The 288,358-nt window shown below is 36.1% G+C and overlaps 8 protein-coding genes and 1 long non-coding RNA gene across 16 annotated transcripts; 5 read left to right on the forward strand and 4 right to left on the reverse strand.

Annotated features, from left to right (window-relative positions):
• Positions 1-235: 235 nt before the first annotated feature.
• Positions 236-12,712, reverse strand: LOC106067914 (uncharacterized). Of its 4 annotated transcripts, XR_008780347.1 has the most exons (8): positions 12,578-12,695; positions 10,208-10,279; positions 9,000-9,161; positions 8,521-8,686; positions 7,468-7,505; positions 7,286-7,349; positions 3,055-4,107; positions 236-2,860 (listed from the first exon to the last, which is right to left on the reverse strand). XR_008780347.1 is itself a non-coding variant. In XM_056045154.1 (7 exons), exons 3-7 carry the CDS (start codon positions 9,069-9,071, stop codon positions 3,137-3,139), a joined length of 1,290 nt encoding a protein of 429 aa, XP_055901129.1. In that variant the 5' UTR covers positions 9,072-9,161; positions 10,208-10,279; positions 12,578-12,696; the 3' UTR covers positions 236-3,136. The 4 variants fall into 4 exon arrangements, 3 of the variants coding, with proteins under 3 accessions (XP_055901129.1, XP_055901128.1, XP_013082637.2); XM_056045154.1 differs by having other exon boundaries at positions 236-4,086; positions 12,578-12,696; XM_056045153.1 differs by having other exon boundaries at positions 236-4,107.
• A 1,860-nt stretch (positions 12,713-14,572) lies between these two features.
• On the reverse strand, positions 14,573-31,647 carry LOC106067915 (uncharacterized). 2 transcript variants are annotated; one of them, XM_056045156.1, is made up of 6 exons: positions 31,530-31,647; positions 26,514-26,657; positions 24,717-24,888; positions 22,753-22,790; positions 21,092-21,146; positions 14,573-18,028 (listed from the first exon to the last, which is right to left on the reverse strand). In XM_056045156.1, exons 2-6 carry the CDS (start codon positions 26,655-26,657, stop codon positions 17,328-17,330), a joined length of 1,110 nt encoding a protein of 369 aa, XP_055901131.1. In that variant the 5' UTR covers positions 31,530-31,647; the 3' UTR covers positions 14,573-17,327. The 2 variants fall into 2 exon arrangements, with proteins under 2 accessions (XP_055901131.1, XP_055901130.1); XM_056045155.1 differs by having other exon boundaries at positions 31,437-31,594.
• Positions 31,648-44,143: 12,496 nt separating this feature from the next.
• Positions 44,144-134,020, forward strand: LOC106071245 (uncharacterized). 2 transcript variants are annotated; one of them, XM_056045149.1, is made up of 10 exons: positions 44,144-44,923; positions 64,036-64,212; positions 68,607-68,748; positions 87,364-88,907; positions 93,932-94,105; positions 115,937-116,033; positions 117,376-117,464; positions 122,348-122,555; positions 124,881-125,084; positions 126,008-134,020. In XM_056045149.1, exons 2-10 carry the CDS (start codon positions 64,111-64,113, stop codon positions 126,079-126,081), a joined length of 2,634 nt encoding a protein of 877 aa, XP_055901124.1. In that variant the 5' UTR covers positions 44,144-44,923; positions 64,036-64,110; the 3' UTR covers positions 126,082-134,020. The 2 variants fall into 2 exon arrangements, with proteins under 2 accessions (XP_055901124.1, XP_055901125.1); XM_056045150.1 differs by lacking the exon at positions 44,144-44,923 and adding an exon at positions 45,181-45,412.
• On the forward strand, positions 108,392-110,685 carry LOC129928833 (uncharacterized). The gene is made up of 2 exons (XM_056045151.1): positions 108,392-109,987; positions 110,039-110,685. Exons 1-2 carry the CDS (start codon positions 108,479-108,481, stop codon positions 110,594-110,596), a joined length of 2,067 nt encoding a protein of 688 aa, XP_055901126.1. The 5' UTR covers positions 108,392-108,478; the 3' UTR covers positions 110,597-110,685.
• LOC129928834 (uncharacterized) lies at positions 112,232-114,466 on the forward strand. Its single transcript, XM_056045152.1, has 2 exons — positions 112,232-113,778; positions 113,830-114,466. Exons 1-2 carry the CDS (start codon positions 112,270-112,272, stop codon positions 114,385-114,387), a joined length of 2,067 nt encoding a protein of 688 aa, XP_055901127.1. The 5' UTR covers positions 112,232-112,269; the 3' UTR covers positions 114,388-114,466.
• Positions 134,021-137,010: 2,990 nt separating the features above from the next.
• On the forward strand, positions 137,011-148,487 carry LOC129928731 (uncharacterized). The gene is made up of 2 exons (XR_008780220.1): positions 137,011-137,212; positions 146,569-148,487. It is a non-coding gene; the product is annotated as an uncharacterized LOC129928731 (long non-coding RNA).
• A 4,226-nt stretch (positions 148,488-152,713) lies between these two features.
• On the reverse strand, positions 152,714-194,759 carry LOC106050327 (sorting nexin lst-4-like). 2 transcript variants are annotated; one of them, XM_056043683.1, is made up of 16 exons: positions 194,608-194,759; positions 191,099-191,185; positions 170,089-170,163; positions 167,259-167,474; positions 166,517-166,629; positions 164,810-164,900; positions 163,705-163,830; positions 163,192-163,306; positions 161,531-161,661; positions 161,323-161,426; positions 160,889-160,992; positions 160,396-160,473; positions 159,748-159,824; positions 158,849-158,938; positions 158,219-158,425; positions 152,714-157,135 (listed from the first exon to the last, which is right to left on the reverse strand). In XM_056043683.1, exons 1-16 carry the CDS (start codon positions 194,620-194,622, stop codon positions 157,082-157,084), a joined length of 1,683 nt encoding a protein of 560 aa, XP_055899658.1. In that variant the 5' UTR covers positions 194,623-194,759; the 3' UTR covers positions 152,714-157,081. The 2 variants fall into 2 exon arrangements, with proteins under 2 accessions (XP_055899658.1, XP_055899659.1); XM_056043684.1 differs by having other exon boundaries at positions 194,713-194,732.
• Positions 194,760-204,406: 9,647 nt separating this feature from the next.
• LOC106058410 (NSFL1 cofactor p47-like) lies at positions 204,407-226,800 on the forward strand. Of its 2 annotated transcripts, none has more exons than XM_056043542.1 (10): positions 204,407-204,539; positions 210,366-210,490; positions 212,000-212,086; positions 212,234-212,311; positions 214,153-214,297; positions 221,304-221,413; positions 222,282-222,419; positions 223,193-223,333; positions 223,912-223,971; positions 225,117-226,800. In XM_056043542.1, exons 1-10 carry the CDS (start codon positions 204,432-204,434, stop codon positions 225,247-225,249), a joined length of 1,125 nt encoding a protein of 374 aa, XP_055899517.1. In that variant the 5' UTR covers positions 204,407-204,431; the 3' UTR covers positions 225,250-226,800. The 2 variants fall into 2 exon arrangements, with proteins under 2 accessions (XP_055899517.1, XP_055899518.1); XM_056043543.1 differs by having other exon boundaries at positions 223,214-223,333.
• A 1,153-nt stretch (positions 226,801-227,953) lies between these two features.
• LOC106078112 (dnaJ homolog subfamily C member 25 homolog) lies at positions 227,954-246,930 on the reverse strand. Its single transcript, XM_056043545.1, has 11 exons — positions 246,732-246,930; positions 244,557-244,585; positions 244,243-244,308; positions 241,655-241,708; positions 240,699-240,753; positions 240,242-240,348; positions 239,898-240,035; positions 238,162-238,226; positions 235,991-236,186; positions 234,744-234,809; positions 227,954-231,119 (listed from the first exon to the last, which is right to left on the reverse strand). Exons 1-11 carry the CDS (start codon positions 246,844-246,846, stop codon positions 230,997-230,999), a joined length of 1,014 nt encoding a protein of 337 aa, XP_055899520.1. The 5' UTR covers positions 246,847-246,930; the 3' UTR covers positions 227,954-230,996.
• Between the last annotated feature and the right edge of the window lie 41,428 nt (positions 246,931-288,358).

The raw sequence follows: 288,358 nt of genomic DNA on the forward strand, positions 1-288,358 counted from the left end.
AACCCCCAACTCTGTGAATTGCTGTTTACATCCACTATAGCTTGAAATTCTTCATTAATGATAATTTGTATTTGATGAAGGTCAAGTTCTTTGTCCAGTGGGCAGTAGCAGTTCAAGATATTTAGATTTCCTTTCGGTAGAATGAGCTTTTGTGCCCATTATTTCTGATTCTACTGAGCTGGGCAACAAGTTACATCTTCAAGGGTTGGAATGTCATTCTTATTAAAAGTGAGGATTCCTCCTTTGGGTCTGGTTTTTTTTTTTCATAGGCTCAACAAGATTTGTAGTAACTCTATGTACTTATAAAGATCTAAATCAATAGAATGTCATAGTATTCTATTCACAAATTGAATTGCATCTATTATTTTCAATAGTCTAGTCATTAAGAACATGATATATATATATATTGCTCCTCCTTTGTGATAGAAGATGAGCACATTTCTCATTACTTGAAGATGGCTATTAAGTCCAATCCTTGCTTTAAAAAGCTGGCCACATAGATGGCATGGGTAAGTTGGATCTACTGCAGGTAAGCCTGCTTCTTCTCTCAGCCTTTTGTTAGCTCTGCAGTCTTTCATCCTGACCATTCTCCTCATATCTTGAGACTCTGAAATAGCTACACAGCTTAAGGATTGATCAAGAGCTAGTGTTTCTCAGCTGTGAATGTTAATATTACACTCCTTGAGGGAGCTCTTAAGGGTGTCTTTGTAACGCTTGTGTTAAATGCCATGAGAGTGCTTTCCTACACATGTCTTTGGCACCTGAATCTTTCCATTTGGATAAACTTCAACAATGTAAAAGCTTAATCTATAAGATTCCTTTATTGCATTTTCATTTTTAGTCAATATTATCAATAAAAGTCTGGGTTTCTTTTTTTTTTTTAATAAGTAATAAGTCATGCTGAACTTTCAAACAATTTTTTTTTTTTTTTTGCTTTTACCTAAGAATTAAACCTCATGCACTAAGTTACTTGAAATGTTTGTGAAACACAGATTAAAGCCTCACTGAACATTTGTGTTCCACAGAAGTTTAGAAAAACTGGGAGTAAGTTAACAGTAATCAAGATAGAAATAGGCTACAAGTAACATATTTTTGTTTACACATCAGTGATGTAAAACTTTTATTGAGCACTGTTTTACATTTCAGTTTACATCTTTCAATTTGAACTTTATTTTCAATCAGCGATGACATTTAATTTCAGACAGCAATTAGACGTGAATATAAAATGGTTTGAACAAACTAGCTTAAAGCAAACTCAAATGAGAATTTAGTTAATAACAAAATGAACATTTCATCAGCTTCTATTACAATTATGTTTTCCATATTGGACTAAAAGATTAAACAGAGTTTTTAAAAAAATTAATTGACCAACAAATTTTGCTATTACAGAAATATATCGGTGTTGATGTTTTGTTAAAATTCTACATCAAATTCAAATTATTTTCAGTTTAATAAACACAAAGTCCTGTAGAAAATCAATTGTATACAAATGTAAAGAAAACTTTTTTTTTTCTTGTAATATTACATTTAAATATTGTTTACTCTAAAGAAGCATGTTGGGCAACATTAGTTTCAGGGATATTCAATAACAACTATTTCAACATGTTTTTATTTTGCATAAGATTCAATGAATACTTTAGATCAGTATGCTTGGATACTTGGATCAATCATCAACAGCTTATAGGCATCTTGAAATAGAAAAGATCACTTAATGGTTACATTAGAAATTATATCAACTAATCAAAGACCACTAAAATCAAATATGATGGAAACAAAATAATGTCTAAACAACACATTTTAGATTTAAGCATTCATGTGATCAAAAAGAGGCTAAAAAAAGAAATAAGATTTTAAATGTAGATACAAGTCAATACAGTAAGATTGTTTTTTTTTGGATTTCAAATGTAAGTAGGCCTACAGGTCAATACAGAAAGATTTTTTTGGATTTCCAATGTAAGTAGGCCTACAGGTCAATACAGAAAGATTTTTTTGGATTTCAAATGTAAGTAGGCCTACAGGTCAATACAGAAAGATTTTTTTGGATTTCCAATGTAAGTAGGCCTACAGGTCAATACAGAAAGATTTTTTTGAATTTCCAATGTAAATAAAGATCAATACAGAAAAATGTGTTAAAATCATGTTGATTTTCTACAGCTCTACATGCCTGAGATGTGTAGCTGCACCTTTTAAAACCTTTAGTTCCCCAGAACATCTATTGTGTATAAGGGAGAGATGATGACAATGCTAGTCACAAAACACTCTTCAGCGTTGGAGATAAAAAATTGACCAGTTTCATTGAAATCAACCTTTACATACTGAGACCCCACTTTTGAAAGACATTTTAGCAGAAGAGAAGAAAGACTTGTAGATTTAAGAAACACAAAATTCAATTCAAATAAATTGAACACAATTTTAAAGTCACAATAAAAATAAATTAGGTTTCATGGTGTACACAGTGACATGTTTGTTGCTACAGAAACATTTAGAAGTATAAATTTTTCTACATTCCGGCAAAAATGTATAAAAAGCTCAATTCTAAAATGCTGTATCAAAAGTTTTTAAGACAAATGTCATTAAAAATTTGACACTGAACTCAAGCCAAAACATTTTTTATAAATGCTTTTACTCAACACCGAGACATGTTATTATTTAGTCGATATTTTAAGGTTCTATGAAACTTAAGTATAAATTTTTCTACATTCCGGCAAAAATGTATAAAAAGCTCAATTCTAAAATGCTGTATCAAAAGTTTTTAAGACAAATGTCATTAAAAATTTGACACTGAACTCAAGCCAAAACATTTTTTATAAATGCTTTTACTCAACACCGAGACATGTTATTATTTAGTCGATATTTTAAGGTTCTATGAAACTTAAGTATAAATTTTTCTACATTCCGGCAAAAATGTATAAAAAGCTCAATTCTAAAATGCTGTATCAAAAGTTTTTAAGACAAATGTCATTAAAAATTTGACACTGAACTCAAGCCAAAACATTTTTTATAAATGCTTTTACTCAACACAGAGACATGTTATTATTTAGTTGATATTTTAAGGTTCTATGAAACTTAAACATAAACATATTCTCTCTGTACAAAAGTTTTTCATAAATTTATAAAAAACATTTAAGGAGAGAAATCAATTGTTAATTTTAGATGCTGATAATGTTGCCAACTTTTTTTTGTGATTAAATCCATCTAAATGTTCCTTGGCTAGTTGCTTTGAGGTGAAAGAAACATTACAAATTTTACATTGACCTCTGCCTGAAGTATCTAAACTATAAATATCATTGCCAACTGCTTCCGTCAAGGCAGAATCGTTTAATTCTACATTTGGCAAATCTATATTTAAAGTAAGAAATTTCTTCTTATGACTTTTTCCCTCATAGTGTTGTTTAGCAGTTTCAGGGGAGGTATGTGTTACCATACAGATATTGCAATGATTGGGATCTCTTTGGTCAACAGAGTTGATTGGATCTGAAGAATATTTGGGCACTGCTGCAGTAGACATTGGCTTGTTGGCTTCAACTTTCTTTTTGTGATTTCGGCCATCATAATGTTGCCTGGCATTTTCAGGGGAGGTAAGTGAAAGACCACAAACATAACAATACTTGACATCTTCTCCCTCAGTGGGTGAAATCTTAATGTGAGGACTTTCATCCAGAGATGACCTTTGTAATTTTTTACTATGGTTTCTGCCTGTTACGTGCTGATGCATGTGCTGCTCGGATGTCAAATCAATGTTGCAGAGCAGACATTTTCCTTTGCCTTCTGTTGCTGACCATTCCACTTTGTTCTCAATAATACTCAGCTTTGATAACAAGTTCTCAGTCTCTATGTCAGCGCTATCATTTACAATAAAATTCACTCCAAGACTTGTGTTTTCAATAGAATCTGTGACAAGACTGTCATTTATACCAGAATCTAACAGGCTATGACTTACACTGGACACATGACTATCATCTGCACATGCCTCTGAATTTAGTAGGCTATCATTCACATCAGAATCTGAGCTATCATTTAAAGCAGGACCCAATGTGAGACTGTCATCAATGGTTGAAGTGTCCAAAGTGTCTTTAGTCTCAGCAACTGTCAAAACATTTGGTGATGCTGATTAAAAAAAAAAGATTGATATGTTACTGGCAAAGTGCAAAATCCAGCATTCTATAGAAAACCTAGGCTGAAACATCCAGGCAAAGTAAGAAATGATTTCTCCATTTCCTACTTTGCTTAGATATTGTATAGATTGTCTAGGCATTGTGTAGAAATAACTACAACTGCTTTAGGCATAGTGTTAAATGATGGTTTAAAGTATTTTATTAATAATATAAATTTCTCACAATGTCTATTCGCCAGTAATCTAAATATTTTAGTATTGTTCCTAAAGTGTGGAGTATGTTAAATTACAACTGTCTAAGTGTGCATGCTTTGTACAACTGAATTGTACCAAGTAAAAGCTGATCCAAAAGATGTTTCCTATTGTGTTGTGTGAAAGGTGAAAGAAAATAGGTCTATTATTTAATCAAGACAAATACGACTACTAAGAAGAAACCACTTGACTAGATAGTGATAAAGCTGATAACACATTTTGCAGTGGTGATCGTGGAAAACACAAGAGGTTAATTCATCATGTTAAACAAGGTTCAGTGCAATTCATTTTTTGTCTGAAATATTGACACATATTTTGCCATTGAAAAAAGAAAGTGCTTATAAACATAATATATAATTTTACAGCCTAGGACTGACTAATATTTTTCATTTAATACTTTGATAGCCTAGTTTTTAACATTCACATTTTCTGTCTGCCTTGATGAGGTTTTATCTCTTTTATTGACCTCCTATGGGTTTGAACGAGAGATGGGAAACCAACCAAACCTGAACCTCACTTACGACCAAACCAAACCAAACCTGATCTTTAAAACTGATCAGTAAGAACCGAACAAACTGTCCTTACCTTGACCGAACTGAATCAAAGAAAAAAAAAACTTAGTTTCAGTGAGATGATTCGACAGTTATTTTTAATTTTAGGAAAACTGGATCATTTTGGTCATCTTCTTTTGATTCACAGTGAATGTTACCCTAACATTTAATATTTGTGCGTTAATGAAATGGGGGAGTTGAAGAAACGAAAAGTAGACTTTGAATGTAGAAACTACCGGGAAAAGTTGGACAGATCTTTGCCTTTTTATGGAGCACAAAAATAAGCCAATATTATTCTTTGGTATAGAGCTGTTTGAGCCACCAAGAAAAAATTGCTAAGAAACGCCTGGAGATAAAAAGATTGATGAGAATATTGACCAATTAAGGGACATTTTAAGTAGTGAAATGAAGCCTTTTTTTGGAACATGTGGTGAATGCTTTGAAGGGGGTTACTATCAGTGAGAGAAGAAATTGGCCATGAAAATAAGAATGCAGTTGAAGCCGCTACTCTTTTTCGCGTGACAATTAGAAATCTCAAAAACTAAGAGAGCTGAAGAACTGGAAATGTTTACCATTAGCACCGACATATCTGATAGCATTCAACTCTTGCTAGTTGTTAGCAGTATAAAAAGCAATTTTTAAATCACAGAAAAGAAATCTGCTATGAGGAGCATGCATTGGGACCACCACTGGCAGAGAACTGTTCAAAGACGTTTCAGCCATCATGGAGGAGGTGGTTTCTTTCCTTAGGAGAAATTAGTCGGAGTGACTACAGATACCGCCAGAAGTATGGCTGGATGACATAGCAAACTGGCAGCAAAAGTTATCCGAAAATTTCTCAAGTCAAACGAAGCCTCTGTGGCAAAAGGTTGAATCAGGCTGACATTCATGGAACTCTTCATTTAGCAGGTGGAAAGGGATGAAACCATTATAGCGTAATCGCCTTAAAGACGAGCATCTAGTGCTTCAACTTGGTGTCTCATCAATGTAGTGGGATCTTCAGAAGTTGGTTTTTGATAAACTTCCAGAGGTCCCAGGTTTGAATCCTGGTGAAAAATGAGATTTTTAATTTCGGGATCTTAAGGTCACCTCTAAGTCCATATAGCTCTAATAGATACCTGACGTTAGTTGGGGAAAAGTAAAGTTGGTTGACCACAGAAATAGGTGTAATTTTTTTTTTCTGTTATGTGGCCAGTGACACGAGTGTTGGAAATTAAAATGACCCACCCAGCAAATAAGGTTTCACATTGCTGTTTTCTCTAATTAATAATTGTATTCAACATTATTACATGTACCTAATTATGCTATTACTAATTTCATAACATCGAACCGAACCCGAACTTTAGACCTGACTGAACCGAACCTGAACTATACTTGTCATCGAACTGAACTGAAACTGAACTTAAATCTGAACAAACTGAACAGAACCCCAACTTTAAAAATTGGGTTTGATTCCCATCTTTAGTTTGAACGTGTCTGTGGCTCTCACAGCAATTTTTTCTCAACATAATTTATAAGAACAAAGGAAAAGTAGGAACTGCAATAAAAATGTGTGCAAATAGAATGTCAACTTTTCTTTGCTTTATCAGCAAATTTTTAAAAATTATCCTTTCATTTTAAGTTAAGATAACTGATTAGAACATTATTATATTTATTTTGTATTTAAAAAGAAATAAACAAAAATATTTCAAAATAAGAGCAGCATTTAAAAGTTAAAGAATTACTTTTCCTGTTGTGTGTAGACAGTTTTACCTGCTCAATATTTTAGCATCTTTAATTTATCATTTTAGTCTACTTAGAAGAAACTAAAGAATCTTATATTTACTAATGTATATTACTATTTTAAAATAGATTGTAGATTTAAAAAATTATTTGATTTTTTAAACATTGAAATAGCTATTTGCGTAGGGTATAAAAACATGGGTCTACAAAGGTATTTTTAGTCTTAAGAAATCCTGTTGTTTATTTATGTGTTTTTTTCAATCATTTATATTTAATGTATAAATAGCTTTCTAAATAAGACATTTTTTACTTTTTTATAATTTGTATATTATAAGGAACTAAGTAAATATCATCAATAACTCAATAGTACTAATTAAGGTAATCAAAGAGAAATTTTTCAATGGCTACTTTCTGAATAAAAAAACAAAACTTTTACAGATAAACTTATATGAGAAGTCAAAACTTTAATTATGAAGTAATGATTAAAAATGTTCTCATTTATAATCTTTAAAAAATGATTAATAATACTTTCACATAAAAATATTCTTTGATAATTAAGTTTATTATCAGATAATATAATTAATTTATTTCAGCTACAGCTACAATAGATTATCTATATAGTATTATAAAATAATGAGCATCCTACCATCTCCATCAGCAAGCTTCTGTGGTATAACTTCGGTCACAGCTCTCACATTCTGTTCACAGTCCTAAACAGGTAAATATAAGTTTGAGTGACAAAAATTAATGCAACAATTATTTTATATTTAATCATGATAGTCTACAACAAAATCAAACTCTAGCTTATAAAACACAACATTTCAATACCTGTAGGTGCTCAGCTTTCCATTTTTCATCATGCTTACCTGTCAAAAAATAAAAGATAGACAAGGAATCAATAATACTTAGAGGGAACTGTTTTTTTGCTTTTTTTGTTGAATAGATTTTTTAGTTTTCTTTAATATTATTTTTTACAAATTTCTAATTTTGCAATTAATGAACTATTAAAGTACTAGTATTCCAAAGGCAGAGCCAAGTGGTTAAGCATTTGTTTCCAAACTGATAGGTCACAAGTTCAAATCTCTGTGAAGACTCAGGTTTTGATCTTCAGGATTTTCAGAATGTGTCCACCCAACTCTAATAGGTACCGGACAAGCATGTTTTGGAAAGTACAGTACACTTGGTCATTGTGCTAGCCCCATTACACCCTGGTTAACTGACAGCCATAGGAAACAGATGAGCTGTGTGTCATGCGCATATGAAGTTGGTTCTTTGTTAGGTGTGTTTCTTTTGTTCACCATAATAGTTTGTGCGCTGTTTCTAAGGATGCGCTATTTTGGCGTCATTGCTTCTTTTTGTTTTGCTTGGGTAGCAGATTCTCGGCTGGAGTTTTGTGTTTGTTGTTTTTCCCCAGTATTGGCGGCTTGGGACTCTGCTGAAGTCAAGCCTGATTTTAGTTGCATGGACCCTTCTTGGCCATTCTCCATGGCATTGGGATGTGGGCATGGAGAGCCCGGATCAAACGGTTTGCACTGTGACTAAGGTGTGCTTGCCTGTTAACTAGATCTATGGTGTATAATTTCACATAACTTAGGCTCGCTGAGCTAGTATTTATTGTTATGTATAACCATCATTTATGTCATATTCTATCATTAAACTTTTGTTATATAAACTCTCGTTGTTAACTAGTACACATTAACATATTGCCATTACTTGTTCTCTTATAATTACTTAATATATTAACTGATAAGACTGTCAGGAGTGCCCAGGCAGATGAGCCATGGCCAAATTTACAACCCCGACACTCTGCATCAATAGATCCCAATGTCTTTTTTTCTTTTCTGTTCAAAGACAAGTCTGTGTGACTATTATAAAACTTACTTCGTAGGTCTTGAAAATGTTGAGCAATATGCGGCTGTTTGACCTCTGGATCAGATAAAACATTTATTACACATTCAAACCATCCTTCGTATTTTGGTAATAAGTCTAGCAAGTGCATATTAACATCCTCTGGAATCTCCTGTGTTAGACGCTGACGAACTCGTTTCTTTAAAAAGACAGAGAGATAAGCTACACCAAGAAATCACAACTAAACTTTAATATTAAAATCAATGCATCTGAATAAGATAAGAGCTTAAATAATTCAAAACTCATTATAGCTTACTTCATGATATCTTTTTTGTTAACTTTCTTTAACTATAACATTCATCCTTTTTATGAATCTAAAATTTGATTGTCTCAAAAAATTTGCTGAATGTAATTCTTCAAGGTATGATATAAGCATTTTTGAAACTATATTTCCATAAATATACGACTGTAAAATGTTATTTTAAAAAAATAATTAAAAAAACAAACCCTACCATGTCTAGATCTGTGAGCACATTAGCGTTGTATTTATGAATACAAAGTAAGAAATTTTGTGGAACAATCATCTTAGTAAAAGAATCCTAGATATATTTAGCTAAACTCAGTTGATAGTCCACAGGATTCGATTGCCTTGCCATGGCAGTCAATCAGAATATCTAATAAAATGAAAAGTAAACAAATATGCAAAGTCAGTTCAGTAAACATTTTTTTATAATAGAAAAAAAATCTTTTTTTGAATCAGCCAACAGAAATCTCATCTCATCATCCAACTCAGTCCCTATCTAAGACCAATACATTTTAAGAAAGAGAAACTTCAAAATGTTTCCAGGATGACTTTTCTGTTATGATGTCCTCTTTAATCTCATCAAAAAAGAATGCCTTTGGTATAGAGTCATCCACATGTGCTGTAGGCAGTACACTGTCCACAACAGCATTCACCAGAATATTGCTATTTATAGCATGGACTTGTCATCATTGTATGCTCATGATATATAGAGAGATCTTGAGGGTAAAAGAAAGATTTATATCACCAGGGACAATCATAAAACAATTAGCATGTCAATGTTAAAAGTGTTTAGAATATTTTCATTTTTTGGATGAACAATTACCAAAATATTTGTAACTAAAATAAAAAAATTAAAGGTTGAAAAAAATTGCAGATAATTTTGCTTCCATTTTTTTCTTTTTGTCTTTAAAGGATAAGAACAATCCTTTCTATAAAGAGAAATAAACCATTTGATTAAACTTTTTAAATAAACCACTTTATTCAACTTTTTAAACTTTTTAAATACACCACTTTCTTCAACTTTTTAAACTTTTTAAATAAACCACTTTCTTCAACTTTTTAAACTTTTTAAATAAACCACTTTATTCAACTTTTTAAACTTTTTAAATACACCACTTTCTTCAACTTTTTAAACTTTTTAAATAAACCACTTTCTTCAACTTTTTAAACTTTTTAAATAAACCACTTTATTCAACTTTTTTTTTTCTTCTACTTGCATATGTGTATTTTTTTAAAAACAGTACAACACACCATACACGAACGAAAGTAGTTTGGGAAATAAAAGACTACTTGATGAATGAATAACAAAGTGTTTGTTGTCACAAAGAGACTATAAGAAAACAATGGTATAATTATGTTTCACAATTACTGCTACAAATTATAAAAGGCATTAAAACTATATAAATTTTAGGTTACTCTGTAAAATGTATGGTATCTGGAAATTTATTTAGCAGATGATGTGGCACTCCTAGATTTGCTTACTAAAATCTGTAAAAAAAAAAGAGAAAGAAATGCAAAGATAATATTCTAGATCTATGGTAAATGTTTTAAAAAACAACAAAGAAATATTTAATTATTATATTATTATATATTAGGCTATATTATAGGAGAAAGAAAATGTTAAAGTCTCTTTGAGGCACATATATATGAGACTTTAAAGAATAGTGTGTGTATATATATATATATATATATATATATATATATATATATATATATATATATATATAAATAGAGAGAGAAAGATCTACAGTGCTTTTTTTTTTGTAAATTAATAGGTACTCAGCAATTTTTTCCCCACATTGAAAAAGGTGCAGGTACGCCATACCGGTGTGTACCATCAGAAAATAGGCACTGTATATATATATATAGTCTCTCTCTATATATAAATATATCATGGGCGTAGCCAGAATTTTTCCCCCCCCTCGCGAAAAAAAAATTATTTGTATATATATATATGTGTGTGTGTGTGTGTTCATAATCTTTATTACATTCTGACCCTTCATTCTTTCAGAACACGTTTATTGTGCCCTAGAATAGGTTCTTCCTGTAGTTAGTGGAAAAATTGTTGACTCCCCGCCATTGCCAGCAAAGGGGTCTGGGGGAGCGCTAGGAGCTCACCCTAGCGCGGGGCGGAGCCCCGCCACCAAGCACTATTTCTGGCATTGAATGCCAGTGCCTTTTCCTGCTATTAAAAAGTCTTATTTCAAAAATTAATGTGCTATATTTTTACTGACTTAGACCCTGCCGCGCCTTCGGCGCATTTACCGTCAAGCTATTTCCACAAAATCTGTCACTGGTAATGTCTGAAGCCTCTTCCCACTTGCTCTTAGGACCTCCATGAATGTGTGGCGCCAAGTTGTACTAGAATGTCATCGCAACTCTTATTATGCGTAATTCATTTTGTCGGAGAACATGTCCCGCAAACCTCATGCGACGCTCTGTCACAATCTTACTAAGGATTCGACTCCCAGTTCAGCATAGGATTTCCTTGATTTAGATCCTATCTCAATAACTGACTCCTAAAATCTGTCTTAGCCATCTTTGTTGAGCCACATTTAGTGTTTTTCAATTTTAAACTAAAAAATCTCAGGACTTTGTTGTTTACTTTTAAATTCTAAACCCTATTTAGCTACGATCATAGAATTTGGTAACTGTAGTTTGCTTTAGAGTAGTATTGAAGATAGAGGTTTTCCACCTCAAAATGCTCTGTAGGGGGATTTTAAACTCAAAACCATCTGGAGGAAAGGAATTTAAATTCAAAACCCCCAATTGGCTTGGCTACGCTCAAATAATTTTAGTGTGTAATTTGATTTTTTTTTACATTGAAGAGGTATTTTTTTAGCATCAAACCCTTCTGAAGGGGGATATAAACTCAAAACCCCTTTTGGCAACGCTCATAGCATTTTGAGTGCGTAATTTGCTTTTTCTTTTACATTGAAGATGTATTTGTTAGCTTCAGACCCCGCTGGCGGGGGTTTAAACTCAAAACCCATTTGGCTACGCTCATAGATTTTAGAGTGTATGTAATTTGTTTTTTTTTTATTGAAGATGTATTTTTTAGCTTCAAACTCCACTGGACGGGAGTTTAAATTTAAAACTGAGTCAAAACCCATTTAGCTACGCTGATAACATTTTGAGTGCATAATTTGCTTTTTTTTCATATTGAAGAGGGGGTCTATCGTAAATTTTGGAGGGGGTTTTAAAATCAAAATCTTCCTTAACTGTGCTCTTGGAATTTGGGGATTGTCGTTTGCATTTTTTGTGTGTTTTGTTTTATAGAAGAGAGGGATTTAACTGCAAAAACCCCTGGTAGGGGGTTTTAAACTCAAAACCCCCTGTTAGGGGTTTGAAAATCAAAACCCCATGGTAGGGGTTTTAAACTCAAAACCCCCTTGGCTGCGCTGTGGCAAGTGATGGTTTAGTATTAAAATCTCACCTAAAATAAACAAAGTCAAAGCAAAAAATCAGTCACTAAAGTTAAAGAGATAAAGTATTCTGTTACTTTAAATTTACTCCCTAAAAAATCGAATCTAGATTTAGATCTATATTTTATAGTGACATAAACAATAGGTCTAAATTTAATCAACTTCATATAGATCTAGATCTATAACATGTAGGGTAGGCTAGATATGGTATAATATATTTATAATATTCTACTATAGAAGGCCTATATAATCTATAGATAAATAGATATAGGTTATTCTATCTGGGTTGAAGATCTAATCTAGAATATTATGAATTACATCTTGGTAATCTAAAACAAGTGTTCAAGTGTATCAATATTACCGGTATTGGCTGGTAGATATTTAGATCTAGTATAAGAAACTTTGTCGGCACACATGCCAGAGGGAAGGGTCCAGAGAGAGGCGTACGATAGGTCTATCTAAGTTAGACAACTGATATTCAAAAAGTTGGTTTCGTTTTCCTATTTTTCTAGGAAAGTCAGGAAAGCAGAGCGATCACTCTTGTTTCTCTGTGATTTCTTTTAAATGTAGGACATTTTTTTCTTTTCTTTTAAGGCGGGCGGGTTAGATCATTTAACACTAACCCTAACCCCCTTCACCACTTGCAACTTCCCCCCCCCCCAAAAAAAAATAATTAAATTTATCATTTGTTTGTTGAACTTTTAATACAAGGTCCATATATATATGTGCTTAAACCGGCCACTTTCATTCATCGTTAGTTGTAAAATTTGCGTCGCTTCTATTACAGTATCGATAAATAATACAGGAATCTAATTGACATAGCCTACAAAACCAAAAACTCGAAGGCAGTGATGCTGAAATCTGTGTGTAACTACGCCACCCTAACCAAACCAAAAAATACCTTCACGTTTTCCTGCATTCTTAACTCTATGCATTCCATGTCTATACACATTATTTCTCCTAATAATATAAGAGCAGTCCAAACAAAAAATTAAATTAAATTAAAAAGGGCTGCTTAAAATTGTACTTAAGTGTGAGAGAGATTCGAGGTAGCAGAGATGAGAATGTGGAGATGAGAATGTGACTTGCGCAATGAAAATGTATTAAAGTGATGGAGATCGAGCTGCATCAGCCTCACTCTCTCTCTCTCCAGCTAAGTCCAGTGGCAGAACAGAGTCCAGACAACTAGGCCTATAGCAGATTTGGGGTGCAGTGGATGACCAGTGTGTTCTACATGTCCCACAGTGCCCCAAAACGTTCCACGGCGACTCCTGGTAGTCCATTCAGCCGCGACTAGTTTTCACATGCTGGTGGTGGACATAGACCAGTTTCACCCCAGGGCAGATAGGCTACATTTGAAATGGAATAGATCCTCCCTCAATCCATCCTCGTATTATCATATTTTAATTCTAGGTAATTAAGCTATCTCTCTATTTGAAAATAAGAACTTCAGAGAAATCGATTTAGTGAGTTGGATCTTTGTAGGCCTTGTCTCTGTCACCAGTAGATGTTGGTTGAACATTGTAGACTCAGAAAGACACAAAGATAGAGGCACATTTCTTATTCCATACGCTAGGACAAATACGTACAAGTGTTCCTTCCCGAGTGCCATTAGAGAATGGGATGGGTTGCATGAATCAGCCAGGAAAACCAACGACTCAATTTAACAGAGTTTAAGTCAATGATTAACATGCATGACTATTTATAGATTTGACACATGAATTGCGTAGGAAGTAATTATCTTATTTTTTTAAAGTAATGTACGTCTGTAATATAAGATTTTAGACCTATATATATATATATATTAGCCTATTGTCTAATCTCGAATTCCCTTAACTATGTTCTTAAGAACATGTTCCGGAAACATATCGTGTAAATGACTAGTTCTTAAGTAAAAGATGAGACATTTACTGAGACATGCTCTAAATCACACTAGAAAAAAAAAAAAAAAACTATACTTGCAGGGCTATAACTGAAAAGGAAACAGGTATATAGAGTCATTGTTATTGGCGATTCTCGTACAAATTGAAGAGACACTCAAAATCATGCCATTTTGCATCAGTAACCATCAGCCTATAGAAAAATAGATGCAAATTCACTAACTAATTTTAGGCCCTACTGTTTCACTGCGTATTGATTAATAGATTTGTGTACTTGCCAAAAAGAAAAATTATTTCATCATCTTGGACTTAGTAGTAAATATACCTTGCAACTTTTGTCACTATAATATGTTATGCCTAGTTCAAATCCTACACCCATCTATAGGCTGATTTGAATTGATCTGGTCTCTATCCAAAACCGTATGCAGTACTTTGCAGACGTTCTATTCTGCTAAGGAAACAAGAAAGGCAGAAAGGTTTATCATTTTGTTTTATTAACAGCAAGTTAATGACACACTTTCCTAATCACACAAACTATTTGTAAGGAAATAAATGAAGTTGTTAGGAATGCCATGAGATTGATGAGAACCTCAGAATGGTGGCCAATCCTTGATTGTTTTACATGAATATATAGAAACTACTTTGGTGAGATGTGTAACAGTCACCAACTGTGTAAAATAAAAAAAATGTATAAAAGTAAAAGTATTTGGAATGTTGAAAGTAAAAGTATTTGGAATGTTGAATAGTCAAACATTTGTTATATTTTACATAACTTCAAACAATAATCACAATGACAAAATGTAAAAAAAATATAAATAGGAACAGCACTAAACACTTTTGAATTCACAGCTTGATATTTCTTGAAAAGATGTAACTCTACTAGTTCTTACCCTAAAAGTCATTGCATATGTAATACTACCTTGTATCTCATCTATCATTCGGGAACTGGATAAGCCAGACAAGCTGTTTTTATGTAGAATAAAAGTGTAATCCTTTTGGGACAGTTTTATAAAATGTTTTTTTTATCAGCTGCACACAGCTTATGTATAATGATAAAAAATGTGTCTAATGATGTTGTGCTTGAAGTATAAAATGTGTCCATTGATGCATGTTACTTTTGATGACTATGTAACCCTAGCCCTAAAGCCAGAAAATAAACCTCACACACATTTCAAACAAAAACACAAGGAGCAAAATTCAACTTTTCAGTTCTAGAGGTCAATTAGCCTTTAGTGATAGCCTATATGTGATCTAAGTTTGTTGGTCTAGTGATCTAAGTTTGTTGGTCTAGTAATACATGGGATCTAAATTTTTAATGTTTTTCATGTTTCGTATGCTCCTTCAGAGTTGAAGATAATCTACATCTCAATTCATGACGGGAAATGGCAGAATATGAGCCCAGGATCATCGAGATGACTGAACGACAGTTCAGCACACATACTGCACAACCAAACAGCCATTGTTAAGTAAAGTTCCCTTTCAAACCTTGCGATCTATAGAGCAGATTAAGGTCATTGGTTTCTGTGACCAATGATAACAAGCAGGGTGTCATGTAACCAGCACAACCACCAACCACATTTATTTTCCACAACTAAAGTCAGGTACCCATTAGAGTTGTGTGGCCTCAAGGGAGCCCTAAAAATACTGAAATTTCAAATCCCAGTCTTCACTGAGATTCAAACCCAGGACTCCAGGTTCAGAAGCTGAGCGCACCCCCATGGCTGTCAGTTCACTAGGGTGTTATGTGACCAGCACATAACCACCCTAACTTTCTCCCAACATGTCAGGTACGCCTTAAAGTTGGGTGAAACATTCTGTAAATCCTGAAGTTCAAATCCTAGTTTTCACAAAGATGGAACTTTAGAAATCAAGCAGCTAATTTTGGTCTAGTGATAAATGTGATCTAAGTTTGTTGGTCGTCTAGTGATAAATGTGATCTTGTTGGTCTAGTGATAAATGTGACCTAAGTTTGTTGGTCTAGTGATAAATGTGACCTAAGTTTGTTGGTCTAGTGATAAATGTGATCTAAGTTTGTTGGTCTAGTGATATGTATGTGATCAAAGTTTATTGTAAGGTAAAGAGCTATCGATATCAAATTAAAAAAAAAATTAAATGAAGCTAATCATATTTCAAATGCTAAAGCAATTTTTTAAAAATCTGATTTAACAAAAGGTCTGGAATACTTTTGAGGTGTCTTACAATTGAATGACATATAATTGTAATGACATGAATATCTACAAAAGTCATATACCAAAGTGACCAAACAACAGGATAGAAATAGATTATAATGAAAAAAAGATGTTAAATAAAACAGTTTTTAGACCATTTGCAGACCTTGTTTTACATGTTTCAGATGTTCCTTCAGAGTTGAAGATAATTACTTCCTAGTTCAAACCTCCCGCAGGACGACAGGGGATGGGAGCGGGCAGGGTTTGAACCCGGGACCATCGATAAATCTGAATGACAGTCCAGCGTGCAAACCGCACGACCAGGCAGCCATCCTTGTAATGTTCTACTGAGCCTGCTACATCAAATAATCTTTTCCTTCAATATATGCTTTTGTATCAAGGAAGTCAAGGATTAAGTTATAAAACTGTACTACATCAATTAAATCAAAGTAGTTACAATAAGTTGAATTTAGAATTTTTTCTACTTTTTTTCATAGGCATAATACATTTCCATTAAATATTTTGATCTGTAAAATCTCAACAAAACTATTGAATTATATAAAATGATTTAAAAGTATCAATAACTTTACATACATTTCTATAAATATATTAAGTAACTCGTGTTGTACTATATATATATTCACAATACATAGAACATTCAATCTTGATACAAATGATACAAAACAGGTGTATGTATAAAATGTATTTTAAAAAAAAGGAAATGGGAACTAAAAACTTTGGAAACTAATAAAAGTTTAAATGTAGGCCTAAAAAAAATGTAAATTACTCAACTCATTTAATTTTAATTATGTAGGCCTACTATAATTTAAAAAAAAAAAAAATTGTGACATGCATAGGCCTATGCATATACTTTTATTTGCAATAAGCTTATGTTTATAAAAAAGTTTGTAAAAGTTTTCACCTATTTAATAACAATAATGATTTAAATAAAAAGGGTTGCTCTCATAAAAACAAGGCTGATGCAATTAATAAAGAATCAGCAGCTAGACTCCACTGGCTACATCTGTAGCTTTACAGGCAACATGCACCATTGAGTCATAGCCTATTTCTTGGCATTTAAAGTAGCAATGCTGGCTTTGTGTTTACTTCCCTTTAAATGGTCTTCAGCAATATTTAGAGATGCGAATTTGACCTGACATAAATTACAATACCCTTGACCATTTTCATTTAGAAAGTAAATGCTTGGTTTGGACTCAGGAGCTGGAATGGCACTGGGTGGTGGATTAGCGCTTTGCTGAATAGTGGGTTCCTTATTCTTTTCCAGAGATTCCAAATTTCTCTTATGCTTTTGTCCAGAATAGTGTTCTTCTGCATTTATAGCAGACGTGAACTTGGCTTTGCAGATGTCACAGTAGGACATGTCATGACCAGAAGCACTAAGCTGAGACTGTAACACAGGAGCTGGCTTTTGTTGTTCATTAGGAATAGCTTGTTGACTGGCTGCTTGTACCTGACCCACGTCACTTTTCTTCTTCGGGCCACCCTTTACCTTTTGAGGACCATTAGCTGGTGACTCTGCAGCTAGATTTGTTGCTGGATTGACTGGTTTATCTTTGGTAGCAACATCTGGCCTTAGTTTCCCTTGTTTCCTTTTGGGATTGTTGTCTGATGTTGGCTGCATGTCTCCATTAGCTTGCAATGAATTTTTGGCTGTGCTCTGCTGAGGTCCTCTACAAGGAGATGCTCCATCCACAGACTGGCTGGGTTTTAACTGAGGTTTCTTTTTATTAGGAGTATGGTTCACTGATAACATAAAAAATAACAGAATCAAATTATTTCTAGATGAAAACAAAATATAATGACATCAACAAACAAAATTAATATAGACATTTATAATCAAATTATTCTTTAAATTGTATTTTAGTAAATACAGAATCAAAACAAAAAGTCTTGTTGTATGCCTATTTTTCTAATAAAACTAAAAATGAATTGTTTAAACATAGCTAACAAAAATATAAGAAAATTGGAATAGTTACAAGAAATATTGAAATTATATAATTAAAAAAGTCTTTTTCTATATTAAAAATGGACTTTAACCCACGAAGGGTCTTAAGAAACTTTCTGTGGCGTTCGGGGAGTTTTAGCATTTTTAATGCATGTTAGAAAATGGTCTTAAAATGCCATAAAGTGAAGGTTGATATCCATGTTTTATATATATTCTGAAAGGTAATTGGACAGCGAACACTATAGATCATATATTGAACACCTGAATTTGATCAGTTGACCTTGACCCTGACCTAATTAGTATGATTGATTTTTTTTATCAACAAAAAAGCTTGTTTGCTGACCTCTGTGAGAAACATTTTTAGAGCTATAACAAAAGTTTTGATGTAATTGGATAGCCCATTCATTTTCCTTTATAAATAGATATAATTTTGTTAAAAATGGACCATTAGATTTGAAAAAAAAAATTTTTTTAGTGACTTGGTTACCCTTTTAATACAAGTAACAGTGAAGGAAAAAAAAATAGATAAAAATCGTTTTTTTTTGTTCAGTTAAGTTAAAAGCATTTAAAGATTGAAATAATAGAATACTTAATGCATAAAGAAGTCAATATTATCATTAATATGCTTCAATCTATCTTAAAATGTCTTAAATTTCACTAAATTTTGACTAGGTCTAGGTGCAGATCCAGTCCGGTCTCTAGTCTAGATCTAGAGTCTAGATATAAACTCTAGACTTTAGATGACTACGGACAGTATGGACATAATAAATCATCGGCCACTTCATGAATAGATCTAGATCTAATATATAAAATATTCTCATTATTCCTAGATCTAAATCTAATTGTAATATTAAAAAAGAACAACTAAAAGTATTTGAAACTTTATGTTTTGTAACATCTCATGGACCCGGGCTAGCATCGGACATTGCAAGAAAAATTCGCCGGTGAATAATCAGCATGTAAACACAAAAACAGATGGGGAAATGGGCTATTTTTGGATCTGACAGGAAGAAGAATGTCTAATAGATCTGAAGTTTAAAAATGGTCACTTTAAAACGTGGATTGAAATAGAAAATCAGCAGTCTAAAGTCGGCCGATTATATCGGCCGGGACGCCACAGAAACGAAATGTCGGCCGATATAATCGGCCGACGACGCTTCGTGGGTTAAGTATTATTTCATGTCTAAAAAAATGTTGGCTGATATAAAAGATCTTTTTAAAAAATTGATTGTTTGTCTGCTGCAAGCAAATAAAGTGAGTGCATTAAAAAATATACACTTCAAGATGCTAATATAAAATCCTGTGGGATAATTAGTTTCAGCTATTACAAGTCCAGTTCGCTGGTGAAAAAAAAAAAGTATCATAAAATATACCCAGACATTAATATATTCTATATATTGCTATCTACGACTATTGGGCTAAAAAAAGGAAGGTGAGGGGTTTTAAGAATTAGGATACATAGTTGCTTCCCATGCATGATTATAAAATTATGGTTAGTATTAACAAGATAGACAAGAGGGTTTATGTTACACCTGATGGAGCCTTTGGTGTCAGTTGCACTTACACAATACCTTGCACACAAACCTAAAATTTTGTATTGATGGCTGTGGATAAAAAAAAACCAAACTACTGCTGAATCACATAAACTGCCTTTTAAATCTTAGTTTGATATATGTGTATTTGATTTCTGAAACAAAAGACTACACGTTTTTGAGGACATTATAGACCTAAGAGGAAGATTGAAATTTAATTTTCAGTTCAAGATTTTCATACCGGTACGTAGCAGAAAAAATAAAATTATTGATAGTAAAAAAATAAATTGTGATATGAAATCAACTGCTACTAATGAGATTTTGTTAAATTATAGTTCAATTTTTTAAACGATGAGAGTCAATTTAACGTCTTGACATTATTTGGTTTATCACAGAAATCAATAAATTTATTAAAAACATTTGTCAAAAAATCATGCGAAGCTATTTATATTCTTATAAAAATACCTTCATATTTGATTAAAAAAAAAAAAAAAAAAAAACACTGAAAGACATTGTTTTTTGGTCATGATGAAGGAGATGGTGAAATCAGATTATGAATAGTTTATTATGTTTCTGATATGTAATTGTTACAGAAGGCCAATAAAGATAAAAAGACTATTAAGTTGATATTTTGGACACAATGGTTAATATTTTCCAAACTAATTTAGTAAAGCAACAAAGTGATTTTTTAAAAATTCTACTGCATACAATCTGTAGACATTTTAAGTTTTAAACCAGATCAAAACATCTTGTTAGAAATTGTTATAAAAAACATATTCTTTTTAACTTAAATTAATTTAATCTTTAAATTAAATACATCTACATTCTAAACTGTTTTAAAATTTATTTTTTTTTAAATCCCAAATTGTTAAAAAAGAAAATAAGTTCAATCAATAACAGACAAAAATTAAAAAAAAAAAAAGAATATCGTGACATACCAGTTGTTACACATTCAAGTCCAATTTAATTCTTTTGATAGAAACAGTTTCATCAAGTGGTAAACAAAAAAATTCATTCAGAAAGTGACACATAAAGTTTAGCATGTAAACATAATAGATAGTGTCTTTTATCTTAGATTGAAAGCATGTTTTATGATCACTGATTTTACTTGAGGGCATTTTTGAACATTTTTTTTAGATGTATTGCAAATGAGAAGCTGACTTGAACTAAAACAAAAACTATTACTGAAACTCAAAATAAAGAGCAGGGGTACAAATACTGGACAAAAAAAACAGAAATTAAAGTTTCAGTTTAAGCCAACATGTCTTTCTATTATAACTATGTATACAATGTAATAAATAGGAATCAGTTAAATTATTTATAACCTACCACTGTCTGTTGATAATTTTTGAGGGACCTCTGCGAAGTGGCTTTCAACTACAGGCTAATGAAAAAAAAAAAAATTCATACATTTAATTCTTCTAAATTCAATGCATACATATTTTTTTTTTAAATAAACAATCCATGTTATTGAAATACATATTTTGATTAAGTAGAAAGAAACCCATTTCAAAGTACGGTAAGAATTAACACACCACTTTCCTCACACATGTAGATTTTTTTATATGTGCTTAACATATATATATATATATATATTTACTCTTAAGCAAGAAAATTCTTGTATGTATGTATATATATTTATATAATGTATATATATATTTATATATATATATATAAATTTTATTTCGAAATTAATTTTGGCTAGTATGTTTTATGAATGGGAAAACTTGACACAGCTTAGTCACTAGGCTCACAGCAGTACACTAAGACATTGCTTTGCAAACAAGAACAAGTTTTAATGAATCAATTGGCCTAATTTAACATTTGCGCACCATCTTATTGTAGATTCATTATGAAACTATGAAAGAAAAATATTGAAATTAAATTTGTCCATGTATGATTAGTTATTGTGTTTTAAAGGCTTTATAATTTGTTTACACTTTAATTGGGTAGACCTGTTGGTAGTTTTTATTTTGTTGTTATTTTGCTGGTGAATTATTGCAATGTGTTCAAGCTTCAAAGTCTACTGTCCCATACCAAAACATAGGAAATGGTCATAACACAGCTTCTCTACGCCTTACTTGCACACACTGAACATGTTACCCAGGGCCAGCCCTAACATTTGCTGGGCCTTTTGTGAAATGGATTGCACGCGGCCCAGTCAGGGTAGGGATACGGATAATAAGTGAAAATGAAGAGTTTGTATTAGAAAATAAATTCATCTTTGCATTACATTTTTATGAAATGAAAGCTGACAATGCCGTTTTTTTATCGCACATAGGATTGGCGTTTACTATATTGATTGACACCAAAAAATGACAATTGTGTCTATTTTAAGGACATTTTTATGAGTTTTCAGGAGATTTTAATAATTTAAAGAGATTGCCAGGACTTGTTAGTAAGTATATTTTGCAATTTCAGGAGATTTCCAGGAGCTCATTGAAAATAAGGAGACCACGGGAACCCTATTATAAGTTATAATGGTTTAACTTAATAATTTACACCTAGAATTAGCGTGGGGCTTATGAAAGTTCGGGGCCCACTGCGACTGCATAGTCACCTGATACTATATATATATATATATATATATATATATATATATATATATATATATATATATATATGTATGTATGTATTCCTAATAACTTAAATCTATGTATTTAACAAATGTTTACATAGTAAGAGCTAGTATTAAGTGTGTTAATGTTCTATGTATTTATAATTCAATATTCATAAACAATATAGTTTTATTATCAGTTACAAAACATTTACTTGTTTAATAAATATATATCAGCTATATGTTTCTACTTTTAAACAATTATTTTTTTTTAAATCCATTTTTGATACTTAACTTAGACTATTCAAATAAAATCCACTAAATATAAAAAATGTTATTTTTAAAAGGCAAACTACCATACCTATCAATTAGTAGCAGTTAATAGAATTGCTTAACCTTATTCTCACAACAAAGCCCATATACAGAAACTTACTACAAAATTTTCTCTGTCAAATTTCTCATCATGCTCCTCTAGATGTGAAAAGAAAAACAAAGATAAATATATATATATATATATATATATTTTATATCAAATTTTGTACTGCTGGTTCATTAATTATATTTTTATATGAACTTCTGAACTTTAAGTGTCTTGCTCTTAATAAATGTCTTTACTTTCCTTTTGTTAAATTTTGTTATCCTTTACAAGTGTCCTCAAAATAATTTGAGCACTGGCGTTAGGTCTAGATGAATCTTGGTAGCCAATGAGTGTTCACAAAGTGGACGAAGGCAGTTTCAGCTTTGTTAATTTTGGCTTCTCTCACATCCTCTTCATCTATGATTCTATAATAAGGCATTCTTTGCAGATCTATGGGGACATCTCTGTTTTCATGGCCCATTTTTAACTAGGGTGTCATATGTGACCAGCACAATGACTAACCACCTTTACTTGCCCAACATATGCCAGGTACCCATTAGAGTTGGGTGGACTCAGCTGCATCAGTCTCCACCGGGAATGGGCGTGTGGAAACCAAGTGCATTAATACTATAATAGTAAAAAGAAATTTCACTTCCTATAATAGTAAAAAACAATTTCACTTTCCAAAAAAAACTTCTACACCAGAAGTTCTCAACCTGTGGATCGCGACTCCCTTAAGGGTCAAATGACAATTTGCCAGGGGTTACTTAAGATCATAAAAGATCTGCATTTTTTTCCTGTTTTTTTTTCATTGTAAGTGACTATTTTTCTAATTAGTTATTTGAGGATAGACAATTAAATCAGAATAGTTTCAAGTATTTTAATAGTCCCAGTATAATTTAACAATTTCATTAATGTAAATTAATGCATAACACAACGGAATTATAGATATTATTTCTATGATAACATTGGGTAGTAATTATTAATAATTAATATTAACAACACATCGTTTTACAGTCTGTGTTTTTATTTAAGGTAATATTTGGATTATGGAACAATCCATGAAAATGTATCTTGAAATATAATGATTCAACCTTTTTCTATCATATGGTTTTACTTCAATAGTTAAAGCAGGAACTGAAAAATCCCAGTGCATCATTTTAAAGAAAGTTCTATAAGCCAAATCTATGAAGCCGAAATAACCACAACGTCATTTTGATAACAACCATCAGACCTTTGCCAACAAGGATACCAAGCATTTCAGAGCTAAGGTCAGGTAAATAAATGATGGTGATTTTATTGCTTATTGAACTCATTAATAGCCATGAAGTGATAAATGATTACTTTTCAAAGGCAGTTACACAAATTTGAATTAAGTGCTTACAGTCATATCCCACGTGTTGATGTAGTTTAGCCTACTATCCGTGCTCCACCGTTATTTTCAAATTGAGACACAAGTGGAAACAGGAAAGTAAATAAATGCCAGTCATAAAGATAGAATTTTGGTTAGTTGTAATTTCATTACAAAGTGAAATGTATAGGATAAAAAATTGTTTTGTGATTAAACATAAAGCTTTGGCAAAGCATATCAGATATTTACATTATAATTATGACTTTATAATATTAGCAAAATATATTTATGCTTATGAAAAAAATAATTTTAATGTTGGGGACCCAGCATAGTGGGAAATTGCAAAAAGAGTTTCCCTAGCTAAAAAGGTTGAAAACCACTGTTCTATACAGTGTCATTGTTCTGTAATTTACTCTTCCTCTACAAGTTGCTGAGAATAATATAAAATCAATCATTTGAGCCAGTAGTTCTTAAACCTTGTGCTACACAGTGACATGAGGAAAATGGCTTTATAAATTAATGGTGCTGTGAAATAGTTTGTTAGACACTGTTTTTTGTGGAATCTTAATTATCCAGGACATCATGAATTCAATAATTTTGAAAAACACTACCTTAAGAAATGTATCTAGGTAGATAGAAAACACAACCTTAAAAAACAATTTTAAAAAATTAAGCACCAAAACCTTACTTTTAACTTTATTGAAGTAGCTAATCAAATCTTTTTGTCTCATGGAATCATCTCCAAGAATCCTTATAATGGCTGGATACCAGTCTTTATAGCGAACCATCAAGTCAAGTATTTCCTGGCTGATTTCTTTATCAATCATTCCTGAATTATGCACTTTTTTTCTGAGGCGAGCCTGAAATAAAAATATATGACCAGCTTTGAAAAATATTAGATAAGTACAAGTGTCACACGTCAAAATACATGCATGAATAAAATAAATTATGTTGTTACGCCTCAGAGCTGAGAATTTTTTATTTTTTTTTAATTATTTCTAAATCCATTTAAAAAATCCATAAATTAACAAATCAATTCTCTGATTTAGTATAAAATAGATACCAAAATAATCAGAATCTGCAGACAAATTTTCCTTTCAATAATGAGGTTAGCAGTGAGTCAAAAATATCTTAAGTAAATGGTAAACAATTATCATTAATTCATATACGGGTAATGATTATTTCAGTCACTATGAAACTTTATTTGTATATCAAGTGTACAAAAGTGATGTTTTTTTTTAAACTGTGGTGCAACTTACCAATGATTTTACTTTCCAAAAACCAGGAAAATGAGACTATTTCAATAGAAGTCTTTTTAAATAGCAATTCAGGCAGGAGAGACAATTTCTGTAGGAATATGTAGGCTACCTGTTCATGTTATTACCCAAGAAGGTAAGACAATCTCAAAAGGAATGTCTTTTTTGTTTAACCACCATTTCAGGTAAATTATTAGTTAATAAATAAATAAAAATATATTTAAAAAAAAAAGCTGTTATAAGCTTAAGTTGACTAGGCAGAAGGACATCAGGTGTCATACCATGTACAAAAAGGTATAGTCCAGACAAGTATAAAAGATTTGGCTACCTAGTAAGAAAGCCTACAAACTACCAGCAATCATCTAATGGATACCTAACAAAAGTTTGGGAAAGTAAAAGCAGTTGGTTGAACTGTGGGGTCATATATATTAGACCACTGATGCCCAACCTAATTCGACCAGTGGGCCGTTTTAATTTCCGACACTTGTCTCGCGGGCCACATGAACGAAAAGTTTCAAAAACGAAACGAAATAAAATTGTTCTGAAACTATTTTGGTAGAAATTGTCAATTTAATACTTAATTAATAGGTTATTTGACATATTTTTTTACGCGTCAGAAAACAGCTTCATTTCTCTACTTAAAATGTGATAGTGTAGATAGCTTTACAACCGACTCATTTTTTTGGTCTCGCTTTGGTAAATATTCACATGGATCCTCCAATCTCTAGGCATAGTTAACAATCTTTTATTCGCGACTCAAACCAAGAATGCTGCGATATTTATTTTAAAGTGCCGTTTCTATGTTGTCGTTTTATTAAACAGCCCACACTTTCTTTATTCAATAAATATGCTGTCTTATTAACATATTCAACAAAAAAAGTAAAGATAGGCTCACTTTTCGTGGTAGATTCTACATTCAGAGTTCCAATTCACACACAAATGTTAAAGGTCATGGTACCAATCTATCAGAGAAAAAGTGAGGACCCAAACGTAGGTAAAGATACTTTTTTTTCAACTTTTTTTTTTTTGTTTGGAAGCGAGATTTCTACACTTTGTGCCGACTTTACGGCGGGCCTGATGGAACCACGTTGCGGGTCAGATCTGGCCCGCGGGCTGTATTTTGGGCATCACTGTATTAGACCATGGTTTTCCTTTGGTGACATACAAACTATACGTAGTCCATCCCATAATTTTCAACACTCAAATAATCAGCAATAAAGAAAACTTACAACATCATCAGGTGTTAGCACATGAGGAGCATGCTTATGAATGATGGACAAAAAGTTAGCTGGAACAATGTAAGCACAAAAAAGTTCTTGTACGGCACATGCCAAACTTTGATTATATTTTATCTTACGAGCAGTCTGGTCCATCTAGAAGGAAAACAAAAAATCTTAAGAAAATTTTTTTATTTTGAAGAAATAAAGTAATACTATTTAATACAATACATTTTTTAAAAGTTATTTATCTAATCAATTGAATTTTTCTACCTTTCTATTTATTGTGTTAATAAAATAAAACGGGCAATAATCAAAAAGAAAAGAGCATTTATGAAAGGCGATGGACAGACAAGGAAAATTGCTCAACGAAATCTCAACGTCGTTCTTGAGGAAGGGAGGAGAAACTACCGCACCAAGCTGGAAGACTCAATTAATACAAGTGACATGAGACAGGCGTGGGGCATCATGAACAAAATGGCAGGAGCACAAGTCAAATTTAAAAATAATCTTGCTACAAGAGACGAAAAAACATTGGCCAACGAGTTAAATGATTTCTATTGTCGCTTCGACACGAAAGATTTTAATTATCTAAGACTCAAAGCCCTTGAGGATGTCAATGTTAACAACTGCTTAGAATTAGCGATTACTAAAGAGCAAGTTTGTAACATTTTCAAAAACGTCAACCCAATGAAAGCTGGTGGGCCTGATGGAATAAAAGGGCGAATCTTAAAAGAATGTGCTGAACAACTAGCTGAACCTTTCCAAGATATTTTTTCTACTTCATTACTAAACCATGAGATACCACCTGTGTGGAAGTCATCTATAATTGTACCTGTGCCAAAGGTTTCCAAACCGAAGGAAATGAATGACTATAGACCTGTTTCACTTACTTCCATTGTGTCTAAATGTTTAGAAAAATTGGTTAAAATGTTTCTTCTGAATGATCTTTGTAATAAGTTAGACCCTTTACAATTTGCTTACCAAAAGGGTAAAGGTGTAGACGATGCCATCCTAAATATTTTAAACTGTGTCTACAAACATCTGGACTTACCGAACACTTATGTAAGATTGCTCTTTATGGATTTCTCATCAGCTTTTAACACTATACAACTTCATTTACTCATTGAAAAGATGAAAGCGTTGCAGATTAGTCCATACATAATACTATGGGCTAATGAATTTTTGACCCAGAGAGCTCAGAGGGTTAGGGTAAACAATGTTATATCTAATGAACGCATAGTTAACACAGGGGCGCCCCAGGGGGCTGTAACATCGCCATTGTGGTTCATTTTGTACACCAATGATTTTCAATCCGATAGTTATTGTTGCTCCTTCACAAAATTCGCTGATGATGCGGCTCCTCTTGCCCTGCTCTCAGAGAGCTCAGACGTAAATGAGTATTTCAAAGAACTAGAACACATTGAGGAATACTGTAAAGATAATTTTTTATTATTAAATGTAAAAAAAACCAAAGAAATGATAATCGATTTTCGTAGGGACAAGAAGGGAAATGATATTGTTTCTGTAGCTGGAGAGACTATTGAAATTGTGCAAACCTTTAAATACCTTGGTACTATCCTAGACAATAAACTAAATTTTACTGCAAATACTGATTATATCAGCAAAAAAGGGCAGCAAAGATTACGACTACTAAGAAAACTGTCCTCGTTTAATGTTAGCGAAAAGGCCTTGGCTATGTTTTATCACGCTCACATCTGCAATATTTTAAGTTTCAATATCACTGCCTGGTATGGCAATCTGAGCATTAAAAATAAAAATAAACTTAATAGAATCCTAAATGCTGCTGGCAAAATCATTGGCAAAAAACAAACCCCATTCGGGCAGTTGTTTGAGACAAACATCTATAAAAAAGCTAACAAGATCCTCGAAATAAAGAATCACCCTTTGTGTCAGGATTTTGTGATTTTACCATCACAAAAGAGATACAAGACACCGATAGCAAAGACAAACAGACACAAACACTCTTTTGTTCCCCTGGCAATCAAATCATTAAATAAGAACAATCTGGTATAAACTTTGTCACATGTAAATTATGAGTGCGTCTGGTGTGAATGTACACTTTGGTTTCTTATAGTTATAATGTTTTTTGTTTGGTGTAATGCACAAATTGTAAGACAAATTTCCTTACGGATAATAAAGATTATTATTATTATTATTATTATAATTAATTTTAAAGAATTTACAAAATTGATGGATTTAGTGAATTTGGACAGCAATCATTGCAATATAGATTTAAAATAGTTTCTGAGTGAAGACTTAAATATGTGCATCTATCCACTGAGTTAACATTTCAGGCTTTTCTCTTCCTTTTTATGAAGCCTGGAAACAGCAATAAAGTTATACAAATAAACTTTGACTGCGTAGTTTTTGAATATGTGGGAGTACATCATGTATTAGGATCAGTGGCGTCACTAGGGTGAATGTCACCCAGTGCGGTCAGCTCAGGGTGTCACCCCTCCCTCAATCCCCCCTCCTCTTTTAATTTTTTTTTTCCGTTTGTATGTTGCGCTGTAATACATAAAGTTTATAATTACATACGTTTTTTGATTGTTCAACTATAAAATAAGTGCCTATTAAATTTTAAAATTCAGTTGATTATTACAATTGATCTATAGTTCACTGGGTTTGTGTAATCACATGAAACTCTGCACTCATCCTTAAGCTTTGGAATTGAAGACATTGCCATTAATCTATAGTTCAATTTTGCAACAACGCAATCATAAATAAATTACACTGTTTTTTTTTTCTGGATTTCAAACTTGAAAACGTATCATTAACTTGAAGTTAACGATTTCATTTTTTTAATAAAATTCCCCTTAATGAAAGTGTCATTTATTCCTTTGTCTAAAAAAGTTCTTAATTTTTATTTCTAAAATCCTTTTTGACATGAGACGCCATAGATAAGCAGATGGTAAGAAAGGGTTAAAAGCTTTGTTAAATGATTTAGAGATCATTTTGAAAGTCTTAGTGGTATATGAATCATGCAATGTCAACTTTTATTTTCTTCAAGAATCACTTTTGTTGCCTTTAGATCTCTTCTCAGTCAGGGTATTTCTGTTTGAATGTAGCTTTTTGAAAAATCATCATATACGCCAATATTTTGAAACTGACATCTAAAATAATCGTCGGTTGTTGAACTAAAGAATTTTTGGTTGGATTGCTCCAAATTTATCTGCTACATCAATGATTGTTTCCAGTAGGAGTTGAAGCTCAGAGTTAAAAAATGATAAATGCACATAAGAACGAACTTCATTTTCTCTTCTTAAATAGTGAATCCGGCATCTAATGATTGCTCGCCTGACATTTTCTTCATGTTTTTAATATTAGTTTTCTTCTGAATCACAGTGCTTTTTGTTTTGGAAGAGAATATTTTTTCATAACACTTTGATCTAAAATGTTATGCTTTTGTTAAAGAAAAGGTTTAATTAGTCACCACATTGTTAATGGTTTAAAGATAGGCCTCAACTTGTGTATATTTGAACTACTTGTACATCCCCCCCCCACCAAAAAAAAAAGTAAAGATAGGTAAAATAAAGCCTCTTGTGGCAATAATTTAAGAACAAAAAAAATATTTTAAACGTATCAAAAAATACAAGTCAAAAAGCTAATTTCTGAAAAAGAATGTTGACCACATTATCCATATAGATTGAGTGAATGTTATACACATCTATTAAATAGCTATTCTGATGGTCCTTAATAAATTTCCTGAACTCCTCCATGGTTCCAGACATTAACTCCTCCATGGTTCCAGACATTGAAGCTGCATTTTCATATCTTGAGCTCCACATAGAAATTCAAGCTGAAGTTTTTCTAGACATTTTAAGATACTAAATTGATCTCATCAGCTTTTTTGATCTCCCTTAAAATTGTATAACTTCAACTTCTGAACCTGATAAATGTGTGTGCTATGTCAGGTTTTTTGTCAAACAAAATACAAAGGACGAAAGGTGCTTACAGTCATTGTGACTCTAGATCTAATATCTTTTACGTAGTTTGCTAAAACATTTATAAACTTTTTAACATTACAGATGTATTTTCAGCTATGGCTACCTATGCCGGCTATGCCTATGACTGTCACTATGGGCTTTGATCTAGATTCTACATTGACTACATGTAATATAACATAAAGTTACATTTCCATCATTCATTGCTCTAAAATTTTATACACTGTCACAGTCTTAGTTGACATTGCATGATCTAAAGTTCACGTCATGTTAATAGTTTAAAAGACACGTGGAATTCCTGATGTAGAAAACAGGAAGTAGAATGAAAGTTGACTTTGAGTTCAGTCAAATCAAGTAAGTAAGGTCTTGCTCCCGGTACAGGAAGGTTGGATGTTCCCTCCTGGACTGGTGGATATGTATGCATATAGCATGAGAGTCGAAGGACTAGTCATTGTTGATTAATAATATTTGAGAGTCGATTTCATAATGTGCTTATTGGATATTAAGGTATTATTGGTATTTCAATGGATATCTATAGTTGAAGCTCCAGTGTCACTAGTAGTAATTGTTCTTATTGTTACCCGCTGAGATGCGAACGTGATTTGTTGTTAACATATTGGATACTTTTGATACCGCTGTTATGCGGATAGGATTATTATTTCTTGACTTGTAACACTAACAAGGAGTGCAGTATATTATTATTATTATGTTGTAAATAAACTTAATGTTGTCTGCTGAACGGACTTGAGTCAGTCGTATAGTCGTATAGTGTTTGTCTCGCCACGTGTCTAGAGCACTTCAGGAAGTAAGAACCCAGTATTACACCATTCAATCAGTCTCTGGTATTCGTCTTGTCATCCATTGACATACACAAATGACAAATGATCATTGATAATATACTAGACTATAACTAGATCTATAAGCATTTGTAGATCTAGATCTAGATCTATATTAAAATAAGTTATACCTCTGTTTGAATCTAGATTATTCTAGATTTATGCCTAATGTAGATCTATAGGCCTATAGATCTAGATCTAGATGTACAAAAAAATGTACGTACGAGGTCATAGAGTCTAGATCTATAAAATTGAAACTGAAAGCAATAAAATTACTTGGAATGGTTTTTCAAAAAGTTATACTTTTTGTTCGCAGATTAATAAATTTTCGATCTATAAATCCATCATATCACAGACCTATATATGATATAATATATATAGGTCTGTGTACGGTACGGTCGTCATGTTACCGAAGTCCGGCATTAAAAAAAATATTATTGCATCTACTTAAGTCAATCGGGTTATGCATGTTAATCAATGACTTAAATTCTGCCAAGTCGTTGGTTTTCCTGGCTGATTCATGCAACTAAGGTGCTGTCGGTGAAATCGCAATCTTATTGATAGTCTATTACATTATTTTGAAATAACAACCAAAACTGTAAAACAAAACAAACCAGTTAAATGTATCCACATTCAAGGGATAAGAAAGGTCTTTTATCAACAAACTACTCGCTTAGGCCTACAGATCGAGTAAATTGAATAATAAATGTTCCTTCGTGAAAGTTATAATGAGATTCAGCAACGTTCCTAGATTATTTGTGACAAGCTGGCGAAGAAATCCGTCATTTTACTGCCTCGATAGGCATAGGATTCATTTGAGTGTGTTCACACTTCTATAGGACTATAAAAAAATATAGGTCTTATGCAGTTTGTTAATCTCTTATTGTCTAAAGAGAATCGCAATTCATAGTCACGGTTTACGGGTAAAAGAGAATCCTTATTTCTGAATATGTGGCTAGTATCATGGGCGCCCGCAGGCGGGGGGGGGGGTGCATGGTGGTGCATGTGCACATGCTGTGTTAATATTAGAAGATATTACGTCATTGTTTGTTGTTTATGTTTTATGCGAAAGCAAAGAATCGGACGGAAATAAAAGTGTTAGATTAGGTGTCAAATCTAGTGTCACATTGCTTTAAAGTGCTGGTAGCAGGTACATCTCTAGATCTAGTGGTTTCTAAATTGCTTAAAGTACATTTTATTTGTGGTGTCGTTAGATCTAGATTTAGACATAGAATCTAGAATCTGTACGAATAATGGAATTATTCGATCCTCCTAAACCGTTGTCTATCTATCTGAAAGATGGAAAAAATGGAGACAAAGTTTTGAACTGTTTATGGTCGCCACTGAAAAAAAATACGAAGCCCGAGCCAGTGAAGAAAGCTTTATTGTTACACCTGATCGGTGAACCCGCTCGCGACATTTACAATACTTTTCAAGTATGTGAAGATGAGACTGTAGACAAAGTAATTGAAAGGTTTCAGAATCATTTTTTGCCTAAGTCCAACACTGTGTATGACAGATTTAAATTCTTTTCAAGAAAGCAGAAAGACGGAGAAACGTTTGAACAGTATTATACCGAGTTAAAGAATTTGGCAAAAGAATGCAAGTTTGACAACCTTCGAGATGAACTCATCATAGATCGATTGGTATGTGGCATACAGTCGGATCGAGTAAGAGAGAGACTTCTGAGAGATGTAGACTTAACTTTAGAGAAAGCAGCAAGCATAATTCGTGCTGACGAGCATACCCAGAACCAAATGATAGATATGATAGGACTACATGTGGATGCTGCTAATAAATTAAAGAAGACAGAAGATAGAAAGCCAGTCAAAACCTCACAGGAAAATATGGCAAAGAATCATGTCACAAGTTTCATTAGAGATTGCAGATCTTGTGGTGGATTTCATGGAAAATACAATTGCCCAGCATTCGGACAGACATACCGAAAATGTAAAAAGAGAAATCATTTCGCTGTAAATTGTCGTTTGAAACACTTCAAAGCTGTTGATTTACTGGAAGATGAAAGTAAGTCAAGCCAAGTAAATGAGTTGTGGTTTGAGGCAATTGGTACTGACAACAATGTCAAAGTTTGGATGGTTGATGTCAATATTATGGGAAAAATAGTCAAAATGAAGATTGACACAGGAGCACAAGCTAATGTGATATCAGAGTCAACGTGGAACAATTTAGAAACTGATAGTCAGTTAAAGAATTCAAATACTACCCTACGAGCATTGGGGGATGAAGCATTAGAAATGAAGGGAGTTGCATCGGTCACATTTAAAGTCGGCGATGTAGAAGTTAAAGATGATCTGTACGTGATCAAGAAAAGTATAAATCCTATACTAGGTCTGAAGACATCTATTGCTTTAAAACTAATTGAGGCACGAGAAATGTCGAAGTACACGATGTCAAGCAACAAAATGAAGTTCCACGAGTGTTGATGAAAAAATATAATCAAGTATTCGAAGGACTCGGTACATACAAAATGAAGTATCACATTAAACTGACGTCAGATGCAAAACCAGTTATTCAATGTGCGCGCAGAGTTGCACCATCACTCTATGAAGAATTAAAAAGAAAACTCACACAAATGCAACAAGATGGAGTGATCACAGAAGTTGATGAACCAACAGAATGGGTTCATAGCTTGGTTATAGCAAAGAAGAAAGATAATTCTTTGAGGTTGTGTTTAGGTCCCCGAGAACTGAACAAATATATAATGAGAGAACATTTCACTATACCAACATTTGATCAAATCAATAGTTCACTGGGAGCAGCAAAAGTGTTTAATATACTTGATCAAAAGGATGCATATTGGCAAGTTGAGTTGGATGAACCAAGCTCTTATTTATGTACATTCAATACTCCGTTTGGAAGATAAAGATTCTTGAGAATGCCTTTTGGTATATCCTCAGCTAGTGAAGTATTACAGAAACGTGCTTATCAAGTATTCGGAGACATACCAGGTGTACATATCATGTCAGATGACATGCTGATTGCAGCAAAAGATGAAAAAGAACATGATCAAATTTTTGAAAAGGTTCTGGAGAGAGCTAGAAAGAACAATGTAAAGTTCAACAAGAACAAGATACAATATAAACTTTCTGGTGTTAATTATCTCGGAAGACAAATTGGAGCAGATGGTATTCGTCCAGATCCAGATAAAATCAAAGCAATAATGGAGATGCCAGCACCAACAGATCGAACAGGAATTCAAAGACTGCTAGGGATGTTGAACTTTCTGTCAAGTTTCATTCCAAACATGTCAACAATTACCAGTCCATTGCGTGAATTGCGTGAATTGCTAAAGAAAGATGTATTGTGGCTAATAAAGAAAACACTTAGTGAAGCTCCAGTTCTGCAATTGTTTAACCCTGAAAAGCCAGTTACTATTCAGTGTGACGCTTCTTCTAAAGGGTTGGGAGCATGTTTAATGCAAGAAGATAAACCAGTTGCGTATACGCCAAGATCATTGACAGAAACAGAGTGCAGATATGCACAAATAGAAAAGGAAATGTTAGCTATAGTGTTTGCAGCTGAACATTTTCACCATTATATTTTTGGAAGAACTGTGACTGTACAATCAGATCACAAACCTTTGCAAACTATTGTGACTAAGCCTTTACATAAGATTTCACCAAGACTTCAGTTGATGATGTTAAGACTGTTGAGATATCAATTAACAGTAACTTACACTCCAGGTTCAAAAATGCAAATAGCTGATACGTTATCGCGTGCGTACATCAATGGTCAAGAACAATCAAATTCAAATGATGACATGGTTATGAGAATTCATAGCGCAACAGCACAGTTTCCGGGAAGTGATCAGAAGGTTATTGAAATTAGAAGGAAAACTGAATCTGATGCTAAATTAAAACTTGTAATGAATTATGTCAGAGAAGGTTGGCCAAAGATAAAAACTCAAGTTCATGAAACAGTGAAAGTGTATTGGGCATTTAAAGACAGTATTCATGAAGAGAATGGCATATTGTTTTATGAGAACAGAATTATAATTCCTTTAAGTATGAGAAATGAAATTCTCGACAAGTTGCACATAGGTCATTTTGGTCTTGAGAAAACCAGATCGAAGGCAAAACAGAGTGTGTTTTGGCCAGGATTGTCTAAAGATATTTTTTCGACAATAATGAAATGCGCAACATGTGCAACGTTCAAAAGAAATAATGTGAAGGAAAAATTGCTACCTCATGCTGTACCAGAAAGACCATGGAAAAAGGTTGCGACAGATTTGTTTGAATGGCGAAACAATGACTATTTGCTAGTTGTGGACTATTTCTCCAAATATCCTGAAATAAAACGACTAGAGAACAAAACAGCAGAATGTGTTATCAGGGCAATGAAAGGTATTTTTGCTAGACATGGCATACCAGAAGAAATAGTGAGCGACAATATGCCATTCAATAGCTATCAATATAGAGAGTTTGCTTCTGAATGGGGTTTCAAGATAACAACATCAAGTCCCAGATACCCTCAATCAAATGGACAAAGTGAGGTGTATGTTGGTATCGTAAAGCAGATATTCAACAAAGCATACAAAAGTGGGAAAGATCCATATCTCGCTATGCTCGAGTATAGAAATACTCCGATAAGCGGACTGCTTTATTCGCCATCACAACTGCTGATGAGTAGAAGACTCAGGTACATCATTTCAACTGATCCCAAACTATTGAAACCATCGGTAGCTGAAAATGCAGAGACATTACTCAACGAACGACAGAGGAAAAGCAAAGTGAGGTACGATGCAAAAGCAAGGTTACCTAAAGACTACTCTGTCGGGGAGAAGGTGAGAGTTCGTCTAGGACTAACATGGCAGAAAGCAGTCGTCATTAAGAAACATCCATCACCCAGATCTTACATCATAAAGACAAATGATGGGAAAACATACAGACGAAATCAACGGTTTTTAAACAAGAGCTACGAAGAAGACATCTCTGGGTACTATAACACCGACGAAGACAATGATCAGCAAACTGTTAGAACAAAAGAAACAGACAATTATAAACCAACATCTAGAGAACTTGCTGTGCCGGTCAAGACAACCAGAAGTGGTCGAGTTGTCAAAATTCCTTGTAAATATAAGTATTAAGAACTTTAAAAGGAAGGATGTGATGATAGCTTCAAAAGGAAGGATGTGTTAATATTAGAAGATATTACGTCATTGTTTGTTGTTTATGTTTTATGCGAAAGCAAAGAATCGGACGGAAATAAAAAGTGAGTTATATATGTCTACCTTGATCAAGACAGTCTCGTTATTATCATTATTAAATAGTAACGTCTACAGTAATTTATTATTAATCTGTGACTACAGAACACATGCACCCCCTGGATTCTGAGTACCATAATTCTAGCCATTTTTTTGCACCACCAAATCAATTAACTTCAACGTAGCAATTGATAAAATAGTAAGCCTACAGTTGTAGGGTTTGTAGTAGCCTTCATGCAGTTACTAATGTCCCGCTTCTCTAAGGCCTGTAAGGAGTATGGCTAAACTATTAGCACAGAGAAAAGAAATATGGGACCAACTGCTACAGCACCACCCTCGATCCTCATAGACGATAACAAGATGGATGCCGTAAATGAATTCTGCTATCTGGGATCCACAATTCAAGATGACCTGTCTCTAGAAGTGGAGATAAAAAAAAAACACATAGGGAAGGCTGCCTCGACCTGAGTTTGGGAAAATCAGAAGCTCACTACAGTGACAAAATGGAAGTCTACAAGGAATGCGTTATGAGTACACTACTGTATGGTGGTGAATCATGGACCACCTACGCAAAGCAAGAGAGAAAACTTAACTCATTCCATTTGCGATGTCTCCGTAGGATCTTGAAAATCACATGGTAAGAAAAAGTGTGCAATACTGAGATCCTTGCACGAACAGGTATTCCTAGCATCTTTACAGCCCTCAGACAACGCCGCTTGCGCTGGCTTGGACATGTTCACCGGATGGAGGACAAACGCATCCCGAAAGTCATCCTCTATGGACAACTCGCTCAAGAAAAACTGGTCGCCCCCACCTCCGTTACATAGATGTAATAAAACGGGACCTCAAATCAGTGAACATCAATACTGACCATTGGCAAGACATAGCTCTAGACCGCACCAGATGGAGAGAGACAGTGACCAAGAAAGCTATGGATAGCGAAAGAACATGGGCCTCAGCCCTGGAAGAAAAACGGACAATGCGAGAAATGGCCAGCTTCTCTACCACCGAAGCAAAAGCCACCTTAACCTGCGATATTTGTGGACGGGAGTGTCTCTCCAAAATAGGGCTCCACAACCACAAGAGGAAGTGTGCGAGATGAACCATAGTCGTTCTACGACTGAAGGAGGCCAATGAGTAGAATAGCTTTTGCTTATCAGGAATTGATGGCCTGACATCATATGACATGTACGTGCACCCCTCTAGATTCTGAGTAGCCTAGTTCTAATCAATTATTTTGCACCATCAAATCATTTAACTTCAATAAGCCAATGAAAAAAAAAAGTATTTCCACTGTAGTACAGTTGTAAGGTTTGAAGTAGACTAGCCGTGGCTTATCCTTCTAGATTCTGAGTAGCCAAATTTTAGCCAATTTTTTTTTATAGATCAATTGACTTTTTCTAAGTAGTAACTTAACAAGTAGTGCTTCCATTGAAGTACAGTTGTAAGGATAAACCATTATTGTATTAAACTAGAATTGGCTTATCAGGGGTTGATAACCGACCATGTACGATTTATTTTAGGCTTGCAATTTTTTTTTGTACTATAAAAAAGTGCGAACTATTCTATGGCACTTAGTCGTGACGATTTGTTTTCATGAGCACATTTGTCTTTCGAGATTGTTTTGCGAGTGCTGCTGTGGACTGCTATTCGGACCAGTAGTTCAGGTTTGGTTCCCTCCTCTGAGACGATAACTCCGAGGTATTTGAAACTACTGACACTGTCAGCTTTTCATTTCCAGTACTGATGTCCCTTATATAGCCCTTTTGGATATTGGTCATAATTTGTGTTTTTTTCGGCATTTGTTTGCAAACCATATGCTGCGGAAGTCTTGTCTATGCGCATCACCAAGTCATCTAGTTCTTCTTCAGTCCCTGCTATGCCATCTATGTCCTCAGCGAAGATCCAGTTAGTAATTCTTCTTTCTCCAATGTTTATAATAGCTTCTACAACCATAGCATCATAATCCTTTCAAGGAAGATAATGAAAATAATTGGTGAGAGTAGGCAGCCTTGTCTCACTCCAACTGTGGTTTTAAACCAGTCTCCAATGTTGTTGTTGAAGTACGCCGCACTGGAGGCCTGCTTGTAGAGGTTCTGGATTACTTATATTAAGTTTTTATTTATGTTGTACTTTTCCATTCTCACCCAGGGTGCCCCATGCCATACTCAATCGAAAGCTTTCTTGAAATCAATAAAAGACATGAAAAGATTCTCTTGGTGTTGGAGGTATTTCTCTGTGAGAAAAGTACCTACTCTGTAGGCCTACAAAGTTTTTTTTTTCTTTTTAATGTGAATGGCATAATAATAATAGTATTAATTTAATTCAATTGATTAATTGAGTAAAGTATTATATTAATGTGATATGTTAATGTGATAAATTAATGTGATATATTAATGTGATGTTTTGTCTTCAAAGCAGAAACATTCTTTTTTTTTTTTTCAAACACGATGGCAACAAAATGGACTTCAAAGAAGACATTGAAGAAGACATTTCAAAATCCTACATTCTATTTACCTTTTTAGGTCAAAATGAACAAAGTTCTCCCGATAAAAGGATAAAGTTCAAGATCATTACAAAAGTACACTCTCTATTGCATCGAATGTCTCTCACACTTCAATATCGACATGTATCGCTCCTTTTTAGTTTAATTCTATTTTAGCTGCAATCTTCTTACTAGGAGAAATGTTCAGAAATTGTTCAGAAGTTCCGAAATGCATGAAAAGTTTGGCGCCCGGAACTCAGTTCTGAACCCCGCTGCTGGAATTTCGGCACTTCCCCTTATCTGAAACCCTTTTCTTGACGAGCGACCAGAGTGTTTTGAAGTCTATCTGTCCCCATACAAAAAGTGACCTGAATTTTAACATGTACCAGCCCTCTGTCTATTATATCTCTATCGTGCAAGACATTATATTCCGTACAATCTATAGTGGCGACCTCTCAAATCATGATTCTCTCTGAATCGCCCAAAAAAGTACGCGCCTATTTTTACGGACTCTAAACTTGGATAGGGCGGTCTGTTCTTTTCCCTTAAGCTGCTACCACGCATCTGGTTCCTTCGTCTGTCTCCATCCCTCTCCCGGCCTTTTCTGACTTGTCCCAGCAAGCGCACCACTAGCGGCTCCAGAACTTGAGTTAAGGGTAGCGATTTTTTCCCTAACGCCCTGTAAGCGTTAGCCCTAAGCCTACGTAAAAGCGCTCGCGTATGTACGCGCGCGCACACACACACATATATATATATATATATATATATTATATATAACTAGTCAACCGCGGTGTACGCCGTTATTTAGGTGGGTCGGCCTTAGGCCACTGCAACCTATGCGACTGAAGTGGGCCCCGCACTAATTCTAGATGTAAATTATTAAATTAAACCATTTTATGACTTATAACAGATTTTCTGCGGCCTCCTGATTTACCAGGAGCTCCTGGAAAACTCGTGAAATTGCAAAATATACGAAAAGTCCTGGAAATCTCCGGAAATCATTAAATCTTTTGAAAACTCATAAAAATCTCCTGAAATATATAGACAAAAATTGTTTTCGGGGGTGTCATTCAATATGGAAAATGCCAATCCTACGCGCGATTTAAAAAAAAAGGCATTATACAATGCCCGTAATTGTGGAATCTGGTGGAAGACGCTTCTCGCGTCTAAAACTAATGAAGAATTACTTTGAGGTCAACAATTCTCGAAGATAGATTGAAACATTTGGTAATACTTGTTATTGAGCGTGATCTAAATCTATGTAGGAAACAGAAGTTTTATGATATACTGTATGACTTTGCTACACGCAAGGCTCGTAAAATAATTCTGTACGTGGTAAAGAATGAATAAAATGCAAAGACGAATTTATTTTCTAATACAAACTCTTAATTTTCACTTATTATCCGTATCCCTGCCCAAACTGGGCCCCGCGCAATCCGTTTCGCATAGGGCTCCGCAATGGTTAAGTCCGGCCCTGCTATTTAGTGACGGGTGAATACATAGATTACTTGTTCCCCACCCCTCTCTTTTTGTTTGCCGCATAAGTTACTTAGGGTAACTATAGTCCAACTTGCAGAAATAAAAAAAAGTTATCTTTTCACGATGCATGTCCCGCATGGTCGGGCGACGAAGAAATTATATGGAAAAAAAACCCAATAGACGACGCTCATGAAATTGACTGTCGTTTTTTTTTTTTTTGAAAGGGAGTGTTAACTTCAAAACCCCCCAGGATGGTATTTAAACTCAAAAGCCTCCTTGTCTGCGCTAGGGCAAGTGGTGGTTTAACATTAAAATCTCAAAACTCCACACACACCCCTGCGACTACGCCCATGGTGTGTGCATGCTACAAAATACGGTGTGCCCCCACATTCAGATTGCGTGTGTGTGTGTGTGTGGGGAGGGGTTTCCCTTTTATGTAAATATAACTAGCAATGGATTGTACAAGATTACTACTTCAATAATCTCTGGTCTGGTGTAATCACTCCATGACAAGCTTGATTTCACAAGCCCCGAGTTTCTTAGGAATTAAGATCAGACAGAAAGATTACTTTCGTCCAGACCAGTGGTGGGGAACCATTGCGTTGGCAAAGTGTCGTTTAAATAGGTAGACTAATGACGATATAATGTATTCATTTTTAGAGCAAATGGTTTGATTCATGTAAATATGTGTGTGCAGTATGTGGTGGGAGGTCTTTGTAAGTTGTGTCCCCTACTTTCCCATTTTCAACGAAGGCAATGAATACACAGCAGCTAGCCTACGTCTAGCACAGCGTGAGAATAGTAGGAGAAATGAGTGGGAGAAATTTGTAACGATTATTTTTCTTTACTTTCAGTAACAAAAGTCAACGAATATTCTCATTTAAAACCATTTTCCCATTTCTCTTCTCACTAGACCCGCTATTCTGTCCATGTGGACTCATGGGGTCACGTGAGGTCATTCTACTTTACCTCTACTTTAGTGATACAAGTACCTTGAACTTTTGGCCTTGAGTTAAACATTTCGAATTTAATTAACTGTCAAAATAATTGTTGATAACCCTCGTTAGAAAGTACCTTTATCGATACTAGATCTATCAAGCTATAACTGTATACAATGAGGATGAAAAAATAAAACAAGACAGAGAGAGAGAGAGAGATCATGTTTGGTTCTTTACGCTCGCGAAGAGTCAGCTGGTTCGCAAGAGCTACTGTGTGGCTGTATTTAGATCTGTCTGCTGTGTCTGGTTCATGACAAGGGCGTTTATATAATGGGTTTTCTCAATATCCCCAAAAAGCGTCTTAAGAAATACCCAGTTGAAAAAAAAAATCAAGATTGATACAATAAGTTCTAATATATGACAATAATGGAGTTTCAAGCAATGAAACAAATGATGAATAATAATGAATTAGAGCAGCACTAGGTACAATATTTATTAAAAGAAGAAGGTAAAGCATGTCTCTTAATAAATATTGTAACCTAGTATTGCTCTCGGAGGTCAGAGTTCGAATCCTCGTCAGAACTTATTTCTGTTTAACCACATTTTCTTTACTTTCTTCTCCAAATAACTGTTGCAATATGCTTTCAATAGACAAACTCTAACTATCTAAAACTTATTTTACCAAGCGATTTTTTTGTTAATTATATTGGCAATAAGTTTAAATTTAAAGTAATGTTCTTTTTTTTCTCAATTAAAAATCGTGCATCTTATCTATAAGTAATATATTATAATAATAGGCCAGTGACATTATTGACAAAACCACCAGTTCATGTTTCAATCATTCTAATTCCTTTAGGCGCACATAGAGAATAGATTCGATCTAGACCAGCTAAAGAAACTTGAATGTAATATTGAATAGATGTGCTCTGATCCGTGTATTTGAATGATGTCTGGATGCCCGAGAATGGAACCAACTCAAACACTTCGATGCTCACCTGCTCTTTTTTTTTCTTTTGCTACTTTGTTTTCGTGGAAAGGTGCAGCCAATGTCAAACTGTACAGCAGCGTTTCTCAAATGGATGGCTGCCTGGTCGTGCGGTTTGCGCGCTGGACTGTCGTTCAGATTTATCGATGGTCCCGTGTTCAAACCCTGCCCGCTCCCATCCCCCGTCGTCCTGCGGAAGGTTTGGACTAGGAAGTAATTATCTTCAACTCTGAAGGAACATCCGAAACATGTAAAACATTTTACAATGTGGGGTGTCTTCTAAATTGCGTGATGTGCTAAGACAAGGAAGGAATGGCAGAAGTCTTTAAATACCAGTAGGTTGCATTTGCATAGTAATTATAAATCCATATATTTGTCTATTGATCCAGACATTATTGTTAATGTTTGAAAAATATAATTATCAAATCGACAATGTCGTTTCATCCTCTATTATAAAATAATGGATTGTTTGAGTGATAGGCGTAAGAAGATCAATACAGAACGTTCTTTAGAAGTAAAAGTTTCAATAGGTCCAACTTCTTTGCCAGTGTGACTTTTTAGTGTACATGGCATCTGTCTTTCTGGCGTCTTTCTCACGCATCATTCGTTCACTTGACATCTTTTGCGTGAAACAAAAACAGGCCTGCTACAAGACATTTTGCTGTGTGTGTGTGTGTTTCTATGGTGACGGTGAGAAGAAGTTAGCGATTGGTTGGTTGCATTGCAGTGTGAGTGATGCAAGACAAATGGCACTGTCGTCAGCTGTCTTGGGTACACCAGACCAGACCAGGATACCTGAGAGTAAAGACACGTTTTTGTAGTGAGTTGGATAGTGTTCTAAGTACTATTTTATATTATCACTAAAGTCTACTACATTCATTCATTTGAGATTAGCTGGTTTAGCATTAGGCAGGTTAGAATATTAAGTAGAGTGATCCATTTTAGTAGAATTTCAACCAAAGTTTATACCTAGCATTTTTTAAAATTAAATGTACAGAAGAAAGTTAGTTTTATACCATCTACCTACCGCCAGTTCTTTAAGAAAAAAATTGTCTTCCTTTGAACAAGTAAAAAAATACACTTTTTTTTTTCATGTTGGTGTCACCAACCAATGAGTGTCGCACCCTTCACGTACACTTCATATTGACGCCACTGCTTATGTAGGCCCTAGATATATCTTTTAATGATTTTTGTGAATTCTCTTGTTTAATTAACTGGCATTACTGATATTGACATTTTAATACCATTTTTTTGTTTAAAAATAGAACACTTAATTTACTTTTCATTTCTATTATGTTTTGTTTTGTTAATATTCAAATAAGAAAAACTATTCTTTTCATCTAAACTGACTACGTACGAAGTCAAGTAAAGTCAAAGAACACACAGGTTACATCATGGTTAAATTAATGACGAAAAGTAGGCCTAATCAGCTCAAAATGGAAAAATTGTGTTTCTTGAAATTCAAGCAGGTCTGAAACAAATCAAGACGAAAGAAAAGACAAGAATAGACAGTATTGTTATAGTGTTGTTATAGAATTAACAATACGAAAATAATAGCCTAGTGAAAGGGACTCAAGAGAAGCTTGATCCTGTTGTTTTTTTTAAAGTAAAATCCCAAGGTCTGGGTGGAGTCCCCAGGCTTTGGTAGCACTGCGCATAAGTAGAACAGTATTCCCACACATACCGTCGTCTAACTACTGTCACACACGCTGCCTGTGTATGTGTTTGTGTGTGAAAAGAAATGTAGGTTGCCAAATAGAACAAAAAAAAAGTAGGCGAATTTTTATATGTAACAAATAGAAACATGGCTGCAGGAATATGACCGACATTTGTGTGTCTTAAACTATTCCAGGCATTTAGACTAACCAATCGAACATTGCCATTCCATTGTGTAACTCTGACGTCTAAAACTAGACTATGGATCTATGTTTATGCATCTATGTGTAGATTTTATCATTGGATCCATGTCATTCGATTTCTGTGTTGTTTTCTATGGATACATTTTTTAAAACCCATACCAACTACACGTGACCTGTGTTTTGTGTGTAACACAGGTCAATGACTGAATGGAAAGACACATTTCTTGGATTTAACCGCTTATATCACATTATCAGTGAATAATCAGTGTCATGCCTTTATTTAGGATAAAAATTATATGAAATATATAGATCTAGAATCTAACCTAGTCTAGATTATTAAGGCTTAAGGACTTGAGATTAGCGGCTTTACGATTCTAGAATTAAGTTTACTGATTACATTTATAATTTAGATGAGATCTGATAGTAGTGATAGCTAGATCTAGAGACTTCACACAGTCACGGTATAATTCATAATCGTTGGTGAACTAGCAAGCAGAATCAGACACTTCAGTCTTCAGACAGACTGGATATAGACTCTATAGATCTAGATCTTTATCTACGACTTGATCTACCTCAAGTGTGTGAATGAATGTGATGTGTCAGGAATAACACAAGACACAAGTGTAATAACTGAGTTAAACTCTGCAGGTAGGAGCGATACCCATTCTCATGTCATTATTTATAATTTGAAATTTAGACTTTGTAAATATTATTATTAAATAATTAATCATGGATCTAGGCTAGGGTTAGGGTTTAGGGTTCATAATCTACATGACTTTTGATATTAGATTTAAATCTTTTAATAATAAGTCCTACGCCTAGATAGATCTAATCTAGATTAGAAAAATCAACTCTATCCTATCCTAGCGGGCTATAGATCTAGTATCATCCTGTCCAATTCTTTTCTTATCTTAACTTATGTCATGTAGTCTTTTAACTACTTATTCCAGTCTAGTTTTAAATCTAATTATGTAAAGCCAGTATGAAAGCCAAAGTTGGATTTGAACTGTTTCTATCTCATATCTAGATCTATATATATGATTTAACGTACAAGGCTAAGGCTAAAGACGTTTTGTAAACAAATCCAAATATCCAGAGAAAGCGCGCAGGCTTCGGCAACACGTTGGATCTAAGTAGGTCAGTATTTCTAGACACTACACATCGAACTACACAGCACAGTAACACACGCCTTGCGTGTAGATCTATATATGAACGCTTGAAAAGAATTGTGGGTTGTAAGGCTTTGCACAATTAACATCAAAGTCTAGAACAATTATATAATATTGATGTAGTCAATATCGAATTTATACTGTCTTTTGTTGTATCTTTATAAAGATTGATTAAAGCAGGACTACACATGTTTTACGTAAGGCTGACCTCATGATATACCGATATTGTCTAGTCTAGTCATTCTAGATTGTATGTCTAGGTATAGATCTCTAATAATATATGTTTGCAACATCTTTCTACATGTACATTTTTTGTTTTGTTTTACATCGAACAGGCGATAAAATGAATCTACATTTTTAAGTATATCTTAGAATTATTACGGGCTGTAGTATATATATATATATATGCCTTGGCCAGCGTGACTACAAGAAGTCCCTCTATACTGTCCATACCGGCCTTCGCAAGTACATACTATAGTAGTTTGTAGTGCGGTCCTGCCACCGTACGTCCAATACGGCCATGAAGGATCGAGAGAACCACTGCCTGGAAGACAATGAGTTTTGTAGGCAGGCATAGTGATTTGTTCCGTCGCACTCGCTTGGAGGCGTTCAAAAGCAGTTAATAATTTATTATCCCACAGATAAGCATAAAATGTCCAATTTCTAGGAAAATCGTTAGAGCCGTTTTCGAGAACCATGTTCAACACCCAGGTTTTTATTCTTTGTTTTTACCGATGAAGAATTTGAAGGCTGAACAGAGGATTTTAATTTTTTTTTTAATTTTTATCACCCCCCCCAACCCCCCCCCCTCCCCCCACACACACACCGAAAAAAAACCTGGTTACATGCATGTATAAACTAATCAGAGAATATAGAATTTTAGTCTGGTGATACAGATCCAGACAGAGCCAAATTAAAAGACCGTGATCTAAGCTAGAAATCTGGATCTAGATATATTGTATAGAAGATTCTAGTTTGGTGAATGGCCAATAGATCCAGACTTAGAAGACGTTTCTAAACATCTATTTAGTTAGTGCACTCCGATAATGAATACAAGCGGAAATACCCGCTGGCGTATGTGTGTTCAAGATATACAGTGTCTAGATTCTCAGACCAAATTTAATTTTCAGTGAATTCTATTTTCAATACTGGTCAATCAGATAGTAATATTCCCCCCCCCCAAATATATATATATATATTAGGAAAATCGTTATAGTTATAGCCGTTTTTGAGATTCGTGTGCACCCAGGTTTTTATTTTTTGAACCGATGGAGAATTTGCAAGCTTACAAGAGGAATTTAAAAAATGGATATAGATACTTAGTAAGCTACTGGAATTATTATTGGATAGATCTAGAGCTAACACTGTTAGAGTTAATAACTTTGTGTCTGAACACATCTTGCCCTGTGTGGGCACGATATGGCCTAAATTGTGCCGATGTACCAAAAACCCAAACTATCAAACTGCATGTCCTGTGAACAGTGCCAATGGTTGACTGGCCGTGTGGTATGCGCTCTGGACTGTCGCCTCGACAGTCCCCACTACAAAGCCAACCCGCCGGGAGGTGCAGTCATGCAGCATTAAAAACTAACGCTTACTTATACTCTCTCCCTGGAAATATTTCTGAAAAGAGTGGAGGGTTGAAAAGGAGAGAGAAAGAAAGGAAGCTGAAATGACATCCATATATATAGGCCTATATCAAATAAAAAGCCATTATCTTGAAGTTCAATCAAAATTTGTTGTTTCGATGCCACCTCGATCTAAATGATAAATGTATCTGCATTAAATACATTCATTGTAGCGCTACAAGCTCTATAGCCTATTGAGTACTACCTCCATTATATCCATTTCCAATAGCTTTACTGCCTATTGAGTAGGCCTACTAGACATCTAGTTCTAACTGAATAATCGACTTCTGTTGTGTCACTTATTGATATTTTTAGCTATTCTGACACTGTCGTCTTTCAAAGTCTCAGCTAGCGGCTCTGGTCTACAGCAGCTCAAGAAAAGTAAGAATTGTAAGCTTGTAAATATATCATGGCGACATCGGTTTTACTGTCACCCCTCCCCCCCCCCTTTTTTTTTTAGTTAATTCTTTTCCCAGTGAACCAAACAAAAAGAGCATGGTGATAGTTGATGTGCCACACAGAGGGGCTTAGGACCCCCCGCCCCAATATTTTCCCGGTTTTAACATCTATTATATATATATATATATATATATAATTCTCTTCATGGCTCAAGAGTTTGGACACCACGTAATGGAAAGATATCTCTTTTATTTTTGCAAGTCGGACGGAGTAGAGTTATCCTACGTAATTAACCATTTAACCATTGTATAGCCCTATGCGAAATCGCGAGGCCAAGTTTGGGTAGGGATACGGATAATAAGTGAAAATTAAGAGTTTGTATTAGAAAATAAATTCGTCTTTGCATTTAATTCATTCTTTACTACGTACAGAATTATTTTACGAGCCCTGCGTTTTTTTGGAGCACTAGATGTTGTGACAAGAGGTTTGAACTCGAGACGCTGACCAACGTTTAAAAGAAAAATTAGAAGCTGTTTGTCGTCAGGTTAAATTATATTTTATAGTTCAACAGTTGACTTGACGCCACTTGATACATAGATTGAAAGAGCATTGCTGATTGAAAGAGGATTGCTGATTGAAAGAAGATTGATGATTGAAAGATGGTTGGTGATTGAAAGATGATTAAAAGATGGTTGCTGATTGAAAGATGATTGATGATTGAAAGATGATTGATGATTGAAAGATGGTTGCTGATTGAAAGATGATTGATGATTGAAAGATGGTTTCTGATTGAAATATTTCTTATTCCCATGAACCTGGAATGTTTGTAGTTCACATAAGTAAGACGTAATTTGGTCCTGAAATCTTCACTATGAACGTTGCTTCAGTTGTTAGTCGGATAGGTTTCTTGCCCTTGGCTGGTCAAGCGAGACTTAGGAGTTGCCATGTTCTCGTGTGTGTGTTTGTGCTACACATTTATTCTTTAAGTTTCAACCTTCACTAGGCTCAACACAACAGTTTTAACTTATTGGCTCTTCCCTAGGCTCAACGCAACAGTTTTAAACTTATTGGCTCTTTACTAGGCTCAACGCAACAGTTTTAAACTTATTGGCTCTTTACTAGGCTCAATGCAACAGTTTTAAACGTATTGGCTCTTTACTAGGCTCAACGCAACAGTTTTAAACGTATTGGCTCTTTACTAGGCTCAACGCAACAGTTTTAAACGTATTGGCTCTTTACTAGGCTCAACTCAACATTTTTAAACTTATTGGCTCTTCACTAGACTCAATGCAACAGTTTTAAACGTATTGGCTCTTTACTAGACTCAACGCAACAGTTTTAAATGTATTGGCTCTTCACTAGACTCAACGCAACAGTTTTAAACTTATTGGCTCTTTACTAAGCTCAACGCAACAGTTTTAAACTTATTGGCTCTTCACTAGACTCAATGCAACAGTTTTAAACGTATTGGCTCTTTACTAGACTCAACGCAACAGTTTTAAATGTATTGGCTCTTTACTAGGCTCAACGCAACAGTTTTAAACATATTGGCTCTTTACTAGGCTCAACGCAACAGTTTTAAACTTATTGGCTCTTCACTAGACTCAATGCAACAGTTTTAAACGTATTGGCTCTTTACTAGGCTCAACGCAACAGTTTTAAACTTATTGGCTCTTCACTAGACTCAATGCAACAGTTTTAAATGTATTGGCTCTTCACTAGACTCAACGCAACAGTTTTAAACGTATTGGCTCTTTACTAGGCTCAACGCAACAGGTTTAAACGTATTGGCTCTTCACTAGACACAGCTCAACATTTTGGAGAAGAGTTTAAAATGTTTTTCTTTAAAGTTTAATTGAATTAAGGTGAAACAAGAAAAAACATAGAAAAATATTTAAAAAAAACAACAAAGCTTTTACGAAAGGTAATTGTATCAATTAGTTTGGATCAGTCATGTAATTAAGTTTGTAATAGATTTAGACCAAAAATAATAAATCTGTGCGATTAGAAATATTTTGACCAATTGTTTTTGTTAAGCGCTATTTCAGCTTTCTCACTACGCTACGATCCTATCACTTGTCTCACTACGCTACGATCCTATCACTTGTCTCACTACGCTACGATCCTATCACTTGTCTCACTACGCTACGATCCTATCACTTGTCTCACTACGCTATGATCCTATCACTTGTCTCACTACGCTACGATCCTATCACTTGTCTCACTACGCTACGATCCTATCACTTGTCTCACTACGCTACGATCCTATCACTTGTCTCACTACGCTACGATCCTATCATTAATCTGGACCAGTTGGGGGGGGGGGAGGGATATCTGGCTGACTACTGCAATAATCGCTTTTTAAAAGCATTTATAAAATAAAAAAGGGGGAACGACCAACGACCTGAATTAGAACTCATGGCTAAAGTCGACATACTAACCACTCTGCTAGTGAGGTGCTTATGAACATAGAAGATTGTATGGTTATCTGATCTATTGTTCAAACCTATTTTAAGCGGCAACCTATAAAGGGAACTAATTCGGCTTAAAAAAACCCTTTCAGTCAAGTACAATTTCTTTCCCTTGTTCGAGATACCTAACAAAATAATTAATTATCAATAGTTAATAAACAAATTGGTTAATTTTTAAAAATATTGATTCTTGTGTTGTCAGGTAAAAGAAATAATTGTGCAAAATTTCAGCCTGATCTGAGATTGGGTACAAACTTTTTACCAGACAGACATTGTGAGTAAGAATTTAGTTGTCGCGCTTGTTAAATAAAAGTATAAATAGCTATGCCTCTGTATTATCAGATTGACATTTTAGAGTAACCACTTTATACCAAGTTTTCTCTGATGAACAAACCCCACCAAACAAATGGGTTCGTCCCACCTTTTGACTATATGATATGCTTAATATACAATGCTGTTGTTTCCAACTCAAAGAGTCATTACAGCACAAAGAACTATTGACCTGTCTTGATGATTGAACGAGTTTATGAGTAGTACTGTAACTATCAACGTTTTGCATTAATAGCCTTTTCGTGTACAGGATCGTTTCTAGTTTAGCGTATTTGTTAGCCTATATCATGTAAATACCATTGAGATCTATTGATTGGGCACGGCAAGTTGAGGATAGGTGGAGAACGTCTTCTAGTCGTTAAGAGTGCACACTGTGACTTGTGGATTAAAGTTAGTCAGTCGTTGAATGACAGCTTGTTGGGTTGAAGGTTAATACGCATTCCAATCCTGACTGGATTGTCCTAAGCTATGACCCTAACTGACTTAACGTCAGCTGTCAGACATTTTAATGTTACGTTCAAAAGTATGTAGAAAATTAACCCTAACCCTACTTAGTACTAGAACGACTTTAAAACTAGGGTTTGTGTGTATTTTAGTTTTGGGGTCTCGTTTGTATGTTTTTCATGGTCGTGGCTGTTTTATTCTTTGACTAGTCAAGTCTGTGTTTCATTAGGTCTCTAGGAACATTTGTTGTGTTTCATTAGGTCTCTAGGAACATTTGTTGTGTTTCATTAGGTCTCTAGGAACATTTGTTGTGTTTCATTAGGTCTCTAGGAACATTTGATGTGTTTCATTAGGTCTCTAGGAACATTTGATGTGTTTCATTAGGTCTCTAGGAACATATGATGGGTTTCATTAGGTCTCTAGGAACATTTGAAGTGTTTCGTTAGGTCTCTAGAAACATCTGACGTGTTTCATTAGGTCTCTAGGAACATTTGTTGTGTTTCATTAGGTCTCTAGGAACATTTGATGGGTTTCATTAGGTCTCTAGGAACATATGATGGGTTTCATTATGTCTCTAGGAACATTTTAAGTGTTTCATTAGGTCTCTAGGAACATATGATGGTTTTCATTAGGTCTCTAGGAACATTTGAAGTGTTTCGTTAGGACTCTAGAAACATCTGACGTGTTTCATTAGGTCTCTAGGAACATTTGACGTGTTTCATTAGGTCTCTAGAAACATTTGACGTGTTTCATTAGGTCTCTAGAAACATTTGACGTGTTTCATTAGGTCTCTAGAAACATTTGACGTGTTTCATTAGGTCTCTAGAAACATTTGAAAAATACTAAATGTCAAATGGCAGGACAAAATACCAGATACTGAAGTCCTTCGAAGAGCGTGTCTGCAAAGCATCCACACAATCCTGATGCAGTCCCAGCTGCGATAGGCAGGTCACGTCTACAGAATGGAAGACCACCGCATCCCTAAACGACTCTTGTATGGCCAACTAAGCGAAGGAAAGCGCTCGCAAGGTGGTCAAAGAAAGCGCTTCAGGGACACCCTCAAAGCTTCTCTGAAGGCGTTCAGCATAAACCCAAGCACCTGGGAGACAGAGGCACATGACAGAGCATCATGGCGTCGCGCTGTGAAAACTGGCGCACAGGTTGCTGAGGAAAAAAGAACAACGCTGGCAGAAGAAAAACGCCAGAGAAGAAAAGCAAGGCAAACGACACTAGCTCCAGCTGGAATAACCTTCCCAGTGTGCGGCCGAACATTCCGGGCTCACATAGGTCTCACCAGCCACATGAGGAGGCATAAAATCCCAGTGCAAAGCCCTCAGCCCCCTGGATGACAAAGTGGTCATCATCGAACCACGATGGACGAACATTTGATGTGTTTCATTAGGTCTCTAGAAACATTTGACGTGTTTCATTAGGTCTCTAGAAACATTTTAAGTGTTTCATTAGGTCTCTAGAAACATTTGACGTGTTTCATTAGGTCTCTAGAAACATTTGACGTGTTTCATTATGTCTCTAGAAATATTTGACGTGTTTCATTAGGTCTCTAGAAATATTTGACGTGTTTCATTAGGTCTCTAGAAACATTTTAAGTGTTTCATTAGGTCTCTAGAAACATTTGACGTGTTTCATTAGGTCTCTAGAAACATTTGATTTGTTGTTATCTTCTTTCTCCGTGTTTTCTTTTTTTTTTTTTTGTGTTCTTCTTTTTCTTCATTCATTTACTCGAAGCTCTCGATCGATTTTTAAAATCATCTCCCCGTTGAATCATTTTCTTTGTTGTATATTTTGTGTGTGTGTGTGTGTGTGTGTTTGTGTAACGATCTAAAAATACATTGTAAAAAAATAGGTCGCGTCGATCAATACACATCTACTTCATGGTGTAAGGTACAAACTCGTGTGGTTCAGTCATCTGTTATTATGTTTGTTGATACATTGTGGAGCAACACACACACAACACACACACACAATCTTAAGAACGATCATCTGTAAACGAAATATATTTTTTCTTTTAGGACAGCCGTAATAATTGTATGATCCAGTATCCACCAAGATCAACTGAAACCGGGTATTGGTGTATGCTTAGACCTACAAGGTTTTATTTCTTCAATCAAACGAACTCGTACACTGCCTCCATTAGCCCCTAGAAGTCATCACTTAGTACATCTCATCACTATCACTTGCCTAGATCGCCATACTTTTTTGTTTAAAGAATGTAAGTCGGGACTCAACACTTTGCGTTACGACCTTGGGTATCCAGAACTGAGTCAAGGCATTTGAACTTTTGACATTCTATGCAGTCCTTTTTTTTTTTTCCTCAGTGGTTCTCAATTGGGAATTTTCTAAGTAACAGTTTCTACTAGCAAGCTGTTTGATTTAGAGTTGTTACTTAATCAAACAGATCAGTTGGTCTATGCAGTTGCAGTCTGACGATTACTGGACCGAGAGAGGGGGGGATGTCGGAAAACCGAAAACGTCGGACTATCAACTGTTGGTTGTACTTGAAAGAATTTAACTGCTACAACAATCTATTTAAGAAGTACTAAGGTATAATAATAATAATAATAATAATAATCTTTATTATCCGTAAGGAAATTTGTCTTACAATTTGTGCATTACACCAAACAAAAAACATTAGCACTACAGAAAGTAGAAGTATGGCGCTTAGTAAAAAAACATAAAGGAATATCAAGTTTCAAGATGTAGATATTGTAATGATATGTGGTGAGATGAAAATAATGTAGGTTTTAAAAGCTTGTGTATGTATATAAGGCCTAGAGTTCGAAGATTAATGTAGGATGCAGTATTTCTCGTGGATACGCAGCCCTAGCAGTGACCTACATATTTTGCCACATCCTAGTCCAAACCTCCCACAGGACGACGGGCGATGTTTCGAACCTTACCAGCTGCCATTGCCCGTCGTACTCCGGGAGGTTTGAGCTAGGATGTAATAATAAAGAAACCACAAACGTCCGTAACGTGTCAAACAAAACAGAAAATTATTTCCTAAAATGGATATCTTGGAAACCTATGTTCTTCCACGACACCAGAATGTAGTGTTTGTTTCTTGTGGAGATTTCAATGCACTATGAAACAAATCTCATACGTGCGAAGGTCCGCTGCGCTCAAATGTAATGCACAAATAGATGTTTTATCTCGGTGACAGACGTAGAGGACGTAAGGAAAACTGGACACTTACTCCGTGCGGACAACGGCTTTGTCTGCTTCAGATGTAGAATAATATGCAGCGTCTCTGAAAGCCTTCCTGAGAGACAAAAGCGCAGGATAGAGCAGCATGGCGCCGCGCTCAGAAAACTGTGGCAGAAATTGGAGAGGTCAAGAACACAGCGCTGGCTGAAGAAAAGAGCCAGAGAAAAAAACTCAAGGAAACGGATTCAAGCTCCAGGCGAACATTCTGGGCTGGGCACGACATGGCCTAAAGTGTGCCGATGTGCCAAAAAAAACTCAAACTCATTCTGGGCTAACATAGGTCACGTCGGCCACACAAGGATGAACTAAACTGCAGTGCCAAGCCCTCAGCCCCAAGGACAACGAAAGTGGTCATCATCGAACCTCGATGGACGAACTGAACTTTATATATCTATAATTGTTTTCCTAACAGTGGAATCGCATTGAACATTAAAAATAATTATTGTCATTAACAGACTTTAGGAAACACAAATAAAAAAAGGGGTAGAGAATCTTTGTCGATTTGTTTTGCAATCTTTTTTGGACATGGTTTACCCCCTCAACATAAGGGGATCCCCTCAACATAACGGGATCCCCTCAACATAACGAACAGCCTGTGTAGTGTAATAGCATGTAAGTGTACATCTCACGCGTACGAAATAATGAATGGTTGGGGAAAAGTGGATAAAATAAAGGAGTAATTGTACCAGCTGAGACGTGTATGGCTGTGATTTGCATCTAATAAACCCGCTAATGAAGACCCCCCCCCCCCTTGGTTAGGTAGGAGTGTTCATGTCTGCACATAATTCTGCAGGCTAAATGAATAGAAGTACAAACTATATAAGTACCGAGAACAATGTCGCGTATCTAGCCAGATAAAGAATCGAACCAATTGTCATCTCTCCGTTGAAGTGTAAGTTGAATTAAAGACATTTTAAATGCCTTCCCCTCCACCTATTTTATTTGTAGTAACATAACACTATTGGCCGTATGATATTATCCATTCAACTAATTAACACCGGGAAAAGTGGAGGAATTAGGTTACGCGAACTGCCACAACACCCCTACGGGAGAGCCAAGGGACAGATGAGAGAGATGTGAGAATTAACATACATTTGCCTGTGATGTGATATCACTTTTGTTTTTAATTTGGAAGTAACTTTTGAAAGCAAGACGTCATATTTTTGCGCAACACTTTTAGAAGTATATATACTAGACGTAACTAGATTATGACCATGCTACATGTAGATTGCTATACCGTAATGATACCCGTAGATAACCACACCGAGAGTGATCCATGTGGATTACAATATCAGGAATGATACATGTATCAATACTTGGCCTAGCTTGTGTATCAAAGTTAGAGATTGTATTCACCTATTTTATTTTATGAATTTGTTTCTTAAGATGATTGTTTTACGTATGTTTACTATGTGTTTCACCGAAATAAAGCAACTTCTCAAAGAACAGGCGCGTAGCTAGGAATTTTTCATTAATTGGGGGTCGGGAGCCTTAACCTCTTTGGGGGCCCCTGCATCTTGCATAATATTTGATGTTAAAAACACTCATTTGTGTGGGGGCCCGGGGGGTTTTCAAATGTTCCCCTCTCCTCCCTCCACCCTAGCTACGCCACTGACAAAGAAGGATTATAAAATTTGTAATTTATAAGAATGTGTGTGTGCGTGTGTTAATTCCTGTTCTGCACAGGAGTTTGGCTATTCCACAATTCAGAACCAGATTTTGAACAAAACGTAATCCAGTTGCCGTGTCGCCCGTAGATCCAGCCTTTCAAATATTATGTTGAAACCCCAAGCAAAATTCATTCTTATTTTCTCGGCTTCTTAGTTGTTTTTTTTAACTCGGATTATTTACAATTCGAGTCGAGACAAAAGAATGAATCGGAGAGTATTGATTCCTAAAAACTTGCGCTCTGCTCTAGAATCTCCTCTCACAAGGCAAATCTATTTTAAGTTACCTTTATCTTATTACGACATCCTGATTGATGGAATTTTGTGAACGTTTGACTGATTTCTAAATTATAAGTCTTTGAGCTGGAAAACGAGGCAAAGCTAAATTTTCAATGTCGTAAACATTACCATGGCAACGCACCAGAATGAAACTAAAAATATTGTAATTTAGAATCAATGGAAACTAATACTATGTTTGTAGAACGAATAAAAACATCAGTTATATAATATTAAAAAGTGCATTGACTTAGACATAGATATAGACTGGACAATGAGACCATTTTTATTCGCTCGATTTATTATGCAATCCAAAATTTCTAGAATAAAACGAATTGATCACTAAATTGATTCAATGACTTTGCTCTACATTCAACACCCCTTATCTTGAGTTCAAATCTAAAAAAAAAAAATAAATATATTTTTTCCCATATTTCCGAGAGTTCGCTTAAAATCAGCAACATTTTTTTGTTTGCAAGCAATCTACTTTTTTCACATTTCTTTTCCCCTGGAAATCGTGACATAACATGGCTCGTGCCTTATCGCGTTCAGTTTTTAGCTCTAGATCTTGGCCAAATCTTAGTGGAAGATAGATATGTTATCACGTTCCTTGTCGCATAACTTGAGTTAAAGAGTACTAAGTAAGATAATGAGATGTATATTCCAACCAGGTAATTAGTGGTATCAGCCCCCGAAAAGGGAAAGACCGCTGTGTGGTCTGTCTGTCCGTCCACATTTCTGTTTGTGACGATTACATCTCAAAAACGCTTTTGAAAATCAAATCGGATTTCATGAACATGTTTAGCGTGCTAACAATCGATGCAACGGCTTCATGAGGGTTTTGGAAGCGAACTCTTTGGTTTTTTCCCTTATATATATATACCAATGTTAAAATGAGGCAAAACGTGAAATAAGTAAATATTGCGGTTGATATACTCATATCCAATAGATACACGAAAAGGCCGATTTACAAAACACACAGACTTTATTCAACCATCTATCTATTTATATAATTCTCTTCATGGCTCAACATTCTGGACACCAAGCAGTCATGGAAAGATCACTCTTTTATTTTTGCAAGTCGGACTAGAGTTCTATTTCCTAAATAGATCACTCTCAATAGCAAGAATTACAAATGTTTCAATCTTTCTACGAGAATTATTGACCTTTAGTTAATTCTTCATTAGTTTGAGGCGCGAGAAGCTTCTTTCATCAGATTCCACAATTACGAGTATTGCATAATGCCTATTTTTTAAATCGCGCGTAGGATTGGCGTTTTCCATATCGAATGCCACCTCAAAATGACAAGTTTTGTCTATATTTTTCAGGAGATTTGTATGTTTTGAAAAGATTTAATAATAATAATAATAATCTTTATTGTCCGTAATGTCAATTCAGGACTTTTTCGTATATTTTGCAATTTCATGAGATTTCCAGGAGCTCCTGGTAAATCAGGAGCCGCGGGAAATCTGTTATAAGTTATAAAATGATTTAATTTAAAAATTTACACCTAGAATTAGCGCGGGTCCTATGAAAGAGCAGGGCCCACTGCGGTCGCATAGGTTGCAGTGGCCTACGACCGGCCCTGCAAAATAGCGGCGTGTAGCATACCGTGGGTCAACTAGTATTAGATAACAAACAGCAACACAGACTTCCTAATCCGCTAAGGGAATATACTCTCACACAACATTACATCACATAACAACAACTTTGACTAAAAAAAAATGTCTTTTATGTAAAGGAACACATACAGATATAATTAACATATTCTATACAGTTTTCTTTGTCTTTACGGGACATGTATTTGAGACCTAAAGAAAAGCCCTTACCATAGACATTCGCAGACGACGAAAAAAGTGTTTCAATAGACCCCTGGCGGACGAGTTTGCTTACATTGAATGTTGCAAAATATGCAGGTCGTAACTGTATTTCTCTTTACAGTGTGTGTGTGTTTGTGTTTTTTATAAAAATGGTAAGACTGCAATAACATGCCATCTCATGTTACATGCTTACATGCTGTTTTTTTTTTCTTTCGTTCTTTCAAACTAGATCTGGGTTTAGGAATGCAGTTACTTATTAGACCTAGCGGTTTACACAGCTGCTGCTGCATTTTTTTTGGTGTTTTTTTTAAATTCATTTTCCAGTTCAACGGTTAACTAGAGTGTTTTATTGGCCTTGCAACTTTCTTAGCTTTACCATGCCGACATCAGAAACCTATTGGATAGGCCACCCCAGAAAGTGTCCTATTGCATATTTATACATTATTTATTTTAATATATAAAGAACCCCCACGTATAAGGGATTAGGTGTAAGGTTTGTTTACTTAAACTTTTATAATCTTGACCGTGACCGACAAAGTACAATCCTTATATTAATTGAACTGGACTTAGTTTCACTCAAAACACGTAGAAGAACGACCTAAGGTGCGGTCAAGCACAGATAGGGATGTTCACAGTTGTCCCTAGTTGTTGAGTCAGAGCTCATCAATCTCAAACGAGTCTGGTACTACAATCCAGCAAACTTTGTTTTCTTGAGACCAGCTTCTGGAATTTAAAACTTGACACGGATGACGTCATACTTCTTGCTCCTGGTCTCTTGTCATGCTTCTCTTGGGAGTTATACAACTCATGACACAGCTTTATTATATATGCTACCGCCATCGTTAACCGTGGGCCACAGAAACAGATGACCATTACATCATCTGCCCTATAGATCACAAGGAATCCCCATATTGATCAAACTGTCAAAAAATCAAACAAAGCATTAGGGTTTATTAAAAGAAATTTCTATAAATCAAATAAGAACATAAAACTAAAATGTTATTTAACCTTGGTTAGGCCAATAATAGAATATGCATCCTCTGTTTGGGACCCTTCAACTCAAAAAAACATTAAGAAACTGGAGCAGACACAAAATAGAGCAGTGAGATTAATAACAAACGAATATTCATATTTGACTAGAGTAACACCTTTAGTAAAATCACTAAATTTAGAAAGCCTTCAGGATAGAAGATTTAAAAGTAAAGTAGCAATTATACATAAAACACTGAACCATAATCTTCAAATACAAAAACAAAATTTAATTAAATACTCTGAAAGACACAGATAAAGGCACATTCCTCGTCCCATATGCGAGGACAAATTTGTACAAATACTCCTTCTTCCCTAGTGCTATTAAAGCATGGAATGGGTTGCCTGAGCTAGCCAGGAAAACCAGTGACTTGGCAGAATTCAAGTCATTGGTTTAAAAAAACAACAACCGAAATAGTGACCGGCCAAAGAGCGACATCGCTGAGAATGACGTACATCTATTGACAAGATCCGATCTTTTGATTTTTGGAATGGGCCGAGACCATCGTTATGCAATGTATACGTCGTACACACCTGTGACATGGCAACGTGCTATTGGTTTAAACTGCCCACAGGTTGTGACGTTGCAGGCCTGTGTTCAGGTCTTCTATAACGACTGGTCTCAATTGGGCCCGCCTGTTCGCTTACTTGTCCTGAAATATCTTAATGACAGCATTCTAGTTAATTTTTGTCCAGCAAGAACTTTTTGAGGTGAACTTTTGTTGCTTTTCTAGCTACAATGTTTCTGCTCGCTTACTTCGTGGGATGAATACAAACAATGAGGCTTCTGACTCCTCAATCAATTCAATTAGTCTCTTCTCAAATCACAAAATATCTCTTAACTTAAAACTTATATGCTTCATCAGCTTTGAGCATGATAGCCAATCACCGAGTTGTCACGTGGGCGGCAATGGACGGGAGATTGACGTCTGTAACAAAATAGTAATCGATACTAGTTTTGGCAGTTAATCCCACCACCTGGTCCTCATTGTCGAAATGCCCAACCAACCCGTGCTAAAAGTACTAAATGCTAGACATGTCACGTGTCCTGAAGTTGTAAGAAGATAATACTAATCTCGTTATCTCGTTGATGGGTGAACGCGTGCTATCAAGTTATGGTAATTGTCTTGAAGAGATTCTCTCTTCTAGTGACCTGACATTTGGTAGATAATGCCTTCTAATTCCACGCAAAGTGTGTTTCTCTGTGGTCGAGTCTGCTGTTCATAACCACATTTCTGTTCACTGTGTGTTCGATGTCCATAACCACATTTCTATTTGTGTGTTTCTCTGTGGTTGGTTAGATTCGTTGTCCATAACCACATTTCTATTTGTGTGTTTCTCTGTGGTTGGTTAGATTCGTTGTCCATAACCACATTTCTATTTGTGTGTTTCTCTGTGATTGGTTGGATTCGATGTCCATAACCACATTTCTATTTGTGTGTTTCTCTGTGGTTGGTTAGATTCGATGTCCATAACCACATTTCTATTTGTGTGTTTCTCTGTGGTTGGTTAGATTCGATGTCCATAACCACATTTCTGTTTGTGTGTTTCTCTGTGGTTGGTTAGATTCGTTGTCCATAACCACATTTCTATTTGTGTGTTTCTCTGTGGTTGGTTGGATTCGATGTCCATAACGACATTTCTATTTGTGTGTTTCTCTGTGGTTGGTTAGATTCGTTGTCCATAACCACATTTCTATTTGTGTGTTTCTCTGTGGTTGGTTAGATTCGATGTCCATAACGACATTTCTATTTGTGTGTTTCTCTGTGGTTGGTTAGATTCGTTGTCCATAACCACATTTCTATTTGTGTGTTTCTCTGTGGTTGGTTGGATTCGATGTCCATAACGACATTTCTATTTGTGTGTTTCTCTGTGGTTGGTTAGATTCGATGTCCATAACGACATTTCTATTTGTGTGTTTCTCTGTAGTTGGTTAGATTCGATGTCCATAACAACATTTCTATTTGTGAGTGAGGATGGGTGTTGTGTTCATAACCTTATTTTGATTGTATGAGTGGTTGGAAATTCTCCACCTACTCACCAGCAGTTCACAATCAGGTTAAAAAGTGTATGGACTTTAAGAGAGCTTCAATGGTCAGAAGTGGAATGAGCGTTTAGTCTGCAAGTCTAGAGGATGGATGAAGTGGATTTCAAATCTGAGTGAATTCTGAGATTTTTACATCGCTTTTTAGTGGTGGGGGGAATTTACTATTTCTTTTTGGAAAGTCACCATTTCTGTGTTACTGTGAACAATTGACAAAATAGATGAAGATCAAGTTTAATAGGACCGTTTATTAAAGTGCGTGTTTATCCTCTACATGCCATGTAGGGACGGGTATTGGTTGACTGGCTGGACTATTATCGTAGACATTGTATGTCTGGTTGTAGATATTTGAATGAGTAATGTGGTTATGTAATTTTGATTCATGTCCTGTCAACTACGCCAAAGAAATAATTGTATGCCAAGTTCCAACTTGATCCGAGAATGGGTGTGGGAGAAATAACCTGTGTCAACGTTTCACCAGACAGAGTGATTTAATATGAGCTTTGTAAAAATAGTTACTTAGCTCGTATGTATTAGAGGGTGTTTGGTACAGGCCTACTTTGGGTGGAGGCAGTCCAAGGTAGTATCTAAAAGGATATGTGGCAAGATTCATAATGAGTCCACGACATTGTTCATGTATTTCACTGTCATGACAGTGTTTGCTTTAAACTAAATATGTAACCTTTTTGTGTTGAAACCATTTTGTCACATAATATATGGATCTACTGACTCGAACATACATGATATTCATTATCTTTTTATCACATAATATATGGATCTACTGACTCGAACATACATGATATTCATTATCTTTTTTTTTTTTTTTTACATGACACATTCCTTAGAGTCTAATTGAACATGTCATGATTCTCATCAGTGTTCGTTTTAAAAGTTGCACTTTTCTTGTCTCTATACTTTCTTTGTTACCCGTCCTTCATTGAGATCGTCTGCCGAATCTTCCCTTCCGCTGATCTGAAGGTTGAGCGATGAATCTGAAACATGGCCGACTGTTCATCTTTTTATATAACGCCTTCCCCTGGGCATGGACTAGCAGCCTTCTTGGTTTATTGAACAAAAATAGTTTTCATGGACGCTATTCTTAGGGTATTAATTTGGTCATTTACCATTAATGTCACTTCTTGGTTAAGTAGGTCATCGACAACATATCACTTATTTACTAAGGTCATCTACTATGTAGGCCACCTGCTATTGTTTAAGCAGGTCATATTTAATGTAGGTCTACTGCTATTGTTTAAGCAGGTCATATTTAATGTAGGTCATCTGCTATTGTTTAAGCAGGTCATATTTTATGTAGGTCATCTGCTATTGTTTAAGCAGGTCATATTTAATTTAGGTCATCTGCTATTGTTTAAGGAGGTCATATTTAATGTAGGTCACTTTCACCTGTTATTGAAGCATGGTCACCGGAAATGTAGGTCTCGGTTGTTATCGGTTAAGTAGGTCATCGACAATGTAGGTCACTTGTTATTGTTGACACTTTGTATATGTGTTTGATTGGCTGTTGCCTGATCACTAGAAATGCACTGGTCTGTAATGTATACAAAGCAAGCATATCGTGATCTCAGTAATTCTGGAAACGTGATGTGTATTAACAAGAATCACTTTACCGGTTCCCTCAAGTCGATCATAATTATCTGTCTCCAGGAGAGCTCTGGGATCAATGTCTCTTTGTTTTCCTAATTTTATTTTAAGGGTTTCTTTTTTGGCGTCTGTATTTTATGTAAGCTTTCTCTGAACTCTGTCTCTCTTTCTCTCTCTCTGTGCGTGTGTGTGTGTGCGCGCGCGCATACTGAGTGGTAATTATCAATAGATGTGGGGCGATTAACTTTGTATAGACTTAAAATTAAAAGCTTAATTGACTCTCATTGGATCTTATTGAGTTTCAAAATCTTGTCATTTTGTTGACTATCTGGTAGAGGTGTGTGGTTTTGTATGTGTATGTTTGTAGTGTATGTTGGTTTTAAAAAGAGCAGCAATACTTCTTTCATTCTTGGCTGTTGTAGTTCGCAGCAGGCAGGATTTCAGACATTTTTTTGGACGGAAACATTTATTTCCTTTTTCTCATTTCGCGATGGCTAAGCGGTAAATCGCTTGGCTTCTGAACCGAGGTCCCGGGTTCGAATCCTGGTGTAGAATGGGATTTTTAACTTCAGGATATTTGGGCGCCTCTGAGTCCACCCAGCTCTAATGGTTACCTGACATTAGCTGGGGAAAAGTAAAGGCGGTTGGTCCTTATGCTGACCACATGACACCCTCGTTAACCGTGGGTCACAGAAACAGATGACCTTTATATCATCTGCTCCCATAGATCACAAAGTCTGAAAGGGGAACTTTCCTTTTTTGTTTCTTTCTCATTTCGTTATTTGCTGTAAGCAAAAACATTTTCTTGTGAGTCACAGCTAGGGCTTCATAGTCACGTGACATGGCATCCCTCTTTATTCTCGGCCTCGAAGACTTTTCGTCTTATTACACACGCTATTTTTTATTTATTTATTGAATCATCATGCGTTGTTGTTTTTTGTTTGTTCTACGTTCTAAAAGTTTCCAGAGCCCCTAAAAATGTGAATGTGAGATCGTCATCAATGGTTTCATAATTATTTCGGAAATAGATTTTCGCTCTAATGTACCAGTTGTTTTTAACGCACTTCCCTTGGAAAAAGTCACCTTTAGATTGCAAAGACTAAAAGTGCTATGGAAAAGATTCCTCGTGAAACTTACACCAAAGGGTCACAATTTCTTTTTTTTTTTCATCTCAAAGTCTCAAAGCTAATATCATTATAATTTATTTTTCTCAAAATTAAAATACTAATTTGTTTTTGTTTTTTTTCATATTTATCAAATTTAGAACCAAATTAAAATTGTTAATATACTTTCCAACTGTAAACTGATTTTCACAAATTCCTAATGGAAAGAGATATTATCCTTTTGCTTACACACTGTGTATTAGAAAGAAAAGAGCTTTTAGCATTGATCAAATGAACGCATTCAATATATGCAATCAGTGTATACAAAAGGGAAATATGTTTTCTTAGGTGCAGCTTCTTTTGATCTTCCAATTACATGCACGTTTGCTTATAAAACTATCTTTTGGTGCGGCTGACCCACGGGGGCCACACATGAGTTTACGAATAACACAAGCTTACACGCTAACTGCCTTGAATATCCATTTTTCTTTTGTTGTTATTTAGCTGCTAAAAATTGATGCTTTCGTTGTATTATTGTTTTTACATTCTCCAGGTAATGAATGCTGCATCAGGCAAAATGTCTTTGGGACAGGTGCTTTAGGGCCATTCAAGTAAAGCGTTCCAAACCATGCCCCACGGAGCGATCCCGTTTCCATTCGGTGACTGCCGGATCTGCAACGACAAGGCCACAGGCTTTCACTATGGAGTAGCCACCTGCGAAGGGTGTAAGGTAATAGCCATTGCAGTTAAATTATTCTAATAATTCTGTCAAATTGTTTTTTTCCTTAATTGAGTGTTTATATATATATATATCTATATATCTATCTATATCTATATCTATATCTATATATATCTATATCTATCTATCTATCTATCTATCTATCTATCTATCTATCTATATATATATATATATATATATATATATATATATATATATATATTTATTTATTTATATATATATATATATATAATTCTCTTCTTCCCTCAAGAGTTTGTACGAGAAAAAGAAGTAAAGGGAAGATCACTCTTTTATTTCTGCAGATAGAGTTATCACACAAACTTTGCGAGACTTGCGTGTAGCGAAGTCATACAGTGTATCATGAAAATTTTATTTCCTACATAGATCACGCTCAATAGCAACACACCGTATGTATTTGAATCTATCTACGAGAATTGTTGAACTAAAGAAATTCTTCGTTAGTTTGAGGCGCGAGAAGCTTCTTTCACCAGATTACGCAATTACGGCTAATGCATAATGCCGTTTTTATTTATCGCCCTTAGGATTGACAAGTAATCTACTCTGTATGTACCCGTCACTAAATAGCAGGGCAGGACTTAAACATAGTGGGGCCCTATGCGATACGGATTTCGCGGGGCCAAGTTTGGGTAGGGAAGCGGATAATAAGTGAAATTTAAGAGTTTCTATTAGAAAATAAATTCGTCTATGCATTTTATTCATTCTTTACTATGTACAGAATTACTTTACGAGCCTTGCGTGTAGCAAAGTCATATAGTATATCATAAGAATTATGTTTCCTACATAGATCACGCTCAATAGCAATGTTTCAATCTATCTTTGAGAATTGTTGACCTCTAGTACATTTATATATGGATACATGAATTAATGATGTGTCAAAGTGGTGTACTTTTGTTTGAACGCTTTTGCTTTCTCTGCTTTGGTTTGACTTTCAAGAAGAGCGGAAAGGTCAAGGTCATGTTTTCAAACAATTATTTGAAGCTTTTATTTAAAACTGCCTTCTCGTGAACTGTTTTGAAATTCTTCTGAGATCTTGACCTACAAATGGCATCTAGTGAGTCGTGTTTTCAAAATCACTTCGTGCTGACAGCCGCGACAACAGAAGCTCTTAAAAAAGTTCTAGTAGCTTACACTCCATTGAATATAGGAGACAGGAGAACACCCATCTGATAATAAAGAAATCAAAAAAAAAAATGCTCATTATCTGTCTCTCTCTCTTTCTCACCCCCACCCTTCCTCTCCTCCCCTGTCCTGATAAATCAAACCTTGTCATCTCGAGCTGATTTCTTCGAGATTCTCATCCACTAGAAACCAACGATTGCAGTACGTGTTTCGTGCAAGTCAAGTCTGTCAGCGTATCGTCTGGAAGTAAACTATTGATTGAAAACAAAAACTAGAACATTTTACCTCACGCCTACACACTTTGTTCCCGACATTTGTTGGATCAGCTGTCTTGTGATTTAAACATCATCAGTTGAACGCAGCCCTTAATAGAGTTCCAAGTTTTACATAGCGCTCATTAGAGTTGCATGTGTTACACAACTCGAAATATGTTTTTAAAAATTCATTTTGAGTTCTTGAAAGACTGTAAACCTTCTTTCTGCCCCCACATTGCCGTGTTCCAGTAGTTCACGTAGCGATCCAAGTTTTGGTTTTGTTGAATGTGTATTTCTGTTATTTTGTGTTTTTTTAAGTTGTTCCCGCTGTTGTGACGCAATTGTTAAGGGGAACTGAAACTATAATCTCATCTTTGTATTACCATTGACTTTGTTCATGTGTTCATTAAATGATTAGCTAAACTGCATTAAGATTAAAATGATGTTTGACAAAGGCGTATATGGTTTGAGAACTGCTGGGTGAGAAAATTAGAACCGTTGGGACTTTAACAGAGAGAGCACTGCTGGGTCTTAATATTAGAACCGCTGGGACTTTAACAGAGTGAGAATTGCTGGGTCTTAAAATTAGAACCGTTGGGACTAACAGAAATAAAACTTGATAATACTTTAAAAAAAAAGAATGAGAAACGGTAGGTCTTAAAATGAGAACTTTGTAAGATTTGACAAAAAAGGACGGCTAGGTGTTAAAATGAGAACTCCTTGAGCTTTGGAAGATGTCAAAACTTAATACCCCTACTAACACATTTGTGTGTGTGTGTGTGTGTCTTCCACCAGAATGTCGTCCTCAATTTGCATGTACTGTAAGAACACACCACCACCAAAAGTAACACCAAAACCTCGCCCATGTTTGAATTGGAAACATTCAGATGCAATTAATGGGGACAAGTGATATTTTAAAAATGAATAAAGCATTTGAACAATATTTATACATCAACACTCGCCTCGAAAGAATAAGGCATTTGAACAATATTTATACATCGAATAAAAAAGTGAACTTGATTACTTTCTTAGTTTCTTCGTCTGTATTTGAGGTTCAATAGCCAATTTTTGGTTCAAAGTTAACAAAATAAATTCAGAGAATAAGATAATATTGCTTAAAAATCTCTAACTTAATAATACTAAAAATATTGTAAACAACAACAAACAAACATAAAGATAAAAACAATTTTCCTCTTCTCTATACAAGGACAAAGACATACAAGAGCAAGTCCGGTTTTACATTTGTACCTTCCTCTATTCTCGAACAGACTTAGTCTGACACTGTTGTTGCCTGTGCAAGTTGGCTTGGTACAGTTGTTTTGTTGGAAATAACAAGATTCTAGGTATTTACAGTAAGAAATATATATGATCTACTGTGAAGACTACCATGTTGAAGTTGATCGATTTGTTCGCTTCATTTATTTGCCTCTGCATGATTAAACAAAGAAAACAATTAATATTTTCCGCTCGTCGAGTCTAGTCATGGCAATCAATAGAACTAACGTTTTAGTTTGTTACAGACGGGGGAGATATACAATGTTTCCTCCACTGGATACTTTGCACTAGATCTGGGTTTTTTATTTTGATTATTTGATCATGTCTGATGAAAAGTAAAGACTTGTATTGTCCCTGGCAACCATTTTTTGTTGTTGTTAGCAATGAGTTCATCTTGATGAAGAGCTGGCGCTGTTAGATAAATGATTCACTTCTTGAAACATTCGGACAGAAGTGAGATTGCAGTCATAGTTCAATCACACACACACACACACACACACACACAACTCGACAAAATATAAAAAAAAAGTTAATAAGGTTATAAAAAGCAATATAATTAGCCAACCAGTGGTGAGCTTATGATAAGCATTATAATTAGCCAACCAGTGGTGAGCTTATAATAAGCAATATAATTAGCCAACCAGTGGTGAGTTTATAATAAACAAGCTAATTAGCCAACCAGTGGTGAGGTTATAATAAACAAGCTAATTAGCCAACCAGTGGTGAGGTTATAATAAGCAAGCTAATTAGCCAACCAGTGGTGAGGTTATAATAAGCAAGCTAATTAGCCAACCAGTGGTGAGGTTATAATAAGCAAGCTAATTAGCCAACCAGTGGTGAGGTTATAATAAACAAGCTAATTAGCCAACCAGTGGTGAGGTTATAATAAGCAAGCTAATTAGCCAACCAGTGGTGAGGTTATAATAAGCAAGCTAATTAGCCAACCAGAGGTGAGGTTATAATAAACAAGCTAATTAGCCAACCAGTGGAGAGTGTGAGTAGCTAATGAACCTAATAATGATGATTATGATCCTACTAACGTAACTAACCTATATAACACACTCCGTTCGTCTGTTATTTTTGTTCGCTGTCGTCGACACGTCTCTTGAAGTAAGAAGACACTGAAACTAATACCCCCTCCCAACCCCCATGCGATGCAGTCTCAATTGTGACCAAACTGGTCAGTTAGTGGTCACGTCGTCAATCAAGTTTCAATTAAAGTACTATGTGTGAGCATTCCTAACTTGGCTGGTCAGCAATGTAGTGTAATGGGGTGGGTAGGGGTATCATATGGGAACAACTGGTTCAACTTGGCTGGGTAAACAAAAATGTTTTTCTGTTCTAATTCTGTTTCTTTGTTCTCTACTTCTACTGTGCTAGGACATATTGTGTGCAGTTCATTAGGGTAGTTGTGAAACATACAGACATGTTTATTGTTTCTCTGAATAATAGATCTACGTTTATAATGTTAAAACGTATTGACCATTGTAGCATTGACAAAGTTTTCCCATTTCCTATGTGTTCAAAGGTAATTATGCCTAGACTTTGGCTACTTAACAAAGGAAATCTTGTGAACCAATGTGTATTGTATTCATAAACAACATTAAGCGCCCATTGTATGAAATCTCTCCCCCCCCCTCCTCACCAATTGATATGCCCGTATATATTGCAAAGCATTCATATTCATTCATGTGTTTCCAATTGATTCTCTCTCAGGGCTTCTTTAAACGGAGCATCCCCAAGGGAGACAAGTACACATGCTTCTTCGGCGGTCACTGCACCATCACCCCTTTCAATAGGAACCGCTGTAAGGCTTGTCGGTTCAAACGTTGCCTGGACAATGGGATGGCCATTGACGGTGAGTGCAAGCAGTTACGTTGTTATTACAAAGTTTATATCAACTGACTCTGTCTGGTCAGAAGTTTGTACACGTTATTTCCCCTACACCCCATCTCGAATTAAAGTGAAACTTGGCACACTTATGTATTTACTTGCTATTATTTGTCTAGGTCAAATGACTTTGTTCTAATATAAATGCACTTTCTAGAAACTAACTTGAATACCATCTGCTATCGAAATTAACAGCTTACTCAATCTTGAAAAAAAAACTTCTTCAGTTGGTCTTTAAGAAAAACAGCTTTGACCCAATTCAAAATGCCTTCCTCACTTTGTAGGCTGTACACTGGCGCAGCATTCTTCGTGTCTTAAGGTTCTGAATCTTCCAAACTTCAGCAATGTTTAAACATCAGTTCAATGAAGAAACCAAAAGCTTTGAAAGTTGAATGACGATTGAGCTGGCCGGGGGTTTACGGACACAATTTTTTCAAAAGTTTACCTTGGAAAAGAAACGGTTTTAAATGGCTTTTCTGAGGCATTGCTGAATGATTCTCAGTGGTCAAAAGATAGCCTCACAAGTCCAAGCGTGGGTTGATACGGACATCTTATTCATCAAGAACACAAATGACAAAAAAAAAAATAAAAAAAAATCAATTCAGCTTTTTAGGTTTATAAAGAAATGGCACAAAACTAACTGTTAACTGTGTGGATTGTGTCGGTTCCTTGCCAGCCTTGAGCGAAACGATGTTTTGGTCAATCGTCTTTACCGTAAACATTCTAATCAGACAAAAGAATCATCTGACAATGAAAATGCCAAATCGGATTATTAATTGATTCAATGACATTTTAGGGTGTCCCTGAGTTACACCCATTTTATGTAGTCCTTTGTACTGGTCACATGACACCCTTATCAATCGTTGGTGTAACATAATAGTAATATATGTACATTTGCACACTAGCGCGTCAGTGCAACACCGCTTGTGTTTACGTAATAAATGGAGCTCCTAATATGTCTTCCCTCTTAAACACTAGTTTGTTATTTGTGTAATACAAATATTCTACATGGTGTCAGAATAAAACTTAAAAAGCTGTCCAGACAAAGGTTTTTATTAATCTAATAATGGCTTCTTTTTATTTTAAGCAACCAATCTTGAATTGGAATGCTAAAGATCTGTATCAAGAGTTTTTAAGGTTTCAACAGCAGGTGAGCTTTTGTTTCAAAGGACCGTTAGCTGGTGCCGATAGTAAACAAAAATCCGGATGGCTGGGAATGTGGATAGGTCAACAAGGCCGTGAAGTTTACAAAACTCTAAATATTACTGATAGTGAAGAGGGAGATCCGCAATTTCTATTAAAGAAAATAGAAGACTACATAAGGCTAAGACAAAATAAAAGAGTGTCTAGATTTAGAGCACATCAGAGAAAGCAGGTAGAAGGAGAAAGTTTTGATAACTTTGTTAAAGACCTAAAGCTTCTCATTATGGACTGTGAGTATGACAACCCAGACGATATGCTTATTGATTTGATTATTAGTGGAGTCATACACGAAAAGGTACAATTAAGACTACTTGATCAGGGACAGAAGTTGACCCTTAGCAAGGCTATTGAAATTGGACAACAATATGAATTGTCACAAAGCCAAGTGAAAATGTTTAGGGGCCAAGAAGTTCTAGCAATCAAGAGACAGTCACACAATGTACTAAAGCAGAAGTCTAAAGACAACTCAGATAAATTATGTAGTAAATGCGGCAAGAACCACGAAAAGGGAAAATGTCCAACAATAGGAACCACATGCAATTTCTGCAAGAAGAAAAACCACTGGTTTCAAATGTGCAGAAAAAGACGCAACGTTAATCTGGTAGAAGATGACAGCCTCAGTGATGAAAATGTTGTACCTGTTAGTACTGCAAGTAGCCAGTATAAAAAGGGTAATATTGAGAACATCAAAGTCGTTGAAGACAAGTGGACTGTAAAACTAGTCGTACATGGCAAGACATTAAATTTTCGTATCGACACTGGTGCAAGATGTAACATTCTTGTCAAGTCAGAGTTTGAAAAGCTCAAAGACAAAGTAAAACTTGCTTATTCAGCAAAGTCGCTCAAGTCTTACTCTAATCATGTTATTAAGACTGTAGGAGCAGTAGTGCTACCTTTGAAAAATAATATCCAAGAGGTGAAAGCAAGATTTGAGGTAGTAGACATTAGCCAAGAGAACATTTTGAGTGGTGACACAGCAGAATGTTTAGGACTACTACAACGGATAGACAGCATAGAATCCAAGGCAGAAGACGAGTTACAAAGAGAATTTCCTGAAATGCTGAAAACAACTGGAACACTGCCAGACAAGATTCAGTTACAGGAAAATGCTAAAGGAGTTATCCATCCACCACGTCGCTTAGCAGCATCGCTACGCAATAAAGTTGAAGAAAAACTTAAAGAAATGCAAGCTGATAGATTTATTACTCCAGTACATGAACCTACTGAATGGGTTAGCTCCATGGTTGTTTCGTTCAGGAATGACAAAGTGAGAATATGTATTGATCCAAAAGATCTCAATAAAGCAATCAGACGGGAACATCACCCGATGAAAACTATTGAAGATGTGATCACTAATATTCCAGATTCGAAGATATTCTCAGTTCTCGATGCCAAGTCAGGGTTTATGCAAATAAAGCTTGAAAGAAAATCTTCATTTCTCACAACTTTCAACACACCTCTGGGAAGATATAGATGGTTACGATTACCTTTTGGAATCAAATCAGCGCCAGAAATTTACCAAAGAATTATGGATGAAATGCTTCAAGGTATTGAAGGAGCATATGTCATCATAGACGACATTCTAGTAGCTGGTAGAGATGTTGAACATCATGATCACATTTTGAAACAAGTCACGCAAAGAGCAACGGAGTACAATCTAAAGCTGAACTATGACAAGTGCAAGATAAGGCAAAACAGAGTACCTTATATGGGTCATATCTTGTCAGAGAAAGGTTTAGAACCAGATCCAGCAAAGATAAAGGCAATTATTGACATGATAGCTCCTCAAGACAAAGATGGAATCAGAAGATTTCTAGGTTTAATTCAGTACCTAGCAAAATTTATTCCTTATCTAAGTCAAGCAGATGCTCCAATACGAAAGCTTCTAAAAGATGATATAGAATTTCAATGGAATCATGAACAAAACAAGAGTTTCAAAGAATTGAAACATCTTTGTACAAACCCTCCAGTTTTAGCATATTATGATGTCAACAAGAACGTAGAGATAGAATGTGATGCAAGTAAAGATGGACTGGGAGAAGTATTACTCCAGGAAGGTCGTATAATTGCATACGCATCAAGAGCTCTCACAGATACAGAAACAAGATATGCTCAAATTGAGAAGGAAATGCTCTCAATTGTGTATAGTACAAGCAAATTTCACTGCTACATATTTGGTAAAGAAGTAACAGTTTATAATGATCACAAACCTCTGGAGCAAATCTTCAAGAAACCTCTATTGTCAGCACCAATGAGAATACAGAAGATGCTAATAAGACTGCAGTGGTATGATCTGAAAGTCTGTTACAGAAAAGGCAAGGAAATGTTTATCTCCGATACACTTTCTCGTGCACATCTACCAAATACTGATACACAGACATGTGAATTTACAGATAATTCAGTGCATATGATCTCTGTAAGTGATTCGAAATACAGTGAAATTAAAGACTGTACAAGCAAGGGACTTTCAATGCTTCTGGAAGTAATTATGACTGGTTGGCCAGACACAAGAAGCGAGACTCCAATTGAAGTCAGGCCGTATTGGGATTCAAGAGACCAGTTATCAACTTCGGATGGTATTATATACAAAGGTCTGAGAATAGTCATGCCACCAAGCTTACGTAAATACATGCTAAATCTGATTCACAAGTCTCACTTAGGAATAGTCAAGTGTAAGCAGCGAGCCAGAGAAGTCATGTATTGGCCAGGCATGAATGCAGACATTGAAGTGACAGTTAGGGATTGTAGCAGGTGTGCTGAACATCAGAATCAAAATGTGTCAGAACCGCTAATACCTACCAAGACACCAGATCTCAAGGTGGTGAAGAAACACTTTGACTCCGAGAAACAGTCTGAGAAACATTATTATAAGAGGAAAGGAGTTAAGAGTCATAATCCACTACAAAACGGAACGGCAGTCAGAATGCAACTTAATTCTGAGTGGAAACCAGGAACAGTAGTTTCGAAGCATTCTAAGCCTAGATCGTATAATGTCAAAAGTGGAAATAAGGTCTACAGAAGAAACAGAATACACACCAGAAAGTCTTCTGAGAAAGCAAACAGATTTGACAACAATTATGACTTTCCAGATGACATCTCAGAACAACCAGAACCACTAGATCTAGAGAGTCCAAGATTACAAACTACACTAGATTTTGAGCCGCCACTACACACTGCTTCTTATAACACCTCTAGACCAAATGAACCTTATGTAACACGCTCAGGCAGAATAGTTAACAAACCCAAGAGACTTGATTTGTGATGAACTGATTAGACTTTTTAGTTGACTAGTTTGTTAGTTATTCTGATAAATAGATTTTCTAAATTAAAGAAGAGAGATGTAACATAATAGTAATATATGTACATTTGCACACTAGCGCGTCAGTGCAACACCGCTTGTGTTTACGTAATAAATGGAGCTCCTAATATGTCTTCCCTCTTAAACACTAGTTTGTTATTTGTGTAATACAAATATTCTACAGTTGGCCTCTCAATACATGAGTCTTGCATCATTAGCCCCAATAACAGTCTCAAAGGGAAACTACTCTTGCTTGCGTACGGATACTTAGCAGAAATTTGTTTTGCTGGCTCTTCCATCTTCATTCCTCATGGGGGAGGGAGGACTTTGGTGTAGCTACACTAATGGAATAGAAGAATGAAATCAATGCAACGTGGGTTGAGAGTTGAGATGTCCGACTTGATTTCACTCATTTTAAACTAGACTTTGATCAAATAATTTCAAGTCTGTTGTTATATTAGACCTACAACATTCGCATCGTTTGACATTTTAGTTTCTGGTTAGGGATATTAGTAACAAGTGTCCAGTTCCGCCTCCTGTGTCTCTTGGATAGTGAACTAGATGTACGTGTCAATTGACTTGTTACTACTGACCATACTAGGAAGGGTCACTGTCCAGGTCAGAGTGTGCTTTTGTAATCTAATTATCGTACAAAGTAGATCTAGATCTCTGGTAGACACACCATCGCTTTCTTCTTGCTGCTGTTTTGTATCGACCTCAGTGTACTGTACTTTCTTTAACTCTTTGCTGCTGTTTTGTATCGACCTCAGTGTACTGTACTTTCTTTAACTCTTTGCTGCTGTTTTGTATCGACCTCAGTGTACTGTACTTTCTTTAACTCTTTGCTGCTGTTTTGTATCGACCTCAGTGTACTGTACTTTCTTTAACTCTTTGCTGCTGTTTTGTATCGACCTCAGTGTACTGTACTTTCTTTAACTCTTTGCTGCTGTTTTGTATCGACCTCAGTGTACTGTACTTTCTTTAACTCTTTACAGTTCAATTTTTTTTTAAAACTGTGGTTTGGAGATGAATGAAGTGTCTAAGGTTTCCGTTCTGGCACAGTTTGTTACACAGACAAAGCGAATGATTATATTTTGTCAGGTTTAGTTGTGTTTCTGCTAAATCCATGGTTGAGAAAAGAAAAACATAGTGTTAAACAAAACATCTCCCTTTCTCTCTCTCTCTCTCACTCTCTCTCTCTTCTCTCTCTCTCTTCTCTCTCTCTCTCTCTCTCTCTCTTTTTCTTTCACTCTCTCTCTGTCTTCCTCTCATTTTCCTTCTGTCTGTCTCTCTTTTTACAAAGCTTATATCAACTCAATCTGTCTGTCTGGTAAAAGGTTTTCATACGTAATTTCTCCCACACCCATTCTCGGATCAAGCTGAAATTTCGCAAAATTATTTCTTTTACATGACAACAAAAGAATCAATTTTAACAACAGATCAAAAGATAGGTGAAAGTGAATGTGAAATTAAATGTGAACCTGGCCTAACTAATGTCTTATAATGAGTATCTAATTGATCTAATTGTTTTGTAAAGGGTCAAACTCTTATTCAAATCCTCAAGAAAAAACATTTCCGTAAAAAATAAATATATATAAAAATCCTTAAGTTTGATGTTTCATAGTTCCATTGCACGACTCCAGTTCACGTGATAATATGAAAAACTACTTACTAATTGTTGTTTTTAATTATGTCCAACTTATATGCATTCTAAATAGATTTTTTTCTCTTAAAAAAAACAAAACATTTTTTTGTGTGTGTAAAGGCAATACATTTGTAAAAATTTTTTTTTTACAATAAAATAGTAAACCATTTGCATAAATGTGTTCAAAATTTGGTAGATAGATATCTCCCCTAGTAAAGAGCCTCCAATGTTTGTTACTATTAATAGTAAATAGTTGTAAAAGTGGTGTATTTTTATGAAAAAAAAAACTGCTTGCATAAGTGATTTAAAAAATTAAGATTTTTCGCTTTCAGAAAAGAAAAAAGTTACCGTTGCATTAGAACTTTGAATGGTCTAAAATATTATGATGTCGGTTTTTCACTACCTTTTCTAGTTTACGAGATCTAAACGGGACGGACGGACGGACATTCCACACAAAACTAATAGCGTCTTTTCCCCTTTCGTGGGCCGCTAAAAATTAACCTAATAACTTTTCTGGTAATTAATTCATTTGTTTGGTATCTCGAACAAGGGAGATAAATTGTAATTGACTGAAATGGTGATATAAGCTGAATTAGTCCACTTCATAGGTCATCGTCTGAGGCTTAGTGAACACAAACATGACTTAGAAACAATAGATAACTATATATTCTTCCATGTTCATATGTTCTTCGCTTAAAGAGTGGTTACCGTGTTGGTTTAAGAAGCCTGAGAAGGCTTAAGCCCACTAGTTCAAATTCAGGTCGTCCACTTTTTTTTCCCCAACTACATTTAAAAAGCGATCACCCAAATACCACATTTTTTCTCCCCCACCCCTTTCCAACTGGTCCAGACAAGTAGTATCATAGTGTTACGCTTTAATATGTGTTGAGACTATTTAGCGATACACCAACACCAAAACGACAAAATCATGGTTTATAACTAATTTAATCTTACTTAATACTGTGAACACTACTTTCTACAATGTATCTATTCCTCCATTTTGGTTTCACCCTCCTTTCAACACGCATCCGCACCATTCCACATTGACACTACGATGCGCACGTAACACAGAGCGTAGTGAGAAAGCTAAAAGCATGAAATTGCACTAAACAAAAACAATTGGCAAAAATGTTTCTTATCGTGCAGAGCTATTATTGTTTGTCTAGATCTATTACAAATTTAATAGGGTTTGTTGCTGAACATAAAAATTTTATATGTGTCAGACGCGAATAGCCCAATTTTCAGTAAAAGAAATTACAAAAGTCATTTCTCTATAGAAGAAGTTACGAAGGCTATATAAAATACAACCACAGACCTATATATACTACAATAAATATAGGTTTTTGATTGCTAGTTACGATTTATTTAGGTAGGTGCTGTTTTACTATTACATACCAAGTATTAGAGTTTAGAAAAACCCAGGTTTGTTTCTTGTGCAACGCTATTAGCTAACCCCTCATATCATCTCTCCATTAGTAGGCCTATATTTAGATCTACAATCTACAATCTAATTCTAGTCTAGATCTATATATAAAAATCGAATAGATCTAGTAATAGTATAGAGTCTATCTTGAGACTAGATTGCCGAGTCTAGCCTATGCTATGCCTATAGTCAGTTTTTATTTGACAAAAGTCTAGATATTAATAAAGACTAAAGTTTTTTAATTATTAGATTATTTGATATAGACATAAGACATAGATCTAATAATACTGTAATCCGTTTACTTTACTCTATACTTAATCTACTAAACTAGATATCTATCTATAATCTAGTCAATCTAGATCTATACAATATTCATTATAATACTTCTACCTATAATGACTTATTTAATAAGTTAGTACTTAGACTTAGATCTATTATAGTCTATTAATAGATTTACTTTTCAATGCCTAGACCTAATGATGTCTATAATGACTGATTATTTTTTTTTTATAATAATAGGCCTACTAAATCTAGGTCTAGACTCTACTTAAATCTAGTCTAAAATAATGACTGTCTAAGACTCTAGACGATTGAGAAGTTCACATAGAGCTGTTTTTAATAATACGGCATGTCGGTTGAAAGTATATAAAGTACTCAGTGATAGATTGCCTAACTTTCAACTAATAATAAATTAACAATTAACGTTGAATTACAAGAAAAGTAATCATTTTTCCCGACATTGAAAAAAGGTGCCGGTACCCCGTACCGGTGCGTACCGTCACATAAATATATGTATATCTCAATCTTCTTTCATTTAATTTTTTTTGCGGGGTTATTGCTACTTAATACATTGATACCGGATCGATTTAAATAGGGCCTAAGTATACAAGCAGGATTTCGAGCATTGGATAAATTTATTTTTTAAGTACAAAGTTTTATGGAAGAGGCAATATATTAGTTGTTTGAAGTTTGTAACTTCTTAAATTCAGGCTAAAAATATCGAAGCCTACATTTTTACACTCATTTCTAAACAATTAGAAGAGATGGACTGACTCATAGTGTAGCTTGTGTACATCTGCAAAAACACAAACTCTCTTTGTAATCTTATCAGTTAGACTTTCAAAACTATTAAAAGAAAAACTTAGAGATTATTTTTACTGTATAATTCTATTATTATTCCTTTTTAGAATTAGGATATAAACGAAAATTTGCCATATGACTTTATCTAACTAAAAAAAAATTAAACTTAAGTCTATTTATGCGGTTATTTATAGTTACCTAGTAATATAAAATATATTGAACTAACACGTACATTCATCATAATGCAGCCATGCGATTTTTCGTTTATAAACATAGCATTATTTAGGACCAATATTTTACAAAGGCTGCTTGGAGAAATCAGGTATACCCAATAGGAGAAAAACGACCCCTTTACACAAGAAAAATTTAAGAAACTAGAACAGACACAAAATAGACAGTGACATTCATAACAAAATAATATTCAAAATGGATTAGAGTAACACCTTTTTAAGTAATCATTTAAAGTTTAACAACAACAACAATTTTTTTCAACAATTATTTTGTGTATGAAATTGTGTATCGGAAAAAGCCGGGTACTTGAAATAAGCTAGTCCTAAAAAAAAAACACAGATCTTGGATAAAATACTCATCAAATAAAGTACTGTAAATGTGTATTTTTACGCGCTAGTTTCAGGTCTTTTCTTTTTATAGCCTCTATCGGGTTTGATCACAACTACCCGTATTTTTGTGCAGAATTTTTTTCTCTATCAGGCACACTTAAAATTATAGCATAATAATGTCAGTTTAATTTAAAAAGAGAACTGAAAAATACAAAGATATAGAAGGAAAAAAGCCACTTCCGGCCCAATACTTTTTAATCAAAGAAACGAAACGGACTAGTCCAACAAACCCTATTACATGACTGATCCAAACTAATTGATACACTTACTAAGAAATGTCAATGCCAAGAAGAACAACATATATCTAATCTATACACGTTTAATAGTATGTGGAGTAGTCTTCAAAATTGATCCATTTATTTACTTTTGATATATATTTTTTAGATGTCCCCGTATGGACAAAACGCTATTTCGATGTGCTGTTTGTTCGTACGTCTGTCACTCTATCGCGTTTAGTTTTCAAAAATTGAAAGGGCAATTAAACATTCGATTTCACCCTCTTCTTTTGTGTGCTCCATGTAGGCGCAACCTGTCACCTGATGCACATACCTTGCCGTGGTGTGACAGCTTGAGTGCCTCAATGACCCTCAGAGCTATACCGGCGGGAGCTCATCACTCCTGGCAGGTACTACCAAGCCGGACAGGTCTGTTAGGAAAGAGGCCAGACAAAAGGTGCATCCCCCTCCCCGGGACACAGGGGTTGTGCGATAGGCTAACAACCTGTCCATGGAAAAAAAAAAGTGTTATAGAAACCAGAACAAAAGCACAAACACTAAACATTGTCAGAGGCGAAAGTAGAGCTCCACAAAGGAGACTTATGAAGCTATGCAGGGAAAGTCGAACGAATCCTGTGAGGCCGACCACTCTACTTAAACCAATGAAAAAGAAACACTTCCTTATTCAGAAGGCAGCATTTAACTTGGGAACATGGAATGTCCGCACTTTACTAGAACCAGGTAGATGTGCACAAACTGCCAAGGAAATGGCCAACTACAAACTACAGATCCTGGGAATGAGTGAAGTTCGATGGAACACATTCGGTGAAACAAGACTGCAATCAGGAGAAACCCTTCTCTTCTCTGGAAAGGAAAAAGAAGATGACTTACATGAAAATGGTGTAGCACTACTACTAAACAAGGAAGCTTTCAAAAGTCTTTAGAATGGGAACCAGTTTCAGAACGAATAATTAGAGCCAAATTTTTGTCTAAGTTCAAAAATGTTCACATCATTATGTGCTATGCTCCCACCAACCTTGCAAGTGATACTGACAAAAATACATTCTATGACCAACTGCAAAGTATAGTTGACAAAATACCTACAAGAGATGTTTTGATCGTCATGGGAGACTTGAATGCCAAAGTGGGAAGTGACAACAGAGAGAGAGAGAAAAGTATGGGCACCCATGGACTTGGCACCATAAACGAAAATGGAGAAATGTTTGCAGACTTCTGCACATTTAATGAATTAGTGATAGGAGGCAGCATTTTCCCCCACAAAAAATGCCACAAAGTGACATGGGTTTCACCAGACAATAAAACAGAGAATCAAATCGACCACATTACCATACGGCGGAACTGGAGAAGCACATTACTAGATGTACGAAACAGAAGAGGAGCAGATATTGGCTCAGACCACCACCTAGTTGTTGCCAAACTAAAAATGAAGCTGGCCAGCAATAAAACAGAAAGAAACAAAAGGAAAAGATTTGACCTAGACAAGCTCAACAACACACAGATTAAAAAGGAATTCCAACTATCCCTTCAAAATAGATTTGCTGTGCTACAACTAGATGAGGCCAAACAAAGCGTCGATAAATCTTGGCAAAATTTCAAAGAAATTATTACTGAAACAAGCAATGAAGTACTAAGCCTTAACCCTAAGAACAAAAAACAGTGGATTAGTGACGAGACATGGAAATTAATCGAAGAAAGGAAATGCGCTAAACAGGCAGTTAACCTAGCAAAAACAAGAAACCACAAGCAACAATCAAAACAAGACTACCAAGCAGTTTCACAGAAAGTCACCAAAATGCTTAGACAAGACAAACGATCATTTTACAATAATCTGGCAGAACAGGCAGAAGAAGCAGCAGGTAAAGGAGATATAAAACAACTATACAAAATCACCAAACTTCTCAGTACCAAAAAGGCTAATTGCAATGTTCCAGTCCGAAACAAATACGGAAAACTACTTTCTTCAATAAATGAACAACTTGAAAGATGGAAAGAATATTTTCAAGAAGTGCTCAATAGACCTAAATCACGAAATCCACCAGATCTAAATGCAGGACCAACACTAGACATAAACATGGAAGAAATAACAAAAGAAGAAATAAGGAATGCACTCAAACAAATGAAGACAGGTAAAGCAGCTGGAATTGACAACATACCACCCGAAGTCCTAAAAGAAGGAGGAAGTGAAATAGTTGACCAAATGCACAAACTATTCAACAAAATTTGGTTAACAGAAACACCTCCGGGTGAGTGGAAAAAGGGCTTGCTAATTAAAATACCAAAGAGTGGAGATCTATCACAATGTGAGAAATGGCGAGGCATCACTTTGCTGTCAGTACCAAGCAAGATTTTTAGCAGAATCCTACTAAACAGAATAAAGGGAGCATGTGATGAACACCTAAGGGAAGAACAGGCCGGATTCAGAAAAGGGAGATCTTGTGCTGACCAAATAGCTACACTCAGGATAATTGTAGAACAATGTGTCGAATGGCAATCTCCTCTCTATGCAACTTTTGTTGACTTTGAAAAAGCTTTTGATAGTGTCGACAGAGAATCTATCTGGACAGTAATGAGACATTATGGGATCCCCAATAAAATAATAACCATAATCAAGAACCTTTATGATGGTTTCACCTGCCAAGTAACCCACTGTGGCAAGCTGTCAGAGGAATTTCCAGTCACAACAGGAGTCAAACAGGGATGTCTTCTTTCACCACTCCTGTTCCTTCTAGTACTGGATTGGGTCACAAAAGAAGCCTACTCTAACGCAGGGAAAGGAATCCAATGGACTCTCACACAAAAGCTGGAAGATCTGGAATTCGCTGATGACATAGCCCTATTATCACACAGACTACAGGATATGCAAGAAAAGGTCACAGCTTTAAGCGAAGTAGGAAAAAGAGTAGGCCTCAAAATAAACCACCAAAAAACTAAAGTACTTAAAGTAAACAATAAACAAAGTGGAGACATAGTATTGGATTCTCAGACAATAGACCAAGTAGAAAATTTTATATACCTTGGGAGTGTAGTCAATATATCAGGTGGAACAGATGAAGACATTAAACGCCATATAAATCTAGCACGTCAGACATTTACACAGCTAAAACCAACCTGGAAATCTCCTTACATCTCAAACAAGACTAAACTAAGAATCTTTAATTCTAATGTCAAGGCTGTCCTACTGTATGGTTCTGAAACATGGAGAACAACTGAAGCCACAACAAAAAAAATACAGACCTTCATCAACAGATGCCTGAGAAATATCCTAAAAATACACTGGTATGACAAAGTAGAAAACACCAAACTGTGGGAGATGAGTGGACAGAAAAATATAGAAGTGCAGATCCTAGAGAGGAAGTGGAGATGGATTGGTCACACCCTTAGAAAAGATACCAGCAACAGAGCTAGGCAGGCCATAGAGTGGAACCCCCAGGGAACAAGACGCAGAGGAAGACCAAAAAGAACATGGCGACGCAGTGTACTTGAAGAAGCAGAGAAGACCGGGAAGAGCTGGGACACCATCAAAAAGCTAGCAAGAGACCGTGGAGAGTGGCGTGTTTATGTCGAGGCCCTATGTTCCATGAGGAACTCAAAGGAATGATGATGATGATGATGATGTAGGCGCAACGGCTTCTTTTATTCTTATCTTATCTTATCTTATATAATACAGACGTTACTTCAAAAAGGAGATTACGTCCTACGCGTCATGCATATTAACCAATGACTTAAATTCTGCCAAGTCACTGGTTTTCCTGGCTAGCTCAGGCAACCCAGTTTTGTTTTTAAATTGCATTTGCATATGTTACAAGCCTGTGTAAGAGCATATGTTACAAGCCTGTGTAAGAGCATATGTTACAAACCTGTGTAAGAGCATATGTTACAAACCTGTTGAAGAGCATATGTTACAAACCTGTTGAAGAGCATATGTTACAAACCTGTTGAAGAGCATATGTTACAAACCTGTGTAAGAGCATATGTTACAAACCCATGCAAGAGCATATATTACAAACCTGTGTAAGAGCATATGTTACAAACCCATGCAAGAGCATATATTACAAACCTGTGTAAGAGCATATGTTACAAACCTGTGTAAGAGCATATGTTACAAACCTGTGTAAGAGCATATGTTACAAACCCATGCAAGAGCATATATTACAAACCTGTGTAAGAGCATATGTTACAAACCCATGCAAGAGCATATGTTACAAACCTGTGTAAGAGCATATGTTACAAACCTGTTGAAGAGCATATGTTACAAACCTGTGCAAGAGCATATGTTACAAGCCTGTGTAAGAGCATATGTTACAAACCCGTGTAAGAGCATTAGTTACAAACCTGTGCAAGAGCATATGTTACAAACCAGGTTAAAAAGTCAGTTTTTTGTTCCCCGGGGTCTTATTTCTAAAATCAGCGTCTGTGTATAAGCTCACCATTGTCTTGACAGTCCTCAGTCTTGGTACAACGGCGACAGCCTTCAGATAACGTCTTCGTTTGAAACATTAAATATTTTTATTGCACTTCCGTTAATGTAGACCCTTTTTAAAACAAGATCATTAAAAAAAATAGTTCATGTAACTCACAGCTAGATCTGCATCCAGATATCATAATTTTGTATCAGCAATCATATTGCGCCATCTTTATGGAGCTCAAAATAGGCGCAACACCTAGTTGCTTGCACTTTTGTTCTGGACATTAAATTGTCGAACATCCATGAGTTTTTCATTTACCGTCTCTTAATGACACGGCCTCTTATTGGTCAATACCTAATTACTTTTCTGAACGCGATCTAGGAGCGAGTTTCTGTGTCACGCAAAAGTTAACAACACAAAACTTTGGATTGCTACTTGCAAGAGGTTGAAAGTTAATTAAATAAATATGAATTACTGAATCAGAGATACAAAAGTCTTTCGTTGGTCTACAATGGTTTAATTGTGGCTTTGAATAAGAAATTGAGCCTAAACTGTACAGATCAGTTCGATCAATTAGATAATCCTTATAGGACATTAGTTAGGCCAGATACACCAAAACGCTAGCTATTTATAGTTGTCCGCCATAAATGCAAATGTACAATAAACAATCGTCTTTAGATTCCTAGATCCCAGATTAAGCTAATTTCTGATCTAGATTCGGCTAATTTTCTTAGCTTCAACTCAAAAGCGTAGTTCCTTTCATATTCCTCCCCCCCTCCCCAGGTTGCACAGGCCAGAGTTTTGCAAAAGCCCGGCCTTGAAGAATGATGTCAACAATATCTTGGATAAACAAAGCTATGTCCAGCGCTGACATTAAAAGGTTAATGGCCGCATTGACATAGTTCACATTATTTTTGCTACGCTTGTGAGCTGATCAACTGTTCTCAAACTCTGGGAATGCGCGGTAAAATAGTATTACAGACGTTACTTCCTGCGCGTTTCAGGTGTCGCTTTGCTAAGTAGTTGGTTTTCCTGGCTGATTCAGGCAACCCATTCCTTGCTCTAATGGCACTAGGGAAGAAGGAGAAGTTGTTCCTCTTTGTCTAGGGAAAGAAAACGAAATGTTTATAATGGCACAAGACTCTTAAACAAGAAAACGTAACTTAGTGTCTGTTGAGTGAAGGCAGGAAGGGAGGAGACTCCGCAAGAGATACTTAAAGGAAAGCGCACAAAAGGGAGAGTCCTATCTCCTGTCCCAACGCATGCGAGTAGTGAATGGCAGGCGTGGCTACTGCCCAGGTGATTCCAGAAGGGAGGGGCCTCCCACAAAAGAGTTATACAAAAAATATCCGAATTAGGACGGGTCAGAAACTTGTACGTTATTTATTTAGTTAATTTTATCTTCTTTTTAAACTCTTTTCGCATTTTTGCCAACACTACTTTTAATCTTACAGTTGGCACCACTGTCGTAATGTGTAAATACAGACCTGGAGTTATGGTAGTGCGTCAACCCAGAGCCTTAGCCTTACTCTCCAAATACTTTTAAAAATGTACTTTTAAAAAAAAAAAAATATTCATATTAAATATTTTTTTAAAAGAAGGGAAATTAGATTAAATTTAAAAGTACTCTCTTGTGCAATATGGCATGTTTTTAAATACTAGTAACCTATTATTAATAAGTTAATTTTTATAAAAGCTTTCTACAAAGTGTAAGGGTCTCTACAAATTGTTTCCCGGGGCCTCCACTTACTTAAACCCGGCCCTGCATGCGAAACATGGAAGTCATCTGTCAAATTGAGAAAAACTTAATGTGGCTTAACCAAAAAAAAAAAAATGGCTAAGACGGATTTTATAGAAGTCGGTTAAAGAGATCCGGACTTGAACAAGGAAATCCTGTGCCGAACTGGGATTCGACCATTAAATGAGGTTTTGGCCGAGCGTCAAATGATGTCTGCGGGACATGTTCTCCGATAGAATGAACTACGCATACCAAGAGTTGCAGTGGCATGGAGGCCAATACGAGGAAAGCGCAAACATGGACGTCCTCGTATAACGTTGCGCCACACTTTTATAGAGGACCTCAGAGCAGTGGACACCAGGTGGGAAAAGGCTTCGATATTGCCAGTGACAGATATTTATGGAGACCGCTTGCCACCCATTGCGCAGAACGGCGGGGGAGGGTCTGAGTAAGTAAAACCTGAGCTAGTGGAAAATTGTAGACTCCCCGCCCTTTCCAAAAAGGGGTCTGGGGGAGCGCTGCGAGCATTCTCAGCGGGGTTCGGGGCGGAGCCCCGCCGCCAAACACTATTTCCAGTATTGAAAGCCAACAAAATGCATATACTGAGGTATCTACATCCTGCTATTAAAATTTTTTATTTCCAAAACCTAATCTGCTATTCTTACTTACTAAGATCCTCAGGCGCCGTTCGGCGCATTGTCGGCAAGCTGCTTCCACAAAAATCTGTCACTGGCAATGTCTGAAGCCTCTTCCCACCTGCTCTGAATGTCCTCCATGAAAGTGTGGCGCCAAGTTATACTAGGATTTCCCTGTTTGCGCTTTCTTCGTAATGGCCTCCATGTCACCGCAACTCTTATTATGTGTGATTCATTTGGTCGAAGAACATGTCACGCAAACCTTATGCGACGCTCTGTCACGACCTTACTAAGGGGTCGACTCCCAGTTCGGCATAAGATTTTCATGATTTAGACCCGATCTCTATAACTGGCTTCTAAAATCCGTCTTAGCCATCTTAGTTGAGTCACATTTAGTCTTTTTCAATTTCGGCAGATGACTATTAACTGCACTTTATTAATGGAGCCCATCTACTTGTAGAAATGTGTAACCTCTCTTGGCTACGCTCTTGGAATTAGATGACTGTAGTTTGCTTTACATTTTATATCGAAAAGGGAAGTTTTATCATCAAAATGATCTGTTGGGGGTTTTAAAATATAAAATCTCTGGAGTTTTTCTTAACGAATTCAAAACCCCTTTAGCTACTCTCATAGAATATGGTGAATTTAGTTTGCTTTAGAATGATATTGAAGAGAGAGGTTTTCTAACTCAAAACTCTCTTTAGGGGGATTTGAAACTCAAAACCATGTGGAGGGGTTTAAAACTTAAAAAAAAACAAACTCTGGAGAATGGGGGTTTAAACTCAACCCCCCCCCCCCCTTGGCTTGGCTACGCTCATACAATTTTAGTGTGTAATTTGCTTTTTTTTAATATTGAAGAGGTATTTTTTAGCTTCAAACCCCACTGAAGGGGGATTTAAAGTCAAAACCCCTTTGGATACGCTCATAGAATTTTTAGTGTGTAATTTGCTTTTTTATATTGAAGAGGTGGTTTTTAGCTGCAAACCCCGCTGGAGGGGGGTTTTAAACACAAAACCCCTCTTGGCTACGCTCATAGAATCTGGTGACTGATGTATGGATAGTCTTATATTGAAGAGAGTTTTTAAAATCCCCCCACCCCCTTTAGCTATGCTCTTGGAATTTGGGAATTGTTTACATTTTTTTTTGTTTTGTTTTATAGAAGAGGGGGATTTAACTGCAAAATCCCCTGGTAGGGGGATTTAAACTCAAACCCCCCTTGGCTGCGCCGTGGCAAGTGATGATTTAGCATTAAAATCTCTTCTAATATAAACAAAATCAAAGCAAAAAATCAGTCACTAAATTCCGCCCCCCCCCCTCTTGGGGGGATTTCATTTCGGGAGGGGGGGGGTGAACCACTGCACATATTACTGGTAGGCATGTCCTTGACAAGCAGCATTACACTCCAGAGACTGGACTAACAACATCGACAGGAACCAGGAACTACTTGCGAACGTGATCAAATGTTTATTTACATGCCATCAAGCCAACGTCCATGAAGAGATTCAATGAATCTAATAACTCGCTACTACCCGACTTCACATACACGTGTTGTATCCATACAACTACTCACTATACTAAAGTAAGTGAACTATTTCACCTGTGACAATATCATCTGATCAGATGTGTGAATGCACTCATCGTTAAGGGAAAAAATTGTATTAAACATTAGAACGCAGTGTCTTCACTTTGGCCATGTCACAGAACTGTCCAGCTTGGCCGCAGCGACATGGGGATTTAAAGTGCACTGTAAATTGGACGCACAGTCGTCTCGTGTTAGAGTGCACAAAAGTTAGGACACTGGCTCTCGTGACGTCACAGTGTTTACTGTGACACAGATACCATGGGAAACACACACACACACTATTGCCTTATCGTAGAAGAACGGGTTTGAAATTTGTTTATTTCAAAGTTGTCTACTTCAGAGTTTCATGGGTGTCTTTCTTGTACACTGTGATACTTACTTTATCTTTACTTTAGTAAACTTCTTTCTCTCCCCCCCCCCTCCCCATTCTCCTGGCTGGCTGCCTGGTCGTGCGGTATGCGCACTGGAATATCGTTCAAACGTGTCTATGGTCCCAGTTTTTTAACCTGCCTGCTGCCATCCCCCGTCGTCCTGCGGGAGATTTGCCTAGGAAGTAAATTATCTTTAACATCCGAAACATGTCAAACATTTTACAAACAAACAAAACATGTACTGCAAAGTGAAAATAAAAATGTATAAATAAAAATTAGTTTGATAGTGATAAATAGACTGCATTATTAAAATGTAACATTAACTGTATACTGTTTATATTTTTAGCCGTCAAGATGGGTCGAATTCCTAAAGTTGAGAAAGAGAGAGCACTTCTGGAAAATAGGTTGCAGACCAGATCGGACCATCACATGGAAGTGGAAGAAGGCGATATTAATATGTCCAGCTCGTATAGCTGGTCTGAGTCTACCAGAAACCAGGACAGGTTAGTACAAGAGAACAGTCACGGAGGACACATCTCTAGAATCGACGCCCGATCGGAACATGGGTCAGTCTCGAAAGACTGGACACACAATGACATTCCATTAGGGCCTCCGAGGCCGCTGGCCCACGCGCCAAAACCCACAACCCACGCACATCGCAGCTACAGCTGCGAGGGACGAGAGATGCCTGAGCTTATCTCCGAATGGAAAAATTGTCACGATCTCAAATCTTCAGTGGATTCGAACTATAAGGGCGAGACCATCAACAATCACCACCTTTCAGAACATGCCACATCATTTTCCACGTCGGACCCAGCGCTTTACCAGGACTTTCTTGGCTCAGATCATCTCATGGGTAACGCCAAAGGACACACCACGAGCCGGTCCAGCAAAGGTTTTCTTGAACATGCGCAGCACGATAGTGCTCGCATGTTTCATTCATCTGTCACCATCAAAACAGAACCAGATTGTTCTTACGGCAACGAACCCAACGGGGAATCGTGGGACGGCTTGTACGCTCAACCGTCTGAAATAAGCTGCCACTCTGCTGGTACAAACTTAACTAGATTTCCCTTAGAAAACTGCGCTCAGCCTCTATTAGGCGACTGCCGTGCAGTTTCCTCTTGGGGAAATTCGTTCGACGATGCCGAATCTGATACGAAATGTGAGATTAAAAGAGTACAACCCATCCAGCCATTTAACCTGGTTGAAAAAGCAGCAGCTGGTTTGGACGTTAAAGAACCACACCGCGTCGACAAGGATAGAAATATGTCCGCCTTGACGCCCAAAACACCAGCGCCATGTCGAAGCAGCTACAGTCCAGATATTATCAAAGTGTTACTCGACCAGGTGGGAGGAGAGAGGATAAAGGGCATACAGCATCATATCATGACCACCGTGGCCAAGACGTTTGGACCCGAGGAATACGAGGCTACAAAGCAATTGCTCAGCTCCTACACCGAACGTTCGGAACAGAAGCCAACCGAGCCTGCACCGCTCCCTTACCACGAACCGGACAAGCCCTTTCGTTCTTCTGGTATCTCTCAGGCAGCGGGCAGCACATCACAGCCATTTACCACATTCGGCGCGGGGGTCAACGCTATGCAGCCGAAGCCTATGTCAAATCATAGAGACTCGATTCCTATCATGAATGGCCTGGCCCTAAACCACAAGGGCCAGTGGTGTGCTGAAACTAATTGTGAAATCATGGGTCCCTTCCCGAGGGATAAGGTCAACAGTTCAAAACATGTTAGTGATGCAGGGCTTCTTTCCAACGCGGAGCTAATGGAGACAGAGGATGGATTAACTCTTTGTTCTTCAGATGAATTAAGTAATGGCTTACTCGGGGATCACTATGATTCATTGATGAATCTCGGAGCATCTGATAAGGTAAGAACATACATTGACTTCAAAATATCACTATAACACGATTGATTCATTGAGAGGGAGTTAGTCTTGAAATAGTGCATTGCCCAGTTGTTGATAGAGCATGGCCCAGTTGTTGATCAAAGCATGGCCCAGTCATTGATAGAGCATGGCCCAGTTATTGATAAGAGCATGGCCCAGTCATTGATAGAGCATGGCTCAGTCATTGATAAGAGCATGGCCCAGTCATTGATAGAGCATGGCCCAGTTATTGATAAGAGCATGGCCCAGTTATTGATAAGAGCATGGCCCAGTCATTGATAGAGCATAGCCCAGTTGTTGATAAGAGCATGGCCCAGTTATTGATAAGAGCATGGCCCAGTTGTTGATAAGAGCATGGCCCAGTTATTGATAAGAGCCTGGCCCAATAATCGCATCTATTTTTGGCCATCAGAAGTTTAAATATTGCATTTATGATGTGTATATTTTCCGTTAAGTTTAATGGAAACCAAGGACCAAGTTTCTTGACTTCACAAATACACTGAGAAAATAACCAAATATTTTTTGTTTGTAATATTCCTTTAGGTTGTTCAAAACTTTGAATACTCACACAGACAGATTTAAATTTTAATGATGATCTGAGCATTTAATGTCAGACACTGTTTACTAAAATTATTTTTCTTTAGAGATTTAGATTTACATCCCTTGTAGCCATTATCTCCAGTCTTCTCCAGGCCTCATTTATCATTAAACCAACGCAGGACAAAAATGCGTTAAAAATATTTTGTTTGTTTTTTTACATCACTACATTCACGTCTGTGATAATGGGCACTGACGTCTTGAAGCTGCAGCTAGGCATTTACATTTTGTAGTTGCAGCTAGAGCAATGTCGTCTTGTAGCAGCATCTAGTCATTGATGTCTTGCAGCTGCAGCTAGGCAGTGACGTCTTGTAGCTGAAGTTAGTCATTGACGTCTTGTAGCTGAAGTTAGGCATTGACGTCTTGTAGCTGCAGCTAGGCATTGACGTCTTGTAGCTGCAGTTAGGCATTGACGTCTTGTAGCTGCAGTTAGGCATTGACGTCTTGTAGCAGCATCTAGTCATTGACGTCTTGTAGCTGCAGTTAGGCATTGACGTCTTGTAGCAGCATCTAGTCATTGATGTCTTGTAGCTGCAGTTAGGCATTGACGTCTTGTAGCTGCAGTTAGGCAGTGATGTCTTGTAGCTGCAGTTAGGCATTGACGTCTTGTAGCTGCAGTTAGGCATTGACGTCTTGTAGCTGCAGTTAGGCATTGACGTCTTGTAGCTGCAGTTAGGCAGTGACGTCTTGTAGCTGCAGTTAGGCATTCACGTCTTGTAGCTGCAGTTAGGAAGTGACGTCTTGTAGCTGCAGTTAGACATTGACGTCTTGTAGCTGCAGTTAAGCAGTGACGTCTTGTAGCTGCAGTTAGGCAGTGACGTCTTGTAGCAGCATCTAGTCATTGATGTCTTGTAGCTGCAGTTAGGCATTAACGTCTTGTAGCAGCATCTAGTCATTGACGTCTTGTAGCAGCAGTTAGGCATTGACGTCTTGTAGCAGCATCTAGTCATTGATGTCTTGTAGCTGCAGTTAGGCATTGACGTCTTGTAGCTGCAGTTAGGCATTGACGTCTTGTAGCTGCAGTTAGGCATTGACGTCTTGTAGCAGCATCTAGTCATTGACGTCTTGTAGCTGCAGTTAGGCATTGACGTCTTGTAGCTGCAGTTAGGCATTGACGTCTTGTAGCAGCATCTAGTCATTGACGTCTTGTAGCTGCAGTTAGGCAGTGACGTCTTGTAGCTGCAGTTAGGCAGTGACGTCTTGTAGCTGCAGTTAGGCAGTGACGTCTTGTAGCTGCAGTTAGGCAGTGACGTCTTGTAGCTGCAGTTAGACAGTGACGTCTTGTAGCTGCAGTTAGACAGTGATGTCTTGTAGCTGCAGTTAGACAGTGATGTCTTGTAGCTGCAGTTAGGCATTGACGTCTTGTAGCAGCATCTAGTCATTGACGTCTTGTAGCTGCAGTTAGGCAGTGACGTCTTGTAGCTGCAGTTAGGCAGTGACGTCTTGTAGCTGCAGTTAGGCAGTGACGTCTTGTAGCTGCAGTTAGGCAGTGACGTTTTGTAGCTGCAGTTAGGCATTGACGTCTTGTAGCTGCAGTTAGGCAGTGACGTCTTGTAGCTGCAGTTAGGTAGTGACGTCTTGTAGCTGCAGTTAGGTAGTGACGTCTTGTAGCTGCAGTTAGGCAGTGACGTCTTGTAGCTGCAGTTAGACAGTGATGTCTTGTAGCTGCAGTTAGACAGTGATGTCTTGTAGCTGCAGTTAGGCATTGACGTCTTGTAGCAGCATCTAATCATTGACGTCTTGTAGCTGCAGTTAGGCAGTGATGCCTTGTAGCTGCAGCTAGGCTGTGACGTCTTATTGCTGCAGTTAGGCATTGACGTCTTGTAGGTGCAGTTAGGCAGTGATGTCTTGTAGCTGCAGTTAGGAAGTGACGTTTTGTAGTTGCAGCTAGGCATTAACGTCTTGTAGCTGCAGTTAGACATTGACGTCTTGTAGCTGCAGTTAGGCATTGGCGCCTTGTAGCAGCATCTAGTCATTGATGTATTGTAGCTGCAGTTAGGCATTGACGTCTTGTAGCTGCAGTTAGGCAGTGATGTCTTGTAGCTGCACTTAGGCATTGACGTCTTGTAGCAGCATCTAGTCATTGATGTCTTGTAGCTGCAGTTAGGCATTGACGTCTTGTAGCTGCAGTTAGGCATTGACGTCTTGTAGCAGCATCTAGTCATTGATGTCTTGTAGCTGCAGTTAGGCATTGACGTCTTGTAGCTGCAGTTAGGCATTGACGTCTGTAGCTGCAGTTAGGCATTGACGTCTTGTAGCAGCATCTAGTCATTGATGTCTTGTAGCTGCAGTTAGGCATTGACGTCTTGTAGCTGCAGTTAGGCATTGACGTCTTGTAGCAGCATCTAGTCATTGATGTCTTATAGCTGCAGTTAGGCATTGACGTCTTGTAGCTGCAGTTAGGCAGTGATGTCTTGTAGCTGCACTTAGGCATTGACGTCTTGTAGCTGCAGTTAGGCATTGACATCTTGTAGCTGCAGTTAGGCAGTGACGTCTTGTAGCTGCAGTTAGGCAGTGACGTCTTGTAGCTGCAGTTAGGCAGTGACGTCTTGTAGCTGCAGTTAGGCAGTGACGTCTTGTAGCTGCAGTTAGGCAGTGATGTCTTGTAGCTGCAGTTAGGCAGTGACGTCTTGTAGCTGCAGTTAGACAGTGATGTCTTGTAGCTGCAGTTAGACAGTGATGTCTTGTAGCTGCAGTTAGGCATTGACGTCTTGTAGCAGCATCTAGTCATTGACGTCTTGTAGCTGCAGTTAGGCAGTGATGCCTTGTAGCTGCAGCTAGGCTGTGACGTCTTATTGCTGCAGTTAGGCATTGACGTCTTGTAGCCGCATCTAGGCGTAGCTGGCCTTGTAGCTGGCCTGTAAGGTCGTGTACCTTTAACTAGGTGTCCCAACTCGTAAATTAAACGTAGAACATTTCATTCTGACGTAGACTAGACAAGTATGTCGCAGTAATTTTTCATTCTGACGTAGACTAGACAAGTATGTGACTAGGTTTTTTATTCTGACGTAGACTAGACAAGTATTTCACAGTAAATTTTCATTCTGACGTAGATTAGAAAAGTATGTCACAGTAGGTTTTCATTCTGACGTGGACTAGACAAGTATGTCTCAGTAGGTTTTCATTCTGACGTAGACTAGACAAGTATGTCTCAGTAGGTTTTCATTCTGACCTAGACTAGACAAATATGTGACAGTAGGTTTTCATTCTGACGTAGACTAGACAAGTATGTCTCAGTAGGTTTTCATTCTGACGTAGACTAGACAAGTATGTCACAGTAATTTTTCATTCTGACGTAGACTAAACAAATATGTGAAAGTAGGTTTTCATTCTGACGTACACTAGACAAGTATGTCTCAGTAGGTTTTCATTCTGACCTAGACTAGACAAGTATGTGACAGTAGGTTTTCATTCTGACGTAGACTAGACAAGTATGTCTCAGTAGGTTTTCATTCTGACGTAGACTAGACAAGTATGTCTCAGTAGGTTTTCATTCTGACGTAGACTAGACAAGTATATCACAGTAGGTTTTCATTGTGACGTAGACTAGACAAGTATGTCTCAGTAGGTTTTCATTCTGACGTAGACTAGACAAGTATGTCTCAGTAGGTTTTCATTCTGACGTAGACTAGACAAGTATGTCACAGTAGGTTTTCATTCTGACGTAGACTAGACAAGTATGTCTCAGTAGGTTTTCATTCTGACGTAGACTAGACAAGTATGTCTCAGTAGGTTTTCATTCTGACGTAAACTAGACAAGTATGTCTCAGTAGGTTTTCATTCTGACGTAGACTAGACAAGTATATCACAGTAGGTTTTCATTGTGACGTAGACTAGACAAGTATGTCTCAGTAGGTTTTCATTCTGACGTAGACTAGACAAGTATGTCTCAGTAGGTTCTCATTCTGACGTAGACTAGACAAGTATGTCACAGTAGGTTTTCATTCTGACGTAGACTAGACAAGTATGTCTCATTAGGTTTTCATTCTGACGTAGACTAGACAAGTATGTCTCAGTAGGTTTTCATTCTGACGTAGACTAGACAAGTATGTCTCAGTAGGTTTTCATTCTGACGTAGACTAGACAAGTATGTCTCAGTAGGTTTTCATTCTGACGTAGACTAGACAAGTATGTCTCAGTAGGTTTTCATTCTGACGTAGACTAGACAAGTATGTCACAGTAGGTTTTCATTCTGACGTAGACTAGACAAGTATGTCACAGTAGGTTTTCATTCTGACTTAGACTAGACAAGTATGTGACAGTAGGTTTTCATTCTCACTTAGACTAGACAAGTATGTCACAGTAGGTTTTCATTCTGACCTAGACTAGACAAGTATGTGACAGTAGGTTTTCATTTTGACTTAGACTAGACAGATCATTTATTTGTTTACTGCCATGGTGTCCCTCAGATGGACAGCTCCATCCCTCACAACTTGGACGTGGACAAGGACAGCACGAACCCTAGAGGCCTGGATGAGTTGTCGATGTCGGAGTGTTCACAGAGCTTGCTGAAAGCCTACGTGAAGCACATGGACGCCCTGGTCAAGAAATATGACAGCATGAATGAGTTTATCAAAAATAAGGTAATAGATGTTGCTGTCTTGTCTGTTTTTACCAATGTTTATGTCTTATTTTCTGTCTCGTGAAACACATTAAACAAAAAAACATTTTCATACATAGACCTCTCAGCTATTTCCGTACTAAGTCTGGAATCTTGACCTCATTTGCGAATATCGTTCCTTTAAGTTGCGTACTTTCAGATAAGCTGCTGTTCATGTTTTCTGGAAATGTCTCTTTGCAGTATACCTACTTCAGTTACAGTACTGCCTTGTTTGTTTACATTTTGTTTCAAAGTTCTGTTTTCAATTGAAATGATTTTTTGAACATGCCCAAATGTAGGAAGAAGGAAACTGTTCAAATCAATCTAGAGGGGACTCTAGAGCAGTGGTTCCCAAACTTTTTAGTCTCGTAGACCCCTTGCCATATTTTATAGATTACTGTAGATCTCCCTGCTTAACTTATATTGCATTTTCGGAAATTCACCAACTCCATTTTTTAAACTATTTCTAACTGCAGTGAGTCCAAGAATGAAAAAGTAATTTCAAGCTACATGTAAAGTTAGAGAGATCTTTTTCATTGGTAAAATTCAAATTTAAACCAATTAAAATAACAGTTAATATATATTACTGGAATCTCCAAACACACTGGAAATTTGTGTTTTTTTTTTTTTTTAGCAAAAGGAAAACTGAATTCAAACCTCTGCTGCCTTGCAACTATACCCAAACACGGCGACCCTTTGGCAGTTTGCAGCACAGTGCTACACCCTGTCAGAACCTGCGACCCCGCTGATCCCAAACTGTATATGTCGTTTACAAAGAATTACATAAGCATAAGAAGCTTTGAATGTTATAACTCATACCACTGATGTGGCTTTGAACTGTTACTTAAAGAAATTCGTTTAATAATATCAGATGTAGGTTTTAATAAAATAATTAGCTTCTATAACTACTTCAACGGCTGGTAAAAATCAATGTTTTATCTATAGTGTTTTCCATGTTCGTCAATAAGTAAAGAGATCTTGTAAGACGCTCACAAACCACCATCTTCTCTGTATGATCTTGAAGAGAGATTTTGTGGGTCTAATTCTGAACATTATCTTTGAGAGTTCGAAAGTTTTTCAAACCTTTATCTTTTTATCAAGGTGGCGTCGTCTCAAATGATCCTCCAGTGTAATTAGTCACTTAGGCAACCGCTTGTTTGACAAGGAAGGAGTGAATCCCGATTTTCAATAAATTTTAAATAATTTTTTTTGTTAGGCATTAGTTAAATGTAGACAAAATTAAGCTATTTAAATGGGTACTGAAATTAAATACAGAGATTTTTCATTTGATTAGCGGGAATATTTAAAGAATTAACTAAGGTACAAATCATATATTCTTACATGAAATAGTACATTAAATGAATCTGAAAATTAAAGTCACGACCTGCTTAAATTAAATCCATTATTGTAGACCCCCGTGGACATCTCATAGACCCCCAATTTATTTTTTTTTTACTTTCGTAGACCCCTTGGAAGTCTTCGTAGACCCCTGGGGGTCTATATAGACCTCTTTGGGAATCAGTGCTCTAGAGGAAGGACCTAGAGATGTGGTATGACATGGACATCCTCTGTGACTCAGTATATTATTCAATTTAAAATCAGAAGTTGTGTTACCATGTCCTTCTATTTATCTACTGTGAACGTTTATTCAATATTGACCAAAACAAAACCTGCTGCTAGCAAGCGGCTCTTGGGAGAAGAAAGGATGAACGTTTAAATATCAGCTGAAATCTTTTAGAGCAGCCTTGAGAAGCCTTTTTATGAAACGTGTCGTCCTTGTACTCTCGCTGTATATCTAGCCATTGATCTTGTTGTATTATTGAGTTCATCATTGATACCATTAGCTCATACATTATTGAGTTCTTGGTTGGCCCTGTTAGAACCCCGCAGTTGTTTTTTTTTTGTTGTTTTAAACAGAAAGTGCAAACTTGTCTTAATGTATATCTATAATTCATTCATGGTTACGGTATTTACATACGGTACTATCGTCACCACTGGGTGGGTCTTGCAGATTTGTGTTGCGTTCAGACTTACGTTTACTTGTATGCTTATTGGAAGTCGCCTGTCTAGGCACTGGCATAGCGTTACTGGACGAAAGAAAAGTGAATGAATCTTGATTTTATGTTGTAAATAGCATTGTTCCTGCTATTTTAAAGCGTATGGCTCTTATGAATTTTTAAAGCTTTGATGTAAATTAGATCTCTTCTCAAAAGTCTTTGATGCCTGTAGTGTTTCTCTTCTCCCCAGTCTTTGAGGTCCACTGTGTGCACTTATTCCTTTGGTTCCGTCTGAAAAGAAGACATGTTACCTTGGCTACATGTACTTACGACAGTCCCTTGAAATGTATCGGCAGAACCTTGTTTGTTTTTTTTTTATTTCGCCCTAGCTAGTAGATCTACTGGAGGTTGAAAGTTAAATTGCTAAAAAAAACAAAAAAGATTTGCATCTGTTACCTCTCAGCTTTATGGGTGCGTAGACTTAGTAGTGCAGCACATAGATTCAGTTACTCAATGTGATACGGTCTGGGCGGACAGGAATGGTTTTCAATAATCAATTAGATCTTAATGTCCGTATAGTTGAAAGCTGTCCAGTTTGGGCTTAGGTCGTGACCTACGGGCTTGAGATTGAGTCGGGCTTGCTTCGATGCACTTCTAGTAGTTGAACTACATTGGCCCAGTTTCCTGCGTGACCTAGTTAGACAAGTCGAGGGCATGTGGGCTGCATAGCTGTTTTTATTTGCGCTGTGTCTGTCATAAATGTTTACACGCTAATAGTCGAGGCCAAGGTCGTGATCTCCGTCGCGCCGACTCTGTAAAGTTGTTTCTCCCCCATCCCTTTTTTTTTCTTTCTCTCCCTCTCTCTTTCTATCAAGCACTTGAATTGAACGAGAAACAATAGGCGACATCTTTTTAACAAATCTTTTGGAATTCCCTTTGCACGCGCTCTCTGTAGATCTACTCCCATAAATACAGACTTGAATGCGCTCAGCCTGAACAGTTCATGGTAACCCCCCCCCCCCATTTTTTTTTTAAAATCTCTTTTTACTTTGTACTTTTCTTGTGAGGACGACTTATCAATAGATCCTCAGAAGCTTGATTTTAATATTATGTTGACACAGATGTTCAAACCCCCGACTCTTTATACCCGAGAGTATTTTGTTGTTAGTGTTATTGGGTAGGGGGAGATGCAATGTAATCCAGTACAAATAGAGATTGGTGTCTAGAACTAGGTTTAAATAAAAACATTGAAGCTTAACTTTGTGGTAACTATGTCCTTATTCTAAACCCTAATGACATAAGACTCATTGCAAGTATGTGAACATACACAATTTTTTTTTGAAGATACCCACAACATGCAACTTCTTGTGTGTGTGTGTGTGTGTGTTCAGTTCTTAACAGCTGTTACACGTGATGAGGCTTTTTTTTGTTACTCAAAGTCACGTGTTTATGCATTTCTGGCCTGGAATGTTAATAAAAATATGTATTTCCACTTTCCACGGCAGTGGTTCTCTTTCAAATAATTATCAGGGCCTTAGATAATTGGAGGCCCTTTGTGAACCGAATTTGGTGGCCCCAAATGAAATAGAAAAAAATAAAAATAAACAGCTAAAAAAAAAAAATCCCGCAATTTATTTCAAACCTAGTGTGCTATAACAATAACACTGAGCACAAGTTTCGCTATTTCTTCTCTAAAAAGTTGTTTTGAGTAGTTTGCGAGGCCCCACAAATCGGAGGCCATGGGTGGCTGCCTACTTTGCCTCTGCCTAAAGCCGGCCCTGTAATGACCGGTCCTTCAGTTCTGATATTGTGAAAGAAAACAGCGTTGTCTTTGCTGTGGTTTCCCTTCAAATTAGATTATTGAATTGTCTGCTCAGGTCTTTGACTCTGTTGGATTGAGGTTCATTATATAGGGTTTCTTTGTTAACACAGTTTATTGTTTAGGTCTGATTTTGGTTTATAGCTTATATTGGGGTTTAAACTAGTCTTTGACTTCGGTTTGTTTATAGTTTATATTTCACTTTATTTTAGAGTTTCTACTTTGGCATTGTTAATAATGAGTTTGTCTCTGTTAATAATTAGTTTGTCTCTGTCATGGGCGTAGCCAGGATTTTTTTTCGGGGTGGGGGGGGGGTTGGAGGGTATCCCCCCGCCCCCCCCCCCCCCCGCGGAAAAAAATTATATACATATGTGTGTGTGTGTGTGTGTACATAATTAATCTTTATTACATTCTGACCCTTTCGGAAGACGTTTATTGTGCCCTAGACTCCCCGCCCTTGCTAGCAAAGGGGTCTGGGGGAGCTCGCAGTGCTCCCCCAGCGCGGGGCGAAGCCCCGCCGCCAAGCACTATTTCTGGTATTGAAAGCCAACAAAATGCATATTCTGAGGTATCTACAGTGCATTATCTTGCTATTAAAAAGTTTTATTTCAAAAACCTAATGTGCTATTCTTACTGACTTAGACCCTCTCGCGCTGTTCGGCGCATTTTCCGGCAAGCTGTTTCCGCAACTCTTATTATGCGTAATTCATGTTGTCGGAGAACATGTCCCGCAAAACCTCATGCGACGCTCTGTCACAACCTTACTAAGTGTTCGACTCCCAGTTCGGCATAAGATTTTCATGATTTAGATCCGATCTCTATAACTGACTCCTAAAATCTGTCTTAGCCATCTTTGTTGAGCCACATTTAGTGTTTTTCAATTTCGGCAGATGACTATTCACACTTTATTAATGAATCCCAGCCACTGGTAGAAATTTGTAACCTCTCATGACTACGCTCTTGGAATTACATGCCTGTATTTCGCTTTAGATTTTATATCGAAAAGGAAAGTTTTATCGTCAAAATCATCTGTTGAGGGTTTTTAGCTACGATCATAGAATTTGTTTGCTGACTGTAGTTTGCTTTAAAATAATATTGAAGAGAGAGGTTTTCAACTCTAAACGCTCTGTAGGGGAATTTTAAACTCAAAACCATCTGAAAGGGTTTTAAATTTAAAAAAAAAATTCATCTGGAGGAGGGGGATTTAATCTCAAAACCCCTGATTAGCTTAGCTACGCTCAAAGAATTTTAGTGTGTAATTTGCTTCTTTTATATTGAAGAGGTATTTTTTAGCATTAAAACCCTCTGAAGGGGGGTTTAAACTCAAACCCCCCTTTGGCTACGCTCATAGCATTTTGAGTGCGTAATTTGCTTTTTTCTTTTTTTTAATATTGAAGAGATATTTTTCAGCTTTAAACCCCGCTGGCAGGGGGTTTTAAACTCAAAACCCCTTAGGCTACGCTCATAGATTTTATAGTGTGTAATTTGCTTTTTTTTATATTTAAGAGGTACTTTTTAGCTTTAAACCCCAACTGGAGGGGGTAGGGGTTAAACTCAAAAGCCCTTAGGCTACGCTCATAGAATTTTGAGTGTGTAATTTGCTTTTTTTATATTGAGAGGGGGTTTATCGTAATTTTTGGAGGCGGTTTTTAAAATCAAAATCTTCCTTAGCTGTTTTCTTGGAATTTGTGGATTGTCGTTTGCATTTTGTTTTGTAGTTTTGTTGATAGAAGAGGGGGATTTAACTGCAAAACCCCTGGTAGGGGGGTTTAAACTCAAAACCCCTATAGGGGGTTTTAAACTCAAAACCCCTGGTAGAGGGATTTTTATATCAAAACCCCCTGATAGGAGTTTTTTTTTTACTCAAAACCCTTTGGTAGGGGGTTTTAAACTCAAAACCCCTGGCAGGGGGTTTTAAACTCATAAACTCCTGGCAGGGGGTTTTAAACTCAAAAAAACCCTGGTAGAGGGATTTTTATCTCAAAACCCCCTGATAGGGTTTTTTTTAACTCAAAACCCTCTGGTAGGGGTTTAAAACTCAAAACCCCCTGGTAGAGGGTTTTTAACTAAAAACCCCTTTAGTTAAAAACCCCTTCGGCTGTGCTGTGGTAAGTGATGATTTAGTATTAAAATCTCACCTAAAATAAACAAAATTAAAGCAAAAAATCAGTCACTGAATTCCGTTCCCCCATTTCGGGGGGGGGGGGGAGGGTTGAACCCCCCCCCGGCCTCTGTTAATAATTAGTTTGGCTCTTTTAATAATAAGTTTTGCTCTGTTAATTATAAGTTTGGCTCAGTTAATAATAAGTTTGGCTCTGTTAATAATACGTTTGGCTCAGTTTATTTGTTACCGACACTACTATACAGCATCTTAACACAGGGAGATGGAAATGGACAATGCTTTTGAATGAGTCACATTGTGTTCATGTCATAAAAGTTACCGCCATGTATGACGTATATGTTTCACAATGAGGCTGCAGTCACAGCCAAAACATTTTGAACAATTTCCCCCACATGTTGACGAGATCTTTATCTGGTCGTGTTTTAGTCTCCCATCTGGCCGTGTTTTAGTCTCCCATCTGGCCGTGTTTTAGTCTCCCATCTGGTCGTGGCCGTGTTTTAGTCTCCCATCTGGCCGTGTTTTAGTCTCCCATCTGGTCGTGTTTTAGTCTCCCATCTGGCCGTGTTTTAGTCTCCCATCTGGTCGTGTTTTAGTCTCCCATCTGGTCGTGTTTTAGTCTCCCATCTGGCCGTGTTTTAGTCTCCCATCTGGTCGTGTTTTAGTCTCCCATCTGGCCGTGTTTTAGTCTCCCATCTGGTCGTGTTTTAGTCTCCCATCTGGCCGTGTTTTAGTCTCCCATCTGGTCGTGATTTAGTCTCCCATCTGGCCGTGTTTTAGTCTCCCATCTGGTCGTGTTTTAGTCTCCCATCTGGCCGTGTTTTAGTCTCCCATCTGGTCGTGTTTTAGTCTCCCATCTGGCCGTGTTTTAGTCTCCCATCTGATCGTGTTTTAGTCTCCCATCTGGCCGAGTTTTAGTCTCCCATCTGGTCGTGTTTTAGTCTCCCATCTGGCCGTGTTTTAGTCTCCCATCTGGTCGTGTTTTAGTCTCCCATCTGGTCGTGTTTTAGTCTCCCATCTGGTCGTGTTTTAGTCTCCCATCTGGCCGTGTTTTAGTCTCCCATCTGGCCGTGTTTTAGTCTCCCATCTGGTCGTGTTTTAGTCTCCCATCTGGCCGTGTTTTAGTCTCCCATCTGGTCGGACACTTCAAGTACAAAGCAGCTGTCAGGCGGTTTCTCATTTCTGTGTAGAGGGAAAAGCTTGTTAAAAATGTATTTCTTGGAAAAGGCGCTTTGAGTTATCCCGTTATGAACGTCTGATCACAAAAACTTGAACGAGCTCCTTTAAAATAGCCAGGACACAATCGCTTTCATAGATAGATGCAACGGATTCTTTGGGTTTATACAAGAGTACCCTTTTTACTATTTTGGGCTAATCATGGCGTACTATTTTGTGCTCATCATGGCTTACTATTCTGGGCTTATCATGGCGTACTATATTGGGTTTATCATGGCGTACTATTTTGGGTTTATCATGGCGTACAATTTTGGGTTCATAAAGAAACGTTTGCTTTTCAAAACTAAGTACATGTATGTATACTGTATGCGCACATTATTATTATAGCTTTTATATAGCGCTACTTTCATGCTTATAGCATGCTCAGAGCGCTTTTGGTCCAATCTCATTTGTGGACCGGTGGGGGGGAGGGGGTATCTAGGAGTTGATTTTCCGTGCTGCCTTTAGGCGCTCAGTAAAACACAACTCTGCCCGAGGTCCCAACCTCGAGCCCCCTTCTAGGTAGCCAAGCCAAGCCAAGTTCAAGCGCACTTGGCCTCTCGACCACGCTTCCCACAAACAAACACAAACATATCTTGTATATTATAATCGCAAAAGCCCTGACACATTCATTCATCACTAATTCTCCCACTTGCGGTGGACAAAAAAAATATTGAAAAATTAACATGTGATTACTTACCTTGGGTGAGAGAGCGTTAGGAGAGCAGAGGAAGAAGAAAATATTCCAATCAAAAAGCAACAATAGATTGTATGAACTAGTTTAACATACAATTAAGTAGAGCGATTGTATGAAGGGGAGGCGTAGAGAGACACAAGTCTCAGGCCAGCCAGAAGTATGTCTGTGTGGAGGGGAGGTAGAACTAAGTAGGGCTGAGCTTGTCATGTAGAAGATACTGTAATTCACTCTAATTTATGTTAGTGAAGAATGGGGGTGAATGCGGGAGATACAACCACAAATAGGATGTGACAGTTCGATGCGCTGGATGGATGGGACCTCATTCACCAAAACGAACGTACACGTGAGAATATTGATAAAACAACGAAAAAAACAATAGTCACATTGTTGATTAAAATTAGATTGTAATTTGTATAGAAGAGATAGGGAAGCACGTGACTCAAAGTTGTTTGTTTACGATTGATGAATGAGGTCCAATATAAAACCGAAGAATACTCAGAGATTGTATGTAGGACTATTTTCTAGGGCGAAGAGAAAAGTGATACTAGAATTCATAGGTCAGATGAAAGTGTTTTTGGGAGGACATTTTAAAACGAGCCAATTAATCGTAACATGTACTAGAATTCATGGGGCCGAAATTAGGATTATTGAAATGGGAGCAGTTTTATTGAAAGTGAAAAAAAAAGGAGGGGGGGTGGGCGGCTGGCTCCGGCCAAAATATTATGTCAGCAGGATGTAATAAGAAATTTGGACCACAGCCAAAAAACATATCATAGAGCCCATCAAATATTTCGAAAAAAAAATAAACTGAAAAGCAGAAGAATAGTCCGAGAGTATAAATAAGTATAAATAAATTCTTGAATTAACTTCAGTGTAATAGATACTAGAGTTCGCGGGGGGGGGGGGGAGTGTTTAATTGCGAACCTTTGTATTGTTATTATATTTAAGAAAAAAAAAAGTGAGGTAGTCCATGGCAAAATATACAATATATAACTTGGGAGAAAATCAACTGGCGTAACTAGTGGGTAATTCTTATATACGGCACCTATTTGAAAAAAAATATTACTTTTCTTGTATTTTAACGTATATTATTAAGTTTTGGTAGTTAAAAGTTAGGCAATCAACTACGGCACCTAAACACTGAGTACCGGCACCTATTTTTTTATTTTTACAATGAACGAATTTGCATACGCTGCCGCCTCTTTCGGACTATCTATAAACCTTGGGAAACAGAAGTCATGTTCCAGAAGTGACCCAATAAAACCGTAAACGGACAGCCCCTTAATGTGGTAGACCACTTCACATATCTAGGTAGTATAGTGTCAAATGACGCCTCACTTTCAATGGAAGTTGATAACCGTCTGGCCTCGGCCAGAAGCGCTTTTGGACGCCTTCGGGCGAGAGTTTGGCGGAACAAATCGCTCCGCCCGCCTACAAAAATCAATGTCTACCAGGCGGTGGTTCTCTCAACCCTTCTATATGGCTCTGAGGCATGGACACTATACAGAAAGCAACTAAGACTTCTTGAGCGCTTTCACCAAAGATGCTTGCGCTCCATCATGAACATACGGTGGCAAGACCGCACTACAAACAGTGATGTCCTTGCGAACGCCGGTATGGACAGTATAGAGGGAATTCTTAAGGTCTGACAGTTACGCTGGGCAGGGCACATATCCCGTATGGGAGACGAACGTATGCCAAAGAAAGTCTTTTTTGGTGAGCTAAAAGGTGGTCGACGTAACAGAGGCACCCCACGGAAACGCTTCAAAGACCAGCTTAGGCGTCAACTTTCCTTGGCTGACATAGAAGAGAGCACCTGGTTTCATGCGGCCTCAGAACGAGACAGCTGGAGGTCACTCACGAAGGCCGCGGGTTACACATTTGAGACCAAAAGAAAATTCTGTCGAGAACAAACGCAGACGGCGAAAAGAAAATCTAAATCGACCACCTGCGAACAATGATTATGCCCTGGATGTGGCAAAATGTGTAGGTCACAGCTGGGGCTGCGCAGCCACTGGAAATACTGCACTCCTCACTAATCCTCGGACTCGAAGACAAGCCTTATTATTATTATTTTTTATCTTATATATATATATATATATGCCCTTCAATGTAAAGGCACTAAGTCTATTATTGAACAGCTATATCTGGCATTAATGTTTTCTGCTCCCGTTGAGATTGAGTCGATAAAATTTTTTAATCCATTTTGTATCATTTTTTTTACTTTACTATTATATATATATATATATATATATATATAGGTTGGAGTCAGTCACATTTTTGTGAGATGGCCATATGGATTTTTTTTTTAAAGTTAGTGGTCATTCTTTTAGAATCTTCTATTAGCATTCGGTCGGAACAACCGGTTGATTCGATAAACCGGTGGTCAGATTAACCGGATTTGTCTGTACTTTAAAAAAAAACAAACCTCCTTTTCCTTACAGAAGTAAATGTAAGAGTGATTTTAATTTTGTCTGAATCGCCAGGAACAAAAGTAGAATCTTTAAATGTCTCTTCTCTAAATACAAATGTCTTTGATTGAACAAGAGACTGCCATGAAAAATGTGTTAACTTTTTTTTGTATGGATGAAGCCTAATGAAGGCTTATGTAGTGATCATGATCCACTGTTGAAGCACTGGATGTCAAAGATGACCGTCCCCAACAAAGAACTTGAAAGGCGAACCAATAATTTGAGAAGTAAGACAGCGAGTACCACGCCTCGGGCCTTCACTGCTTGGTTTGAAAGGAACAAGTAGACGAGTCTTCAGAAGAATCATTTTGTAAAAACTTTCTTTAATGACCAGATGCTAAAGTCCTGTCTACATCTATGCATTACTTTAGCCTTTGTTGGAGTTAACTCTTTGTGCTTGAACTAGTGCTGGAAGTGTTGAACTAACAATGTGTTGACTCCGTCTGTCTGCACTGACCGTAATAAGTGAGAACTTGACACAATTATTTTTGGCTTTTAACCAAATGTGTCTATGTCTAGGATGCCATTGGGAAAGTCGAGGGATCAATAAATATAGTTCTATATGTACAAAAACGTGATCAGATTCTTGAACGCTGTGTGTATTTAATAGCAACTTCTGAAATCAATAATTGAATTATGTTGTTGTTTTTTATTCTACTTCGTATGTTCAGAATTTTTTTTCCTTCTGGGTATTCCTTCAAACTTGAAGATTATTACTTACTAGTGTAACTAGGCCAAATATCTTCAAGACGGAGGGGGTTCGAGCCCTGACATGCGAGATGACAGTCCAGAAAACGCAGCACATGACCAGGCTGTAGTAGATCTTATTTGTTTAATACAAAAGTGGTAGAAAAAAAAATAACGTCTGCAATAGTTTTCTTCTGTTTCTCATTCTACTGACGTTGGAAGGTTCAGATCAATGGCTCAGTGGTTTCCAGAGCAGGCAGTTCTCCATACTGTTTGCAACGATGTTCTGGGGTTAGAATTGTTCGGGCGACTTGATCAAGGACATGGTCAACATCCTCTGATGGCACTCCTGGTGTTTCGATGCTATAATGATTAATTTGTAATGTACACATTCAATTGCAAATTCACATTTGAGAGAGTCTCAAATACTTAAAAGAGACTTTTGGAAAGCGCCTTTTTTAAAGTGGTTATCATTTCATCTAATGATCTCATGATGTAATGAATTGTTTGCGTTCTATTGTATTCTGTTGGAATACTTTGTTAAACTTACACTCGAATACATATTTTGTTTACAATACATAATTATCCTCAGCATTAAGCTCTGTTAGTCTGGGCGTCTGTTCATGAGTGAGTCATTTCTGTTGTCTATTTGTCTTGTGTGTTTCAAGTGTCAATTTTTTAATCTTTTTTTTTTTTGCTGGAAAACTCCCTTCCATTGGTCTACTTTGTAACAAAAGATAAGGTAACTCTGGAAGATGACCCGATATCTCACATCTGCAGAGCGTAGTAAAAAAACAAAATGATTGATTCTTCCTGAGTGAAAAAAGCAAGGGGGAGAAAACACATTCTGTGTGTGCCTTGCCAGTTTGACGGCTTGAATTAGAGGTCGAGTCTTGAAACATAGGATATATTTCATTCCTTTTTTTTTCCAATCCACATTTTTAATGTTTTGTTAATTACAGTTTGTTTTTTTCGTGTTCAATTAAAGGTCTAATTCAGTGTTTAGGATTATCGAGATGTGGTTGGGAGGATCAGATAGGCAGAGCTGATTTTACAGCTGGGAACATTGCATTGATTCAATGCCCTTGATAATCATAGAGTAATGACAGAGAAAAATGTCTAATGATACCTTTAGATTCAGTCACGACAGAGAAAAATGTCAAATGATACCTTTAGATTCTGCCACGACAGAGAAAAATGTATAATGATACCTTTAGATTCTGTCACGACAGAGAAAAGTGTCAAATGATACCTTTAGATTCAGTCACGACAGAGAAAAATGTTAAATGATACCTTTAGTTTCTGTCACGACAGAGAAAAGTGTCTAATGATACCTTTAGATTCTGTCACGACAGAAAAAGTGTCAAATGATACCTTTAGATTCTGTCACGACAGAGAAAAGTGTCTAATGATACCTTTAGATTCTGTCACGACAGAGAAAAGTGTCTAATGATACCTTTAGATTCTGTCACGACAGAGAAAAGTGTCAAATGATACCTTTAGATTCAGCCACGACAGAGAAAAATGTCAAATGATACCTTTAGTTTCTGTCACGACAGAGAAAGTGTCAAATGATACCTTTAGTTTCTGTCACGACAGAGAAAAGTGTCTAATGATACCTTTAGATTCTGTCACGACAGAGAAAAGTGTCAAATGATACCTTTAGATTCTGTCACGACAGAGAAAAGTGTCTAATGATACCTTTAGATTCTGTCACGACAGAGAAGAGTGTCTAATGATACATTTAGATTCAGCCACGACAGAGAAAAGTGTCTAATGATACCTTTAGATTCTGTCACGAGAGAAAAAACGTGTCAAATGATACTTAGATTCTGTCACAAAACAGAAAAACTTGATGACCGTATTATCGGTAAATCTATCGCTACGCTACATCTCTATCACAACATAACATCTCTTCCATTTCTCTCTCTTTCTGACTTACCCAGCGTACACTTTTAGAGAGCCCTATGAACCAGTACACCTGAATGCCTACAAGTTTCCTAGTGTCCTCTCCTGGTCCAAGATGAGCGCACATTTCTCTTTTCCTAGGGACACGAAGAGGACCAATCCTCGCCGTCCGCATACATGACGTGGGTAGGTTTGGTCAGTTACAGATAGGCCTGTTTCTTTCAGCCTTTTTGTTGGCTCGGGGCTCTTTCGGCCACTCTCCTTGCTTCGTAGCTCGTGACTTTGACACTCACGGCTTCACGCCATGAGGATCAATCGAGAGCTAGTGCTTCCCAGCCGTGAATGTTAGTGTCACAGATGCCATTATAGATTTATTTGTATATTTCACATTTAAAAGCTTGTGTGTAAATAGAAATATAAACCCTTGACTGAGCCTCAGGAATTACCCCACAAATCTAGATCCTTGACAGCGCCTCAGGTTTTACCCGAGACGTAATTACGATGTTGCAAATCTATTGGTTGATTTGAAAATAAATAAAGACATTTTTTAAAAGAGTTAGCGCCAGAGAATTGACGAGAGTAGAAAGAACGCCAGTGGATGAAAGAATTTCCTAGTATACATTCGCGTTTTCTAAGAGCTCTGATTTAAAGCCTTTGTAATATTATTTGTGCTTATTGATCTGTAATTTGTACATAAGCTGTACTTACGTTTTATATTTAAATAAAGTTCCAGAGTTGTGTTTTAACAAAGAATCTTTTATTGTGAATCCTAGATCGTCATTTATTCAACTATTTTAATTCAAGTAAAATCCCCGGCACCACAACACACGTTGTGACATCTGGCACTCCGACTAATAAAAGTTTATGAACAACTTCTAACGAAATTTATTCAAGATCTAGGACCAATTTCTAAACTCTTCAAAGGAACTTCATTCTTATTTAACGGAGGACAGAATTTCTGTGTTTAACAGGTCAGTTGGTTATCGATAATTCTTTTATAAAGATTTTCGTTAGAGTTACGTCTAACTCACGAAATCTATTATTATATGTAATTGGCAAAAGGAATAAGACCAATATACATAATAACTGGCATTATTAAAAGACCAGTAAATCAAATAACTGGCATTATAAAAAAGACCAGTAAAGCAAATAACTGGCATTATAGTCATTATAAAGAAGACCAGTAAATAATCATTTGTCTGGCACAAAGTAAACAGAAGACCAGATTTAACCAACTGTTAAACCAGAAAAAAAGTACTCGGCTCAATAGATCTATATATCGAAGCTTACGACTCCAGTGAAATACAATTTTACTGTCAAGCATTATTAGCAAATTGATGCTTCAAGAACTTTGTCACTATATTATTATTATATCTGAGATAATGCCAAAATCCAGATATTGAACATTTTGCTCCAATACAAGAAACTAACAAAAAATTAAATATGGCTTCCGGTTCTAGAACACAACGACTCCTTGAATTGATGGAATTAGCAAAAGAGAAGCAAATTCCTAAGCCAGACCTGTGGGCAGAACGTCAAGAAGATAAAGAAGCAGAAAAACAAAGAGAATATCAAGCAAAAGAACATTGTAACATGACTTTAACAACAGACATAATAGGTGAAGCCATAGCTTTAGCAGAAAAACTCAATATTCCTTCACATGAACGAGAAAGATGGTTTGATAATAAATTAGCTGAGATAGACAGAGAAGATGACAAAAGACGGCAAGAAGAATTAAAACGAGAATTATTAAAATTGAAAAATACTGAATTCAAAGCTGAACAAAAGAATGATGCAACATTAACATTATTATACCAGGAAGCTTCATTGGGATGCAGTGTGGCATATTTTGAAGATGGATTTCTCAAGAAGACTTCTTTTCACAAGTGCAATGTAATTGAACAAATATATGTACCACTAAAGTACAGAAAACAAATACTTGAAGCAAAGCATGAGTTTCATTACACCATACATAAGAGTGTAACAAGTACTAAGAAGAGAATTGCCAAAGAATATTATTGGCCTAGCTTGAACAAAGATGTCAAGAAATACATTAATAATTGTTCACATTGTCAACATGATTATTGTGAGAAGAAACAAACTCAAAAGAAAAGCAACATAACTAAAACAAAGAAGGAACCAGACTACAAAGTCAGAATTGACAACAATGAATCTATGAATTATGACTCAAGCAAATCTACAGGGACATCACTGCCTACTACATGTCCATACCTACCTGTTACTACATGTCCATCCCTACCTGCTACTAGTTCTACATGTCCATCCCTACCTGACAATACAAGCCCACCTCTACCAAGTACTTTTCCATCCCTAACCACTGATGATGACTTCATACATCAAGACTTGAATAAGACAGCATCTGCATCAAATACTATGGTATGCATTGAACATTTCTGCTACAATCAAGGCAAGTCTCATGAACCAGAACCAGAAGCAGATACTTATATTCAATCAACTTTGGCTATACCAGACAAAAGAAAAACTTTTCAACTTGACTCTACCACTCATACAAGTATTCCTCATCTGAAAGAATGTGAGTCAACTAAAGAAGCCATTACAACCAAGAACATTGAAAGTCAAAGAATATTACATGAACACATGAAATCAAGATATTTTGCTCAAGGAGATCAAGTCAATTTACTGTTACCAGATTGGAGTAACAAGCTGTTCTACAAATGGCAAGGTCCTTTTCACATCACCAGAAAGATTTCCAACCTGCTTTATGAAATCAATGTCAACAAGGTTACCAGAGTATTTCATGTTCATATGTTTGAACATTACCATGAAACAGATAATGAAGACATCAAAGCGGAAGTTGAATTTTTTCCAAGTTTAGCACCTATCCCTGAACAAGAAGAAGAAACGTCATCAACACCCATTCCTGAGATAGATGTTTCATTACCAGCATCAAATCAAATTGACATTCCAAAGGTAATCACTCTGGATGATATATCAACATCAAATCAATTTGACATTCCCAAGGTCATCACTCTGGATGACATAGCACTACAGAAAGTGAAGGACACTAAAGTGTTTCCAGACCATGCAGATTTCTTTACCGGTGTTTCTGAAACATTTCCAGTACTGCAATTTGAAAGCTACTCAGAGAGCAACAACATTGACAACACCAAGTTTCATCCTCCTTCTACTCAAGGGGCAACTTTTCTTCAGAAAGGAACAAATGAACTTCTTCAACATTGCTGTATTGACCGATTGAACTCAGACTTGTTCAGTCATTGCTCTATTGAACATTCTAATGCAAAGCATTCTGCTACCATTGTTCTACAGCGTCAAAGTTCATCAACCAGAAAATTGAGTTTTGGTTTCGGACAGTTCTTATTTTCACCAAACTCAAACGCGATTCAATCAGAAATTATCTGTGAGATCAATATGACATGGAGACAACAGCTTCATAAACTGAAAGACCTTTTCTTCAAGTTTAGAAAACAGACATACACATCCATGACGGCAATTCAGAAGGGTTCCGAACTTAACATTTCTATTTTACATATATACTATAGCATATTTAGTGTCACTTGATCCATTATCATTCATACTCGTCAAGGAAGAACATTATCCAGTTATATTTAATTAATAAATTAATTTGTCTACTCATTTTTCACAGGAGTTCTATATCAGGTTATGTTATATTTATTTCAGCACCAAACAACCCACTGAAGAAGGTCATTCATTCAAGATACTTTGTTTATTATGTTTCAGCATCTTTGCATATGACATGCATCAGACATCTTAATTTTTTAAATCATGCGCATTTTATTTCAGGCATTTTATTTCAGGTCGAATATTATTGCATATATCCTATTATAATAGTATAGATGCATGACAGACAATTGTAATTCTTCATTGCTTCACACATGTTAAGATTGATCACAATGAGTATTATTTTCTCAGAAGATTGTCATGTATTATCAATTTTTTTTTATCAATTTTTCATATGCAATATATTTTTCCATGTACACATTTTCACATTAGTATTAACCAAATGAGTTATAATGTCATAATTATTTTTTTATATTTCAAAATGATGACATTTTACATGTATTATTTTTACGCATTTCTATTACCATACAAATGCTAAATGGAGGGGGGGGGGTAATATGTCACAGATGCCATTATAGATTTATTTGTATATTTCACATTTAAAAGCTTGTGTGTAATTAGAAATATAAACCCTTGACTGGGCCTCAGGAATTACCCCACAAATCTAGATCCTTGACAGCGCCTCAGGTTTTACCCGAGACGTAATTACGATGTTGCAAATCTATTGGTTGATTTGAAAATAAATAAAGACATTTTTTAAAAGAGTTAGCGCCAGAGAATTGACGAGAGTAGAAAGAACGCCAGTGGATGAAAGAATTTCCTAGTATACAGTCGCGTTTTCTAAGAGCTCTGATTTAAAGCCTTTGTAATATTATTTGTGCTTATTGATCTGTAACTTGTACATAAGCTGTACTTACGTTTTATATTTAAATAAAGTTCCAGAGTTGTGTTTTAACAAAGAATCTTTTATTGTGAATCCTAGATCGTCATTTATTCAACTATTTTAATTCAAGTAAAATCCCCGGCACCACAACACACGTTGTGACATCTGGCACTCCGACTAATAAAAGTTTATGAACAACTTCTAACGAAATTTATTCAAGATCTAGGACCAATTTCTAAACTCTTCAAAGGAACTTCATTCTTATTTAACGGAGGACAGAATTTCTGTGTTTAACAGGTCAGTTGGTTATCGATAATTCTTTTATAAAGATTTTCGTTAGAGTTACGTCTAACTCACGAAATCTATTATTATATGTAATTGGCAAAAGGAATAAGACCAATATACATAATAACTGGCATTATTAAAAGACCAGTAAATCAAATAACTGGCATTATAAAAAAGACCAGTAAAGCAAATAACTGGCATTATAGTCATTATAAAGAAGACCAGTAAATAATCATTTGTCTGGCACAAAGTAAACAGAAGACCAGATTTAACCAACTGTTAAACCAGAAAAAAAGTACTCGGCTCAATAGATCTATATATCGAAGCTTACGACTCCAGTGAAATACAATTTTACTGTCAAGCATTATTAGCAAATTGATGCTTCAAGAACTTTGTCACTATATTATTATTATATCTGAGATAATGCCAAAATCCAGATATTGAACATTTTGCTCCAATACAAGAAACTAACAAAAAATTAAATATGGCTTCCGGTTCTAGAACACAACGACTCCTTGAATTGATGGAATTAGCAAAAGAGAAGCAAATTCCTAAGCCAGACCTGTGGGCAGAACGTCAAGAAGATAAAGAAGCAGAAAAACAAAGAGAATATCAAGCAAAAGAACATTGTAACATGACTTTAACAACAGACATAATAGGTGAAGCCATAGCTTTAGCAGAAAAACTCAATATTCCTTCACATGAACGAGAAAGATGGTTTGATAATAAATTAGCTGAGATAGACAGAGAAGATGACAAAAGACGGCAAGAAGAATTAAAACGAGAATTATTAAAATTGAAAAATACTGAATTCAAAGCTGAACAAAAGAATGATGCAACATTAACATTATTATACCAGGAAGCTTCATTGGGATGCAGTGTGGCATATTTTGAAGATGGATTTCTCAAGAAGACTTCTTTTCACAAGTGCAATGTAATTGAACAAATATATGTACCACTAAAGTACAGAAAACAAATACTTGAAGCAAAGCATGAGTTTCATTACACCATACATAAGAGTGTAACAAGTACTAAGAAGAGAATTGCCAAAGAATATTATTGGCCTAGCTTGAACAAAGATGTCAAGAAATACATTAATAATTGTTCACATTGTCAACATGATTATTGTGAGAAGAAACAAACTCAAAAGAAAAGCAACATAACTAAAACAAAGAAGGAACCAGACTACAAAGTCAGAATTGACAACAATGAATCTATGAATTATGACTCAAGCAAATCTACAGGGACATCACTGCCTACTACATGTCCATACCTACCTGTTACTACATGTCCATCCCTACCTGCTACTAGTTCTACATGTCCATCCCTACCTGACAATACAAGCCCACCTCTACCAAGTACTTTTCCATCCCTAACCACTGATGATGACTTCATACATCAAGACTTGAATAAGACAGCATCTGCATCAAATACTATGGTATGCATTGAACATTTCTGCTACAATCAAGGCAAGTCTCATGAACCAGAACCAGAAGCAGATACTTATATTCAATCAACTTTGGCTATACCAGACAAAAGAAAAACTTTTCAACTTGACTCTACCACTCATACAAGTATTCCTCATCTGAAAGAATGTGAGTCAACTAAAGAAGCCATTACAACCAAGAACATTGAAAGTCAAAGAATATTACATGAACACATGAAATCAAGATATTTTGCTCAAGGAGATCAAGTCAATTTACTGTTACCAGATTGGAGTAACAAGCTGTTCTACAAATGGCAAGGTCCTTTTCACATCACCAGAAAGATTTCCAACCTGCTTTATGAAATCAATGTCAACAAGGTTACCAGAGTATTTCATGTTCATATGTTTGAACATTACCATGAAACAGATAATGAAGACATCAAAGCGGAAGTTGAATTTTTTCCAAGTTTAGCACCTATCCCTGAACAAGAAGAAGAAACGTCATCAACACCCATTCCTGAGATAGATGTTTCATTACCAGCATCAAATCAAATTGACATTCCAAAGGTAATCACTCTGGATGATATATCAACATCAAATCAATTTGACATTCCCAAGGTCATCACTCTGGATGACATAGCACTACAGAAAGTGAAGGACACTAAAGTGTTTCCAGACCATGCAGATTTCTTTACCGGTGTTTCTGAAACATTTCCAGTACTGCAATTTGAAAGCTACTCAGAGAGCAACAACATTGACAACACCAAGTTTCATCCTCCTTCTACTCAAGGGGCAACTTTTCTTCAGAAAGGAACAAATGAACTTCTTCAACATTGCTGTATTGACCGATTGAACTCAGACTTGTTCAGTCATTGCTCTATTGAACATTCTAATGCAAAGCATTCTGCTACCATTGTTCTACAGCGTCAAAGTTCATCAACCAGAAAATTGAGTTTTGGTTTCGGACAGTTCTTATTTTCACCAAACTCAAACGCGATTCAATCAGAAATTATCTGTGAGATCAATATGACATGGAGACAACAGCTTCATAAACTGAAAGACCTTTTCTTCAAGTTTAGAAAACAGACATACACATCCATGACGGCAATTCAGAAGGGTTCCGAACTTAACATTTCTATTTTACATATATACTATAGCATATTTAGTGTCACTTGATCCATTATCATTCATACTCGTCAAGGAAGAACATTATCCAGTTATATTTAATTAATAAATTAATTTGTCTACTCATTTTTCACAGGAGTTCTATATCAGGTTATGTTATATTTATTTCAGCACCAAACAACCCACTGAAGAAGGTCATTCATTCAAGATACTTTGTTTATTATGTTTCAGCATCTTTGCATAAGTCATGCATCAGACATCTTAATTTTTTAAATCATGCGCATTTTATTTCAGGCATTTTATTTCAGGTCGAATATTATTGCATATATCCTATTATAATAGTATAGATGCATGACAGACAATTGTAATTCTTCATTGCTTCACACATGTTAAGATTGATCACAATGAGTATTATTTTCTCAGAAGATTGTCATGTATTATCAATTTTTTTTATCAATTTTTCATATGCAATATATTTTTCCATGTACACATTTTCACATTAGTATTAACCAAATGAGTTATAATGTCATAATTATTTTTTTATATTTCAAAATGATGACATTTTACATGTATTATTTTTACGCATTTCTATTACCATACAAATGCTAAATGGAGGGGGGGGGGTAATATGTCACAGATGCCATTATAGATTTATTTGTATATTTCACATTTAAAAGCTTGTGTGTAATTAGAAATATAAACCCTTGACTGGGCCTCAGGAATTACCCCACAAATCTAGATCCTTGACAGCGCCTCAGGTTTTACCCGAGACGTAATTACGATGTTGCAAATCTATTGGTTGATTTGAAAATAAATAAAGACATTTTTTAAAAGAGTTAGCGCCAGAGAATTGACGAGAGTAGAAAGAACGCCAGTGGATGAAAGAATTTCCTAGTATACAGTCGCGTTTTCTAAGAGCTCTGATTTAAAGCCTTTGTAATATTATTTGTGCTTATTGATCTGTAACTTGTACATAAGCTGTACTTACGTTTTATATTTAAATAAAGTTCCAGAGTTGTGTTTTAACAAAGAATCTTTTATTGTGAATCCTAGATCGTCATTTATTCAACTATTTTAATTCAAGTAAAATCCCCGGCACCACAACACACGTTGTGACAGTTAGTATCACACTCTTTGAAGGAGCTCTTAAGGGTGTCTTTAAAGCGCTTGTATTGACCCCCTGGGAGCGCTTTTATGCACACAGCTTCCCGTACAGAAGTCGAAGGCGAGGGTGGAAGAATTTAATCTTATTGATGTGGCGGGAATATAAGGTCCAGGACTTCGGCACTGTAGTAATGTTTCAGAATCTTAAGGTTATTGGTAAACTAGTATCTAATTAATAGCTGATCTTGCTTAAAAAGTATTTTCCCTTTCCGATTTTCATTCTAATTACCGGTATTTGACACACTAAAAATGAGACATGACAACATGACACAATAAATGACACAAAAAATGTCACATAATAGCATAACACACAATAAATGACACATAACACAATAAATGACACACGATAGACTGACACTGTAAAGGACACACGACCACATACAATGAATCACATTGTAAGTTTTGAATTGTATAATGTTTGCTTTGTTTCCTTCAGTCCTCGCTGCCGACTCATCCACTGACTTCGGAAGGAAAAGACTTGGTCTACAATCTCATTATATCTGGCATCCCAGAAATCAACAGGTCTATTATTGGTAAGGAGATTATGTTCTTGTTTCCTTGCTGCTTGCTCTCATTACTTTATGTAGTCCTCGTTAAGTCTATTTTTATCCGAGGTCTTGTCCCGAGGGTTGCTTCAAACAGTTGGTTCCGTACCAGCCACTGAGAAGGATTTCTCGATCAGGATTGTTTTCGTATCCTATTATTTTGGGCCAGCCTGTTGGCTAAACTGTGCACTTGTTCTGCACAAACAAATCATCTTCATCTGCACAGTGGTTTCCATGTTGCAAGGAAAATGACTAGTATGAAAGGTCAAAGGAGTTGCATTTTTTGAAAGTTTTGAACAACCGCATGGAGCTCACTGCTGGCTCTGAAGATCCACGCGAAGACAAGCCTTACTGTTATTATTTCTTAACGGTATTAAAATTGATTCTCAATTCAAGCTGTGACGCTGTTGGTTGCCACAATGGCAGGTTGACTATTGAATCTAGACTATGCCGACTTGTTTGGTTTGTTACATATTATAACCTATGCCCTGTGTTAAGCAAATCTTTTACAACATTTGTATGTAAATCATAATCACAAGTGAAAGCGGATGTAGTGGAGGTTTGCACAATCAACTAATCAAGGTCAAGGACGCCAAATTGAACTACAAAGCTGCCAACTAAATAAAAGCTGCAAGACGGAAGAGCTTTAAAATTTGATTCCGCAATGCAATAAAGTGTATACCAGTACACATAGTTTCATGAAACATCTTATAAAAAAAAAACACTTCCTTTAGTTTGTACACTGGAGACACCATGTGTTATTTTCTCCTTTTTTTCTATTTTTGTACAATTTTAGAAGTTGTGAAAGTAAAATGGAGGTAGATTGCTTCCCCTTTGGACTATCTTGAACTCTTGCACTGAATCAAACCAAACTCACTGGGAGCACCATCTGTCTCACTCAAACTCACATTAAAGGGAGCACTATGGACTCTCACTAGAACCTAAACATACGTAAAACGGTAAAGCACTCCTTTCAGATGTTACTATCTACTGGGCAAATGATGTAAAGGTCATCTGTTTCTGCGGCCCAAGGTTAACAAATGTGTCATGTGGCCAGCTCAACCTTTTTTTTAAATTCCCAAACTTAAGTCATTTACCCATTTGAGTTGAGTGAATACAGAGGCGTCTTAAGAAGTCTGGAATTTATAAGCCCAGTCTTCACTGAGATTCCAACCAGTTTAGAAGCCAAGCCCTTTACCACTCAGTCACCATGCCCCCCCCCCTCCTGGAAGCTAAGCATACCTTCTTTTAAATGCACACTTAAAAAGCTGCCTGCCCACTGATTCTCCATACCTATTATGGCTTTATAATTACCTTGTTTGATTTACAGGCTTTTGTCAAGACGTGCCAGGGTTTGCCACTCTTGCCAAGGGAGACAAAGAACTTCTCATCAAGAGAGGCTACTATGATATATGGATAGTGAGTAATAGTGTTTTGTTAATTGACACCCAAGTTAAAAGTGAAAGTCTTTTCATCTTTTCAAACTTTAGACCTTCATGTTAAGCTTAGCTGTAATCATGAGAGAAGCTCTTAGGATACTTTTTTTCTTCTTAAACTGTTAGGTAGAGTTGAGCCATCGGCTCTTGGAACTCTAGGCCAGCAAAAGTGAACAAGAGCTCCCTCTCACCGGCCAGTATGAAAATAGTGTTACACTGTTTTGTCTGGCGGGCGGGTCAGACTCGCGGTCAGAGGCCGCGTAAAGATTTACTAAGACCCCCGCCATTTTTCTTTTCTATACCAGGCTAATCAAGCGGGACACGCCATTTATTATTATGTAACGGCCCCTTGCAGAACAGAGGCTTGATTGTGACAAGGTTGTGGGAGCTTTTTTACAACTCCGCGCAGTGCAATGAGGATGCTCTCGCACCCCCTTAGGCACCCCCACAGGAGACTTGTTTTGCTACCCTTTAGCCTAATCGTTTCCTCCTACGATCGTTTCCACCTGGGCGCCTCTATGAGGCAGGGTAGCATGCCCGGGCTCTTAGGATACAATAAACTCTAATTATGTTAAGCTTAGCTCCAATCACAAGAAAATCAGTTAGGATACAATAAACTCTAATTATGTTAAAATTACCTCTTTTCATGAAAAGTTCTAATCATGATAAGATAACCTATAATCATTCTAAGGTAAGGTTTATTCAGGATAAACACTAGTTATGAAAAAAATCTAAGTGTAAGATAGTTGTAGTCATAAAATAGGCTTTAATCACAATAAGATAATTTCTAGTTATAAGATAAGCTTTAATCAAAATAAGCTCTAATCCCGATAAGACAATTTCTAGTTATGACTTAATAACCTCTAATCATGATATCTTCTATTTCTGTTAAGATAAGATGTAATTATAAGATAGCCTCTAATCCTGATAAACTCTAATCATAATAAGATAAATTCTAATTATAAGATAAGCTGTAATCATTATGCCTTATTATACCTACACCCTGCTTCGACACCTGACTCAAGGAGAGTTGTGCTTACTGAGCGTCTAAAGGCAGCACGGAAAACCTTCTCCTAGATACCCCCTCCCCATACACACACACACTGGTCCTCAACTGAGATTGCTCTGAACATGCTATAAGCTTGATAGTAGCGCTATAGAAAAGCTCTTTGGTTTTACAAAGTTTTTGATAATCCAACAGGCATCACTGTTTGTTAAATATCAGACTATTGAGATTCAAATATTCTCTATAATCAGAAAATAATGTCATGCAATCAAGTCTGCAAAGAGTGATCAGTGTTTGGGGCTAGGTTATGAACCTGTGGCTCTGAAATGAACTAAAGGCTCATATAGTGTTTATTATAACATTCAAGTGCTGTGCCAGGAGTCATTGCAACCTCCTGCTCAATACCCCCCCCCACTTACACACTTCAAATATTTTCTTATTCTAGTGAAGTAGGACCAATGCCTTTGGACAGCTAAAACTTATTCTGCTGCTCTCATTAGCCATAATGATTCAAATTTATGTGTTGAGTAAATAGTGAGAAATGTTGTTTTTGTATTAATGTCATTTTAAAAAATTGAAGTTCCACTTTTTGACCTTGCAATTTATAGGGCAGATGATGTAAAGGTCCTCTGTTTCTGCGGCCCATGGTTAGCGAGGGTGTCATATGTCCAGCACAATGACCAACTTTTCCCCAACTAAGGTCATTAGAGCTGGGTGGGTGTCAGGTCTTTGTTGAATGAAATTACTGAATTATTATTATGTATTAATGTGTCTAGATATTACAGTAATTTTGAATTACAAATGTGTGTTTTAAATTATAATTACTTAAAAACTTGTAATATTTTAGGCCCAAGTTCAGCCCGACAGTCACACCATACACACTCTGTTATACATAAATTAATAAACGAGCTGTATGATGATTTTAATAAAATTATGAATTTAATCTAATAATATATTTACAATGAACTGATATATGAATAATAATAATGATATAAATAACAGTAGATACATAATATGATGTAGCCTAATATGATCCAGTTCACTTAGTAAAAACAAACTTGACCGTCAGACAGACTAACTGAGATGAAGACCTGAGTCTAACACTTAGACTTGACACTGAGTCTAACACTGAGACAGACCAACTGAGATGAAGACCTCAGTCCTGTAGACTAAAGCTGAAATCTCAATATTGACAACTGAGACTGAAAACTGAGACTTGACACTGAGTTTAACACTGAGTCTTGACACTGAGACTTGACACTGAGACTGACACTAAGTCTTGACACTGAGACTTGACACTGAGACTGACACTGAGTCTTGACACTGAGACCCTATAGAATGATAAAAGAACGAATTCTTCTAATCTTCCAGTCTAATTATAAAAATACAAATATGATCGAATCCAATTACAAACAACTATATAATTATAATGTGAAAATAAAACTCACCCTCAACAGGGGTCAAGATAATCCAATAAGAATATATCCAAGGAACAATGATAAGACTATTCAGTATCAGATCCAAGGAGAAATTCCAAATGCGACTTGTCTCTTCAACACAAGATGGAGAGAATGAAACAGACGATTTATGACGAAAGTCATAACACGCACTCACTCTACGTCACAAGAAATAATGACTAAGCAACAAGGGGAGATCATTCCCCTAGCCTACACAAGAAACTAGAAATAAACTCAGATGACGTCATCAACTAGTGATGAACACTGCGCTAAGCAACCAATTCAATAAGACAGTGGGATCAGAAGTGCCCTAAAGATCTTGACATTAAAAATCTATGATTAGAACCCAGTAACCTTGGTTCAGAAGCCAAGTGCTTTACCACTCAGCCAGCACACACCTCCTAATGTCATATTACAATCTCATAAAGAGCTCAATATGGATCACTTTGCAGCAAAGTTTTGGTTTGAAGTTACAGTGAAATTTTGGAATCTAAATATGAACACACTCCACATTTGTATTTTAATGCATAATTGTATTAAAAGTTGCATCCAAATGTTAGCTTATCATTGTATACAAAGTCTTTTTTATAATCGTGAATAAATACTTTGCTTTTAAATAACAGTGAACATTTCATTTATAATTAAATAGGATTATATTGCTTGGTAAACCAGTAACACAGACTAAAAACGCAAAATACCTAGGTGTTATAATAAATGAAAAACTGTCATGGAATCCCCATATTGATGAAACTATCAAAAAATCAAACAAAGCATTAGGGTTTATTAAAGTAAATTATTATAAATCAAATAAGAACATAAAACTGAAATGTTACTTAACCTTGGTTAGGCCAATAATAGAATGTGCATCCTCTGTTTGGGACCCCTCAACTCAAAAAAACATTAAGAAACTGGATCAGTCACAAAATAGAGCAGTGAGATTCATAACACACGAATATTCACATTTGACTACAATAACACCTTTAGTAAAATCACTAAATTTGGAAAGCCTTCAGGAGAAAAGACTCAAAAGTAAATTACCAATTATACATAAAACACGGAACCATAATCTTCAAATACAAAAACAAAATTTAATAAAATACTCAGAAAGACACAAGGATAAAGGCACATTCCTCATCCCATATGCTAGGACAAATTTGTACAAATGCTCCTTATTCCTTATTGCTATTAGAGCATGGAATGGGTTGCCTGAGCTAGCCAGGAAAACCAGTGACTTGGCAGAATTTGAGTCGTTGGTTAACATGCATGACTAAATGCATGACGCGTAGGACGTAATCATCTTCTTTTTTGAATTAACGTCTGTATTATATAAGATAAGATAAGTCTGATTTAAAAAATAATCATTTTGCTTAGAGACAGAGTTGTCCATTGCTGAGACTAAAATCAAAGTATTGACTTTAGAGCCAAACTGGTTAGGATGATTCAATAGTCTAAGCCCTACAGTATTGATTTATTTGAACTCTTGTGTCAGACAGCATTCAATTACATAGTATTTAAAACCAAGGGAAAATATATTGCTCTAGGGTTGACTCAGCTGGACAAGTTTCTGATTTCTGTTATGCTTTAACCTGAGAAGCAGAATCAATTTTTTTTTTCGAGGCATAGATTTCAGTTCAGTTTTTCTTTGTTACTGAAAAACAAAAAAAATAATTTTAAAAGTGTCTTTGAGATTCTAAATGTGTATGTGTTGTGGAATAGATTATTTTATGGCTTGGATTATGAAGCCAAATAGATATAGAGACAACATAAAGCCCATAAAATGCAGCCAATTAAAAGAAAATATTCAGAAAGACACAGTATCATTGTTGTTATTCCTTAAGCTAAAACATTTATTTTGGACATTTGAATTAAATTAAATTTTGTAATGTTGAAAAGTTTTGCAGATTCATTTTTTTTAAATGTGTATATGGTCTGTTACATTATCCTAAAGCCTGAAGTCCACAGTGTGTTTGAAAACAAGCTATATTAATGTTACTATTATTTTTTATTTCTTGTGTCACATTGACCAGCTGTGTCAAACATCTAGACATTCTTTATAAAAACAAATTACTCTCTTCTTAAAAATGTGATACATTTATTCTGTTTAAACAATGAGTACAGAACTTTTTTTTTTTTATTCATGCATATATTCTGAAAAAACAATTTTTGATTTCTCAATTCTCTATCTTTAGATTTTCTAAACTCCTCAAGCAATCCTTAGCACATCCATTGTTTAGACCCATATTTAACACTCTTAGTAGTCTTAGTATCATTTCTATAATTGCTGGAAATCAAATTTGAATTTCTAAAAATTATGAATGCTCCACTTTCTTGTCACTATTTGACCTCTTGTGGACCTGTTACTGCCTAAAGTGCCTTAAAAATGTCAATGCCTCTTCTCACTAGATGACCAACAGCAAACTTTTCTATGACAATGAGAGCTACCTCCAGCTGGTGGATGGCACATTTTACACCCGGGCATGGATGGAGAAAATTCTGAGCCCTAGTATTGTGGACAAGATTATCTCCTTCACCAACAAGTTCAACAAACTAGAGTTAAGCAACTTGGAGTTGGCAATCTTGTGTGCCATACAGCTGACAGCTTCAGGCCATGGTATGTAGATTGGACCTAGTCAATAATGTAGATTGGACCTGGTCAATAATGAAGATTGGACTTAATCAATAATGTAGATAGGGCCTGTGGTTATTAGTATTAATTATGTGGGTTACAGTCTATTTATCATCATTTCCTATACATTCATAAATACTGTAAATATTTATGAAAATGTATTTTATTTATATGATTTATTAATGAATCAAGAAGAGAATTTCAAACAGAGAAATGTTAAAATAACTGAAGTCAAAAACTTATGAAGGAAAAAAATATGGGCAAGTAATTGAAAGTGTTGTTGTGAAGTAGACTTAACTAAATCTATCACAATGTGAAGTTTATTTACACTAAGAGTAGTGAAGGGTGTGATGACTATAATTACTAAGTAAGCTTTGTAATTTGTTTGTGTTGTGATGTTTTTATTGTGTTGGTGTGATGTAGTGTTGTGTTTTTTCTGTTTCTGGCAATTATTATTGGCAAGTATTATGTGTGATGTTTTTCTTGTGTTGAAATGATGTATTGTGTTAGTATGTTTGTCTTGTGCTGGTATGATGTTTTATATTGTGATGTTTGTCTTGTGTTGATATGATATATTGTGTTGAGATGTTTGTCTTGTGTTGATATGATGTAGTGTTGTGATGTTTTTCTTGTGTTGATATGATATATTGTGTTGAGATGTTTGTCTTGTATTGATATGATGTAGTGTTGTGACGTTTTTTGTGTTGATATGATGTATTGTGTTGGGATTTCTTTTTTGTGATAATATGGTGTGTTTTGTTGTGATGTTTTTGTGTTGTAGATAATTTAGAGTATCTCAGGAAAAGATGATAACATTCTATTTCAAATCTATGCACATCAGTTGGGTGTTATTTAAGATGAGGGTTTTATCTGGGGACCATTGTAACGACTTTGAATCACTTACCCTGTGACCATTGTAACGACTTTGAATCACTTACCCTGTGACCATTGTAACGACTTTGAATCACTAACCCTGTGACCATTGTAACGACTTTGAATCACTTACCCTGTGACCATTATAATGACTTTGAATCACTTACCCTGTGACCATTGTAACGACTTTGAATCACTTACCCTGTGACCATTATAATGACTTTGAATCACTTACCCTGTGACCATTATAATGACTTTGAATCACTTACCCTGTGACCATTGTAACGACTTTGAATCACTTACCCTGTGACCATTGTAATGACTTTGAATCACTTACCCTGTGACCATTGTAACGACTTTGAATCACTTACCCTGTGACCATTGTAACGACTTTGAATCACTTACCCTGTGACCATTATAATGACTTTGAATCACTTACCCTGTGACCATTGTAACGACTTTGAATCACTTACCCTGTGACCATTGTAACAACTTTGAATCACTTACCCTGTGACCATTATAATGACTTTGAATCACTTACCCTGTGACCATTGTAACGACTTTGAATCACTTACCCTGTGACCATTATAATGACTTTGAATCACTTACCCTGTGACCATTATAATGACTTTGAATCACTTACCCTGTGACCATTGTAACGACTTTGAATCACTTACCCTGTGACCATTGTAATGACTTTGAATCACTTACCCTGTGACCATTATAATGACTTTGAATCACTTACCCTGTGACCATTGTAACGACTTTGAATCACTTACCCTGTGACCATTGTAATGACTTTGAATCACTTACCCTGTGACCATTGTAACGACTTTGAATCACTTACCCTGTGACCATTGTAACGACTTTGAATCACTTACCCTGTGACCATTATAATGACTTTGAATCACTTACCCTGTGACCATTGTAACGACTTTGAATCACTTACCCTGTGACCATTGTAACGACTTTGAATCACTTACCCTGTGACCATTATAATGACTTTGAATCACTTACCCTGTGACCATTGTAACGACTTTGAATCACTTACCCTGTGACCATTTTAATGACTTTGAATCACTTACCCTGTGGCCATTGTAACGACTTTGAATCACTTACCCTGTGACCATTGTAACAACTTTGAATCACTTACCCTGTGACCATTGTAACGACTTTGAATCACTTACCCTGTGACCATTATAATGACTTTGAATCACTTACCCTGTGAACATTATAATGACTTTGAATCACTTACCCTGTGACCATTGTAATGACTTTGAATCACTTACCCTGTGACCATTGTTGTTTGTTGATCCTATTGTATAACTTAGAAGCAGCTTCTTTTTCCCAACATAGTGCATAGTTGTTACACTTAGTGACAAGAATCTGCATAAGGAAATAAAATGCAAAAATGAAAATTAATAACTTTGTGTTCAGAATCTTTAGAGTTTGAGAGAGCAGAAAGCATCCAACAGGTCAATGGTTATTATCTTGATTTGCTGGTTGAGGAAGTGTCCAAGAGGCGGCCTGCTTACTGCTCAAGAATACTTCTTGATTTGTTTCGATTGCTGCCAGACTTGATAGAATTGAACAGGTTACAGAGAGAAATAATAGCCAGCATGTCAACTGAAGGTTGCCCAGGTAATTATTGGTTGTTTATGTGGTGTCATTAATCATGAATAGAAAGAGATCCCTGTTTTGAGAGATAACAAATATGTCTTCATCTTCATAGGTTAATGAGTATCCTAGTACAACATTTGTATTTTTTAATGTCCAGTTATCTTTTGTAATTTCTTTGTGGTTATAAATTCATATTTAAGTTTAAATCAAGCACTACAGATATTTAATAAATTATTATATTTTGTCAAAAAGATCTTCAGAGAAGGCATTACGATTCTATAGTCAGACATCTTTTTTTTTTTAAGTTACCATCATTCTTTTAATGTGCTTTGCTTGAACAAAGCTGCTACGAAATGTCTGCTGAACACAAAGATGATCTTACGACAATCAAGTTCATTTGAAATATTATGTTCTACTGCCTCAAATGTGTATCCTACCCCTCGTAAATTATTTGACCTATGTTCTTCTTATTTTGAGAAATAGTAGAGGCCAGGCAGAGAATGATTAGGGGTGCACATAATTTTTCACTAGTAAAAGTTTGAGAAACACTGTCCTTGCATTATTGTAATTGAATATCAAGTCTGTTGTTTAAAAATATCCCCGCTTGTCCCAGTTTATCTGGGTAAACTATGCACATGAAATAAATGTTTAAAAAACTGATCTCACTGTTTTGTCATTCAACCACTAAACAAGTCTGTTTCATTTCTTTTTTTTTTCTCTTTAAAGCAAACAAACTTGTCTGATAGTATCTTGTGACACCAAGGCCAATTCTTTGAATAATTTAACTTGAACTATTCAGCAGTAAATGCATTTATGTTGTAGAACTTCAAAAGTATTTCCCAGTACACTTGAAGCTGCTTTATTAACAATATGGCCTAACTCCTTTTTTTTCTACATATTGTCTTATTTTTCTAAGCATATATTTTGTTCTTATTTTTTCTCAGAAAAAGTTGATTACAAGCCTGAGTTTAAAGCCAGTCTCAATGAAAATGATTTGGCAATCTTTGATCAATGTTAATCAATGCTGTTGAAAGATATAGATGTAAAGTTATTGGAAAATCTTACAGAATTGTGACCACTTATAAACATCTTTATTCAATACAGTTGATACTTAGCTGCCAGATGGTTAAAGCCACACAATTTTTCTACACAGTGTATAAATAACATGGATTTATGCTAGTACTGACAGGAAAATAGACGTGTGTGATGGTGAACAAGATGTTAAGCTACAACAAACAAAAAGTTGCAACATTGTTCCTGAAACAATGCATTTTCCTTCCAAACTACAAACATTCTAGACTTGTTTATCTACCAGCTTTTATTAAAGTAAACTGTATGTTAAGTGCAGTCTGTCAGAATATAAATGTATGTATGTATATAAACAACCTCTGAGTAATTTGACTTATTATAGCACAGTGAGTAAGAAGAGGGTTAGGGGTTAGGGACATAAAAAGACAAGACAATATAATGAGGATAAATATAATGTGTTTTTTTTTTTTGTCTATTCCTTTTTATGTTATTTTTCTATAACCCATCGTAGAGATGTTCATTTATGGTTCGAGATGACCGAGTCCCTTTTATGAACCATGTGACCCGGGAAAGGCTTTTATCCCGTGGCCAGGATGAGGAATTGGCTCTTCACCAACCCGTCGGTCTGGAGTCCCCCAGCGACTAGATGATCATTTAATCACATCCGTCTGGTCTTGAGAAACTGTCCCTTGAGCCAATGACATGAGTTCCTCCTCTCATGCGAGGCCGGAGGCTGAGCCCACAGGATGGCCCTCCATATGCCTATACTGTCCCACTGACCATGTGGGGGGACCATCACCACCCGTATGGTTCCCGTTGGGGAACGAAGCAATGGGGGTTTTGGACTGGTTAGCAAGCCTTTCTCACATCTCCACCACGTGCAGGTATACTCGCTAGAGCATGCAGTGGTAGCTCACTGGGAGGCATGTTTGCTCTCGTACTTAACCTTTCCGCTTCCCCTGGCAGACGTTTCCACGGAGGTGCCAGCTGAGGCAATGGGAGCATTTCCTCCGCTATAACCCATCAGAACCTGACATCCTACTTCTGCAACATTATCAAAACAAAAAACAAAACTACAAGTTTCTTTGTTTGGCCTGTAATTTCAAGCAGAAGTCAACAGCCAACTGCCTTGATTTACTTATGCTCGAGAGCGATGATCTAGCCAAAGTCCCAATATCTTCATCAGAACTCATATGTTAGTCGCTAAATACCTAACTACTTAGTCAGTGGTTTTTAGGGGCGGGGAGTTGGTCTGTTGTTTCCTGTGTATCAGATATACTATATATAAATGTTGTTTCCTGTGATAAACAATTTAAAACAGTGCCATTATTGTTCTGAATGTGAAAAGAAAAGAAAAACCATATTAATGTTTATGGACTTGATAAAATCTGTATTCGGGTTGATATTACCCAAATGTTGATATTCAACATTATGAATGTATCAAGCATGTATTAGTGTGGTGTTGAGTACATATCATTATGTGATGTAATTACAAGACATGTGCAATGCCAGACTGTAGTTTCCTGATCACTAAACAAAATTGCATTGCAGGAACAGGAGTACAGATGTGACTTATTATTTGTTTTTTTTTTATTTCAGCCTATAGTTTATTACCTGCTTGTAACAAAAGAAACTTTTTAAAATGCAGATTTATAGCTTAAAAATAAAAGGGAAGAAAGCTAAAATCATTTTCTTTGAAAAAAAATCACTCTTTATTCATTTATTTGTAAGTTCCGACTAAATTATCAATTTTGCTCATTTGTATATCACTACCCTGTTGTGATTAATGTTCAATACACTAAAAATAATTAATTTATAAATTTACATTTTAAACTTTTAGTTCCAAATTTAAAGGCTAGTCAAATGGAAAAAAAATTTGGGAAAGATAATAATTAATAATATGAAAATATAATCCTAATTGAATTTCTGTCTTACATAGTAACATATAATTATAAAATGTGCAAATAAATTATTGAAAGGTTAGTCTTATCATATAGATCTGTTTTCTTACGAATTAAAGGAAAGAAAATGAGCCTAATTATCTCAAGTTGGTGACAAAGTACAGGCTGCTGCTACAACCTTTTTTTCTACTTCTACATTGACATTGATAAATTATATTGATTGTCATTGATCAACATTGTATCCTTTCCAATCTCTGCCTCATCCCTTGTTGCTCCTGGTTTGATTTCATCCCTTCTGTTGCACCTGGTTTGATTTCATCCCTTCTGTTGCTCCTGGTTTGATTTCATCCTTTGTGTTGCTCCTGGTTGTTACATTGAATCAACTTGATTAGTGCAACCATTAAGTCTTGTCTATTTAAAGAGTAGCTGACAACTTTATAACATGTTTTAATGTTATAAGACTTAACGAATGCTGTTCATACTGTACAGAGGTCTGAAAACTGCTTGTCATCAATTCAGTAATGTAGGCCTTCTAGATCATTGACATGTCCATGTACATAGCTCAAGACCATTTTTGTACCTAATGAAAACTTAATTCATCTCAGTTAACTAATATAATATTTCTTTCGCTAATGCACCAGTGAATGACTTTCAAATCTTGATCTACAATTTTTCTTTTGATTGTTAACACTTTGTTTACTCCAGATTGTCACTTGAACAATTTCTGAAAGATTGGCATGAACAAGTTTCTCCCTTTATGCTTGAAACATTTGGACTTTCAATTTGATCTCATTTGTTGGATTCTTTTATATACAAAATGCCACATTCTTCTGCTATTGAATTTTATGTTGTCTTTTTTTTTTAAGACTATTGTTGTGTTAAGCCCTTAATAGACCTCATTCACCAATTGTAAACAAACAACATTTAGCCACGTGATTCTATATATCTTCTATACAAATTATGTAATCCATAGTGGCTGTCACGTGATACATATTTTTCATTGTTTTATCAATATTATGACGTGGCTAAATGTGTTTATTTACGATTGGTGAATGAGGTCCATTATCAGATAATCAGTACTGTATGTTAAGCCCTTAACTATCAGTACTGTATGTTAAGCCTCTTACTATCAGTACTGTATGTTGTTAGTCAATATCTGATCGGTGTCAGTTTTTTTTTTTTTTCCATTTATTGCCTTCAGACAAATTGTGTGTCTTCTGGAAGGTGAACATTTCTGTTGTTTGTAACTCCCACTAGGCAGGAAATGTGAAATCCTGCTGTGGACTTTGTTTTCAACCATGTAAATAGTGGACTCTTGTTGTTTGAAAAATTAACCATGTAAACGCATTATGAAATCAGTGCCCGGTGTTGATTGAAGCATTCTGGGAGGAATAAAAGCTCAAAGCAAAAAGATAATTCAAGACTTAGCAAAAGATAATTCAAAACTTAGCAAAAGATAAGTCAAGCCTTAACATATGTTTTAGTTTATGTGCTGAACATATACATATTTTTTTTTAGTTTATATTTAGAACATAAACATTTTATAGTTTATATATTAACATAAGCATGTTTGTAGTTGAAATACTGGAATTTCAAAAATTTCAATGTGTTGAAAAAAAAAAAAGTGGGGGAATCACTAGGTTGTTTTCTTTGAAAAAAAATCACTCTTTATTCATTTATTTTTAAGTTCCGACTAAATTATCAATTTTGCTCATTTGTATATCACTACCCTGTTGTGATTAAAGTTCAATAACTTTTTATTTGTTATCAGAAAATGTTAGATTTGTTATAGAATGCACAGCCTTTTTAAAATAAAATAAATTGGTGTTTATGAAATGAACTGGAATACTATATTTAGGATTTTTACATTTACATAGAAAAACTTACTGACTGTGTACAAGTCTCTGAAGAACTCGATCTAGGCAATATTTTTTTTATACATATTGGACTAAGTGTATTTTTTTTGTAATAGTTGTTCATATTTTCATTCCACTAATTCTATAACATAAAATAATTGTCTTGAGCCTGTGTCATCACTATGTAGAGAATCAATAGTAGAAAAATTTAGTCTTTTTTTTTTTAGCCCCTACTTTTAAAAAAACATTGTTTTTGGTAAAAACAACATTTGAACAGAAATGTTCAGTATCATTCCACAGCCTTTTAGCATGAACTTTGTTGTTTTGTTTTTTTTTTAAAGTAAATTTGATAGTATTTTTTAAAACATTTTTTAATGTCATGTTTCAATGAGAACGTTCTATGTTTCAATCCTATCATTTAAAAATGAAGTTTCACATTTCATTGACACAAAATATTTATTTATTCTTGGAGCATTTAGAAATGGTACATTTTTGTTTCATTCATATACAAGTCACAACTGCTTGCTCTTTTAAAATATAAAAGCACAAAAATATTGTTCATGAATTCTTGAAACTTGCTTGTTTCAACTTTGTGCCTTTTTCAACTTGAGAACCCTTAAGGCCTATTTTCTGAACTATGATTGAAGTTGTGTTTACACACACAAACTTCCACATTAACCTTAGAAATTCTGTCAGAACTGGCTGGTCTGTTTTATTTATCGCTAAAAAAGAAGTTTGACTCACTGTCTGATATTTTTAATTTGTTAGAAAAACCTGTCATGTATGTTTAAAAGTTGCCTAAATGTTTTAGTGATAGAATTGTTGGTTAGGTTTTAATTCTCTGCTCAATACACATCATTTTATTTATTGAAGAAAATTATGGGTTATTTATTTATTATACATGCTATTGATGTGAATGTTGTGATGTTAGGTAGACTAGAGATGTTTTTATAGTTTTCACAGTGATGTGGTTGTAGGATGACATTGTTTACTGATGAGATGGTTGCAGAACACTGCTTACAGATGTGATGGTTGGAAAACATTGTTTACTGATGTGTTGTGAATAATGTGATGGTGTTGCTGATTACAAACATATTTTCTAAATTAGTAGATCAATTGTGCTCTTAGAAAATGCTTAAGTTACGACATGCTATTTCAGTTTCAACAGGTCACTATCTATATGAAATATAATAAATCTATCATATTTGAAAATAACTTAAGTAAGGAGATGCTAACTATGGTTGGCTATTTCAAGAGTAATGGTGACTAGAATAGCCAGAACTGTTTAAAGAACGCATAAACACACAAAATACAAAGCCTCAAAATGAAAAGAAATGACAACATAATGATGAATCTCCCAATGTCTTCAGTTCATGCTAGCGTTACAGATGATGCAGTGCTTTGTTTCTGAGTTCAGAACTCAAAAACAGCTCTCCATCAGGATTTTAAAAATATTGCTGAGAACTGCAGCATAAACTAACCCATCCTATCCCATGATAAAACTACACAGTACAAGTTAACCTTGTATTGAAGGGACAATAAAAATGAATATTTATAACAAAAGTTGTTATTAAAACAAATATTAAAAAATTAAAGATAAATTGTAATGACACTACAATGGTTAACACAATGGCCAACTAGATTTGCACTTTTTTTTCTCCTTTGAACTTTGTTTTGTAACCACAATTTTCTTAATACCATAAATATACATTAATACAATTATAAACACCATCAAAAAACAATTTACAAATATTTCTTTTCCTACCAGTTGAAGGGTATTGATGCTAATACGAGTAGAATGATTGAATGTGTACCTCTTAAGACTTGATCTTTACTATGGTCAAAGTTATGTGAGCTTTTCCTGTGCACCTCTTGATATATTTACATAGGAGGCAATACTTGAACAGCTTGTTGAACTGTTGTGTTTCCCACAATGAAGTTCAAATCAGTTGATCTTTATATCATGTTAGAAACATTTGCTCACTCTTACTGTCTCACTAGCTTCAAGTTTGGTTTTTATTTCATCATCAATGTGACAGTGTCTGACTTAATTGTCTATGTTGACAGTATCTTATCTTATTGTCTGTGACAGTGAATGACTTAATGGTCTATGTGACAGTATCTGACCTTATTATCTATATGACAAGTGAATGATCTTATTGTCTGTGACAAATGACTGACTCTATGTGACAGTTTCTGACTTATAGTCTGTGACAGTGAATGACTTTATTGTCTATGTGACAGTGTCTGACCTATTGTCTATGTTACAATTGTCTGATTCAATGGTCTATGAATATCTATGAGGCAGGATCTATCACTTGATGACCAAACTCAAAATTGTAGTTGTTTTTTTTTGTTGTTTTTTTAACATTTCAAATTCATATCAGTTTTAAATTGTATCTCCATTTAAAATTATTCCTACTTTTGTCACTTGTACTCTTCCTGTTCTGTGTTATTGTTGGTGATCTCCCCTGTGCTTTGGCTATTCTCCATATTTCTACGTTTGTCTTTCATGGCCAAAACAAAAAAAAAAAAAAGATTGACTCTGTTACTTTTTCCCATTCCAACATTTTTTATGTTCACTACTTTCTAGGTGTCTATAGATCTCTATTTATAATTCAGCTCTCAATTCTCAGGCTCAATATTTGAAATTGGTTTGTAACGTCTTTGTCATTATTTTATTTATTTTTTAAAATCTAGACGGGTGTAGAATCATATTTTGCTGATAGGACATCATTTATCATTTAGGTTTCTGCAATATCTTGATCATACCTTTGTATCAGGCTATCTGGTCAACAGATTTGCATTCTCTAATTTCGCTTCTTTCAATATGTAAATTACAACATGAGGATTAGATTGGATCTCAGACTATTTTTTTTTGCTGATTAGATATTATATGGTAAAATAAGATAATTATGAAAAATGAATGTTTTTTTTAAAATCCAAATCTTGATTGTAACAATATGTACACACATCGGATTTGAATTCATTGAGATCATTGATTAGTCCATCTATTTCCTCTTTCAGACAGCTTTTTGCTGCTCAGTTGTAAGCTCTTTATTATTTTGTGCCATAATGTTCTGCTGTCCTCAACTGCTCCTCACTGCCATACATGGTTTAGGTTTTTCTGGGTTGTTGAAGTAAAAGATGTTTTTTTTTACTACATTGTTTGCCATAGTTTATTATACCGTCTAATATGATGCCCTTCTGATACAGTTTTGTTGTTGCTGGAGTTTATAACTGAATCAGAACTAATGAGATTGTTGTATTTGTTTATTTCATGTCTGTGTGGAAGAGTTTTAGAATATCACTTTGGCTTGGTTTTTCTGTCCAAAAATTGGCAGGAACTCATTTGATGTGTCAAGGTTATTCCCCTTTTTAATCCATTATTTCACTGTAACCTATTGATTAATAATTTAGTGGTATTCTGCTGAATCTTGAGGTGTATCAGGTAGATCTAATACAGGACCTACTTTCAGGTAGTACAGGACCTAATAACATGAATGATATATATACATATATATATATATTAGTTGGCCTAAGACTTACAATATTGTATGGGCATACTTAACCCCATTGAAGTGTCAGGATTAATACCATGAATGATAAATATTAGCTATCCTAAGACTAAATATTAAATGAAAATGTCTGTACCTGTGGATTTGAACACCTTGTGTCCCTCAATGTTGTCTAGCTGTGGTTCCTTGTGTGGTATACATTGTAATTTTGTTAGTTGGAAGTTGTTGTTTTTTAATTAACCAACCAAAAAGAGTGAAGATGTATACATTGTCTTAAGTTTATTTGTTTATCATTGGAAACTTTAAAAAAATAATTCCTTTTTACTCAAACTATTTTCTTCTTTCTTTCTCTGTGTTCTACTTGATTCATCATTTAGTCATGTTGATTTGTTTTAAAATGTTGATTTGTTTTAACAGCCAAATGTTGTTCTTCTAAATCAATGATTTGATGTTTTGAAATCATTTTGTATTTATTTGGTTCTATACATGATATGTGTTTCATTAATAGTGTGATCTGTTGTGAGCTGTAAAATAGGCTATTCGGGACACAGCCTTTTTTTTTTTATTTATCTTGAAGATTTTTATCATATTTTACGGGCCAGCATACAGCTGGTGTTGATTTAGCTTCAATAAATTGTATGATACCAAACTTGCATAGGGGATTTTGTGATAATTGTGATTTATTATATCAGTTAAATTGTCATTCTTCTGTTTACATGTGTTTAAATGTCTGTGAGAATGTGTTAACATGTTGTTAGAGATGTGTGTTGTCAATCAGTGTTTGTGTGAATATCTGCATGCCTTTGTTTGTTGGGGAATTACTTTTGTCTCCTTGACATTTTAAAGAATTAGCAGTAAAAAAAAATGGTTGTAAGTAATAAGGACAGCCTTTACAGAGAATTAGATGAATTACAGAAATCAGAATGAAATTTGAGCCTGTCTTTCTAGTTTCTACCCAGAAAAATGTCAGTTATTAAGAATAACAAAACAAAAAAAACAAATACAATTCATGGTAAAATGTAAAATGTAATGTAAATTTAATAAGGCCTGCAGCGGTTTAGTTGTCTACCAGCAGTTTGGTGCTTCACGTCAACGACTGTCAACAACTCACCCTCCCCCCTTGAAAATGTTGATTCAGTAGGCCTATGTCTGTAGCACATAATTTACGGATGCAAATCATCAAAGTTGGATGTCTTTAATTTCGAAACAATAATCAATGCATTCAGCAAGGAAAAAATCAATTATCTAGCAAAAGTAGGCCTAACTGTACACCAGATGTGGAAAGGGTTTGACTCAGTGGCGTCACTAGGCAGGTGCGGGGGGGTGCGGGGGACACCCAAGTCGAAAAACTCCTCCCTGGAATCTCTTTCACAGCTTCGTATCAAAGAAACAACTCCTCCCTGGAATCTCTTTCACAGCTTCGTATCAAAGAAACAACTCCTCCCTGGAATCTCTTTCACAGCTTCGTATCAAAGAAACAACTCCTCCCTGGAATCTCTTTCACAGCTTCGTATCAAAGAAACAACTCCTCCCTGGAATCTCTTTCACAGCTTCGTATCAAAGAAACAACTCCTCCCTGGAATCTCTTTCACAGCTTCGTATCAAAGAAACAACTCCTCCCTGGAATCTCTTTCACAGCTTCGTATCAAAGAAACAACTCCTCCCTGGAATCTCTTTCACAGCTTCGTATCAAAGAAACAACTCCTCCCTGGAATCTCTTTCACAGCTTCGTATCAACATGTCCCAAACCTTCTGAATTTAATAGTGTTAGACTTATAATTTTCCTATTATGAGAAAATGCGTTGTAGACGCCAGGAGAAAGAGTTTCTAAAGAACAGAAATGTACAAAAATGCTTGGTGGCCGGGACTTTGCCCCAGACAACTCTGAGCTTAAGGAGCTTTCCAAACATCTTTTCTGACCGGTTGAGTGGCGAACGTAACATGCTTTATTGTAATATATTTAGAAACACATAGAATTAAGCCCCTCGCATGTCATTAGACGTATATGGCTGCAAGTTCTCTCCACAGAAATCAGTCTAAGGCGACTTTCACAACCACTTCTCAGCTGGTGCCCACGAAATTCAGGACTTCAAAAAGGTGTGACGCCATGACGTGGACGGCCATGTTTTGCATTCATCTTTTTGGCTTTCATGTTAAGGCTGATTTTGGTAAACGTGTCTCGTCTTGTCTAATGATATTTCTCACAAATGTCAATCGAAGTTCTGTCGCCACTTTTCCTTAGACGGTGAATACCTATGCGGGAAAATGATAACATTATCTCGGTATGTTATTTGTAGGATCCTTCTCAGCCATCAAAGACGGCGCCTGCTTTCCAATCCGACATGCAACATCATGATATGCATCTCCATCACTTGAGATAACACTGTCTAAATAGGTGAACTTCTATTTGTTCAGGATCTGTATGGCCAATGTTGATTGGGTAGGGCCTACTGGGTAACTTGCACCCAATATGCATAACTTTGATAGCGTCTTTATCCATCTTATTGTGTAAACATTTAATTATATTTCAAAGTAATGCTATGTCGTCAGGATGGCTGCCTGGTTGTGCGGTTTGCGCGCTGGAGTGTCGTTCAGATTTATCGGTGGTCCAGGGTTCAAACCCTGCCCGCTCCCATCCCCCGTCGTCCTGTGGGAGGTTTGGACTAGGAAGTAATTATCTTCAACTCTGAAGGAAAATCCGAGACATGTAAAACATTTTTTACAAAATCCAACTCGGTTTGGTTTACGGCATGGGAACCCGAATGGGATAAGATGCACCCTAATCTCATATTCCTCTCGATGTTGAATAATTCCAGCGTCTGTTGTGACACAGCAGCCTGATTTGCTTTAGACATGGCGCTGAATTTGGACAAATTGTTGCGAGATGCCTTATTCTCTTTCTATTTTTCAGAGTGGTTCCGATGGACGCTATCAAACTTTTATAAATCTACAATACAGGTCAACATTCTTTGTTGGCATTCTAGGCTTTGCTCGACGATGTTTCGCAGGACATAAACCTGTTCAGTACTGATTTATTTTTTCAGAAGCAGCTGAGAAACACTAGTATAGTTTAAAACTTTTTCCGCAAGGAGTTCTTAAATAATCTCTAATAAAAAAAAGTTTAACTCAATTTGTATCAATTCAATAATTGTACATTTTCAATTCATATAGGCTAATAACTTTTGATAAACAATTAAAAAAAAATAATTGTAAAATAGAATCAAAAACTATTTCCGGGTGTAACCAATCAATGAATTATCTTACAGTTTTATTGTTCAACATAAAGACACAAAATAAACAATAGATGTTTGTTTTTTAGGGAGATATTTTTTTCCTTTGGGAATGTGACACCCCCAACTTCCCGCACCGGTTGACACCGACTTTGACTTTTTGTTTTTCAAAGACAAATGTTTAGATAACTAGACTGTAGATTATACTATTTGAACCATATAATCTAGGTCTGTTGTTTGAACATCTAAATAACTCTTAAATTAAAAATTTAAGAAACATTACTCTGTAAGATGTTTAGTATTATTCTTTTTATTACTTATACAGCAATAGCGTCCCCTTTATGAATGTGAATGGTATGATCGCGTAAGAGGTTAAAGGTTAAAGGTCTTCCAGCTGGACGATACAGGTCATTTGGTTTTGCTTTTTGTTTGTCTTTCTTACAACAGTATGTGGATTACATAACTGAATTCAACAAATGCCGGTTGTTAATTCGTGACATGGTTGATAGATCTAGATAAAAATAATTAATATAGAATCTAGATTATCAGACTATTAAAAAGAACTGATAACTTCAACAGTGATTAATTTAACACGTTTACGGTTCACATTACTAAGTAAGTCGTCTAAGTCTAAGACCTAAGAAGACGTCTTAGTCATTACTAAATTACTTAAAGTCAAAGTTAGTAGTTAAATAGTTAATAAATACTAAAATTGGCATAATAAGGAGGCTAATAATCTAATATATAATAATAATAATATTATATTGACATTGATAATAATAATATTGTTAAAGTTTAGTTATAGTATTTATAGATCTACCAACTTATAGGGCCTATAAATATAGATCTAGATTCTAGATAATACTCTACTCTAGTATTAGTCACTATAGTATACTATTTGTATTGCCCATATGAATATGGCCATTATGGGTCTACTTTTAGAAATTAGAATTTATTAGAATAATAAGATCTAGAACTAGATTTACTTTTAATTTTAATATTAATTAATTATTACAACTACTAGATCTAGAATCTTATAGGACATACTAACAAAAATCTATCTAGATTCTAATCTAGATCTATATTTCTATATTCTATATACTTATATAGTATACAGAGGTCTAGTAATCTAGAGAAATTATATCTAGAATTAGAGTATTACTAGTATTAGCTTTTTTTTTTTTAGAGATCTAGATTAAGATTAGAATAGATTATAGAACTAGATACACAATTTATGCATAATAATTTAAGTAATCACTTATCGTCTATCATCTTTACTTTAAGTCAATTAAGTAATTATGATATTAATAACCATAGTAGGCTACTTATGTTAAATTATATATATCTAGTAGTAGGGTCTAGACTCTAGATCTATAATATATGTCTAGTTCTATATAATAATATGATATCATTTAATTTGAAAATCTAGAAAAGAGGAAATAGTAAGTAGATATCTATGGTTGAACGGGAGGGGGGGGCTAAAGCCCCTCCCAATCGGCCAAACCTGGCAAATTTAAGTTGAGATAATCACACAATTTGTATACAAATTCTTCACTTATGATAATAGACTAATTATTTATATTTCTTTTAGCAATATTTAGATTATACCTACCCTTTCAGTGGGGGAGGGGGGCAGTTCCATTTTAATGATTTTTTATGGAAAAACAAAATTAGTTTAACATCTAATTTTTATATTTCTCTCTGGTATGTTGGGGTGGGGAGATAAATCTAGTGCTCTCCCCACCCTAACCTTTTGAGTGGGGGGAATTTTATGCAGAAATCATATAGTCTGTGAACAAAACCTCTATATAATATAAGCTACTTATCAACATTTGAACGCATCAGTATATTATGTCACACTGCACTCTAATATCAAATTAAATCATTAATAAATATATAAATTGAAAGAGTGTGGTCAGTACCAGAATAGACTGTGTGGGAGGGGCGATAGATACAATCCCATCCACCCCCAACAGACAGATCAATATATTGTTTGTGATTTTAGTAAAGAAATTTCAAAATCTTTTCATACTCAAACATGACTGTTAAAAGTTAAAACATAATAGTCAAATATGGCGAGTCTATGTGTTGATCATGATTTAAAATTGACATAATTATTTAAAGAAAGACTTTGTTTTGAATTTAGAATTCATGAGAAACTTTAAAGTATAAGTGTAACAATTCAGATGAGTTCTGAACCCAAAGATTTTTTTCCTAGTCGCCTTTTCCCACCTTTACTCAATCTGAGATTTTTCTATTATTTTAATAACTTTATGATTGTACACAATTTATACTTGAACCCTAAACATACACAAAATTTTGAGTAGAATCTAATTGGTCTACTTCATTTCTCCTCCTTCTTCCAAAATTATTTTGTTCAGAGCTTTCTGTTGGTGTCTAATATTTAGAATTCTTTCTTTTTGGTTCTTCTGACATCAGTATGTTGTTACCAGTTGTTGACTTGTAGCACCAAACTGCTGATAGACAACTTAGCCATTGTATGCATAATATACCTTATGTAATAAAACTTCAAGAGTCAGGTCTTCTTGACATGTCACAATAACCTAAAAGATATATTTTGGCTTTGACAATGCCTCAAAAGGGCTGATCATGATTGTGACTCTTGCACAGACATTTTCATTTGTTCCATGTTCTGTGAATGAAATGTATAGTAGCATATAGAAACTATATTTCTGTTCTAAATAGCTTTAAACTACATTAGTTTTAGGAATGAATTTTTAAGGCAGTTAACTAATAGTTGAATGTTCAAAAAGCTTTTCATTTTGTTTTTCATCTCAAGTATTTTCAATTATCATTATAATCATGCATTCAGAATAAAAGAACCAATTATGTCCTTAGATATTGAAGTTGAAGGTACAGATGTAGTAGACCTTCTCATAATTGTCATATTTGTGTTGACATTTATCCTGTGTATCCAATCTTTATTGTGTGTTCATCAAGGGTTGAGTTTGCACTCTTTTCAGACCCTTGGCCTTAGGGAAGGATTTTATAAAGATGTCAGGAATGAGAGATTGGCTCATGTCAGGAATGAAAGATTGGCTCATGTCAGGAATGAGAGATTGGCTCTTCACTCTTTATCAACTAAATGATCATTGTAAACATGACTCTTTGAGCCTTACCAGTGTACATCCTTTTAAGGGTGACCAGATGGCAAAGCCCATGAGAGATTCCTCTATATTCTGTAATATACCACCACTACCTGTGATTTAAATTACAGTCACCACAGTGTACTTGCAAGGGAGTCTCCTGGAGGAAATGTATTTTTTCCAACCTTTCTGCCTATCAGAGTTGCTGGGTTTTGGAAAAATTGCCCTCTGTCTTACCAGAAAATATTTTTTTTTCTTAATCATCAACAAACCCAGATAAACTGACAACCTTCTTTGATATACTTATTCTTTTCTAGTTGAAATAGAGTTAAGGATTTTTTTTCCAAATGGTTTCGTGGATGGAAGAGATCTAGATCCACTGGTTATGACTAATTTTTGTGTGTCTTACTTTTAAACAAAAGCTCAAACATTTACTACAAAGCAACATTTTCAATATCTTTTTAGGATGTATAGATGAAGAAAATGTTTACTATATGATACATAATTTAAAAAAAAAGATGATCTTCCTTTAGCACAGAATAGAATTTCTATTTTTTTCATCTACACATTCACTAACAGAAGTCAATTTAACATTAGAGACATCAGAACTGGCATTGTAACAAACATGAAGATTTTAAAAGCTGTCACAGTAAACAACTGTTAAATAAGATAAGATTTAAGATAATTTTTATTGATCCAATCTAATGGAAATTCAGTTTGACAACAATTGACAAGCTCAGCAAAACTACTGTACAAAAACAATATTGATGAAAAATTCGAACAACATTCACACACGAAACACATAGGCCTACACATTCACAACCAGCGCTTTATGAATTTCACTTCTATGTACTTCTCGATGACGACAGCTGATCTTGTAACACTCTGACCGAAAGTGGGATAATGGAGTTTTCAAATCTTTCAGTTTTAGTCCTAATGGAAAGGAGACGACCACTTCGTTCAGATCTTATGTAACAGTGGTTTAATGGGTTTAATAGTGGTTTAAATACATTTATGCTTAACAAACCTGACAGTTTTTGTGCCTATATCTTCGACTGGTCTATGTTAACAAGTGTTGTTTTTTAGGTCTTTTAGTACTCACTAATAAATTTATTCAAAAATGTAACCAACCAGCATGCAACAGACATGACTAAAGCACACTCTGCATATTTCAATGTAAGCATTTTACAATCTTTCCATTTGAAAACCCTGATATATCTTCCCTTTGTAGTTGCTATCTTCAATAAGAGGTTCCAAGTTTTATCCTAGGCCAGGGGTCGGCAACCTTTTGAGTCGAAAGAGCCAAAAACGACAATTTACCAAATTTTAAAGTTTTTAAAGAGCCGCCACAAATTTTTTCTTGCCAACAATAAATAGTATTCACACAATTAATTTTTAATTAAAAAAACAACGATTATATTAATTCATATATACGTTTTTTCCACACCAAATAAGATAATATATATATATGGTTTTATTTGATTATTATTTTTTCTTTCGGTAATAACTAAAGCAGTTCAACATTTACTTACAACACTAACTTGTACTTCAATAACAAACAATTGAGAAAATTCAATGGGAGGTTTGCTTTGCATGGTTTTAGAAAGTTTGGATAGGATACATTAGGCTCATAACTGGTTTTTAGTTTTAAACACGACTCTAAATTTTCATTTGTTAGTTGACTTCTTACTGTACTTTTATTTATGTACGAATATAACACTTGCACGAATATGTCGATCCGAAGATACTCAGTACTTCAAATGCCAACTTCACCTCACTCTAGCATTCTGGAAGACTATTCCATACGTCGAATATAGGCTCAACTCAAGACATTTCTTTTAAAGTTGTCAAAGTTGTTGCGTAATGTACATACATTTCTGGACTTCCAAATTTTTCAACTTGCTTTTTGACTCTGTAAATTTTCCACTCCACAAAGCATTACTTTTTAAATCGATCAATTGATTTTCTAGAGATCCAGAATCAATTTTAAATGGCTCAATGTGGATTTCTTTATGATTTGTGTTGAGAGGATTTAATAGGAATGCTAGCATAGTTTTGTTGAACTACTCAAATCTGTCAAGAAACTCATCTTTGATTTTTTTTTATAACTGTGCTGAAGTAATTTGTGTCAATAGTTGCACTGGTTTTATCGCGAGACTGCTTTAGACATTGAAAATGAAGTAAGTGCATAACTTCTGCAAAAAAAAAATATTTTTTTCTTCAAAATAAACTAATTCTTCTACCAAAACGTAGCCTGGGTTTTACTATCCTTGTAGTTTTAGACTCAGCTCATTTCCTTTCGCTCTTACTTCCACCATATAGTACAATTTTTGCAACCATTTGTCGTTCTCTTATTCAGGGTGATTAATGCTTTTTCATTTAAGAATGTATTTCCATCTCGTTAAAGAGTTCTTTTAAATGACGATGGTAGAGTGCTTTTGATAAGATGATGTTTACTATCTTGATTATCAAATTTATGACTTCAACTATTTCGGCCATAAATGTTTGGGCACAAAGCGCTTCTTCCTGTATGTGAAATGTAAGAATTTGGTGGTTTATTTGGCTCGAAGAATCGTTGTTGCTCCTTAATTTTTCCTGTCATACTTCTGGCTCCATCAGTTGCTGTTTAAAGGATTTTATTTAACTCGATCTTATTGTCTTCAAGGCATGTCTGCACGGCATTCGCTCTATCTTCCCCTCTAGTTCGTCATGAGAGTAGCAATCTTGGAAGATCTTCTTTTGGACCTTGGGAAGGCATATATACCAGACAAAATGGGCAACTTGTGCCGTGCCTTTTAGGCCGCAAGACTAGCAAGTGATATGGCAGAAGAAAGTTGAATATCTTCCACCTGCAAATATGTTACATTTGAAGATATTTTAGCTATTCTATCTTGTACTGTTTTAGCGGATAGTGGCATAGCTTTGACTTTTTTTTTCAAGGTTTCTGTTTTTGTTGTTTTGTTGAAATCACGAAACTGTTCTTCAGACGCACGTAGGAAGCAGTCTTTGACATACTCACCATCTGAAAATGGTTTGCCTTTTTGTGCAATTTCTATTGGTACCGCAAAGCTTGCCAGATAAGCATTACTTGTAGATGTTTCTAACTTTGAGAAGATCATTCGCTTCTAACTCATTTACTTAAAACAACAAACTATACGTCGCAGCCAAAGCACGCAATGAAGATACCATTTCGTCTTGCGTCGAAAGCGAATTAAAACCTACATAGAAACATCCGACCATGGCGTCATTTGAGAGCTTCCGACGACTGACGACATGTGTAATGGGGGGTGGTATAAGGCTGATAGATAGAATCGGTGCCTTTTCTTGGTTAAAAGATTCAGAACTATTTGAAAAATGTTTCGATAAAATAAATAATATATTTGCGTATGGAACTAAAGAGCCACAGCTTCACGTCCAAAGAGCCGCATGTGGCTCGCGAGCCGCAGGTTGCCGACCCCGGTCCTAGGCTAGCATGGTGGCCATCTTGGATTATTTTCATGATAAGCAATAAAGATATAAACTTCTCTCTTCCAAAGCCCTTAAGTTGTGCACAATGTCACGATGCAGGTCAAGAGCATGTGTCATCCTTGATCTGTTAAAACAGGACTCAGCAAGTCTGTGACAGTAAAAGATATACAGTTTCCTTTTCCTCCCAAAAGTTCTTCCACCAAACAGTTCTCAAATCTTCTTTGCCTGGTTTAGCAGCTTTTTAATCTTCATTCCATTTGGCTCCAGGTTTTTTTTTTAATATATCTACTACTTGATTTTGTGTTTATTAGATTGATGCCTTTTTAATGATACACTATTTCATAACATCATTGTTATCTAAAACAAGTGTTGGCCTGGCAGGCTATATAGTTTTAAAACATAGAATAATAACATTTCTAAAGGCCATAGACAAGATTACAAACAAATATAAACTACAGATAACAATATTTATGTAAGTAAGTTACCAATAATTGGGGTTACTATATTGATTTATTTTATGAAAAAAAAAAATATATATATAATGTGTTAGACATTTGTTTTCTCAAGAACATGTGAACTAGCCTCATGAACTATGACCTAGTTAATCATCCTTGAACTTCAGATATTGATAAAACATAGCAGTGTTACTTGTGTACTTATACCGAAAAAAAAAATATTGATCTTCATGTCTGCAACTTTGTACCAGGTTTTCATGTTTAATTAGGTCATTAACTGTTCAGTAAAAGGGCAGAATATGTGCTCCTTCAGCACACACACACATGCACACAGGCACAGGCACAGGCACACACACACATGCACACACAAAGGGCATATATATCTATATATCTTCACATGAGCGTAGCCAGTATTTTTTTAGGGCCAGGAAGGGCTCAAACCCCCCCCCCCCCGCCCCCTTCCTATACATATATTTTTTTGAGTTAATAGAAAGACAGGGGGAGCACTGTGAGCTTCACCAGTGGTGTCTGCCCTGTCACCAAGCTTTATTTCTGGAATTTGAAACAAAAGATGCATACTCTGAGTCTATAGTGCATTATTCTGCTACTCTTCTTAAAAATTTTACATTTAATGTCAAATCTGCTATTTAATGGAGCCCAGAGACAGGTAGAAACAGATGGTTTAGTTTATTATTTGAGGGAGGAGATAAACCACAAAACCCTTTTTGTCTGCGCTCAAGAAATTTAGTAATTGTAGTTTTGCTTTTCTTTTTTTGGAAAGGAGGGCTAAAGTAAAAAAAAAAAAAAACCTTTGGCTACGCTCATAGAATTTGCTTTAGTTTAATATTGAATAGGGGGTTTTTAACCTCAAAACTCCCTGGAGGATGGTTTTTAAACTCAAAACTCCCTGGAGGATGGTTTTTAAACTCAAAACTCCCTGGAGGATGGTTTTTAACCTCAAAACTCCCTGGAGGATGGTTTTTAAACTCAAAACTCCCTGGAGGATGGTTTTTAAACTCAAAACTCCCTGGAGGATGGTTTTTAAACTCAAAACTCCCTGGAGGATGGTTTTTAAAATCAAAACTCCCTGGAGGATGGTTTTTAAAATCAAAACTCCCTGGAGGATGGTTTTTAAACTCTCAACTCCCTGGAGGATGGTTTTTAACCTCAAAACTCCCTGGAGGATGGTTTTTAAAATCAAAACTCCCTGGAGGATGGTTTTTAAACTCTCAACTCCCTGGAGGATGGTTTTTAACCTCAAAACTCCCTGGAGGATGGTTTTTAAAATCAAAACTCCCTGGAGGATGGTTTTTAAACTCTCAACTCCCTGGAGGATGGTTTTTAACCTCAAAACTCCCTGGAGGATGGTTTTTAAAATCAAAACTCCCTGGAGGATGGTTTTTAAACTCTCAACTCCCTGGAGGATGGTTTTTAACCTCGAAACTCCCTGGAGGATGGTTTTTAAAATCAAAACTCCCTGGAGGATGGTTTTTAAACTCTCAACTCCCTGGAGGATGGTTTTTAAAATCAAAACTCCCTGGAGGATGGTTTTTAAACTCTCAACTCCCTGGAGGATGGTTTTTAACCTCAAAACTCCCTGGAGGATGGTTTTTAAACTCTCAACTCCCTGGAGGATGGTTTTTAAACTCAAAACCCCCCCTTGCCTATGCTCAAGGAATTTGGTGACTGTAGTTTACTTAATTTTTTGTTTTATTGAAGAGGGGTTTTTAACCTCAAAAACCTCTGGAGGGGGAATTTTAAACTCAAAACCCCCCTATCAGCTTTGCCGAGGCAAGTGAAAGTTTAACTTTTAAATCTCACCTACAATAAACAAAATTAAAGTAAGAACAAAAAGAGTATTCAAAAAATACCCCCCCCCCCCCATGCAGGGTTTGGGGTGGTTTAACCCCGAAAACTCCTCTTGATTATGCCCATGTATCTATATATATTTCTCTCTCTCTCTCTCTTTATATATATATATATATCTAAGAGAGATAACATATTTTCTACATTGCTTTTAGAGATAAAAATAATACATTTCACAGAGTAGAGTATATACAGTATATTTGCTTATCAAATGACACATTTAATCTGTATCATGAATCTCACTGTGTTTCTTTTGGTGACTGACTTTGTACATGGACATATTCATTCTTACATCTCTCTTCAACGCTATAAGAGGCACACATTTTTCCAAGTAAATAATATTTGTAAGTCAATTACATTTTTTATCATCAATTTCTTTGAGAGAATATAAAAAGTGCTGTTCATCTGAACATGACATTTAATGACACATAGATACAATCATGATCTAGTTTCAATCATGGCCACTCAATAATTTTCTTCAAAAAAAATTTATATTAGAAGGGATGGTGCATACCATTTATCTAGTAATAAATAGTTGATAACATTTTTTTTTAGTTTAATTATTGGGCCGACCTTTAACCCTAAAAAAATATCTTTTACATCCAGACCTTTTTTTTTTAAACAAAGGGGAATAATTCCTTCTGTGATATTAACTTTTTTTCAGATTCTAAGAGACACTGTGGGTAGGAATGGATATAAATGGCCAAATTAACAATTTGTGTTACATTAGGATACATAGCGAGTAGAATTAGAACAGGTTTTATTTAGTGTGTAGTAATCTAGAACCAAAAAAAGTTGCTATGGTTAGACTGAAAATTAAGGCAAGTTTAGCTTAGAGACTAATAAGAACGAGGAAAGCTAGAAACTGAATAAAAATTAGAACAAGATACAACATTTTCACCTGTGCAAATAAACATTGTAAGTTGTCTGAAAATTCAACCAACTGTGAGATCTTGCCTTGAAGTCTCTGTCAGATCTAACAGCTAGCATAGGGAATGACTTTTTAACTTTATTTAAATCTGGGAAAATATCTTTATTTTTTTTTTAACATTCTCTGTTTTTTATTTCATTTCAGACTTTCAATGGTTTATGTTGACTGCCAGAAGTGTCTTGAACCAAACAATGTGCTTACAGTTAGAAACACTACACATTTGAAAAGCATTGCTTCCCTTGTCTTGTACTTTGTTGAGTTTCCTCCATGGCAAGTGGCTAACCTTTTGTTTTCTATGAACGATATGGACATTTGTGTCAAGTGTGCAACAAGCTGGTGAGGAAATCAAACAACAGTTTCTGTGTTGCTGTGTTAAAATTCTAATGTTTGACTTCTGAAGTATCCAAAGCTACAATTTAGTAATTAGAATCATCTACATTATTACCTAGACCACTTTAAAAAAGTGTTTGAAAATCCGAATGATATTTGTATCTCCAACTGAAGCTGATTACTTCCCCTGTACTTGATAAATCTTTTGTGACTGCAATAAAAATGTGCAGTACTATGTCTACAAGTGCTAATGGAATGTCGTTATGTACAGACTCTACAGCAGCAGCCTCCAGTTCAAATCAGTACAACATGTACCGCTACATGTACAACAGCCCTCGACGTCCTGAGGGTGTCCACCAGCTGCTCTGGCACAAGGTAGAAATGCTGCTAGTCTACACTTGGGTTCTCATCCAGACATTGTTTCTTATTGCAGGGCTGGCAGTACTCCATTTCTCCACCTTCTCAGTCATGATGTGCTATCTTATCAATGGAGTCGTCAAAGGGAGAAGAGAGTTTTTACCACAGAAATGAACTTTGTTTTGCTTGGAGAAACTATTTACATTATGTACCAAAGTGTTTCACTTTTCTTTTATAACATTAACATATTGGATGAAGTAGTAATTATTTCAATCTAGAAACATATTCAAATTTAAAAAAAAACTCTACTGAAATATTTTAAAAAATAAGTTGTTGATTTTATTATGTATTAAATATTATCAACAATATCTGCACTTAAGTATTCAAGATGAAGCTCTGAGTGTTTTAATGATTTTTTTCTTGTTGACTTAGTCAAAATGTATTTTTTTAGTCATTACAAATTAACTTTTACTTTTGGCTAACTAGGTTATTTTTTCCCTTCAGTAAGCCATAGTCATATATATAAATATATATGTATATATATCTCAGTGCACTGCCCATTCAGTGTCATTTTCTTGAAGTCATGTTATTGTGGCTATTTGAGTTGGATAATGTTAACTGATAGCGATTCTAATACACAAAATATTAGGTGTACATTTCATTGGAATTGGAAGTGGTTGCTAGATATCACTTAGGAAAGTGTAGATACAATTATTTAGAAGAATTCAATCTAAGACTTATTTGTTGTTTCTTCCCTTTGAAAAGCTTTTAATTGTTTCTATTCTACAGTTTATAATTGTCCTGAATTCTAGGCGTCTGCTGAAAGCTTTTGCATCACTTTTGTCAGTGTTAAAAATTAATTGCAACATTTAACAAACTTGCAGTCCTTTGCAATGTAGTCAGTGAGACTAAATACATGGTGGGTTGAGGGTAATTACAAAAATATCAAATCAACAATGAAGAAATCATTTTTAATGTTGTATTTTTCTAAGAATTTTCTATTGATGTAAATGCATGTCTTAATGGAAATGATAGAAATAAAATGTTGTAGTCTTTGTTTTATTAGTTTCAATATTTATTCAACTCATAACTTTTTCTTCATTGCATTGAATTTAAATTTTGTAAAAAAAATAAATAAATAAATTATTGAATAAGGTAAAAAAAACACATTTCGAATCAAAAGTTTAACATAGAAATCATTGTACAGCCAATAAGATTTGTTTAGGCTCTTGACTTTTTTTGTGTTCATGTGTTACTAGATTTTTGACTCGTCTGCTTTGATTTGTCTTTGCACAACTGATCTTGTTGCATACATTTTAATATTTACTTTTCAGTTGAATTTACTTTTGTAAAAAATAAATGGCAGATTTTTTAGAGTAATAGTGTTGTTTTTTTTTTCATTTCAAATTTTTTTTTTTAATAGCTTAAAAAGATAAAAGGCATTATCAATATCTTTTTAAAATAAAAAATGTGTATGCCTACATTAAAGAGAACCCGATGCCGACATTATTCTTACTGAAACAGACAGAATACTAGAGCATCTAAAATCATTAATGTAGTCCTTTTCTGGACATTTTTAATTCATTAATTTAATTTTACTTTCATTAATTGTATAATTTATTTTTTATATTTTTTTAAAGTGCAGTTCAAAGTGAATTTTATGATACAGTCATCAGTTTAAAAAAAAGGGGCATAAGTATTGCCACTTAATGTAAACTGCTGAGGTTCTTTCTGCTGTTTGTTGAAATGTGTTGACATTTATGCTTTAAGATGTTGCTTCTGTATTTAGTCATTTCATGTGTTCTTTCTTTAAAGATTTTTTTTTTACAATGTTGTTTTTAAACATTTTATCTGGTTATTTATAACTATTTGTTTAGAATGTTTTCTAACTTTATTTTTGTTCATTTTTATTCTGTGTATATATATATGTTCACTTTAATAGTTCAGAATAAAACATTTGAAAAAGTCTGCATTAAATACAACTTGAATTCAAGTGATTGATTCTACTTTTTAAAAGTTTTAAAGCACAAAGTCTCTGAAAAATGTGGTAGCATTAGGTGTTTTTTTTCTTTTTCCCTTTACCGTATACACAATGTTTAGAAATGTTACATAGTAGCATGCTAAATTACTGCTTAAAGTTATAAAATGAACTACTGTGGAAGCACCTTTCTACTATAAATGTTTACAGAAACAAATGAATTAAATGAAGCTACACACAATTGCAGTTTAAAAAATAATTTATATTAATGTCCACATGATGAGAACCATTGATGTTATGCAAGGGGTAGAAGGTTTTGTTTTTAATGTAGCAGGTCTGGTTACAAACTTAGCTTTCTGTTGCTACCTTAGCTGGTGCATGTAGGAAAAACCTTTCTGTTTTTGTTTTAGACTTCTTCATTCTCACACAATTTCTTGTAGTTCTCACACCATCTCTTGTAGTTAAGCATAAAGATGTTCTTTCACTTGCTGCATTCTCCCAGGAATCTAAAGTGAATGCTCTTTTAAACACTGCATCTGGATGATTTATAGTCTTTACAGATCTACTCTTCATAGTGTCAGTTCTCTTAAACTACCATCCTGCTCTCTATAGTGTATAGGCCATGTCTTAGTCTACTGTAGTTTGACAACATCTCAGAGCTGTAAAGCAATGTTGAAAGGATTTAAAGCCTGATTCCACGACTCAACAGTCTGCATTGGGCTTGGTGATTTCCTGGTCATATTTTGATACTTTGGTGGAGTGTGTTACCTAGACAGGTAAATCAGTTGACAGCAATTAGTTTCTGTCAGTTATGTTTTATTTTTAGACAATCTTTTTTGTGTCAAAATCTACATGCACCAGAAAATATGTTGATTTGACACAGCTGTTCAGTTCTGAACATTTGTGTTCTCTTGTACTATTTGTGGCCATACTGCACTAGAACGGATTGTGTGTTTGGTATCCAGAGAACTATTGTAATTAATGTACAACTCTTGATCAATTCTCATTAGTGCAGTGTGCTATGCTCATCTGTAAAATAGTTTTGTTTTGTAGTCAAAGTGTAAATGATCAATTAATGATGCATTACTTAATTAAATGACATTAATTACTTCATTTATTGCTGCTAACTTAACTAAATAAAATGATTTTAAAAAAAATTGTTTTGTGTTTTTTAGTCAGCACTGACTAACATATTCCAGACTGCTTGTGGTGTTAGAACCATTGCATATTTTATGGTCTTTGCTAACAGAACCCAAACTGCTTGTGGTGTTAGAACCATTGCAAACTATATGGCCCTTGCTAACAGAACCCAGACTGCTTTTGGTGTTAGAACCATTGCAAACTATATGGCCCTTGCTAACAGAACCCAAACTGCTTGTGGTGTTAGAACCATTGCAAACTATATGGCCCTTGCTAACAGAACCCAGACTGCTTTTGGTGTTAGAACCATTGCAAACTATATGGCCCTTGCTAACAGAACCCAAACTGCTTGTGGTGTTAGAACCATTGCAAACTATATGGCCCTTGCTAACAGAACCCAGACTGCTTTTGGTGTTAGAACCATTGCAAACTATATGGCCCTTGCTAACAGAACCCAAACTGCTTGTGGTGTTAGAACCATTGCAAACTATATGGCCCTTGCTAACAGAACCCAAACTGCTTGTGGTGTTAGAACCATTGCAAACTATATGGCCCTTGCTAACAGAACCCAAACTGCTTGTGGTGTTAGAACCATTGCAAACTATATGGCCCTTGCTAACAGAACCCAGACTGCTTGTGGTGTTAGAACCATTGCAAACTATATGGCCCTTGCTAACAGAACCCAAACTGCTTGTGGTGTTAGAACCATTGCAAACTATATGGCCCATGCTAACAGAACCCAAACTGCTTGTGGTGTTAGAACCATTGCAAACTATATGGCCCTTGCTAACAGAACCCAAACTGCTTGTGGTGTTAGAACCATTGCAAACTATATGGCCCTTGCTAACAGAACCCAAACTGCTTGTGGTGTTAGAACCATTGCAAACTATATGGCCCTTGCTAACAGAACCCAAACTGCTTGTGGTGTTAGAACCATTGCAAACTATATGGCCCTTGCTAACAGAACCCAAACTGCTTGTGGTGTTAGAACCATTGCATATTTTATGGCCCTTGCTAACAGAACCCAAACTGCTTTCGGTTTATCTATAAACCTCGGGAAACAGAAGTCATGTTCAAGAAGTCACCCAATAAAACATACTCAGCCCCAAAGATCACCGTAAACGAACAGGCCCTTAACGTGGTAGACCCCTTCACATATCTAGGTAGTATAGTGTCAAATGATTCCTCACTTTCAAGGGAAGTTGATAACCGTCTGGCCAGGGCCAGTAGCGCTTTTGGACGCTTTCAGGCGAGAGTTTGGCGGAATAAATCGCTCCTCCTGCATACATAAATCAATGTCTACCAGGCGGTGGTTCTCTCAACCCTTCTATATGGCTCTGAGACATGGACACTATACAGAAAGCAACTAAGACTACTTGAGCGCTCCATCATGGACACACGGTGGCAAGACCGCACTAGTTGTAGTTGTAGCGATGTCCTTGCGAACGCCGGTATGGACAGCATAGAGGGACTTCTTATGGTCCGACAGTTACGCTGGGTAGGGCACGTATCCCGTATGGAAGACGAATGTATGCCAAAGGCAGTCTTTTTTTGTTAAGCTAGAAGGTGGTCGACGTAACAGAGGTGCCCCACGGAAACGCTTCAAAGACCAGCTTAGGCGCTAACTTGCCTTAGCTGACATAGACGAGAGCAACTGGTTGCATGCGGCTTCAGAACGAGACAGCTGGAGGTCACTCACAAAGGCCGTGGGATACATATTTGAGACCAAAAGAAAATCCTCTGTCGAGGACAGACATAGACGGCGAAAAGAAAATCTAAATCGACCACCTGCGGACAATGGTTATGCTTGCCATGGATGTGGCAAAATATGTAGGTCACAGCTGGGGCTGCGCAGCGACGGGAAATACTGCATTCCTCACTAATCATCGGACTCGAAGACTAGCCTTATTATTATTTTTATTTTTAAAAATTTCATATTGAAGGGGAAATGTTCCACAGCACTTTCACACCATTACAAACATGGCTGATTAGTTTTTAAAAATACATATCTGTGGGGTTTTTTCACTAGTTAAGATTCAAAATGTTTGATCAAAGTATCAAAAGTTTCTGTTCAATGGACACACACAGTGTGTGAATGTGGTGCAACTGTTGAGGAGGTAAGAGAAGGAACTTGGTTCACAGGCTTCCAATACAACACATTGTAAGAACACACAATTCCACATTCACACTATCAACACCTTCACATAGAGAAGACATGTTGTCTTGGAAGAAGATACGAAGCATACATAAAAAGGAAGCATACATAAAAAGGCGTCATTAAACTGTGTGAATGCAAAGTCTTACAAAAAAAGTTTTTATTAGACAATGCAGTTAATGTTGAGCCTTTAGTGTAATAATGACTGAGTACTTGAGACTTATTAAGATTCAAAATTTAAGAATTCGATAAGTATCCTCAGGTGGTCACAACTTAAACTAATATTCTACCCTAGTAATACTTCAGTCCAATAAGACAGCTGCAAATAATTCAAATACTTAAAACGGTTTAATATAAAAAAAAATAAATACATTTATTGATCAAATATTTAAACTATATTAAAAAATGAAGAGTCACAGCGGCCATTTTAGTTTCAGCATAAAATGAATAATACATGCTCAAATATCAATAAATACATGCTCAATAAAACACATGGTTAGTTTCTACAAGGTTTATTGTGTTTGTTTTCTGAATGCATCAATAAGAAAAACAAATTTCAATAGAAATCATAAAGTTGTTCCTAAATGGTAGATAATTCAATAGGTTACATTCATTATAAATAGGAAACAAAAAGGCACTAGGAGAGTCACATTAGTAGTACAGGGAACATACAATGTACAATGGATTAACAGGGGAATAGTTCGTCAACAAGACACACAGCCATCCTGGCATTACAGACATGCCCAGTTCAAGACTATTAGCCAGGATTAGCTGGTGTGTTAAGTACAAGGCAAAAACAATGTGAGAAAAAGAAGAAAAAAAAAACAACAAGTAATGACTATAGCCACCAATGTGCCAGAAGGGAAAAGTCATGCTCATATTGAAGTGGCTAGTGCAGGTTCATTCCCAATATTTTTGCAATGATCACTAAGTGATAATAAATGATTTGTTGAAGGTAAAGTTACTCAGATAAATAAATATTGCAACTCTGTTCATTGTATTATGAGCATGCTCTCAGAATTACTTCCAGGACAGACCAAACAAAAAATGTGATTTACATTAGAATAGATTTATAAACACAAAATGTCATTCAATGATTAACACAACACAACTAGGCCACTGTCAAAAGTGTACTGTCCACAGGATTTTTAGATGACAGTGACATGAACTGACCACAACAATACAAAGATCCACAGAACTTATGATCACAGCACAATGACATTTCACATGTGTACTGATGACAGTATCATTATTGATAGGGGCACAAACTGGCCTGGATATACTAACATCATGACAGGTAAACACTGTCACAGGTATACTGATCATATGATCATCCCTCACATAAAAATGATCACAATAAATGATTTAACACACATTATTTCTACTGAGTCTACTGACCAGTACAGCAATGACCATAACAAAAACCTCTACTGGTACTGGTTGAGTGACCAAAAGATATGGTCTTGAAACAACCCTGTTTCTTTTGTTCAAATATTCAAACCACTTGTTTGAGCAAACTGACCAAAACACAATTTGTAGAAATCTATTTTAACAATCAGAATCCTCAAATAAAACCCAGTGAAAATAGAACCATACATTTTGTACTTCCCTAGCAAGATAAATATAAAAGAAAATACCAACCAATAAAATGTACTATATCAACTGAAACCAACAAATTACTTTTCACTAAGACATCTAAATCATTTCTATCGTACTTCTTTCAAATACAAGCTTTTGTTTAGTCTGAAAGTCTGTAACTAAACTGCTCACTTTCAATCCAAGACAATAATGGCACATATAATGCTAGCATAACATGTCTTTGATTCAACACTAGAAGCATCTAATATCAGTTAGACCAGCGGTTCTCAACCTTTTAAGCTCGGCGACCCCTTTTTACAATCCCCCATTCTGCCGCGACCCCCCCCCCACACACACACAGCAATAGAAGAAAAGACAATAACAATCCATATTTTCGATGGCCTCAGGCGACCCCTGGCAAATCGTCAATCGACCCCCAAGGGGGTAGCAACCCACAGGTTGAGAACCCCTGAGTTAGACATTATGGCCTCCAGTTGTTGAAATAGACTTCTATTACAAAATCTATCAGCAATAATTTGTTTTTTAATAATATATTTACCAAAAAAGTATTTCAGTAAAATGTTAAAAAGTTCTTTTAGATTTTGTAAAATGTGTAGGGATCTGAAGAAAACAGATATTTTGTGTTAGTGACAATAAGATATGTGTCAGTGACAAACAGATTTGTTCTAAAGCTGATGCACAAAGAAACAGAAACATGATAAGTTGTTAGTTCTATCCACAGACACAGAACAACAGGCATGGCAATGAGAACAGGCAACAAGAACATAAGAATTAAAAAAAATAAAAGACCAAAATGAAATGTGAATAATCTGTCCAATGTTTTGATTCAATATGATGTTAAGTCTAGATCAGGGACACTTCTATCATTGATTTGTATGTTACAATTTTAAATAAGACATCAAAACATTTTAAGAAACTCAGTAAAGGGAAAACATTCAGGTACACAGTGCATGAGGTTCAACTTTCATCTCAACATCCAATTCACTTTGTGATACATTTGCACTTTACATGGCATGATTCTCATAAGTGTTGTGAGGTTTTGAATCTTGTTTGTATTTGTATCTCTAAGTGAAGTAATACAAAGTCAATGTGCAGTCCTGGGCACAGAATATCTTTAGATAGGATTCTGCATGGACCACTAGGTGTTCTACTTTTGTTAATACTTTGTTAAAAATACATAAACTGCACCAGACTCTAACTTCCATTATTTTGAAGAGACAGACATTCAAGATACTAAAAGCTGGCTGTAATGTGTACCAAAGAATGTTACATATTCAAATTTTTCTTTTAAAACATTTTTTTACTGTGCTAAACATATTGAGCTCACTGTATCAAACTTAACACACAAGTCAACAACAATTTAGAGAAGCATCAAACTTAACACACAAGTCAACAACAATTTAGAGAAGCATCAAACTTAACACACAAGTCAACAACAATTTAGAGAAGCATCAAACTTAACACACAAGTCAACAACAATTTAGAGAAGCATCAAACTTTCACAGAAACATTTACTGCTGCTGTGTTCAAATCAGCCAAGAGCCAAAAAAATAATGTCCTACAAATAAACTAAAGAAACTAATGTCCTACAAATAAACTAAAGAAACTAATGTCCTACAAATAAACTCAAGAAACAAATGTCCTACAAATAAACTAAAGAAACAAATGTCCTACAAGTTTACTAAAGAAACAAATGTCCTACAAATTAACTCAAGAAATGTCCAACAAATTAACCCAAGAAATGTCCTACAAATAAACTAAAAAAAAATGTCCAACAAATAAACTCAAGAAACAAATGTCCTACAAATAAACTCAAGAAACAAATGTCCTACAAGTTAACTAAAGAAACAAATGTCCTACAAATTAACTCAAGAAATGTCCAACAAATTAACTCAAGAAATGTCCTACAAATAAACTAAAAAAAAAAAAAAGTCCTACAAAAATAAACTCAGGAAACATAAAGATAAGCTACACAATTCAATTAAAGAAACACCTGCACAATTGATGCCACATCTAAAAGTCATTGTCTGTCTAAATGTCAAGATAATTGCTTAATTAACAGCACATAAAAAAAAACCCACAGTATTAATCTAAGTATTATGAGAGCTTCAAACAACTTGGCTACAAGTTTACCTCAGACAGAACTAAATCCAGAATAAATGAATCATCAACGACTTCAACAGTGCAAAGCACAAAACAAACAGCACAAAGCTGTGATAAATACTGCTCCAAGTTCAGCACAATGTCCAGGCAATCTCAGGCATATCTAGATAGATGTGTACAACCCTGGGCTGTTCCAGCAACACACACACACATACACTCACTTCCCCTCTCATCAATCTATCATTCCCCCCCCCCCCCCAGCTAACCTTTACAAATGGTGAAGACAAAACTACACCACCATTACAAGCTTAGCTTTCTTTACAAAGGATAACAAACAAACAACAAAACAGAGCTGCAACATACTCCATGAAGGGAAGGTTACATTTGAGTTGAAGTTTTTGATTATTTACAATTAATAATATATAGTACTGCATCATCACATAGATTATAACAAGGTAGGAAATGTCAGCAATCAAAACAATCTTTAAATAAGTTTAACTGAATAATAATGGCCACCATTCACTCCCTTTGGATAGAGTTTCACTTTTAAACAAGGGCCAAAACCCTTGCTGTATAATACACTGACAGGTGAAAGTAATATCAAATTGGAGTCTTTTCATTATGCCTAAAGCTGCAGGAGAACAAAGAGCTGACCAGGCTACTTCAATGACACTAACATGACATTACATAGAGCTGACCAGGCTACTTAAATGACGCTGACATGACACTACAAAGAGCTGACCAGTCTATTTCAAAGAAACTGACATGACATTACTCAGTTCCCTATCTTACAATATACAAATGATATCTCACAAATATATAAGGCTGCTTTCTGTTTCACACTTTGATTCATCGCGTGCGATTAGATTTTGTCGATATTTAAATACAAGTATAGGATAATTGTATCAATTGCTAAATCTGGACTTTGGTTATGGTCTAGAACATCAGAAGTTGTACACATATGGTTACATTTGGCTGACTTGATAGTGCAACTGTTATACGTTGTCGTTGTCGTAGCGATGTAGTGCATCTTCTAGTTTACTTGTTAACTGAAAATAAATAAGCTGATGTATTACAAGTCATAGCTCTAGGGGCAGACAATCAAAGGGTAAAACTAGAATAAAAATAAATAAAGCTGAGATTTAATCATTTATCACACATTCAGTTTGATGTGCAGCAGACAATAGCTCTACATCTAGCAGTGCCAAACAGTTCTCTACAGTAGAAAAACAAAATCTAGCAATGTCAAACAGTTCTCTACAGTAGAAAAACAAAATCTAGCAATGTTATACAGTTCTCTACAGTAGAACAAATCTAGCAATGTTATACAGTTCTCTACAGTAGAAAAACAAAATCTAGCAATGTCAAACAGTTCTCTACAGTAGAACAAATCTAGCTGTTCTTGTCTGCTTACAGATCTAGATTATGTGAACAGCTGTCTAGAATTTATGTTAGACTATGGTGGGGGCATGGGGTTGAGTAGCTAAGTGCTTGACTTCTGAACTGAGGGATCATGAATTTGAATCCCATTAGAGACTGGGATTTTGAACTTTGGAAGTTTGAGTCCAAACAAAACTCTACTGGGTACCTGACATATGGTAGGGAAGTAAAGGCAGTTGATTGTTGTGCTGGCCCCATGACACCCTTGTTAGCCATAGAAGCAGATTGCCCCCATAGATCATAATCTGAAAGGAATACCTTTACCTTTACTCCAGCTAAACTATGTAGCATTTTAATGAATGGAAGGTCTGCTAAACCAACAAAAAACTGATAAGTGGAAACAAAAACATGTTATCCAGATAACTAAGAAGCAGAGAAAACTAACAGAGTAGTCAATAACAAAATGGCACTACAATTTCCAATGGTTGCAAGGTAGTGTTGTATGATTGAGTGGCTAAAACTGCTTGGCTATCATCAAGGGGGTTTGAGTTTGAATCTAAGACTCAAGCTGAGTTGTGTTCTCTGACGGATATAAGGCAGCACCAAAAACCTCTCAGAACACCTCCCCCCCCCCCCACACACACACATGATTGGACCAGAGCAGACTGAGCAAGCTATCACATAAAAATGTGCCTGTACACAATACATTTTAAAAAAGAAAACAAATACCCGGAATGTATCTAGTGCTTTACCTTTTTATAGAAGTCTATTTGCTCCTTTAGATAGTTCTGCATGTAGTGTTTGAAATCCACCACTCTCTCCTTTTGAAAGTGGTTCATCTCTGCCAGTGTTCCATAAGAGATAGTGTCTGCTTTGGTCACAACATTCTGGACTTCAGACTCTGTCATTTTGTTCTCTTCCTGGAGCTTCAAACATTCTTTCACTTTACCAATTGCACCCTACTCAAACAAAATGTTGCAATCTAAATTAATACCCTACTCAAACAAAATGTTGCAATCTAGATTAATAAAGCAATCAATGATCAACGTTCCAAATCTAGTCTCCTCTACTATATTGAAACAGTTTTACACATAAACTTGTCATTTAAAGCAATATCTCAAAGAGGACAATGGAACCACTCTCGACACCCCAGACGTGCATCCTTAGAACCATTCAGTCATGCCCATACTTCCAACACTGGCTTGGACTAGGCCACAAACCTTGGACACTGGAAACTAGGGAAACTTTATAGACAAATTTGACAGAGTAACACCACCTTGCATGCTAAATAAACTTTTTTTTAAAGCCATTCTTATAAATTTAAGAGGCACTAAAGTTGGGATATAAAAATAAATTAAATCAGAAAATGAATGCCTACTCACCTCATGTACTTTCAAGGCATCTGGATAAGTCTGTAGTAAACCTTTGTATTCATACATGCTCTCAATTAATGGATAGGCATCTCTTGGCGGCTGAAAAAAACAACATGAACTAAAACTTTCCATTCGTACATGCTATTTCATGTTATGTTATGTCTTTGCCTGATACTTTGCAGCTACAAAAACTCGCTGATCAAGTCCATCCAGAATCACAGTTTGGATTTTGCGCAGGGATATCCACAATCGACATGATATTCTCCATCTGTCACTGCAGGAAAAATGCATTCATTGACCTGACTAAGGCCTCAATCTAGTCATCAGAGATGGCCTCTTTAAAATTTTACAGATAATAGACTGTCATACCCTAGTAGCTAAAATGTAATTGTCTCCTGCCACCAAAAAGTCATCCTTTAAGAGCAACTCGCTCAAAATAAACTGGTTGTCCCCACCTCCATCAAAGGGGACTGCAAAACAGTGAATATTGATATTGACTACTAGGAAGACATAGCCCTAGACCGCACTATGTGGAGAGAAATGGTGACCAAGAAAGCTATGAACTGCAAAAAACATGGCCTCATCTCTGGAAGAAAAGCAGGCTAAATGTAAAATGGATGGCTCCTCTACCACCAAAGAGAAAGTCACCTTAACCTGCGATATGTGTGAATAGGAGTGTGTCTCCGCTTCACAGTCCCATGAACATGTCTTCTTTGAGATCAACCATAGTTGTTATGACTGAAGGAGGCCAACATACACATCTTTTGCAACAAACATAACATATAAATATATATATATACATAACTTTTAATATAACATTATTACACTTACATCATTTAAGAATTATTTTAGACTTGAAGACAAAAAACCAAACTAAAAGATGTTGCTAATAGTAAAGGTTTCTGTACCTGTTTAGCAAACATTTCACCAATATCATTGAAGGCATCCCCGGTAAAATCAATAGCAGCTGTTAAAGTTCTGGAGGCTGAAAATAAGAAATATGTTCCAATGTTGGCCTCTTGAACTAAGCATGTCAAACAAGTAGAAATCTTTCAATAAAAAGATAGTGCCAAAGTCAAACTAAGTTGAAGTTAGCCACAAATTTGTGTATTCAAATACATTAAAGATCTAATTAAGAAACCTTAGACCATCAAAGCTGACTTCACTGTTTCAAAGGTACTATCAGATGGTTAAAAAATTGTCTATCATAATCACCAATTATCTTTCCCTAATAAATGATTTAAAAACCCTAAATCCTGTGTAAATAATATGGATATATTAAAAAAATAAATATATATATGTATATATATATATATATATCCATCCACTAGGATTGAACTCTAGGACCTACAGTTTGGTCACATCCATAAACCACTAGAGTTGAACTCCACAACCTAAAGTTTGACATATTCATAAGCCACAAGATTTAAAATATTTGCCAAGAAAGATTCCTACAGTTCAAGATTAAAGCAAGAAGAACAAAAGTATTTCTAAGGTAAGGGAAAGAGGCAATATTTGATGTCCCTAGGAAGCAGCACACACACACACACACTTACAAGGGCTTGTATCCAAGTTAAAAGTTTGGGCCAGCTGTTTATAGGAAGCTCCAATTTTTGTGTACTCTCTTTTAAATGCTGCGGAGAACAAATATTGTCATAAGTCTCTTTCTAAATGGAAATTTAATATAAAATATATGGATAGTTAAACCTCTCTGTTATGAGAATTTCTAAGATTGAGAATATTCCATTTAAGATTCCAGGTTATAAAAATTTTTTTAGATGTTAATTCTGATAGTGTTTTTTTTTTTTTTTGCTGCTAATAGTTTATCACAGCACCAATGAAACAAACTTGGCAGTCCAAAATAAAGTTGTAAATTCCTTGTTAATAAAATATATAGCAATAATGCACAGTTTTAAATACACTGAACAAGAAATGCAACAAGATGTACAAGAAAATTTGTTGACTTATTGTCATTTTACTTAATATTAATGTGTTCATAAAAAGAAAAAAAAAGCTTGTTAAATGTAAACTAGTTTATAATAAACTTACGCCCAATCTGTCTCTTGGCATATTCATGATGTACTGTGATAAGTGTCTTCATGTTTTCTGTCATACCCAACACAAACTTACAGAACACTTCCATTTTGCCCTCTCTGAAATAGAACAAGACATCTTTACTGAATAGAATGCAGTAGTACAAGACATCTTTACTGAATAGACTGCAATAGAACAAGACATCTTTACTGAATAGACTGCAATAGAACAAGACATCTTTACTGAATAGACTGCAATAGAACAAGACATCTTTACTGAATAGAGAATCATTCAAAATGAAGTAAAAAAAAAAGGAATGAAAAAGTGATTTTTAAAGTAAGACAAAAAAAGATTTATTTAATTTGCTTCCAAAAATAAAACTATTTCACCATTGTACAAACAACTAAGGCTGAATCTGTGACTGTAAAACTTTTTAAAAAAATACGTACACATCTCGTATAACCAAAGGTTGATTTGGTGTTTGTAAAACTTGAAAAAATCTGCCTCCCTGATATTCATCTTTTTCTGCTTTCCTTTTACCAACTTTCCATTTCTAAAGAATACAAAAAAATTTTCATTTTGTCCAATGTATAAATATACAGCAGAGTGCACATTGAAGTCAAACTAAAGGAATCTTACATACTAAAGGAATCTTACTTTGTCATCTGTACAGGTTAAAAAATGAAGAAAGACTTCACTCCGGGATATAACAGGATGACGAACCATTCTATCAACCCAAGCTTGCAACTGGCGCATTCTTTCTTGTATGAAATCTTCCTCATACCTACCTGTAAAATGAATTATGTTTAGTTTTAGTTAAAAAAAAACATTAAGGTACATGAGCATTGTTCTTTTCTAAATCACTATACTATGAAGACCACTCAAGGGTGGGTGTCTTGTCGTGTGATATGCCCTCCGGACTGTTGTATTGAAATTCCCATGTTTGAGTCCTGCCTGTTGCAATCCATCTGCCACTGAGTTTTGGGCTAGGACGTTATAGTCTTCATTTATGAAGAAATATTCAAAACTCACAAGTTATTATTATTCTAATGGCAATGTGTATTACACTGTCTTCCCTTTTTTTCAAAATCACTAAAGAGGTTTTGTTAGGGTAATAGAATAAGACTTCTGTAATTCATAACTATTTTATTCACCCTACCAAAATGAAATAAAACTACAAATTAAGAGAGCTGTACAATGATTTGAGTTTTAGAGGAAAGAAACAAATATACATGGCAATGTCTTCGATTCTGAAGATTAAGCATGAGTGCAGTATTTCACATGGACACACAAACCTAGTTACGACCTGCATATTTTGAAACAAATGAAATCAAATCTCAATGCTGCAAAGAAAGAGGAAAATTTAATTTCATGTGTGTTCCACTGTCACAGCCTCATTTGAGACTCATTGTGACATGTTATGACTTTTGGTCATCTACAAAAATCGTGCTAGAAGCACAGGAAAATCTCTTGGTGAGAGAGCGATAGTACAATAATTTTAGCAGTTGCAACTTTGTCTTCAGAAGGATGTATATTGAGTAATTTTAGCAGTTGCAACTTTGTCCTCAGAAGGACGTATATTGAGTAATTTTAGCAGTTATAATTTGTGTCCTCAGAAGGATGTATATTGATTAATTTTAGCAGTTGCAGCTTTGTCCTCAGAAGGATGTGAAGAGTGTGTCTGCAAAGCATCCACACAATCCTGATGCAGTCCCAGCTGCGATGGACAGGACATGTCTGCAGAATGGAAGACCACCGCATCCCTTAACGACTCTTGTATGGCCAACTAAGCGAAGGAAAGCGCTTGCAAGGTGGTCAAAGGAAGCGCTTCAGGGACACCCTTAAAGCTTCTCTGAAGGCGTTCAGCATAGACCCAGCCACCTGGGAGACAGAGGCACATGACAGAGCATCACGGCGTCGCGCTGTGAAAACTGGCGCACAGGTTGCTGAGGAAAAGAGAACAACGCTGGCAGAAGAAAAACGCCAGAGAAGAAAAGCAAGGCAAACAACTCTAGCTCCAGCTGGAATAACCTGCCCAACCGGCCGAACATTCCGGGCTCACATAGGTCTCACCAGCCACATGAGGAGGCATAAAACCCCAGTGCAAAGTGGTCATCATCGAACCACGATGGACAAACTATATATGTTACATTGATGGCCAGTATAAAAAGCAAAACTCTTTGCCATTACACCCATTCTGTTTAAAATATTTGTTTGTAAAGATATATACAACAGATGCTAATTAGTTAACAAAACGAAATGTCAAACTATAAGAAAGTACTATGTATTTGATACTGGATTGGCTGATATTTGTTTACCTGTCACAGCTTTATCTGGTAATGGTGGGATTGGTATACACACAAACTTACACTCCAACCTCCCATGAAGCCAATCAAAATGTTTGTAGCGTCTACTGACAATAATATTACTAAACTGAAACAAGAAAACAGATTTTACACATTTTAATGGGCTGTTCAGGTAGGGCTTTTTTTTTTTAAATTTCATTTTACTGCAATCATTTGAACAGAATTCTGACTGGTAAGAATACAACATTTATTTTACAGAATATTTCCAAATTTGAACAATTAGATTCAACAGTGTTTTAATTGTTTTGATTTTGTTAAGTAAACAGAAAAGTAAAAACGTTTTAAAATTTTTTTTATTAATTAATTTTTTAATTTTAATTGTAATCTATTGCCTATTTCTTCTTGACATCACTGCACTACTATTATAAAGAAAAGATCTAATTTGTACTATACAGAACTGCTTAACAGTCTTGACAAAAAAACAAAGTTTGCCATTTTTGGAACTAAAGACAAAAAGAAACTTACTGATGGTTGCAGTTGGTAGGCAATAAAACTTTTAAGGCCTTTCATTTTACTCTCTTTCTTAGGAGATGTGACAGCACATGTGTAGCCACTGTCCTCCTTCAACCAGATTGGACCGTCAGGTGAGTCCTGTGGCAGGTAAAAAGAGTCTTATGTAAGTAGTTCTTGCCTGACCACTCAACATACAACAAACACCATTGTGAAAAAACATGGTAGTCTTTTCATGACCAAGTACCCATACTATAGTAGGCTAGGCCTACACTGACAGTTGGCTAGAATTAGTTGGACACACTTCTTTGGGTAGGGAGGGGTTACACTTTTTTTTCTCTCAAGCTGGTTATCCTAATGCTTTTAGATCTCTATAAATGTACCAATGACTATCATAGCCTATGGACTAGGCCATCACTAGGCACAGCAGCCACTGTAAGACCTCTATAAATATACCAATGACTATCATAGCCTATGGACTAGGCCATCATTAGGCACAGCAGCCACTGTAAGACCTATATAAATGTACCAATGACTATCATAGCCTATGGACTAGGCCATCATTAGGCACAGCAGCCACTGTAAGACCTCTATAAATGTACCAATGACTATCATAGCCTATGGACTAGGCCATCACTAGGCACAGCAGCCACTGTAAGACCTCTATAAATGTACCAATGACTATCATAGCCTATGGACTAGGCCATAATTAGGCACAGCAGCCACTGTAAGAATGAAGCAATGCGACTGGTTAGCTCTAGATTTGATTTCAGTATTGTTGAGGGGAGTGGCATAAGGATAACCTCAAAACAAATCTCATAATCCCATTTTTTTTTTATTCGTGAAGCATTTAATCTCTAATTTTTCAAATACAAATGTTTCTAAGCAACAATATAAAAAATGGTACAATATTTACTATAACAACTTATTACACAGAATTTAAATATGTCAATAACACAAATTTGAAAAACCAATCAAGTTTCTCTTTAAGTTTGGACTGATCATTTTGTTTTGTAACTGATGAGTACTTGTACTATAAAATGTTTAGCAGACTTCATTAACATTCTAGATTTAGTTGTGTTTAAAGTAATAACTTGTTTTTTTTTGGTATAATACTTACAGTGATTCTAATTTTGTCACTATCTGCTACTTTGTCTTCAGTTTGACCCATTAGGAATGCTTCTCCCCCTGATTTGGCAAAATGGGAAAACCTTGAACAAATAAATGTGCCAATTATAAATAGGTCAGGATAACTTTATTTATGTTGATGGCTAAACCAAAAGACTGCAAGCAATGTCAAAGTTATTTTATTTGAATCAGATTGATACAAATGTTCTGCATTGCTTGAAACAGACTACTGACATTGGAATAGAATTTTTTCAACAGTGATAGGTCTCCTAGGGCTAATAATAATAATAATAATAATAATTTTATTTATAAAGCACTGTTAATAAACAAAATATAGGTTCAAGGCGCTTTGATAACATAAATACAAACACGTGAGCTAAAATGACAAACTAATCTAAAAAAAGTTTTTAACAGCCAGGTCTTAATGTTCTTCTTAAAATTAGTGTAGCATGTTGTCCTGTCTGAGATCTATGGGGAGTGATGGGCTATTAAAAAACAGTAACTTCTTTAATCCAACCTCTCACGTTCCCCTCCTGTTTCCTTGTCCAGACCTTCAACACAATGACACTACTAGTAAGACATATATAATAAATGGATAGATACCAAGTCAGCGGAGACAAAGGCTGTTTAGAGGAATGCAAGGGAAAAAGTGACTCAACATTTCCACTAAACATTATAAATATAAGAAGCCTCGAACAACCTGCTGGTCAATTAAAAGCCTTACTTAAATGCTGTATAATAGCGTGAAAAGATTAATTAGTAACTTATTTGGTGAGTTCTATTGAACTTCTCACTGCAATACGAGACCCATCCTTTATGCTCTCTCTCCATGTAGATCTATTCAGTGCTACTTTCCCAGCTGCTAGAGTCAATTTTGAAGAGCTTCATGTCGCGTTTGCATACATCCGTATAACGTAAATGTGGGCGACCAGCGGCTCTCCTGCCTTCATTTAGATCGCCATACAGAATGTCTTGTGGATGTCAACCTACTGGTATTCTACGAACGTGGTCAAGCAAGCCAAGGCATCTGCTGCTGATAAAAGAGCAGATGTCCTGGCATCCTTCTCTTCGTATCACTTCCTCATTGGTTGCAGATGCCATACACTACAGAAGCAGAAAGAAGGGTGATAATGCAATGGCGCCTGGTGATCACATATGCCCAACCTGCGACCACAGATGTGTATCAAGGATTGGCCTCTTTAGTCACACAAGAAGTTGCAAAGGGCAAAGATCATCTCTCGAGACGTAAAATACCACAGGACAGGTACTTGTCACTAATTCTATTTTGTATTGGCCATGAGCATGTTTCAATGTGAATGCAAGATTAACATGTTGGTCATATTCTATATAGATCCAGTATAGTTTCTCTCTAGGTAATGGAGTTGAAGTTGGTTTTACTAAAGTATGTTTTATATTCAATCTAAAGAGACCTATCTTGAGTAAAAGAGGTTTCAAATAAATAAAGCTTTTATTTTTTACATTAAGAACTGATATGAACTTTAGATGTCACTATTTTTAGATGTGATATTTTACTTCAAAAAGTAAACTTATTTGAGTGTCCAGGAAAGAATAAGTTTTGTATATATACAAATGAAGTGAGTTAATCCAATGCTCTACATGAGATACAGTTACATTAAAGTTACATCAATTACAGATGATTATACCAAGTTATGTTCTCTTCGTCAGTAATTTCACAAACCTGCTGAAGCTACTTTTCACTGTGCCATATTTAGACATCTCACTGCCGGGAGAGACTTTCTTATTTTCACGCTTTGGTGCTGCCAAACCAAAGTTACCTTGACCTCCAAGTTCCTAGAAATATATTTCAATATATATTTAAAACTTCAAATAATGGTAGAGTATGACCACTTCTGCTAATAATGCAGTATGACCAATAACCAGTATGACAGGAAGACATAGCTTACCTGGTTTTGTCCTATTGTGCTGTTACTGGTAGACATAGCTTACCTGGTTTTGTCCTATTGTGCTGTTACTGGTAGACATAGCTTACCTGGTTTTGTCCTTTTGTGCTGTTACTGGTAGACATAGCTTACCTGGTTTTGTCCTATTGTGCTGTTACTGGTAGACATAGCTTACCTGGTTTTGTTCTATAGTGCTGTTACTGGTAGACATAGCTTACCTGGTTTTGTCCTATAGTGCTGTTACTGGTAGACATAGCTTACCTGGTTTTGTCCTTTTGTGCTGTTACTGGTAGACATAGCTTACCTGGTTTTGTCCTATTGTGCTGTTACTGGTAGACATAGCTTACCTGGTTTTGTTCTATAGTGCTGTTACTGGTAGACATAGCTTACCTGGTTTTGTCCTATAGTGCTGTTACTGGTAGACATAACTTACCTGGTTTTGTCCTATAGTGCTGTTACTGGTAGACATAGCTTACTTGGTTTTGTCCTATAGTGCTGTTACTGGTAGACATAGCTTACCTGGTTTTGTCCTATAGTGCTGTTACTGGACTCGCCATCATCATCTTCCCATTCATCATCATCCCACTCATCAAAACTCTGCTGTTGCTGGACGCTGCCCCCTCCCCTGTCTGGGGGTGAGCCAGAGAAGCCATTGCTGGGGTAAAGGGCGGGGGCAGAGGGTAACATTCCTGGAGGGGGAGGAGGGGGAAACTCTGGCTCTGGTACTGACACAATCTGAAAGAGAGATAGAACAATACAAAACAATCTGAAAGAGAGATAGAACAATAGAATCAATCTGAAAGAGAGATAGAACAATAGAAACAATCTGAAGAGAGATAGAACAATAGAAACAATCTGAAAGAGAGATAGAACAATAGAAACAATCTGAAGAGAGATAGAACAATAGAATCAATCTGAAAGAGAGATAGAACAATAGAAACAATCTGAAGAGAGATAGAACAATAGAAACAATCTGAAAGAGAGATAGAACAATAGAAACAATCTGAAAGAGAGATAGAACAATAGAATCAATCTGAAAGAGAGATAGAACAATAGAATCAATCTGAAAGAGAGATAGAACAATAGAATCAATCTGAAAGAGAGATAGAACAATAGAAACAATCTGAAGAGAGATAGAACAATAGAAACAATCTGAAAGAGAGATAGAACAATAGAAACAATCTGAAGAGAGATAGAACAATAGAATCAATCTGAAAGAGAGATAGAACAATAGAAACAATCTGAAGAGAGATAGAACAATAGAAACAATCTGAAAGAGAGATAGAACAATAGAAACAATCTGAAAGAGAGATAGAACAATAGAATCAATCTGAAAGAGAGATAGAACAATAGAATCAATCTGAAAGAGAGATGGAACAATAGAATCAATCTGAAAGAGAGATAGAACAATAGAAACAATCTGAAAGAGAGATAGAACAATACAAAACAATCTGAAAGAGAGATAGAACAATACAAAACAATCTGAAAGAGAGATAGAACAATAGAATCAATCTGAAAGAGAGATAGAACAATAGAAACAATCTGAAGAGAGATAGAACAATAGAAACAATCTGAAAGAGAGATAGAACAATAGAAACAATCTGAAAGAGAGATAGAACAATAGAATCAATCTGAAAGAGAGATAGAACAATAGAAACAATCTGAAAGAGAGATAGAACAATAGAATCAATCTGAAAGAGAGATAGAACAATAGACACAATCTGAAGAGAGATAGAACAATAGAATCAATCTGAAAGAGAGATAGAACAATAGAAACAATCTGAAGAGAGATAGAACAATACAAAACAATATTTATTTACAACATATGTGGTTTCAAATTCAAACATGGATTACACATCATAAGATAATAAAGAAGGTTAAGCATGCCCAAACAAAATACTCAAGGGTGTTTAGACTAGATTCAATATTGTATGATAATGTGTCTTCAAAAACCATACATTACCAAGTACTTTAATAAGTAACACACATATAAGCAATAATGAGTATCTCCTAACTCTAAAGAAGAACAACCAAAAAACAACTACCAATGCTCCACCCAGACCCTGTCAGCACTCAAATGACTAACTGACCACTTGCTACATAAACACGTGAGCTAAAATGACAAACTAATTTATAAAAAGTTTTTAACAGCCAGGTCTTAATGTTCTTCTTGAAATCAGTGTAGCATGTTGTCCTGTCTGAGATCTATGGGGAGTGATGGGCTATTAAAAAAACAGTAACTTCTTTAATCCAACCTCTCACGTTCCCCTCCTGTTTCCTTGTCCAGACCTTCAACACAATGATACTACTAGTAAGACATATATAATAAATGGATAGATACCAAGTCAGCGGAGACAAAGGCTGTTTAGAGGAATGCATGTTAAAAACTCACAACAAATAAATAAACAAATGACACACATTCTCACATCTTATGATAACCATTAGAAATATATATTAAATATTTAACAGCCTAGTGCATTTGTGTGATAACCATTAGAAATATATATTAAATATTTAACCGCCTAGTGCATTTGTGTGATAACCATTAGAAATATATATTAAATATTTAACAGTCTAGTGCATTTAAGGTTTATACATTCACATAAAGCTATTTTAAGAATCAGTTCTTTACATTTTAAACAATGACTTTGTAAGTGTGATGTCTACACTTAGGGACTGTACTGACTTTGTAAGTGTGATGTCTACACTTAGGGACTGTACTGTTGTTGTTTTTTCTCTCCAGCTCTATTGTACAGCAAGTCTGCCTGTGCAGTACAACTGAAGCAAATAATCTTCCCTTGTAACCAGACTTGACATCACTTGTGACAATTATCTTTAAATGGCTGTGAGAGCTAGGGAGACCAACATAGTAGCCTGATGCCTACAAAATGTCAGCTAACTTGTTACCCCTGACTAGAAGTCAGATTTTACTTCCTTAGTTCATACTTTATATATACACTTGTGCCCATCAATACTTGACACAAGAGTCATTTTATTTCCTCCATAACTACACATCAATCTCCTGCTGGCTAGAGGTGGCTTATAAGAACCTTTATTCAAGTATAAGTTTCTGTTTAGACTTTGATATTATCTTTTTATATTTTGAAGATATTCATATGAATAAAACTCTAATCACCTTTCCAAAACTAAATGAACTAAAAGGATATATGTTTCTATATCACAAATAATCAAAGTAAAACTTAAAGTCAACTAAACAAATGTAACAGTATGAACAAGTAGATTGAGAGAATACACACACACACACAGATGCAATAACCAACAAGAGAGTGAATGGTAAACACTCCACTACAACAGTCATTTAAACAAGATGCTGTTGGGTGTCACTCACCTCCACATAAGTCTCTGGGACAAGTCCAAGGGCTCCATTAGCACTCCTCGCCTCCCACCAGCCATCTCCTATGTCCTGTAACAGACAGCAAACAAAAATTTAAGTCTACAGATACTGCCTTGTTGTTTGAGAGTTTCAATGTATTTTAAATCTTTATGATAGTAACTCTATAGACTTAATATACATGAATTCATTGAATAACTTGTTGTTAAAAAAAATACAATTTTCCACAGAACTTGATTATAATATTTAAAAATACAAATATTAAAACTGAACTAATTAGTCACTCACTACATTGAAAACAAAGCATTCACTGATGTTTCACTATTCAAGGTGCTTGAGGAATGACCACAGCTAAATGTAATAGACCTACAGTAGCAGACTTAATAGTACATCATTCAGTCAAAATTAATTTGTGCCAAATAAGATTGGTCCCACCAAGTAAAAAAAAAATGTTTGAGCTTGATTGGGGAAATCAAAGAATTTAGAAATCCTGAAAAGTATCACTAACTTAAAAAGCTTGTTAACTAGCTGATCAAAAACTTGACATTCACCTTTTTATGAACACTGGTTAAAATGGAAAACTTGTTTTCAAACTAGTTCTCTTCACCAAGTTATGGCCAAAAGAAAACTAACCTATAGGTTCCCAACCCTGATTCTGTCCCACTCCTGGCCTGAACAAATAAAAAATAAGTTGAAAAGTTTCCACCAACTCAACTTGGTGAGAATGTATGAAGTGAGCCAACAAGTCATTACATTGAGTTTGGGTTCTACAAATTAAGAACCTAACATGGCATACTCAAGCAACAGTATTCCAAAATTTTATTAATTATAGAAAATTAGCGCCCCCCCCCAAAAATAAATATTCAGAGCCAACGAAAGTTAATGTGATTTTATTTTTCTGATCCTTATATGAACTGGCCAGCCATGACCCTATGGCAGGGAAATGTAAGCACTCTTTGCCAGATTAAGCCCACCACTTACCGAATGGGGCTAGTGTTAAATAGAAAAAGATTCCAGGGTGAGTAGAAGATAGAGACTGGCAGAGAGGCAAAGAGAGAGAGAGAGGCAGGAAGAGACAGGCAGAGAGGCAAAGAGAGAGAGAGAGGCAGGAAGAGACAGGAAGAGAGGCAAAAAGAGAGAGAGAGGCAGGAAGAGACAGGCAGAGAGGCAAAAAGAGAGAGAGAGGCAGGAAGAGATAGGCAGAGAGGCAAAGAGAGAGAGAGAGACAGGAAGAGACAGGCAGAGAGGCAAAGAGAGAGAGAGAGGCAGGAAGAGACTGGCAGAGAGGCAAAAAGAGAGAGAGAGGCAGGAAGAGACTGGCAGAGAGGCAAAAAGAGAGAGAGAGAGAGGCAGGAAGAGACTGGCAGAGAGGCAAAGAGAGAGAGAGGGGCAGGAAGAGACTGGCAGAGAGGCAAAGAGAGAGAGAGAGGCAGGAAGAGACTGGCAGAGAGCAGAGAAAGGAAAACACAGGGAGAGAGATGGGCAAAGAAAGAGAGACGGGTAGAGAGAGATGGGCAAAGAAACAGAGACAGGTAGAGAGATTGGCAGAGAAAGAGAGACGGGTAGAGAGAGATGGGCAGAGAAACAGAGACAGGTAGAGAGATTGGCAGAGAAAGAGAGACGGGTAGAGAGAGATGGGCAGAGAAAAAGAGACAGGTAGAGAGATTGGCAGAGAAAGAGAGACGGGTAGAGAGAGATGGGCAAAGAAAGAGAGACAGGGAGAGAGATGGGCAAAGAAAGAGAGACGGGTAGAGAGAGATGGGCAGAGAAACAGAGACAGGTAGAGAGATTGGCAGAGAAAGAGAGACGGGTAGAGAGAGATGGGCAGAGAAACAGAGACAGGTAGAGAGATTGGCAGAGAAAGAGAGACGGGTAGAGAGAGATGGGCAGAGAAACAGAGACAGGTAGAGAGAGATGGGCAGAGAAACAGAGACAGGTAGAGAGATTGGCAGAGAAAGAGAGACGGGTAGAGAGAGATGGGCAGAGAAAAAGAGACAGGTAGAGAGATTGGCAGAGAAAGAGAGACGGGTAGAGAGAGATGGGCAGAGAAAAAGAGACAGGGAGAGAGATGGGCAAAGAAAGAGAGACGGGTAGAGAGAGATGGGCAAAGAAAGAGAGACAGGGAGAGAGATGGGCAAAGAAAGAGAGACGGGTAGAGAGAGATGGGCAGAGAAAAAGAGACAGGTAGAGAGATTGGCAGAGAAAGAGAGACGGGTAGAGAAAGATGGGCAGAGAAACAGAGACAGGGAGAGAGATTGGCAGAGAAAGAGAGACGGGTAGAGAGAGATGGGCAGAGAAACAGAGACAGGGAGAGAGATGGGCAAAGAAAGAGAGACGGGTAGAGAGAGATGGGCAGAGAAACAGAGACAGGGAGAGAGATTGGCAGAGAAAGAGAGACGGGTAGAGAGAGATGGGCAGAGAAACAGAGACAGGGAGAGAGATGGGCAAAGAAAGAGAGACGGGTAGAGAGAGATGGGCAGAGAAAAAGAGACAGGTAGAGAGATTGGCAGAGAAAGAGAGACGGGTAGAGAGAGATGGGCAAAGAAAGAGAGACAGGGAGAGAGATGGGCAAAGAAAGAGAGACGGGTAGAGAGAGATGGGCAGAGAAACAGAGACAGGTAGAGAGATTGGCAGAGAAAGAGAGACGGGTAGAGAGATTGGCAGAGAAAGAGAGACGGGTAGAGAGAGATGGGCAGAGAAACAGAGACAGGTAGAGAGATTGGCAGAGAAAGAGAGATGGGTAGAGAGAGATGGGCAGAGAAACAGAGACAGGTAGAGAGATTGGCAGAGAAAAAGAGACAGGTAGAGAGATTGGCAGAGAAAGAGAGACGGGTAGAGAGAGATGGGCAAAGAAAGAGAGACAGGGAGAGAGATGGGCAAAGAAAGAGAGACGGGTAGAGAGAGATGGGCAGAGAAACAGAGACAGGTAGAAAGATTGGCAGAGAAAGAGAGACGGGTAGAGAGAGATGGGCAGAGAAACAGAGACAGGTAGAGAGATTGGCAGAGAAAGAGAGACGGGTAGAGAGAGATGGGCAGAGAAACAGAGACAGGGAGAGAGATGGGCAAAGAAAGAGAGACGGGTAGAGAGAGATGGGCAGAGAAACAGAGACAGGTAGAGAGATTGGCAGAGAAAGAGAGACGGGTAGAGAGAGATGGGCAGAGAAACAGAGACAGGGAGATAGATTGGCAGAGAAAGAGAGACGGGTAGAGAGAGATGGGCAGAGAAACAGAGACAGGGAGAGAGATGGGCAAAGAAAGAGAGACGGGTAGAGAGAGATGGGCAGAGAAACAGAGACAGGTAGAGAGATTGGCAGAGAAAGAGAGACGGGTAGAGAGAGATGGGCAGAGAAACAGAGACAGGGAGAGAGATTGACAGAGAAAGAGAGACGGGTAGAGAGAGATGGGCAGAGAAACAGAGACAGGGAGAGAGATGGGCAAAGAAAGAGAGACGGGTAGAGAGAGATGGGCAGAGAAACAGAGACAGGTAGAGAGATTGGCAGAGAAAGAGAGACGGGTAGAGAGAGATGGGCAGAGAAACAGAGACAGGGAGAGAGATGGGCAAAGAAAGAGAGACGGGTAGAGAGAGATGGGCAGAGAAACAGAGACAGGTAGAGAGATTGGCAGAGAAAGAGAGACGGGTAGAGAGAGATGGGCAGAGAAACAGAGACAGGGAGAGAGATTGGCAGAGAAAGAGAGACAGGTAGAGAGAGATGGGCAGAGATAGGTAGAGACAAAAAAGGGTGTCTACACACTATCTCAAAAGCTTCATTGTTTAGTTTGCCATCAGACTTTGTGTACTTATAGAAACTATATTTCAACTTGTTCTAGATCCAGGTGATTGCTACATGGCTCGCAGAATTGTTTAATTAAATAGTAAGTCCAGTTAGTCATTTTTTTTTAAAATAATGTTTCCATAGCAACAACGCTCGATTTTTTAAACACCCCATCACGGACCATGCCCCAGTAAATTCAGTCTTAAATACACAGATAGGCTTAATGTTCTTCCATTAAATGTCTTTGCAAATAATGTCAAAGGTAACGACCAAAAGGTTATCTGGTACAGAAGAAGTGAATAAGGTCAACTTAAATGTGAGTAACACAATAAAAGCTGGGCTGACTTCTGTCGCTGGGCTAACTCATCCCAGTCAGCAGTTTGCCCTAACCCTGTGTGTCCATCTAATCTAATTGATATTACAGTCCACACGGAACACTAAGTGTTTCCTTATTTAACCGACTTCGTATGAACACGTCCCACTAGGCATCAAGATTTCTTTTATTTCACTGTAAAACGTACTTCTTATTTTTTAAAAGGTAACCGTCATCAAAGAATGACGTCATCGGAAAATGCGTTCAGCAAACAGGTCAGTATTGAAAGCTAAATAACGTCAATGTTGAAGCAAACAGTCATATTGGATCACTTCATGTCAACCGGTGTACACATCCGCGAGTGTGTGTGTGTGTGTGATGCCCAATCGATGTCTTCTGTTGACACCCAAACCTCCGAACTATTGATCACGTGACACGAGGTAGGTGAGTGAATGGCAAGATGTGTCGCATCTCTGGACCACGTCACGCCTCCATGGTATGAGTGTCGGACGCTAGAACACTGTCTACTCTTCGCGTTGGGTGGCCTACCTTAGCGAGAAATGGCACAGTTTGCGTCAAGACTTCTGACTTTAAATGATAGATCTATATGCTATTAACAGCGCGAACATGATGCATCGCCCACTCCACTTTCCAATCTAAAACAATCATCAGATCTACGGAAGAAATTCTAAGAATCTAACAAATGGACATTTTCTTTTAGAATTTCCCGAAGAATAAAAGTGTGAGTGGAAGGAATTTTATACCCAGAGGCGTAGTAGGGGGGCACGATGCCCCGGGCGCCACCCTTAGGGCGATGCCACACGCCAAAAAATTATTGTAGATATTTTAGTTAGGTAATGCATTATAAGCTTATCTGTACTATATTATTATTATAAATACTTTTTATTTATAAGCCTATATTTCTATGTGATGTTCATGGAAAAGGGGGGGGGTGCCAATAAAGTACCTTTCCCCGGGCGCACGTTTTGCTCACTACGCCTCTGATCTTACCGCAGTCTTTTAGTCTTCTAAAACTTTAGGCAAGCGTCTTAATGGAAACCTAATCAAAGACCAAAGCGTCTGAGTGGGATGTCTCCCTAGCAACGAGTAATTTCATCTCCACCACTGCGACACCAGCTTTTGTAGTTTGATAACTTTTCGGGAAGTCACAAGTCCTTGCATAGTCAAAGTTGTCCATGTATCTAGATCTACTACCGGTACTTCCTCATTCTAAGACAAAAGCTATACTTCTTCAGTTAACAAGAAATAGTTGTTTAAGTAGGTCCTAGAATGTGTCTGGAGGAATGGTTAAGCTCACATCATCTTTTTGTTTTCCGTTGAAAAGTGAGTCGCTAATAAAGAAACAAATTGTACTCAAAAAGCAGTGACTGGTCTACAAGCTACTGCAGTCAGGGTTTATTTTGAACATTTCTTTGATGCATTGAGTTCATTACGATGAGGATGAGTGTTATATGGTGTGTGTGTGTGTGTGTGTGTTTCTATGGTGACGGCGGGAAGAAGTTAGCGGCTGGTTCTGAATGATGCATGAAGTCAACGAACCTCAACAATAAAGAGGTAATACAGTTCGTTGATATTCCGCTGAAGTTGTACAATGTAATAATCACGGTATGAATGGTTCAAGTGATCAGCAGGTGTAGAGAGTCATGGGCGGGCCCACAAGTGGCTCTACAATGATGTCGGGAGGTGAGGAGATAGTCCTCAGGTTCACAGCCCACAGGTTCTGACCCCTGACAAGATTCAAGCAACCTTTAAGATGTTGACCAGCGTACTGGAGAATAAACAGACGCTCCAGTCACGCACACACACACACATCTTTTTGCCCTAAATTTCTCTTTGCCCTTTTTCGTTCAACAAAAAGACACGCTTCCATTCGCTCCAGGTGCGCTGTAGCTCCCCATGCAATCTTAAACTGTCCAGGTTTTAACAGGCAACTGCTAATTCGACACTTATGTTAGTACTAAGTGTTTTGAGTGGACCAAACCTACCTAGTATTAATAACGTAAGATAGGCAGAGTCCTAAGTCCAACAGGAAACCATCCAACCTTTCTTATTGCCAGACCCGGATGAGCTTTTGTTCAGCTCATGTTGATTGAAAAGTTCAATTTCATCTCGTGACTTTTTAGTTCTAACTTTACACAAGGAACACAAGACATTTAATGTTTACCCCCAAAACAACAATCACAAATTTGTATCAATCGTCTTCGGTCGTTGGTGTCACTTCATATTCTGACCACCAGGGCCAGATTTAAGGGAGGGCAGGCAGGCCTGCTACAAATGGAACTCAATAAGAAGGGGGCCCCCACAATATAGAAAAAAATCTATATTTCGAGAAGCCTGCAACATTACGTTTTTGTTCCCTCAATTTGTACCAACATGACTCTCCATCTTACAGTTGGCAACACTGCCGTGGTTCGAATGTGTTCACTTCTAGTTAGCTCGTCAAATACTCCAGATTTGCTACATTGCGTAAACCCTAAAAAATTACATTTTTTTGTTACTAAAATATGTGTACGGTATTAGAACATTTTATTTTTTTAAACGAAGGAAAATTAAATTTTATATACAATTACTCTCTCTCTCTCTTTCTTTTGGGTATTCGTATTTGGTATTAATAACTGGATTTTATTATAGATTTCGAAAAAGTGTAGGGGTTTCCACATACTTAAAAATCCGGCCCTGTTGACCACATGGATCTTTGAACCATTCCACACTACTGCTCATAAAAAAAACGTTCCAATCAACAAACACAAAAAGTGAGGCCCAGACTAAAGAATGCTTGAGGGAAGGGTGTAAGATGTTTATTTCCGTGCCTCTGTCCTTAGGAGTCAAGCCATGACTAATATCTAAAAGGCGATCACGCGACACGACCCCCCCCCCCTTTCCTCTCTTCTAACGTTGGCACAAGCGTGACAATTTCTTTCAGTTAGCAGAACACAAGACTTTCTCTCTTAGTCATACACACAACGTGCTTTGGTCATAGTTGGTATAGGCCAGCGCGGGTACGCTGTTCTGCCTCATCGTGGCGCCCGCGTGGAAACGGCTACTTGAGGGGGTAGCTAGGCTAAATGAATGGCGAAACATAACTCCCGTGGGGATGCCCACGGGTAGACGAGAGTCAACCTCTTACACGGGCGGGGTTGTAAAAAAGTCCCCACGAACACGTCCCACATCCATGCGCTGTTCCTCAAAGGGACCGTTACATCAATGGCGGTTCCCACACAGCTAGCTTGGTACAACGAAGGAAAATGACGGTGGCTCCCGGTGCCCTCGGCCTTCGGCCATGTGCAGCCAAGCATGCGTCGGGGCCAAAGGCATTGGAAACAGCAATGTTTTACATAGGCATTGACTCGGGTCCCTCTCAAACAGAACTGTGTTCCCACAGGTTTGTTTTTTTTTACTGTTCGGCTGGACGACCAAACAGGTTTTTTTTCAAACTTAGAGCTCGAAGAGCCTTCGGCTCAGCTCTTAGACATCAACAAGGTATAGGCCAGTGATATTACACAATACCCTATTGCAGTGGTGTCTATCTGAGTTGAAGTTCAGTTGAGTTATTTTTTTTTTTTTTATGTTTCTGTAGTATTTGAAGCTACGTTTTCAACCCGTACCAAGACAAATACGTTTGTTTATGGAGAACATAATGAAATAGTCTTGTGGAAAGATTCATTTCCAGAAAACAGTTGGCAAGTAGATTCCTTAGGAGAGAGGGGCATAGGGTATTTTAGGCTCCTTTCCCCCAAGGTGGGGAATAAAAAAAACAAAACGTTTTATTGGCTTAGTTGTAAAGCTTTTATTAACGTATTGCGTCTGTCTGTCTCAATGTCTGGGGGTATTCTTTTACACTTTTTTTTGTTTCTCCCATTCTCGGATCAAGTTGAAACAGTGGCGTCACTAGGGTGGGTGTCACCCGGTGAGGTCAGCTCACTGGGTTTGTGTAGTCATGTGAAACTCTGCACGCATCCTTAACCTTTGGAATCATTGCCATTAATCTAGAGTTCAAGTTTGCAACAATGCAACCATAAGTAGATTACACTGATTTTGTTTTCTGAATTTCAAAAAATTCTTTTTCACAACACCACAGACAAGCAGATAGTAAGAAACGGTTGAAGGCTTTGTTAAATGATTTGGAAATATTATTAGCGGCCCCCGAAAGGGGAAAAGGCGCTATTAGTTTTGTGTGGTTTGTCTGTCTGTCCGTCCGTTTAGATCTTGTAAACTAGAAAAGATACTGAAAATCCGACATCAAGATATTTTAGTCCATTCAAAGTTCTGATGCAACGGCTACTTTTTTTTTTCCGAAAGCGAAAAATCTAATTTTTTAAATCACTTATGCAAGCAGTTTATTCATAAAACTACACCACTTTACACCTATTCACTATTAATAGTAACAAACTCGGGAGGCTCCTTAGTAGGGGAGATATTAATCTACCATATTTTAAACACATTTATGCAAATGGTTTTATATTTTTTGTCAAAAAAAATTTTTTTTTTTTTACATTTGTGTTAAGTATGTTAAGTAAGTTTTGTTATACTAACTATTACAATTAAAAATTATTACAATTTACTTTTATTTTTAAAGAGTAAAAATCGACTTAGTATGTATTTAAGTGAAACATAATTTAAAACAACAATTAATAAGTAGTTTCTCATATTATCGTGTGAACTGCAGCACAGCCACAGTCACACAAATCACATTAACTAAAGGAATTGTTTTTTACGGAAATGATGTATTTTTCCTTGAGACTTTGAATAAGAGATTGACCCTTTGCTAAACAATAAGATCAATTAGATAATCATTATATGACATCAATTAGACCAGGTTCACATCTAACTTCACATTCACATATCCCTTGGTCTGCTGGACCATTGGGGCACCACGCAAGATCTGTTAATCTTCTTGATAAAATTTCATTCTGATATTCTTTCTTAAAATATTGAAAACCTGCCTTTTTACCTGCCTGGGTTGACCACACCGGGGGCCGATTTTTGAGCTTGTGTTTCCACACAAACTGTCTTTGTAACCTTGTTAATGTCTTTATATTGCCATAATAATCATGCACTGTCAACTTTTATTTTCTTCAAGAAGAACTTTTGTTGCCTTTGGATCCTTCACTAAAGAGCCAACATGCATGGGGGTGGGGGTGGGGGTTATCTCCACCTCACCCCCTCCTCATTCAATACTTCCTAATTCCCAAAGAAACCAAAAGTTAAAGAGCACTGCACACCTTCCCATCCCTCGTGTCTCATCACTCATGCTGAGGTGTCGCCCTATTAGAAATACAAAGGCACATTTCTTATTCCACATGCAAGGACGAATTCGTACCAGTTCTTCTTCTTTCCTGGTGCCATTACAGCATGGAACGGGTTGTCTGAGTCAGCCAGAAAAAACAATGGCTTAGCAGAGTTTAACATGCACGACTAGATGGACGCAATTATCTTCTGTTAGGAAGGAATGTGTGTAATTGAAAAGAATATGATGAGAGAGATAGAGAGAAATAGAGAGAGAGAAAGAGAGGTTATCTGTAAAGAGAGATCGCGAACAAGACAGCTAGTGTCCTCAGTGCCCCCCCCCCCAAGTTATTACTGGCCTAGTTAATTCCGAGACCTAGATCTCTAGAGTGCTGCCTTACATCTATGATGTCTCAATCCTAGGCCCAGTTAAACACACTACACATTTCCTAGTTCTAGTCAGTCACTTGTCTACCCAGTGATAGAACGACTTTAGAGTAAAAGACTGACAGTTCAACTAGAAATGTTTACACATTTAATTTTATGACTGATCCAAACTAATTGATACAATTACACTTACTATAAGCTATTTTAAAGTATTTTTATTATGTTATTTATTTATTGTTTATTGTTGTACTGTTTTAGTTAGAAGGAACATCAGTTATTGATCAGATAGGATCTAATGCCATGCTCTGTTTTAAGATCTGCTACCATGTTCTATTTGTTAAGATCTCATATCATGTTCTATTTGTTAAGATCTCATATCATGTTCTATTTGTTAAAACATGTTCTATTTGTTAATATCTCATATCATGTTCTATTTGTTAAGATCTCATATCATGTTCTATTTGTTAATATCTCATATCATGTTCTATTTGTTAAGATCTCATATCATGTTCTATTTGTTAAGATCTCATATCATGTTCTATTTGTTAAGACATGTTCTATTTGTTAAGATCTCATATCATGTTCTATTTGTTAAGATCTCATATCATGTTCTATTTGTTAAGATCTCATATCATGTTCTATTTGTTAATATCTCATATCATGTTCTATTTGTTAAGATCTCATATCATGTTCTATTTGTTAAGACATGTTCTATTTGTTAAGATCTCATATCATGTTCTATTTGTTAAGACATGTTCTATTTGTTAAGATCTCATATCATGTTCTATTTGTTAAGATCTCATATCATGTTCTATTTGTTAAGATCTCATATCATGTTCTATTTGTTAAGACATGTTCTATTTGTTAAGATCTCATATCATGTTCTATTTGTTAAGATCTCATATCATGTTCTATTTATTAAGATCTCATATCATGTTCTATTTGTTAAGACATGTTCTATTTGTTAAGATCTCATATCATGTTCTATTTATTAAGATCTCATATCATGTTCTATTTGTTAAGATCTCATATCATGTTCTATTTGTTAAGATCTCATATCATGTTCTATTTATTAAGATCTCATATCATGTTCTATTTGTTAAGATCTCATATCATGTTCTATTTGTTAAGATCTCATATCATGTTCTATTTGTTAAGACATGTTCTATTTGTGAAGCTCCTAGCTACAAGAGACAAAAACGCCGACCTGAAAGACTTACATGCGCGACACTACTTCCTGGATACATGAATTGTTTCTAGCTGTGTGAGTCAGTTGTTTGTTTTGTTTGTCTGGGTGAAGTGACAAACACTTCAGTTCACTTACTGGACCAGCAAAGATTAGAGTAATCTTTTTTATTTTATTTTTCTATCTAAACCAAATATTCGAATCAATGCTTCCCCTCCCCCTCCTTCCCATTGCTTCACGGTACTGAAGACGTTCTTGTGATATACGGTAATAGCTAATTGAGCTCAGTTGACACACAGAGGACATGGAAGGTACAATTCATCACACTCTCAACTGGCTCCTTTCCATTTTAACACATTGTTTAAGGTATAAATCGGTGCATTTGACGGGACCAAAAATACCCCCCACCTTTAAAAAAAAAAAGATTATTTCTTGTTTGTTATGTCCAGCCGCCTTGTCTGACTAATTGAGAGATAATCCGAGTTCTATCTTCCAACAAACACTTGAGACAAAGTGTCATCCTCCAGAAGTGTCTTTCTTATCAGCAAGAACAGATTAGAGGAAAAGTAAAGTGGCTTCCAAGTGGGGGAGATGCTCTCCCCTTGCCATTTCTTCAAGTGTCCCAATACAATAAGTTGCATTCCTTTACTTCACAGTTCACACATTGGTCGGGAAGGTTTTCAATCTAGTTCCGCTTCAGATACTTGCCAATGGGACAATGATAAGTCGCGTAACTTCCGTACGGAGCAAGTGACACTGAACTGGAGACACTCATACAAGAGATGCGCCACTGGTTTCATAGCACTAGTGGTCACATGTCTAAAACTCCTCAGTCCAAGTCTTTTGCACAGCTGCGGGGAAGAATAGGAAACTGTTTGACTGCCCCAGACTTGCTGATCTCCGCCTCGACAGGTCTGGGAAACCAAAAATTCTCGACCTGTATGGCGACATTTATGCACTACGCAAGACAGCAGGGTTTCTGTCCAGGGCTTTTGCAAGAGATGATTTGAGACTCTCAAGCACTCACTCAAATGGAGTTTGATGATGATGATGATGATGAGTCTTTTGCCAATGAAGCCTTTATAATATAGCCCTTAAGTGAATTTTTTTTTTTGCTGGTATCTTAAATCCCTCAAATCAAAGAAACCTGAAGTTACTTAGCTACTAAAGAGACCTGAAGTTACTTAGAGCAAGAAACATAAACCTACTAAAGAGACCTGAAGTTACTTAGAGCAAGAAACATAAACCTACTAAAGAGGCCTGAAGTTACTTAGAGTAAGAAACATAAACCTACTAAAGAGGCCTGAAGTACTTAGAGTAAGAAACATAAACCTACTAAAGAGACCTGAAGTACTTAGAGTAAGAAACATAAATCTACTAAAGAGACCTGAAGTTACTTAGAGTAAGAAACATAAACCTACTAAAGAGACCTGAAGTTACTTAGAGTAAGAAACATAAACCTACTAAATAGACCTGAAGTTACTTAGAGCAAGAAACATAAACCTACTAAAGAGGCCTGAAGTTACTTAGAGTAAGAAACATAAACCTACTAAAGAGGCCTGAAGTTACTTAGAGTAAGAAACATAAACCTACTAAAGAGACCTGAAGTTACTTAGAGTAAGAAACATAAACCTACTAAAGAGACCTGAAGTTACTTAGAGGAAGAAACATAAACCTACTAAAGAGATCTGATGTTACTTAGAGCAAGAAACATAAACCTACTAAAGAGGGCTGAAGTTACTTAGAGCAAGAAACATAAACCTACTAAAGAGATCTGATGTTACTTAGTGTAAGAAACATAAACCTACTAAAGAGACCTGAAGTTACTTAGAGTAAGAAACATAAACCTACTAAAGAGACCTGAAGTTACTTAGAGTAAGAAACATAAACCTACTAAAGAGGCCTGAAGTTACTTAGAGCAAGAAACATAAACCTACTAAAGAGGCCTGAAGTTACTTAGAGTAAGAAACATAAACCTACTAAAGAGGCCTGAAGTACTTAGAGTAAGAAACATAAACCTACTAAAGAGGCCTGAAGTTACTTAGAGTAAGAAACATAAACCTACTAAAGAGGCCTGAAGTACTTAGAGTAAGAAAAATAAACCTACTAAAGAGGCCTGAAGTTACTTAGAGCAAGAAACAAAAACCTACTAAAGAGGCCTGAAGTTACTTAGAGTAAGAAACATAAACCTACTAAAGAGGCCTGAAGTTACTTAGAGCAAGAAACATAAACCTACTAAAGAGATCTGATGTTACTTAGAGTAAGAAACATAAACCTACTAAAGAGACCTGAAGTTAATTAGAGTAAGAAACATAAACCTACTAAAGAGACCTGAAGTTACTTAGAGTAAGAAACATAAACCTACTAAAGAGACCTGAAGTTACTTAGAGTAAGAAACATAAACCTACTAAAGAGGCCTGAAGTTACTTAGAGTAAGAAACATAAACCTACTAAAGAGGCCTGAAGTTACTTAGAGTAAGAAACATAAACCTACTAAAGAGACCTGAAGTTACTTAGAGTAAGAAACATAAACCTACTAAAGAGACCTGAAGTTACTTAGAGTAAGAAACATAAATCTACTAAAGAGGCCTGAAGTTACTTAGAGTAAGAAACATAAACCTACTAAAGAGGCCTGAAGTTACTTAGAGTAAGAAACATAAATCTTCTAAAGAGGCCTGAAGTTACTTAGAGTAAGAAACATAAATCTACTAAAGAGATCTGAAGTTACTTAGAGTAAGAAACATAAACCTACTAAAGAGACCTGAAGTTACTTAGAGTAAGAAACATAAACCTACTAAAGAGGCCTGAAGTTACTTAGAGCAAGAAACATAAACCTACTAAAGAGATCTGAAGTTACTTAGAGTAAGAAACATAAATCTACTAAAGAGATCTGAAGTTACTTAGAGTAAGAAACATAAACCTACTAAAGAGACCTGAAGTTACTTAGAGTAAGAAACATAAACCTACTAAAGAGGCCTGAAGTTACTTAGAGCAAGAAACATAAACCTACTAAAGAGATCTGAAGTTACTTAGAGTAAGAAACATAAACCTACTAAAGAGACCTGAAGTTACTTAGAGTAAGAAACATAAACCTACTAAAGAGACCTGAAGTTACTTAGAGTAAGAAACATAAACCTACTAAAGAGGCCTGAAGTTACTTAGAGTAAGAAACATAAACCTACTAAAGAGGCCTGAAGTACTTAGAGTAAGAAACATAAATCTACTAAAGAGACCTGAAGTTACTTAGAGGAAGAAACATAAACCTACTAAAGAGGCCTGAAGTTACTTAGAGTAAGAAACATAAACCTACTAAAGAGACCTGAAGTTACTTAGAGTAAGAAACATAAACCTACTAAAGAGGCCTGAAGTTACTTAGAGTAAGAAACATAAACCTACTAAAGAGACCTGAAGTTACTTAGAGTAAGAAACATAAATCTACTAAAGAGGCCTGAAGTTACTTAGAGTAAGAAACATAAACCTACTAAAGAGGCCTGAAGTACTTAGAGTAAGAAACATAAACCTACTAAAGAGGCCTGAAGTTACTTAGAGTAAGAAACATAAACCTACTAAAGAGGCCTGAAGTACTTAGAGCAAGAAACATAAACCTACTAAAGAGACCTGAAGTACTTAGAGTAAGAAACATAACCTACTAAAGAGACCTGAAGTTACTTAGAGTAAGAAACATAAACCTACTAAAGAGGCCTGAAGTTACTTAGAGTAAGAAACATAAACCTACTAAAGAGGCCTGAAGTACTTAGAGTAAGAAACATAAATCTACTAAAGAGACCTGAAGTTACTTAGAGGAAGAAACATAAACCTACTAAAGAGGCCTGAAGTTACTTAGAGTAAGAAACATAAACCTACTAAAGAGACCTGAAGTTACTTAGAGTAAGAAACATAAACCTACTAAAGAGGCCTGAAGTTACTTAGAGTAAGAAACATAAACCTACTAAAGAGACCTGAAGTTACTTAGAGTAAGAAACATAAATCTACTAAAGAGGCCTGAAGTTACTTAGAGTAAGAAACATAAACCTACTAAAGAGGCCTGAAGTACTTAGAGTAAGAAACATAAACCTACTAAAGAGGCCTGAAGTTACTTAGAGTAAGAAACATAAACCTACTAAAGAGGCCTGAAGTACTTAGAGCAAGAAACATAAACCTACTAAAGAGACCTGAAGTTACTTAGAGTAAGAAACATAAACCTACTAAAGAGGCCTGAAGTTACTTAGAGTAAGAAACATAAACCTACTAAAGAGACCTGAAGTTACTTAGAGTAAGAAACATAAACCTACTAAAGAGACCTGAAGTTACTTAGAGCAAGAAACATAAACCTACTAAAGAGGCCTGAAGTTACTTAGAGTTAGAAACATAAACCTACTAAAGAGACCTGAAGTTACTTAGAGTAAGAAACATAAACCTACTAAAGAGACCTGAAGTTACTGAGAGTAAGAAACATAAACCTACTAAAGAGACCTGAAGTACTTAGAGTAAGAAACATAAATCTACTAAAGAGGCCTGAAGTTACTTAGAGTAAGAAACATAACCTACTAAAGAGACCTGAAGTTACTTAGAGTAAGAAACATAACCTACTAAAGAGACCTGAAGTTACTTAGAGTAAGAAACATAAATCTTCTAAAGAGGCCTGAAGTTACTTAGAGCAAGAAACATAAACCTACTAAAGAGATCTGAAGTTACTTAGAGTAAGAAACATAAACCTACTAAAGAGACCTGAAGTTACTTAGAGTAAGAAACATAAACCTACTAAAGAGACCTGAAGTTACTTAGAGTAAGAAACATAAACCTACTAAAGAGGCCTGAAGTTACTTAGAGTAAGAAACATAAACCTACTAAAGAGGCCTGAAGTACTTAGAGTAAGAAACATAAATCTACTAAAGAGACCTGAAGTTACTTAGAGGAAGAAACATAAACCTACTAAAGAGGCCTGAAGTTACTTAGAGTAAGAAACATAAACCTACTAAAGAGACCTGAAGTTACTTAGAGTAAGAAACATAAACCTACTAAAGAGGCCTGAAGTTACTTAGAGTAAGAAACATAAACCTACTAAAGAGACCTGAAGTTACTTAGAGTAAGAAACATAAATCTACTAAAGAGGCCTGAAGTTACTTAGAGTAAGAAACATAAACCTACTAAAGAGGCCTGAAGTACTTAGAGTAAGAAACATAAACCTACTAAAGAGGCCTGAAGTTACTTAGAGTAAGAAACATAAACCTACTAAAGAGGCCTGAAGTACTTAGAGCAAGAAACATAAACCTACTAAAGAGACCTGAAGTACTTAGAGTAAGAAACATAACCTACTAAAGAGACCTGAAGTTACTTAGAGTAAGAAACATAAACCTACTAAAGAGGCCTGAAGTTACTTAGAGTAAGAAACATAAACCTACTAAAGAGACCTGAAGTTACTTAGAGTAAGAAACATAAACCTACTAAAGAGACCTGAAGTTACTTAGAGCAAGAAACATAAACCTACTAAAGAGGCCTGAAGTTACTTAGAGTTAGAAACATAAACCTACTAAAGAGACCTGAAGTTACTGAGAGTAAGAAACATAAACCTACTAAAGAGACCTGAAGTACTTAGAGTAAGAAACATAAATCTTCTAAAGAGGCCTGAAGTTACTTAGAGTAAGAAACATAAACCTACTAAAGAGACCTGAAGTTACTTAGAGCAAGAAACATAAACCTACTAAAGAGACCTGAAGTTACTTAGAGTAAGAAACATAAACCTACTAAAGAGACCTGAAGTTACTGAGAGTAAGAAACATAAACCTACTAAAGAGACCTGAAGTACTTAGAGTAAGAAACATAAATCTACTAAAGAGGCCTGAAGTTACTTAGAGTAAGAAACATAACCTACTAAAGAGACCTGAAGTTACTTAGAGTAAGAAACATAACCTACTAAAGAGACCTGAAGTTACTTAGAGTAAGAAACATAAATCTTCTAAAGAGGCCTGAAGTTACTTAGAGTAAGAAACATAAACCTACTAAAGAGACCTGAAGTTACTTAGAGTAAGAAACATAAACCTACTAAAGAGACCTGAAGTTACTTAGAGCAAGAAACATAAACCTACTAAAGAGGCCTGAAGTTACTTAGAGTTAGAAACATAAACCTACTAAAGAGACCTGAAGTTACTTAGAGTAAGAAACATAAACCTACTAAAGAGGCCTGAAGTTACTTAGAGTAAGAAACATAAACCTACTAAAGAGGCCTGAAGTTACTTAGAGCAAGAAACACAAACCTACTAAAGAGACCTGAAGTTACTTAAAGCAAGAAACACAAACCTACTAAAGATGCCTGAAGTTACTTAGAGCAAGAAACACAAACATACTAAAGAGACCTGAAGTTACTTAGAGCAAGAAACACAAACCTACTAAAGAGACCTGGACCTAAACCTAAGAGTCAAGTCTCAGCCTGTCCTTAAAGCAGCACCAAGCCGAACTAAATGTCTATGGAATTGCTACACGTCCGCAGCATTCAAAATGTATCTTTCAACAATAATGTGGGAAGACTTTGGCACTATCGAATACCGGGGACACGACAATTCGTTCACTGACATTTCGTTCACCGACAAATCGTTCACGACTTTTCGTTCACGCGACTATTCGTTCACCAGACATTTCGCGTGAACGAATTGTCGGGTGAACGAAATGTCTGGTGAACGAATAGTCGCGTGAACGAAAAGTCGTGAACGATTTGTCGGTGAACGAAATGTCAGTGAACGAATTGTCGTGGAACCTCGAATACCAGAGACATTCTTATCAATGTCGTTGTTTGCTGCTTGTTTAAGGGGAAACAAGTGGGGCAAGAGAGAACGCAATCCTACCACACACACACACATTCGGTTGTACAGGGGCGATGACGACTTATTGAAAGACTTTCAGTGTTGACAGTGTAGGTTTTGATGTATTCGGACCGAATCCCAAAGTATCGAAAACAAATTCTATTTTACAGTCGAATCCGGATTAATAAGGACTATCAACTATCTTCCTGCGCGTCTTTCGTGATTTTTTTATTTTTCTGTTTAAATAGTCTATTCCTGTAAAACTATACAATTGGTCGGAACGTCTAGTAGGTCAGTGTCCATTTAATGTTTGTTTTTGTCTAAGTAGAAACAGTTATTGTGTTCAAACGCTACTTAAAAGTATATTTCCTACTCTGATCTGTCAGGTATCTGCTACGCAAGTGTCGTGATTATAAGAAAACAAACACGAGGTTCCTCTGCATACTTCTGATAAGACTAACGCAATACCAATGACGAAACAGGGGTGATTGAGGAAGGCTGAGGCCGGGACATGATGTGAAGAAATTAGCGTAGTGCCCCAACGTGCCTTCACTCGCCAATCAGCTGACATTACTACGGTGATTAATTTTGGGTCGTGAGTACGAACTTCCGGTCTAGCAGTCGAGATACTTAAAATGTGACGCCCACCGGCCTAGATCTATCTATAGTATATATGTGTGTGTGTGTGTAATTTGACACACTAGACAAAGACAAAAAACTATAGCAGCGAGCACCATGTTCAACTGACATTCCCTGACTACGTCAGTCTGGATATCTGTAAGATAAGGAGAAAAGGGGCCAATAAAATTCACCATAAACAATTTGTGCCTAGACTTGTAACACTGCACGAATGTCAACTATTTGTAGAGTGTCACTATGTTACATGTTCAGTTCACTTGTCATAGCAAACAGATACATACAATAATAACAACCCAAAGTGTCAATTCTAGAGCGACGTTCTTAATTGCGTGCTCTAGATTGTTTGCTATATCTAGTGGTATTGAGCCCCCTGTGTGTGCTTCACATACAACACAAAACAGTCAAACACTAGATGGAAACAAATCGCTGGCTGATAACTAACGACAGATAATTGGGGCCGTGATTGTATTTTGAACAGTGCTAGTGATAACAGAGAGCTAGGAAAAAACACAGACTCCCGTGTGTGGTGTACTAATAGGCCAGTATGGATGGAATTCCTTAAAAAAGACAGAGAGAGAGAGAGAAAATGGCCATATAGAGGTGACAGAACTCTTCAGTCAAAGCCTGGTCGAATGTTTCTGTAGTGGAGACTTCGCTACAGAAGCTACAGCTGCATGGCAGACACTATATCATCTTTGTCCTTACTGGTTACACCAATGTCATTCATTTCAATAGAGTGTTAGCATTCGTTCCTACCTCGAACCATACCATACGCATAGACATCTAAAGTTAATCAACAGGACACTTAGTAGTAGGAGATTTAGATAGTCTACAGCAGGAGATTTAGATACTCTACAACTGGACACTTAGATAGTCTCCAGTAGGAGATTTAGATAGTCTCCAGTAGGAGATTTAGATGTCTACAACAGGAGATTTAGATAGTCTACAACAGTAGATTTAGATAGTCTACAGCAGATGATTTAGATAGTCTACAGTAGGAGATTTAGATAGTTTATAGTTAATCTAGAAAATATATAAACAGTCTACATCAGGAGATATAGAAAAATTACAGATGCAGATATAATCTACAACAGATTAAGAGATATAGACTTTGATAGACTATACTATATGATATAGATGAGGAGGCGTGGTGGCTGAGTGGTAAAGTGCTTGGCTTCCAAACCATGGGGTCCCAAGCTTGAATCCTGGTAAAGACTGGAATTTTTAATTTCAGGATCGTTAGGGCACCGCTGAGTCCACCCAGATTTAATGGGTACCTGATATTAGTTGGGGAAAAGTAAAGACTGTTGGCCGTTATGTTGGCCACATGACACCCTTGTTAACCGTGGGCCACAGAAACAGATGGCCTTTACATCATCTGCCCCATAGACTGCATGATCTGAAAGGGGAAATTTACTTTTTTTGTTTACTATAATATAGATAATCTACTTTAATGTTGACTTCATTCTCAATATGGAATGAAAGGCTGAACTGACAAAGCATTTTTTCCTTTTTATGAATGGTGCAAAGGTAATAGCTAATAATAACAGCACTTTACAAAATTACATGTGCCAAAAAGAAAAGGTCTACTTTGCATACTAAACTTTGGATTGGGAATAATTTGAAGTACTGAAATAAACTTTGTAAATTCAGTGTGTGTTCAAACTGTAATTTAAATGATTTACCTGAAAAATGATATACATTGCAATTTTTTCTTCTTTTTGAAAACTTATTTAGCATTGACACCTCCCCCCCAAACTTCCCATGTGCTAGGTGATGACTTTGACAGATGAAGCACAGAATGGTTGATTGATGATCTCACCTGATTTCAAGAGCCAGGTTGATGAAGTGACTTAATAGTTTACATTGCTCAGTGAATGACACAAAATCTTAAAATCTTATTAAAACAAAATGTGTCTGATAGCCTGGACACCTTCAACCATATTTCTCAAATTATCTAGTGTGCTCATTTTATAGTTTCAACTGTTCATATAGATCTACATATAATTATATATAACACATAAATATCCCTATTCAAATAGTTTGTATTTCTTAGCTGCCCTGGGAATAAGTAAAAAAAAAAAAAAAAGTCTACCTTGCATAAAACATTATTATGATTAGATAGAAGAACCAGTGCCTTTTTCTCATTGTTGGTCTCCTTCAGTCATAAAACGACTAGGGTTCATTAATTTTCATAAAGACTCTCAAATTCCCATTATTGTTTTCACTGTTAGTTGCCTAGCAACAGACCCAGGAAGTTGATTTTTTTTTTGGTTTGTCATTTTGGTGTACATTTTTATTTTAGAATGATCAGAAGACAATGACAATAAATCTCAAACTTGGCAACATTTTTTTTTTCTAAAGTTTACTTTCACCACCAACGCCTCAAAAAGGTATGCATTTAGCAAAAGGCACTGTAAGTCTGCAAAGTTTGGGAACCGCTGCAATTAAGCACTTATTTACATGCATAAATACTTGGAATATTTTGTAGAAGAAATGTAATGTAACTATTCATAGCATGCACACTTCAGCACAAGAATCAAGCACAAGTGTTTGAAAGGTCTAAACAAGGAACTGTGTTGTCCCCTTAGTCATTACTTTAAGTGTTACAGTATCTTACAAACTTAAACAAAAAACAAAAAAAAAAGACAAACAGTGCACTCACTTGTCTGGTAATGTAAATTGTTTCTCCAGCTGAAAAACTCAACTCTCCATTATGAATATCTCCATCGAAATCATACAAGCACCTTGCCTAGAAGAGAAAAAAAAAAACATATTTGTATATAAAGCTTCCATTGTCAAATAAATGTTTAAGTATTTTGAGAATTATTTTCAATAGATTTGCTAAAGTTAAGAGCATTTTTCACTTCTGCATATTTTTGTTTTCCTTTTAAAGAATGATCTATGAGTCAGAGAAGTGGATTTTACAACCTGAGTCCAGTACTTAGTTTAATGACTAATACTTTCCCAAACTGACATCAGGTACTCATTCAAGCAGAATAGAGTATTCATTAAAGCAGAATAGATACACATTTCTTAACATTCCAAAGCCTAATAGCAAGAACAAAACTCAAACAACTTTCCAGCGAGTACCAAAATTAATTAACATTGAAATAAATTTGTACAAATCTAATAATCTATAGGAATATATTTAACTTGTCAAAACATTTAGTCCAAAGCTTAAATAACTGTCTAGAATCTGGTTCCCCAACTAATAAATAATTTGCCCATGGCAGTTAAATTATCATTTCTATATTTTTAATCCGAAATTCAACCAGTTCTTTTAGTTTAAATAAAAGGAATGTGTGATTGAGTGCCATAATCTGGTTACCTAACAAAATGGGATCAAAACAGTTGAAATTCTAAAGCAAACCAGGAATGAAGAATTAGGATTTGACTCAAGCTGAGTTGTCTTTGCATAGCACCCAAAACAAAATTGAGGTGGAGAAGGACAAATAATGTTATAAATTTAAGTAAATTTATTCATTGTTGTTAACATCTGTAAAAACTACAAGATATGGACAGCTCACTTATAAAATCTTTTTTCTTTTTTGGTTAAATGGTAAAATAGTATTATTTGTTAGTCTATGGGGTAATTATCTTCAGAATCTAAAGGAATATTCGAAACATAAAACATTTTACAATATGATTATAATAGTTAAAATTCTGTTATAAGATCTATTAGACTAGACTCTATAGATAGAATATTAAATTTATACTAATTTATAATATTAAATAATATAGAATAGATTGCATTAGATGATAGATCTAGCCCTAGAGACTAATGATTCTAATCTATTATATAAGACTAGACTCTACTGATTCTTACTCTAACACTAGAGCAGATTAGATTTAGATTCAACTTTCAAAGATTGATCTACTTTCTAGACTATTCAGTATCAGTATTGCTGACTGTATAGGTTACAGTATATTTCACTATATTGTGACTAGAACTATACTATATATATAGAGAGAGAGAGTAGTTTATTTAATCCGGACATTACATGAAATTGGACACTCGCTGTTTTTGTGGTCATTAAATCTTTATTTTGATATTTAATATGAAACTAGCGGACTGTATAATCTGCGTGTCCATTTTCCAATGATTCTAACCCAATTTCCTTCCATTTAGGTATCTTTTTATGTAAGAAAAAAGAATTTCAAATGTGTAAGTCAGGTTGTTGTTTTTTCCTATGTTACCCAGATGACTTTACCTCTTTCTAGGGTTAAGACTATATTTTTTGGTTGGCTAAGTCTCTATGCTAATGAGCCCGGTAATATTTATATATTCTGTTTATGGAACTGATTTATTTGATTCATAAGCCAAGTTGTTTGATTTCATACAAAATAAAAATTAAATTACAATTTTCTTACCAAAATTTATTTCGGACAGCCAGTTTTGGACATCAATGTTAATGACCTTATATTATATTTGTTTGTTGTTTTTTTTTATAGAGAATAAATGGGTAAATGTTCGGAGTGAGCTTGGTATATTGAATGAAAAATGCCTAGATCTAGACCTACTAGATTGATCTAGATTTATAGAGAGAGAATATAGAGGATTCAGCTATTTAGGCAAGAATGGCTATCCTAGCCTGTACTATACTACAAAATATCATCTGTATTAGAAATTTATTAAATGAATAAACAAAAAACACAAACATTCAACACACATCTAATCATGCAAACATAAAATAAGTCTAAAAGTCTGTGTAGAAGTCACTATCCCAGTCACCTAATTTTGGTGGAATAAGTGTGTTCATATTTTTATTTTTTTGTGTTCGTATTTATGCACAATTTTAAAACATCTTAATGATTTCATGTGAGGGGCTATGCCTGGGGATCTTAAAATTTAGTTAATGTTAATATAGAATTAAAATCTGAGTTTATTGATGCCTAAATATAGAGACTTCACTGTCTGAAATAAATTATGGTGTCCGGAATCAAATAATGTAGGTCAAATTTGAATTAAATAAAACACATGGCCTCTTTGACCTTAAATATAATAACAAATATAGGTTAGGGGTAAAAATTATGAGTGAGTCTGGTGTGAATGTACACTTTGGTTTCTTATAGTTATAATGTTTTTTGTTTGGTGTAATGCACAAATTGTAAGACAAATTTCCATACGGACAATAAAGATTATTATTATTATTAAATATAAGAAGTCATCCTTATTCTCCTTAAACTAAAGAAGATTTTGATACTTCATTTTCTTTTCTCTGTCAAACCATTATCAAATAATGTGCTGTCAAAGTCAAACTTTGAAATTTTGGCCTATAGGTGTCCGAATAGCATTTATAACTACTCTATATATTATATATAGATTATAGACTAATGCTAGTCTAGGTCTACAAGATTTAAGTTACTAGAATCTAGATCTAATCTAATCTACAAATCTATTTTGTTTATTCTAGATCTATTATGAATAATTATGATTAATCTAAAATAATCTAGATCTATACTATAGTGACTATAATCTATATATAGGGCTTTATAGGCCTAATTAGTTATTATATAATAATTTTCTTATATATTATAATATAATATATAATAATTTAATATATATATAGATTATATACATATATAGATTAGTATATAGTTAATATAGACGTATAAGTATAATAATAGAGATCTATTCTAAATCTAAGTCTAAGTTTAGTTAGCAGAGTTAGTAAGTATATTTTATTATTATAATATTATTAAATGGGCCTGCCCTAGTCAGTCCAAATAGACTAAATTATATGATAATATCTAAATTATTTAATTTGATGGCTTATTCGTTTTTGTGCATAGAAGCAATAACAGTAACAAAGTGTAACTAATTTAAGTTGTTAATAAGGTTTAAGTCAATAGTCAATCAAATTTTCAAGGAGTCCGCTATGTATGTGAGTCTACTTTAGTCTCTAGGTTTATTTATTATGAATGTCAGTGAGAAGAGACTGTGACTGAGTTATCTCAAACACAGTATTAGGTAGGTATTTTAACAAAAAAAATAGGCGTATTTTAGTACAATTTCAGTAATAAAAATTATTATCAACGATATATTCACTAAATTCGAATTTGATTTGGTACACAATAATTAGATTATGAACTTTTATTAAATACATAGATATAGCAACTGCCCTGATTCCTGCATATTAACAAATCTGTTTGTTTACTAATCGGTATTACCTGTATGGCTGCCATCTTGATCAGCTGCTAATGTCCTGCCACCTGTTGGATCAAGTTAACTAGGGGGCATAAACGATATATCCATCATACTGCTCACCAACTCACCATTATTTTATATTTACAAATCTAGTCCTAGTTCTGCGTAAAACAGTTCAGCTGCCTCAACATAGTCTATTTCAATCAACTTCGAATTTCAGCTCTAGATTTAGGTCTTGATCTACTGCGCCATTTATAAAATTACTAATGATATATATCTATCCAAAGTAAAACCAACTCTAAACCGTCTAAGCCTGCAGGTTCTCAAACATATAGGCTATAACCCCGCGAGGACCTCTTTATATAGTCTAAACTTTCTCTTAGACATATAAGTAAAAAATATACATAAATGCATGTTATATAAGTAATAAATAAAAAAAATACACGTTTTGTTAGAAAAGTATTAATTGAGATAATCTTATCTATATTATATAGGCCTATATAATTCTCTTCGTCGCTCAAGAGTTTGGACGAGAAGAAGAAGTAAAGGAAAGATCACTCTCTTATTTCTGCAGATAGTCACCTCAAGTAATTCTTCATTAGTTTGAGGCGCGAGAAGCTTCTTTCATCAGATTACACAATTATTTTCGGCTATTGCATAATGCCTTTTTTATTTATCGCGCGTAGGATTGGCGTTTACCATATTGAATGACACCCCAAAATGACAATATTTGTCTATATATTTTAGGAGATCTGTATGAGTTTTCAAAATATTTTAATAATTTCCGGATATTTCCAGGACTTTTTCGTCTATTTTGCAATTTCATGAGATTACCAGGAGCTCCTGGTATATCAGGACGCCGCGGGAAATCTGTCATAAGTTATAAAATGGTTTAATTTAATAATTTATACACATAGAATTAGCGCAGGTCCAATGAAAGTGCGGGGCCCACTGCGGTCGCATAGGTTGCAGTGGCCTAAGGCCGGCCCTGCTAAAAAGCGGCGTATGCTACGCCGCCGGTTTACTTATCGTTTATTGTACACTAGAATAGGTTCTTCGTGGAGTTAGTGAAAAAATTGTAGACTCCCCGCCATTGCCAGCAAGGAGGTCTGAGAGCTGTGAGCAGTGGCGTAGCTACCAATGTGCGGGTGGTGCGGGCCGCACAGGGCACCAAGTGGAGAGGGGCACCAAAATTCCCCCAGTGTGTATTAATTTCCTATTTCCCTGAGCGTTTCAGTAAAAACGACTAATATGGACACGAACAAACATAAACTGTATTTTAAACATGAACTAACGATTAAACTAACTAACTAGTCATGTCGCTATTTTGTTTCATCTCCTTGACTATTTCTTCCATACAATGTAAGCTATAGAACAGTTTGAATCTTATTTACTAGATTTATTTCGGACACACGGTAAATGTTGTTACTAAACTGATCAATGCTCTGTAATATAAAGAAGAAGAACAAGATAGGCCAACCTTTTTTTACTTTATTGTTTAGTCCATTAGTTTAATCTAGATATAGAGTCTAGAGGGTGAAAATCTGTTACATATTGCTCATGCTGTTATTGTGTATGAAATAACTGAACAATTAAAAGCAACAAAGCAAGATGAGACGGTTATCATTGAATCCAGAAAAAATGATGACGCCGACATCCTGAATGATGAAAAAGAAGAAAATACTTCAATATAGGTTCTAGAGACTAAAGGACAGCACACAAGCATGTCTTTAGTACACTCCTCAAATATTCATACTGAAGAAGCTGAATCATCAGACAGTGTAAACAATACAGAAAGCAGGATAATAAACTCTAGACTGAACGACATTGGAGATTGGCTTGATGTCATCACAGATAATATTCGATTTCGCATACACCTTGCCACTCAAGGATCTGAAACAGTTTAGCGTATGGACAGTAAATTCAGAGAGGTGTATAGACATCAAGAATCAGCAAAAGGAAAGACTAGAAAGCTTCCAAAGGCTAGTTTTTTCCGCAAATGTCAAACGGCGAGAAAGTTCTTAGAAAGTGGAAGTGTTATTCGCCAAAAAAAAGAATCCTTATTTTGCTTCCCCTGCATACTCTTCTCAACAAGATCAAGTATCAAATCTTCATTTAAATCCAAAGATGGATTCAATGATTGGTGGAGGTTATCCCCGAAAATAGAAAAACATGAGACCAGCAGAACTCACATTCAGTCATCGCTTGCTTGGGGGGAACTTGAAGTTCGCCTGAGAGTAGGGTATTGACAACAAGGCCCAACATTTGATTATACAAGAGACGAAAACCTGGAGAGACTACCTGAAGAGAATCTTCGACATCATTCGTTTTCTCTCAAAGCAAAATCTGGCACTTCGTGAGCATCGCGAGCGAGCAGAAGAAGTGTTGGAAGGGCAAAATCAAGGCAATTTCTTGGAGTATTGGAGTTAGTAAAATTATTATCAAAGTCCGATCCACTCTTGAGGGAGTATGTGCTTCAAACTAAGCTTTGTTCCAGACCGAATACATACATGTCTGATGTCTCCACAAATACAAAATGAATTTATTACAATATTGGAGAATCACGTTAAAAACAAATCATACAGCAAGTAAAACAAGCCAAATATTTCTCTATTATTTTTGACAGTACACCTGACATTTCAAAGCTGGATCAAACTTCCGAAATAAATTTTACGGTACGTTGTCATGGATAATGACGGGGTGCAAGTTCGTGAGTCTTTTATTGACTTCATCGACACAAAGGACAAGCATGCTGCTGAAATCGCTGAGATGATTCTAGAGAAACTGCGTTCGGATGGCTTAGACATAATGGACTGCAGGGGTCAAGGCTATGATAATGCTGCGGTCATGAAAGGTCAAAACTACGGTGTCCAAAAACGTATTCTAGAAGTCAATCCCAAAGCACTATTCATTGCCTGCTCAAACCATTCTCTTAATTTAGCAGGAATTCGAGCTGCTGAAGCTGAAGTCAATACGGTAACATTTTATGTTGGTACACTGGACCGTTTACACACCTTTTTCTCAACTTCAACACACCGCTGTGATATCCTCATCAAAATAACCGGAACTAGCCTTAAACGTTTAGCTGAGACCCGCTGGAGCGCCAGAGGAGAAGCCGTCTAGATGATTAGGGATACATTTTCTAAAATTATAGAAACTCTGGAGACATTAACTAACAGAGAGGAACATTCATCGACTAGATCTGAAGCAGGTAGATTATTAGTTGCTATTCAGTCTTTTAATTTTCTAACCTATCTTGGATTTTGGGCTCCTGTATTAACTGAAATTAATGATACGCAAGTCTACCTTCAAAAACAAGGATTGTCTATTCGAGACTGCTCACTCAAACTAAAAAAATTGGAGACATTTTAAAGTAGTAATCGAGAGGACATCGCTGAAGCCAGCATTACCTTTGCCGAAAGCGTGTGCTCAGATCTGAGAATCAGTACAGAACCTCAAAAACGTATTGGCCATAAGAAAAAGATGCCTGGTGAGAAAAGTGACGACTCTGTACTTACACACAAAGAAGAGCTACGAAGGGAAATTTATTCTACCTTGGACAGGATTGTTCAAGAAATAATCACCCTATTCCAGCAACTTCATGATGTAGCAGATAGATATGAATTTTTGTCGCCTTCCCAGCAATTAAATCCTCAGGTCGAAATCAATCTCGATAATACTCCTAGTGACATTGATAAAAACGAATTTCTGCTGGAGCGAAAGAGGCTTCAACGGTTTGTCACAGTTTCATCAGAAGCCTCCGAACTTCCAAAACCTGTTGAGCTCTTGAAATTAAAAAAAAAAAATATCAGCTAGATGATTCAGTCCCGAATATCGTCATCATGATTCGCATATTTTTGACTATGCGGTAAGCGTCGCTACATGCAAGAGAAGTTTTTCCAAACTTAAACTGATCAAGAATTACTTGCGATCAACGATGACAAATTTACGACTCACTAATTTGGCCATTTTGTCCATTGAACAAGAGCTGGTGGAAAAAATTGATTTCGATAAAATTATTGATACTTTTGCCAGCAAGAAAGCTCGTAAAATTCACTTGTAGTATGTTTAAGTAAAAGTGATTTTTTGAATTAACAATATTTGATTAATGAATACATATTATTTTGAACAACAAATTAAGGTTTTGCAATGTTAGTATTTAGTTATCTTTTTTTTTTTTTTTTGGGAGGGGGGGCATCAAGATGAGGTACCGCACCAGGCATCATATTCTCTAGCTACGCCACTGGCTGTGAGCCAAGCTTATTTCCAGTAGGCTATTGAAAGCTAACAAAATACATATTCTGAGGTATCTACATGCATTATCCTGCTATTTAAAAGTTCTATTTCAAAAACCTAATGTGCTATTCTTACTAACTTAGATCCTCCCGCGAAGTGTGGCGCATTGGTCGGAAAGCTGTTTCCACAAAAATCTGTCACTGGCAATGTCTGAAGTCTCTACACACCTGCTCTGAGGACTTCCATGAAAGTGTGGCGTGAAGTTGTACTAGGATGTTCCTGTTTGCGCTTTCCTCGTAATGGCCCCCATGTCTTCGCAACTCTTTGTATGCGTAATTCATTTTGTCGGAGAACATGTCCCGCAAACCTCATTTCTACGCTCTGTCACAACCACTGGCGGATCCAGGGGGGGGGGGGGGAAGCGGTAGGGGCGATCGCCCTCCCCCTCCCCACTCGGCCGACCCAAGGGGGGGGGGCGGACGAATTTTAATATAGAATTCATACGATTTGTATACGAATTTATTACTTATGTTAATAATATATACTAATTATTTATATTTTAACCTATTTTTAGATTAGTTCGCCCCCCCCCTCTAGTATGTTGGCCGATTTGGTGGGGTCTGGAGGGGGCGATGGTATCAATCTTGCCCCCCATACACTTTCGAGTGGGGGGCGGTCCAATTTATTTGTAGAAATCACAGCTTGCTAACAATTAATTAAATATCTATATGATTAAAACTTGTTACCGGTATTGATATTTTAACCGATCTTTATTATATGTCGCTCCCTATTTGCCAATTTGGTGGGGGGGGGGGGGGAGGGGCGAATACCTCTACTGCCCTTCCCACCTAAACCATTTGAGTGGGGTGGGCGGTCCTACTTTTATGGAGAAATCATAGTTTGTGAACAAAATTAATTCAATTAATATATAAATTTTATATTATGTCAATCCCCTTCTGGTATCTTGGCCGATTCGGTGGGGGGGGGGGGGGAGGGCAATTGCTTGTACTGCCCTCCCCACTCTAGCCCTCTGAGTGGGCGGGTGTGGTCCTATTTTTATGGAGAATCATAGTTTGTGAACAAAATTAGTTGAGTCGCCCCACCCCTATTCTTTAATGCCAATTCAATCTTTAGCAGAAATTATTAAAGGAGCGAGGATTAATCGTTTTCACTCTACCGCCCCTCCCATTTCCAGACAGAGTTTATGTAATTTCACATGAATTTATCATTATTATTTTAAGAAAGTTAGAATTCAAACGAAATTTTTCAGTATAAGAGTCATGATTGAGATGAGTTCTAAACCTAAATAGCCTAATCTTTTCATAGTCGCCTTTTCCCAACCTTTACTCAATCTGATATTTTTCTAGTTAAAAAAAATTGGGACTATAACTCACAATTTATACATGAATTTTATTGAATATTATTTATCGAATAATTCTTTTTTCGGCGGCGATCCTCAAAGCCAAAATCTAAATATGTGGGGTACCCGTATCTTATCTTTTCAAGGAACGAATCGGTTTTATTTGCAGTGTATTAAGGGCCTATAAATTCATATTAGAATATTTTTCAAGTACAACATTATTCGAAATAGTATGAATAATGAGCTTTAGGTCAGGAGAATGCGTTTCTTCTGTAAAGTATGCAAGAAAACGTTTTTGGCGTCGGAACCCCACTAATGAATAATAAGCTGTATTTGTCAGGAGAATGCGTTTCTGCAGTGAAGAATAATAAAAAAAAAAGCTTTTGGCGTGATAAGTAATGAGCTGTAGATGTCAGGAAAACGCGTTTCTGTAATGAAGAATGCAAGAAAACGCTTTTGGCGCTGCCCCAGTTGTTTGGTTTTTCGCCGAAGGTTGAGAAATGCTGCTTTTTTTTATTCTCATATATATATATATATATATATAGGCCCTATATATATATATATATATATAGGCCCTATATATATATATATATATATATATATATATATATATATATATATATATATATATATATATATATATATATATATGTGTGTGTGTGTGTGTGCTGTACGCACGTTTATGCACAGGGTTAGGGTTTACTGGGCGTTAGGGTTAGGGTTTGGAAAAAAATCGCCCCCACTCCAAAGTTCTGGATCCGCTAGGGGTCACAACCTTACTAAGGGGTCGACTCCCAGTTCGGCATAGGATTTCCTTGATTGAGACACGATCTCTATAACTGACTCCTAAAATACGTCTTAGCTATCTTGTTGAGCCACATTTAGTCTTTTTCAATTTTGGCAGACTATTCACTGCCCTTTATTAGTGGAGCCCATTCACTGGTAGAAATTTGTAACCTCTCTTGACTATGCTCTTGGAATTAGGTGACTGTAGTTTGCTTTAGATTTTATACCGAAAAGGAAAGTTTTATCGTCAAAATAATCTGTTGTGGGGTTTTAAACTAAAAAATCTCTGGAGTATTTTTTTAACGAATTCAAAACCCCATTTAGCTACGCTCATAGAATTTGCATCTATATTGTTATTGTACAATAGTTACGCTGAGGTTGTCAATTGTTGTCAAACCGAATTTCCACTTGATTTGATCAATAAAAGTTATCTTATCTTATCTTATAAAGCAGAAGGTCGATTAGCAACAACAACAACAAATGAAAATACGCAGATATCGTTGAAGAGGCGATAACAAAAATAAAGCTAAAGAAAGAGTCACAAAAAAAGACATTATCAACATGACAACCAACAAAAACTAGGAGATGCGGGTATGGGTCTTATTCACTCCACAATATATATAAGAATATATATAGGCCCTAACTAATATAATTTGACTTTTTTTGTAAGAAAAAGTGTGTAATTTCTTAACTAAATACTCAAGAAAGGTATTGTTGTTTCCAGAAAGGGGGGGGGGGAGGGCGATTTCAACCATCATCCCTCTTACGCACTAGCGCGTGACCTCGGTGACCCCTACGTCGAAGGTGCCGACTAGCGAATCCTGAGATGAACTCCTATTGAAAAATCAGAGCAGGATGGACTAGTCCTCCCGTAGTGCTCTGGTAAGAAACTTAGCCGTCCGGCGTAGTGCCTCATAGCTACCATACAAGTCGAGTGACTGCTCAGACACGTCCCCCCTTAGCTCGCGGAGCTGGGGACACTCGTACAAGACGTGCGACACTGTTTCGACGCTCTCTCCACAGTGACGGCATCGGGAGTCAAAGTTCGTGCGGAACCGGGCAAAATATGCCCCAGTTGGACAGTGTTCCGTTCTGCACTGCACAATAATTGACTGCTCTGACCTTCTCAGTCGCCACCATGGATCGTCGCGATCTGGGTGACGCATGTGCTGCCAGACACCACGTGCTCTGTCGGATTCCTCCCAGGACTTTAACCACTTCTCATGAATGAGTGCTCAGATTTGTGCCGTTGCTTGTAAGTACGTGCTTGGTGCTTCGAGGTGTGTGGCTGCCAAAGCAACCTCCCTTGCGAGGGCGTCTGCCGTTTCATTGCCCCTCACGCCGCAATGTGAAGGCGCCCACTGCATGCAAACGACAGCTCCAATAGCTCGGCGGATGTTATCTGAGGCGCCGATTGCCTCTTCTACTACGGCGACCCTCCCCCGCCGCCACCCATAGCTTGGAGACTGGAGCGAGAGTCAGTGACCAGCACCACCGTAGTGGCACTAGTCTCGCGTTGGAGCATTCGGGCCCTAATATATATATATATTAAAAATATGTTTAAAATATAAATAACCAAAGCTTTTTTTTTGACGTATTTTAACGTTTATTAGGCCTATTAATTTATTCGTAGTTAAAAGTAAGGCAATCCATCACTGAATACCGGCACCTATTTTTTTTATACAATAAAGCACTGTAAATAACTAGCATATACTATAAACATAAGTAAAAAATTATAATACAATTTGTGTGTGTGTGTGTGTGAAAATCACCCTAGCCCCCCCCCCCCCCCCGAATGTGTAGGGCCTATGCATAGCATAGAATTTATTTCTAATATCAGGTGACCGAGCCTCGCTCGGATGAATAATTTGTTAAGGAAGTCATACCCGAAGTCATTTTGGGAATATTCTTGTAATTACGAAAATGAACGATCGGATAAAGACTACTAATCTGAAGAGTTGTTTTAGTGTTCTGTTAGTTCTAATTGTAGGCCTAATTGTACATGTCGATTAAATTTAAAGTCTTTTAAGTCCTCCTACAGCCTAGACAAACTACAGCTCACGTCCGTCTTATAGTTTTACAATCCATCTTTTGCGTAAAACAATTGTAGGCTTACTATTAATGGCTTGAAAGAAAGTCATTGCAGTGTAACTTTTCTACGTTATAGGGTAAAACATGCACTTAGTGACAAAGTAAAATGGCGCATTTTTTCTTATTAGACTTAAATCATCGCATTAGTTTTCTAAAGAAACGTTTCCGTGGGGCACCTCAGTTGCGCCGAACAATATGCTCGTTACCCATACGGGATACGTGCCCTGCCCAGCCTGACTATAAGAAGTTCATACCGGCTTTTGCCATCCTTCCATCCCAGTGGTGCTACAGCCCGTGGAGGGATATGGCCTGCTTTTACACATCCCTCCATTCAGATCTCTCTTGGGCCTTCCGTCAACACGCCCTAACTCCAAGCTTTTTACCGAGGTTTATAGTTAAATCAAAAGAGACTGCAGCGTACGCAAACTCGTTGACCGCTAGATGGATATCATGTTTAGTGTGAGCAAGTAAGGCGTAGAGAAGCTGTGTTATGACCCTTTCCTTTGTTTTGGTACAGGAGAGGTAGACACCGAAGCATGAGCACATGGTAATAATTCACCAGCAAAATAATAATAATAATAAGGCTTGTCTTAGAGTCCGAAAATTAATGAGGATTGCAGCTGTGACCTACATATCTTGCCACTTCCAAGGCAAGCATAACCGTTGTCCGCGGTGCTCGATTAAGATTTTCTTTTAGCGTCTGCGTTTGTCCTCGGCAGCAAATTTTCTTTTGGTCTCAAATGTGTATCCGAATTCTTTAAGTCCGACAGTTACGCTGGACAGAGCAGTATCACGAACGCATGCCAAAGGCAGTCTTTTTTGGTGAGCTAAAAAGTGGTCTACGTAACACCGAAACGCTTTTTGTCTATTGATCCTTTAGAACTCGATCTTGTTTGCAAAGAAATATTTTAGTATACTGCTGTAAGCTTAGTGACGTAAGCAGCGTTTTTCCCGTTTACGTCATGGAAAATTTTCATTCATAAAACATTCTAGCCAAAATTAATTTTTCGATAATGAGCCATTTTCAAACCGATATAACGGTCGATCTCGAGTTTTCCCGATGTGGCCAATGAGATGAGAATTTTTTTCTCACTATTATGCACATACCGTGAAATTTTAAAGAAAAACGTTAGAGCCGTTTTCGAAATAAAATTTATATATATATATAAATATAAATATATATACATACATACATACATACATACAAGAATTGCTCGCTTAAGAGTATAGGAATATATATACATACATACATACATACATACAAGAATTGCTCGCTTAAGAGTATAGGATTAAAAATCCCCCTTTTTTTTTTTCAGCAACTTTTTTTTTTTTTAACTAAGGGAGTCTACTCTAAATTATTTTTTAAATTGTAAAATGGCTGACGAAGATCGCGAGAGTTTAGTTCAACAATTTATAAGTGTTACTGGAGTTGAGACCAATAGAGCTAAGTTTTACTTAGAGTCATCAGCATGGAACCTAGAGGTTTGCAAAATTGAAAATAAATTAAATGAAAACAATTGTTATCTAGATCTAGAGAGACTTTACACCTTTAAAGTTACACCTTTAAACTTTAGTAAAAATAAAATCACTAAATTGTCTAAATTAAAATTTAGAAAGCCTATAGTAGGGAGGTGAAAATAAAATTTATCTTTGAAAAAACAATTTTTCGTTAGTACATCATTAAAATACTTTAAAAGAACTTTCTAATGGTGTATAAATTATGACTGTATGATAGTGTATGTTAAACATTAAGAAAGTTATGATCTTTTTGGTGCCGTTTTGACCTAACATTGGTTGACATGGAGAAAGTGAAGTGAGAGCTTGTCGCTGGCTCAGCCGGCGAGACACACCCCCAAGGTCAAAAGTTAAAAAGTTGGAATTGATTTTCGTAGACGATAGATCTACTTATTAAATAAGAAATTTAATAGTAGATCTAGTATTTGTAGTAAATTTCTAGCTCACAATTCTGATTTAATTTATATTTATGAACTTCAGTTGTTTAAAATGTAAATATTGATGAAATAAACAAATTATCGGGTCTAGATCTACAAGAAATGTCAGAGAGGCGGGGACAAAATGGCAGCTTTGTATTGGCAGAAAATAACAAAATATTAAAAAATTGGGATCAAAATTGCCTGAAACAGTTTTTTTTCAAATGCATTTTTAAAAAAATTGCAAGGTTAAAAATCTTTCAAAAGTATCTAGATCTGTAGCTAATAATATCTGCTACAAGATTATAATTTCATTTGTTGGTGACAAACATTATCTTCTATAAAAAAAAATAAAACCTGAAAAGTCCATTGAGGTCAATGTTATTTTTTTTTTTTCAAGTGTATTCGATGTTGACAATAGATCGATCTGAAAATTGGTAGGAATATAGCCAGACACATGTACTATTAGCAGGAAAAAAATCAACAGGGTACGACTTTTCTGTGATGAGTATCAGCAAAAATAAAAATGTATATACTTTCAATGCAAAATATTTAAATAAATTTTTTTTTTACAAAACAGTGTTAAAGACAAAAATAATCTCCATCATCAAAAGTAATCGAATTCACTCTTTTTAGCAATGATATCTTTATATATAGTGAGCATAATCGATTTCAAACAAAGACCTATGTAGCAGTAAGGAAAACTCTTGTCTCAAGTTTTTACGTCATTTTTTGGACACCGGGAGTTCCGGAATTTGATCTCCCTACCTAGAGTAAAGTGCGAAGTTTGAGCAGCCCCGATTTGTCAAGAGGTTCGAACAGTTCACTTTTTATTGCTTAAACTTTTTTATTTGAATGTTTACCTAATTACTACTATATTGCTACTGCGCATGCACCTTTTTTCTTTACTTCCGACACATACTATTTCCTTTTTCTTGTAAAGGCTTAGTTCATGGTGAGTTCAAACTCAGGAGGTGTGGAATTATTCTTTTTTACTACCCGGTAGTGAAGGAAATGGGTAATGAGCTTAAGGCTATTTTTAAGTCTGATTGCTCATCAGCTTAAAGAGACTATTTGAAGTTGTTGAGGGTGGGAAATGGTGCAATGGATGGTGTTCTTGCGCTGGAGTAAAAAGAAAATGACTTTATAGTGAAAATTAAATATTAAAACATGTTTTTAGATATATTTTCTTTGATCTGTTCGAACCTTCCATCAACCCGATCGAGCTTACTAACTGGGGAAAAATCCGCTCGAGGAAAAGTACGCTTGGCGATACTTACCCTACACCTCTTTGACTTCGTATTTAATTTTAACTAAGCCTAGTGATACATTAAATCTAATCTATTTTTATAGAAAAAAGGACGAGGAATTCAGAGATACCATCAGTTTTTTCATAGGTCAGACCGTTTTAGTGCTATAAAAATCCAAACTTGAAAAATTGCTGCCAGCAGGCTTAATGCGCTCGAACTTCGCACTTTACTCTAGGATCATACTTTTAATCATAACATAGTGATAGTATTCATACTTATAGTCATAGTAGTCCGAAAAGAAGACTTAAAAGTAAAGTAGCAATTAAATCTATACATTACACACTGAACCATAATCTTCAAATACAACAAAATTTAAGAAAATACTCAGAAAGACACAAAGATAAAGGCACAGGTCTCACGGGACAAATTTGTACAATAACATTAACAAATATACTGTTACGAATCTCACTATCCAGGCTCTCTGCTAACTGCACCATACACCACCAACTTAAAGAACTTGACAAGTCAGGGCTCCAAAATAACGTAAAGGTTTAATGTCCATAAATAACAGCCAATACTGTACAATTGGCAGCACGTAGAATAGTACAAATAGCTCTGCGATAACAAATATCTCTCCGATAACACCGTTCCGCCGTATCAAGTCTTGCACTGGTCTCTCCGTCTCGTTCCGGGCTTGCACTGGGTTCAACAGTTCGGGACTGACTTCACACACTTGGGCTCGTTGTGTCGGACTCGATCACAGACCAAGATCAAGACGCCGTTCGTCTCAACTGTACTTGACAGTACTCCACACTGAACCGTCGTAATGCTCCGTACAGGACCACACCGTTGAACTGTGCTGTAGTCGACAGTGTTCTGAACTCCTGTCGTAAACCCGCTTTCTGAACCGTCTTGACTGCGTCGCCTCCGCTCTTATATAGGGTCCCTACTGGCCTTCTCGAACCGGACAGAACGCTGCTCGATGTTTCTAGGTGGTCAGATGACTACAACTCTCGTGACGCTCCTGAGCTCTGTTCACGACGCCGATCCTTCCCGGACCGCCGTCGATCCTTCCCGAACCGCCGTGTTGACACTCGTCTCGGCTGACCGTCGTAACTCGTCACGGTTGACCGCTCTTCTAGCGCTGGCCTGGGGCGATTTGCGTCGGCTGACTACACACACACCACTACCCCTCTCTGTGCCACCACCAAGTTTATAACAATACTCTTTGCTTTCTTCCCTAGCGCTATTATATATTACTATTACTAGATTAATTAGGAGTAGAACATGGGCAAGGATGGGTTACTTGGCTTAGCCAGGAAAACCAGTGACTAGGCAGAATTTAGGTCATTAGTTAATATATCACGCATGACTAAATGCATGACGCCTAAGATGCAATCATGGTAATAGTTTAGATGCCAAGATACCTTTACTGACCACCATGTTGTTTTTAAGCATATTTATCTCCCTTATCTATATTAAACTTTCAATAACTTTTTTTAAAGAGATTTTTGTTCTTATGCTGTCAACTTATGAATTTTAATTAAGTGTATTTACTGAAATGAAGGTCTAAAAAAATGTTAATAATAAATTGATGAAGTTGTTTCTTCTTTTTTTCAATAACTTTTTTTAAAGAGAGTTTTTTGTTCTTATGCTATCATTTTAAATGAATTTTAATATTAGATCTAATAGCTGTTAGAAACAAAGATAAAATACAAACAGAAAAAAAGTTGGCAATTAACATAAGGAAGATAATCTAGTGTTGAGCCTTCAAAACAAAAATGGCGTATTTCCAATGAAAATATATGGTAATAAGAAATTAAATTAAAAAAAAAATATATTTTAAAAACTATTTATCTCCAAGGAAATCAAATTACATATAAAATATATTTGTAATCTGCATTTTTTTCTGCATATTCTTAAAATATAAGAGAAACCTGATTTAGCGTACATCTAGTCATGTAAACTAATACCGTCATGATCTTCTTTTTTGAAGTAACATCTGCCGATCTGGTATCATAAGATAAGATAAGATAGACCTAGTAGAACTCTAGAGTCTTGAGAGTTGAGAGAGAGACTATCATTATCCTATCTCTTGTCTTCACTTCAGTCTTTATCTGTACTAGAAAAAGATTCACTCTACTCTACAAGTCTAGAAGACTCTAGAATTTACTGAACTCTAGATAGTTATTAAAAATAGAAGTAGATTCTAATTATAAAAAAGTCATTTATTTTATGACAAACTAGCAATAAAAAATTCAACACAGGCTATGCTAGTTGGTTTGATTAGTGGGTAATAGTTTTTTTTTACCCATTATCCCTTTTTTTTCTCATGTCAAAAAATACCTCCCTCCCCTTTTTAAAAAAAAATTTGCATCCTTTGCATCTTTCCACTTTGGCAAACAGGTTTTTGTTAGGAGCCCAAGTCCCCCTCCTTTAATTTGTTTCAATGAAACCACACAACTTTGTCATTTCTCAAATATATTTTTGTCATGTAAATTTTAGTAATCTGCAAATAACACTGCTACGTTGGATTGGAACGATCCTATTTAGATGTATATCGTCTCCCTCCACAACCTAATTTTAGCTATTGAATTCTATTATCATCCCTCCCCCCACCCCGTTTTGGCACTTATGGATATTATATATTATATGTGTATTTTGCACAACATTAAGTATGTGCTGTAGGTCTAGACTGTCGACTCAATGGTCCAGGGATCGAACCCTGCCTACTATCATCTTTCAGGATGTTTGATAATAATGTAATAATAAAACCCCTCTCTCCCTAAAAAAGTCCTTTTTACAATCTCTGACTATTCTTCATCTTCTCATGTCAATGTTGAAATATTTGATAAGCTTTATGTTGCTTTTTTTGCAAAAAAAAGTAATTAATTAATACCCCCTACCCTTTGCAGAGCAGCTATAAAAAAACAAAGTTTAGATCTAGATTAATATACCTCATACTTTCTGTGAGAATTTGTTGGAATTTTTAGTTGTTAGATCTATAACACATGTCCATCTAGTTCTAATCTTTTATAATAAATTACAGACATGCCTTGTAACAGAAGATATTCCTAATAAAATAGTACTTCAGATGCTAAAGCCTTCTTGTCTAGATCTACATCCAATGGTTAAAACATATTGGGTTGAAATTGTGAATCCTGTAAAGAATTGTGTATGATAAATTTAACGCTCATTAAATTATCTTACTTTGTCCTATACCAAATCTAAGTGATAACAGGTTAAATTTTTGTCTAAAAATATTTTTCTGTCACAGCAAGTGGGAGAATTAGTGATGAATGAATCAGGGCCCTTGTAAATAAATTATAGTGTTATGGTATTGATTAAATAAGTAAATCAAAATTCAAAAGTCTTGAAATGTAGTCGTAGATTGCAGATGAATTGATTATTGATCAAGAAATTGTCTTTAAATAAAGACTTTTTACAAAGCTTATACCAACTCTCTCAGTCTGGCTGTCTGTCTGTCTGGTAAAAGTTTGTTCACATGTTATTTCTCCCACACCCATTCTCAGATCAAGTTGCACAATTATTCATTGGCATAGACAAGACATGAATCAATAAAAAAAAATTAACCAATCAGTCAGTTAATTACTAGTAATTAATTATTTTGTTTGATGCCAACAAGGGAAATTAATCCTTCAGTATTTATATATATGTCTAAATATGTAGGGTTTTGTTCACTCATATAATTGTACACATTTTCTCTCCCACACCCATTGAGATCAAATTGAAACTTTAAACAGTTCTTTTTTGTTCCTACAAAACATGCATCCGTTTAAAAATTAACCAATTAGACAATTAATTTTGTTTGAATAATGGAAATAACTTATACATTATTGAGAGGTATTGTTATAAGAGCTGAGTTCTTCCCTTTAGATAAGCTTGTTTTTTTTTTTTTTTATTTTATTTTTCAAGTTGGATCTGTTCAGGAATTAGATTCTACTATAAATATATCTTCTGATTTGAACCTTTTAATTTACAATTACATAGTCAGTCATAGTCATAGTGTAACAAAGTTTACATATTACAAAAATCACTTTAAACCTTGGCTGATTGATTTGTTTAGGAAAAAATCAGCTTTCTATTATTTCATTTCTCACACACAGTTAGCAATGAGCAGTTTTTTTGAAGGTGCAGATAATGACTCCCCTGTAGATGATATTGTAATGTCAACAGAATCATCTGAGAATCAGGCTGCAAGGACTTCAGCAGCAAACAATTCAAACCAAAGGTCAATATTTTGTGTATTGTTATCAATCCTATATATTCTCAAGCTTAAAAAGCAATTGAAAATAGAAAAAAAAAAAGAGCTCCCATTTAATAAATATTTCACGCTCAATGGACTATTAGAAATTTAAAAAAAGTACCACAGATAATGAAACAATTTTGTCCAACTGTCAATAGCTGATTTAAGTATTATATATATATTAGTTCTCTTGTGTTTCTCTCTCTCTCTTTATATATATATATATATATATATATATATATATATATATATATATATATATATGGCTCCTTCTGCCTCAGAAGACAAAGGATGTGCCCAGATGAGTCACTGGCTTTGGTTACGTCTTGAGATGGGGCAGAATCTGGCATGACTGATCAAGCCAATTCTGGAGTGGCAGAGTCTTTCTCTTGGCTGATGCAGCTTTGTTTCTTTTGCATTCGGCGAAGATCGTACCATCACATACAGTCTGTCTCCATGCTGTTCGGCCTTTGGCTATCTCCTCCCACATACTTTGGTCGATGCCCATGGCTCTCATGTCTCGCTTGCAGACATCTCTGTAGGTTAGTCTTAGGCGGCCCTTGGGTCTGACTCCTTCTGCAAGCTCAGCGTATAGGATGTCTGTAGGATTCTTCCATGTGAGTGACATGACCAAGTCAGCGTAGTCTTCTCTGTTGAAGGAGCACATACATGCTGTGCGTATTGGCCCATTTTAAAACTTTCTGGTTGGTGACACTATCCCTCTAGGAGATGTACATTATGCGTCACAGGCAGCGTAGGTGGAAGCTATTTAATCTGTGTTCTTGTAATTTGCCCAGCTCTCACTGCCATAAAGAAATATATATATTAGTTCTTGTGTTTCTATGTATATCTACATTAGAATTAAAAGCTGTATATAGTCATTTTTTTTTTAAAGAAGTTTTATTCAAGTTCTGTGTATATATATATATATATATATATATATATATATATATATATATATATATATATATATATATATATATATATATATATATATATATATATATAAATGCAAATAATGGTTTAGTTGGACTAACTTTGTTGTGTTGTTGTTCTATATATTATGCAACAATCTGCAAATTATCTGGTCTGTAGTTTCCTGGATCAGATTTTTCTCCTTTTTTAAATAGTGGAGTGACATTTGCATGGATGCAAGATCGCCTGCTATAGCCGGCATTCCAGCAAAATCAAAGTTTAAAAAAAAGCTTGCCGGCAAACGTAAGTTGGCGCCTAAGCTGGTCTTTAAAGCCTTTCCATGGGGCACCTTTGTTATATAGACCACCTTTTAGCTCACCAAAAAAGACTGCCTTTGGCATATGTTCGTCTCCCATACAGAATACGTGTGCTGCCTAGCGTAACTGTCGAACCATAAGAAGTCCCTTTAGGCACTCAGTTAACACATCTTCACTCCTGTCAAACTTGAATTAAATAGCATTATAAAATAAGCACATGGCATTCTTAATCTTAATTAGTAATTCAATATGTTTTGATTAGAGTTCAGACATTCAGCTCTATTCGTGTAGACTCTGAGTCTTCAGATGAAGAAGGACAAGCTTATTATGCTGGAGGTTCAGATACTAGGTGAGATTCAATTTTTTAAACAAATTCAATTATTTATTAGATTTAACTTTCATAATTAAGTAGTCTAATATATAAGCATACATATATATATATGCATAATATATATATATATATATATTAATGTATATTTTACTGCTGTATTTGTAGTGGACAACAGATACTTGGTCCTCCAAAGAAGAAAGATGCAAATAAACTTGTTGATTCATTGTTTCAGTCAGCCAGGGAGTAAGTTTTTAAAGTACACTTACCTAATGTTGAACTGCATATTTTATTTAATGTGTTCGCACATCTTCTGTTTAATTAGCATTTTTTGTTGCCAGTAGTTTTTCATATAGAGATTTAATGCAAATTGTTTTTTAACATGCACACAAACACACACATACTCACTTACTTTTGTTTGTGCTATAAATATATAATAATAATAATGTGGGTGAGTCATTCGAACACATAATGGCAGGATGTTCAGCCCTATCAGAATCTACCTACCTAGGTCGCCATAACCAAGTTGCAAACTTAATACACCTTTAATCGATAATGATATTCCTCCTTATTACAAAAACTCACCACAAGAGATTCTTGAGTCTACTGATCATCTGCTATACTGGGATAGGCCTATTTTGATCGACAAAACTATAGATTTTAATTGCCCTGATTGATAAAAAAGAAAAAGCCACAACCATTATTGACATCATTGTACCACTGTCTCATAATTTAAGAAAAACTGAGTTGGAAAAACTACTAAATATTGGAACCTAGGCTTGGAGATTAAGCGTTTAAGGAAGTTATCCAAAATAATACATAACAATATCAACTGCGGGAATAATAATAACAACTGACCTCACAGATACCTTCGAGGCCCTTAACATTCCTAGAAACATTCTCATTGCCTGTTAGAGGGCAGTACTGCTGCAGACCTGCCACATCACCAGAAAATTCCTCAGTAGAAACTGATAAAGGGACTATGAGGAATTTTGTATACTCATTCGTTTCTAACATAATAATAATAAACTTTTTATCCATAAGGAAAATTCTCTTACAATTTGTGCATTACAGCAAACAAAACATTATAACTATAGAAAACCAAAATATACATTCACATCAGACCCAATAATAATTTACATGTGAAATGTTCAGATCAGCTAGTTAATTATATTTAATGATTTGATTGCCAGGGTAACAAAAGAGTCTTTGCTATCAGTGTCTTTTATCTCTTTTGTGATGATAAAATCACAAAATCCTGACCCAAAGGGTGATTTTTTATTTCTAAAATCTTTTTAGTTTTCTTATGAATTTTTTTCTCAAACAGCTGCCCAAATAAAAGTAAAGTTGACTTTTTCAGACCTTGCAATCTATGGGGCAGATGATGTTAAGGTCATCTGTTTCTATGGCCAATGGTTAATGAGCAGGGTGTCATGTGGCCAGCACAACCACGTACTGCCTTTACTTTTCCCTACTAAAGTCAGGTATCCATTAGAGTTGGGTGGATTCAGGGGCGCCCTAAAAATCCTGAAATTCAAAATCCCAGTCTTCACGAGATTTGAACCCAGAAACCCAGGTTTGTAAGCCAAGTGCTTAATCACTCAGCCACCACACCCTTAGCTGCCCAAATGGGGTTTGCTGCTTTTTTGCCAGTGACCTTACAAGCAGCATTTAGGATTTCATGAAGTTTATTTTTAATGCTCAGATTGCCATACCAGGCAGTGAGATTTTAACTTAAAATATTGCAGATGTGAACGTCATAAAACATTGACAAGGCCTTTTTGCTAAGCCTTGCTCTTTATGGGATACAATAAAATTGTCCTTCACATCTTAAATTTAATAATGTTACAAACCATATACAATTTTAAAAAAATCAATTCAATTATTTAAGATTTTCAAAAATTTAAAAGTTTTTATAAAGTTTGTAAAATAATTTTATAGCATATGGTGTACAGCCTTTTATATATAACTTTGATTAAACTTTAACTGAGTAAATCTAAATCTGAACTTTAATTTTCATTCAGTTAAGAAATACATGAGTTGTTTCAAATGAAATAACTTTTTAAAAAATCTTATCACTTCTCTAGGCATGGTGCTGAGGAGAAAAAAGACGATGAACGATCTGGTCCTGTGAAGAGGGCAACCTTTGTGGGTGCCGGTTATAGACTTGGGGAGACACAAGATGATACAACTATTGTAAGAGGGGCAACTGAATCCAGACCAAGAGAACAGGTAACAATATTGTGGGGGATGTTTCATGCACTTGCAATTCTCACGAGTCATCTTATACTAGTTGGATACTAAAGGAATCAAATAGGAAGCAGTAGCCTAAATTGTGAATAAGTTTCTCCTCACTTTTATAGTCACTGACATAAACACATTCATTCACAGCATTTCTTTTTGTATATTCTTTTGATAAGTTTAATACTATGTTATTTTTTTTATCACTAGAAAATATTTATTTAACACCCACAAAAAATACTAATAATATTTATAATAAAAAAACAACAAACAAACAACAGAATTTGTCTTTCAAAATTTCTTGTGAAGCTGAGAATTGTACATGTGAAACAAGGTGTAAAGATGTAACTGTTTCAAACAGGACTTAATGTTTTTAAGCAAAAATTGTGTTTGGATGTTTACAGGTTTATTTATTTCTTCTCATCTTGGCCTATTGTCCCTTCTAGGGCATAGGCCACCAACCAGCTTCCTCCAGGCCTCTGGGTTCTTGGCGAGTCTCTCCAACAGTACCCATGTCTTGACCATCTGCTTCCAAATTGCGGCGCCATGTACTCCTAGGTCGTCCCCCTCTTGCTCTTTCCTTGGGGGTTCCAGCTGAGGGCTTGCCATGTTATGTTGGATGCAGGCTTGCGAAGGGTGTGACCTATCCATCTCCAGCGTCTCTGAAGGATATTGTTACGTCTTCATATTGGATGAGACTCTTTAGACATGGAAAACGACAAATCACAGTTTATAAATACTTTACTCTTTATTAATACTGAAAACACTTTCTTGTTCATATTCCTCCATTTTGGTTCTTCCCTCCTTTCAACACGCATTCGCACCATTTCACATTTACACTAAGATGCGCACGTAACACCCCCCTTGTTTAACAAGTTCGATGTACATCGAACGTCCAAAATACTAATCACCACATATCTTATCAGCCTATCCCAAGTTAAAAATAATCTAAATTCTCTGTAACATAGTGAACCATAATGTCATACAAAACAAAATCATATTAATACCAATACAATTCTAACATTAGCTTTAACATATAACATTTATATTCACCAATTGTGATAGTAACCATCACAATACTAATTGTTATTATGAACAATTGACATATATATATCTATACATATCTCTATGTAATCATGCAGATTTCGTTAATACCACTCCCCGCCTATAATTCAATTCAAATCTATATCTGCTCACTAATCATTGTTGTGTACACTCACAATTGAACAACTCTCTGTTGAATATCTACTACACTCCGTGCCAGAATTTACAAATGTACATAATAAAACAGCTTAATTCTTAACAGAATGTCAGTAGTCATGATATACTCTACACAATCTCCCCAACCTTTAAGTACAGCGTGATAATGTATCTGCCACAACATTTTCTTTCCCCGGTATTGTTTTGATCTCAAAGTTATAGTCCATCAGTTGTAACGCCCACCTAGCAATTCTATTATTACCACATTTATTTAAATTAATGAATGCTAACGGAGCATGATCAGTCCATAATTGAAATTTAGCCCCCATCAGATAAAAACTTAGCTTTGTTATGCACCACACAATTGCCAGCCCCTCTTTTTCAATAGTTGCATAGTTTAATTCTGCAAGGGTTAGTTTCCTGCTTACATAAAAAACAGGGTGTGCAATTCCACTATACTCTTGCATCAAACAGCCCCCTATAGCTATGGATGAAGCATCCGTTGCCAAAATAAATTCTCTAGTACTATCGGGCAATTTTAATATTGGTTTTTCAGAAAACACCCTCTTAATCTTGTCTAGCGATCTTTGACATTGTTCAGACCAAATTATAATGTTAGATTTCCCTTTCTTTGTAAGATTTGTAAGAGGTTCAATCATTTCTGCAAAATTTGGAACAAATTTTCTATAAAAATTGCATAGACCTAAAAGACTTCTAATTTGTTTTTTTGTTTTTGGTATACTAATATCCATTATTTTTGCAACTGTTTCTTCCAATGGTGTAATTGATTCATTTTTTATCTTGTATCCCAAAAAAGGAATTTCACTAAGTCCAATTTTTATTTTTGTTGGTTTCAATGTCAGATTGTTTTCCTTGATAATAGCAAATATCTCTCTTAGACTCTGTAAGTGTTCGTTCCAGTCCTCACTGAAGATGCAGATGTCATCCAAATAGCAAATAGTGTCTCTTCTGTGACCCAGTATCTTTGCCATCATCCTGTTAAAAGTGGCTGGGGCATTTACTAAGCCAAAACTCATCACATTCCACTGATAGACGCCGAACGGTGTCTTAAATGCGGATAGTGGTTTAGCCTCTTCCTTTAGAGGTACTTGCCAGTATCCTCTAGAAAGGTCCAACGTGGTGAAAAGTTTCGCTTTTTTCAATTTAGTAAACATTTCCTCTGCCTGTGGCATTGGGAATGGGTCAAATTCTGTAACTTTATTTAGTTGACGGTAATCCACACACAGTCTAATGTTGCCACATTTTTTTTTAACCAGCACAACTGGTGCAGCACATGACGAATTAGATGGTTCTATTACTCCCAATTTAAGTAGCTCATCTATTTCTTTCTGTAACGCTTCTCTGTGATGTAATGGTACAGTATATTGAGGTAGTTTATTTGGAACTCTGCCTGTTAATTTGATATCATGTTCTATGATATTCGTTCTTCCTGGTAAATCTGTAAAAATATTCTTAAAATCTTCCAATAATGTTGTTACTTCCTTCGTTTTGTCTGACGAGATTCCCGTCACTTCCACATCTTTCCATGTTTGACTGGCATCGGTTGAAATTGTTTCTATGTGTCCCAATCTTTCCTCTGTCTCAAAGTCTACACTCACGGATGCACCCATGACCAATGGATCTTCTTTACTGCTTTTTTCACTTTTTTGTTGCGACCTAAATTCTTTTAGCATATCCACATGAAATATTTTCAGCCTTAAATCAATTTTAATTTCATAATCCACATCACTAATTTTCCTTGTTACCTTATAAGGACCCAACCATTTCGTGAATAGTACATTCTCCTTATCCTTTAGTAATACCAAAACATCTTGACCTACTTATAGTTTGGTCAATTTCCTGTGTTCATTCACCCTAGACTGTGTTAGTTCACTTTTATCAAGTACATGTTTGTTCGCTTCTTCACAAGCCTTTATTACTTTATTTCTGGTTTCTGTCACTATATCGTAACTTTCTTTATTTCCAACATGTTCTTGTGGGAGTATTAGTTCTTTAAGAATTGTCATTGGGCCTCTTGGATTTCCTCCATAAATCATCTGAAATGGTGAAAACCCCGTGGTTTCATTACGGCTCTCTCTGTATGCGAAAAGGATTGAGGGTAATGCCACATCCCATTCTTTGGGATTGTCATCTGCTACTTTCGATAACGCTTTCTTTAACGTACAGTTAAAACGTTCACAAATACCGTTGCTCTGCGGGTGATATGGCGCTGTAAACCTTTGCCGAATTCCAAACATTTTCAAAAATGTTGTCGTTAGTTGACAATGGAACTGTGTGCCCCTATCTGACAGTACCTCTTCAGGAAATCCAAACCGTGTAAATAATGTATATAACGCTTGAACTATATCACTGGCTTCAATTCTTTTTAGTGGGATCGCTTCTGGCCATCTTGAGCAAACGTCTATTACAGTTAGAATATATCGATGACCCCTATTTGATATCACCGGCATGGGTCCAATCAAATCAATCGCAATCTTACTAAATGGCCTTTCTGGTATATCTACCTTTTGTAATGGAGCTCTGATTTTTTTAGTACCTTTCATTTGACAAACTTTGCACGACAACACATAATTTTTAATGTCTTTACTAATAGATGGCCAATAAAAGTCCCTAAATATTCTTTGTTTCGTTTTGTGAATTCCCATGTGGCCTGCATATGCTTCATCATGCCCATTCTTCAATATGATATTTCTAAATTCAGCTGGTACAACAACCTGTATAATTTTTCTTCCTTGTGACTCAATTTCTCTTACCAAAATTCCTCTTTCTATATAAAATTTTCCTCCTCTACCTCCTTTTTGGGCCAACTGACGCATCTCTGGGTCATTTTTTTGTTCTGTAATAAACCTTTCCTTGTCGAATACTACATTATTAAGTTCTAATGTTTCTGAGTTTTGTAATAATCCTTCTTCTTTTTTTTTCTTATCTGGTAACTGGAATAATTTTTCCAGATCTCCTGCATCCAGATCCTTACATTTGGATCGAGTAATACTCATTCCGAAACACTTTTTCCAATTTCCCATATCCTTTTCATTGCAATTCTTTATACCTGGAATATTTCCAATAATCAAATCAATATGAGCATGGTCTATTACACATGCATCCACAATTCCAGTAAAATATGGTGTATCAATTTTAATTCTAGCAATTGGTAATTGTACAGTCTTCCCATCAAACATCACACAATTCCTGGATTTACCGGTATAGTCTTGTTCTTCTACTAATTTCTTATTAACACCCACAATTGTACTGCCAGAATCTCGTATCGTCCTTGCTATTTTGTTTCCCACGAAGGTCTCAAAATACTCAAGGCTTCCTGCACATGTTAACATTGACAGGCTTTGATCTCTTCTATCCCTTACTCCGCCGAATCGTCCCTGTACATTTCTTTGGTATCGACCTCGGTTACTATAAAACTGTCCTGGTCTACTACCCATTTGGTTCCTTCCTTGTCCTCTAAACCTATTTTGTTCATCATATCTATATCGTCTGCCGTTGTTGATGTAGTTGTCTCGTGTATCTCTTGTTCTGTTAAATGCAACTATTTCTTCTATGTCGCTGCCTCTGGATAGTTTCTTATCTGGATGTGCCACCTTTTAGGCCCTTATCAGTCTTACTATGTCTTCTATGGATTTTGGTTTCCTCTCCAACAAAAATATTTTTAATTCCTCCTGACACTCATAAATTGCTTTGTCTATCATTAGAAATGTCTTTAGACCGTCAAATGTCTTTTCTATTTTGGCGGTTTCAGTCCAATTTTCAAAACTACTGGTCATTCTGTCCATGAATGTCTGTGGGTCATCATTTGTTTCTATCGCACAGTTAACAAATTGTTCACGGTAATACGCCTCTGTTTTTCCGTACGTTCGTAGTAATTGTTCTTTCACCACGCTATAGCTGCTCTGGTTCATGCATATCTTCGATGGGACCTCTGCTACAAATGACTTTGATAATAAGAATGACCATTTGTCTTCGGGGTATTCCAGTTCTCTCATTTCAATTTCAAATTTCTTCAAAAAAATGTCAATGTCCATTTTAGCTTCTTCAAATATCGCCCCTTTATACTTTGCTAGTTTATTCCCTGTAGTTTCACCCTTTCTTTTATCACTCTCTTTTTCTTGGTTTGTTTTTAACTTTCTCTCTGCTGTCTCTTTTTCCAACGCCAATCTTTCTCTTTCAATGGCAACTAATTCATTTTTCTTTTCCCTTTCAATTGCTACTATCTCCTTATCCTTTTCTCTTTCTCTTTTGTCCTCCTTATCTAATCTCTCCTTTTCTTTTTCTCTTTCCATCGCTAATCTCTCTTTTTCTTTGTCTCTTTCCATCGCTAATCTCTCCTTTTCTTTTTCCCTTTCTCTTTTGTCCTCCTTATCTAATCTCTCCTTTTCTTTTTCTCTTTCCATCGCTAATCTCTCCTTTTCTTTTTCTCTTTCCATCGCTCATCTCTCCCTCTCCATCAACCTTTCTTGTACGTATTTTCTTAGTTCTGCCCCTTCAAGCTCCAACAACCTTCCCTCTTCCTTCAACGCTGCTACCTCAGCCCTGTCCGCCATAGTCTATTTCTAATAATATCGAATCGAATGTTCTCCTGTCTCTAGATCTAGATTTTACTATCTCTACTGTCTCTTGACAGGAGATCCCCTGTGAATAGAGGGATACGTGGGTTACCTTTGCGTTGGGCGCCACTTGTTACGTCTTCATATTGGATGAGACTCTTTAGACATGGAAAACGACAAATCACAGTTTATAAATACTTTACTCTTTATTAATACTGAAAACACTTTCTTGTTCATATTCCTCCATTTTGGTTCTTCCCTCCTTTCAACACGCATTCGCACCATTTCACATTTACACTAAGATGCGCACGTAACAGATATCTACTTCAATGGGCTGCTGCTTTGTCCTTTGTCACAGTTTCTCATTTGAGATCTTGTCTGGCCAGCGGATCATGTGATTCTTTTTCATCTCAGCTGCTACTTGTGCTGTTTTCCCAGTTTCATACATGGTCCGGATGTTCCATATGTACAAATGGTGGTGTCCTGGTAGAGATGATGGTCTTCAGCCTGTTGGCTTCCAGATGACTCTGGCTTTCACTGACATGCGTCATAAACCTTCTAGCTAAAGGTCCATCTTCTCACAGGTCGTGACTTCTGTTGATTTGCTGTTTGGTGTTTCTGTAGCTAGTGATTTTTCTACAGGGCAGGGTAGCTAGCCCTATGCCCAAGCCTCCTCCTTTCTCACCTGGGCTTCGGACTGTCCTATGACAGAGTTAGGTCTATTTATACCACTGTTTATTAAGTGTCTATTTCCTTTGTCTCATTGCATCTTTTTCTAATTTTTTTGTCACCACCTGTAAAAATAAAGAAAATTATAATTAAAATAATATTTTTATTGGCTAATGCTCTATCTTCATGTGTTGACCTGTTATCATGGCCCAACAAATGACCTGATGACTAGCTTGTTTCATTTCTCTTTGGCTCATGCAATGGTTTTGATCTCAACTTGTATTATACCTCTTCATGCTTGATGTTATAATTTTGGCTGTGACTTTTTTCAGTTTACATTTTTTAAATTTTATTTTGATAGCACAAGATTGCTTTGTGTAGAATCTTGATAGAGCCAAGCTTTAATCTGAAATCATCAAAATAAATAGTTGCTACAATATCTAACATTTAAAAAAAAATTGACTTTTCTATTTCTCTCTCAAGGGTGTGACTACCTCTATGCTAGATAACTTTTTGTCTGTGAGTAAAGTCAAGATTTTTGCTTCTTTCAGGTTGAAAAGAAATTAAAGCTGTGGAAGAATGGCTTTAGTATAGATGATGGTCCACTCAGGGACTACAATGACCCAGAGAACAAATCTTTCCTGGACAGTATTGCAAGAGGGTATAACTGTTCACTAGTTGATTTTCATTTTTGATTTGTTCCAATATTAAACTTTCTGCCAACCAAATGCCTTTTGAGTTTCAAAACTGATTTTGCCCTTGTCAATTTTTTTTTATGACAGTTCAGTTTTACTTGAGATCTGGTCAAATAAGTTTTAAGTTATCATCTATCTCTTGCATATGCATATCCCTATTGCAACATTAAATGTATCTGTACATAGTAAAAATTACACATGAGGGCTTGGTTTATAAATTATTAACTCTCCATGTAAACTTCTTTGAATTTCCTTAGTATCTCTTTACATTCTTTAGCCAAGAAGATATTTAGTAACAAATATGTCCATGGTCTAACTCAGAACTCCCTAACACAAACTTTCTTTACAAATTGCAAAGTATTAAGCTGTGTGTGTTTTTTTTAAGGTATTGTATTCTATTGAGATAAAGGAAATAATTGAATTTCAAATCATTTGTGTATTACAATTATGTATTGCAATGATTTATTTAAAACTATCACATACTTCTTCAATAAATTTTTTTTTTTTTTTAAATTTTATCTTTGAGAGAACATTTTAATTGATAGCTTTCAATTTCTTCTTTCCATTCAATTAACTTATTTTAAATTCCTAGATATTCCCTTTTAATATAGTTTGCAGACCCTTGCTCCTATCTACTTAGGCTTAAGTCCTAGCTAACTATAAGATATTATATTGTATAATATGTTTGATTATTAAAGCTTTTAATGGAAATTTTTTTTTCCTTTTGGTAAACTTTCATGAAAGAAAAATATTTTGATTGAAGAAATCATTAGACCGAGACTGTTGGTTCTATTTTGGACTCAATGCTGATATGGATTGTTTTTCTCCTTCCAGTGAAGTGCCCCAGGATCTAGTCCGTGAGGCTCGAGGTGGGGAGGTCAGCCTTGATATGGAGGACCACAGGACAGAAGACTATGTCAAACCAAAGGTTACAGTCAAAGCATTCTCTGGGGCTGGACATATGTTGGGCAGGTAAAATGTTTGAGTAGTCAAATCGTATGTGTGTAAAACTTGAAAGACCATCAAAGTATAAACTAAGTCTTCTAGAAAACTAGAGGTCTAATTGACATGCTTCATAGTAGTTAGGCTTGTCTTCCTTCGAGTCTGAAGATTAGTCAGGAATGCAGTATTTCCTCCAGCTGTGACCTACATATTTTGCCACATCCAGGGCAAGCTTAACCATTGTCTGCAGGTCGTCGATTTAGATTTTCCTTTCGCTTCATAGTAATGTAATGTATAATGCACAATGTATAGGAATTGCAAGTGTAAGGTTTTGACAAACTCTTCTCTACAGTTTTAAAAAAATTATCTTTTTTTTTGGATAAAAAGAAATCTGAATTGAGACAGGTTGATCATAAGTTGCTTAAAAATAAATTTTGCTATATAGATTTTTTTTGTTCAAATGTTCATTTTATTAATTATTTAAATGAAAAAAAAACTGAATGATTCAGAATTCAAACCATTTTTTTATGTTAATTTTTTCTAACTTTTTTTTTAGTTTTGAAATTTCATGAAGTGATTCAGATGCAGGATCTGATTTATGCCAGCTGTTTACTCAAAAGACAACATTGTTACATTAGACACATGATGCAACGGGTGTTTGATCATATTTAGATAATGTGTGTAAATCTTTCCTGCACTAGTGATTCACTTCTACTGTTCACTACATTTCTCTTTGTTAACACAACAATTGTATGCATATTTTGTGTCTAATACTTTGCGATGTCCAATCACCTTCTCACCAGCACCGAACCAAACTCTTTCAGCCCCACTCCATCTGTGATAAAGTGTGCACCACCTTCTGGAGACAGGATCCCCCCTCCCCCTACAGTAGATGACAAGCTGCCAGTCACAAATGTTCAATTACGTCTAGCTGATGGGAAAAGGTAAAGAATGTGTCTGTTGCATGCTTTTTCTATTCTGGAATATATTTGGGTACTGGAAAATTGATTGCAGAGCTTACAAAAAGAGGTGTCATCGAAAACCACTATAAAATGTCTTTATTTCAGACTATTTGTCGATTAGTAAATTATTATTACTAAAAGAATATTTAAAAATGAACTTACTATTACATTCATTAGTTTTGGAGGGTTATTATGTGATAACTTAATCATTACATAAGATAACCCTAACCCATTTCGATAAGAGCAGTGTAGGTTCTCAATTTGATTTTACTTTGAATTAACTGCAGATTGAGATTATCTTTCTTGGTCTCTTAAAAAGAAATTTCTCTATAGTCAGACTAGTAAGGGAAATCATGGTGAATAGTTGATCTACTAAGAATGAAAATATTTTTTTCTCTTATAGAAGTTTATTTTTCAAAAGCATAGTGATCCATTAATATTGGAATTCATGTTTCTAGATGATCTATTGTACTTATAATTTCTATATTGTTACTCTCTTACTGTACCTGCACCTTTGTTACTCATTGAATTTACTGGAAGCTTTTTTTTTTTAATTGAAGGATGGTTCTCAAATTGAACAACACCCATAGAATCAGCGATATAAGGCAACATATAATTGCGTATCCTTTCTAAACTTTTATAGATTGAGTTGTTTTTTTTTGTTTAAATTCGATAATTGTAGCTTGAAAAATGTGTGTGTTAATATGTAACATGTTTAAGATAAGATAATTTTATTGGTCTAAGCAAATGGAAATTCAGTTTGACTTTGTCCACCTCAGCATAACTATAACAATAACAATAAAGAACAACATTCATCATTTTTTTATAATCACATGCTGTAAGCAAGGTCTTAAATGAAAGTATTTCAGTGTGTCCAAGAACAGAAAGTATTTCAGTGTGTCCAAGAACAGAAACTGTCAGTTTAATATTTTTTTAGTGATATATTTGAATTTTTTTCATTTACAATCTTAATATTCTTTACAAACTATTATGGCTAAATCAGTATGTCCCTGGGTATATAGACTTTAATAATTTATGTGAGCTTTCAAATAGTGTTAAAACAATGGATGATATGGGACAAAGTGCCTAATTTTAACATAATACATAAAACCCAGACCTAGCTAATTTTATATTATATTGTATAATATGCGAATTATTTAAAGCTTTCAATAGAAATTGTGCTCTTTTGACACTTGTAGGCCTGCTAATATTATTATTAAACTAAATAGCCAGTACATTTAACATACCTGATTGTGAGAATATCCAGGTTGTACTTTTCTTACTGCTCATCTTTCTAAAAGTGAGGGCTAATCTTAAATCACTATTTTAAAAAAAGTTCCTTTTAACGATAGTTTTTATCCTCATTATAGTTGAAGTAAAATTAACTGCAACATTGAAAACTATTTTGTGATGATAAGAAATGCCAGTCGCTTCTTATTAATAACTCTTTGCAGACAGCATGGACATGGACTTGTCATCTAGTCAGTCCTACATTGTATTGGTTGTTGCAAGTCCTACATTATATTGAGTTGTTACCAGTCCTACATTGTATTGGTTGTTGCAAGTCCTACATTATATTGAGTTGTTACCAGTCCTACATTGTGTTGAGTTTATACTTTCAATTCATTCCTACAGCCCACTCTCATTCAATCATTACAGGTCAATTTTTGTTCTCTTTGATTGCATGTGACACACGCTTTTTAACTCACTGACACATACACACACACGTTTGCAATGTTGAAATTCCTTAGCTTGAAAACACCAGATGTTATCCACAGTATGCACATGGCAATTTCTCTTTAATGACCACATTTCCAAACAAGGATCTGCAGGACGAGTCTCTTACTCTGGAACAGGCTAACCTTTTGAATGCTGTCATTGTCCAGAGAATCAAGTGATTCAACAATTTACAGCTGCTTCTATTAAAGGGAGTGAATTTTTGAGGTTCTAAGTGTTGCATATTGTTTCATTTGTTCAAATATTTGTTCTTTTTGAATAACTGTTGAGTGTGATTGGTTCAAATTAAACCCATGGCCTGATATAAAAAAGGAGGAATAGAAATAAAAACTTGTGTTTCATATGATTTATTGCATGTAGATCAGAACAGTGATAACAAATACATGTCTCTCTAGCTGTGCCTCTTGTATAAGTCATTTAAAATGATCAAATCTTATCAATTTTGTTAAATTTTTAATTATAAGTGCTCATTTTATTAGTTACAAGATGTCCACAGAAAGACTTAATGGCATTTCAGCCATTCTGAGCTGTAAGACAAATGACATTTACAGCTAATTACTAGTTCTAAATGTTCTTGTCTAAAAAATACAGATGTGTGAACTTAGCTGTAATCAAGTAGGCCAAGATGCAATGAAGACATTTTTGTTGTGTTGCCTTTTAGATTATCAGTGATTGGCCTTCATACTTGGTAGACCTACATCTTGACACTACTATTGGTTCTACCCATTGTACATTGTCAGTGAAAGGTTACGGCACCAGAAATTATAGCTACTAAGTATGATGATTTTCAGATGACTGTATTATGTTCTGTTAAAAAATAAAATAATTGAAATGACTAATTCTGATTATTAACTGACTTGATGTATAGAATTTATCATGATGGCATGTATCAAAACAAAAAAAAAAATGCAAGAATTTTGAGTGCCATAGATTTTTTTTTTGTAGGAAGTATCAGATTTGTGCAAGTCACTGTGATTCCTATCTTATAGCATTGGACCCTGGTGGAGACTCTGAGGGGATTGATTGGGAACCTGTGAATATTGTACTTCTGTTGTAGGAAGTAATAAAGTGTGTTGTGCTGGACACTGCATTCCCTTGTTGTACAAAGGGGATCACCAAAGCTAGTGCACTCTACCTCACTTATTCATAAAGGTCTCTCTAAGAACTTATTTAGTTTGTGTGAAATTGATTGATAAGCAAAGTCACTCACTGTGGGATTTCTTGAAGAGTGACTTTTTTTATAAGACCAATCCTTGATTCAGATACATGCTTAACACTGTGCTGAACTGTATGTTTAGATTGATTGAATTCTAGTTTTTTTAAAGTTTTCTTCATTGATTTCACAAAAAGTTATTTGAAGTGTTTTAATGGTGTACATATTAAGTAAATCATACAAGTTTAGATAATACTATAATATTCTCTAGTAGCTTGAAGACAACATTATGTAAAGTATATTCCAGTCAGTCAATATTGTCTACATTTACAATAGGCTCAATGTTATTCACACTTCTAGCATTCAATAGTGTTCAATATTTTCCTATTTTCATAACTAACATGCTGGAAAAAATCTAATACAAATAAATCACTTTTTTAAAAGCCAGTATCATTTTAACTTTAAAATATGTACACGCTCATTGTTTAAAATAAAGAAAACAGAACAGTTTTTGTTGAATGAAATACTTGTATTGAACAATAAAATCTTTGCATTCTTTTCTTTGTTTTAGGGTTGTTTCTTGAAATACAAGCTTTAAATAACAACTAGCCCTCTATTTGATAGAAATAGATTTGCAGATTCAAAAGGGGTCAAATTTTCTGTCCTTTTTAGTTTTTAATGTAAGAAAACAAAATGATTTAAAAAATGAAATTGACTCATTTTCCCTTTTTTTTTTTTTTTTTTTTTTTTTTTTTTTTTTTTTTTGTGACCAGCTACTGCAATGTTAAAATGGTGGTCTCATTCATCATTTCCTCTTGAGCATTCTTGGCTATGTCACAGGTAAAAGTGCACTTGGAGGGGCTATCTTTTGTCTATTTAGCTTGTCCTCTTGTCCCTTCAGCTCTATTTTTAATCAACAACTAAGTTCCTTGTGTTCAGAAGGTCTTTAACAGACTTTAAGGCAATCAGTTTTCTCCCTATCTGTCACATCATCCCTAGGGTATGGTTCATTAGACACAAATGTACTGATATATGTATATGGGGGTTATGATAGATTTGAGCGCATACTCTTTGTCAACAATGTTACAACAACCTCATCCAAGTGTAGATCATTCAGAGACACTCAGTGATTCAAAGTAATAACATTGGCACCACAGTAGGTTATGGGTAATGAAAGAATTAAGTGGGTTTTTTTTTTTTTTGGGGGGGGGGGGGGGGTTTAACAAGTGCTCTGAGCGCACTACAATCTACACTGGTGTTGCTTTGGTTTGTTGGCTACCAAATTTATATACATGTATGTTTTATCACTTCAGAGTATAACTTTAAAATGTAAATTACAAGTGCTCTGCAAAACATGCATTACTATCATCTTACAACAAAGTCTCATTACGAGGCAAACACTGCTATGGTCAACAGGATGCTAGAATCTATACATATTCCATTCAATACAGGTTAGTTCAGTTCTTACAGCTTGCTGTTACATTGACATTCCTAAAGTTGTTATGCTGAATGGGACACCTTGTAGAAATGAAATCAAGTTAATGGAGCTGGATTGTGCCAGATAAAGAACAATGGAACACATTGATGAGCTGATTTGTTTCATATTCAGGTACACAAAAGCTCAACACATGTTGGAATAATATGGTGTAGGCTTACATTGGAAGTGACTGTGAATTAAACCATTTGCTATCTGTATGTGACACAAGAAAACATTGGCTTGTTAAGTAGTGATTTATTTCATTGGCTGAGGTCACAAAAGACAAATCTTAAACCAGTGAAGGAAAAACAAAAAATCAATACAGCATACAACTACATGAACACTAGTTTTGCATCAGTTTTTATCACAATCATAATGAGAGTTTCTCAGTTTGAATTTTGTTTTAAACTTTTTAAAAAACAAGATCAGTACTGCTTATTTTGTTGAATTCTGCCATAAACAACAAGTAGGCCAGATTTTTTTGTTCAAACTAAACATAAATAATTTTCAACAATCTTGCCATTAATGTGTCTTTACATAATTTTATTTGTATAAAGGCTAATCTGTCAGATGATTAAACAAACATCAGCAGGTTGAATGTTTCACATAATCAGAGGTTAATAAATAATGTGTCAACTCAGGTGATAGCTTAGCAGTCAAGAACAAAGATAACACACAGTGGAACAGGGTGGACATTCTCTAAGGAAAGATGAGAAATGAAGCTGATATGTTTTGAACCATGAGTCAGCAAAGCTAAGCTAATTGATTTCAAAAGCTATGATATTGCTTGTAAACCTGAGATGAACTACAACTGAGGAAGGACTACTTCAACAAGAGGCCAGACACAATCGTTTGTTGCATTTGTAAAATCCTGTTACACTTTACTTTAGTTTTGGTCTCATCTTATCTTACTACAGTACACTTTACTTTAGTTTTGGTCTCATCTTATCTTGCTACAGACGTTACTTCAAAAAAAGAAATTACATCTTACGCATTTCATGTCTCAATCTAGCCATGCATGTTAATCAAATGTCAAATGGTTTTGATATATTGACATAAATATAAGCTTTGTTTCTATAACAAAGGACAAATTAAATTTGTTATCTTAGCAAATATTTACAAGTTACTTAATACAGAGAGTATTATAGAGACACAATCATAAAATATTTGAATTTGAAAAATAACAAAACAATACAATAGGCAGCATTTCTTTCTGCTTTGATAACTACAAAGATTTTGGAAAGTGGCAAATAATGAATTTCTCTCTGACTGATCTCCATGTCAGTGATGCTATTTCCCAACAATATTTATTGGCCATTTTAAAATAGAATTCTTTGACTCTAGTATTGGAACAGAATGACTGTCATGCCAGGAAATTGAATACCTTTGAAAACTAAGAGCAAATGAGAGCCAAAAGAAATGGACAAAGAAATGAAATCCTCAAATTAAGAAATACTGATGTCTTTTTGAAATGAATGCCAGCTCAATGGATCCAATATAAAATAATATAATGGTGAAAATTGAATACAAATATTAAGTGCCATTGTTCAGTTCTAGTTTCAATGGATGTGACACCTACAATCAATGAACTTGACACTCACAGAGGTCAAAACAATAAAATGATCTAGGGCATGCATATTTATTTAACTGTAGCAATGTACATAAATGTTTAGATGAGTTAAACAGAATGATCTTGCTAGACATCAGTGTCATTACACTTTCTATAAGATAGATAGATTCATGAAAGTCTGATTATTAAGCATAAACCCTATCACTTAAAAAACAAAACAAGCCAAAAGTAACAGCACAACATATTTCCATTGTCAACTTGTGATGGTATTATTCCTTGCAATATTTAAAATAACTACCATATTTTCACGCATACACCCCAAACAAATTGCAAAATTAGTAAAAACAAAATTGTACAAACCACACCCTTATGTACCCCTGCATGTGAAGAGTTGATTTATGACCATACTGCTGCTGCCAACATGCTTCACTTATTGGAAGAAGACAGTGAATATGACACAAGTTTTGAAAAGGCTTCTCTAACTGTAGTGAAGACAGTGACATTAGTGAGACTGATGATTGATTGCGAATATAATTACATGCATTGTAGTCTACACATTTCGACACTACCAGTATTGACAAATTAGTTTAGTTGCTTACTTACATGTAACAATTGAGTACTGGTATATTAAATTAAAGATTTTCTGTTCCATTGGTACTTTTTGTTTTCTTGAGGTTTATAATGAGATGTTCATAAAACTTTCCAATGTGCATTTCACAAACACACAGCAAACTATAGGAATAAAGACCCATCGGTATGGCCATAGTTTCGCTATGTTTATGAGCAAAATAAATTTTTTATACCCTGCACCTTTGTATACCAGACTCAGCTGCCATTCGTTTGTAAAAACGTGTATAACCCACGGGTAATATGCGCGAAAATATGGTATGTTACTATTTAAAAAATAAATATATAACTATCCTTATGACACGATTCTGTTTATAGGGACAACATTAATAAAACATTATTGAAATTATAGAACAATTAATATCTGTGACTAACAACTAATTAACTGATTGTAAACTGTTATAAATATCAGCATGAAGAGATCCTTGATGTAAGTGAAACATAGTTTATCGTTCTCCTTTGTTATAACACAAATAATGCTATCAAGGACTAGAGTTATAAGGAGTTGTGTTTCAACAATTTGCTGACAGAACTTACTCATTTCAGGTTGAAGGTAAGTGAAGCACTAAAGATAACTATTAAAAAAAAAGTTTCAGCATGCCAAATACAAAATGTAGATAAAGCTTAAAAAGAAAAAAAGCCTCACACACTGGATAAGAATTTAGCATTGTCATAACTGAAAACATTTCATTTTTGTTGTCACAAATTTTTTGTGGTTTGTCTCCAATTCAATAATGTCTCAACATTTAATGTTACAAAAAAAAAAAAAAAGGATTTGGCAGTGTGCTAAAAGAGAAAATAAAATGAAATAAAAATCTCAACAAAATCTTCAGGTTTTTGTGTCCTAAGATTATACATAATACGCAGATCTCAGTGGTGAAGTCCAGCAGATCAATTTGTATTTAGATGCCATCTTACTGTATACTGTGACATTATTATATAATTCAACTCAATGAGATAATGAAAGTTATTCAGCGGAATATTTATCACCCCCGCCACCATACCCTGACCTAGTTCACAACACAGGACATACACACTGAGCAAAGTGAATGAGAAAGGCCAAGCCTAAATTATAGAAGCTTCATTCTGGACCAAAGCTCATCTGTCCAGCACCTCCCTTCTTCACGTATCTCCTGTACATCTTGTACCGTGCACTCTCTGCTAGTTTAGATTTTGTTTCCTCTTCTTTCTTAGCTTTCCAATCCTGTATGTATTATAATATGGACAATTTCATGAACAATTTGCATTTGTAAAATAAGTTTATGTAGCACCTTCAAGCTTGTAGGCACTCAGACTCATGATAATGTCTTCGTAGTTATAAAATAAGTTTATGTAACACACAAGCTCTTCAAGCTTGTAGGTACTCAGACTCATATTATGTTACTTTAATTGTATTTATAAAATAAGTTTATGTAACACACAAGCTTTTCAGGCTTCTAGGAATTGAAACTCATATTATGATATTTTAATTATATTTATAAAAAAAGTTTATGTAACACCTTCAAGCTTGTAGGCACTCAGACTCATATTTTGATAATGTAAAAGTACTTTTACAAAAAAATGACATTAATTTGATGACTAGAGTGTCTTCTCGCTCCCGACAACAGACAAGTGTGTGAGGATTGACTGTTGATACCGGTGTTAGAGGCCATCGTTCCTGTATTGGTGTTTTGGAAGTCCCTGTAGCAGCTATCTTTCTACGCATCAGCCTGGAGTGAGGCCTTTTCTCTCCGACGTTGGATACTGCTCAGATAGGCTTTCTCTTTCTTTGCCATATGACACACTCTAAGTTTTAGTTTACATCTTATGTTTATATTATAGTATATCATATTAATAATAATAATAGTATTAGTTGATCTAGCTTAACACAGTAAGGCACTTAGACCATGGAAACCAGGTTATCTGTAATGTCAGTTTATTAGTGATGGCCGTGCTATGGGCCACGAAGGGGAAAGGTTAGAGAGATATGTGAAGGAACGGAAAGATGAATATGATAGAGATAGGGAAGAGGCGAGGGCAGCGGAAGAGGCTAGGAAGAAAGAGGCGAAGGCAGAAATGGCGGCTAGGAAGAAAGAGGAAAAAGCTAGGTTTGAGCGGCAGGAGAAGTTGAAGAAAGAGGCGAAGGCAGAAGAGGCTAGGAAGAAAGAGGAAAAAGCGAGATTTGAATGTGATGAGAAGGCCAAACGCGAGGAGCACGAAAGATGGAAGGAAAGAGATACCAAGGAGTCAATCAAGAGGAAAGAGGAGTTGGAACTGGCTAGGCTTCGATGGACGAACTATATATATATTGTTATGACCCTATTGGCGGCGCAAAAGGGTTAACTATTGGCTCAGCTGACACACACGTGAAACACTCAGGTCAGCGGGGCCATGGACAAGGGACAGTACTACGATTACACGATTACACGCAAATATGACCAATGTTATGGTCATGTGATCGAAAGCCTGCGTGTACGAGTGACAGTGTGTTGGAAAGCGGCAGTTCAAGACCGGAGAGCGTCGAGACCGGGACTGTTAGTCGGCTATGAAGTCGGTCCTGGTCGAGTCCTCATGTGTTGATGTACAAGTCCAGAAAGAGAGACGGTAGAGTTTTGTACGGTGATGTACAGAGTGACATTTCAGTTGTTGATGTGTTTGATGCCAATCGTCTAGTATTGGCTGTTATCTACTTATTCACTCATTATTAAAGTACCCGATATTGTGAAGCTCTTGTTGTCAGGTTCTTGATGTGTTGATGTGTTGTGTTGTGTTTAGCAGTGTTTACGGAAGGCCTGATTAGGAGAGAGAGGATCCTAACACTGGTGTCAGAAGTGGGATTTCCTATGGCTTCTGTAAAACTGCTAAATGAACTGAATCTGAAAGAACTGAAACAAGAGCTGAAATGGCGAGGACTGAAGTACTACGAAAGGAGCAACGAAACTCTTAAAGAACGTCTCCGGCAAGCCCTAGTGGATGAAGAGGAAGATCCGAACACGTTCCTCTTTGAACTCGAACCTGATGTGGTAGAGCTCTTGATCACATTTCAAGAGCAGATGTTGGCTGGCTTTCAGAATGTGATCAAGGGTGACTCGCAGAAAGAGACAGGTGAAGAAACAAGAGAAGAGACCAATAGTTCAACCAACGCTTTTGCTACAGACGTCCATGACGTGAGTGCCTCCATCAGCCAGACAGAACATGACAACGTTGTGTCTTACCTCAAGCTCGTAGCTGAGGACATTAAAGACATCTGTCAATCTGCCAGTGTTGATGGGAGGAACTCGAATCCTGATGGCTGCACCAAGATGTTTGGCAAGAACTTTGTGTGTCGAGCTTTGCAGGAAGAACGCCAACACCAAGAAACCCATCGGCAAGGTCTGCACCCAACAGACGTTTGTCCAGCTGCCCAGACCAGAGAGAGAAGTCCTGATGGTTTTCAGAAGAATTCAACGATACCTGATGCAGAAGTTGGTGGACCCCTGCAAACTGAAAATCATCGACAGGGCCTGCACTCAACAGACGATTGGTCCGCTGCTGAGACTAGAGAGAGAAGCCATGATGGTGGTCCAGGAAGTCGATTGGAGGCTAAAAATGATGACGTTAGCCACAATTTCCCCTCTTGTGAACCTGAGACCCAACCCCAAGTCTTTCTCTTCAAAGCCCTATGAAGAAACCTGATAGGCCAACGATCTTGGCGACCCCAGTCCTGACATCTTATCCCTCCCCATGTGCTGGCTGGCTGCTCTCAGTAGTGAGCGACCGAAGAAGACGACGTTTGCTGAGTCCAAAGTGCATGGTGATGCAACCACGACGTCAGTGCAACCAGGTGAAGGTCAACTGGAGCAGAAGGAGAAAGAGACATACGCAGACTACAGCACAGATGGCTCCATCGAGATGGCAATATAAGCCCATTGTCGCCCCCACCGATAGACCTCCTCCTGCATTGATTCACCTCCACTGCCCATGTCGTGTGCTAGATTTTGTCCGGGACGGACAAATCTGAGAAGGGGGCAGTGTTATGACCCTATTGGCGGCGCAAAAGGGTTAACTATTGGCTCAGCTGACACACACGTGAAACACTCAGGTCAGCGGGGCCATGGACAAGGGACAGTACTACGATTACACGCAAATATGACCAATGTTATGGTCATGTGATCGAAAGCCTGCGTGTACGAGGACACAGTGTGTAGGAAAGCTGCAGTTCAAGACCGGAGAGCGTCGAGACCGGGACTGTTAGTCGGCCATGAAGTCGGTCCTGGTTGAGTCCTCATGTGTTGATGTACAAGTCCAGAAAGAGAGACAGTAGAGTTTTGTACGGTGATGTACAGAGTGACAATTCAGTTGTTGATGTGTTTGATGCCAATTGTCTAGTATTGGCTGTTATCTACTTATTCACTCATTATTAAAGTACCCGATATTGTGAAGCTCTTGTTGTCAGGTTCTTGATGTGTTGTGTTGTGTTTAGCAGTGTTTACGGAAGGCCTGATTAGGAGAGAGAGGATCGTAGCAATATATATATATGTGTGTGTATGTTTCAGAAGACAAAACATTTCAATTCTGTCTCATTCCAATGCATCTTTATATTATATGCAACATACTTTTTAAAAAATATTGTTTTAAAAATTTTGTAGATATAGTTTACTTTTAAATAAATTGAATTTTATGTTAAACATGGTCAAACTGATGACAAAATTAACATTTTTAAAAGTGCTAATAGTTTTTTAGATGTAAACTTTGCAGATGAACAGACAGATAGGAAACCTTGATATACAGTATAGATTTGTGATAAACTTGACAGAGGGACAGATATATATAGAAACCTTGATATATAGCATAGATGGTATATATTTACCTTAAATAAATCTTTAATCCATAATTTTTTATGAAGATAATCATCTATTTCATGTTCTTCTATCATCTGTAAAACAAAAATAAAGCTTAAATAGTTGTACAATTATATTCTTGACATCCAAAAAGAAAATGCTATTAAAGGTTCCAGACAAAGTTGTTTTCGAAATGTGCATATCCAGTTAACCTTTGATGGTCCGATGATTATGGAAGAAAGAGCGTGTTGGGTTATGAAAAAGTCAGATCACAAATGGCAAGCTGTACTTTAACCCTTTCAGTGCGAATTATTTTGATCGAAAAAATGAAATTTTCAAGGGGGGTAGAGTTACTAAAACAACTATAACTTTTTTATTTTATTAAAAAATCTAACGTATTTGATTTTATTTCAAAGGAAAATGAATGGGCTACAAAAGTATAATAAATAAAATAAATTATTCAAACAATTTTTTTTTCATTAACTTTAAACTAAGTATGGAAAACGAAAATATTCAAGAAATTCATAAAAAAATTGATATACTGAAAGATTTAACCTTTTAATTAAACATTTAATCCATAAATATTGAAAAATCACAAAACTAAACACATTTTATCACCTTAAATTTCATAAAACATAAACAAATGAACTAAGAAATTGTATTATTTACATTTTTCGGGTCCCGGGAAATAAACTAAAAAAGTGGAACCATTAACATAATGTTGTCTATTTTTTTTTTAAACGTGTTGGTACTGCATCAAATTTACTATCAAAACAAAGAACAATCACTCCCGCATCCAGGAATTAAAAAAAAGGAGAGAGAAATAAAATGTTTAACATAAAAAAGATAGTGAAATAAATATTATAAATCAAGTTACTCGCTGAGAGTAACGCTGCACCGACCAGCGCTAGCAAAGTTTTTCGCTCATAGTAACACCGCACTGAAAGAGTTAAAGAACTTCGCAGTGTTTTTCAGGAAAAACTGTTCTAAAATTTGTCTTATCATAACAGAAAATATTTCTTAAATTCCTATATTTTTCAAAATCCAATTTTTTAGAACACCTCAGTAAATCAAATCACATGACATGGAAGATTTCCAAAAGGGGGATAAGTCTTTATATAAAATGACTTAGTTTTACTTTTGTAACAAAAATTATTATTCATTTAGTGGCTACAGTTTTCAAAGACAATAAAATATTAAGAATTGTCTGTACATAATGTAACCCATTTGTATATATTCAAACAAAACAATGTATTTATGTGTGTTGCAAACTCACGTCGAACTGACTCTGACTAATGCCTAAATTTTTCCTAATTAGATAAAGCTGCTCCTCCTTTCCATACTCTTCATGTTGTACGTTGAATTTCCAGACCCATCGCACCCACCAGACAATGTACATGGCTATATGGTAGGGGAGCAATACAAGCTGAATCCACAGCACATCTGTCACTTTGGGCTTCTGGTAACCTCCCCTTCAGACAGAAGAGAAAAACACATTTTAAAGCACAAGCAAGAAATTTAGGTTGATAGATGACCAATGGCAAAGATTTGGTTGATTTAGGTTGCTCAACATTTGGTTGGATACCTCTAGATTTGATTTATCTGGGTACTAATACAAATTGAATCAAAGTTAGAAGTAGGAAAATAAATTATTAGATCAATACAGTGTTATGGCACGATTAGGAATTAGTTATTTGTTTCGAGAATAAGAGGAAGTTTTTACTTAGTGACGATGACGTGATATAACATTAAAAAAGAACTCTCTAATAGTCGATAAAAACAAGACGCTTTTCTTATCGACATGGAAATAAGGATTTTATAGACGGCTAGAAGGAGATGACATTCAACAGTTCCCTTCTTGAGTATTAAACAGGTTGGATGATCAACACTAGCGTCGACTACCTTTATCGGTTGTTGGCCTTTCGCCTGTGTTTTCTGTTCCAGCATTAAGTTTGGTGTTTCCTCCAGTTGAGTTTGTTTTGTATTTCAAGTACTTGACACCACAGAAGCACTTAACAACAGTTAGTAGTTCCTGTCTTACTACTCTCTTGTAAACTGATGAACCAAACTTCACTTAACAACAGTTAGTAGTTCCTGTCTTACTACTCTCTTGTAAACTGATGAACCAAACTTCACTTAACAACAGTTAGTAGTTCCTGTCTTACTACTCTCTTGTAAACTGATGAACCAAACTTCACCTAACAAAATCTTTTCAAAGGAAATTGTGCTTAATGTATGATAGATCAAGTATTACAATTTTACAAATTTAAAAAAATTACTCAGTTACCGTACTCAGATGAAGAAGGCGAGATGGCTGAGTCATTAAGTGCTTGGCTACCAAACCAAGGGGCCCAGGGTTCAAATACAGGGATTTTTTTTTTTCAAAATCTTTTGGGTGCCTCTGAGTCCCACAGCTTTTACGGATACCTGATGTTAAGAGCAGGGGTGTGTAAGATGTGAGATTGTGTGTGTGTTTGTTTATTTTATTAGTTGGTTTGTGAATTGTTTTTATCACGGGATTTTCAAGGGGGGGGGGGGGAGAGGGGGGGACAATAAGGTTTTCTAGCGGTCAGTCTAGCAGTTGGAGAGCTGACCTGGTCTGAATAGGGTGCTTGTGATTATTATCAGTTGTTATGCCTAGTGTAAAGAGATGTTATATTATTCTTGCTATGTGTGTCAACGGACTACTTGGGGGTAATATTATGTGTGACATTGATAGCCTTTTGTTAAATGAATCTAGTCTAAGCGCCCTGTAGTATTAATTCGGGCACATTTAGTATTTCAGTTATTGATGATTATGCATTCAATATTATATGTGTAACTTGCAGTTGGCTGTAAATAAATACTAATTTCATACTCCTTCGTTGAGTGGTACTTTATAATATTTATACCTGTAAAGGTCTGCTTGTGAGAATCATACCCTAGACTGTCGAGCTATATGTCTGTAGTAAAGAACTAATCCCCAGTCCTTTACATTTGGGGACCGTGAATAACCCCGGAGTTCCTTACACCTGACATTAGTTGGGGAAAAGCAAAGGCCAAGGGCCATAGAAACATTATTTGCTCCATAGATTCAAAGGTTTAAAAGTGAAACTTTACTTATTTTCAGCTATATAAGTAGAAAAACATTAACCCATTCCATTGTTGGGTGCTAGTGGCTGAGTGGTAAAGCACTTGGCTTCTGAACTAAGAGGTCTCTGGTTCAAATCTCAGTGAAGGCTGGGGTTATTAATTTTAGAATTTCAAAGGACACTGAGTCCACCCAACTCTAAAGGGTACCTGACTTTAGTTGGGGAAAGTAAAGGCAGTTGGTCGTTGTCCTAGTCACATGATCAAAGAAACAGATGACTTTTATATCATCCGCCCCATAGATCGCAAGGTCTGAGAGGGGAGTACTTTACTTTTTTTAAAAAATTCTATTGTTGGCTACTAAGAAGAGCACTTTACCTTATATCCATTTTTTCTTCAATTATTTTTCTAACTGTTGCTTCTTCTTCTTCCTTCAATTCTTCCTGTAAAAGATGAGATTCAAATGATTACAACTTCAGTGATTTTATCTCTTGACATTTTAATAGTTTTATGACTCACTAGATTGAACAAAATATCAAAGACATAAACTAAAAACAAGAGTTCAAATATTGCCAACAAAATGTATAAGAATTAATAGATAAAGTGTACAAAAATCAATTCCAAGTTTAAATGTCTATGTGTTAAGTTATTGAGTTATTCTAAGACTTTTCTAAAAAAGATCCATGAGTAGAATCAGAACCTCTCAATTATTAGATTATTAAACTATCATAATAAAAGATTTCACTTATTACAGACTTTAGCAACCAATGAGAGCAGTCAGGTGTGCCATTTTTAGCAACCAATGAGAGCAGTCAGGTGTGCCATTTTTAGTAACTTTATTGTTTGCTTCTATTTGTACAAGTAACTATCTGTTTAATGACTGCTTCTACTGACATGTCACTATCTGTTTAATGACTGCTTCTACTGACATGTCACTATCTGTTTAATGACTGCTTCTACTGACATGTCACTATCTGTTTAATGACTGCTTCTACTGACATGTCACTATATGTTTAATGACTGCTTCTACTGACATGTCACTATCTGTTTAATGACTGCTTCTACTGACATGTCACTATCTGTTTAATGACTGCTTCTACTGACATGTCACTATCTGTTTAATGTTTGCTTCTACTGACATGTCACTATCTGTTTAATGACTGCTTCTACTGACATGTCACTATCTGTTTAATGACTGCTTCTACTGGCATGTCACTATCTGTTTAATGACTGCTTCTACTGACATGTCACTATCTGTTTAATGACTGCTTCTACTGACATGTCACTATCTGTTTAATGACTGCTTCTACTGACATGTCACTATCTGTTTAATGACTGCTTCTACTGACATGTCACTATCTGTTTAATGACTGCGTCTACTGACATGTCACTATCTGTTTAATGTTTGCTTCTACTGACATGTCACTATCTGTTTAATGTTTGCTTCTACTGACATGTCACTATCTGTTTAATGACTGCTTCTACTGACATGTCACTATCTGTTTAATGACTGCTTCTACTGACATGTCACTATCTGTTTAATGACTGCTTCTACTGACATGTCACTATCTGTTTAATGACTGCTTCTACTGACATGTCACTATCTGTTTAATGACTGCTTCTACTGACATGTCACTATCTGTTTAATGACTGCTTCTACTGACATGTCACTATCTGTTTAATGACTGCGTCTACTGACATGTCACTATCTGTTTAATGTTTGCTTCTACTGACATGTCACTATCTGTTTAATGTTTGCTTCTACTGACATGTCACTATCTGTTTAATGTTTGCTTCTACTGACATGTCACTATCTGTTTAATGACTGCTTCTACTGACATGTCACTATCTGATTAATGTCTGCTTCTACTGACATGTCACTATCTGTTTAATGACTGCTTCTACTGACATGTCACTATCTGTTTAATGTCTGCTTCTACTGACATGTCAATATCTGTTTAATGTCTGCTTCTACTTACAAGTAACTTTGAACCATGAACTGAGTTTCAAGATCAAACAATATGAAAGTGTGCTAACTTATGGCTGCCATACATGTAACTAATTCATATTATTTGTTTTATTGTTGTCAAATAAAGCAGTCTTAGAGTTGTTACCTTTGTTTTAGTTTTATTTTTCTTTTTGTTGTTTAATAAGCCTTCAGATCGAGCAATGTCCATAGCACGAATACGATATTTCTGATCTTTGCACAAATAATTTATAGCTGTGGTGTAATTATTCCAATGGCTGAAATACTGTTAAAAACAATTTAATTATATTCAAAGTGTTAAAAAGGGGGCATTTAATTAATAAAACATATCTACATTAATCTTAGCAAATATCTATTAGTTTAGGCAGGCAATGATCTAATTTAAAGCATTGATAACAAATTTGACTATCATTAACATATGTAAAGTTAACTTAATCTAGTTTGAATGTATTGACAACGACAATAAACTACCTGCACTATAGAAATGACTGTGATAGACACTGCTATAACTAAACGAACATCAACTTTGGGAGTCACACGCCTCTTGTAGTAGCGATAGTAAATGGAGTAATATTCATCTGAAATAATCATAATTTTTCAGTTCAGTACTTAATTATTCTTATGATTTTACTTCATTTATTAATATGTGTTCTTAGCATCAGTAAAATGAGTTCTGTATTGTGGTTAATTTTACTGATATATTACATAGCTTTTATTTGAATAAATTTATAGCCCATACAGCTGTGCTGATATAATAATTCCTACTCTATAATAGTTATGCAAATATACAATATTTTGGAAAACATAAGTCTATAAAAAATATTAAAATAAAAGTTAGTTTTTAAATCATGCATTTTCTTTAACATAAAAAAAAAAGACATACCAAAACAACAAACAGTTGTATCTTTAAAGTTAGAGACATACAAACCTGGATTATCTAACATGTAATCATAATCATTGCGTTGCTCTTCATCACGTAATATCTGTAAGTAACATTTGAAAATTAATGACAAAAGTTTCTAAAACAAAGTGTGGTAACCACAGGTGATGGCCATACAGCGTTTATAAATATATTATATACTGCCATATAGCGTTTATAAATATATTATATACTTCCATATAGCGTTTATAAATATATTATATACTGCCATACAGCTTTTATAAATATATTATATACTGCCAAATAGCGTTTATAAATATATTATATACTTCCATATAGCGTTCATAAATATATTATATACTGCCATACAGCTTTTATAAATATATTATATACTTCCATACAGCGTTTATAAATATATTATATACTGCCATACAGCTTTTATAAATATATTATATACTTCCATACAGCGTTTATAAATATATTATATACTTCCATACAGCGTTTATAAATATATTATATACTTCCATATAGCGTTTATAAATATATTATATATTTCCATATAGCGTTCATAAATATATTATATACTTCCATATAGCGTTTATAAATATATTATATACTGCCATACAGCTTTTATAAATATATTATATACTGCCAAATTGCGTTTATAAATATATTATATACTTCCATATAGCGTTTATAAATATATTATATACTTCCATATAGCGTTCATAAATATATTATATACTGCCATACAGCGTTTATAAATATATTATATACTGCCATACAGCTTTTATAAATATATTATATACTGCCAAATAGCGTTTATAAATATATTATATACTTCCATATAGCGTTTATAAATATATTATATACTGCCATACAGCGTTTATAAATATATTATATACTGCCATACAGTGTTTATAAATATATTATATACTAAGACTTAATATTTTTTGTGTAAGTCAAGATCAGTTTCAATGTGAAAATTGTCACATTTTCTTTACCTCATAAGCATTGGCTATTTTCAGAAACATTTCTGATGCCGAATCTTTGTCATCCTGTAACACAATGTAAGAAAAAAATCATTACATGACTAGTGAGCTAAAAATACAAGTTTGATCACAAGAGATGAGTTTACCCATCTGTAAGAAGAAGCAGACATTCGTTGGGTAAAGTAAGAATAATATCGGTCAATGTGATGAACAGAATATGTCCTGTCAAATGTTTGTTTCAGGAAACAAAGTCAATTCCACTTCTCTGTCTACATGAATTAGTCAGTTCCACTTCTCTGTCTACATGAATTAGTCAGTTCCACTTCTCTGTCTACATGAATTAGTCAGTTCCACTTCTCTGTCTACATGAATTAGTCAGTTCCACTTCTCTGTCTACATTAATAAGTCAGTTCTACTTCTCCCTGTACATTAATAAGTTAGTTCTACTTCTCTGTGTACATTAATAAGTCAGCTCTACTTCACCCTGTACATTAATAAGTCAGCTCTACTTCTCCCTGTACATTAATAAGTCAGCTCTACTTCTCCCTGTACATTAATAAGTCAGTTCTACTTCTCTGTGTACATTAATAAGTCAGCTCTACTTCACCCTGTACATTAATAAGTCAGCTCTACTTCTCCCTGTACATTAATAAGTCAGTTCTACTTCTCCCTGTACATTAATAAGTTAGTTCTACTTCTCTGTGTACATTAATAAGTCAGCTCTACTTCTCCCTGTACATTAATAAGTCAGTTCTACTTCTCTGTGTACATTAATAAGTCAGCTCTACTTCTCCCTGTTCATTAATAAGTCAGCTCTACTTCTCCCTGTACATTAATAAGTTAGTTCTACTTCTCCCTGTTCATTAATAAGTCAGCTCTACTTCTCCCTGTACATTAATAAGTCAACTCTACTTCTCCCTGTTCATTAATAAGTCAGCTCTACTTCTCCCTGTTCATTAATAAGTCAGCTCTACTTCTCCCTGTACATTAATAAGTCAGCTCTACTTCTCTGAGTACATTAATAAGTCAGCTCTACTTCTCCCTGTACATTAATAAGTCAGTTCTACTTCTCACTGTACATTAATAAGTCAGTTATACTTCTCCCTGTACATTAATAAGTCAGTTCTACTTCTCCCTGTACTTTAATAAGTCAACTCTACTTCTCCCTGTACATTAATAAGTCAGTTCTACTTCTCCCTGTACATTAATAAGTCAGTTCTACTTCTCTGTGTACATTAATAAGTCAGTTCTACTTCTCCCTGTACATTAATAAGTCAGTTCTACTTCTCCCTGTATATTAATAAGTTAGTTCTACTTCTCCCTGTACATTAATAAGTTAGTTCTACTTCTCTGTGTACATTAATAAGTCAGCTCTACTTCTCCCTGTACATTAATAAGTTAGTTCTACTTCTCTGTGTACATTAATAAGTCAGTTCTACTTCTCCCTGTACATTAATAAGTCAGCTCTACTTCTCCCTGTACATTAATAAGTCAGCTCTACTTCTCCCTGTACATTAATAAGTTAGTTCTACTTCTCCCTGTACATTAATAAGTCAGTTCTACTTCTCCCTGTACATTAATAAGTCAGCTCTACTTCACTCTGTACATTAATAAGTCAGTTCTACTTCTCCCTGTACATTAATAAGTCAACTCTACTTCTCCCTGTATATTAATAAGTCAGTTCTACTTCTCCCTGTACATAAATAAATCAGTTCTACTTCTCCCTGTATATTAATAAGTTAGTTCTACTTCTCCCTGTATATTAATAAGTCATTTCTACTTCTCCCTGTACATTGATGCATCAGCTCTACTTCTCCCTGTACATTAATAAATCAGCTCTACTTCTCCTTGTACATTGATGCGTCAGTTCTACTTCTCCCTGTACATTAATAAATCAGCTCTACTTCTCCCTGTACATTAATAAGTCAGTTCTACTTCTCCCTGTACATTAATAAATCAGCTCTACTTCTCCCTGTACATTAATAAATCAGTTCTACTTCTCCCTGTACATTAATAAGTCAGCTCTACTTCTCCTTGTACATTGATGCATCAGCTCTACTTCTCCCTGTACATTAATAAGTCAGCTCTACTTCTCCCTGTACATTAATAAGTCAGCTCTACTTCTCCCTGTACATTAATAAGTTAGTTCTACTTCTCTGTGTACATTAATAAGTCAGCTCTACTTCTCCCTGTACATTAATAAATCAGCTCTACTTCTCCCTGTACATTAATAAATCAGTTCTACTTCTCCCTGTACATTAATAAGTCAGCTCTACTTCTCCTTGTACATTGATGCATCAGCTCTACTTCTCCCTGTACATTAATAAGTCAGCTCTACTTCTCCCTGTACATTAATAAGTCAGCTCTACTTCTCCCTGTACATTAATAAGTCAGCTCTACTTCTCCCTGTACATTTATAAGTCAGCTCTACTTCTCCCTGTACATTAATAAGTCAGCTCTACTTCTCCCTGTACATTAATAAGTCAGCTCTACTTCTCCTTGTACATTGATACGTCATTGAGTTTTATAATAACAAAAATTGTAAACCTTTTACAAACATTTTAGTTTTCAAATTGTTATGAAACCAGAAAAAAAATCACCTGTTTTCTGTGCATATCAGGATGCCATTTTTTGGCCAGCTTTCTGTAAGCTTTGGTGATTTCCCCCTTAAAAAACAAACAAAATACATAATATACAAACAAAGTTAAAATCTTGAAAATCTATCAATTATTCAAAGAGTTGAAGGAAGAATTTTAAAAACATTTTTTTAAATGAGTATTTAGAAAAAAAAAACAAAAAAACTTTCAACAGTTTACGTTTATAAATGTAAAACAAACATTGCTACATCTTATGGAACCAATTGAGAAAGTTATAATCTGAAAGTAACTTTAAACAATAATTTAGATGTCTTTACCTTTGTCGCATCTCTGGCAACATTAAGTACTGAAAGAAAAAAAATGTTAATTACAATGACCATAATAAATACTCATTTCTTTTTAAAAGACATTCAATTATTATTATATGTCTCTTTAAAAAAAAAGCTGGGAACTTATAAAGAATGAGAATAATGTGTCATTAGTTGCTTTATAAAAGACAAGTTACTTGATCTTGAATGTGTTAAGATGAATGTGTATAATGCATATATAAATATATAATATGGCTATATGTTTTGTTTTGTATCCCTTACCAAGCTAGAACATTTTTAATTGCTTGACAGTACATCCCTCAAAAGAACTAAATTTAAAATTACTATTTATAAATTTATAATATACTACTCAACTCAACTTGATGATTAACAAAATCAGTTTGATATATATATATATATAGATCTAGTCAACATAGAGACTAGTCTAGATCTAGGTATGGGGAAAAAAAACAGAAAAGTGGAGTAGAAAATGACCTAAAAATTTAACTTTTACATTTCTTTTTTTTTTTTTTTTTACACAAGTTGCACTTAGAAATAGATTATACTTTATTATTGAAGTATAAGATTAAAGATGCGTTATATTGTTTAGACAAGGGCTTTTAAAATGCTTTATGAGGATTATTTTTAAAAGTTAGTTATGTTTTGTTTGTTTACTTATAATGAAAATATCACTTTTTTGTTTTCACCAATACAGAAGTTAGGATATTGATGTAAGTCTTATGTGGTGCTTACAAAATGTAAAATGCCATTGAACAAAGAAAATAATGGTCATGGAGTTGCCATAGACAGTTTTGGTGACAGTCTATATAGAATTTTTTTTAACAAAAAAACAAAAAAAAAAAAACAACATATCAGACTTTGTAACGCCTAATATTCTGCATATATTCAAATAGTTTTTGTGTACTAAACATATATATATATGCACAAATTTTAAAGCGTGCTTGAAAAAAAAAAAATTGTTTCAGACAATTTCGATGCCACTTTTAAATATTATGTTATTTTCTGCCATCACAATGACGCCATTTTGTCCACACCTCACTGACATTTCTTGAAGCTCAAGACCTGATAATTTGTTTATTTCCTTCAATATGTGTACATTCTAAACAAGTTTAGTTCATAAACATAAATGAAATCAGCTTTGTGAGATAGAAATTTACTTCTAATACTACATCTACTATTAAATTTCTTATTTAATAAATAGATCTATCGTCTACGAAACTCAATTTTAACTTTTTAAACTTTTGAGCTGGGGGTGTGTCTCGCCAGTCTTAGCCAGCGATAAACTCTTCTCCCTCTTGTTCCATGTCAACCAATGTTAGGTTAAAACGCCACAAAAAAAACCCTACCTTTGTAACTGTTAAACATACAGTCATAATTTAAACACCATTGGAAAGTTCTGTTAAACTATTTTAATGATGTACTAACAAAAAATTGTGTTTTCAAAGATAATTTTTTTATTTCACATCCCTACTAGATCTAGATCAGATCTAAATTCTAAAAGTAAAATCTAGTTCTATTATACTTATAACTTGACTAAGACTAAGATTATTCTAGATTAAATTAGTCTGATTAGCAAAGAAATTCTGCTGTCTGTCATCTTCATCTCGATCTATATATACTATTTGTGAGTATTACTAAATATAGATTAGATGTTATCAATCTAATCTAGAACTACACAGTTAACACAGGTACACTGCAAGTATGGATCTTGATCTACCATAAAAATGAAACATGTATTGAAACAATTTTTACACTTTTTATTCTTCTTCACTTCTAGTAGTTCTAGTCTACTGTCAGTCACAGACACAGTCTACAGTACTTAAGACTAAACAGAACTACTACAGACTACAGAGATTACTAGATCTATAGATCTATACTATAACTGTAGTCTGTAGTAAAGTAGTTATACTGAACTGTACTCTGACTATAGAGTTTATAGACTAGTATTAGTATAGTATAGATAGGTCTGTATTAGACAGAGTAATAAAGTCAGTATCAGTCATAATCAGTAAGTCTGAGTAAGTCTAAGACTAAGCCTAAGCCCTAAGTTACAACGTAATACATGTATTACTAAGTATATAAGTAGATGATAGGAGATCTAGAATCTAGTCTACTAGATCTATATTACTATTACTTAAATTTGAGAGTAATGCTTAAAATTACCCTCATAACAATTTTCTGTGCCGCAATACAATCCTTCTATAAATGCATGAGCAGAAAACATTAAAGAGGCCCAAATAAAAAGACAAATCAAATGTTTTTGAACAGTCGATATCATGTTGATGTTCAGAGCAACATTAGAATATATGTGTTACTTTGTATGTACACATTCACAAAGGCGTTCTCCAGCTTGAAAAAATTAGAAAGTCAAAATTGGTCATATACGTGGACTGGAGGAAACAGATGGCTCTAAAGCAGAATCTATAGAATCTACATCCAGATTATTTTTTAAAATATAGAGATCTATCTTATTTTTAAAAATTACTTCTAGAATCTATTTTTAAATTGTCATTTTTAAATCAGACCAAATTGAATAGATCTTCAGATAATGCTCCGATTAAAAAAAAATATTAAAAGTTTAAATTTCTTTCCAGCCCCTCACCTCCTTTTTTTTTGGGTTGCCAGAAGGATTCATTTCTTCACTGCTATGCCTCTATTTAGAGACATCTTAAGTTTATTCCCCTCCGAAATAGCCCATGTTTATATTTATCATTTACAAGTACCCCCAACATATCCATTCATTAACAGCTACAGCTGAGGGCTGGACTGTACAGATCTGTACAGTTGGTTTGGTGTTTTGCCCCAATCAATCAATAACGGGTTTCGCTCCTCGACTTCATATATCAATATTAAATTTAATCAGTTATCCCCCTTTAAACACTTTGTTTATTTATGATTTACATACATTGCCTTGCTATAATAATGAGACGAAAATAAAACAGGCCCCACCAAACATACACACACTAAAACCTACACTAAACAACAAGCAGACACACACACACATGCACAAGCGAGTCTTGTATAACTTCACGAAACCCAAAATGTCGTACGTGCTTGACTGTCAATGACCGCCCGCGATGCAATCTCACAGGGGCGGTGAAGTACGTCTAATTCTAATCAATGAATCAAAGGATAAGTTCACAGCGAGTATAGGGCCTATGCTCACACAAAATGAGCTTAGCCCAGGTGCGTAGCTAGGAATTTTCCATCGTTTGGGGGCCCGGAGGGGGGGGGGGGGGCTTGACCTCTTTTGGGGCCCCTGCATTTTTCATAGCATTTAATTTTTAATGTAAAAAAATACTAATTTGGGGGCCCCTCTCAAGTGGGGGCCCGGGGGAATTTTCAAATTCTCCCCCTCCTCCCCCCACCCTAGCTACGCCACTGGCTTACCCAATGAGTAGGGGATGGGGGGAGGCGAGGTTAAAAGTCACAGGGGCAAGTCGTCACAAATGCTCCATTACATGATTTGATGCGAAATGAACAATGAGAAATAATATTTTAGATACTTCCGAATTATATACAAATAATAATACTGGCGATATTCCGAAGATTAAGGATGAGTGCAGTGTTTCACATGACCACACAAACCCAGTAGCGACCTGCATATTTTTTCCGCATTCAGCGCAGACAAAGCCGTTGTCCGTCTGCGGTCTATTTAAGTTTTCTTTCCGTCTTCTGCTCCTGTCTCCAATAAGGGCTTTCTTTCTTGGGTCTCTTAAAGGCGCCTGCTCTCCAGTAAAAAAAATGTAAAGAAATGATTGCTAAAGAGTTTCTCTATGCGGATGATTGCGTTTTTCTTGCACACTGTGAACTGAAGCTTCAACTTACCGTCCATGAATTTGCCGAGGCTACTGCCTCGTTTGGTCTGTCCACAAATCAATGTGAATGACCATCTCCTTAATTTTGTTGATCACTTTACCTACCTGGGCAGCAAATTGACCAACGATGCGTCACTGTCCAGAGAAATAGACAACTGTCTCTCAAAGGCCAATCACGCTTTTGGTTGCCTCAGACTGAGAGTGTAGTGGAACTAGCAACAAAAACAATGTTTATAAAGCAGTGGTTCTCACCACATTTTTGTATGTCTGTGAGACCTAGGCGATCTATCGAGGGCGTTTATGGCTCATCGAAAGCTCATCGAAAGCACCCCTCGAAAGCAAAGGTGCCTTATTTCCATAATGGGCATACGCTGGCAAGACTACATTACAAATAACTATATTCTGCTGGAGGCTTGTGTGGACAGAATAGAAGCACTAATTACCTTTCGACAGCTGCGCTGGGGTCGGATACCTATCCCGCATGGGAGACAACAGCATGCCTAATGCGATCTTCTTTGGCGAGCTTAAAGAAGGACGACTAACAGAGGTGTCCCACAGCACTATAAAGATCAACTCAGGCACCATTTCGCCCTTACTGGCGTTGAGGAAAATAACTGGAAAATATCTGGTAGGCATATAGGAAAATAACTGGAAAATAGCTGGCAGCAGATGACCTCTGAAGGTGACTGTTACAAAGGAAACATATAGGCTATCTTCTTCTTCTTCTAGCCAGCTTTATTGCTGCTGAGCTGTGAGCTCTTTTGCAGACTGTGCCAAGGAAAAAAAGTGTGCTGTTTTCTTCAGTTGTTTTCAGCACTGCCGTACAGGTGTTGTGTGTCCTGTTCTTAGTTGGAAGATTGTAGATTGTTCTTTGCGGGGGAGGAAGTTAATACTGTCCAGTTTGTTAGGCGTAGTCATTTCTTTGTACATGGCTCTGCCTGTGTTTCCTGATGCCCATTGGTTGAGACACTCCTCTTTGTGATTGTTTACTAACATTGACCTTAGGATGAGGTAGTTAATAGGTCTATTTGGTTGTTCCATAGATGAACCTGCCTTTGATAGCTTATCTGCCTTTTCATTTCCTATGATGCCAATGTGTCTAGAGATCCACTGTAGTGTGATATTGATATTTAATTTTGATATCATCTGATGGATTATCACAATGAGTGTTGTCAACTCTCTTGGGCTGTTTGAGGTGCTGCTGTTAAGTGCTTGCAGAGTAGATTGGGAGTCTGTAAAGACAACAATATCTGATGGTGGTTGCACTCCTTCATATAATTTGTTTTCCACTGTCTGTAGTGCTATGGTAATTGCCTCAATTTCGGCTTGGAAGTTTGAGCAGTAATCGCCACAGGGTGCGCTTATCTCAAAGTGTTTATTTTTAGGGAAGACCAGGAAGGCACCAAGACCAGCATTGATGGTAGCTTTGAAAGCCGATCCGTCTGTATAAATATGTGTAGTGGAGTGGATATCTTTTTAGAAAAACACCGGCCACCCCGATATCCACGTGACCCTTCACCCTAGATGGCACCTTGTGTCCGCGCATGACAAGGCAGACCAACGTGGGCACTGTCCATTCGACCGGCATCTCGTATCGCTGTAATGTCCGTATGTTACTGGACCTAAGTCGTCTCCACTCCCTTTTGTGCTTGGTTCTACACCATGTGTTCGTATGGCTGCAGGTAATCACATTTTACTTATTCATATTAGCTTGTAAATTTAATTACCGGTAGTAGTTTATATAGAATATCACTACCGCGGTTTTTGTTCATGTTGGACTATTCTTATTTTTAGAAGCCAGCATGTAGATGAATTCATTTATTGAAATGCGTACCTGTAGTATTCTATATAGAATGTGAACTGTCCATTTTGTAAATGTATTTTTACAACAAGTGTTTAGATACTGGCTTTTAAGAAACATTGTATTTGTGAGTGTATAGATTTGTTCTATTTAATTGTTGTAATTTTTTGTAAGGAAAGTAAAGAGCGAAACTCTTCAAACAATGTATATTAGTTTTATGTAGAACAACTAGTTGATTTATTTTTAGAGAACTACATTGTCTTTTATTTTTATAATGTTTCGGGTGTTCCATATCTCTCTTGTGTTTGAATAAGAGAGGTTGGTTTACACTATATGATTTTCTTTTCGTTTTTTGTTAAGATTTAGTATTTAGACTTTGATGTTGTGTGAACAACTTGGTCTAACCATTTAGGCTTATTAATTATGTTTAGTTTATGTTTAGTTTATGTTTATTTGTAATTATGTTTTATGTTTGCCTTTGGCAGGTCTTTAATGTATAATAAACAGTTTTGAATCGCCCTACGAGTCGCCTTGTCCTTTAGTTTGTTCTGTGCCAAACCCACCACATATGGATAGCTGTTTTTTTTTTTTACAGCTTTCAATTGCGTGCCTACTTTGAGCTCCAGTGGATTTGATTCTTTTGTTAAGGTGTTATTTAGTAAATGTGTATTGATGGTTGGTTGTTTGTAGTTTAGTCCGGGTGTAATGTTTGAAAACCTGGTAATTTTTTCTCTGTTATTGGGTAGGTGGTGTTTTAGGGCTAGTTCGTCAGTAAGTTGGATCAGAGTCCTTTGCTTTTTTTGGTTGTTTTTCCTATTTCTCTGTGTTAGTATTTGGATGATCGTCCTCCAACCTTCTGTATCTCTCAATAGCTTCTAATGCTGCTCTGTTGCACCTTAACTTAAGAGGTTCAATATTGGAGTCTATTTCACAGGCTGCTGTGGGAGTAGTTCTCATACCTCCACTAATTAGCCGCAAGGCTTGGTTTTGGATTGTATCTAATGATGATTGATATGTTTTGTTGGCAGCTACTTGTATGGAGAGACAGTTATCCATTACAGATCTGACATATCCAGTGTATAACTGTCTTAAGGTTTTCTTTTCAGCTCCCCAGGATGTTCCTGCTAGGTGTTTTATTATGTTTAATCTTTGTGATGCCTTTTCTTTTAAATCTGCCATAAAGTGTTTTAGAGACAGTCTTTGGTCTAGATATGTTGGATTTTCTTCTTTATTTATTGGCTGAGAGTCTATTTTTAGGATGTAGTTTCTTTTTGCTGTTTTGTTGCTGTGGCTAAAGATTGAATAAACTGACTTTTCTTTGTTTATTTCCATCTTCCATAATTTTGAATATGTGGAGATAGTTGTGAGGTCTCTATTTAGTTTTGATCTAGTCAGCACTGGATATTTCTCTGTAGTCCAAATTAAAAGGTCGTCTGCATAAAGTGCCTTATTGACCGAAATGAGGTCCGGGAGGTCGTTCATGAAGATTAGAAAGAGAGTGCAGCTAAGGGCTGAACCTTGTGGTATTCCTTCTTCCAAACTTTTTTGTACTAGAGATGGCACCTTCGAATCGGGTTTGGATGGTTCTGTTTTTTAAGAATGCCCTGATCCAGCTGTACATTTTTCCATGGATGCCCATTTTTTTTCATCTTCAAAAATAGACCTTTTCTCCACACTCTATCATAGGCTTGCTGCAAATCTATAAATACTGCTGTAGTGTGCTTGTTTTCATGAAACCCTTCTACTTTGTCCTGGATAAAACGAAAGAGGTGGTCTTCTGTTCTACTTGCTTTCCTTTCCAGCTTGTGCTTTGTGGAGTAAGCAAGTACTTTCTAGCCACCAATAAAGTCGGTTATTGATCATTTTTTCTGCCATTTTGCCAATGTTGGATGTTAGAGGTATTGGTATATAACTTTTTGGGTCTCCAGGTGGTTTATTTTTCTTTAAAATGGGTATTATGTTTGCGGTTCTCCATTCTTGTGGTATGTCTCCAGTTATCCATGTATGGTTGATAAAGTTAAGTATACAGTTTTGGGCCTGTGGTCCTAGTCCCCGAATAATTTCATTTGTTATTTTATCGGGTCCAGGGAGGCTTGAGGCTTTTTAGGGCAGTATTGAGCTCATGTAGATTGAAGGGAGTGTCAAAGATCTGACAGTTGACTGTTGGAGCTTTTTCTTATTTCTTTAAGATATTACTGAAGGCCTGGTCCAGTTGTTTTCTTGGCTTTGACTTGTTAATGCTGGCAAAATATTTATTGAAGGTTTCAGCCTTTTTAAGGTTTTCTGTTATTATGTCATCAGTGCCTTTTATAGGTTGGGGGTTTGTTATTTGTTTCTTTCCTGCTAGCCGGTGCAGAAGGATCCAGGCCTTTCGACCATCCTTGTTTAGATCTAGTTGTTCGCATGTTGTGGTCCACTTTTTCTTTTTTTCTGTTTTTATTTTGTATCTTATAAGCCCTGTCAATTTGTTGTACGTTGTCTTGTTCTCTCTAGTAGGATTTTTTTTCTATAGTCTTCCTGGCCATGTTTCTTTCTTTTACTAATTTATCTTATCTTATATAATACAGACGTTACTTCAAAAAAGAAGATGATTACGTCCTACGCGTCATGCATTTAGTCATGCATATTAACCAATGACTTAAATTCTGCCAAGTCACTGGTTTTCCTGGCTAGCTCAGGCAACCCATTCCATGCTCTAATAGCACTAGGGAAGAAGGAGTATTTGTACAAATTTGTCCTAGCATATGTCCTATTAATTTATCTAATTCAGGTGTCCAAAAAGGTTTGCATTTCTTAACTTGGCCTCCAGGGATGTGTTTTTTTTTGCTGCTTGTAAGATGTTGGAGACTATAGTTGTGTAGGTTGAATTGACGTCTGTCTCCATTATGCTTGATAGTCTTGTGTCTGTTTCTTGTGAAAAAGCTGCCCAGTTAGCTTTTTTATAGTTCCATCTAGTTGTTTTGCAGGATTGGTATCTACCTGGCGTTCCAATATTGAGGAGTATAGGCCTGTGGTCAGTGGTCACTACCTATGTCTTCAAGTACTGTTATTTTAGAAGAGTCAGTAATGTCTGTAGAGATAAAAGTTAGGTCAGGTTTGCTAATTGTGTTGTGTGCTCTGTGTAGGAAAGTTGGAGGGGAAGTTTTGTTTTGCAGAAGTTGTAGGTTAGAGGCATTTGTTACATCCTCTATTTCTTTGCCACACTTGTTGTAGTGTGGCTAGCCTAGGGAAGGTGTGTGTGTGCATTGAAGTCGCCAGCTATTATTGTCCTTGTGTAGTGTGTTAGTTGTATGTCTATTTCTGCTGTTGATGATGGTGGGCAATAGTAGTTTTCGATGGTGTACTTTGTTCCTCCTCTCCAAAGAAGTATTTCCTGCGTGTCCATGTCTGTATTGTTCTGTATTTGTTTTACTGTGGCTTGTGTGTCGTTTCTTATGAGGTTCATAATTCCCTGGCATTTGGTGCAAAGGCATCTGTACTGTGTGTAGCCTGTGATGTTTATTTTTTTCTTGGGCAATAGTGTTTCTTGCAGTAGCGTTATGTGTATATCATGCTTCTTGAGTATGTGTTGGAGTTCTGTTGTCTTGTTTTGTAGGCCTAACATGTTGAGTTGCAAAAGGTTTAGGTGTTTGCTGCTAGTCTGTTTTTTATTTCCAGTAGCTGACTTATCACAGGCAGTCCTGGAAGAAACTGCCATGCGCAGACCTTTTACGAAGCGACGTCTGAGCTAGTATGGATTTTTCGTTAAATTCCTTGGCATTTAGTGTAGGCTGGGTGTTTCCTCAAGCTTTTTTTAAATATATGAATATATAGTCCCCGCATTTTAAGGGTTTTAGGTCTTGGCTATTTTCTCCAATACTGACATAAAAGGAAACATCTAGGTCTGAAGACTGTAACCGGAATATCCATGGGACAAGGTGGGGTTGGCCAATAGTCCATTCTCAGCCATCCTTGGAGCTCTCCAAATGGAACTTTTCTGCAGTAGAAAGCTTAAAGTGGACTGTGCTCTGGGTATGCCCTGTGGAATCGTCACATCCTGGATCCAGGCTCCTTCACGATATCACATTCACCAGATCCAGAAAAAAAAAACACTTCATGATGGATTTATGTCTAGTATTAGAATGTAGTGAGACAAGGACCTCCGTCTGGTGTAGTGCAATCCAGACCTCCGTCAAAAAGCACCTAGAGGGGGGGGGAAGGTCCACTATTATTCACTTAGTGAAATGCAAGTGGAAAGGCAGTGGGGTTATTTATTTCTCTTGGTCATTTCCAAGCCCCGATACCCACACGGGGGAGTATCGCCACAGAGTGGAGGTTTGGAGTCCGAGTTTTCCTTCTCCTAGATGGGTTGCGTTATTTAGGCTGACGTGCCCCATCAACACGAAGCTAAACTGGTTTTAAGGCGCCAGTGTTCCGCCTTTCATCCCTTCTCCTGTCAGTTTGTTAGAACAGGTTCCGTCGGATTTTTGGGAAAATCACGCGAAGGCCAGGAGCTGGATTTGACTGTCAGAGGCATTTAGAGACGCAAGCCATGGTAGCATTTCTTGGAAAGTGGGTGCTTAACCCCACTTTCACCCCCGGTATTGACAGTCCTTTGGAACCCACACATAGGCTATAAAAATACATGTAGTGGTAAAATCATAGATCTATACAGATCTATATTATTCTATATTAAATATATATTCTGTTAGAATTATCCATTGGCTAAGCCCGATGATATGTTCTCAGGCTATATATTGCTTAGTTCGCCATTTGAAACTCTCCTTTTTGTTTGACTTCTACCAATAAGAGAGTGGTCTACAAGTAAACGATCACCACACGTCCATGCCAACATCTAGTGCCTTGACTCTGACCGGACCGTACATCTGAGTATCGTTTCTGTCTTTCCCCCATCCCCCCTCATCCTACTTAATAAATAGTCTTAGTAATACCATCTGACTATTCTTCTGCTTTTCATTTCTTAATAGAAATATTTGATAGCCTCTTATGACATCTTTTGCCCGGACCCCCTTTTTTTTCTTATTACATCTTTGACAAATCTTAATGCTTACATAGTATTTTAAACTGCAACGGCCCCCTTCAAAACGCCCTCCCAAACACTTTCACTTCTGGCCTCTGAATTCTAGTATCACTTTTCTTGACATATGAATCATACAGGTTGCTTTGAATTAGAACGGCGCATTTTGATCGACCTACCACTTACAAACACATACTTTAGGCCTAAGATTTCAAGTAACACTTTTCTCATCCCCTCCCCCACCGGGCACCCCCTCCTACAAATAATTATGCTACATACAATCACTTCCTATTATCGGCTTCTTAATTCAATATTAAAGTATTTCATAAACTCTAGGTTCCTTATTGGTCGGATACTTTTTTTTGTTGTTGTTATAAGCATGAAAGTAGCGCTATATAATAGCTAAAATTATTATTAATATTATTATTATTATCACTTAAAGCTCTCTCGCCTAAGAATTCCGTAACTTTTTTTTAAAACCTCCACCTTCAAAACAAAATAATCGAATTATACCAAATATTTCATTTCAAGTGTAGAGTCAGTTTAGAGTGACACAAAAATGGTTATTAGAGACAATAATACGGAAGCAAGTAACGCGCCAAGCAGTGCTATTGAAAGTTAAAGACAAAAAGAGTTTCAATAATGTTGAAACCTTGAAGGAAGTTATACTCTTGTAATTTTTTATATGTCGTCTTCAAAAACAAACTAACAACGTATTGGGTCGAAATCGCGACTAACAAAATTGTTTATGGTAAATTTAACCGCTGCGGTTTCGATCGTAAAAATATCTTAATTTTTGTCTGTGCCGGGCAAGTAATAACAGGTTCAACTTACGTACTTTAGTGTCCACCGCAAGTGGGAGGGACAGGCCGAAGTCAGTCAGGGCACTTAGGAATATATAATAGACCACCGGCTACTCCCGTTGATTTATTAGTTTTTATCGGCCCCCAAAAGGAGAATAGCTGCAATCAGGTTTGTGTGGTTTGTCCTTCCCTCCGTCCATCCCCGTATAGATAACAAAAAAAAATCACAAAAAAATATTCAAAGTTCTGATGCAAATATGTTTTTTTCTTTCTGAAAGCGAAACGTTTAATTTTTAAAATTAACTATGCAAGCGGGTTTTTTTTTCTTATAAAAATATACCATTTTGTTAATAACTATTTACTATTACTAGTAAAACAAATAACAACATTATATTATATATCTTATATTTTCTTGGTCAATATTTCCGTTATCCACTAATCTTTAGATGAAATTTTCAAAATTCAGATTCTCCTTTTATTTTCTTCAGCTGTTCCATTTCATAATGAACAAATGGCACGGCACCACTAATGTTAATTGTATACCAAAAGTCTTTGACCCAAAATGCAGAAATGATGCTATGTTTCGCACTCCCATGATGTCAAAGACAAGACACGGCCAGCTCTAGACAGAATATACAATTTCTAAGAACTAAAAATAACTGTCAACTCATGTTACCGATAACATAAACAGTGGCGTAGCAAGGTACCCGTGGGCCCGGGTTCAAGAACATTTTGGTGGGCCCGGGTTCAAGAACATCTTGGTGGGCCCCCCTCCAGCCAATAAGACAAATTTAGTGTGTGACAAAATGAGTAATCTAATTGCAAAGACATTCCAATGTAAAGATCGTAACTTTTAAAAAAACTAAGTTATTCGAATGGATGGTTTTAAGGTCATACGTTGTGAACGAGTGGGCATTGCATTGTATTGGTTTCAAAATCAACCACCGCTAGAAAACAAAAAACAAACAAACAAACAAAAACTTCGAATGGATGGTTTTGAGGTCATACGATGTGAATGTATGGGCATTGGCATCGTATTGGTTTCAAAATCAACCAACGCAAGAAAACAAAGAAATAAAGAAACTTCGAATGGATGGTTTTGAGGTCATACGATGTGAATGTATCGGCATTGGCATCGTATTGGTTTCAAAATCAACCAACGCAAGAAAACAAAGAAATAAACAAACTTCGAATGGATGGTTTTGAGGTCATACGATGAGAATGTATGGGCATTGGCATCGTATTGGTTTCAAAATCAACCAACGCAAGAAAACAAAGAAATAAACAAACATCGAATGGATGGTTTTGAGGTCATACGATGAGAATGTATGGGCATTGGCATCGTATTGGTTTCAAAATCAACCAACGCAAGAAAACAAAGAAATAAACAAACTTCGAATGGATGGTTTTGAGGTCATACGATATGAATGTATCGGCATTGGCATCGTATTGGTTTCAAAATCAACCAACACAAGAAAACAAAGAAATAAACAAACTTCGAATGGATGGTTTTGAGGTCATACGATGAGAATGTATGGGCATTGGCATCGTATTGGTTTCAAAATCAACCAACGCAAGAAAACAAAGAAATAAACAAACATCGAATGGATGGTTTTGAGGTCATACGATGTGAATGTATCGGCATTGGCATCGTATTGGTTTCAAAATCAACCAACGCAAGAAAACAAAGAAATAAACAAACTTCGAATGGATGGTTTTGAGGTCATACGATGAGAATGTATGGGCATTGGCATCGTATTGGTTTCAAAATCAACCAACGCAAGAAAACAAAGAAATAAACAAACATCGAATGGATGGTTTTGAGGTCATACGATGAGAATGTATGGGCATTGGCATCGTATTGGTTTCAAAATCAACCAACGCAAGAAAACAAAGAAATAAACAAACTTCGAATGGATGGTTTTGAGGTCATACGATATGAATGTATCGGCATTGGCATCGTATTGGTTTCAAAATCAACCAACACAAGAAAACAAAGAAATAAACAAACTTCGAATGGATGGTTTTGAGGTCATACGATGAGAATGTATGGGCATTGGCATCGTATTGGTTTCAAAATCAACCAACGCAAGAAAACAAAGAAATAAACAAACATCGAATGGATGGTTTTGAGGTCATACGATGAGAATGTATGGGCATTGGCATCGTATTGGTTTCAAAATCAACCAACGCAAGAAAACAAAGAAATAAACAAACTTCGAATGGATGGTTTTGAGGTCATACGATGAGAATGTATGGGCATTGGCATCGTATTGGTTTCAAAATCAACCACCGCTGGAATCCGCTATCGGAATAATTTAAATCGGCACTCGCTGAACCTCCAAGAAAACATTTAACATCTATATTTCATTTAGTATGGGGATTCAACCCATGACTTATGTGACAGGCTCGAGCTAAATGGGAGATGGCATAAACACGGCTTGGCGTTGGACAGAATTGATGTTGGAAATCAAGTGCCAGTGCTTTCTGTGACTGAATTAGAGACAGTATTATAAGCGCACATTCTTAAAAGCACGAGATAAAACGATATTATTAATTAATATCTATTCGTTTTATGACACACTAGACATATGTTACCCGCGACCCGCGGGTCTTTATTTGCGCATTACTGTCGATATAGTCACTGAGAGTGTTTTGTAAACGAAATAATAATGTAATAAGTAAAGCGAATGTGTCAATGTAAAAATAGTGTGAATGAAGCTATCAAATCAGAATAGCTATAGGCTTCAATCCATTTTTTAAAATTAAAACATTTGCTTGTAGGCCTACATATATTTGATTAAAATTTGAGATGAATAGACTTAATTTTTTATGTTCGTGTGTTACAGTATAAAGTAGATCTTGAGGTAGACATAGATCTAAATCTGCACTAATCTAGAGTTAAAAATTGGCTTTAATAGACTATTGAGTTCATTCTGTGCTGAGCATGCGTGAACTTTTTTTCATGAATGAATATAGACACGGCTACGCAGCTTTAGCGAACAGCGAACGAATATATTAAAAATGCTTTAGAAAAACAAATTTGAATGTTAATTTGATTAAAATATGAAATGAATGGACAATAATTAGTATGTTTATGTGTTAAAGCATAAAACTATCTTTGCGAAAAGAAGTTTTATCATCTTAGAGTTCAATAAGAGTTTTAGACCTAGGCCTAGGAATAGATTCATTACGGAATTGTCTAATGAAAGAATGTTCGTCAGGAAATCTGTAATCACAGATATAAGGAACTAATTAATGTAAAAAATGCTTTTGAAACACAAAATTGAAGGTTAATTTTATTATATAATTAAATCAATGGATTTTCTTTTGTCTTTTCATGTGTCAAAGTAAAAAAACTATCTGCGCAAAGTGTATTTCTTAAAATTAGATCTAGGTCTAAATCCTTTCTATCTTTTCTCATGTCAACATTGTAGACATGGCCTAGATCCATAAAATACTATAGCTGTAATAGAGTCGGACAACTTTATTTTTTTTGAGGGTCTTAAATTTGTTTTAGGGCTACAATACATACACTACTGTCTAAGTTGGTACCCAAGGAACATTCCTGCCTAGTTTTATCAAGATTGGTCAAGCGGTTTTGATGTCTATAAGTAACATACATCTATACATACACCACACATTCTACTTTATAATATAGATTAGTAAGTAATATGTAAGCATGTAGTTTAAATATTGGACTATTAGTGTTAAGTTAAATTTTAATTTAGGTGATGGCCAGAGACTAGATGTATACGACGTAACCACTGCCTGCTACACAAGTAAATATCCCACTAGTACTCCGGATTCAAGAACATCTTGATGGGCTCCTCTCCAGCCAATAAGACAAATTTAGTGTGTGACAAAAAATGAGTAAACTAAATGTAAAGACATTCAAATGTAAAGATCGTAATTTTTTAAAAAAAAAAGTAATTATGTCAAAACGTTTGATTCAGTTAGGACTGCATATAAGTAATAGTGTCTTAAAAGTCAATGTTTTTACAACCTCTTAACAGAATTAAACGACTTCAAAGTGTTTCATATGAACAAACAAATGTTCTTCCTAAGTTCTAATGTGGTCCCCAATTGACCATGAGGCATGGGCCCTAGCGTAATGAGCTCCTTCGCGCCATGGTTGCTACGCCACAGCTGTGGGTCCCTATTGTTTGTACGCCACTGAACATAAACATTCCCCCCCCCCCCCGACCAAAAAAAAAAAAAGAATATTAAAATATAGTTCGTTCATCGTGGTTTGATGATAACCACTTTTGCCATTCAAGGGGCTGAGGGCTTTGTATGGGGTTTGTGCCTCCTCATGTGGCTGGTGAGACCTATGTGAGCCCGGAATGTTTGGCTGCACACTGGGCAGATTATTCCAGCCGGAGCTAATGTCATTGGCTTTGTTTTCTTTTTCTTCTGCCAGCGTTGTTCTCGTGTCCTCCCCAATTTGTGCGGCAGTTTTCACAGCGCGACGCCATGATGCTCTATCACGTATTTCTGTCTCCCAAGTGGCTGGGTCAATGCTGAAGGCTTTCAGAGAAGCTTTGAGGGTGTCCCTGAAGCATTCACTTTGTCCACCTTGTTAGCGCTTCCCTTTCCTTACTTGGCCATACAGGAGTCGTTTGGGGATACAGGGATCTTCCATTCTGTAGATGTGGCCTGCCCACCGCAGCTGGGACTACACCAGGACTGTGTGGATGCTTTGCAGGCCCTCTCCTTGAAGGACTTTGGAATCAGGTATTATTTCTTGCCTTTTAAAATTCAGTATTTTTCTGAGACAGGTGGAAGTAGTTCAGTTTTTTGTTGTTTTTTTTTGTCATGTTTTCTGTACACTGTCCACGTTTCTGAGGCATAGAGCAATGTAGGGAGGATGACAGCTCGATAGACCCCTAGATTTGCGCTTATGGTGATACCTCGTCTGTTCCAAACATTTTTAGACAGTCTGTCATACGATGCACTGGCCTTGGTAATACGCAGGTCGATTTCATTATCGATGTTTCCGTTTCTGGAGTGTGCTGCCAAGGGAGGTGAATCTGTCCACTGCATTTATTTCCTGTTCATTTATCTTAATGCTTGGATCCGAGTAGGCTTTACCTGAAACTGGAAAATATAATACTTCAGCCTTTTTTGTGTGTGTTTATAGTGAGGGCGAAGTTTGAACACGCTCTTGAAAAGTCACTGACGATGCTCTGCAGAAATTTTAGAGCAGGCATTTAGGGCACATTCGTCAGCAAATAGTAGGTCCGTTATTACTGCTTTGTTTTTTATTTTGCTTTGAGCCGCCTCGAGTTGAATAGGCCACCATCAAATCTGTATGATATATTTATCTCATTATTATCTCCATTTGTGAATGCATCTGTCAGCATAGCAGAGAACATAATACTGAACAGTGTATGTGTTAAGACACAACCTTGTTTTACCACATTCGATACTTCAAAGGGCTCTGTTGGTTCTAAACTCTCCTGGACACGAGTCTTCATGCCATCATGAAATAGTCTCACCATGGATAGGAATATTACTACAACATGGAATAAAATGCATTAATTGAGAGAAACCTCAAAGTAGGGAAATATCCTTTTTTTTTAAAAAAAAAAGGGGGGGGGGGAGGATTTTTTACACTTTGTGCCCACGTTTCGGCTGGCCGGATAGCATTACCCCAGGAACTTACGAACTTATGCTATTGCCTTGAACTTAGCAAACACAGGATGCTAATAGCGCCGACTGAACATAATTGCTTCTGGTTGTCCTCCATAGGCTATTCCGTAATCATATTTGTTCTCTAAGGGAAGTAATAGCAAAAGTTTGTTAAAGTCGAACAATTATTTAATTATTTCCCCTGCATTGGCAATGTCAAGAAAGCACGTGAAGGCTTACTACTTCAATAAGGTGAAATTCAAAACTTATCTGTAAAGTCTTTTTTTAGTTCAAACTGAAGGGAGCTTCTATCATTGATACATTTTTCCATCAGCTTTTCATTCAAACTATTTCAATTTGAAGTATTTTACATTTTTAATATGTTATTTGCTATCATCAACATATAAGGCATAAGCTCTTAATGTGTGAGGACTTAAGAGGTTCATATCCTCTATTACAAAGGCTTTGGACAAATACCCTGCTTTTATGTCACCATACAGGTCAAGAATGTGTTGTTTCCTAGACCTGTTGAGTCGAAGCTCAAGACTGCGTATGATTGTTTGGTCCTTTGGAAACCATCTGCCACGCTCTGCACAAGGATATTGAATAGGTCTATTGCGACATTCCAAAATATGACGCTCATTAACCATTTTCTCCGCCATCTTTCCCATACATGTGAGTGAGATGGGCCTCTAGCACTCAGCAGAGGAAGCATCCTTTCCCCCTTTTTTCGTGTGAAACAGAAGACTGTTTTGAAATATTTTTATCCGCTTAGAAACTTTAGGCCCGTCTTTCAAATTATAGTGGTCAAAGTAGAAGTATTAAATACTACAAAATGTAGTGGTCAAAGTAGAAGTATTAAATACTACAAAATGTAGTGGTCAAAGTAGAAGTATTAAATACTACAAAATGTAGTGGTCAAAGTAGAAGTATTAAATACTACAAAATGTAGTGGTCAAAGTAGAAGTATTAAATACTACAAAATGTAGTGGTCAAAGTAGAAGTATTAAATACTACAAAATGTAGTGGTCAAAGTAGAAGTATTAAATACTATAAAATGATATTTCGTCAATTATTAAACGAGATGTCCCACGGCACAGTGTTTAGTTACTTTAATAGGTCACAGTTAGGTCTGTATAGTTACGTGAAACACTATACTGCTGTGGGGAGGACCCAAGCTAACCACTGCTAATGACAAGTCTCTCCTCATCCAAGCTCTGTGAAATGATTCATATTCCTTTAAGGACTGATACTGGTAAAAAGCAAAAACAAAATCTTCGAGTTACAAAAATAGTTTCTTGCGGTTTCAACTTTGATTTGCCATAGAAACGATGAAATGACAACATTTAAGGTAAGGCATTGAGTTCGTGGAGGAACAAAGCTGACAATTTGCTGGAGGGAACAGCGGAATACAAATCTGTCAGGAATAGAGCAGACGACATTCTGCAGAGAGCGGTGAAATTCAGGAGGGATCAGAACTGTAAAAAATCTGACAGAAAAATGCCAGACGATATTCTGGATGGAAAAGGACTGAAGAAATATATAATATAAGTAAATGACTCAAATGTCTTCTCTATTTATCTGGTCATAGACACATGTGAAGGGTAGACGTTGAAAAGAGGGGGGGGGGAGAGGGATGTGCCGTGTGGTGACAATAAGAGAAAAGAAGTATCACATTTTGGAAATGAGTCAGTTGGACTGTTTAAAATGAACACAGAGCTAGACTGTCAGTCTTATCAAAAGAATAACCCAGCGACCAGCTCAGAAAAACCCAACCTATTTTGAACAACGGCTTCGTCCTAAGCAACAGTAATTTATTTATACCTAGCATGTCACGTGTAGCATGTCATGTATGTCATGTTGAGTATGTCACGTATGTCACGTGTAGCATGTCATGCATGTCATGTGTAGCATGCCATGTATGTCATGTATGTCATGTGTAGCATGTCATGTATGTCATGTGTAGCATGTCATGTATGTCATGTGTAGCATGTCACGTATGTCATGTGTAGCATGTCATGTATGTCATGTGTAGCATGTCACGTATGTCATGTGTAGCATGTCACGTATGTCATATGTAGCATGCCATGTATGTCATGTGTAGCATGTCACATATGTCATTTGTAGCATGTCATGTGTATTATGTGATATATGGGAGGTGCGGTGGTCGATTGATAAATCGCTTCGTGAAACACGGTAAAGACTGGGAGGACTTTTGAATTTCTGGATTTTTAGGTCGTTCCTGATTTCACCAAACTCTATTGGGTATTGACATTAGTTTGGGGAAAAGTATAGGCAGTTGGTCGTTGTTCTGGCCACATGGCATCCTCATTAACCGTGGGCCAAAGAAACAGATGATCTTTACATCAACTTTACACCAGTCCCATGGATTGAACGATCTAAAATGGGAACATTACCTACATAATGTTATGTATAGTATTTCATGAACTTAGGACACGAGAAGCATATCTTGTATCAACAATATCATTTGTGTAACGTATTATGTGTATCATGTCATGTATGATATGTGTAGCATATGTGTAGGTGTGTAACATATTACATGTAGCATGTTATGCATGTCATGTGTAGCATATCGTGTGAGCATGTCATGTTTGTCATGTGTGTTGTGTCATGTATGCCATTAGTCATGTCATGTATTTCATGTGTAGCATGTCATCATTTGCTATTCCATGTGCAGCATATGGTATATGTCATGTTTAGCATGTCATGCATGCGCGGGATGTGTGGCTTAGAGGTAGCTATCGCTTGTCTAACGAAACAAAGAGATAGGAGTTGCAAATCTAACTGATGTAGACAGATTTTTGTTGGAGCTGTCACTGAGGCTCAGTTGTGGGTTTCAATCACTGACACTGCCAGGGTTGACCTTCATTAAAGGGAAACAAAATTCATGGTAATCCCTTCAACAATGTCCATTGAGGAATTCTCTGAGTTGGCAGGTCTGCAGTAGAATTGGCGTCTAACAAGGAGGATCTTATTAGGGATGCTTAGAGATTTGTCTTCAAGATCAGTTGTCACTATCACTTCGGTTGATAGAGTCATTCGATGAACATGTTGGCAAGATAAAAAAAAAGGCAATGGCCAATTTATCTAATCTGGTTGCACCAAAGTTTGCCAATGATGTGGCTATGGGAAGTTCGGATTTGATCAAATAGAATTCTATCGGGGGAATGAAAGACAAACTTGACTAATCTTTAATGATGACAATAATGATGACAATATTTATGTAGCATGCTATTTATGTCATGTATAGCACCTGAGGTACGTCATATGTTTAGCGTGTCATATATGCCACCTGTAGCAGAAGCGAGCGGGGGGGGGGCAAGAAGAAGATTGAAAAGAGAGAGAGAGAGAGAGAGAGAGAGAGAGAGAGAGAGATGGCAGAAGAAACAAGGAAACAGTTCACAACAATGTTACGCTAGTCAGATCTAAGTGTCCACTAGACTTGCACCATGGCGAGGTCGTCCCTACCTTGGACGGATATTGAGTAACCAAACAGAAAAACAACACCAAACATGATTTGGTCGCTCTCTGTTCATTGGTCGCTTCAATTACTGCAAGAAACCAATGGGAGACACAGATAGGAACACAAAAAATCCGTTATTCCCTGGTAACTCCACCACCAACATCAATATAGACATCTTGAAATAATGTTAGCTCCTAACAGTCGATGATTTCATAAGAGGATTTCTTGCATGTGTAATCTATAAATAAACTGCATGTGTAATCTATAAATAAACAAATGATGTCATTGCTGTTTGGACAGCAAACATTACAATAAAGTACTGTTCCTTCAGGATAGAGTTATCTGTCGTGGTCAAGGTGAACTGTTAGACTATCAGAATCGGCCTCGAGAAAAAATAACGGATCTATCATTTGGGAAAAAGGGGGGGGGGGAAATTGACATCTTCAAAAAAGGTTGGGAACTAAGAGCTAGTCCTATGAGAACTCTTTTTATTCAAATACTAACTGGACCAAACGCAACCAAATCTCTCTTTATTTTTAATGAATCAGCCATTTGTAATTTATGAGATGTATCAATATAATTATGTATAAATAAACACATATACTTATTCGTTCATACTTCTTATCTTATCTTATATAATACAGACGTTACTTCAAAAAAGAAGATGATTACGTCCTACGCGTCATGCATTTAGTCATGCATATTAACCAATGACTTAAATTCTGCCAAGTCACTGGTTTTCCTGGCTAGCTCAGGCAACCCATTCCATGCTCTAATAGCACTAGGGAAGAAGGAGTATTTGTACAAATTTGTCCTCGCATATGAAACGAGGAATGTGCCTTTATCTGTGTCTTTCAGAGTATTTAATTAAATTTTGTTTTTGTATTTGAAGATTATGGTTCAGTGTTTTATGTATTATTGCTACTTTACTTTTGAGCCTTCTGTCCTGAAGGCTTTCTAAATTTAGTGATTTTACTAAAGGTGTTACTCTAGTCAAATGTGAATATTCGTTTGTTATGAATCGCACTACTCTATTTTGTGTCTGTTCTAGTTTCTTAATGTTTTCTTGAGTTGAGGGGTCCCAAACAGAGGATGCATATTCTATTATTGGCCTAACCAAGGTTAAATAACATTTTAGTTTTATGTTCTTATTTGATTTATAGAAATTTCTTTCAATAAATCCTAATGCTTTGTTTGATTTTTTTGTAGTTTCATCAATATGTGGATTCCATGACAGTTTTTCATTTATTATAACACCTAGGTATTTTGCGTTTTTAGTCTGTGTTACTGGTTTGCCATGAATAAGATAAGTGGAATTAATTTGTTTTAGTTTTTTTGTTACTCTTAACAACTGACATTTTTCTGGGTGGAAAGACATGCTCCAATTTGCAAGTAAGATCATTGCCGTTCCTTTGGATACATCAGCTGCGTGGAGAGGGGGAGGGGGAAACTAAAGTGTGGGGGACATCGTTTCGACCACAGCTAATGCCTTAGGCATTCATCCCATTTCCATGAGATGAGGCCATAGAAGATCATTGGAGACCAACAAACTCTACTAGGACCACTAATCGATATTGGACTATCACATAGAAGAAACAAGTTACTAAGCATAAAAAACAAACAAACACAAGAACTCGCTTGTTCCGTCTGTAATTAATGTCAATGCCTTCGAATCCGAAGATTCAGGATGAGTGCAGTGTTTCACATGACCACAACAAACTAGGTTGCGACCTGCAAATTTTTCTATTTAGCTCCACCTCTGCTCTAATTAACACGTTTTCTAGTAACCTAGGATAACATTCTGTGGAGATGTCACTGTACCTTCTTACATTTCTCTCTGTGGACATGTCACCTTCTTACATTTCTCTCTGTGGACATGTCACCTTCTTACATTTCTCTCTGTGGACATTTCACTGTACTTTCTTACATTTCTCTCTGTGGACATTTCACTGTACTTTCTTACATTTCTCTCTGTGGACATGTCACTTTCTTACATTTCTCTCTGTGGACATGTCACCTTCTTACATTTCTCTCTGTGGACATTTCACTTTCTGACATTTCTCTCTGTGGACATGTCACTTTCTTACATTTCTCTCTGTGGACATTTCACTGTACTTTCTTACATTTCTCTCTGTGGACATTTCACTGTACTTTCTTACATTTCTCTCTGTGGACATTTCACTGTACTTTCTTACATTTCTCTCTGTGGACATGTCACTTTCTTACATTTCTCTCTGTGGACATGTCACTTTCTTACATTTCTCTCTGTGGACATGTCACTTTCTTACATTTCTCTCTGTGGACATGTCACTTTCTTACATTTCTCTCTGTGGACATGTCACCTTCTTACATTTCTCTCTGTGGACATTTCACTTTCTGACATTTCTCTCTGTGGACATGTCACTTTCTTACATTTCTCTCTGTGGACATTTCACTGTACTTTCTTACATTTCTCTCTGTGGACATTTCACTGTACTTTCTTACATTTCTCTCTGTGGACATTTCACTGTACTTTCTTACATTTCTCTCTGTGGACATTTCACTGTACTTTCTTACATTTCTCTCTGTGGACATTTCACTGTACTTTCTTACATTTCTCTCTGTGGACATTTCACTGTGCTTTCTTACATTTCTCTCTGTGGACATTTCACTGTACTTTCTTACATTTCTCTCTGTGGACATTTCACTGTACTTTCTTACATTTCTCTCTGTGGACATTTCACTGTACTTTCTTACATTTCTCTCTGTGGACATTTCACTGTACTTTCTTACATTTCTCTCTGTGGACATGTCACTTTCTTACATTTCTCTCTGTGGACATTTCACTGTACTTTCTTACATTTCTCTCTGTGGACATGTCACTTTCTTACATTTCTCTCTGTGGACATGTCACTTTCTTACATTTCTCTCTGTGGACATTTCACTGTACTTTCTTACATTTCTCTCTGTGGACATGTCACTTTCTTACATTTCTCTCTGTGGACATGTCACCTTCTTACATTTCTCTCTGTGGACATTTCACTTTCTGATATTCTCTCTGTGGACATGTCACTTTCTTACATTTCTCTCTGTGGACATTTCACTGTACTTTCTTACATTTCTCTCTGTGGACATTTCACTGTACTTTCTTACATTTCTCTCTGTGGACATTTCACTGTACTTTCTTACATTTCTCTCTGTGGACATGTCACTTTCTTACATTTCTCTCTGTGGACATGTCACTTTCTTACATTTCTCTCTGTGGACATGTCACCTTCTTACATTTCTCTCTGTGGACATGTCACTGTACCTTCTTACATTTCTCTCTGTGGACATGTCACTTTCTTACATTTTTCTCTGTGGACATGTCACTGTACCTTCTTACATTTCTCTCTGTGGACATGTCACTGGACCTTCTTACATTTCTCTCTGTGGACATGTCACTGTACCTTCTTACATTTCTCTCTGTGGACATGTCACTGTACCTTCTTACATTTCTCTCTGTGGACATGTCACTGTACTTTCTTACATTTCTCTCTGTGGACATGTCACTGTACCTTCTTACATTTCTCTCTGTGGACATGTCACTGTACTTTCTTACATTTCTCTCTGTGGACATGTCACTGTACCTTCTTACATTTCTCTCTGTGAACATGTCACTGTACTTTCTTACATTTCTCTCTGTGGACATGTCACTGTACCTTCTTACATTTCTCTCTGTGGACATGTCACTGTACTTTCTTACATTTCTCTCTGTGGACATGTCACTGTACTTTCTTACATTTCTCTCTGTGGACATGTCACTGTACCTTCTTACATTTCTCTCTGTGGACATGTCACTGTACTTTCTTACATTTCTCTCTGTGGACATGTCACTGTACCTTCTTACATTTCTCTCTGTGAACATGTCACTGTACTTTCTTACATTTCTCTCTGTGGACATGTCACTGTACCTTCTTACATTTCTCTCTGTGGACATGTCACTTTCTTACATTTCTCTCTGTGGACATGTCACTTTCTTACATTTCTCTCTGTGGACATGTCACTGTACCTTCTTACATTTCTCTCTGTGGACATGTCACTTTCTTACATTTCTCTGTGTGGACATGTCACTTTCTTACATTTCTCTCTGTGGACATGTCACTGTACCTTCTTACATTTATCTCTGTGGACATTTCACTTTCTTACATTTCTCTCTGTGGACATTTCACTGTACTTTCTTACATTTCTCTCTGTGGACATGTCACCTTCTTACATTTCTCTCTGTGGACATGTCACTTTTTTACATTTCTCTCTGTGGACATGTCACTTTCTTACATTTCTCTCTGTGGACATGTCACTTTTTTATATTTCCTTTGTGGACATTTCACTGTACCTTCTTACATTTCTCTCTGTGGACATGTCACTTTCTTACATTTCTCTCTGTGGACATGTCACTGTACCTTCTTACATTTCTCTCTGTGGACATGTCACTGTACCTTCTTACATTTCTCTCTGTGGACATGTAACTTTCTTACATTTCTCTCTGTGGACTTGTCACTTTCTTACATTTCTCTCTGTGGACATGTCACTGTACCTTCTTACATTTCTCTCTGTGGAAATGTCACTTTCTTACATTTCTCTCTGTGGACATTTCATTATTCTTACATTTCTCTCTGTGGACATGTCACTTTCTTACATTTCTCTATGTGGACAAGTCACTTTCTTACATTTCACTGTACCTTCTTACATTTCTCTCCGTGGACATTTCACTGTACCTTCTTACATTTCTCTCTGTGGACATGTCACCTTCTTACATTTTTCTCTGTGGACATGTCACTTTCTTACATTTCTCTCTGTGGACATGTCACTCTCTTACATTTCTCTTTGTGGACATGTCCTTCTCTTACATTTCTCTCTGTGGACATGTCACTGTACTTTCTTATATTTCTCTCTGTGGACATTTCACTGTACTTTTTTACATTTCTCTCTGTGGACATGTCACTCTCTTACATTTCTTTCTGTGGACATGTCACTTTCTTACATTTCTCTCTGTGGACATTTCACTGTACTTTCTTACATTTCTCTCTGTGGACATGTCACTTTCTTACATTTCTCTCTGTGGACATGTAACTTTTTTTACATTTCTTTTTGTGGACATTTCACTGTACTTTCTTACATTTCTCTCTGTGGACATTTAACTGTACTTTCTTACATTTCTCTCTGTGGACATGTCACTTTCTTACATGTCTCTCTGTGGACATGTTACTTTCTTACATTTCTCTTTGTGGACATTTCACTGTACTTTCTTACATTTCTCTCTGTGGACATGTCACTTTTCTACATTTTTCTCTGTGGACATTTCACTGTATTTTCATACATTTCTCTCTGTGGACATGTCACTGTACTTTCTTACATTTCTCTCTGTGGACATGTCATTCTCTTACATTTCTCTCTGTGGACATGTCATTCTCTTACATTTCTCTCTGTGGACATGTCATTCTCTTACATTTCTCTCTGTGGACATGTCATTCTCTTACATTTCTCTCTGTGGACATGTCACTCTCTTTCATTTCTCTCTTGTGGATATGTCACTGTACTTTCTTACATTTCTCTCTGTGGACATGTCACTCTCTTACGTTTCTCTGTGTGGACATGTCACTTTCTTACATTTCTCTCTGTGGACATGTCACTGTACCTTCTTACATTTCTCTCTGTGGACATGTCACTTTCTTACATTTCTCTGTGTGGACATGTCACTTTCTTACATTTCTCTCTGTGGACATGTCACTGTACCTTCTTACATTTATCTCTGTGGACATTTCACTTTCTTACATTTCTCTCTGTGGACATTTCACTGTACTTTCTTACATTTCTCTCTGTGGACATGTCACCTTCTTACATTTCTCTCTGTGGACATGTCACTTTTTTACATTTCTCTCTGTGGACATGTCACTTTCTTACATTTCTCTCTGTGGACATGTCACTTTTTTATATTTCCTTTGTGGACATTTCACTGTACCTTCTTACATTTCTCTCTGTGGACATGTCACTTTCTTACATTTCTCTCTGTGGACATGTCACTGTACCTTCTTACATTTCTCTCTGTGGACATGTCACTGTACCTTCTTACATTTCTCTCTGTGGACATGTAACTTTCTTACATTTCTCTCTGTGGACTTGTCACTTTCTTACATTTCTCTCTGTGGACATGTCACTGTACCTTCTTACATTTCTCTCTGTGGAAATGTCACTTTCTTACATTTCTCTCTGTGGACATTTCATTATTCTTACATTTCTCTCTGTGGACATGTCACTTTCTTACATTTCTCTATGTGGACAAGTCACTTTCTTACATTTCACTGTACCTTCTTACATTTCTCTCCGTGGACATTTCACTGTACCTTCTTACATTTCTCTCTGTGGACATGTCACCTTCTTACATTTTTCTCTGTGGACATGTCACTTTCTTACATTTCTCTCTGTGGACATGTCACTCTCTTACATTTCTCTTTGTGGACATGTCCTTCTCTTACATTTCTCTCTGTGGACATGTCACTGTACTTTCTTATATTTCTCTCTGTGGACATTTCACTGTACTTTTTTACATTTCTCTCTGTGGACATGTCACTCTCTTACATTTCTTTCTGTGGACATGTCACTTTCTTACATTTCTCTCTGTGGACATTTCACTGTACTTTCTTACATTTCTCTCTGTGGACATGTCACTTTCTTACATTTCTCTCTGTGGACATGTAACTTTTTTTACATTTCTTTTTGTGGACATTTCACTGTACTTTCTTACATTTCTCTCTGTGGACATTTAACTGTACTTTCTTACATTTCTCTCTGTGGACATGTCACTTTCTTACATGTCTCTCTGTGGACATGTTACTTTCTTACATTTCTCTTTGTGGACATTTCACTGTACTTTCTTACATTTCTCTCTGTGGACATGTCACTTTTCTACATTTTTCTCTGTGGACATTTCACTGTATTTTCATACATTTCTCTCTGTGGACATGTCACTGTACTTTCTTACATTTCTCTCTGTGGACATGTCATTCTCTTACATTTCTCTCTGTGGACATGTCATTCTCTTACATTTCTCTCTGTGGACATGTCATTCTCTTACATTTCTCTCTGTGGACATGTCATTCTCTTACATTTCTCTCTGTGGACATGTCACTCTCTTTCATTTCTCTCTTGTGGATATGTCACTGTACTTTCTTACATTTCTCTCTGTGGACATGTCACTCTCTTACGTTTCTCTGTGTGGACATGTCACTTTCTTACATTTCTCTCTGTGGACATTTCACTGTACTTTCTTACATTTCTCTCTGTGGACATTTCACTGTACTTTCTTACATTTCTCTCTGTGGACATGTCACTTTCTTATATTTCCCTGTTACAATTATCGTTTTTCTCCTTAGCAATGGAAACCTTTAGCATGAGTTTTGGTTCGAAAAAAAAAAGTCTGACAATACACGACACACTTTCATGTACATAATTTAATCTAGAGTTGGTAGGCATTGTATACGTTAATTTAGAGTTGTCAGGTTTTGTGTATTTTAATTAAGAGTTGTCAGGTATTGTGTATTTTAATTTACAGTTAGGTCTAATTGGCAGGCATAGCATATTTTAATCTAGAGTTGGCAGGCATTATGTATTCTAGTCTAGAGTTGGCAGGCATTATGTATTCTAGTCTAGAGTTGGCAGGCATTGCGCATTTCAATCTAGAGTTGGCAGGCATTATGTACTATAGTCTAGAGTTGGCAGGCATTGCGCATTTCAATCTAGAGTTGGCAGGCATTGCGCATTTCAATCTAGAGTTGGCAGGCATTGCGCATTTCAATCTAGAGTTGGCAGGCATTGTGTATTTTAATCTAGAGTTGGCAGGCATCAGTGATGATTTAATGCTAATAGGGTATTTTTATTCTTGGTGAAAGAGCTGGGAGCAGACTTCTACCAAGAACATCCTGGCCGACTGGGGGAACTACAAGATCTTGACATTCATTCCCCACTGAAAACAACGTTCCTAAAGAACTTATTCTCCTTGCTATCTACCCACAATAGGTCTGCACATTTTTCTTTTTGAAACTGTTTACGTTTAAGCAGAGTTGTGCATAGGCGGAGAGAAACCGGTATGTAAGACAACTCTTGTTAGATTAGATTGAAATGCAGACGACACACTGTACCTGCTCTTAATCCAACATCATTTTTAATTTCAGTCCACCTCCTTACCCCCTTTCTCGGTATGATCACTAGCATTAGTGAAGTAATCTTGAACTAAAGTACACCCCACATTTGTACCTTACTGTAGAGTGAAATGCACACCTGCACAAGGTCCCCAATGTAAAACAATCCAAGAAGTCTATATGATGGCCAGAGTACGTCTTGCTGGTCGTACATCAAGATCACATGACCTGCATCTGTGGGCGTGAGAGAACCAAAGGTGGAGATACTTTTCACATGTGGTAAAATTTTGGCTAAGTGACAATAGCCATTTTAACCTATGAGTTTGTGTGAAAACACATAGGCATACTCCCTTTGTAATCAAGTTTATAGCTAAAAAAATAAGCTTAAGCTTTTAAAATACAATAAAATTTGTAAGTTAAAAGTAACATGAACTAGCTGTCTCTGTCAAATGTCTAACATAGACTAGCAGTCTCTATCAAATGTCTAACATAGACTAGCTGTCAAATGTCTAACATGGACTAGCAGTCTCTATCAACTGTCTAACATGGACTAGCTGTCTCTGTCAAATGTCTAACATAGACTAGCAGTCTCTATCAAATGTCTAACATAGACTAGCAGTCTCTATCAAATGTCTAACATAGACTAGCAGTCTCTATCAAATGTCTAACAGACTAGCAGTCTCTATCAAATGTCTAACATGGACTAGCTGTCTCTATCAAATGTCTAACATAGACTAGCTGTCAAATGTCTAACATGGACTAGCAGTCTCTATCAACTGTCTAACATGGACTAGCTGTCTCTGTCAAATGTCTAACATAGACTAGCAGTCTCTATCAAATGTCTAACATAGACTAGCAGTCTCTATCAAATGTCTAGTACGGACTAGCTGTCTCTATCAAATGTCTAACATGGACTAGCTGTCTCTATCAAATGTCTAGTACGGACTAGCTGTCTCTCTCAAATGTCTAACATGGACTAGCTGTCTCTATCAAATGTCTAACATGGACTAGCAGTCTCTATAAAATGTTTAACATGGACTAGCTGTCTCTATCAAATGTCTAACATGGACTAGCTGTCTCTATCAAATGTCTAACATGGACTAGCTGTCTGTGTCAAATGCCTAACATGGACTAGCTGTCTCTGTCCAATGTATTACATATACCTTGGTCTCTATTTTGAAGTACAAGCTGGTGCAGTAGAAAGTACCGCTGTTTGTTCAACACCATACTTAGATGAGTGAAGATGTTTACGTCTGTGCGGGTGACATCAAACACTGATCTATTTACTAGATTTGATTCTGCGTGACAATGTCGAGCTGTTCTGTAAAACAGGTCAGGAAGTCACAACCAGGCCAACTACTTCTTGCGTCTTTCAGTTCTAAACTGGAGTTTCATTCCCGATGATACTCTCTTGTTCATTGTCGAATGTCAGGGAACATTCTGGAAACCAACTGTGAGAACCTCTGTTTTAAGTAGGCTCCACTTGTAATGGCCCAGGTCTTCAGACACTAGAGTCCACTTGAAAGTGACCCAAATTCAACTGCTCACTCTGACGTCTGCTGGGTGTTAATAATGAAAAAAAAAACAACAACAACAAAAGAGTAAGTAATTTCTCAGAGAACAGACCTTGACGTCATTAAGCAATTATCTTACACATTGGGTAATGAGTGCTTGTGTCAGTATGTAGAGGTGGGGGGGGCCTTCTGCACATTTTATCCGCGCTCTTTATAATAAAAACGCCCACTTTAACCTACGTCATTAAAAACTTTGTTTCTATCGTCCACGATAAGTAACTTCACGACTCCTTACTTTTGTTTTTTCTGGCGAACTTAAAGAGGACGGCGTTAAAGAGGTGCCCCCCCCCCTGAAGCGCTATAAAGATCCAATTAGGCGTCAGTTTTCTGTCACTTGCATTGGAAGCAGATTGCCTCTGAAAGATGCAGCTGAAGGCGCCAGGCGCACATTTAAGATTTAAATAAGTGCTCTTGTCAAAGACAGGCGCAGACGACTAAAAGATAACGTAAACCACACGTGGACAACGGGTTTGTCTGCGTTAGATGTGGCAAAATATGCAGGTCGAGACTGGCTTTGCGTAGTCTTGTTAAATACTGCACTCCTCCTTAATCTTCGGAATGCCAGACAATGTTCGTCACTTTACCAACATATATTCCGAAGTAATCTTCTTTAGTTCATCATTGGCAAAGGACATCTTAGTCTAGATCTATGGCAGTGGACATCTTAGTCTAGATCTATGGCAGTGGACATCTTAGTCTAGAACTATGGCAGAGGACATCTTAGTCTAGATCTCGATTGTTTACGATCTACTAAGCAATGTCAAGGACGCTAAGTTGAACTTGAATGGTGCCAACTCAATCATGGAACTATACTCATGACTAAATGAAAGCTACAACTGGACTTCGATTCTGTGCTTCAAAAGACTCGTGTAGACCATTCAATAAACCTATTTTACCAACACTTTCTTACTTCTGTACGCCGGATACACCGAGAATCTATTTATAGTTTATTAGCCATTAATGATAATCTCTAATAAAAAATTAATTTATAAAAGGCTCATAATTTCGCTACTTCACAGAAATTTACACCTAAAGTCGGTGAGCTTTCTTTAATTGAAATCTGAAATCACCCTGTATTCTTATTATTTTAGACCTGGGACTGAAATCACCCTGTATTCTTATTATTTTAGACCTGGGACTGAAATCACCCTGTATTCTTATTATTTTAGACCTGGGACTGAAATCACCCTGTATTCTTATTATTTTAGACCTGGGACTGAAATCACCCTGTATTCTTATTATTTTAGACCTGGGACTGAAATCACCCTGTATTCTTATTATTTTAGACCTGGGACTGAAATCACCCTGTATTCTTATTATTTTAGACCTGGGACTGAAATCACCCTGTATTCTTATTATTTTAGACCTGGGACTGAAATCACCCTGTATTCTTATTATTTTAGACCTGGGACTGAAATCACCCTGTATTCTTATTATTTTAGACCTGGGACTGAAATCACCCTGTATTCTTATTATTTTAGACCTGGGACTGAAATCACCCTGTATTCTTATTATTTTAGACCTGGGACTGAAATCACCCTGTATTCTTATTATTTTAGACCTGGGACTGAAATCACCCTGTATTCTTATTATTTTAGACCTGGGACTGAAATCACCCTGTATTCTTATTATTTTAGACCTGGGACTGAAGTCACTCCTCCGTGTCTTTCCATCACACATCCTCATTCCTATTGCCTTTTTTTACTTCATGAAAATGTCCACGTAAATGCGGTGTAGTGATATAGACCGAGGAGGGCATGTCCATAACACTATATCTGGTCAGAATTAGATTTAGAACTTAGCAAGCAAACTTTTTTTAAAAATTTTTAACTAAAATTGAAACAAGGGACGTGTGTTTGGTTCAATAATAATAAGACTTCTCCTCGAGTCCGAAGATTAATGAGGAACGCAGTATTTCTCGTGGTAACTAGCCCCAGCTGTGACCTAAATATTTTGTCACATCCAGGGCAAGCTTAACCATTGTCCTCTGGTGGTCGATTTTCTTTTCGCCGTCTACGTCTGTCCTCGGCAGCGGATTTTCGTTTGGTCTCCCGCGGCCGTCTTGTGACATTTCCCCAACATTTTCTGGTATTCCCTTGTGTTGCTTCTATTATCCAATCGTGGATCACGTCGTTTCAGTTTTCATGCGAATCTGTGGCTCTAAAAGTGTACAGATTAAAAAGCAAAAATGGGCGGGTGGAGGTGTAACTCTATCACGTCATACACAGACGACACCGACATTTCTATTGCGAAATAAATCTGAGACAGAAACAAACTATAACGTGAAAAAAAAGTTGATTAAAAACAAAACAAAAAACTTGACCCAAAATGCGACGAAAATGACGGCATTGCAATCGAATGTCGCAACTGAATCAAATTGTTCCAGTGACTCGTCAACATTCACGGATGTAGTCGCAATCAATGAAATCATGGTGTTACTGTGAGACCTCTTCGAACTTCTGTCTCAGGAACTGCCAACCACGAAATGATGAAAAAAAATATTGAAACGAATAAGCATTACCGTGGGTGTAATGATGGTGGTAAACGGTTGCCTGATCCTGTGCTTTGGACTGTATTCTGGATGTTCCTGGGTTCGAAACCCTACCCGCTCTACCCGCTTTATTTCTTTAAAAAAAAGGATCATCGAAGGATCTAATCCAGTGCTTCCCAAATTGTGTTCCGCGGAACCCTAGTGTCCCACAAACTACTGGAATAATCAACTGGTAAGCCACCACGTGAATTAACCTCTCTAAACAAATAAGCAAAGTGTTTACTCCCCCCCCCCCCATTTACCCCTTGTGACACTGAAATACCAGATAAATTATTAAAATAAATGCCTTTTACCTGCTCATTACTATGTAGAACAATGTACGTCTGAATAAATCAAGACAACGAACATTCAGCATGGCGTCTTAGTTTTGTGTAATTAGACTTTTGGTCTCCAATCAATTAACAACGTGGCGGCATTTCCTCCATTTGTCCCTGGTCTATTCTCAGCTTTCCAACGTTCCGGGATCTAGGACTATCTCTCCTGTGCTCCGCTTCGAGGACACCAGTTGTGGTCCATGACTATGTCCACCATGAATCCGTCTACAAGCCTTGTGGTGCTCTGTGGTCATCTCTTACCAGCGGGTTCCTTTTTCTCCTTAGAGATTCGTGAATATTTCCCCGCATTTCTTGGTCAACAATTGTCTTTCCAGTTGACCATTGTCCATAATATTGCTAACACGGTTTCTTCGAGTCTATTGTCATTGAGTGTGTGTATGTGAGTGTGTGTGTGTGTGTGTACTATTTGTCACTTTTATAATACATTTAAGAAAACAATGGAAGTTCAAAGAGCTTCTAACTGCTTGGAAACTTAAACACCAGACCCACCAACATGGAGCAGCTTATTGGAAGTCGGACATGGGAACACGACATATCGTTCACCGACAGATTGTTCAAGACAATGCGTTCACCGACAAATTGTTCACGACAATGCGTTCACCGACAAATTGTTCACGACAATGCGTTCACCGACAAATTGTTCACGACAATGCGTTCACCGACAAATTGTTCACGACAATGCGTTCACCGACAAATTGTTCACGACAATGCGTTCACCGACAAATTGTTCACGACAATGGGTTCACCGACAAATTGTTCACGACAATGGGTTCACCGACAAATTGTACACGACAATGCGTTTACCCGACAACTCGTTCACTCAACTATTCGTTCATCCGACTATCGTTCACAGACACATTGTTCATCGACAATTGGTTCACAACAAATAGTTCACACGACAAATGGTTCACTGACAATCGTTTCACGACAATTCGTTCACTGGATTGCTAATATTATATTCTCGTCTCGTGTTTAATTTGTTTCATTAAAAGTATATACTGGGGATTACCACTAATTGATTAATAATTTTGTTAATGTTTTGATTGATTCATGTTCTGTTAGGGACAACGAGTAAATGTGTGCCAAGTTTCAACTTGATCCTAGAATGGGAAGTGGGAGAGATTAACGTGTACACAATTTGTACCAGACAGACAGACGGACGGACTGAGATGGTATAAACTTTGCACAAGAAAATTCTCTCAAGATAAACAGGGAAATCTTTTCTCAGAAACTCCTCCCCCTCCTGTTACAAGTCCACAAAAGAGATGGAATCAAAGATCCCTGAGCACATACTGTAGCATGAACAATGCTTTTAGCTGGATCAATACGTTAGAGGGTTAGAAACACATCGCCGATAGAGAACTTTTGGAACTTTAATTCTCAGACCTAAAACAGCGAATAAAACCCAGAAAGAAAAAACACAACCAGGACTTGAGCCAGAAGCATCCTATTGCGTATAAGTTTATTAGGGACACGTCGTTGATAATGAAACGCCAGCCGCCCCATACCCTCTCCCTTTAAACAATCGTTTATTTGAATGGGGTAGACAATAACAGAGACATTATCTGTGTGTATAAGCACACCCTGGTGACAGATGGAAAGTGTTGCGATAGAGTCCAATTTCACCCTGCGTACAAAAAAACTGTGTATATGATTGGTAGATATTCCTTCCAATGGGAATCGCTAGCCTACTTTAAAAAAAAAATATTCGCAATATCCTTGAAACTGACTCACGAAATGACAAGTCACTTCTGCTACTTGGTATCTTTAGAGCGCATGCGCGAGACAAGTCTTTGTCTCTACTTTCAAGTGGTAGGGAACTTATAAATGATGCATTGTAAACTTATTTCAAACTAAAGTGGGGGGGGGGGGTAGACACGAAGCATGCCCCCCCCCCCCCCACACAGTCTCTGTTGGTTTTCTCACAGTCTTCGTGTAAATAGAACACTTTCAAAATGTCCATATTAACAAATAAATTTATAAACTAGATGACCTTGCGAGTACTTTGGCTTCTCAATCGTTTGTAACAATTGAGACTTACGTACAGCTGTAGAACCAACAAGTATCTGGTTCCCGGTTATTTCATCCCCGGTCACTTCATCCCCTGTCATTTCATCTCCTGGTCATTTCATCCCCTGGTCATTTCACATCCCCTGGTCATTTCATCTCCCGGTCATTTCATCTCCTGGTCATTTCATCCCCTGGTCATTTCACATCCCCTGGTCATTTCATCCCCCGGTCATTTCATGCCACGGTCATTTCATCCCGTTATTTTCATCATCTCATTATGTTATCTAACAAATAGTAATAGTAAAAATCATGAAATGAGCAATATTTAATCTATTCCTTTTTTATTTCAATGACAAAAAGTGTATCACATTAGAGAAGTACAAAATTAAATTAAATGCCTTTATAAACTATACAAATTTAACATGTATAAATATAGAGGTAATGTAAAAAAAAAAGTGTTATCCTGATATGTGTGAAGTCAGCCTTTATTAAAAAAAACAACCTTATTTCAAGGCTAAAAATGACGTGCCCAATTTCAAGAAAGAGCGATTGAATAATAAAATAAAGTGAAACATGGTCGTACTTCCACCACACCTTGGCCTTTGATGATAAGTTATCAGCGGCACGGTCATAAGTATTCTAATCGCAGTTCCATATCTCAAATGCTTTCCACTACTTCCACCACACCTTGGCCTTTGATGATAAGTTATCAGCGGCACGGTCATAAGTATTCTAATCGCAGTTCCATATCTCAAATGCTTTCCACTACTTCCACCACACCTTGGCCTTTGATGATAAGTTATCAGCGGCATGGTCATAAGTATTGTAATCGCAGTTCCATATCTCAAATGCTTTCCACTACTTCCACCACACCTTGGCCTTTGCGGAACAATGTTGAATTGTTTGACCAGTACTGCAATTATTTGCAGGACAGAAAGATAACCATTTTCTGATAAACTTCTTCAAGAACAGTGCTCTGTGTCTAGACTAGTCTAGACCAAGTTGTTCTAATGAAACTTGTTACTAAGAGCTCCGAAAACGTTTTGTGAATTTTTCTTCTAAATCTCGAGCATAATGCCAACGTTGTCTGTTCAATGCAAAGTGGACAAAAGAGAGAAACAACAGTCAGTGAGAGACTTTCACTAAGTTGGAAGAAAATGTCGTGCATGGAGTTCCACGCGTATGCTAGCGCCAATGATGAGCTACTGCGAAAGTCATTTCTTCCTAGAAATATAATACGTTATAAAGTTGCATTACAACCTATGATTTACTATTTGTTTAATCAAATCCAGTCCAGTTTTTAAAGTTTTGTGTGTGTGTGTGTGTTCCTTTGGGTATAGAGGTGTCTGGTAACTCTATGCTCCTTAAAAAGACATCTCTAATCACTTTAGAATTTGATATACTTGCAAAAGTCTCCAACACAACATAAAAAGAAAAGACACTTAGAAGTTTAAGTCGAGTTGGCTGCATTGAGATCTATTAGTAGAGTGCAAGGTCAATCGCCTGAACATTGGCTTCAAAGAAAAAAAAACCTAAGCAAGAACGACCCAGGAGCATCACGGTATAGCGATGGGCTGACACCGTAAGTGAAGAGGGTGGGGAATCGCACTCAAAAAATAGCCAATCAACTGCTTAGATTCTCGCAGCAGCAGCCAATGGCCGGAGGGAAGCGCCAGACGGGACACTTAGCGATTGTCGCACCATCTGACAGTCAAGTGGTCTCTTAACGCTGTCCACTCAGTGCCTATTGTTTCATTTAATCGTATTCCGGTGGGTGCATCACTTGGCCAACGGAGAAGAGAATTAGATCTAGTTAGTTGGCGTGATTCTCAAATCGTCAAAGACGGCCCCTACCAGCTAAAGGTATATTCTTGCTGCTAAACAACTTGTTTAATCCAAATGAAGATCATTCTATCCTGAAAGCTAAACAGGCAATGATGGCTGACAGGGTCCCAAATCTAGAGACAGTCGCCATGACAGTCCCAAGAGAATGATTTCCATTACAAAAAGGAAAACGTTTTGTTTCTAAAAAAAAAAAAAAAAAGAAGCCATAACAAATAAATAGTAACATAAGTAGCTGGTTCTAAAGCCGACTTTCTACTCAATTGATGCGTATACACATTTATACTATAATTAGACAAGGTTATTAAATATACAAGACCACCCTGAAAATACTGTCCAAAACATAGTGCATACACGAGTGTACAGAGTACATCTAATGCGCAAATGTGTGCACAACAATGCCCCTGGCGCACTAATAAGTCCATTATTATCCTTGGTGCACTAGTAAGTCCTTGGTGCACTGGTAATTACACCAATGTCCATGGTGCACTGAGGCTTGCAGCGGTACAACTTTATAGCGCATGATTATCACAATAAAATGTTCAGCGGTGCCCCGCGACCACAGAACAACAACCGCAATCTTCTGAGCCTCACTCAAGTCAAAAGTTTGAGACTCTGTGGATGTTTAGTAAAATGTAGGTTTCGCTGACGTGACTGTGTGCTAAGTGAGCATGTGTACTTGTGAACAGTCCAAGTGTTGTGGTGTGTCCATTGTCCGGGCTACTCTAAGATTTCTTTCTAGGGCAATCTCAATGCACATTGTTTGGGTTCCCAGACCTTGCGATCTTTAGGGCAGATGAGGTTAAGATCATCTGTTTCTTTAGCCAATGGTTAACGAGCAGTGTGCAATGTGGCCAGCACAACGCCAACTAAAGTAAGACACCCATTTAAGTTGGGTGGACTCAGGGGCGCCCTAAAAATCCCGAAATTCAAAATCCCAGTCTTCGGAAGCTAAGCGTTTAACCACTCAGCCACCGGGCCACCCGATAAAACTTTGCGTTGATGTCAATGAGACAAGAAGGAAAAAAGGTATTAAATAATAACACACCTGCTTTACTTACAGTACATGTCTGTATAACAAAGAGTGTGTGTAGAGTGTGTAGTGTGTGTGTGTGTTACTGATAATTTCCCCCACCACCTAAGGGTATACACTTATAATTTATATTCTTTTATATAGTTCACATTATTGTTGATGAGTTCCCTCCCTTGGTCCATAACATTTGTTCTCATCAAAGTTTGTAACCTAGTTTCTACTAGTTTGGATCAACGTATTTAGGCCGATATTTATATAGAAACCTTTTTTTTTTTAAAAATTTACTTAAGCACCCCATCCATGAGTCAGAATTCCCAACCCACCGAACACCCCAAACCCCCCCCCCCAATCCAAAAAAAAATAAAAAATCTAAAAGTTTTTGAAAGTTTATCAGAAACATTTTTCTTTAGAGCAAGAATGTCATTCCTCCATCTTCCAACAGAGTCTAGTGACTGTGAATATTGTTTACACCGCAAAATTAATTGGAAAGTTTAGAAGAGAAATATGTTATTGTTTTTGCTCTGAAAATAATTAAATTGTCTACTTTGAAACGTTTTTGCTATTTTAATTCAAATAAGTTCTGAAAAAAAAAAGACTATGGCTTGTTGCACTAGGGGCTTATTTGTCATCTAAAGTTTCCGGTTTGAGAATATCCGATTTGAAGTGTAGGTTTAAAACTTCCTGGTATGAGGAAGAGTGCTAGACGTGTTTTTTTCCCATCATAAGTCACTGACCCTTAGAAAACCCATCTCAAAGACAAAACTTTTGAGAACTGTCTGAGCCACAAACCACTCCACAGTTCATCTCATACATGAGACCATTGAGGATTCTTCCAATGTTTAGTTCATTACGATCTTTTTTCGAAACTAAACCATACACATGGTCACTTTGAAGGAGCCAGACCTAGATGTCTAGTGAAGTGTTGGTGCCACGAGCGGACGGTCCAGGGTTTGACCGAATGGTCTCGGCTTGACACTATTCCTTAACATCAGACAATCTTGTCTGTGATTGGCTGGACGTTGACTTCAGAGTAGTCTCATCCTCCTGACCTAGAAACGTCTCCTGAAGATCTTGATCTGTGTCAAGGACGTAGGCCTACACAAGACGCGTGTTTCATTTGAACACAGACTTAGGGTTAAAACAGAGAGAGAGAGAGAGAGAGAGAGAAGACAGAGAGAGAGAGAGAGAAAGAGAGAATAATTACTTGACCACAACAAATCGTTTAGATTTTAAAACCAATGTATTAGATGTGACAAGTAATACCACTACTAACGGTTAGGGTTAGGGTTAGGGTTAGAGAGAGAGAGAGAGATCATTTATCTTCTCACCATCACGTGACGCACACTTTGAAATCTTTAATGAGCATTTGTTTTGGTTTAAAATGTTCCTTCCAACATGCAGACTATCACGTCCTAACCTAAACCAAGCCGGTAACTGGATGTCGCGGGATTTGACCTCAAGACCGTCGCGACGACAGTCAGAAGAATCGAATACCACCGAGACCAATCGTTAAAAAAAGCCTGAACACTGACCTGCGACGTCGCTACCTGTGGGCAGTTTAGACCAATAGCTCTTTGCTACGTCACAGGTCCGACGTTAGCTATTGGTCTAAACTACCCACAGGTAGCGACGTCGCAGGTCAGTGTTCAGGGTTTCGATAGCTCACGATTCGGGCGCCATCATGGCTTATTGGGACTAGACCAGTAGGCCTACATGATCGATTAGTTGGCTAATCTCTTTTTGATGAACTGATGTCAATTGTTAGACAGTTGAAAGTAGAGAAATGAACCGCAGCTCAAATTAAAGAAAAAGTACAAAGATTTAATACCAACCTATGCTTGCATTAATAGAAACACATACAAAGATAGTAAACATTTTTTCTGTACATAACATTTGAATGTATGTAGTGTTTGAGGAAAAGCTTTGTATAGTAGCCTTTAAATAAAGTAGATTATATTTCTAAATGGTGAGTATCACATTAACTCTATATGAGTATATGGAATCCTTCGCATCGTTATATGGCCTGAGTTTGGTTTGTAAAAGCGTATTGCCGCTAACAACGTTGTGCCAATGGGTGACAATGGAAGAGACCCATTCAAAGAACGATGCTGGATAGAGTGATTCAATGATCGACACATGCATACAGCGTGATTTGAGAGAGCGATTCAATGACCAGCCCATACATAGAGCGGAACAGAGAGAAATTCTATAATCTACCCATACGTAGAAAGAAACTGGAGAGAGTGATTCAATGACCTATACATTCAAAGAACGAAATTAAAGAGAGATATTCTAAGACCTACTCATACATAGAACGTGGCTGGAGAGAGTGATTCAATGAACTACCCATACAAGGAATAAGACTGGAAAGAGTGATTCATTGACCTACCTATACAAAGAACGAGACTGGAGAGAGTGATTCAATGAACTACTTATTCATAGAACGAGGCTGGAGAGAGTGATTCAATGAACTACCCATACAAGGAATAAGACGAGAGAGTGATTCAATGAACTACCCATACAAGGAATAAGACGAAAGATTGAGTCAATGAACTACCTATACATAGAACGAGACTGGAGAGAGTGATTCAATGACTGAACCATACATTGAACGAGACTGGAGAGTGATTCAATGTCCTACCCTGTATCTGGAGTCACGATCTCTCTTGATCCGGTTGAATCAACTCGCGACACTATGGTGAACTCCTACAGAGTCACACCTAGACTATACACTTCACTCGGCCAGCACGCGCTTACTATTAATAGACTGATCGTGAAGGAGTAGAATAATAATCATGACTTGACTCACACACACAAATAAAAAATCATTTGAAAAAAAAATATATCAAAAGAAACAATAGCGTGTCGTCGCGGATAAGGCGCCAAGTGTGCGGCTTAAAAAAAAAAAGAAGTACAATGACCTTTTTTTTTTATGGATGTGCTTGGTTGCTAAGGACACTTTTGTTTGGTCAACTGTAGATCTTTTCAAAGCAGCCCGACAAGTTACATTTGACCATACGAAAGAAAATCTTCAAAGATTACAATGTAAATGTCTATATACGAATTCGCTAAACGTCTGCTAAGAAACATGTCATCTCTTCCCAATGTAATGCTCTTTAGAAACATTTCCTATCTATTTATTTTTTTTTTGTTTCTCTGTATAGTTAGAGACCTAGGCCCCCAGACCTATATATGATATAGTATATATAGGTCTGTGCATAGGCCTATATTTCTTCGTTGGGATCAAATACATTTAAAGGTACATGCACTGTTTTGCCTCCGGAAAAATCCGGGTGACTCTCTTGTAGTTGACAATATAGGGCCTATATGGAGCAGTGGAAGGCATAAATAGTCCCTATATTATGCACAGATCAAAGGTCCCCCACACAAAAATAAATATCCTGTCCGCTCCAGGATGTAGTGGAGGATTTTGTTTTTTGTTCTTTTCCGAATCTTTTGGAAAAACTGGAAATTATGTTATAAACATTTTAAGGCCAAGGTTTTTGTCGCAACGAGGTCATGTAAATATAGTAACAACGCTATCAGTCTTATCTGGCCAGGTAGTTGAAAGAGTTTCTCATTTGAAAGCCAAACCAAACACAAGTTTGAAATAATGAACGGACAATTAAGACGTAATAACGTGTGGAGTAGTTTAAAATAAAGAAGTAAAGTACCCCTTTCAGACCTTGCGATCTATTGATGACGTAAAGGCCATCTGTTTCTGTTACGAGGGTGTCATGTGGACATCACTTCAACCAGACACATTTACCTTTCTCCATTAGAGCTGGGTGGACTCAGGAGCGCTCTAAATATCCCGAAATTCAAATTTCCAGTCTTCACCGGGATTTGAGTCCGAAACCCTTCGGTTCAGAAACCAAGCGCTTTACCACTCAGCCACCATGCCCCCTAAGTATTGAGTAGAGCAGACTAATTTGTTAATACTTTTCACTTCGCATCTGGAGTGTTACAAATACTTCCTCTACTGGGACAGGCTGGTGTTAGACCGTACTAGACAGTAGATTCAAGTAGAAATAATACATTAAACACTGAACCATAAAATACAAAAATCAAAACCAAATAAAACTAGTCGACCCATGGCGTAGTATACGCCGTTATTTTGCAGGGCCGGCCCTAGGCCCCTATGTGACCCGAGTGTGCCCCGCACTTTCAAAAAACCCACGCTAATTCTAGGTGTAAATTATTAAATTAAACCATTTTATATACTAAAAAGTCATGGCAATATCCGGAAATTATTAAAATCTTTTGAAAACTCAAAAAAAAAAATTTGCAGAAATAAGAGAGTGATCTTTCCTTTACTTCTTGTCGTCCAAACTCGCGAGGAAAGAAGAGAATTATATATATAGATACTCAGAAAGACACATAGATAAAGGCACATTTCTTGCTCCACGTGCTAGGACCTAGTATTCGTAACAAATGATCATTCTTTAAGCGCCAAAAGTGCATGGCTTAGTTTGCCTGAATCAGACAGAGTTTAAGCCTTTCATTTAACAGGCACGACTAGATGAACATGGACACGCGTAGGATGTTATTATTTTCTTTTCTGAAGGAACGTCTGTAACTTATACGATGAGATAAGCTTTCAATCGAACGGATCTAAATCTTATGGGTGAAAAGAAAAATTGCGAACATTGGACCATTGCAGTATTACTATCTGACAGACTAAATACACGATATGAAAAAATAATTAAAACTATTTGAAAACTTACATCTGGAGATTAAGCAACCACTACAATAGCCATCTACTTAATTGTAATATCAGACGTAAAGTGTGGTGAGAGAGTACTAAGATAAATACTTCAGAGACATTTTAGGGGTCATGAGTATTTTCAAGAAAAGTGTCTGTCACCAATCAGATGGCGATGCTACTACAGGGACATGCCAGAGCAAACGAACATTTTCTTATCTGGCAACATAGGAGAAAAAGTATTTGAATATATTTTAAATAATAATAATAGCTACGATAATATAACATTAGGTCACCGCGCCCTTCAGTTTCCATTGTGACTGCTACCAGGGAATCAAGCATATAATAAATACATCTAGATAACAAAACAAATTCACAACAATAAACTGTTGACGTAGTCAACACAAAAAATGTACCTGCATTCTGCACCTTATTTAACCTTTAACCCTGCTCAGGTACCCACCCTTTTTATGACCCTATGCACCCTTGTTTTCCCTCTCTCCCAGACACGTGACTTATTGTTTTCTGTACTAACCTTTGTGTCTGCTTGAGTTAGCTAACTTTTGACATTTGTCATGTGGGCCACTTGTCAGGTACAAGACACAGAAAAGTAAGCCAAAAGTAGTTTTAAAATCGTTCTCACTAGAAGGACACTGGAAATAGATTTGGCCAGACTTTGATTGCAGTTCATCACACTTTTTAGTTTATTTAGATTCGGTCAAAAGGTCAAGAAAAGTCAACAAAGCAAAATATATAAACAAGGTTACAAAGACAGTTTGTGTGGTAACACAAGCTCAAAATCGGCCTCCGAAAAGGTCGGCTCGGACAATTAAAAAGGCAGGTTTCAATATTTTCAGAAAGACTATCAGAAACTAGGAATTACACAAAGATACAAAAAAAAAAGAGACATGCTCGTGTCGAGAGTGTTAACGATACAGTTGTATTGTTCGACTAACGACTTGATATCACAGGATACGGAGATTTATTAATGTTATTATTACATTGTTAATATTCATAAGGCAAAGGA

Source organism: Biomphalaria glabrata, chromosome 10, assembly GCF_947242115.1.
Source record: "Biomphalaria glabrata chromosome 10, xgBioGlab47.1, whole genome shotgun sequence".
Taxonomy (NCBI): Eukaryota; Metazoa; Mollusca; class Gastropoda; family Planorbidae; genus Biomphalaria; species Biomphalaria glabrata.

What these genes read in the sequence shown, in the direction of transcription:
- LOC129928834 (XM_056045152.1), top strand. Translation starts at nt 112,270, where the DNA reads ATGGCTTCCGGTTCTAGAACACAACGACTCCTTGAATTGATGGAATTA. An exon ending in ATCAAATTGACATTCCAAAG is followed by an intron (nt 113,779 to 113,829) that starts GTAATCACTCTG and finishes GACATTCCCAAG; the next exon opens with GTCATCACTCTGGATGACAT.
- LOC106050327 (XM_056043683.1), bottom strand. An exon ending in TCCCAGAGACTTATGTGGAG is followed by an intron (nt 167,475 to 170,088) that starts GTGAGTGACACC and finishes TCTCTCTTTCAG; the next exon opens with ATTGTGTCAGTACCAGAGCC. An exon ending in GTGAAAAGTAGCTTCAGCAG is followed by an intron (nt 164,901 to 166,516) that starts GTTTGTGAAATT and finishes TATTTGTTCAAG; the next exon opens with GTTTTCCCATTTTGCCAAAT.
- LOC106058410 (XM_056043542.1), top strand. Translation starts at nt 204,432, where the DNA reads ATGGCTGACGAAGATCGCGAGAGTTTAGTTCAACAATTTATAAGTGTT. An exon ending in GCAAACAATTCAAACCAAAG is followed by an intron (nt 210,491 to 211,999) that starts GTCAATATTTTG and finishes TGTTTTGATTAG; the next exon opens with AGTTCAGACATTCAGCTCTA. An exon ending in GCTGGAGGTTCAGATACTAG is followed by an intron (nt 212,087 to 212,233) that starts GTGAGATTCAAT and finishes CTGTATTTGTAG; the next exon opens with TGGACAACAGATACTTGGTC.
- LOC129928833 (XM_056045151.1), top strand. Translation starts at nt 108,479, where the DNA reads ATGGCTTCCGGTTCTAGAACACAACGACTCCTTGAATTGATGGAATTA. An exon ending in ATCAAATTGACATTCCAAAG is followed by an intron (nt 109,988 to 110,038) that starts GTAATCACTCTG and finishes GACATTCCCAAG; the next exon opens with GTCATCACTCTGGATGACAT.
- LOC106067915 (XM_056045156.1), bottom strand. Translation starts at nt 26,657, where the DNA reads ATGGACCAGACTGCTCGTAAGATAAAATATAATCAAAGTTTGGCATGT. An exon ending in TGCTAACACCTGATGATGTT is followed by an intron (nt 24,889 to 26,513) that starts GTAAGTTTTCTT and finishes TTTTTATTTCAG; the next exon opens with GCTCGCCTCAGAAAAAAAGT. An exon ending in CTACTTCAATAAAGTTAAAA is followed by an intron (nt 22,791 to 24,716) that starts GTAAGGTTTTGG and finishes TTTCACATCTAG; the next exon opens with AGGAGCATGATGAGAAATTT.
- LOC106078112 (XM_056043545.1), bottom strand. Translation starts at nt 246,846, where the DNA reads ATGATATCGACTGTTCAAAAACATTTGATTTGTCTTTTTATTTGGGCC. An exon ending in CTGATATGCACAGAAAACAG is followed by an intron (nt 241,709 to 244,242) that starts GTGATTTTTTTT and finishes ATTGTGTTACAG; the next exon opens with GATGACAAAGATTCGGCATC. An exon ending in GAAGAAAAAATGGATATAAG is followed by an intron (nt 236,187 to 238,161) that starts GTAAAGTGCTCT and finishes TTCTGTCTGAAG; the next exon opens with GGGAGGTTACCAGAAGCCCA.
- LOC106067914 (XM_013227183.2), bottom strand. Translation starts at nt 9,071, where the DNA reads ATGATTGTTCCACAAAATTTCTTACTTTGTATTCATAAATACAACGCT. An exon ending in GGAAAGCTGAGCACCTACAG is followed by an intron (nt 7,350 to 7,467) that starts GTATTGAAATGT and finishes TTACCTGTTTAG; the next exon opens with GACTGTGAACAGAATGTGAG. An exon ending in GAAGCTTGCTGATGGAGATG is followed by an intron (nt 4,108 to 7,285) that starts GTAGGATGCTCA and finishes TTTTTTAATCAG; the next exon opens with CATCACCAAATGTTTTGACA.
- LOC106071245 (XM_056045149.1), top strand. Translation starts at nt 64,111, where the DNA reads ATGCCCCACGGAGCGATCCCGTTTCCATTCGGTGACTGCCGGATCTGC. An exon ending in ATCTCGGAGCATCTGATAAG is followed by an intron (nt 88,908 to 93,931) that starts GTAAGAACATAC and finishes GGTGTCCCTCAG; the next exon opens with ATGGACAGCTCCATCCCTCA. An exon ending in GTCAACTGAAGGTTGCCCAG is followed by an intron (nt 125,085 to 126,007) that starts GTAATTATTGGT and finishes ATTTTTTCTCAG; the next exon opens with AAAAAGTTGATTACAAGCCT.